The sequence below is a fragment of the Chironomus tepperi genome, unplaced genomic scaffold (genome assembly GCF_022539635.2).
Source record: "Chironomus tepperi strain 1889 unplaced genomic scaffold, CSIRO-AGI_Ctep_v1 contig_337, whole genome shotgun sequence".
Lineage (NCBI taxonomy): Eukaryota > Metazoa > Arthropoda > Insecta > Diptera > Chironomidae > Chironomus > Chironomus tepperi.
In genome coordinates this window covers 1,428,330-1,712,714 of record NW_027226459.1, presented here as the reverse complement: position 1 = coordinate 1,712,714, position 284,385 = coordinate 1,428,330, and the positions used below count along the sequence as shown (strand labels likewise).

Here is a 284,385-nt window from a genome sequence, read left to right as displayed (position 1 = left end):
TCGTGACATTTTTTTTCATTGTTGCTTTCTCGCGCGGCTTTATCATCTGTGATTTTGTGGGAAGGAAAAAATATACTCGTCGTTCGTTGTGTGAACGATAAAAAGAATGCCAAGGCAAGGCACGTTTTGTCAGAATTCAACGTCATAACGATTTGTGATTCTACGATGTTATAAAATAAACAGCAACATAATAATGATGATTGTTGCTTGATGAATGATTCACGACGAAATAATATAAAAAAAATCCTCTCTTTTTATCTGGATAGAAGCAGTAATAGTCAATGAGATTTTAATTGTATGTTAAATTGTTCTTTTTTTTTGCTATAGGATGTTTACAAACTGATGCAACGACAGAATATGTTGAGATAATTTTTAAAGAGGATTTTCCATGTGACTCATGGTGATGTTTGCATGGCTTTAAAAGGGAATAAGATGCAGAGTTAAAGAGTTAAAGTGTTTATGTTAGAAGCTTATTTGATGCAGCTAAGGAAGGCAATCAATCCCCAACAGCACAACTTACTTGCTTGGACACCGCTACGTCGCCATATAGAGGCAAGACGCAAAGTTGTCCTAATGGACCAAGACGGCTGATTTCGACCTATTTTAAGGGTGAAAATGACTTTACTGCATTGTGCTGCTAGGAAAATATAGGAACTATATTAAACGACTTTAGAAGCACATAACACCCGAATGGCATCAAGGCTCGGATGACTGTTTCAGCCTTAAATGGCACAATATGGCAAATTTCATTTCAAGACACAAAATTTAATAGAAAACAGATATCAATGTATCGTTACGGCACCTATTCATCTCGGCATCAACACGTCGATGTAGCAGTGCTCCTGTATTTATCTTGTGTTGTTCTAAACAAGTACTGGGAGGTCATGGAACTCAATTGATCTGTATGACCAGCGAAGAAAGTAAGTAAGTTCTAAACCCGAGTGACACAAAGCAACGAACCGCAATTTTTAACCAAAAATGAGACAAAACTTGCCATCACGGTGACGTCAAGAAAATGGCGTATTCAGGGGTTTTCTGGAGGGTTGAAATCCCTTTCTCCTTTCTGGATTTGTAACTTTGGGTACTTGGCATCTTACAGTCAATACAGCAACTCAGCGGTGTCTAATTGAACACATTATACAGTACAGGACAGCATCTAACATTCCCCTCCATCCATTAAATTCTCTCATAATTTAATTAATCAATCATCACAAGAGCAAACTGGAAAAAAAGCTTAAAGCTTCGCAAAAAAATTCATTAACGAATTTTTCCTCATTATCCAGTATAATTACACAACCGAGTAAATTAAGAAGCATCAAAAACATCGTCCCCCCGACATGAAAGGATGGCGGATGGAGACGATATGTGAATATAGAATTAAGTCATTTATCACATACATAATAGCGCAAAAAGTCAATTAATTAAATTACGTAAATTTCAATCAACATCAGCAGTTGAAACAAAAACAAAAAAAAAATAGTAAAAATGTCAAGTGCATAAAATTAAATTTACATGCTGTGTACATGCCAGTCGTATTAAATTCATAAATTATTAAAATATTAATTAATTAAATTACTCACACGTCCACAAAAAAAAAGAGCTTCACATTTTGATCTGAAACATTTTTTTTAATTTCTCATCATTTCGTGCTGTTTGTGTGGTAATTAAATATTCATCAGGAGACAACGACGTGTCGACCTACCTTACCTGAGCTTTTTTTGGTTCCATTTTTGGAACATTGAAATTCTTGTTTTAATCGGTAATTGAGTGACATTTCGATTAATTTCAGGTTACAGCATTATTATTGAAAATGACTCAAAGGCATCATTTTCGTTTAACTCGTTGAAATCTATAGGCGGTATAAAATTGTGGTGCATTTTTAAGCCCTCAAAGTGAGAATTTAAATTGAGGAATTTAAAAAATGTTTAAGTGCTTTGAAATTCAAAGTCTTTATAAGTCGATTTCGCCGATTTATTTTGTATCAAAGGTAAGAAGCTTTTCTGAAAAACAGTTGATGATGAGGATGTTGTAAACGTGTATGTGACGATGTCTTGGAGACGATCAAATGGCCGACATGTGTTAGAATTTCATGCTTAATAATGCAAATGAAGTTAAATTGTTCAAAAATATGAATTAGGACATCAAAGTTCAATGAAATTCACCCCGAGCGACTCAAATGAAGAAAGCTCCGCAAAAGAGCTCTTAAGGCTCCAATAAAGCTCTTTTATCAACACCAAATGGAAGCCGCTTAGATTTGACAGCAACAAAGCCGGCTCCATGTCCAAACAGTACCAAATAAAAGTGGTTTCCAACATGGATGCAACACTGAGCCATATCCGTTGCTGCCAAATAGAAACAGCCTACATTTAGTGTTGATAAAGGAGCTTTGGTGAAATTATACATACTTCCTTGGCTGTGGTGCACGAAAACCCATTGCTACGCGGTAAGAATGTCTAAAATCAGCTCCAACCTTCGAAGCCTTCTGCCAGTTCAAGATATTAAGGACTCTATCGTTCTTTTCAACACATTCAATCCAGGAATTCATCGGACTTCCTCGCGATTGTCGGCCCCCAAATGCCCTAAATTGGACCCTCCTTCATTTGTGTCATTCACCCACTAAACCTGCTTCCATGACATAAAAACCATAAGTTCATCAACTTCCAAAGAATCAATAAATCATTCCTAATAATTCCCATCATATATCCCATAGATACTCGGACAAGTTCCATATGAAATCATCAGAGGCAATCGAAAATTTCTCATGAAATTTAATGCATTTAACGTCATATATTCTTTTGTATGTTACGCATTGTACTTAGCAACTCTATACTTTTTCATCATGGAGAGTGTTCATTTCAAATATTACGAAAACTATCCAAACATCACATTAATTGGTATGTAAATGTAAAAAGCTTTGTGTTATTATAATTCCTACTTTTGTAAGTTATTATGTTGTTGTGCACGTAGGTACGGGCATATATGAAATTGTGTCATATTGGGGACGCAAAGACATAGAAATAGATTATGTCATAATGAATGGAAGGCTTTAAATGGCTTTAAGGTTGCAGTTGAATTTACTGTAGTATATTGAACTTTTTAAGGAAATATTGTGGAAATTTAATGGACAGAGATTGAAATGATTCAAAAAATTGATTAGATTGGACACTTAGGACTCGAATCCATGCCATCTTAATTACATGTCAAGTGCTCTAAAGTACAGAGTTACTAGAGGTTGTTAGGGATCGTGGCTTAATGCTCACTTAAAGCTTGTTCCTCTTTTTTCCATGCCGAGTCTCGAACCCATCATCGCTGATCGGTGTTGCAATGATTATGTCCTGAAGGACTAAATCACAGTTCTTAAGGCACAGAATCAAACAAAAATGACATAATTTTTCAAATTTTTCATTAATTCAGTGGTGGACAACCTTGTATATTTTGAGGCACGTCTTGTTGGTAAGCCTCTACTGAAACCAAACACGACATGTGGTTCATTGGATTTTATAGGTACACTAACGGACCACAACACACAGGTTGTCCACCACTGCATCACATAATCTCAACTAAAATTATACCATCCCCACCTCCCTCCTTACCCCCCTAATCAATAATTTATTAATTGCCCTAAAGATCCATTCAACAAATTAAAATCGAAGTCAAACAAGAGCACTCAAATTCAATAAAGTAATTCCACAAAAGCCTTTATGTCATAACTATACACACACACAAAACATTTTCCTCTAGGGTATAATTTTTAATTTCATTAATTTAAGTCATAAATTTAATTTTCAGGGCACATAATGCATACAATAATCGGCTTAATAAACAGCACAATGGGTCTGATACTAGCATTTGTAAAAGCAAAAGAGCTATCGAACTTCCTAACCGAAATCTACAAAATTGATGATGAATTTTATGATTTGTGTGAGACGATACGAATTGATTACAAAAAATCTTTCATCTTTCAACTGAAATGCCTCATCGTAAGCGTTATGCTTTTCTGCTTTGTTGGCATGTTTGATTATTATGTATTTCAAGGGTAAATTTGTTCATCTATGTGATGTTGTAGTAGCAATATATCTTACTTATGTGCCATTGCTATTACTTCTTGTTATTTAATATCAATATCATTGAAACGGGTGGTTGTTCTTTATTAAATCTCATAATTTTTAGCGTTATTTTGTGAATCTTTGGGGAGGCTTGGGGATGGAATGTCTGTGTGGCTTCTTGGAAGAGCATTAAGGGACTTATGTGTGGTTTTTGGACAGGATAGTGCAGGAAATCTAACTTTATTTGGTTGCTGTATCTAACATTTGATTGTTATCTACCTGATCTATACCTAACTGGTCAATATCGTGTTTTCAAGAGCAGAGCAAGCAAGAGTAAAGGGGACGAGCATGTTCGACTTGTATATCTAAAGTAAGCAAGCAAGCACTTAATGCTCTTTGCCTGTCTGGGTTTCCTTTTATTTTCTTCCTTGTGCATTTCCCAAACAATATACCGCTGCACAAAAGTGATGCATGTAAGCTTTTCACTCGTGCTCCAAAGCAAAGCTTGAAGGTGACTCGAATTTTGTATGGAAACTAAAAATGAAATTCAAATTTACTTCTGATTCTGCTCCAAACTTTAAAAATTACAATAGCCAAATTGGGACACACTTAAATGCTTGTCATATGGTAGGCAAGCGGATAGTATTATTAGAACCATGAGGCTTCTGATTGGCAATGATAGTCACATGGCAGCCATTTGGAAGCAAGGCTTTAGAAGTGATCAAAAATTATCAATGCTGATAAAAATGTGATTGATCAGCTACTCACCCTTCTTTGAACATCGTTTGTGATTGTCGATCACCGACACACGAGGTTTTTATAGTCGGGCTTCCTATTATGTCGTTGACCGTCACCCATTGCTTGTAAGCTACTATCAAACGGATGACACTGGATTTGTATCACTTGAAAGTGTATTTATTAATCCTTAGTCAAGAATAGAGGAATAGAAACCCTAGTATTTACAATAAAGATCAGTGAAAGGCAACCAGTGTGCCGAGGCACATTTTTGTGCAGTTTCGGTCAAGGCTTACCAGCAAGGTGTGAAATGAATAATACATCAATAATACACCGGTTTAGGCAAAAGCCCTAGCAAATTGAAGAGCTAAGCTCAAAAATGAGAAAAAGAAGTTGACTGTTGACCTCAAAAATGCCCCTTGATACACCTTTGTACAAGAATATTTAAAGACCAACTAGAAAATCAACATATTTAGTAAATTAACTTCCAAAGATTCCCAAAAATGCGCCATCATTTCCCTCAAAAAATGATATTAATATTATCTAACATTTCCTGTTTTCTCTTCCATTTCTCTTCCTCTATTGCCATTTGCTGTATATATATTCTGTGTAATAAGTATTGATTGATTTTTTCTTTTCTTTCCATTTTTTTTCTATCTCCTTCTTTCGCCTTTTGTGCTACGAAAACATTGTCGAATGACTCAAATTGAATTTAAATTGCTTACGAAAAAAAATTCACATACATGCGATTGAACAAATGAATAACATGGAAATGGATTATGAACGAACACAAAAAAAAAATTGTAAAGATTATATGGCACTATGTCAATTGTTGTTGCCATCTCTTACATCGTACCATATTCGATGGCTGCATGTTCAGCGGGTATGTAGAATGAAATATTATTGGATTATTTGACTGAGCTGGATGTATTTTGTGCTTATTATGAGTTATTTTGCCGAGGAGTACAATGTGGCGAAATAGGCCGTAATGGTGCAGTAAGAGTGACTCTGCGTATAATCCAGTGGTAGGCAACCTGTCATTATTCGCGGTACGACTTGGTCGGAAGCCTTGAACGAAACCGCATAAGGCACAGGGTTTATGGCATTTCCAACATTTTTAGACGGTACAATAGTTTGCCGCAGCACAAAGGTTGCCCACCACTGGTCTAACCGTTAAAACCCAGTTAATTGCGCGAACTAGCCTTGGACCCTAGCCACAATGTTGTGCTGTTCGAGATTTTTGACTGTAAAATTGAATGTTTTGAGATGTTTTTGAATATTTTGAGTTGTTTTTGAATGTTTTGAGTTATTTTTAAATGTTTTGAGTTGTTTTTGAATGTTTTGAGTTGTCTTTGAATGTTTTAAATTGTTTTTGAATGTTTTAAGTTGTTTTTGAATGTTTTGAGATGTTTTGATCAAAGCTCAAAGTCGACTTGAGTATTGTATGGAGTTTAGTGGACTGAAGTCAATTTTTCCATACAAAATTCAAGTTGATTTCTAGCTCTGGTTATGACTTTCTTTATAACCAAAGGGTATGTGCGTATCCAGATGTGGGGATCAAACTCAAGTTCTAGATACGCCCCTTACTAATCAAATACTCCAATACTACCGAAAATATCAATAATTTCATATAAATCACCCCCAAATCCCAAATGTTCATACCTTCAATATCAAATGTCAAAAATCATTAAATCCTCGACTAATTGATTCATTTGAAAACTTTATAAAATTTTCTGAGAATTTATTACTTTACATAACTTTTAAAATCATTAATTTTTCCATATGTTTATCCTCATTACTCATTAATAATTTTTAATTAGGCCACAAACTCATTTTTAATTATGATGAATGCTTTCATATTAAATAACTTACCACATATCATTTTTTTCTGTTCCTAAACTTTTTTCCAGGGCAATATATAATAGGAGTTCATTTGATCTACGAACGTTTCATTTTAATTAACAAGTAAGCTTCTTTTTCTAAAGAAATTATTATTTAATTGCATTTGTGAATACGATATGGAGTTGAGCATATACTGAAGTTTTTTATAGTCCATAAAAGTTTTCAGGAAAAAGATTTTTTTAAAGAAAGTTAGTTTGCATTTTAAATATTACTTGAATTGTTTGAATAAAGGTATTTAATTAGTACTAATGTAACTTCCAGGCATGGCTTTGTAACCACAATTCTTGGAAATAGAACTAAACAATAATACGTTAGAACTAGACTTCAACTGGATATTAAATTGTTGTTATAACTTATTTTTGTCCACTTGGGGACACACATTGACTGCTTTTAAATAATTCATAGATTGTGCAAATTAATGATTACACTCGAACTCCTTTAAATACTGCATATGCCAGACTAATGTCTGTCATTAAGATTCCTAACAGTTAATTAGTATCTATAATGGTTGTAACCAGAGTTAACAACTTGATATAGTGTCTAATTAGTAACTAGACCTACGGTTGACTAATGACAAGGAACGGTCCAAAGAAAATGTCATTGATCAACCGTAGATCTAGCAAGGGATGTTCCTTAATTACATGATCCTAAGAATAGGCTTTAAGACCCTCTCACTGTAATGCTTTGTAACAAGACCATAAATAAAATTTAAATTTTGTTACAAAACTGTACAACTCTTCCTTCCCATCCTACCACCATTGCCTCATTTTTCCCGCGCCTTCTACTTCCCTAAGCATTACGTAATTTTTGAAAGTTTCCTTAATAACTAGTGAGAGCTGGTCATGAAGCATAGGCCTGCATTTGCTGCATTTTATAGGTACAAGCCTGCAGTTTCCGGTTGCACCTTATAGTTCGCCAAAGGCTTCATGCCTTCATTTTGAACGGAACTTAGGTTACAGCAAAATGCTTTCCATCTGACACCATCCAATCGCCTTATTGCACTCGCCTCTATTTTTTTGGAATCAGGCAGAAACGGATCAGATTCAAACATTTTCGAAAAATATTTTTGATCATTTAAACTTTCTTAAGGACTCAACAACCGCGACCATTCCACAAATAATTACAAAATTGCAAAATTCCAAGCTTTTAATTACAAATTTCTTCTTTTCTTTTTTCTCATTTCCTTCTCAAATAATTCATCAACTGTAAGATTCTTAAACAATATTGTTGACACAAACGAGCCAACCAACACAGCCATTAAAATGCATCAAGAATTATTTGAAGATGACGATGATAAAAAGAAGAAACAGAAAATAAATTCACAAGTATTTTCAATAAGTCGTAACATAATACAGAGGAAGAACATAGAAACCAATAACATGGAAATCAACAGAGAATTTACAGTAAATTCAAATAACGAAAAGAATAATGATTCAATATTGAATGCAATGGAAAAATTTAATGATTCTGTAACATCAACAAATCGAAAAGCGATTGAAAAACTAAATCGAGATGATGGAAAAGATACAAGCACTGGCAACAGTTTTCAATCATTTTTTCAATTTCTCAAATCTACTTTTAGATGCAATACATCGTTGAATAAAATCGTTGAACAAACTGAATTGAATTATCCATTAAATTTACATTTACGAATGAATGAAATCTTCTCAATGCACGACAAACTCTGCGACATTGCTGAGTGTTTTAACGAGTTGTATTCGATTGGTAAGAGCTTTTTTGTATTCTATTATCTTTTATTTTTATTTTTAAGTTTGGAGAATGCTTTCAATCAATGTCAGTTAATATGTTAAGAGAATATTCGAGTTAAGAAAATCTCAATTTTGTAAAGCTCTTCGAAGCTCATCCCGAGCAACAAAAAGGCTTGCTTTATAATATTGATCCAAGGAAAACAAGCTGCGGTTAGTGGACCGTATGTTAAACTACAAACTTAGCATTTCATTACAAGATCTACAAAATTAAAGGTTCATAACAACTGCCTATCCCGAGCGACTCAAATGAGGAAGGCTTGATCAAATGGTTTTCATATGGCATCGAAGCCACTTCAATTTGGTGTTAATAAAAGAGCTTTTAGCCTTAAATGCTCCATGGATGAGCATTCTTCACTTGTGACTCTCGAGGACGAATTCCAACCTGTTCCACCAGAGACATAAAAGCTGCACAGAGCTAGTATTTTACAAATATGGCTGACATTGCCTTCTTTGTGTGGCTGGTGATTATGACTTCAATTCTTAATGTACTCTGGATTACAGCTTTGATCTTGACGAATCACTTAGTCATCCAGCAATAAAGACACTCCTCTGTGGTATTCTATGCCTTGTTAAAGACTAGTCTGCATCCAAGGTCTCTATAAGCTGAAATCTACAGCTGGCTCTATCGTTATCTGCCAATTGCTAATTACCAATAACATAAGCTTCACTTTCTGAATCAACAGCCTCTCTTCTAGATTTATATGGCCGTCCTTGTACTATTTCACCATCTATACTATTAAATACAACAAAATACCAGCACTGCTCAGTATTTGCATGCAAATGATTCCTCAACTTTGAAATTGTCAAAAAAAAGGACGCTACTTAATCCAATAAATGTCAAACATTTAAGCATTTTTCTCAAGAAATTATGAAATCTTTATAAAGCAAGACTTTATCAAAAGCTCTCATCTCCAGTGCAATCAAAAAAGAACTCTGCAAAATACTATATTCATGAATATTCTTACAATTCTAAAGCATATCTGCATTTATTTGTCGAAATATCTTAATAAAAATTTTTTCTCTCTTTTTTTATTACAGAAATGGTTGTCAACATCACAGGAAGTTTCATAATGATTATATTTGGAATATTCTTTGAAATTAAGGTTAGTGCCATGGTTCTTTGAGCTTTTTGATGCACAATAAATGAGAGCAGTTGAGATCAAACGAAAGTTAGTAACATAGTATGAATTGTATAAGGATCTGAGGAAAATGATGAATTTTTGACTCAACCAGACACGACTAGATCTCGACTCGATCTAGACTAGATCTAGACTAGATCTAGACTCGATCTAGACTAGATCTAGACTAGATCTAGACTCGATCTAGACTCGATCTAGACTCGATCTAGACTCGATCTAGACTCGATCTAGACTCGATCTAGACTCGATCTAGACTCGATCTAGACTCGATCTAGACTCGATCTAGACTCGATCTAGACTCGATCTAGACTCGATCTGGACTCGATCTAGACTCGATCTAGACTCGATCTGGACTCGATCTAGACTCGATCTAGACTCGATCTAGACTCGATCTAGACTCAATCAAGACTCGATCTAGACTCGATCAAGACTCGATCTAGACTCGATCAAGACTCGATCTAGACTCGATCTAGACTCGATCTAGACTCGATCTAGACTCGATCTAGACTCGATCAAGACTCGATCTAGACTAGATCAAGACTCGATCTAGACTCGATCTAGACTCGATCTAGACTCGATCTAGGCTCGATCTAGACCCGACTAAACTCGATCTAGACTCGACTGAATCTACCAAATGTCCACATACTTAGTCAACAGAAGTAGATACTACAGTATTCACAGCTTTAAATCCACTCTCATTACTATAATATTCAGTTGATTGTGATTCCTTTGTTAAACACTCAGAGCAGCATTTCACATGACCCACAATTTTTCTGTTCATGTTTCAACAGAAAAGCAACTTTTTTATTTTGTAAGCATAATAAAGCATTAATATTGTCCTGTCACCTACAATTTAAAATTTACATCTTCTCATGTACGATTTTTTTTTTGTCGTATCGCATACAGTACAAAGTAAACCATCCACATTTATTAAATTGTACTCTACATCTCTAAATAGATAATGACTGTTGCAAACTAAATTAAACTTTTTTTTATATATATCCATTCCTTCTTACTACTTTTTTTGTGTATTTCACATCTACTAGGTCATATTTTGGTTGCATTTTAACATGCAATTGCTTACAATTGCAACATCATATATCCTTTGGGGAGTTCTTGTCTCAACCATTATTTATGTTGCACTAAGAGTATGCAGGTAAGCAAGTACAAACAGAACACAAAACTGAAAAAAAAGAGGAAACAGCACTGAAAGAGAGTAGAGAGAATAAAAAAAGCAAAATATATATAAAAATACGAAAAAAAAAACTTAAAAATAATGTCACATGTGAGAATTTAATTTTTGTTGAGCGAGAATGGATAAAGTTTCGGAATAAGTTTGTGGGATTTTGAGGGTGGGAAGTGGATGGAAAGCATTTTTAGAGGATTAACTATTGGCTATATTAAATTGGCTCTTTTAGGCCGTCCACTTAAGCGAAATCGATTTCTGTTCACCCTAATAGACAAAGAGAATGATTTCATGGTACTGAAAGACCACTACGGTATCCTGCCTGTTAGGATCAGTACTCATGTCAATGAACTGCTCTTAAATGCAGCATGCATGAGCAAAATCCACTCAAGCTGGAAAGTAGGACTAGAATATTGGATTTGAAGTTTATTGGATTTGAAGGGAGTCGGACTCCACTAGACTGCAATCAGACTCAGTTGGTGTATTGTAGTCGGACTTCAAACGGAATAAATTAGAGCCGGACCCCAAAATAGAGTCCTGCCAACTCGGTATTCAAGCAATGTGGGAACGTGATTCTAGAGTATTTACAGTAAAACTAAAATATATCCCCAAATATCCTCAAAAATATTTCCCAAAAAATCATATCACACGACATAATTACAGTCGTGACAAAAAGCACACCTAGACAACCTTATCAAAAAATAATTTTCATATGCACTCCACAAAAATAACAAAAAAAAATTTTAGTGAATCGTACGAGAGACAAAGTTTTAATTTTTTCATGTTCATCTTTCACCTTGTACCATGTTATATGCGCGATATTCAGCAATACACGAGAGGAATCATGTGAATCAGCTTTAATTATACATAAAATTCTGCAAAATAAACCAGCATTTATGTTGAACGATGAGATATTTTATAACAAAATGAAATCATTTACTCTGCAAATATTAAATCGTAAAAAGGTATTGAATTGATTTATGTTTTTTATTCCTCATATATGTTGTACCTTTATGTAGACTCCGTTTTCTCTCTTTGTATGGATATGAACGATCCATTGCACATCAAATTATCTCAAATTTGACATGATGTTCAATTTAAAAAAATTTTCACATCCTTTTATGGGGGCATTCAGGTGTTACGGGACAGCATATTCGATACAAATGATAAGGCTCCGCCATGGAGCTTTCAAGGGTTCCACCATTAACATCAAATGGACATCTAGTCGCCTCATTGTAGCATCCTTATTGCTAGCGTTATAAGTTTCATAGCGGACCCTTGATTAAGTGTGTCTTACTTACTTGGCCATACAGAACAATTGTGATTCATGGCTTGCCTTAGATGGAGCCTAGAGCTTGCTTTATTGCTGTCTTTCGTCTGCTAATTTCCAATACTAAGTGGATTATTGTCTTATTAGACAATTTCTTTCCAAGAGTCCATAATTTGTGTCGCTTTGAATAAATTGACACTTTCTGCTATTTCCGCTTCCTTTTAATTAGGATTCGTCCATAACTGTAGGCCAGCAGACTTGAACGAACAATAAGACACAGCTGAAATCTACAAACCTGCGCATCTAAAATGTAAGAATTGTAAGGATGCTTTTCTTAGCTGAACCCTACTTTTAACCTTATAGACAGTAAGGCTTACATCGATAAAGAGTTACTTAACATCCGAATGACCCTCTATTAATGCTGATTTTTTTTCAACATTTTTTCTCACAAACATGAAATGTAATTTTTTATCAATCAAATGAATTTAAGTCATTGCATATGCAAAGAGAGAGAGAGCAAAATTGATGGAAAAAATTCTCAAAGTTCATAACATTTTTTCATGTGCATTTGCAGATTTTTCACTTCAATGTACTCGGCCTTTTCAGAATGGATTATACATTTATATTTTCAGTGAGTATTTATGAAGCTATTTCAATATTAACAACTTTTTACTTTGTGAATTAAGAATGTGCAAACTAACAGATTTTAATTAGCAGTTTATAGAGAAAATTTACCTGATTATAACTTAAATATCTGATAATGAGTTTCTGTTTGGAAGCCAGATTCAAGGGTATTTAAATGGAATTTTGAAGCCGAACAGCACGATGTAGCATATTTCAGTTTTTATCGTAACAAAGGATCAAAATTAGCTGTTACGTTGCCGTTATGTTGCCGTTAAGTTGCCGATATGTTGCTGTCACGTTGGCCATATGTTGCCGTCACGTTGTCGACATGCTGCCGTCACGTTGTCATCATATTGCATCTATATTTCTGTCACGTTGCCGTCACTTTGACGACATGTTGCCGTCACGTTTCTATCACATTGTCGCCTGAACAACTCACGTCTTATCGACCACATGATAACATAGTAATGCCTTATCAATCTCATCGTGCTGCTCGGACTACACATTCCAAAAAACCCTCAAAAATTAAATTATAATCACCTTAAATTAATTAATTTTATTCAATTTTCAGACTGTTAGTGCAGCAACATCATATTTGATTGTTTTACTACAATTTGACATGACAGAAGACTTTCAAAAGCTGGTCGGAAACAACAAAACATCAACAATTGCTTAAATTTTTTTGTTCCTTCTTTTACATCGTTTTTCTTAACTTGCTTTCTTGTCTGTTTGTCTGTCTGTTTGTCTTGTTCAAATCTTGCGATCGATTTTTCGACCACTTCTACTGCTCCAATCGAGCCGAAATTTTTTATGGATGTGTATTCTCGATGACAATACAATATTCAAGCATTTGTGAATCATAAAATTGCTTAGTTATGCTATAATTAATTAATTTTTAAAATAAGCTTAAGTATTACGTACATTTTACGTATGTAATTTTTACGTGGGCCTAAAAAATTTTATTTTTCAAAAATTCCAATCCGGCCATGTGTTCAAGTCTCAAATTTTCCAACTTTTTTTGTCGTACTTTTTCAATTCTTTTTTGTACTTTTTTGATAGTTCATGCTATTTTATGATAAAAATTTCCATTTTCACACTTCTCTAAGCTATTTCCAATGTTTCCTTGGAGTTTAATATTTTTCATCACGCATTTTCACAGAAAATTTTAATTTTTTGAAAAGTGTCGAAGAAACTATTCCTTAATTATTAGAAATCAAATTTATATTTAAGTTAATATACAAATTTCTTGATAATAATTATAATAATAATATCAAATAAATACTTTTTTATTAATATCGTAAATTGCCATTCGTTAAGTATTTATAATATGTCGTGGTGGCGAAATGGTCAGAGTGCTGGTTTCAGTATACATTAATAAGGTCATGAGTTCAAGCCTAGTCAATGAGCAAACTTTTTTTTCGCATTTTCTTTTTTTGGATAATTTTGTGTTCTTTAATCATAAAATTCAAGCGAGGTGGAGTCCGACACTCCTGTGACCTAATAACAGTCGGGCGAACGAAGCGGAGCGAAGTGGAGTCCGACACTACTGTGACCTAATAACAGTCGGGCGAACGAAGCGAAGCGAAGTGGAGTCCGACACTACTGTGACTTAATAACAGTCGGGCGAACGAAGCGGAGCGAAGTGGAGTCCGACACTACTGTGACTTAATAACAGTCGGGCGAACGAAGCGGAGCGAAGTGGAGTCCGACACTACTGTGACCTAATAACAGTCGGGCGAACGAAGCGAAGCGAAGTGGAGTCCGACACTACTGTGACTTAATAACAGTCGGGCGAACGAAGCGGAGCGAAGTGGAGTCCGACACTACTGTGACCTAATAACAGTCGGGCGAACGAAGCGAAGCGAAGTGGAGTCCGACACTACTGTGACCTAATAACAGTCGGGCGAACGAAGCGGAGCGAAGTGGAGTCCGACACTACTGTGACCTAATAACAGTCGGGCGAACGAAGCGAAGCGAAGTGGAGTCCGACACTACTGTGACCTAATAACAGTCGGGCGAACGAAGCGAAGCGAAGTGGAGTCCGACACTACTGTGACCTAATAACAGTCGGGCGAACGAAGCGGAGCGAAGTGGAGTCCGACACTACTGTGACCTAATAACAGTCGGGCGAACGAAGCGGAGCGAAGTGGAGTCCGACACTACTGTGACCTAATAACAGTCGGGCGAACGAAGCGAAGCGAAGTGGAGTCCGACACTACTGTGACTTAATAACAGTCGGGCGAACGAAGCGGAGCGAAGTGGAGTCCGACACTACTGTGACCTAATAACAGTCGGACGAACGAAGCGGAGCGAAGTGGAGTCCGACACTACTGTGTCTTAATAACAGTCGGGCGAACGAAGCGGAGCGAAGTGGAGTCCGACACTACTCTGACCTAATAACAGTGGAGTCCGACACTACTGTGACTTAATAACAGTCGGGCGAACGAAGCGAAGCGATGTGGGGTCCAACACTACTGTGATCTAATTCGAGCGAAGCTCGAACTTTAATAATTCGAACGCAGTTCGGACTTGGTTGAGCGAAGCTCACAAATTTTTATGACCTGAACGGAGCGAAGCGAGTGAAGGCGTGAACATTTTCCGCACCCGTTACAACACTACGATTTATGAGATAATGCTATGCTAATCGAGCTAATCGTAAAAGACTGAATGAAAATCAAAATAACAAACAGATTGATATTTGGACTAAAAAGTTGAAAATAAAATACTTTATAAAAAAACTTTTTAAAAAATCATCGTTTTTCGCGTGGACTAAAAAGTAAAAAATAACTTTTATTTTGTGCTGTAGAGAAATTGGTTTGAAAGTTGAGACCACCCATGAATTACAAACATGCACCTTGACTTTATCGTATAGTTCTACAACAAAAAACGAGGGCGCCTGGTATCAGAACTTCATCAAAGATTCGCGCCCTCGTTTTTTGTTGTAGAACTATACGATAAAGTCAAGGTGCATGTTTGTAATTCATGGGTGGTCTCAACTTTCAAACCAATTTCTCTACAGCACAAAATAAAAGTTATTTTTTACTTTTTAGTCCACGCGAAAAACGATGATTTTTTAAAAAGTTTTTTTTTATAAAGTATTTTAGCATCATTATTGTCACGAAACAAAGTTGCAACTTTTTTTATTGCTTCATTTTTTAGTTTTGTTTTTTAATTGTGTATTGCAGATGCAAGTTTAGGGAGGAAGTTGGAGGTTGTTTGTGGGTTTTAAGCGCATTTTTACATGTGCTGGTTTTTTTGAGATTTTTTGGGCATTTAAGTGGAGACTTTGGAGTCCGATTAAGGTCGAACTTTAGAGTCCGATTAAGGTTGGAATTTAGAGTCCGATTGAAATCGGACTTATGAAGTCCGATTGAAGTCGGACTTATGAAGTCCGATTTGGAGTCGGACTTATGAAGTCCGATTTGGAGTCGCACTACGGAGTCCGATTAGAGCCGAACTTTTTAGTCCGATCGGAGTCGAATTTCGGAGTCCGATTTGGAGTCGGATTATGGAGTCCGATTTGGAGTTAGACTAAGGAGTCCGATTTGGAGTCGGACTATGGAGTCCGATTTGGAGTCGGACTATGGAGTCCGATTTGGAGTCGGACTATGGAGTTCGATTTGGAGTCGGACTATGGAGTCTGATTTGGAGTCGGACTATGGAGTCCGATTGGAGTCGGACTATGGAGTCTGATTTGGAGTCGGACTATGGAGTCCGATTGGAGTCGGACTATGGAGTCCGATTGGAGTCCGATTTGGAGTCGGACTATGGAGTCCGATTTGAAGTAGGACTATGGAGTCCAATTTGGAGTCGGACAATGAAGTCCGATTTGGAGTCGGACTATGGAGTCCGATTTGGTTAAGGGAAACCGAACAGCTCTGAATCTCAAAATTAATTTTATCAGCTGCAACTTTTTCCTATAACAATCATTGTATTTGTGTCGAAAAAAAAATATTTTTTTTTTATTTTCCTCTCACAATTAAGTGTAAATTTTTGCATATTTTTCTCTCCCACCCTGCTAACTTTTAATTAGGAAGTTTATGAATTTGATAGTGAAAAAAAAAAAAGTTTCTCGTATCATTTTAATGAAGAGAAAAATGGAATGAATGAGCAACATAATGTTCACATAAAATTTAAATGAACTTTCATTTTAACATGATTTTCATTTATATTTTCTATGAGGAAATCAAATGAACGATAAAAAAAAAAAGAATATTTCTCATTCAATTTTATTATGGCTGTAGAATCGAATCAAATTTCACATTGCAATCGATACTCAATTTGTGGGATGAGGAGTTGATAGCTTTGTGTGGAATGAAGGGGTAGAGAAAAAAAAAATTAAAATAAAATTCTATGTATGTATAGATTGCACATCTTGCATAAATGGAACATTTGAAAAAAAAATTTTGAAATATTTAAATGAAAAATATATTTTTTTATGTGTTTGGGAAAGTGTTTTTGTGGATGTTGATTGAAATGATATTTTTGTATAACTTTTTGGACAGTTTGGTAATAAAATTTAATTTTTTTCAAAAGTTGGTTCATGGTTTTTCTAACAGACAATCAGCATACTCACCTAATTTAGCATTCTCTAGAGTATTCTCAATCAATACAATTGAACATGTTCAATTTTGTGAGCAAGCTCCTTGTCTGATTAAGGTTATTAATAATTGCAGAGCTCGAAGTCGACTCCAATTTTATATTGAGTTCAGTCGACAGTCCATACAATATCCAACTCGGCTTCGAGCCTTACTTACTTATTTCCTTGACTGGGGCACACGGGACTCATTGCCGCGTTTAAAAAACGTCTGTAGACAGCTCTAACTTTCGATAACTTCTGCCGATTCGGGATACTGATAACTCTAGTGTCCTTATCAACATATCCGAGTCAACTTCGAGCTCTGAATAATTGTAATGAATTTACAACAACTTTTACTGATCAATTTATGAATTCTATTTCACTCAGCAACTAAAGAGCAACCTTCACTTACATACTTCGCTCGTTTGACCAATGGCTTCCTTTAGATGAAGCCTGATGCATACTACCACTTGCCAATACCAAATACAATAATGCCTCTATCAATAGAGTCTTTCATTGAGTTCTTTAGACTTACACGTGATTATTTCAATTAGCAACAATATGACTTCATTGATTTTGCAGTAAATCAAAATATTGAGTTGCCGTAACATCCGAGTAGACAAAAGACTCCGTAGGAGCGTGAATATTTCTTACAAAATTTAGAATGGACATTTAAATTGATTGAATATACTCAGCAGCACGCTCATTTAGGTGAGTATGCGCATTGTCCATTATGTGTGTATATATCTTTAATTCGGTACCTAGAATTTGAAATTCTGAAAGCGAAAAGCAGTTCTCATCAGCAACATGCTAACGTGTCTTGGTTCTAGTCGAGTTGACAAAGTGCCAGGAAATCAGTTGACAAAGGTCAGGAAGTGTAGTTTTAATTTAGAATAGCTGAATTCAAATCTCACCCATCAGTCTTGAGATTTTTCAGAAATTTTGATTCATCAGCTTCTTTGAAACACAACAGTCTAAGATTTAAAAACCGAGAATAGAATAACGTGGGAAATTCGAATGGGTCATGAATAATTCAATTGCAGGTGAGAAGGATATGAGAAAATCATATAATGCACCATAGAATGACTTTTATTGAGCCAAACACTGGCTTAATCAAACTGATATCAAAACGAATTCCCTAATTTTACCTGTTCACCATCGAAATTAAATAGACTCCATTCATGTACCTTGATGGTATAACCTGCAAAAAACCCCATTAAAATAGTCAACAATCACATAAATCAACCTTGCCAGATCTAAATTTTAAAGCAACATTAAAACGACACTAATTCTCATGTATATAAAAAAAAACAAAGTCGATACAAGCAATAAATTTCATTGAATCCATTTTATTCTCCATTTAAACTGTAATAGAAAATAAAAAAAAAATATCGACAAAAGCTTTCAAAAAAATTGTTCATCTATTGCTTTTTTCTGGAAAAGACGTAGTGAAAAAAAAGTTCAAGTCACTTTCTATCCAATATATCGAACATTAAAAAACTGTAAAAAAAGATCGAAAGAATTTTTCCCATCAATTTCTTTTCCTCTATCCATGTCTGAAAGTTCAAAAAGATTTACTGAAAAAAAATATAAATTAATGGAAAAAGAGAAACTTTCAAAATGTCTAGTTGGTATAATAGATGCTTCTTACTTGATGTATGATTTATTTTTTTTTTCTTTCTTTCTACAATTCCTCTTCCTTCATTCTTATACATTATTATTATTTTATTTATTTTTATCTTTTTTTTTTTTGCAACGTAACTATAGTTATTACATATCATGGCATGTATTTATGTATTCATTTATAAATATATTGGGAATGTAAGTTTTATTCACAATTTTTCATCTTCACATATGTACAGGAAAAATAATGAGAAAGAAATTCTTTCAAGGCTTGAGTTCGGCTGTACAAAAACTTTTAGGATAAATTTAAGCAGAGCTTGAAGTCGACTTGATTTTTGGGTATGGAGTCGAGCTGACTCGAGTCGAATTTTCCATGTAAAATCCGAGCCGACTTCGAGCACTGATTTTAAGGATTCTTTTATATTAATTTATGGAACTGGAGCTTCTGGGTGTCCTATGTTAATGCACTAATAGATTAATAAAGGTTTTAAGTACTTAACAGTCACATTGCTCTTAATTGCTCTGAATTTTAAGCTTACGCTAAAGTCACAGCAGTCTAGCATGGATGTATTCATGGAATGATAGTATTTAGGGATTAATTCCTCCTTTTTGTTCACTTTTTACATAACGTTATAAGAAAATTAGGGCAGGGAAGTGTTGGAATCCGAGAGTGAAGAAAATCAAAAATTCGTTTCTAACATAACGGAATAATTGATCGTCCCTTCAAAAGATACCTAGCTTCCCCCTGCTGCTTAAGACCAGCCAAAGAGAACAAGCTTTTGAAAAAGCCCATAGCGATTTTACACTAGTCTAACACTAGGATTACACTAGTCTAATCCTGGAGTTACACTAGCGAACACTTATTCCAGTAGATTCTGATTTTAGGCTTACTTCAAGTCCAATCGTAGAAGGAAGCTGTTAATAGAGATAGTGTTGCACTTGGCATTAGAAATTGACCAACGGAAACCGTCAAAAGATATCAAGTGACATCTAAAAGAAGTCACAGATCACAATTGACCAGTACGACCAGTAAAATTGCTTATTTATTTACAACTGTTCAAGCCTTGAAAAAATTCTTCATCTTATTTTCTTTAAATATTCTCAAACTTTACTTACAAACATTTCTCTTAAAAAATATTAAAATAAAAGCAACAAAAACAAAAAAATAATCTTCATTTTACAACTGCAAAACGCTTCCTGTTCATCTTGTTATAACTTTTTTATTCAGTGTTCATCTTCATCTTTCATAAATTTATTAATAATCATGTATGATTTATCTTAAGGGAATGAATAGTTTCTTTTTCTTATTCTCGTCTGATAGCGTATGCTTGATGTGAATGTGAATGATATTATGCTGAGTGTGGAGGAAGTAAAAGACAGAAAAAAATGATAAATTTCATTTGTTTCATTTGCAACAAAAACTTTTATTTAAGGAAGTTAATTAGTAAGCTTTGTTGAGCGCATTTCTTATGAATTTGGATTCATGTTAAACGGATCGGAAGTAGGCATCTTGAATAGTCTTCTTGAATGCTTGATTAGAGTCTGGAAGCTTGAAATAGACGTTCTTTAGTGAGATACTGAGCTTGAAGTCGACTCGGACTTTGTATGGAACGTCAAAGTCAAGTCGACTGTTCCATTCGAAATCCGGCAAAAGTCGACTTGATTCCAACTTTGCAGATCTCTGCGTAATGAAAAACCTAGTCTATTTAGAAATTTTGACTCAAATATAGACCTACTGTACACATCATCAACAAAATGGTATAAAGTATGACATTTTGTGACGTAATAAGTTAAGAATCGAACACAGGAACTAAGAATTCAACAAGAAAATCTTCCAAATCACAATTAAAATTCAAATATGAATTAGACTGACCTTCTGCAATTGTTCATTCAAGGAGCCTGTGGTGTAAAGGAAGCACGCTAGACTATCAATCTAAAGACACAGGTTCGATTCCTGTCAGGTTCCAAAATATTTTATTTTTATTGTTGAAGAATAACGAACTTTTTTCAAAATTGTACAATGGAATTCTAGGGATTTCTACTGTTCAAATGGAAATTTACCCCTCACCCTCCTCCTCCTCCCTTGAACGTCCCCCAAACTTAAAGCTATTAATCTTACTTTGAATCTCTCTTAAGACTTTAATTTGATTTCATTATTTCATCAGTAATTTACGACTCTTTTCATTTATTGTTGCTATATTTCTAGGATTTCGGATGGATTTAATTTCGTAAAGCGGAAAAATAACAAAGAATATACAAAAATTGTACGATGAAAAGCGGGAAAAACAAGGAGAAATTGTTATTATTCTTGGATATCAATTTCATTATCGGATAACACTTTGTTTTTTGTTTATCTTAATAGGAAATTCTTTGTTAATTATTTCATCATAAAATCTCATCCACATGATGATGGGGAATTCGATAATGTTTGGGGGAGTCTTTAAAAAAGTTTAAGAAATAGCAAATGGCATTCATATGGGTGTCGAAGTTAGGGGGCTTTTTGGTATTGCAAAAGGGCTTAAGCGTATCTTTAAAGCTCCATGGTGGAGTCTTCTTCATTTGCGTCGCTCGGGAATGATTGTAGAAGCTAAACTATTGCAGACCATCTGGTTTCCATGTACCCGAATGGTTTGTATTCACTTAGCATCTTCATAGTTAGTTTTGGGACACAAAATAGGAAAAGACATCCTGACGGATACGAAATGACTTCCGAACCCCATGTAGTTTGCATTTGATGGCTAAATTAAGCCTTATGTCACTTGGAGCAGTGTCTAAATGAGCCTAGAGTTGTAGACAATATGGTATACTGTAATAGATCAGACTTTATGATTAAAGTGCCAAGCCTTACGAGCTGGATGCACTGCGATTCAAATCTGTTGTACCATATCCTTTAGACCTACAGTTTATAGTGGGATCCGGACCATTTGCAAGCTCTGTACATTGCAAAGACTCTTGTACGTCATAAACTCTAACAATACCGACTAAGCACAGCTCGTCACATAGTAAACAATCCTATGTATTCACTAGAGAATCCATAAAATAGGAAAAAAATTCAACTCATTGTCATTCTACAGTTTTTGATTCAAATATGATGCAACTTTATATTGCAAGAAGTAGAAAGGAATTTCCATTTTTGTGAGCTTACATAACACACATTACAATGAATTTTTGTGTGCATGATAATAAAAATTAAAATTCACAATATTCACAATGTAATAATAATTACAATTCCCAACACATGACATCTCCACTTTCTTGTGTCACTTTGTTTTTTTTATTCTTATTCTACAATGAAATTCTATTCATTTTATCATTTTAAGTTTTTGAGTAGAAAAGAAAATTGGAAGTGAATGTGGAATAAGGGCGTACAAATGTTGCATTTTAATGACTACTTGTGTACATTATGTAGATTTTCAACAACATTAACGCTCGGGTTAACTTATATGCACAGGTAGAGTCATAATTAGATTGAGGTTCAAGCTAGGAAACTTTTAGGTAGCTTCAAGACACTTTTCTTAGTGAGAGTCAAGATAATAATCAAAAATGATCAAAATTTCATTCAAAAATGTCTAAAAGGGTTCAAAAGTCAATTCTAGATCTTTGTGCATAAATTTCCCAATTTTCTTCCTGGAGAAATATGTTAAAACTAGTCATCAACTGGACATTAACTTGTGTCATCATCTAGATATTACGTTTTTGGTTCATTTGAGTCAATGCCCAAAAGATCATAACCAAAATCCTTAAAAGGCCATTCACTTAGTATGTTCAAGAAAGAAAGGGGAAAGGGGCTTGAATCTGATTTAAACAATGGAAATACTGAGAATCCCATTGATCAACTTTTAGATATTCACATCAATGAGATCCACAGCTGCGTTACGGCGATTCACGGGTAATAATTAACGAGTGAGAGTGCTGCAGACCTAGAATTTGTAGTGAACTCTGAACCATTCCTTTCATGATATTTATGTCTGTAGTCTCACAAAGAAAGGCTGTGAGCCGCAATTCTGCTACATATGATTTGAAAAAGGACAAGTGAACAATTTCTCATTGTCGAGTCTCGAACCCAAACTCTCATGATCGGTATTGCAACAATTAGGCGCAAAACTACTAAACCATTCCATCAGCAAACCACTCCACCTCACAAACTCCATTTTAGCCAACCCTTTAACAACAAACAAACAATTGATTAAAATGCATAGCTGCAAAAAACGCATTCCAGTTTTTATTTCACAAAATTATTTTCATTTCACCCACCATGAAGCAAATTTGAAAAGAAATGAAGAAAGCTCATTTTTATGACACAAATATTTCCCTCTTGTTTTTCATATCTTTGTCTCTCTCGAGGACAGTTCTCATTGCATATGGAAAGATGGAATAGAAATGGAAGAAAACATTCAACATTTCTGAAATTTGTGTCTGGCAAAAATTTAATTATACGTTGAATAATATTATTTTCCCTCTTTTTTTTTTGTGCTGTTCCATCTATGTAGCTGTGCATGGAACACAAATAAAATAATTGTAGAAGAATGCTCACATTATATGCAGCTCTTTTTTTTACATGTACTTGAATGCAAAATTTGTTGTCCTTTCATGTTGACTGCTAACGAATTTAAAATAAAGAAGAATTGAATGAAAATTAAAGGTCGGTCGACAATGCTGTTGTGTCGACAAAAAAAAATTGTTGCTTTCAGACTTGAATGGAAATGTTTGGGAAAAAGTTGATGTCGTTTTTGGAATGGGAGTTGTACATAAGTGATGTTTAGATGAGAATCGGTATGAAGTCTCTGGAGCTTTGGTCGCAAGGTGTAGAAATGGAGCCTATCAGCCCATAGACTTGCAGTTATACGTGAAATAGGAGTATTTGGATATCCCTAAAAACCAGACATTTGTCTACACCGAGACTTAGACTTTGCAGACATTTGACATTTTCAAAGTCTCGGTTTGAAGAATTGCCTTGTAGTTTCGGTCTCAGATCTCGATCTATATCTCGATCTCGGACTCATACACGGAATGGGACTCGATCTCGGCTTAGAACTCTCGATAGTCTCCTTTTAATTTCCTTAGCATGAAACTACGTCTTACAAACTTTGAAAAAGTATAAAAGATACTCCAATTTTCTAATATTTTGTAGCAAAACCGGCAGATTTTGAGCTGCATCACTCATCCAAAACTAAAATCTTAGACATCATATCCAATCAACCCCAAAAGGTAGTCGTTCCTTTTCATTTTGTTTTGCTGTCTAGAAGTTAAATTTGAATGTTTGACCTTCAACATTTAACAAAATATCCCCAAATTCAAAGATCAAAATACGCATAAATTCTGAATAATTGTAAAGAAATTATTCAGTTTGTTAGCTTCGCAATTGAGTAAAAAAAAAGTTTTATTACTTTTTTTTTGTAAAATCTATCCTCATTATTATTATATTTCAAGCATTCAACTCAAGTTTGACTGAACTTTTACATTTTTCTTCTTCTTCCTTTTGCTTCCAATATAAATTCTTAAAATGATGAAATTTCCTTTTTCCGATGAACTTTCAATTTTTCCTTTCTACATCACTTCTTCTTCCACTTGACATGATTCCAAAGGAAATGCGCTAAAAGTTAATTTTTTCTTTTTTTCAATTTTCATTCATAGTTTTTCTTATTGTCTGTTTGTGCATGAAGTAAAGTAGAGAAAAAAAAAATTATGAATAGAGAGAGAAATGAAAGATGGGAAAGACGGTGAAAATTAATTAAATTTTACTTCATAAGATTCAATCATTTCATTTCACTTACATCAAATCCTTTCTTCCTTTTTTTTTTTGAACAGAGTTGATGGTTTTTCTTTAATTTGTCATTGATTGACTTGATTTGTTTGTGACTTCTTTGACTTTTTGAGATTGGTTGATTGATGCTTAACTCAAGGAGACAAAAGTGTGCTCTGAAGAGCAGAGTAAGCTGTTAGCAACGCTTACGAGTATGTTCATCTAGTATATTTAAGATGAGAAAGCTCCCGAGAACTGGCACAAGTTGTCTAAAGGCTTTTGACGAACTCTAAATGCGGCAATTGGCCTTCGTGCGCTTTCCCCAAGGAAATAAGGTCCTAAGCTTTCGATTTAGCGACTTTAAAGATTTAAATGAAATTTTAAGGATCTTCATGATTGGATTGCTATTTTGAGTAGCTATCTAAGAGTCTGAGTACACTCGACAGTCAATTTGATTGTGGAATTTAAACGAAACGCGGTTCGGTTGGCAATAAAAGCCGCCTAGAAGCTACCCTTGGTTTTATTTGTACAGTAGCCATGAATACCGTGTAGACATCATTAAAGAGAGTGCCCATTGGAAAGCAATTCGAGGATTATGTCAGAATATTCACTAACAGACAAAGAGACGGCTTTTGGGTATTGTAGTGCTTTTTCTGTACCAACAAAGCATGCTCTTTGAGTTGTAGGGATTGCAATTGGTCTTCAACCTTCCATTCATTAGGAGAATCTCCTACAACATCCTTGTACAACCCATCACCGCCCTCTCATTTGCACCACCAACTCTGTTCATTTCATTTCGATATTTAACTTCCATTCTGTAAATCATTACTCCAAACATTTCTCTTAACATTTTGTGTTCTGCTTTAAATTTTTATTTTAAATTCATATTTTACATGCATCTTTTCGAATGCTGTTGGATGTTACATGGGAAAGGAAATGAAGTCGAAAAATCTTATAAGTTGTGAATTGATTTCTGAATTTTATTGAGTTTATTTCCCGTAAATCATTTGATTATCAATGTTGATGTAGTTTACAAGTTAATTCGCTTATCTCATCTCAAGCTAGCAAACTACTTTAGTACTTTATCGCTGAATTGGCACTATTGGTCTAGTTAATGACTAGATCAGCTTGGTATAGATTAATTAGAATCAGGGATCCCAAAATTCGTGGTTTCCTCGAATCTTTGAGACCAAGATTGTGACTACAAGGTGATTCTTTCAAGCAATTGTCATGACAAATCTCTGGACCGAGACTAGGTAACCCTCGAGAATCCTTCGCTATGTTCGGTTTTAACAAATTTCCACATCAAATGATTGCATGTTCATTTAAATAAAGCAGCTCAAAATTCCTTCATTTGGGAAATTTAGGGACAATATTCATAAATTTGAAAAAAAGTCACTCCAAATACTCAGCAATCAATCACAAATATATAAAATCTCTCATCTATTGAATTTAATATAGGAAATTGTTATTTTTCCCATTTTCTTATTTGAAAACAATTTTCATTTTTTTTTTTCTACAAAAACATTTTACATTACAGAGCACCTTCCCGTCCGTCCATGAATTACATTAAACTAAATTGCTACATTTTTCAACATTATCTGAAGCACAATAAAGTTACAGATGAGAATGGAAAAAGTTTTCATAATAAATTGTTGCTGTTGTCGATTGTTGTTCACAAAAGTTGATGCACTGCTTGACATGTCTGCTGTGGAAATAGATAACAAAAAAAAGATGAGAGAAAAATTATTTGATAAATTTTTTTGTAGTTATTCATTTATTTAGTTTCGACAAAAATATAATATGAGGAAAAAAAGGAGGAACTTTCGACAAGATGAGAGACTGTGAATTTCACAAAAAATACCGTACGTGCAGCTTTATTTTGAATTTCAAAAGATTTTTATTTCAGTTTTTTTTATTTCAATAAAATTTTTTACTTCACAAATTTTATGTGAATCGAAAATAATCAAATATCTTTTCATTCTTTATCCATGCCTTAATAAAATAAATAAAATAAAAAAAATTTGATAAAATTATTGAAATAATAATGAAATCCTTTCATGTTCCTTTGTCAAATTGCACGTGTCATAAATTTCATCAAATTTTATATCTTCTGTTTATGCTGCTTTTCATAAATCTTTTTACTTGTTTTGCTTTGATTGGGTTTCAATAAATATGAAAAATTTATTTTTGGTAGCTTTTAAATTTGATGAACAATAAGTTTTTGGAAATTGCCATGAGAAGGGCACTTAAGGTTATTAATTTTTGACTCGTGATGTTCTAGGTCAGTGGTAGGCAACCTGTGTGTTGCAAAAAATGCTTAGAAATGTCATAAACCTTATGATGTGTGCGATTTTGGTCGATTTACCATCAAAGTGTTCCGCAAAGATTAAAAAATTGTTCACTACTGTTCTGCGCAGTTAATTAGACTAATTATGGGAAATTTTCTAATTGAAAACTTGACTCAAACTTTTGAGGGAGGATTTTTGAGCTACAAACCTCTCCCGACCTCCTGAATACGCTCTTAAAGCATCAGATAGTTAAAACTATGTGTAATAATCTTACACAATGTGAAAGATCAAAGCTTATCGCCGTTGCGCCGAGGTATTCGAGTCAGATCGAGGCCTTATCAACGTTGTGTCGCGGCACACGCAATTCAAATCGAAGCTAATTTTTTTTTGGTGTGTTGAGACGCAAACGGGTCAGAACGAGGCTTATTTCCGATGTAAAGCGGAACACACTGGTCAAATCGAAGCTTATGTACGGTGTGCCGCGACTCACGCGGGTCAGATTGAGGATTATATCCACTTTGCCGTGAAATATAAAAGGATGCTCACCACTGATTTAGAAGAAAGTAATAAAACTAACGAAGAACAGACCGTTCACTTATTTTGTGAATTTATTACAGTGGAAGGTCTCAAACAATGCAACTTAGGAGGTCAAAAAAGCTGATTGGTAAGAGAAAAGGGTTTGTTTCTCAAATTCATAGTCATATTCAGGTGGAGAGGGCTTCTTGGTGTCAAACTTCCAACCAACGCAGACCAAAGCATTATCTTCAAACAACGCCTTAAACATCTACACTTACAAAAATTAGACACTTAAAAATTGAAGCGAAATAACGAAAGAACCAGAATATTTTGTGTGGGAAAATTCTACACGTTTTTAGACTTTATCTCTCTCAGCATACCAAACAAAACATTTCTCACTGAATTGCTGTTCCATAGCAACATCTTAAATATAAATATTCCAGAACTACCCACACATTGTCGCATTGAAATAAAATCACTTAAATCTTATCAATACTACAAAAAAAAGAATGAAACAGCTTAACTTCAAGCTTCTTTTATTTGTCAACATATTTCTATATTCACAGAAAATTCCTCAAAAAAAAATGTAGAATAAAAATATTTCATATAAATGCAGTTTTTTGAATTGCTGTCATGGAAATTTTGTGACATGTGATGAATATAACTCTTGTGGTTTTTTGCTCCACTTGTGCTTATGCATAAAGGAAATAAAACCTTAAGTTGTAAAATATGCTAGAAAATATTGAAAATGCTTCAATGCATTTACTTTGTGTTTGAAAAATTTTCTAAATGCGCAGCAAGATTTACATCCTAAAGCATATTTGAATGCTGATGTAAAGGATGGTTTGTCAAAGAAGACAAGTATGTGTTCTGTTCTGTTGGAAGCAAACCATAGAAAAACTTTTTGAATTGAAGCTTTGACTTGGTAGTTTTTTCTTTGATGATTTATGTCTTTAATCTTGATTTTTTGATTTCCTGAATTAAGTTTGATAGAAAAATTCATGAGAAGCTTAGAATTAAAGTTTTTAAAACTTTAAATTAAAGTTGAGTTGGCAAAAGCCAAAAACCGAGTTTTGACTTCTACCAGGCAGTCCACCTTCCGCTGATGGCTCCTTTTGCAAGTTGCCGTGATTCGGTCTGAATGTTAACTCAGTTATCCTTACAGAATCCGAGTCGACTTTAAGAAGGACTTTATTAGGAGATATAAATTGACTCATTCAGCTAGTGGTTGTACCTGCCGATTAGTTAATAGCCTTGCATACAATCAAATAGATTTCTTTAAATGCTCTTGTCGACTCGACTTCACATAACATTTTAGTCGACTTTGAGTTCTGGTATAGATAATCAAATGACTTATTATAAGTTACAGCTCACTCAGGTCAGAATGTTACGCAGTCTTAGACTCTTAGTTTACTCAGTCAGAACATTATAGGGCCCTTTCTTATGTAAGATCCTCTTACTCAATGTTAGACTTGATCGTGAATTCTTGAGGAAGGTCGTGTGGAGGTTGATGGTTGAATCATTCCAAAAATTGGGTAGGGAGGGAATTTGACTCACAACTCACCTCTTCTTCCAACTATCTCTCTGCAATCTAAACACTCCTAGTTGACAGGACTTGAATTTGAAACGGTTCCAATATCCTACAAATTCTGATTTCAATTGGCGACTAATCTGATAGTACATCATTTCATTGGGCTATGTAACTGAGTATAGCTCGATCAGAACTACTCTAACGGATAGTAATCTATCAAATCTATAACTATATCATCTCTAATTCTACAAATATTCTTATTATTTCCTCAATTTATTCATCTGACATTTGAAATTTTCTCTTTAAATCTCTTAAATCAACAAAAATTCATCTTAATATTTTCACAACAACAATGCTCAGTGCTTCATTATTGAGAATGAACCAATCCTTCTTCCAAAAAAATTCTTCTAAATCTTTATTTTGAGCAGTTAATCTTGCCAATTTCCTAATAAATAAGAAGCAAAAGCTAGAAAGGCTGAATGAAAATGAGATTGTATGAACGGATAAAAATAGAAAAAGATTTTCAATGAGTTGATGATACGCATCTATGATGGACATGATATATAAGTCAAGTAAATTGATGATGATTCCGCAAATTGACATCAATGTATGAAGAAAGAGACAAAGTTTTCTATCATTCTTGTTCTTGTTCTTGACTCTTGTAAATTATGAACCATTTGATGTCATAATTTATTTCATTTGATATCAAATATCCAACCATATAAAGTCATCATAAATATATATATATATTTCTATGGACGGATGATGAAGAAAAGAAATGAGGAACTTTATTTTAGTAGACTTATTATATTCATCACATGTCAACATGGATACTCAAAGTTTTTCTCTGTTTTTTTTTGGGAGTGGGAATGGCAAGGAGAATGAAAACAAATTTGCAGAACAAAACTTTCTTTTATATTGTTGGACAAATGAATGTGAATGAAATGTTGGGGAAATAAATTTATTGATTATGAATTTGGGAAAAGGGGTCATTTAGTAAATGATGTAACATTAGTGACGTTTTGTGTTTGAGGATCAGGATGAAATAGAACAATGATGCAAAATATCATAAGTATAGAAGCAGATCAAGGACAAAATTGAAGAAATTACAATTTTTATTGTACGTAATTTGTGAATAATCCCCAAAGCAGGAGTGTAGTCAAGACATTTTAGCATAGAAGTCGGATTTCTAATGGATCCCTCTTTTTTGGACAAACTTTTACCATTTGCTACGATTTTTTGGGAATAAACCCCAATTCCCCACTTGATTTTACCTCCTTTTCCCCTCAAAAATGGCTCAGCCCATGTTTTCGGATAGTTTCTCCTTTTAATGCCAATTTCTATGAAGTTTCCTGACTTCTTACCCCATACTTCTCAAGCTATGTTCCGCAACATCCCATGCTTCTCAAACTATGCTCCACGAAACACTACTGAACAATACTGCCTATTCCTTACATCATATTCTCCCTTTCCCTACCCCACAAAAACTTCCCCAAAAAACTAAAAAAACAATTTTTCAATCTAAATTCAAAGAAATATCCAATTTATTCATAAATTATATCCTTTCCTCCAACAAACATACACAATTTTATCTATATCTGAGATTATTATGAACTTTATTACAGACCATTAAATAACCACAATGGAATCAATTTTGGCAATGAATAAGAAATTTTTTTTTGCTTATGAATTGGAAAAAATGCAGCTTTCATTCTGTGTCATGTCAATTTAAGAAATGAATTTTCATTTTAAAACCTTGCATAAAATGTGAATTGTGAGGATTATTTTAGGACTTCCAGGTGGGAAAAATTTGGAAAGACATGAAGAGTTACAGGAAGCTGTTAAAAATAGGGAATTCTTCACAAGTGGGAATCGAACCACGCATAAATTGAGTTTTAAAATTTTCGACAGGTTTGAGGATCAAGAAGAGAGATTTGAGCTGCAAATCTTATTTGTCAATTCACAATACACATGGACATGCTCTAAGCAATGAGTCAGAGGAACTACAGCCCTAATCATTGATATAACCCATAAAATAGCCACTTAAGTTCACCAATCATCTAAAATTGGAAATCAATTACTCCCATCACCACCTGGAAGTTTGTCATTTTTCACATATGACTCCATCTCACATGAATTCCTTCATTCAATGTATACCTTATTTCCCTTTTCATTTCTATGTCTCTAGTTTATGTACACAAAAGAATAAAAAAATATAAGAAATGAAAACAGAAACATTTTCAAGAAGACACCCGTAAGGCATTAGGAGGAAATATTTTCCTGTCATTAAATGTGGATTATGCATTAAACGTACGATTGCACTAGGTATGAATGAGGTTTCCTTTTCTTTTTTTTTTCACTCGTATATGATAATAGATGTCTCATTGTTGCAATAGAAATAACATGAAATTAATTTTCCATGTTTCATTCTGTGCACTTTTTAGCGCATTTTTGAAATTTTTTTCAAAAAGGTAGCTTAATAAGACACTTTGTTCGGTCGTTCGTTCGGTCGTTCGTTCGGTCGGCTGACGTTAAAAACTTTTTATCTAGACATCGTAGAGAGCTCGGAATGGTTTTAAAAGATCAGTGCCATAAAGTTATTGCGGCGCCGGGCATTTAAAAGTTTCAAATCATCGCGTAAATACTATAATTAACAATTTTTCATTTTCATAACAACAAAAACACGTTTTTTCATTGTTTTACAGTGTATTTCAATGTTCATCGAATTTTTAACAGTGTTTACTGAAAAAAATTTAAATTTATCATAACCGTTATGTGGTTTTAATTATAAAAATCCGTTAAGTTATATGGAAGTGACCTGGATCCTACTGGATCTTGTTTTGTGGGTTTGGAAGTGACCTGGATCTTACAGGATCTTGGTTTTTAGGTCTGGAAGTTACCTGGATCCTACCGGATCTCGTTTTGTGGGCCGGGAAGTGAACTGGATCCTACCGGAGCTCGTTTCGTGGGCTAGGAAGTGACTTGAATCCTCCTGGATCTTGTTTTTGAGGTCTGGAAGTGACTTATTAATCAATTACTGATCGCTGGGACAAAAATGCGCTTAAGTCCCTCGATCAATAACACGAGGACTTTTGTAATTTTTTTTATCCATCATTCACGTTTTCTTGTAGCTAGTGGCAATTATTTTGGGGGTTCTTGAGTTGAGGGAGTGGATTCTGGGGTACCGAAGCATTTGCAGGTGATTTTGCCTGTGAGTGAATAAGGCCTCAACGGCCGAGTGGTTAGGCAGCAGATCTAATATCTTAATCACTCTTCTCAGAGGACCTGGGTTCGATTCCCATTAGAAGCCGGTCTTTAAGTTTATAGAGTGCTAAGAACTCGAATTCGACTAAGTTTTTGCATGGAAAATTCATCTCGACTCAATCCAAAATTCAAATCGACTTCTAGCTCCGGTAGAGTATCATGACATTCCTTAAAAATCCTATACAGCTTCCCTAACTGCATACTAATATATCTGCCTTCAACAAAATGTTTTAAAAGAAAATCCAAAGTGTATTCACAATAAATTATTTCCTACGTAACTTCTAATGCATTGACAGCAATTTTATGTTATGTGCATGTGTGTCGTTCTGCTTATGCCTTAAAGATATTTATTTCTCCTTCCTATTATTCTCTCTCTCATCATGAATGTCTATTCCTCATACACATAAGTAAGTAGTTAAAAAGAGCTTACCTTGGATTTGTGCATCATTATGATTGCTTGCTGAATCATATGTATCATGATATGATGAATAATGTGATGATGGAAGATCAATAAATGATTGTGATGCTGATGCTGAGAAAACTGTTGGTTGATCAATATCAATGAATTTTTCAGCACGCTCCTTATATAAATTATATATACTAGCTATACACGATATCTGTAAAAAATTGAAAATTAAATGAGATATTAAATATAATAGATTGATTATTGAATGAAATAGATTTATAGAGATTATGAGAACATGATGTGAAGATAAGGGTAGTCAATGATGAGAAGATTATGTTGTCTTTAGATAAGGTTATTCAGCTTTGATGTCAATTTATGAAACGAACAGAATAGTTAAATTATTCAGAAAGTGATAATGAGCATTTTATTAGCATCAAGTCTGTTCTGTGCTAAGTTACAATTTGTATGTGCAAGGTTGTGTCAAGTAAATCATTCAGAAGCTTCATAGAACATCCTTGCCCTGACAGACAATGAGCATACTCATCTAAATGATCGTATTCATGAGTATACTCGATTAATATAATTGAAAATGATCAATTTGATGAGCAAACTCTTGTACATGCTTTCTGTATGTTTGAGTTGTGGATTATACCTGGCAATGGAGACCAGAGTTGCGAAGGCCGATGTCGGCGGCCGAGAGAAACGGCCAGTCGTTCATCGTTTTTATCGGCCATCGTTTTTTATCGCTCGCCGTTTTTTATCGGCCGCCATTTTGAAAAAACAAACGGCCCGCCGTTTTTATCGCTCGCCGTTTTTATCGGCCGCCATTTTTTATTGGTTAAAGTTTTTTAAAAATTACAAAAATCCTCGTGTTATTGATCGAGCGACTTAAGGGCATTTTTGTCCCAGTAATCAGTAATTGATTAATTAGTCACTTTAAGATCTACAAAATGAGAATCAGTAGGATCCAAGTCACTTCCTAACTCACAAAACGAGATCCAGTAGGATCCATATAACATCCAGACCCTTAAAAACATGATCCAGTAGGATCCAGTTCACTTTCAGACCTAAATAACAAGATCCAGTAAGATTTAAGTCACTTCAAACTTTGATCAGTAAACACTGTAAAAACATCGAAAGCATTGAAAAACAATGAAAATTCGTGTTATTGTTTTTGTTGTTGTTGTTTATGAAAATGAAAAATTGTTAATTATAGCATATATGCGTTGATTTGAAACTTTTAAACGCCGTTTTTTATCGGCCGCCGTTTTAAAAAATAAACGGCCCGCCGTTTTTATCGCTCGCCGTTTTTATCGGCCGCCGTTTTTTATCGGCCGCCATTTTGAAAAAATAAACGGTTCGCCGTTTTTATCGGCCGCCGTTTTTTATCGGCCGCCGTTTTTTATCGGCCGCCGTTTTAAAAAAACAATCGGCCCGCCGTTTTTATCGCTCGCCGTTTTTGACCGGCCGATAAAATCAGGCCGTTTCACAACTCTGATGGCGACACATTATGTCCCAAAGTCTTCAAAACTACATCCACAACACATGTAGCCGAGCTTTGAAAGTTGAACAACGAAAATCGAAATAGAGCTTCGAAAATTAGACATAACCTGGATTTTAGGTGAGTTGGAGAAGCTATCGAACGGACTCTTCGCATGTTGGCTGGCAGTCCCACAAACAATCTAACTTTAGTAGATTTTCAACCTGCAATATTTGAAGCTAAACCGTACAAAGAAGAGTACACGAGTAAGTAAGTAAGCAGGTTTGAAACCATGACCTTCGACACATAAGGCCAACGCTCTACCATTTAACCTCACCTCCTATTGCCATTTCATCGCTTGCAAAAAAATCAAACAAATTCCCAGAAAATTCCCCTTTAATCATATTTCCTCTTAAATCGTTTTATGTTTTTCCATTTAAAATCCCACAGAAAAAAAACCCTCAAAGTAATTGAAAAGTTTATAAAAAAAAATGAAATTGATTTAGGCAGCATGAGTGCTGCCTGATTCGAATTTTTGAAAGCCTTTTAGCCAACTTCATAAATTTTTCATTTATTCCAGTTGTGGGCAACCTTTTCTGGTGGTTGGTACACCTTAGTATGCCGTAGGTAAGGGATTTGCGGAATTCCTGGATTGGATGCTAAACACTGACACTGGCAGAAGTTCTCAAAAGATACGCCACGTGTTTCCCAGCCAAGGAATTAAGTTAGTACACCTTAGTGGTAAGCCTCAATCTAAATCACACACGGCATACGGTTCATGGTATTACTAAAATTCTGAAAAATCGTTGGTGCCGCGGCACACAGGTTCCCCACCACTGATTCTAATCGAAGGATACGGACTTCTCAGAAGGATATAAAAATGTTAAAAAATACGGTAAAAATGTGGCAGTAGAAAAAAAAATTCATGAATTGCACAGCAGTGGTCTGCAAAAAATTAATAACAAAAACCCTCGGCAAATCGTTTTTACAAGTAAAATTTGACATTTTCCTAGTAATTATTATTCATTTTATGCTCGTGTTGCTGATGACCTCTGAGAGAAATTAGGAAAATTGCTCGATTCTTGACCCTCAGCTTGAGAATTAAAATTTTACAAAGTAAGTCACCTTCATCATAAATTTTCTCAATAAGTACAAACTCACCTTCAAACGTCCATTTGAAAAGTGCTGCTGTGTGAGTCGCAAGAACAATCCAATTGTATTTGATACTAAATTTCCAGATTCATCTTTCAGCAGTGGATATTGTCTTATCGATAATGCCATCTATATTGCAATTTTTAATTTTGATATAATTTAATGAAATATTGCAGAAAAAAAACAAATAAAAAAAAATGCAATTAAAATTTATGTCAACAACATCCAATTCCAGTCATATCCATACCGGCATATCGTTTAGCAGCCATGTTAAATTCGCAGCTGGTTTCGAGTATTGACTCGAACAATTGCCTCTTATCAGCTCACCTATTCTGTAATGTGATTTAATTTCTGTGATAATCGGTTTACTTTGAGGCACGTCAACAACTTCCATCTCGCTAGAGACTGCAAAATATAAAGCCATTGTAAATTCGAGATAATTAATTTTAATTAAGAATTTAATTACCTATTTCTGTGTGAAATGATGGAGCATCGGCTGATATTTCACATATATATTTGCCAGATATCGACGGCTCCACTGATTTTAATACTATGTAGCTACTATTTGATGGCGCAGGCTATAAATAATGAATAAAATATATTATTATTGTATTAAAATTACAACTTCAAATAAATTATTATAGTATAACAAATGATGTCCGCAAATGTGAGGGATTTTATGTCAATAGTCAAGCAATTATAGCCTCCAAAAATGAAGAATTAATGTTTAATAATTTTGCGGATTATTTGTCAAACATCAAACAGATTTTATATCAATAATTTTGTGAGTTTTTGGAAATAAATAATTTGATTTTTGTGGATTCTTCTCATAACATTTGTCAATAGGTCAATTTGATTATTAATGACTGAAAATTTATGGCTGAATGCTGTCAAGGTAATATCTTGGAGCTTTCACTAAGCACTTTGTTGCTATATATAGTGCAGATATGAATAGTATTCGACTTGGGAATGACAGAAAATTCAGTCCCCGTAAGGAATGACTCTGAAACTGGACTGGGTGGAATCTGCGCCTCAAATTAGAGTCAAGTCTGCTTTGGGCTGGATTTTTGACCATTTCCTGATCAAGAAGAAGCTTTTCAAATTTTTGAGAGGATGAGAGGAGATGAAAGGTGTTGTAATGTGTATGGGTTGCATTCAAAAAGGGGAAGGAGGATCTTCAAGCATAGAAAATTGTTCATGACACATCGTGTCGAACAAAATGGTTAAAGGGAACACTAAAGTACCAAATGTGTACAAAACTGTATTGCTGAGCACAATGATCTTGCCGCAGTACACAAGCTGCTCACCACTGGACTAATGAATATTTAGAAAAATTGTCATAGCTGGTTCTGATTTCTCCGGTGGTGGTACGATACGGCACAGCATAGACACACCACTGATATAGCATCAGCAAGGGAGTAGTATACTTCCTTGCCACAGCAGAAAGTGTTCCCGATGCCAAGATCAAGACCAAAACTTTACGAGTAGTCTCAGTCTCGGTCTTGGTCTCGAGAATGCGTCGAATATTTCTCGGAACCGAGAAAAAAACCGACCCATTTGATCCTACAATGTAGGTATACCGTTGGTACTAGATGATATACCTCTTTGTATCATTGGAATGCATTTCTGTACAATTGTTATAGGCACATTGATACACATTGTTCCAATTCTCTTGTCCGAACTTTAAATAATATCCAAAATATTCCTTTAAAACAACAATCCACAAAAGCTGACAAAAACCATATAAATGTACGCCGTGTGGCTTCTCCGGTCCTTTTTAGATTTTAAACTATAATTTTCAACAATCATGGAATCAACTGACAAAATCCAAAGCATATAATTTGCTCTATATATTTTTAAACATTATATTCAGCCTGTATTTATCTATAATAAAATTAAATTGCCATTCATCTGTCATTTTCCTCGAGCATTCACAATCCATATAAATAAACAACAAAAAAAAAGCCCAGCACATACTACCCCATACCTATTCCAACTCATTTTTCGATATTATGTAAAAAAAACATTTCATGCAGACAAACAATTTTGCGGTTTTCAAAATTTTGCTCATTCGTAACATAAAATTTTGTGCCATTCCTCTTACCACACAGTCATTGTGAAGTGGAAATATAAATTTTTTGACTTTTTGTGCTTATTTGCATTTTATATGAATATTTTCAAATACCTTCTCAATTCCTTTTTTTTAATATTATTTCTTGTTCTGGTTTTTCATTCACTTTATAATATTTGTACAAGTTTACAAATGTAGTGCAATTAATTAACATTTTATCATGGTTTTTGCTGTTGTAGCTATGGTTGCAAAATTAAATATTATTTTTTTGTGTATTTTTTGGAGAGGAAATTATTAAATTTAGAATAAATAGTGCTGTGATGATGTTGAGGTAGGAGGGTTAGGGGCGTATATAGGAGTGGAGATGATGGTGGTGGTTTGAGAATTAAATCGACCTGGATATTACAAAACTTTTTCAATTTACTAGGGTTTTTATGAAAAGAATCCAAAAACTCCTGAAATTCTGATTGGAACAAGTCGGTAAGTTGATCAAAAATCCGGTTCCAGGTTGACGTGACTCTGATTTGTGAAGGATTTGATTTAAATTCAGCTCTAAATCAGAGTAGGGTTCGTGTAAAATTGTAGGATTGCAAGCATAAACTTCAGGCTTACTTAAAATGCAGGAAATGCAGACTTTCGTTTCTTAGTCGAACCAAAAATCAGATTCACACCGACCTAGTCCTGAATTTCGAATCTACTACCCAATTTTTGCTGTTCCGGAAACTAACTAAATTTTCATAAATTTTCCTTGATAATTTCCAGTTAATTTTCTTACATATCATATTAATAATATAATAAATAACAAACATATCAACACGTGCTTAGAAAACTGAAACGAAGCTAAGCTCATACATACATATACATAAGGAAGCTCTTAGTTCACTATCTTATTACTGTCTCTGACAGTCAATTACATACAAGACTATTATGTCTGTCAGAAGTTTTTTTTAAGATATTAGTGCAACTTATGGTGCTTCTTTTATTTCATCATGAAGAGCTTTATAAGAGTAAGTGTCTAGCGAGAAGCTTTATGTGGAATTGTTTCTTTCTTCAGAAGCAGCAAAGTGAGACGCTTCTGAACAAAAATTTTCCAATTAAAATTACAATTTTCTCATTTTGCTGTATAATAAGTAAGAGTTTTAATTTTAGATGAGATGCATGTGAAACTGTACAAATGCATTTTTAGGGGAAGTAAAGTATTGTAAGAATTTTCATTAGGATGTTCGTTAGAGGTTGTTCATTAGTAGAAAACTCTTCTGTATCATCTGAAATGTAGTACAGCCTGGATTGAGCTGGATTTCATCAAATATAACCTAAAGCTAGAGTAACGCTGGGCTGTAATCGGATATTCTGTAACTTTACGCCTGGTGCTGCTTTTATGGTTTGTCGCGTCGATAATAGTTAATTTATTTAAGCACCACAACTTCCTTTGCTTCTATTTTGCACTATATTTGGATAAATCAGTAAATTCAAACTCCACAACCAATTCCAACACCACAAAGAAAACAAAGGGAATTTTATTCCGAATATTATTTCCTATCCCTAATCCATTTTCAATTTTCCATTTTTTTTTAAGATATATAAAAAGAATTACTTTATGCTTCACATATTTACTCACAACATTCACCAAAAAAAAATAAGAAAAATATCATTTTCTCAATCCATAAAGTTCAAGTGAGATAGAAATAAACTTGAAAGAATTATCATGGGAAATATGGTGAGAAACAGCAGTTTTAGTATTCAACAAACCAACTTCAAGCTATCATATAGTATTCAGTGAGAAGGAAAATTATTATGATTGTACAATATATGGGATGTAAGCAGTAGAAAATGCACTGCAGCAATGAATGCAATGTAAGTAATAATATACAACAAAATACTATTGTGCAAAATAGGATAAAGCATTTTCTTAGTTATTATTTGCTATAAATTCCTTTTTTTTATGCTGCACATAATAATTCAAATCCTCTCATAACTCAACTTCCCCATTCCTATGTCGTTCAAAAAAATTGAGAGCTTTTTTGCTCCTTCATGCGAGTGATTCATATTCCAAAGTGAACATTTTTTTCATCATAATGCATGAAAAAATTCTTTTAAAATTAAATCTTGTGAATGATTTGTTTGATACTTTTGTGTAACATGCAATGTTCATTGATGTCAGTATGTAAATGCTTTAAACTCTTAACATTCATAAAGATGAATAATAAAATGTGTTTTTCCGGGTCTTGAAGTTTATGACTAGTACACTTATAACTCTGGAACATAGGAACAGGGGCGTATTCAGGGGGGTTATGGGGATTTGAAGGGGTTAACCTCAACTACCCCTTTAAACTCACTTCCATTTTACAAAAATCTTGCTATGAACTTGCATAACAGACAATCATCCACATTCTTTGTAGATTCAGGTCTTTCCGTATACAGCTAGCTAAACACTTTGGAAACACTCCTGCAATAAAGTTAAGATTTTTCAGGACAAGGACGTAGCAACTGAGGAGTTTTAGTTAGAAAAAGGAATTTTAAGTGCTTACTGAGGAAAGGCTAACCTAAGAACTCTTGGAAGGAAGCTGTTGATAAAGATAGGGTTGCAATTGATGTTGAAAATTGCAAAGTTGAAACCAGCAAAAGAATCAACTTCAGGTGGCATCAATAAGGGGTCATGGATGACAATTGATCTGTATAACTAGCGAAGTAAGCAAGTAAGGGTGAAGGGGTTTGCAATTTAGTTATGTAGTCTAAAATTTGGTTCATACTTACTTACTTCGCTGGTCGTACAGATCAGTTGTGATCCATGACCTCCCAAAATTTGGTTCATAATTACTGATAATAATTTTAAGGAGGGAGAATAGAACCAGGAATAGAACCAAAGAACGGTGTATTAGCGTTCCATAATTCACAAACCTTACCACATCCATCAATACAACTCAAAATTAAACTCAATATCCTGAAAAACAACTCACAAAGAGAATCCTGTGAATACAAGCATATGATATGCCAAATTAACGAATGATGAGCAGATTAAAGGTCAGAACAATATTATTATCCGTAAAAAATTAAATTCATATCGTGTACATAAATATGAAAAATTAACAAAAAAAGGGAATTAATTATTTCAGGAATCAAATTATCATACACACAATAAAAAAAAGCAGAAATTTCAATTATTCAGCTATCGTATTTCCATCACGTTTCTCGAACAACAGCGGTTATACAAAAGTAATGGCAAATTATTCACATGTTCGTTAAAGAAGAAATTTAATATACAATAAAAAAAAATTCGTGAATGTGTATGAAATGTGAGGAAGCTCCACTTTTCAATTTCACATATTTTATTCGATGCATATACATAGATCCATATAAATATTACACAAACAATATCCAATTCATCTGATTACGATGAGAATAGTGTATACAGTGGTTGTAGCTGTATGCTGTATGTTGCTTGAAATAAAAAAATCATTTTTCATCACTAGACAATAAATTAAAAGCTTTAAAGCATCTTTTTTCAAGCTACTGCACCATACAATTGGGATAGTCGAAAGAAGTGTTACATTTCTCTCACAGAACAACGACAAAAAGCATTTCCAATTTTATACTCTCGATGCAACGATCTCGTATTTTGCTATTTTGTACCCATAGAATGTGCATTCATATGAATGCTTGTTAAATGAGGATGAAGTAAGGGGAAGAGCTGAGAGCTTTGACGATGCAAAAGCAATGTAATTAATTATTTAGGAATTTAGGAGTTGAAGTGGCTGAAATGTGTGTGTGTCTGTATGGAAATTATATTTTGGTTGATAATTGTGACCTAAATATTTTATGAATGGCATCTAAGCTCGAATTTTGGGTAGGAACATTTCAAAGTTTCTATAGTCCAGTGTTGGTTAATCTGTGTGCCGGAGCACAATGCTGTAAATTATTTGGAAATGCTATGAACCTCATTTTGTGTGCAATTTTAATTGTGGCTTATCAACAAAGTGCCTCCAGGCTAAGACGTGTCTTAACTATTTGAATACATTGCTTCCTTAAACTTCCAGGTATACGTTATTAGCTGATATAGACGGACTCTTAGAATACAGGTGTGTATCTACCATATTTTGGATGGAATTCGCAAAAAACGGTGACCAGGAGCACAAAAAGCTTATTGGCGCAGAAAAGTGATGAAAAAATGCTCTATGTCTGGTACGGTAAGAGCCAGAGCAAGAAACATAGTCAAATGGAAGGCATTGTTTTGTATCCTAAGTTCCACATAGGAGCATGGTTACAGCAAGTAAGTTTAGCGTAAATTGAAGCTTAAAAATCAGGATTCAATCAACATTGCTTACTTACTGGAATCATGATCCGATGTAAAGCCTACTCTCGAGAATATGCTCTTTGCATGTTAGGGCTAGGTTCGTACAAAAAGCTCTCAATCTGACTCTACTACTGCCCTTATCCCAAAGTTTGAGTCAACATTAGAAGACTAATATCTAATTTCTAATTTGACCTCATTTATAAAACGACACTACTAACATTTCAGCATAAATTAATGCATTCGTTTGATCCCAAAACACTACATAAAAATGCCATTTTTTCAACTACAAGAGAGTGCAGTAACTCAAAGCCATTTGTCCCACTGCTTTTACACAGTTTTTCAATAAAACTTAATATAAAATTTTCTCTGGAACGCGTGTAAATAGATGCAGCTGAGAAGAGCACGTAATGAGTTCAACCCTTTTATTCTAGTTCGCCATGTATACATGTATGCAGTATGTAATTTTATATTCTAATAGCAAATCGTGATACTCTAAAGTTGAATAAAACTATTGTTTTTGTCACATTTAAAATTAATTTTCTTATATTCACTGCTGTAGCTACATATTTAAAGGCGTGATATTTGCAGTGTTTTGGAGATTGGCAAAAACTTTTTTTATGAAATGAGAGACTTGAGAAAACGTTCATTAGGTTAATTGGATTCGTTTTCTTTAAAGCTGATAAATTTTAACATCAAGCCACCCTTCTTCATTTTTGTATGAAATTCGAAAACTGACATGTTTTGTTATTTCCACGAAAATTAGATAGGAAGAAAATGTACACCTGCTCTTCCTCACATTCTCTTGTTTTCCTCTACTTTTGCGGAAAATTAGCAGGATTGATAACTTCCTGGCGTTTACAGAATATTCAATATTCCACAATTTATGCTACTTTATGGTCGTTAAGCAGTGCTAACTTTTAGGTTAGGTTTATTTGATTTCAATGTTCATGCAGATTAGGCAACGAAAGAGCAGCAGATGTGTTGTAGTAAGAGTGTCAGCCTACCAACCTGAACAATCAGAGTTCGATTCCAGGAAAAGTCTAGTTGGATTCGTGAGCTTTTTTGTTGCTTCTAGTTGTACCAACTCAGTTTGTGTTTTCGCGATACTCAAATTGAAGCTACGGAACATAACCTTAATTCACTACCTAAATTCTTTGGTCGCCCATATTTTCTTCCTATACCTACAAAATTAGGCTTATTTATAACAAGCCTCGCCCTACAATGCTCTTAATTCTGATTCATAATGCAATATAATAATTTATACAGCCCCAAAGCTTGACACTTGCTAAAATTCAAGCGTCGCCCAAAGACTGATCCACTTCGTAGCCTAAGGGCAACCAAATTTCGAGAAATTTACGGCATAATCATCAAAATGTTATAATAAGTGAGGCTTTAGTCTAGGGCAGTTCAAGTATTAACACAAAGGTGTGCCATACCTTAAATTAATCTGGACAACACTGCTTTGAGCTCTTGTCAGTATTCTTGTCATCAACACCGGTATTACTAATCCCATACATAATCCCCACCACCCTTACTAATATCACATCATAACTGCTCATAATGACTTAACAGCTTATTCTTAAAACTCCACCAACCAAGAAGTTTAAAAGCTAATAACCTCATCTGAATCCATACATATAGCATAATCATTTTAGTAATGGCATAATGTGTTGAAAAGAAGCATAACACGCACCAACAGCCTGATGTCGAGGATGTATTGAAGGCACACACCAAAAAAAAAAATGCTCTCAAAACTATACAGTAGAGGAAGTAGGAAAAAAACCTTTTTTTTAACCTGTATATGTATACACAAAAACATTCATTCACATAAAAGGTGTTGAAAAACTTCCGGTACAGTCATATACACAATTCTCATATGTGTGTAATAAAGAGCTTTATTGTGGAAAATTATTTTATTGTTATGGATGAAAATTTTTTTTCTCTCTCTTCCTTCTTATGTGCCATGGATGAGAAGTAACGAAAGAGAAGGTACAACATATATATTTTATATGATTGTATTTTGCACATTCACAACACCTTTTGCATAATGTTGAATTCATTATAATAATTTTTTATGCTTCAAGACTCTCATACTTCAAACAATTTTTGTTGAGGTTTGAGTTGGGTGAGTTGTGGTTGAGACGCATTTTGTGGTGACTGGATTTTTGCTGAATAAGGTTTGAAAAATTCAAATCCTTCAAAGTTCTGCAAAATTCTATTAAAGTCATAAGCCAGACACCATCCTGAACAGAAATTATGGCCATTTATGGCACCACTGGGTAGTCTAGTGATAGGCAACCTTTTATTTTTCACGGCATACCTTGATTAAGGTATCCCGAAGTCTCAATCTCAACAGATTCTCGAGTAGGAAGTCTCGGTCTCAGTCTCGGCATCGGGAACCCTTAACCATGGTGAAAAGCCTCTACTGAAGTCACACATGACATATCGTTAATGGTTCTTTCAAGTATACCTCGGCATATAGGCTGCGAACCACTATGTCTTCGCTGGCCATACATATCAAGTGTGATTCTTGGTCTCCCTCAGTCGACATGTCAAGCTGGCTCTATTGCTGACTACCGCTTACCAATTGCCAATTCTAAGTGTAATACTATCTCAGCTTCTTTATATGAAGCAAACCACTCATATCTCCTTATTACACAGTAAGACGCAAAGCTACTCTAACGGCCAATTCCGACCACCAACAAAAGAACCACTGAACTAAAGGATGAACAAGCAAGCAAAACACTCTTAAAATATTCCTACTCTTTGCTGTTGCTGCTTGATGTTATGTTGTAATGTTATGGCGTGTAAACGTTAAACTCTATAAATGTTAAATGATGCTTATATTGAAGCGTGTTTAAATGTGAAGGGATTCTGTAATGTTTATAAGTAGGTTTTATGTGAGAACTCTCTAATGTGTATGAAGGAATTCTTTTTTTAAGAGGTCTTTTTAAGACGGAAGTGGCTGGATATTAGCTTTGTTTGTTTGAGATGACTGACAATTATGTGAGATATTTATGAATGTTTTAGTCATAATGGGAGCTTACTTATTATTGTGTGAATATTATATTCATAAAGTGTAGTAATATTGACATAAATGGGGATTTTGGGGAGATGGGGAGAGAAGGGGTTTAGGGTCAATTCCGCCCTTTTTTTTGGAAAAAATCTTCAATTTGCTAGGATTTATATGAAAAAATCCCAAAATTCCATCAAATTTCGACGCATAATGAAGAAGCTAGTCCAGTGGTGGACAACATTTGGTACGCGACACACTAGTACGCTGTCAAAAAGGTTTCAAAATGCCATGAACCCTTTAACGAGTGTAATTTCAATCGAGGCTAATCACAAAGGTGTTCCACGAAGAATAAACACTTGCCCACCACTGAACTAGTCTAAAACATTGAAATTGACAACAAGTTAAGTCTTAAATACATATTGTTATGTACGTTAATCAACACAATTCCATAAAACCGCAAACAATGAACTCATTGAATCACAACAACCAATTAATTATCGTGAAAATTCACTTAAATACCCTAAACATCCCTAATCAGTCTCTCAATCCGTAACAACATGCTCATTACAATTTTCACAGAATCTCAAACTCCCCAAATTTCCCAATTCATTGATTTAAATATATTTTCCTACACCTCCAAATCCACAAAAAGCAGATCCTACCCCAGTCCTCTATCATACCACACCAATTTCATCATTGTTTGTTATTTGCTGCTGTTATAAACATGAAAATCAATTATGAATTAGCATTTTACACCGCATGAAAATAGTACAATAGACATCGAGTGTGGAATAGCAATAAAGCGATAAAACAAAATTCAAATCTCATATGGATAAAATTTGAATAAATGAGATGTATTCAATTTATCTCTATAGACTATAGATGTGAGAATCTATGCATAAATTGTGTATGTGTTGGGACTTTATAATGATAAACTGTTTGAAGTAAAATGTGAAATCCTTAGAGACAATCATTCAATAATTTTTCTGGGTGAATTAAAGGGCTGAATTTTAAGCAATTTTTCAATTTTACTAAAGTGAAAACATCCCCCAGGGGGACATAAATGGATTAAATGTATTTATGCGAATTACAGTAAATATTTGCATTAGATTCAGTTCAGGATTGTTCGGAAAATACGTAACACTTAAGGCAACCTTTTATTTCCCGCGACATATCTGGATGGTAAGCCTCCACCGAAACTAGGATTACTGAAACACTGGATTTTTAAGAAACGGCTGTTTCAGTTTTAAATTTTTCCAAAAATGGCCCGTTTTCCGTTTTTGCTAACGGCATCAGAAACTCCTAATTAAACCGCTCACGGAATATTGGTCATGGCATTTTCAAAAAAATATTGATGGGACACTAGTGTACCGTGGCTCACAGGTTGTCCACCGTTGACATAAGGGAAAGTGAAGTAACGGATTTTGGGTTCAAGGTTTTGATTCAAGGCAATAAGGTGACGTTGCTTGAATTTATTATTGATGTTACTTAATTTTTGTACGTTCGCTTAGCAAGCAAGTCGATAAATTCTTAAACACAACCCTCACATCAGCAAAAAACGAAGATTAACTAAGGTAAGACGTGAAGTTGTCCGGACAACACCGTATCGGTGGATTTCGGTCCATTTTAGAAACACAATCAGCACAATCTGGTGAATCGTTAAATTAACCGTTATGGTGCTATCAGAGCAACTTTGCATTTTACCATTCATACTTCGATTCAGTGGTACCTCTAGCAGTCAAAGCGCATTCTATCGAGAACTTGCTTTACTGAAATATACTAGTTAAGAATACTCGAGAGCGTGCTCACCGCCTATTCCACTTTTTAAAGCTTGCTTTTTGCCTGCTAGGGTACCTTAACGAACATAGTGTGCTGCTCAAGCTAAAAATCTGATAAACTTACTTCAACATAAATCCCAGGCACAGGAAATGTCTGTAGTGATGGCTCCTTTTTCGGTGTAAATCGAAAAAATTCCCTCTTTCCTTTATACCATTTTAATGAGTATAGTGTATCGCCTTCCAAATCATATAGACACATTAAATTTACATTTTCACCACGCCTCACAGCTGTCGGTACTATCACTCTAACGTCTTTCAATGTCAATACTATATCTATAATGAGATAAAATTGTAGAAAAAAAGAATTTATGAATAGATTATTAATGAACGAATAAACATTTAAATTTAAATACATCAAATTAACAAGTGTTAAGTCAATTAGCAATTCAATTTGAATTCATTTAAATTTTAATTGCTTTTTCTGGCTTTTTTTTTCGTTTCCACATCCTCCTTCCATTTTGTGTGACTTCCTTAACTTTGATTTACACATTCTCTCAAAAAGAAAGCTTGTGACTTTTATGGTAATTTATGTTCTTCTTCTTATTTTCTGTGGGATTTTTGTCGGAAAAAGTTTTTGGATTCAATTGCCTTATGATGAGAACTTTTAAGTCTTGGAAAATAGAAAATTTAAATCTTTTTAAGGGAATCAACCTATTTTTAATGCCTTTTTCACTTTATAAATACTCATTGAAATTAAAGCACACTTCCTGTATGCTACAACCTACGTTCTTTATAAATAGGTTGAATTTAACATGAAAATGTCGTTCTATTTGACATATGTAATTACATATTTTTCCAAATTATATCAATTAGTTTCACTCGTGTGCACATTTAAGTATTATGTAGGTATCCCGAGTGATGAAAAGGCAAGTTAATATTCATTAGCAACCTTCATATGGCTGGTCAATCTGAAAAATGAAGAAGGCTTGCTAAACAAATTTTATTAATACAAAATAGACCCTATCCTCCATTTGGCTGTCACATAGACGCCTATTAGTCACCAAATGAAGTTGGCTTCCATTTGGTATTGGTAAAAGGAGTTAAGCAAAGCCTTCTTCATTTGTGTCGCTTAGGAACATCAAAAGGAGCTGCTAAATTTTTAGATTTGCCTTTAAAGTGCAATTGAAGGATTTCAATGTCATTTTATCGTGTTGTCACCAACACAAGGCCATAGCAGAGCTCGAGTATAGTCTGGACTGTACTGATGCCTTGTATACCCCAGGTCTAATACCTAGTATACCTTTAAACTCAATAAAATTATGCAAATATCTTTAATAATTGAAAATTTTTTCCATATTTTTTACAAAATATTATTCAAAAAATCCTACGTAGATTCCAACCAAGCATGTTCGTATGCAACAGTGAAAAATCTTAAATATTTTAAGGAAAAGAAGGAAAAATATCATTAAATATTTTATTAAACGATCTTCTTGATGCTTGAATGTTTGCCGAGAAAATATTTACAGTACAGCATTTTTATTAGTGAAAAGGAAATGAAATTTAATAAAGGAAAACATCATTGAGACTGTTTAGATTTTTGTTGATGCTGCTTAACGTTGATTTAAGTTTGATTTGAGATTTAATTTTTAAAAAATTTCAAGTATTTGGATCAAATTTTTAATTTTGGAAAAATGGACTTTTTTGAGATTTAGTGAAGCCATTGGCATTTGTGTCTGTTGGGTTTGGACAGGAAATGACTCTTCCAGTGTTCTGGGTATGAATTTCCAGTATCCTATATCAAGATATCCGAAAAAGTCAACACAACATTGAAATTGACTCAAGAAACCAATCCAAAACTCCCCACAAAACCCACTGACAAAAACATTTCCAAAGTAAATAAAAGAACAAGAAAAATTTTATAAAAGCTATTAAGAGATCATCTCGTTTTCATTTTCATTTCTTAAATTTACACAAGTAATCATCTAAACAACACAACTCTTATCTCTTTCCATCCATTTATTGTTATTCCAACCGAATCAAGATAGTGCCAAAAGTAGATAAAAAAGTGTAGAGAATGAAAAAAAATCTGAATGTGAATAAAGAACAGCTCTTTATGTAGTCACATGCCATAAACAAATATTTGCTCTTGAATTGGAAAAGCTAACAATGGATTGTGAAGAAGAGAACCTCAACAGCAAAAATAAAAAAAAAATGGAAATGGAAAAGAGAGAAATTGAAAATAAAAATGAAATAAAAAGAATATAATATTGCAGAAAAGAAGGTATTTTACATATTTGTGGCCTACAGATGAGGATGGGGAATAAAAAAGGCTATTTTATAGATTTAAGGCACAGTAATGGGGATCTTTAGATTCAAATCAGTATGATTTGTTCATGGTAAAAATCTCTTAGAATTGTTATTATTCAATTGCAGATGGAACTTGAATTTAAACTTAATAATCAAGGTGAGGTCACCCAGAAAGCACACTGCGTATAAATGGACAAGAATCGAGTCTTAGACCGAATTGATTCGCTAGCTTTGGGCCAGATTTCATCGATTCTAGCTTAGTTATCCCAGGCTAGAATCGGACTTTCGACCATTTGTCCACAGGATCAAAATTCTCATAGCTGCTTAGGCATTGCTACGTCGTCATATTGATGGTAGAACGACAAAAGACATAAAAGTAACTTAACGACACCTTGCCGACTGGTTTTAGACAATTTTGACAGCAATAAATTAGAATTGACTTTGTGTGCAGATCAATGGAAGTTGTGTACAGGGTGAATTTAGGAAACCGAAGTCTGACTCTCAAGCTGACCAAGTGTTAACCTTCTTTTTGCATCCCCCAAATACATCGCAGGCGACCAAGCTATTTGCAGAAATAAGTACATTTATGGATAGAGCAAAAGCATCTCCAAATCACTTCATCTAAAGGATTGCAACTCCACAATCAGGTACTGATGGTAAGGCTTACTACTGATCATTTCCGAAATCACCTTGCACAAAGAAAGCAACTTAAGGTCGATCAGGCATGAGTTTAAACCCTAAGTTACTCACGTTTGAATTTAGCTGTGTCCAAGATGGTCATTGACATACTAGACACTAACCCTTCACATTAGACTCAGAAGCTAGATCATCTATAACCAAATAGTCCAAAATGCAATCTAACAGCCCACAATTTTCCAAAAAAATTGCACATAAATCTGCTATGTACTAAAAGTATTAAAACATGCATAGCAACAATATTCAGATTATTTCAGCGCTATCAACATTGTTGCCATTTTTTTTTTCTCTCTATCCTCTCCAGCAATCCTTTCATTTCTCCCATGATTCTTTTTCATTTGTAGGACAGATATGGATATACAGCATTGTTTGTGATTTATCGCAACACAACAATAGTCATAGGAATATTTCTGTATTTAAAAAAAAACTACCCACTGAGCAGTCTGTTGCTTGGTTTCTCATGGATATTTGAAATATGCAAAGGACGTAAATTTTTTTTTCTTTTTCGAATGTTCAGTTCAGTGATTTTTTTAATAACAAAAATGGAATATATTTAAATTATTTTTATTGTTGCAGCATAAAATATTTTCCTGGAGTGGCCTTCAAGTTGGTTAAATCTTGGATGTAGAAGAGGAATTTTATTTTATGGACCAGATGTAGAACTGATTTAGATATTTTGAAATTTTAGTGAGGTTCATATGATGTTTGAGATTTAGTGAAGCAGGATACAGTGGTTCAAAATGAAGTATACTGTTGAGTTTGTGGAATTAGGGTAGTTTTACATTCTAAGGAACTCGTGGTAGACCGAATAACTCCTGGAAGGAAGCTGTCGATAGAGACAGCATTGCATATGGTATTGGCAATTGGCAGGCGGAAGCCGGCGATAGAACCAGTTATAGGCGACATCTGAGAGATAGTCGAAGATCGGATAGTCGAAGATTGTCAAGTGCCTGACTGCCTAGATCTAATCTAACATTATAGACATCATACTTAGTAATCACAAGACAACTCATTTGAATGTGCTGGATTTGATTACTCTAGAATCCTGCCTATAAATATCATGAACATTGTGCAAATCCTTATCATATGGACAAGCATTCTATATAATTATCGAAAGGCTGGATTTCGATAGGAATCGAACCCACCTCTTCTCAAGAAATCCATATTAATATCCAATCTGTTGTCTAAACACTCGGGCACAGAGGTCTAACTGTCGCACTGGCAGAATCACTAACAATTGTACCGACAATCCAGAATCTACTCTGATCAGACACTACCTACACAGCCTTAGTATTCCTCAGTATTTTACAAATCCCTGCTTTTAACAAATTGTATCTCAACATCCAAATATTCAATCTCAAATTCCCCATTTTGCTGAATGCAAAATCACTTTTCCAGAAATTAATTAAAAGGCTCAAAAGTGCTTTAAACTGTGAGTGTTATGCAATTAACAATAAGCATCATAATCACTTAGTAATCCCCCATTGAATTACAGTTTCCAATTTCATACTGAATTCATTTTAAATGCTTTTTACCTGTCGATATAAACAACTGAACATTCCATTTCAGCAAATAAATTCAAAATTATCAATCGAATATTGACTGGTATGTATATATATATATAGGAATACCTATGAATCTCAATAGTGCATTCTTTTTCCGTTTTCATAGACACATCAATGAAGAAATTTTTATTCTTTTTTCAAAATACAGCATAGGGTGTTGGGGGAAACTAGAGATTCAATCACAATAATGTCATGTGCATGAGATACTAAAGAATGTTCTTTTAGCTACGAGGTAGAATGAGCAAAAGATTGTGGAAACATTTACAGCATTTTGATATTACCTATAATGGAATGGTTTTGTAGCTCAATTGTTAGCATATGAGAGGATGTTCTGAGCTGAATGATATTTGTTTTTGTTAGAATTGTCATAAATCATATGAATTGATTCTATTGTCGATCGGGATCGCAGTGCTGTTCGGCCAGGAATTCTTTTTCATTTTTCGTAAGTCATTAACCCATCCTTTCCCTAAGTTGCGTAATAATTCGCATAAGGGTTGGGATTTTGCAACTTTAAGGGATCGTTTGCTTATTACGTCACATAGTAACGAACTTTCTTTCAAAAAAGGTCACCAGAATTCGTGGAATTTCCTTTGTTGGAATTGGATTGGACCATTTTCTTCCCACTTTCGAATGCCATGAGCAAATAGCTGCTACATGGCCCCTAAGTCATATTCGATGCTTGTCCTCAGTTTTCTCAAGTTCAACCTTATCATGGTCAATCTTTTACGCCTATTATGATCCGCGACGCACTAAACGAGCAGTCGTCACGATATCTTACGCTCTTCGACACACTACCCGATCTAAACAACAACATGAGATGATATTGTAGATGCATTTCGTGACGATGTCTTAAGAGCCGTTAACTTATTACGTATAGGGTGGAAAAGGATATGATATCGCGTTAAAAAACGCTGACCCAGCAACTCAAAATGCATCCAGTTTCATCTTTTACAGCAATTCTATGTTGAGTACCAAAAGACCAGGCAGCATTTTCATTCTCATGTAATTTAATATAAAAGAATCAACTATTTTACTTATGCTCTTGTATGCTGTGTTTGGGGGATTTGTAGTATCATCTAAAAGGCATTCATTTTACAATGATAAGAGACTACAAGAGAGCGAGGTGCATTCTTTCGAGCCATAACATAAATCTATCTGTATATAGGTAAAGGATTCTCGTTTGTTGGCTTCTTTTCAACTTTTTATTCATCCTCACTTTGAATATTTTTGCAAGCTCAGAATAAATGGAAAATAAAAGTGCAATTATAAAATTATTTCAATTTTCTTCGTGCAAAACTTTGTTTTTTCTTTGCTTTATTGTTAGCCTTTGGCATTTTTAGGTGGAATTTTTAGATGTAGACAAGCAGGATGAATTTAAAACGTGGCTAATTTGTGATTTTAATATTGTTTCGTTTTAGGAATTTTTTTTTGAGCTTTTGAGCTCACATAGAGCGACAGCAAGGTTCGCAGCATCCTGTTCATGAGCTTTTCTGGAGAATGTATTCTTCAAGGCTAGTGCACATTGATGTTTCAGGTTGTGTGAAATTTTTAGGGAATTTTTCAAGATTAATCCATCCCGAACAACACATAGTCAATATGAAAATTTGTTGAAATCAACCAACATCCAACATGCTGCCTTTAGGGTAACCTCACGTCTTGACGTTAACATGGCGTCTTAACGATGTCCTAGCAAGTACTGTGTCCTGTTCAAGTATAGTTTAAAAGTATTTTTCAAGCAAAAAATCACAAGAGCAGATGAAAATCCCACTGAGGGTAGCAAGATACTGATAGACAGGTTTCTAAAATTGGTAATCGATAGAGTCAGTTTGGAACATAATTTAAGGGAAGCCACGAATTTCAATTGATCTGTTATATCAGGATTGTACAAGCTGTGCGCCATGACACATTAATGTCTTAGTTTACCACAAAGCTGTGTCATGGTACACTAATGTCGTGGCTTACCACAAAAGTGTGGCTTGACACACAAGAGATAAGTGTTAAACAAGCATAGGATCCACTATCAGGATAGTAATCCTGAGAGTTTCCAAGCCATACATCAACAAGAATCCCCCTAGCCAGCCCACCAAGAATATCAATTCATGTTCCTTTATGCCTCGAATCAAAAACGACTTTGGCGTTGCATTGGCACGCAACGTAAAAGCATAAATTTCCCATCCACGACATATACCACAGCAGGTAGCAGATTCAATAATCATACGACTAATGTGAGAATTTTTCAATAATTAAAGTCATTCAAATGTTCACGGAACCTCTAAATCCAATGCCACATGCCATTTCCTATTCTCCATCTTCATGTGCCATCCATTTAGTGTTATGTATTCATTTGCACACTATAGAGGCTCATTGCAAATATTGTTTTTTTGGCAAGCGATTCTGTGTGAAAATATGCAAATTTTTTAGGTAAGTAAACAAACAAGAGAAGAGAAAGCATGAAGAGAGACAATGGCACATGCAACATACAAAAAAAAAGTATGAAAATCTCACACATACTGAATAAAAAAATCCTATTAGAAAATGCGCATTGTCATTGCATATAAAAAATCGTAATTAGTCTTATGATAGAACAACGACGCAATCTCTATTAGTGATGATATTGCAGTGTATACAGATTGTTGTTGCCGACTGTTGTCTGCATGCTGGTTTGCCTCACTTTTTTTTTATTGGAAAAGTGTGACATTAGTGTGAGGAAGTTAATTAATAAATCAATTAGGGCATAAAATTAAGAGAGTGAGAGACAAAAAAAAGTATCGAAAAAAGTTTGCAGCTATGCAAAATTGGAATTGAAGTTTTTAGAGGAATCTGCAGAATGCTTTTAATTGTTTTTGATGTGTTTTTTTGGATGCGCCAGATATTAACATTAATTTTGAAAGAAAACTTGGCTAAATGCAGTTACAATTTGCTTTAAAATGTAATTGTAATTTGCGACATTCGCTTAATTAACAGAAGCATCTCGAGAGTAAGTTGTTGGTGGAACTGACTTGGAATTTATTAAAATAGAGTTTTCATTTATTTGCTTATTGATTTGGGTAATGATGTTTAAAATTTGTTCAAATTGTTCTTAATTTTGTTAGAATTTTATGAATTTTTATGGATTTTAAAACAACAAGACAGCATGAACTAGTAATTCTCACTTAATATCCATTCCGAACAGCACAACATGTTCACTAGGATACTGCTACGTCTCCGTGTTAACGGCAAGACATAAAGCTACCTTAACGACTGATTTTGACCCATTTTTACGACAAAAACCAAAATTCATCCCATTGTCCCATTCAGTCATGATCTCCTAATTTCTAATAACTCAAGTATACGAAAATACAAAGGAAATAATCCACGATTTTATTAATCAAACACAACCTTTTCGTATTGAAAAGTTCAATTTCATCTCTTTTACGCTTAAGACGTAACGATAAATGCTTAAAACTGTAGATACATCCTTTCTTGTTATATTTCTCGGAAGGATTTTCTTTTCTCAAATTACAATATCCTGCAATCATCTTTACAAAGCAAACATCCCAATCCGAATAAATTTAATCAATGAATTGAACTCATTGTTGGAATTTTGAATTAAAGGAATTGAATTTTATTACAGAATATAATTCTACAGCGCAACAATGTCATAAAAGATTTTCTTATTCTTTGAAGGCAGTGGTGGGGAACCTGTGTGCTGTGGTATATCTTGTTGGTGAGCTTGTATTGAGTCCGCATATGGCTAATGGTAAGCCTCGACGAAGCCGCATATGGCATTCGGTAAATTACATTTCGATATGGTAAGTCCATTGAAATCGGTAATTGGCAAGCGGTTGCCTTCAGGCAAACTAAACAAGGCCAATGATCACGATTGATCAGAACGGTCAAAAAAGTAAGTAAGCAAGTGCCGCGGCACAAAGTTTGCCCATCCCTGCTTTCAAAACTTTGCGATGCATCGTAAATCCTTTTATCGAGCATTGAACATGCTCAATAATTACGAAAACAGTTAAAACAAGAAGAAAATTTAATTAAGCTAAAGACTCTTAAAAAGCACTCGCTCATTCATGTTCATAAAACGAGAAAATAATTCCTTTTTATAAAATCGCATAAAACAAACAACAAGTTCCAAAGTCTCATTAAGCAAACAAAAAAGAAAGCTCTTTCCTGCCATTAAAATTACATAAAGGCAGCAGCAAAAAAAATTTATCACCAAAAATTCATTATCAAAAAAAAAAAGAATAAATTTCGCGCACTAAAATCGGATGGGATGGAATCTTATCTTATGCGGAAATGTAATAGCTTTATTTACAATTTAAAAAAATAAGAAATAACATAGAGAAACAAAAATACGGTAAGTGCCATTTCCAACAATATTTTTTTTCTTTTTTTCTTTTGCCATTTTTTATTTCATTTTCTTTTTTAATAATGGAAAAAAATAAGTTGAAGCCAGTGGATGAGGAGACGACGGAGATAATGGGGGAAGGAAGAAATATTTTCATCAACATGAAAGAACCATTGAGACGTTGCTGTACAGTCGCACAATAATGTTAGAAGGTGAGTCAGGTTTAGACGCTTACTTAGACTCCTATGCGACAAGAATTCCAGTTCCTCCACGGAACATTAAAAGCTTTTGCTTAAAGTCTTCTATAGCCGAGTCTATAGCGTTCTGTAACTGAGCTCCAAACCAACCCCTTGGAGCTGTAGACAGATATCGGCACGCACGTCATGCCTTCCTTTTTCTCTATAATCCTTCCATGAGTACAACTTTACAATGTGCCCTAAATATTAGCATCAATTCTATGATGAGCCATGAATTGCCATTGATGCAACTTGGCTTTCATAGTTCAGATTCATTCTTAGTAGGGCTCTTCAAATGCAAGAATGATCTTGGATGAACTATGAGATACAGTCAAAAACTGCAGGTCATATAAAACAAAAGAAATGCAAGCCAGCGATTCAAGGCCGAAACCTAGTTCTTATAGTTCTTAGCAAACTCCGTTTAGGATTTTATAGCACATTTTTGGGAGAATTCGGCTCAAAACGGCCTGGAAATTTCAGCAAACTTCTGCCCTGTTGTCATGAAAGCCTAATTATGACGTTCAGAGCTCTTTGTCAAGTTGATTAAACTTAACTTTTCCGTACAAAGTCTTGACCAAATCCGTATCAACTTCGAGCTTAGATGACTATATATTCCTACTTCAAAAGATAACAACTTGACCAAAAATCCCTCATTTGATGCTAGTGCCACAACCTACCATGAAAAAAATGAAAGGATCTTCTCTATAAAGTGCAATTACCGTTTAGTCAGAAATGAGATGAAAATTGAAAATAAAACAAATTAAAATGAAAGAGCATAAAAAAGTTTATGCTTTAGCTTTCACCCGCAAAAAAAAAAAAACTTATTTCCCACTCAGAGTTGTGTCTTCACAAAATAGCAAGAACAAGAACAAGTCGCTTCTGTTTACTCGATCTCTTACTCAGTCCGTACTGCAACAAAACAACAAATCGTAAATTTGCTAATTTATTTTGGCGACAAAATGTCCGTACATTACCGAGACTCGGGGACATCATATTTCTCTATTTTATGTTTCATTGTATTTTATTCCTTTTTTTTTTGTTCTTTTATTTATTGTGAAAAAATACTTTTTTTTTCTCTCCTTTCGCTTCCTCAAGTCGAAGTCTCTTTTTTATGTTTTCACAATTGTTAAGAAATATATTTCCACATTAGAGAACGAGTCAGGGGGGTGCAAAAAAAAGTGTGGACTGAAACAGGAAGTCAAAATTGTGAATGAAAAAACAAGTCATGACTTTAATAAATTCCGTAGGAAGTTCCTTCCCACACTTGAGCTTAAAAATTGAAACAAAAAAATTGTCTAGAAATTATTAAAATTCATTTAAAGAGAAACTGTTATTGCTTATGAGTCGTATGTAGGCGCAATGGTATTTAAAAAATGAATATTCGATGATGTTTGGCTGCACGGATTTTGGAGAAATTGTTCTTCGAAAGTCAAAATTTATGCAAATTAATATGTTAAAAAAATATAGGAAGTGATCTGTGGAGAATAATGCAGCAGGCGAGTAGTATAGGAGCATCTGGGAGAGTAATTTGTAGCCCTAACAGAGAAGCGTTGTAGCTGATTTGGGAAAGGGTTGATCTCTAGTATCTTCCGTGTCCTTGATTAGCATGCCAGTTAATTGAATTCAATTGAACCAATCGAGAATTGAACAAATTTTCTGTGTCGTTTCTAGGGAAGAGGGCAAGCATCTAGACTAATCCTTCTCAAGTTTATGGTTAAACCACATATTACAGTGCCAAACCACAAATTGTCTGTCAAAAACCTCACAAACTGAGTTGATGAAGCGAAAGAGCCATCAAAGTAAAATAGACTATCCCTGGGATTCGAACCCGGGTCGATAAGCCACTATCACAAGATCGATAGCCCGACATTCTAACCATCACGCCACGGCTCCTCTTTCGCTGATTAACCTTAACTCACAAAACTCTGAATAAAATGACAATTTCATGCTCAAAACAATTTCCAATTGTAATATTTTCATCAAATATACAGCATAAGCGAAGAAGAAGAAAAAAAGGCTTCAAGTTATGTAATGAACCAAATTTGTCATCGCAATCATTTGACCCAACAACGATTCCTTTTCACTCGAAAAAACACGCTCAAAAAAGAAGGAAAAATAAGATAAAAAAATGAAATATAAAGCAAATAAAAAAAAAAGTTTGAGTATGAAAGATGAAATCAGATAATTTTAGCTGTCTTCTTCTTCCTGCAAGCTCAACAACTGTAGCTACAGTACGGATAGCAATTGAGTAAAAGCTAGGATGGGTGAATAGAAGAAGAAAAAAAAGATTCTTGTAAAATCATTGAATGGAAATGCTAAAAATGTCAAATGGATAGATAAAAATGAATTTCAGCAATGGTCAACAATTTTTTTGCTGTTCTCCTTCCTCCGCTACGAGACATTAACTTTTGTTATTTTGATCATTTCATGAAGTTTCATACAATAAACAACATGTTTTCAAAGTGTATTTGTGTCAAGAAATTTAAGCAAAAAGCAGCAGCATTTTGAAGGAAATTTCATCGTAAATAGAATCATTTTTTGTGTGCCCCGAGGGGATGTCAGAAATATTTTTAATTTAAACTTTTCTTCTCAGTAATGTAATGAGTATAATGATCCAAAAAAATGTTTTTTTGTGTCAGTACCAATGTGTTCTTGTTTGCGTAGACATTTAGGCTTTAATTCAATGAAATTTAAATGCTTGGTCCTTTTTTTGATGATGAAATTATCAAGAATTTTTGGACTTGTTACATCCTTTTTTGCTAAATGTTTGTGTTTAGTGTTGTTTGATATGCAAAGTCAGATATGTAGTTTATAATAGTAACCCGAACAGCACATAGTGTTTTTTTGAGACATCTTTAAGTTCATGTATTATTGGTAAAATATCAAGTCGCCCTTATGGAACTTTAAGATTGATTTTGGCTCATTTGTAAGGAAGACAGACATTCCAGATGGTAATGCACTTGAAATCGACAATTGGCAAGCGGTAGTCTCCATTAGAGCCATATTAAGGGAGATCATGGACTAAAATTGATCTGTACGTCCAGCAAAGTAAGTAAATACATGCCAAAATAGCACAACGGATCAGTAGGACCTTGCTAAGTTGCTGTATTACCCTTAAGACACAAAGTTGACCTCATATTGTACCGTTCAGGATGATTACATCATGATAACATCACAATGACACATCAGCATACTCAATGTCTGTTCGGAAACCCTAACATCCAAAAAGCATGCTTTCATAGCACAGAAGTACCACTACAGCACCTAAAATCAGTCTTTTTTTCTATTCGGATATCATTTTCCATTAGTTCAACTCTTAACTGCTTCCAAACAGTACAAAAATACATAAAGATCCACTTAACATCAATGAACCTCCCTCCCAATGCATGATGCATTAAACAATAGCTTATTTACTGTTAATTAAAATTTTCGAGTATCTCACAGTATAACTTTAATTTTGAAAGGGATTATTGTCTCATATCATCCAACGCCTAAAGTAAGAACAATAAACTATTCAACAGAAACCATTTTTAGTATCTTCTCATCTCACAGTCTCCCTCCCAAAAAAAAGAGAGATTCTATAAGAGCAGTCTGCATGAAAAGATAATCATTCATTCCAACAGCAATAGCATAACTAATCTATTAGTAGCACTGACACTGGATGTAATTAATGTGTTATTTATTTTTTGATCCCTTATGATAATTTACATGCGTCACATATAATATTATATTCCATCCCTTAAGTATGTATGTATACAGTGAAAATGTATCTACATTTATATAAAGCTTTGTGGATGTAAATACAACACATATATTATAGAGACAGTATAATCGTAAAAAAAGGGACAATAAATGATGTAAGAGATGTGCGACTTTGATGAGATGAGGAAGCGCAGAAAATTTAATTTCTGTATTTTTGGTTCCTCGACTCTTCGTTCTATCCTGAAGTTTCAATTATAAGGAAGAAGCTATGGCAATGACAGTTCCATGTGGGTTTATCATTAAAACCATTTTTTCAGCTTTGAATCTAGAGTTAACTAATGGATTTCATAGAAATTGTTATTAAATATTGCATCACTGTATGGTTAGTTGTTCACTAATGACGTCCATAAGGTTAACGTCTTCGTCCATGGACAGTTAGGTGCCTCTATGGAGTTATTGGCAAGGAGCTTGGATCAGATTTGGTGTGGTAACTTGAAAGTCGTCGATTCAAATTTTATCATTCCAAAATTTGTGGTTTTCAAATGTTTGGATACTTCTGCTGCTTAATGAACTAGATAAAGGCAATATTGAAGCTCCTGGAATAGTTTTATCAGAACTATGTGCCGCAGCCCTAAGATAGCTACCAAATTGTTTGAAACTGCCATGAATCGCATCTCAATTGCAGTTTCGCTGGTGGATTACCACCAAAATTTGGCGTGGCTCAAAGCCAACTGCTCCCTAGCTGGGGCGCACGAGGGCACATTGCCGCGCATAGGGAATGTTTGAAAACAGCTCTATCCTTCGAGACCTTTTACAATTTCGGGATATTAAAGATTCTACCGTCCTTTTCAACACATACAATCCCGGAAGCTTAGACAATACTGCTTCAAATTAAGAAACGAGCCCAAGAACATGAAATGAAGCTGGAATAATAGGAACATGAACGAAAACTTTCAATCCACAAAGAGAGCCTCTCAATCATAATTACACCCAACCAAAATCTCATCATTTATGATTGATCCTTCAAACGTAAACCAAGAGCTCCAGACATAATGCGTCCATTACCGCATCTATTTACAGTCAAGTTACACAGAAAATTACTTAAAAAAAGAGAGACTCAAGCACAAACAATTTTTCAGTCGACAGTATGTAGATTTTCACTTAAACTTATATTTTATGTATGTATGCATGTTTAGTCATTTATATTAGTATTCAGCTATTATATCAAGAGCAAGATAGATAGAGAGAATAAAGGAATTCTACAAGAATAGCAACAAAAAAAAGAGAGAAAAATATGGAAATTATATGCCAGCACATTTTATGTATATCATAGTCATCAATTATAATGTTGATGGAGGCTCCAACTACGAAACATTTTACTCGTCCTTAACTAACTTAATACAAATATTATGCATTAATATTAGTAACAGAAAACAAAAAATACTATTATGACTATTTTGCCGTATGAATCGTTCACAATGTCTAACATCTTTCGCTAGTCACTTAAGGATGTTATTTTACTGTGCAAAAATAAGAGATACGCATAAAACATACACATATTTTTGATACAATCCGCAAACGAGGGAAAAATGGTTCCATATGAGTCGTTGTCAAAGCGTTATGATTAGAGATTCCATTATGACATACATTAATATTTTAAATTCTGGTGTGTCAGCATATAGTAATTCGGGATATTGAACTATATTGAACTATAGCGATTATAATGACTCAACTGCTAGTTAATTAGATCGACAATAGAATCATATTCCCTCTTTTTATGAGGATGTGAGTTCGATTCTTAAAATAAACTGAGCCCTCAATCATTACAGACTCTAACAGACAATGAGCATTCTCATCTGAATGAGCGTGCCTTTAACGCTTAAGAATATATTAATGAGAGTACTCCTTGTCTGTTCACGAGACTTCTTATTGTTTTCTTCCTTTCACAACTCCAGAACATGCTTCTTTAGCAATCACATGATTGGCGCATATTACTCATGACAGGGGCTACCATATGGCATCCGAGTAGTAATTTTCATGTTCATACTTGTCAAAAAAATGTTATAACTGTCTAAAAATGCAATTCAATGTCTAATTAATGACTAGTTCTAACAGATTTTACTCGAGGTTTATTGTCACTTGAATGGCTATTTAGTAATCATCTGGCTGACATAAAAAACTTCTGTCGATCGGATGAAGTTCAGATGTCGAAGCTGGTTTGAAATTCATTTAAACTTAAGTCTACAAGATTAAGGTGTCATTTCCTTATTGTGTACAATATTTAGATTAAAATGAAAGTTTAAAAGTTTGTGGCATTTTAAACTTAAGCAACACCATGTGGCAAATTTTCTTTTTCACTGTAAAAATTGTCCGAAAAAGCCGACACAATGTTGATAAACAAGGCGTGGAAACTATACAAATATTTTTGTTATCCCAGGAAATGCCTTATTATTCTCAAATATCCCAACTACGACAAATACAACTGAATAAAAGAAATAGTTAATTAGTCAAAAATATAGCATAGGCTGACATAAATATGGCTTGAAGCTGGATTCGGATTAGATTCAGAACTATTTGAAAGTCAGCCCGACTTGGTCCCAGAATTTAATTTGATTAACCGTTAATGTTCAATTGATGTCTAGTTCTAGCTTTTTTATTGTCAACTTGGGACTTGTATTAATCGGCAAAAGGACAATAATCCTTCCAAAATGTTTTTAAAAACAAAAACCTTCCAAAAAGACTTACTTGATTTTCATGAATGAAACAACGAAACTGAACCAAAAACAAAAATTGGAGACAAAAAAATATATAATTTCTTATTCTGTGAATGGAAACCAGTACGATGAAAAGTTATTACAATAAAATATTCTTTCAACTTCGAAAATAAGAAAGAGCAAAAAAAAAAGTGGAAAAATAAGAAGAAAAAAGTTTCTCATTTTTATTGCCTTCCCATTCAGTGCTTTCAGAGCCACATTTCTGACTTTTACAATTTCGGAATGTTGAATCATTCTTCTGAGAACCCACTTACTTTGACTTTACTTTGATTGCTTCTGGGACTTTCCTTCGAGTGAAAACGATAATTGAAATTAAGTTTGTGACTTTTTCTTGTATTTCCTTTGTGATGATTGTAAGATTGAGGAGTTGGAACTAGAATAAGGATGAGTTTTGATTTCGTAGGAAGTTGAGCTTAAAGCGAAGTCGAATTCAAGCTTTACTTTGAAGAATTCATACGAAAACTTAATTTGGAAGCTTAATTAAGATCAAAAAGTACAAAGGTTTAGCAACAAATGCCATCATCACCAGATGCTCAATATCAAACAACTTCCATAACAACAATTAAATTTCAAGCATATTGAGTTCTTCCTGAATACAGACAAACGATGTTTCCAAGGAAATCATTAAAATATTTCTCAGTCAGTAAATGTTTACATTCCATATGGAAAATTGAATACCATAATATGGAACTAATTAGTGCAGTCTTACGATTCAGAATTCCTACACATAATTTTTATTCATATCAATTATTTTTGTTTACGTCAAAATATGTTTGATTTAACTCATTTAAAATTCACGAGAATGTTCTTGCTTTTCTATGAAAATTGAGAGAATTTTCTTGTTATTTACGTAATATGTGAATGAACCCTTGTTGATGTAACAGAGAAAGTGTTGTTCTTAGTGGGACATGCACCCACGTTCTAGTATATCTGGTTAGATTCTCCTACAACTGATCTAATTCCTGTTATGAAACCCAACCCACAATTCTTTTCTTGACCAGCAACAATCTTTTAAACATTAAAAGTTTAACTATCAAAAAAATTTCAAATTTTTGCCGAGGGGAGAATTTACGAGGGGCTTTTTAAAGATGTAGAATGAAAATGAATAATTAGAGCATTTTAGCATTCAAAGTTAAGCTACCAAACCAAGCGATAATCCAGTTACTCGATGGAACGTAGCTAATACTTCAAACTAGGACTTAAATGCTTAATGAAGCTTATTCAACTAACATACAATCGTCATCAAAATAATAGAAAATGTAAATTGATTGAGTAAATTCAACTTTATTACATCCAGACACACCAAATTGAGATACCTATTGTATTATTATTCAGCCACACACACACAATAAATATCATCAAGTAAATAAAAACAAAAAGCCAAAACTAGTCAATAAAAATAATGGAAAACAAACAAGAGTTTCAGTTATGAAGCCTACAGCAAATAAATGATTATCCGTTCCACATATTTCAATTTCGAAAGACCGAGAAATGCTTGGTAATAAATGATAATTTTATGAAATTAGGTTTCACGAACGAATTCCATTAGTTATTTTCAAAAAGAGTGACAACAAACAAGAAGGAAAAGTCAGAAATCATAATTTAAGATTCTTTAACCATAGTTATATCTGGTCTGAATACACAACAACAAAAAATAGGAACCGAGAAAAATCAGAGTAGCAGCATTGCTTAATGAGAAACTTGCCGTATATCCCAATTCAGCTATTATCCTGAATATTTTATCATTCATCTCTTTCTCATTCTTTCCGGTATCATGTCCTTTACCATTTTTTTCGGCAGTCTACATACTGTATAGAAATAAATAGGATAAAATTCAGCACATAAGCAAGAATCAACAAAATGAGAAAATATTGGATATATCCAATTTATGAAAACGTTCGATTTCGTGCTTAAGTCCTTCTATTGCTGGCTGTTGCTGATGATGATGATGTGCTTCGCTCGTTGCACACACGTCTTCAAATGTGCCATCAAGTGTGAATTTATTTATGAGCCATAATGGATTTCTATGTCATGATTTTTTGTTCTTTTGCTCCTTTCAATTTTCTTATTTCATTGTTTCATCATGTGCACGCGTATATATACACACATATGTGTGTGATGAAAATCATTTCAACTGGATTGAGATTGGAATGAATATTTTTGAGTTGGATATAAAGATTTTCTTTAGGTGACAGATGCGCAGTTTTTTTGGGATTGATTATCGAAAGCTATGATTGTAGAGCTTTTGTGATTTAGTCTCTTGCATCAACAGCCTACTTATCTAAATAATGAACACTCAATAATTATAATCGAGCATGCTCAATTTTGCTAGCATACTCATGAACATGCTCTATGTCTATTCGAGGCTATGATGATTTTGAGACTTGATAGAGCAATTTTATTTAAGGTCAAAACTTAGGCTTTTGGACTCATTTTTAAGACTGTAGCTGAAATATCACAGTGGAATTACTAGGACACCACTACAAGGCCATAAGACATAATCATGACAGCTAATTTTGATTCATTTTTAAAGAAAAGTCTAAAACTTTCCGGATCGTGCTGTTCGAGTAGCTAAAAATATTTACATTATTGGAAGAACTCGAGTGATACAGGCTGCGATTAGTCAAATGAATGTCTAGTTATAAAGTTTATAAAGTTGACACCATGACTTGAAGTTGACTCGAATTTTGTATTGAAACATCGACTCAATTCCATATGAAATTGAAGTCGGCATGAAGCTCTGTTCGCTATTCATGGCAGGTTACACAAGACCATAAACCGGGCATGGTCAATTGAAGCATATTTTAATCAGAAAGGTCTAATTTTGACTGTATTAGTCTGAATGATTCCTTTACAAGATTTTAATAGAAGATATCGCTCAAAAATAAAGACAACTGAACTTATAATAGATTTTGTCTTCCTGTAGACAGGTTCTACTTGAAAAGAGAGAGCCTTTGAACATGCAGAAGAAGCATCTACATACATATTGTGTCTGCAAAATTAGGAATGCCTGAATGATATGCTTTCATTATCAATATCCCAATAAGTCATAAAGATCCCAAGACATCTGTAGATCCTTCTTGAACTCGACAGCAAACGGTATATATTGTTCATTATAACCTATACAACTACAATATTAGAAGTCTCATAAATCCATCAACATCTTCAAAAATGTTTAATATAAATCGACAAACCATGAACCTTCCATTTATCATACTCAAAAAAGATCAAGCAAGCACTTAAGAAAATTAATAAGAATCTCGCAAATAATTTTTACAAAAAAAGAAAGTTCGCACCCTAAAATAACAACATTTACCGCAAGACTGAGCTTGAAAACGAATGAAAAATGTAAAATTACCAAGTACGAGTCACAGGTGAAAAATTTTTCATTCCAACCAAAAAAAGTATCATACAAAAAGTTGAGGTGGGGAGAGTAGCACGGCACACAAAAAAAGAAATTTTATTGTTATTATTTTATCATGAGGTGAGGAAAAGAAACCTGTTGACATTTTCTCCGCTTTTTTTTTTTTGCTTCCTCTCGTGTCTCAACATCCATGACATGTCATAAGGCTTTTAAAAGACATAATAAGAAGAAGCCAATGAGGAAAAAAATTTTGTTAAATTTCTTTTTGCTGCATTAATTTATGCTGAAAATAATGTTGACACTTGATAGGCTTGAGTTGTGAGCAGGTTGGTGGTAAAAATAAATTTTAGGTTATTTTGAAGATTTTTAGGATTTTCTGGAAGTTTTGGGTTTTATTGTTATTTTCTGGATTATTACTTGCTGAGAAATTTTAAAAAGGATTTAATGATTAGGCGGCCATTGCTGTATTTTTGGCGGGAAAACCTTGCTGCTGTGTCCCGACAAAGCCTTACCCAAAACTGGTCTTGACTTTAAGGACTTTTTGATCTGTTCACTCGAGTTAAGTCCCAGCATAACTCGACCTCAATTAAAGCTTGCTTCTAAGTCTAAATTCTCAGCTGTATGCATCTTTAAGAGTTCCTTTGAATTATTTCCTGCATCTATTGAGTTCAGGCATTTTGAACAAACTTGTCAATTAAAACTGAATTAATTACGTTATAGAATCTGGCAAAATCTTCAAAATAGCTCAACTTAAAGTCTATCCAAAATTCAACAAAATCAAAAAATCAAATCAAATTCAAACAAATTTTTCAAAAAAAAAATCATTTAAATTACTTTTTAAAGCAAATTTTATTCTGAGCAGAGCTTTGTTTGCATTAAGCACAGAAAATTGCTGGAAAAATCATCAAAAGCTTCACTATATGCTAATAAAATTACTTCTTGAATGCTCCATGAATAATTTTTTTCTGTTTTCATTATTCACATCAAAAACTTCTAAATGTAAATTTTGAATTGATTTCAATAAAAACAAGCTTATTCATATAATTTTTTGAAGAAATTTCCATTCCAATTCCTCTTCGCATCCATCGAATTATTATTCCGAGAAACTTTAAGTCGAAAAAATAAACTTTTTTTTTTCCATCACGATGAAAATGTTCCATTCGGCTCGGCAACATAAGAAGAGATTTCAAGGTTTCTTGCATCTATTTTGTCTTCTTCTTGCTCTCGTCCTTGCGTGTCATCAAACATTAAATTCAATCCTTTTGGTAGCACACAGAATATATTTGTAAAGTTTTTAAAGAGATTGACATACAATTCCAATTTTTTTTCTTGTGTCGTTGAATTTATTCTGAAAAGTTTTGTAAGAAGGGTTTGTTCGTCAATGATGTCTATTTTTAATAGATGCTGGTTCTTGAAATCGACCTGAATTTGTCCAAATTTCGGTCAAAGTTTAGTCATATTTTGAAATTTCTGAACTTATCTGGTTGAAACTTGGTTCATACTTTTAACTGAAATTCAACCGAAATCAATCAGAAATTTAACCTAAATATGGCGATACTTCGGCCTACATCTGACCAAATTTTCGACTAATATTTTGCTACATTTCAAAATTTTCAGAGTTCAGTCGAAATTCGGCTGGTTCTTTGAATCAAATCAATCTTAAATATGACGAATTTGAAATCTGCCCGAATTTTGGAATTCGAATTTCGTAGTAAAGTCATTTTCCCGACATTTCTGAAATTTGACCAAAATTTGGATGGTAATTTGGACCTAAATTTAGCCTAAATCAATCTGAAATTCAGCCGAAATAATACAAAATTTCGACCAAAAACTGACCGAATTTCGACCAAAGTTAAATCATCTTTCGTCATTTCTGAAAATTGACTGTAATTCGGTTGTTACTTTGGACCAGTATTTAGGCGAATCCAAATTAAAATTCAGCTAAAATATGATCAAATTTCAACCAATATCTGGCCGAATTTCGGTCGGTCTCAAGAGCTACGCTCAAATCGTAAATTCTGAATACCTACTGTAAAGTCATCCATTCAGATGTAAAGTCAGAAAGTTAGGTATCAAATCCGATTGAACTTTATACAAAGAATGACCCCAACAAACGACAACATAGAAAAAACTAAAAGGATTCTTTAAAAAAAGAAAGTTGAATTCTATGAAAAAAAAGATGAAAAATCGACTAAAAAGTATCCATCGGAAAACATGAGGAATCGATGGAAAAGCAAAGAAGAAAACCAACCCAAATAAAAAAAAGAAGACAAACTATTTTGTGATGATATTAAAAAGAAATTTTTCGTCCCTTTTTTTTCTCAACATGTAAAGCATGAAGCAGCAAACAAAAAAAAAAAAGAGAAACTGAAACTTTATCAACACAAATCTTACAGACATTAAGGAATAAAAGAATTTGTTTTACCTATGAAAAAAATATAAGAAATGTGAGAAAAAAAAAAGTTTTTCCTTTTTTTCCAATGGAAATGCCTGAAGAAAAATTGCAGTGAAAAGTTTTTTATTTTTTATTTTATTTTCATGTTGGCAAAACATACACGGCATATTGATTTAGAATTGAGGATGGAAATATATTTCTTTAAATTTGATTTGATTAAGTTTGAGCGCACTTTTTGCGGATAAAATTATTGAAATTTTTGTTGTTTATTTAAACATTTTTTTTTGAAATTTAAGCCTTAAAAGCACATGGCGTAGTATTGACTGAGAATCCAGCTCCAGACAAGACTCCAAGATGGAGACTCCAGGTCAAGGTATGACTTTATCCTGAAAACATTCAAATTTCATTGAAACTGGCCTGGGAATCCAGATTAATATTAGCCTGGAGTTTAATTTTGATCGTCACGCATGCTTTAGCCGAATTTTGAGCTTGATTTTGACCCGAGGCTTGATATTAAAATATTAGACATTATAACAACTCCTAATGAAACAGACAGTGATTAGTCGATCATATATCTAGTTATAAACTTACAAAACAGTCAACTGTCTTTGTGTGGCATGTTTATTGCTTCCTGGGTGATTGGATGGGTGACTGACTGAGTTTCTGAGTGGCTGGGTGGCTGACTGACTAGCTGGATGGCTAGCTGAAATAGAGCTGCTTCTAAATAGAGACATCCTCCATTTTGTGTTCATAAAAGCTCATTGACGCAGCCTATAAGCACCAGATAGTAGCTTCCTTCAATTTTGCAGCTCAAGATTGAATCTATCACTACCAAAAATTGACCCAATATATTGTCAATAATAGTCAGTCACAAGTTACACAGTTCAGTACCAAAACTCAGAGATTCAGCAAGAATATTCCATCCAAAGAAGTAACTTTGTATGATTGAATTCCAATTTTCATATTTCTTCATAAAACTTGGATCGCAACCCCCTAAAATATTCATAATTCTACAAAATTAATTTCAACCCAAATCAAAAATCAGCATGTATGTATAAAAATTACACGGATCTTCAATCCAACTCAAAAAATTTTTCATCCTTTCCTATAAACAAGCTCAAAAAAAAAATAATTTTCCCAATCCAAATTTCCTGATATCGAAAAATAAAACGAAGTAAAAAGTAAGATATGTAACCATACACACACATCAATTGATGTAAAAAGAAGCAAGTGAGATAGCAGATAAAATTGTAATAGATCAGGATTTATGTTCCATGGGAAGTAAAATAAATGTTGAAAGTCCTTGTGATATTGGTCTGAAGAGTTGAGCGCATTTTTGTCGAACAAATATTCAATCAATTCCTTAACTTAACGGTTTATTGTCATTCAAATCATCTAACGGCTTTGTGGAATTCAAGTCAGTAAATCGATGGGATAGTACTAATGCTTCAGACTGTAGCTATCAACAAAATTTAATTGGTAAGATAGCCTCAGTCATCCAGTCAGCCAGCGAGTCTGCCAGTCACTCAACCAGCCAATCAGCCTCCCTGTCAACCAGCCAGTCAGTCACCTAGCTAGCCAGTCAACCACTCACCTAGCAATTCAGTCACCCAGCCAGCCAGCCAGTTAGTCAGTTAGCCATCCAGCCAGTCAGCCACTCAGTCAGTCACCCAGCCAACCACCCAGTCAACCAATCAGCCACCAAGCCAGCCAATCTGCCATTAAGCCAGCTAATCAAGCAACCAATTATCCAGTCATTCAGCCTGCCAATTTGTCAATCACCCAATAAACCAGTCAGTCAGTCAGCCAACCAGCCAGTCAGTCTGTCAATCACCCAGCCAGCCTTTCAGCCTCCCAACCAGCCAATCAGCTATCCAAGTAGCCAGTCAGCCAACAAGCCAGCCAATCATCCAACAAACTAACCAATTAACCAGATAACCAGTCATTCCGCCATCCAATTTGCTAATCAGCCAGCAAGCAAATCATTTAGTTACCCTGTCAGCCACCCAGCCAATCAAAGTGAAGCTATAATCGTCCTTTTTCCAATAATACGCTAAAAATTCTTGTGTGCACATGAAAATACATAAAAAGTACGCTTGCTATTCTCGACAAAAAAAAATAAAATAAAACTTTATGGGAATGTAATGAAAAAGTAAAACAATTTTTTTTCTTCTCATCGGTGTGCCACTCAATGAATAGTGATGAGGATGGAGAAAAGAAAAAATCTTTTTTTTTTGTGTATTTGTGCTTTTAAAATGAAATCAGTAAACATAGTAAAAAGCAAAAAATAAGCGAGAGAAAAAGATAAAGCAACATAAAGTACATAAAAAAAGAAGAAAAAGTCGAAAGTTCTATTTTTACCGATTCATTGGCCACGAGGAAAGATAAAAGTTTCTGCAATCCTTGCAATAAATTTTTTTTTTTCCTTTTTTTTCGGTGATAAATTGTTAGCAACAAGTTTGATGGACTGTTTATACAGGTCATTATTACTAACTTTATTGTTTTGACTCAACTGCTGGACACTTTTATTGCTGATTCATTTTTAATTGCTGTAGATAACATGATCATAAAATAAAATATGCTGCTTTGGAGCATGGAACTATTGTAACAGATTTTTTATGAGATTTTATGGATTTACTGGATGTTTGTTGAATTTGGCTGTGATGTTTTGGACATGTTTTGTCTCGTCGTACATGATGTCTAGCAAGATTGGTGTCAGAATGACATGATTGAGTTCAAGAGACAAAGACATTGAGATAGAAGATGACATGAATTTTTTGTGTAGGATTTAGGAAAGAACACGGTATAAAAACTGTTAAAATGGACTCGGGCTAGAGTCAAATCAGCTTGTGGCTGAATTTTTGGGCATTTCTACATTATGTGCTTTCTGGATTAAAGGATTATTGCTGAGAATCAAACCTTAGTATTCAAATTCAACTCCAGCTTTAGTGACCCGTAATAGTCATAATAATAGGGAACTAGGCTTCAACTGTATTATTCTAGGCGAAACTAAGAACCATATTGACTGCTTTTCGGATGCTATAACTCCGTCGATTGCCAATTGAGCAATCAATGCATTTTTCCTTCCAGATAACATTGTCAGTTAAGGTAAGTCCTTATCTTTAGATATAATCATAATCAGAAGCTCCCTGAAGCTCCCAAGAGCTCCAAAGAAGCCTATCCCTGGCTATATCATCAAATTAAATGTCCATCACAACATTATTCCCCCAATTCTAAATCCATTCCTAATCCTGACACCAACTTATCACAAGGACTTTGCCACATCAAAGATGAAAAAGATATGACAGTACGAGACGTAAGGTAAATAAATATTGAAAGCATCCTCACACATATTTAGTTAATTTCATAGCCAAAAAAGCATTACATGACTTCTATTTGCTGTCACTGCAGCAGTTGTTCCATGTTTTTTTCTGCAGAAGTTCTTCTTCCTCTCAAAATTTTTCTTATTTCTCATTTTTAGTACCGAAAAATCCATTAATCCATTAAATTTCAAAAAGCTTTTTAGGTTGTGAAAGGAACAAAAAATAAGAAGAAGATGAAAAAAATGAATGCTCTAAAGTTGATAAGAGATGATGCCAAAAAACTTTTCATTCATTTCAATGTGTATAATACATCTATATATTAAGCAACTCATCTCTCCCCTCCACCCTCTAACTCACACACACACTCTATATCAACACCAGCTTCCATCAACCAGCAAGAACAACAAGAAAGAAAACTTTTTTCAAGTAGCATGGAAAAATGAGTGAAAAATGCTTCCGTAATGGTCCCTTAAAAATGCTATACTCGCCTACTATTCTTTATGGCACGGCATCATACATATTTTACTTACAGTGAAAGCCACTTCTTCTTAACTTTTTTTTTCTTTGCCTTCTTTTCCCGAAAAAAAAAAAAATTTATTTTTTTCACTCTCAACTAAGTAAAAGGTTTCGTCTTGGCACTTCTCATGCCATACACAGGTTGAAAATTGATGAACTTTTATTTATGGCATGCTGTTAGGGTATCTTATACCTTTTCGAATTTCTTTAAGAAAAAAGGGGAAGGTAAAAGAATTGGCAAATAATTGCCGGTCTTCTATCCACCCACAGCAATCAGATTCGTGGCTTTTGGAAAATAATCATTTGTGAAAAAAGTTATTTGGAAATAAATGCTTAGGTTGATTCTAATTGTATTGGAGGGAAGCTTGATATAGTTTGTAGTTTGATAAGAATGAGCTTTTAATATTGTAAAGGAAGTAGATTAATATTGAAGACATAAGAATGAACAGGTATTTCAGGAATTCGGAATCTTACTACAAGTAAGATCTTGAATAAGAAAACACTCTTTCCTTACAAGATAGGTCAAGTGGGACTTAAACCCAAGAACTCGAACCCAAATTACTTGTCGATTCCTCCTTCTGAGCTACTGGAAGTAGATAAAGAGTGTGACATAATGTTCACTTAAACCTTCTTTTCTATACCATGACTCATTAAACAGGTTTATCGTTGTAATGGATCAAGACATAAAATTCAAAACCAGGATGCTTGTGTAATTATGTTCTTTGAACTATTCATTTGAACCTTTAGCTTCTCAAATCAATGAGATCGAAAACTACTAGAGGACGTTTTGTTGCTAATGATTGTTAAACAAATTAGTTGCGCCAGACATCTTCACTCAGTAGACCAAATTGTAGGGGGATCAGAAACACTCCCTTAATGACATTACTGGTTGAAACATACAAAGACAGACTGTGTTCATGTGATTCGAGAGGAGACAAATAAAAAATTCTTCTACCAAGTCTCGACCCCATGATTCCAGGGTAGATATTGCAATAATTTGCCAAAATACTAAATCATTCTTACACCGAGCCACTTCGACTTAATTTGAAAAAGGACATTTAATTGACAAAAAATAAAATCAAATGGAAATATATTTGTTTTACAAATCAGCAAAGCTTGACTAAAGTAAATAAGTAAGTTTAATAAGGACAAGTCTCACTTAAAGTTGAGCATCATAAATACTTGAGCATAGAGACTTCAATAATAAGGAACTCATATTGAATTCCCTATTCTTACCAAAAAGTTAAGTGAAAAAGTCTTGACTTTTTAAAGAATTTCTCTCAATGCCTTCATCTCCCTCTTTAAAACTGTTTTAAGTGCAATTCATCATTCAGCCTCAATCGAAAATGAACTCAATTATGAATTTATGAACGGCCAAAAAAAAAAGAAGTAAAACAGAACTGTCGGTAATATATTTATTTTTTTTTTCTGTCCGACTCATGCTACACATTAAATCCATTAAATCATTATATTGTTAATTTTTATTTATGGTCAACTCACGTCGAGCGAATGAAGCTCATATCAAAAAATAAATATATTTTTTGTTGCCACGAGATATATTTTAGCCATACACCCAGTATGTCCATTTGTGTGTGTGTGTGTTTATTTGTAAGCAATTCATATATTTATAAATCTCATCATATATACACATTTACAATATGTTTCAAGCATAAGTCACTTGAATGAGAGTATATATGAGTGATGAAATTAATGGTAATATTCGCTGTATGGCTATATGCTGTTCAACATAATTTTGTTGTAATAATAATAATAACTATACAGAATATGAAGTAAGAGAAATTGATGGAGCGAACAGTTGCTCATGTTTTTGTGGTTTTTTAATTAACTACAATATGATTTACCGCTGTTACGATAGTCACTGCCAGGAGATGATTGTTTGTATTTTATGTGACTTCACATAGGTGGTAAAATTTGCAATTTATCTGTTTTTATTGTCATAATTTGTTTTACGGTGGTATTTGAGGATGTTCCGTTTGCTATTTTTATGAATGAATGGTTTCGGAATATTATTTTTGTGTTTATTGCCGTGAAGCTTGTGTGAATCTAATTTTAAGGGTAATTAGGGAACTATCCAGAATATCACAAGTTGGTTAATCGATCCAACATCTGACACTAGCTCGACGTGACTCTAGCTTGATTTTGGATTCAAATTGAATTAGTCACTAACTCGATGTGACTCTGGTATCGGCATCTGGATTTAAATTGAATCCAGCATCAAATCTGAGTCACACATGCTTTTGATCAGATTTTCGATTGATCAACCGGTTTGTGCTATTTGGGTTTATTTGCAGGCTAGCTATCCTGACTAAGGTTTTTATTATTTATAACAATCTGAATCAAAGCTGTTGTCCTGTACTGCATTATGTTGCTTTCTTTGTGTATATTTAGAGATTGTGCCTGTATTTCATGCTTCTGAGATGTTAGGTTGCAGAGACCTAGCTTGTAATTTTTTTTAGAGGAGCTCGAAAGTCTCCAAAAGACTCTCTTCCTTGACTAGATTGTAGACCATATCATTCCTGTACTGATTGTAAGTATGCAATCCATCAAGTAGAGTTGTTTGGTTAGGCTCTCAATCTATCACAATAATATTACAGAACCTGGTACGTAGGAATACACTTAGTGGTAAAAAGGAGATACCATGAGAAGATATGCAACATGAACGTGATCTTAGAGATTCACATCCTCATTTTTTGAAAAAGAATTTGGTAGGATTTTCAAGTCAAAATTTCTAGTTACGTCCCTGCTATGCTCTTGACATTTGGTAGCTTCGGAGTCAGAATTCGACTTTCTCAATCCACTTTCACTTCTCCTCATAGCTGCTGTACTCGAACTAAATTCATACTAAGCTCAAAACAGCAAAAATTCCAAGAAATAACTTAGAAATAACACAAAATAAATAGTAAGATCCATAAGAATTCAATTCTATTATCATAATTACACCTTACAATTCTCTGCCTTATTTTCAATTAATGAGAAACAAATTAATTTCAATTTTCTCATTAAAACCAAATTAATTACAGAAAATTTCTCACAATTTTTTCCGGCACCCAAAAAAAAAACAAACTCGTCCTATTGACTAAGATGAGTGGAGGATGAAAAATCGACCCGCGCGGGAGGAAATCATTAACATTTTGCCTATCACATTAATTTCCATCATCTTCTGTCAACGTATTAATCATAATGACGAATCCATTAGAAAAAAGTAAAATGCTTGTATATCAATTTTCAAGTGTTGTGGATGTTAAACATGGAATTTAATGTCACGAAAATATGTCATTGAGACAATAAATAATGTAATATTCAGCACACATATATAATATATAATAAATAAATACAGCACATACCTGCAAGAAGCATTAATGTGAAAAACTGTAAACCACAATTTTGGATCAGCATCCTTTCAATGTTTCTCGTAAATTTCATTGTTATTTGATTGCTACTGCCTATTATTATTATATATTTACGGTACTTTGCCTCTGTCGTTTAACGTTCCTTCTTCTACTCAAGTTCCTCTTTTAGTTGAGAGAATGAATGGTTTTGTCGTGCAGAGGCTATAAGTTTTGTAGGATCTTTTCCCTTTTTTTCTTTCTTTACTTATATTTTATGAGTGTCACACAATATTCGTCCATTTTCACCACTTCTTGATGATTTCACATTTATTTCTCACTTTTAAAATGTCTCCCCGTTGATTGCCCAACATTCATTTAAGGTTCTGGTAGAGGGAATAAAAAATAAGAAAATTCCTTAGATTGCACAAATTTTCTTGGTGTGAGGGTTAATGGACTTTTGCTTTTTTTATTGGATCTCTTTTTTTTTTGGAGAATGTGGAAATTGGAGAAACGCTTTGCATTTAAAATCACTTAGAAATTGTTTGGATGGAAATTTTTTTTATGACTTTTTAGAATTATTTATGGAATGCAGTGGTGGGAAACCTTTAATTTTTTTAGCACACCTTGGTGATAAGATCTTGATTGAAACCGTTCAAGGCATGCTGTTCTTAACATTTTCAAACATTACATTTCGGCACACAGGTTGCCTACCACTGCAGTGCATGGACTAATGCACTGGTCTAATTATGGGCAATTTTCAACTTAAATTTAATATAATTTTTAGTTTTTTAAGTCAGGTCAAACCAAACTCAAATGAATAAATCAGATTCAGTCGAGTCAACTTCATAGCGTTCAATTTAAGTGATTTTCTTTCTAAAAGAATTTCAATTTTGAGTGGGAATCGCCTCAAGCTATTGTAGCTACGCGTTTAATTTTCTCATGTATTTTTAAAAATAGACGAGAATTTTGTAGTCAAAAGTAGTCAAAAGATGAGAATTTTGTAGATTTTTTGACTTTACAAACTTTCTAGACTCTTAACAAATTTAATTATCTCAAGTTGTTACATATGGAGTTAGATTAAAAAACAGCATGACATTCTTTGCAACTTGAGACTATTGAAACTAAAATGTATGAAAACTAATTCAATTTAATATTAAGAATAACAGCAAATTCTTAGTTGTTTAATGACTCAATTTAATATCACTCTCAAGCGACACAGATAAAGAAGAATCCGCTATGTAGCTTTGAAGGTTCCGCTAAACCTCATTTATTAATATCTTTTCATTAACTTTTCATTTAAGCCAAAAATTGATAATTTTTTTTAATTCTTCAGATTTGATTAGAAAAAGTTTATATAGCTTGAATAATAGCTTGAATGTCAAGTCTTGAGTTAAATTTCTGAGATTTAACACGAGATTTTGTCATGTAAAAGTCAAGTGTCTATTGAAATAACGAATTTCAGAAGTTCGAAACTTCATTTTAATGATCATATACACATTTTTCAATCGTAAAAGTCATGCAAAATTCATATAAAAATCGATCAATTGTTAAGATTTTTGCATTTGTGTCTGATTCTGTTCATTTTTTTAATTTTAATCTTAATTTTATTTTTAAATGTTAATTTGATTCTGATATCTTAATTTGATTCTGAAATCTAATTTGACTCTTAAAGTCCGGAATTTTAGAAGATTTGAAAAAGTCTAAAGGAAGTTCATCAACTTTTCAATTTAAGTGAATATATTTGAAATCCTTGTAGATTAATCAGTTTATCAACTAAATTTAAAATCCACAAAAGTCCGCACCCAAGCACCAATAAAATATGCGCCTATTTAACAAACTTACATAAACTTTTATCACTTTTCATCCACAAAAATTGTTTATTTCAAATCGCCCCAACTTCACGTCTATATAAGCATTTAAAAAAAATATCAATAGCCAGCATAAATTTTCAAAAACAGATTTAGGAGATTGTATGGCAATCGGGGCACTTCAAAAAGAAGAAAATTGAAATGAATTGCACATATGATGATGTTTTTTTATATATTATTTAAGCACTATAAGCACTAACACAGATTTGTAGAAGAGTAAAAAAAAAATTGATATAAAATGTGACTGAGTTTTGGGGTAGAATAAATTTCACGGATCGGCTGTTTTCGAGTTATTGAATTTCTCGTCGCCTTTTTTTTCTATTTTTTTATCGTTATTCAATAACTTTTTTTTATATATTTTTCTGTGTATATATTTTTTATATTATATTGACATTTTTAATTAGATGCATGGGGAAATTCCTCTCCGCTCCTCACAATTTTTACTCATAAATATTCAACATTTCACACCATCATAAGCCCGTATTGTAGATTGTTAAAATTTAATTTCCATGCAAACACTGAATATATTCATATATAGCAATATGAATGAACAGCACACACCAAAAAAAAAAATCGAGGAATAACTGCCGAGTTGCGAGAATTAAAATATACAGCAATAAGAAAAAAAAAATTCAATTAATTTCCATTATCGATGACAAAAAAATTGTTTCTCATGCACATTTTTTTTATTATTTTATTTCACATCACGCCTTTAATGTTATGATAATCCGATTTAAAGCTTTAATCAATCACCACGTTCAGTTTATTGTTTTATTAAGCTTTAAAGCTTTTTCTTTCTCGCATAAAACAAATAATTTTTATTTTTATATTTTTTATGTAATCCAACACAAGCCCGAACTTCCTTTTTTTTAATTCAATTTTTTGGTAAAACGTCCGATTATGCCGAATCGTAATGATATAATGAACTGTGATTTTGTACAAAAAAATGTTATCATTGCAATTTTCATAATTTTTTTCCTTCTTTCTTTCTTTTTGCCATTCCAGTTCCAAGGAAATTGAATGAAAAATTCTCTCACTGGAAGTTGAATACTTCCAAGAAATTGGAAGTTGAATAAGCACGTGCTTGTCATTCTAATGGAAGATAAACAGAACATTATTTACGTAATTATGGGGTAGTTTAGCTCTCATTCTCTCAATCTCTCTCGTTCATCCTGTCATTTACACATTTTAACAGACACTTTTAGTAGATTGAAACATGAGCAAAGATTTTCTTTTTTTTTTATATTCATTCTTTCAAGTGGTTGAAGGCGATGATGGGAACTTTTCTTTCCTTTTTGCTGTGTGTTAGCATTTGAATACACACAGGAAGCACATAAACGTGGATTATCTTGAATAGCACATTGTTGAGCCTTTTCCTCTTAACACACCCCCTCACCGTTTCTATTTTCAATACTACAATTCAGTTAGGCATATTCATACATTAATATTGATTCGTGTACAGTTGAGATTACAAATATGATACGTGTGAAAATTTGAGGATTTGTTAACGGGAATTGGGGATTAAGTATTTTATTTTTTGTTTTTTTATGATGAGATTTTATTTGGCACTGTATTATTTAATTATTGTTGTATTGTCGGGTAATGTATGGATGGGTAGCAGAGGGTGGATGACTCAGATGACAGAGTTTGTCATTTCTGTCACGTTTTTGTCGTTTTTTGAGTCAGTTATGCCATAAATTTTGTCACTTTAGTCACATAACTGTCATTCCTTAGCTGCATTGTCTGCTTCTCAGTGCGTAGCCAATACCGCCGTAGCGTTATGGTGTTTTGGTATATTTAGAACCAAATGACAGCCAACAACGACATTCGAGAGATATATTCCGATTTTTCCATGATTTAATTTCTTTTACGGCACCTAGAACAAGATATTTCCACAAATACCCTGTTCTTGCAAAGCATATGGCATAAAACAGAGCCATGAACAGCTTAAGTCGGTTGATCGATCCAAAATCCGGCTTGACTAGCTTGACTTTGGCACTTTGCCGGATTCAAAGTAAATCGTCAAACTGGATCCGGATTTTTGATTGTCAACCTTTTTGAGCTGTTCGTAATTCTCGAAGAAATCCTTAATTTATAGGACTCGGCCATGATCACACTATGGGGCAAAATGAAAAAAAAAGGGACATTCACTTTGATTTTTGGACTTTTTGGAATCAAGACTTGAGGGTATTTTTTTCTTATAGTACATATAGCAATAGACTTGCATGCAAAATTTCAGCTCATTTGGTGCTGTTTGGTCGGTTCTGGAGCTGTTTGAAGTTGAAAAATGGTAAAAAAATGGTTTTTTTCACTCTTTGTTTGACTTGAAAAGTTTCATATTTAATTAAAAGATTTTGAAAAACGGTTTTCGGTTCCTAATTCTACTATATAAGAGCTTTAATTTGACATAGGACAAGGTTTATATATATTGGGTTTTAGTGGCAGGACTTGAGAAAATGTATGAAAATACCAGGAAAAAAAGCTTCAAGCGTCCGGAAAATATGCTAGTTCTTAAAAGTTTCTCATATAGACCTATTTTTTCGTAAAGTTCTTACTTTCTACTTTCCAAAACTGAAAAAATATCCAAAATCGGTTGGTACGAACAAAAGTTATTGCATTTTTAGTTTTGGACGAATTTTTTTCTCAAAACTAATATTTCTGAGATGAATTTGGAAGATATCATTTGGAAAAAGTTTTTCAATGTTTTTTAATGTATTTAGTCATTTTAAGAAGACTTGTGAAGAAATTTTTTGAAAAAGTTCAAAATTCTCCGAGTTAGAGGTACATATGCTAATTGACGACTTGACCCTTTTTCTCATCACTCAAACTGCTATAACTTTTACATGACTAAATATTTTTCAGTTCTGTTTCTTGTTTAGTGTAGCTTGTTATAATACCTTTCCAACAATATATAATACATAATAGTTGGAAGTAGTCTTGGTCGTGAAAACGGACCCTGTTTGTGACTGACCCTTTACAAAGAAATTTTCAAAAAATTCATTTCTAAAACTACCACTTAGAAATTAAATAATATAATGTTTTTGTGTTTTTTAGGTCAAAATATGATAGTTTTGAATCTCAAAACTCAAAAAATCTCATTTTGTAAACTTTCTGCAACTTTAGGGGCCTTCATAGGTAACACTTAGGTAGTCCAATAATTCTCATATATGAAACTTTTTTATTGACTTTTTTTGATTGATATTCAATATTTACAATTATTTTGTGCAAAATATATCAATTTTAAAAAGTTTGGGTCGAAAAAAGGTGATTTTTGATTATTTTGTTATAAACAGACTTAGGTTGGCCACATTTATGGCACTCCAGTAGCCACTATGATTAAGTTCTATACATGTATTATACATAGTAATAAAGGTAATAGTAGTAACTAGCAATAACAGAAAACAGAATGCAAAAATATTGGTTCTAAAAAAAGTTATAGTCATTTGAGTGGCCAAAAAAGTGTCGAGGAGAGCAACCAGCATAGGCAAAAACACAAAAATTTAAAATTTTACGTTTATTTTGACAAATAACAAAATAATTTGAATTATTACAACATAAAAATAGTTTTTATTCAAAAAACTTCAAGAATTTCATTAAAATTTTGAATTTTTGTGTTTTTGCCTATGCTGGTTGCTCTCCTCGACACTTTTTTGGCCACTCAAATGACTATAACTTTTTTAAGAACCAATATTTTTGCATTCTGTTTTCTGTTATTGCTAGTTACTACTATTACCTTTATTACTATGTATAATACATGTATAGAACTTAATCATAGTGGCTACTGGAGTGCCATAAATGTGGCCAACCTAAGTCTGTTTATAACAAAATAATCAAAAATCACCTTTTTTCGACCCAAACTTTTTAAAATTGATATATTTTGCACAAAATAATTGTAAATATTGAATATCAATCAAAAAAAGTCAATAAAAAAGTTTCATATATGAGAATTATTGGACTACCTAAGTGTTACCTATGAAGGCCCCTAAAGTTGCAGAAAGTTTACAAAATGAGATTTTTTGAGTTTTGAGATTCAAAACTATCATATTTTGACCTAAAAAACACAAAAACATTATATTATTTAATTTCTAAGTGGTAGTTTTAGAAATGAATTTTTTGAAAATTTCTTTGTAAAGGGTCAGTCACAAACAGGGTCCGTTTTCACGACCAAGACTACTTCCAACTATTATGGATTATATATTGTTGGAAAGGTATTATAACAAGCTACACTAAACAAGAAACAGAACTGAAAAATATTTAGTCATGTAAAAGTTATAGCAGTTTGAGTGATGAGAAAAAGGGTCAAGTCGTCAATTAGCATATGTACCTCTAACTCGGAGAATTTTGAACTTTTTCAAAAAATTTCTTCACAAGTCTTCTTAAAATGACTAAATACATTAAAAAACATTGAAAAACTTTTTCCAAATGATATCTTCCAAATTCATCTCAGAAATATTAGTTTTGAGAAAAAAATTCGTCCAAAACTAAAAATGCAATAACTTTTGTTCGTACCAACCGATTTTGGATATTTTTTCAGTTTTGGAAAGTAGAAAGTAAGTACTTTACGAAAAAATAGGTCTATATGAGAAACTTTTGAGAACTAGCATATTTTCCGGACGCTTGAAGCTTTTTTTCCTGGTATTTTCATACATTTTCTCAAGTCCTGCCACTAAAACCCAATATATATAAACCTTGTCCTATGTCAAATTAAAGCTCTTATATAGTAGAATTAGGAACCGAAAACCGTTTTTCAAAATCTTTTAATTAAATATGAAACTTTTCAAGTCAAACAAAGAGTGAAAAAAACCATTTTTTTACCATTTTTCAACTTCAAACAGCTCCAGAACCGACCAAACAGCACCAAATGAGCTGAAATTTTGCATGCAAGTCTATTGCTATATGTACTATAAGAAAAAAATACCCTCAAGTCTTGATTCCAAAAAGTCCAAAAATCAAAGTGAATGTCCCTTTTTTTTTCATTTTGCCCCATAGTGGATCAGCAGACTTGTATTTTAGAGGTGCAATCCCACAGTTTTCAGATTTCAGATACACAGGCCCACTGTTATCGTCTGCACCTTATAGTAAGGAGGCCAGCAATAGAGCCAGATGGGAAGCATTTTGTAACAATATCAACCTAGGCTCTAAGTCGGAGGATGGTTTCAATAGTTGAGTATGTTATAATAAGGCAAATGCTGCAGATCTGTATTTTATACCTGCATTTTTGGCCACACCCTACAATTTTGAGGTTATAAAATACAAATCGTCCAACCTAAAATAATAAATTTTTAAATCTCTCAAGTATTTAGTCTTGTAGCCTTTAAATCCACTGCATAACACATCCTCATAGTCATTCAACCATACACATGTGTCGATCCTTAATGTGCCTCAATGAATAGATGAAATACTTTCTATTCATCTCACAGTAAAGTAGAAGAATGAAAGAAAATGTCTAAAATAGGATGAGTTTTTGGCATGATGAAAATTTACTTTTTTGTCTGATGTGGATGGGATCATATCCCATCATATCAAACAACAGAAAAAAAAATATTGCATCATCATCAGCATCATCATTCAGTGTGGGAAAAAATCTCACATTTCACATGAAGAATAATTAATTGTGATTGCGGTTTGTGGTGGGAAAAAGCAAGGGAGATGATGAAAAAAAAAGTATAATAAGGAAGACGAGGAGGTCAATTTTATTGTTGTCAAGTGTTATTATGTGGTTATTGCGGTGATACGAACAATTTTTTTAAAGAATTAGAAGCAAATGAAATTGTGTTTCAAGAACAAGAAAATCTAATTCGATGTTGAGTTCCATTTGGAAATATCAAATCAAATTTCCTGTTAAGGCAGAGAACCTTTAAAACAAACAGACGCAGGCAATCTAATATTTTAAAAGTTCTTCTTTACATTCAAACAACAGCAGACAATATCGTCCTTTATGTTATGTGATATGATAAGAAATACCTTCCATGCGTTCAATATTTACTGAAGAGTACTCACGTTCTCTTGCCCTTGGAGAGGTTCTTCTTCACACATACTTCTTAAATATCCCTTTAAAATTGTGTATTTAAACTCTTGAGAAATTCAATATAAAAAAAATGGAAGAAAATTGAAAAGGAAAATAAAATTTATTCGACATTAATACCTTTCACTTTACATAATCCTTCTTATAGAATCAATAGAGCTATTTGCTACATTAAGTATCTCCATATCAAATGATGGAAGGCAAATAATACATAAAAAAAAGTGAGAAAGGAAAAACCAAAAAAAAAAAACGATGAGCTTTATGAAACTTTTCTACTACTTCATCATCATCGACATCAACATCATTCCCCTAATATGCAATTCAAGATAAAACAGCAACCGACAAGTATATACATAAAAGAAATATACAAACAACAATGGAGAGGTCTCATATTAGTCGGCAACAGCAAGACATGATACAACATTAGGGATTTTGTGCTTATTCGACAGAAATGAAACAACTTTCACTTTGCAAGAATGTTATCATATGCTTTTGTTCTCATTTTTCATCTCTATTGAGTCTCATACATCATCATTGTAGGCAATAGAACAGAAATGTAAGGAGAACAATTTTGTATGAGGCACATTTTGCATCTCATAAAAATTACTTGAACTAAAATGATTTATGAGAACATTGGCATGGCATTTCAATTTCAAAACGCATTTTTGCCTTGGGTATGTCAAATAAATTAGAAGTTTGGATGCTTCCGTTAGTGATTTTCCTCGGTAGTATAGTGGTGAGTATCAATAGCTGCTAGGATTCTTTATTTATCTTGTGTTTTGTGATGTTTATTCTTTGAAATTCAATTTTGGACTGATTTTTGCATAACAAGGGGAATGTAACATACTTGTCAGGGGAAAGTCAACTAATTCAAATATGAATTATCCGTTACATTTCTTTTAAATTGATTTACAAGACAAAAATATAATTGCTAAAGACATCGAATGAGATTAAGCTACAAAACTTTTCCTTGTTCTAACTGTAACATGGATATATGCAGGAGAACAAAAAATTGTACATGAATATGCAAAGTTATTCCGAAATACCACTTTAATATAATACATATGATACCGAGTGCATTATAAAGTGCATGTAGATTATGCTCAATGATTGAGATAATATGGTGATGATGATGTGAAATGTCTGAGTAAGATAAACGTTTAGCTTGTCACATGAAACCTCTTTATGCATGTGATTGCACTCTGAATCATGTTATTATGATATTTAAAGTAAAAAAATGGCAAAGCATCTTAAGATTTAAAGCATACTTCATGTCCATAAAAAGATCTTTCTCTCTCTCTTTACAAGTCTTCCTATTCCTCACAAAAAAATACTTTATTCCTTTGTTAATGTATGTGTTCCTTAATGCAAATTCCATTAGCATTTTCTCCTTGATGGTAATGCCGAGTAAGTAAAACACAGAAAAGAATCCTTTTTACTTAAAACATTCCATTCCTATCTCACTTAAAGCACAGAAATTCAATTTTTTTTTTAGTTTCAAAAGCACATTTCTGTTCCTACACTTTTTTACATTGTTGGAAACTGTCAAAGCGATAAAATGTTGTCGCGAATTTAAAAACTGTCTTAAATGAAAAACTTTTGCAGATTGGAAACTACTGAAAATTATTCAGCTGAATTAAGTTGTGAATTTCATTGCTGGAACTTTCTTTTTTAATGATTTTCCATCGAGTATTTAACTTTATTGTAAGAAAGAGTATGAATAGCTCGCATCTCATTATGACTAACAACATTTGCACTTAATCGCATCTTCTGTTGATTAAATCAAGTTTAATCTTCACTTTAATTAAACTTTTGAGAATAAATTCTTATTTTATTTGTTGTGTATTTTATTCCTTTATGCATATAGCGTCTTTACATCCTCATTTTCAGATGAAAATCCTCATCTGATATGATTAACAAGTTTTGCTTCTCATTTCTTTTCAGCTTTTTTTTTCTTCCTTTTATAATTCGCAATTTTCTATATCTTTTTCGCTTACTTCTTTCTTCCCAAAAAGATTATTTTCTTCGTCATCATTTCTATTCAGCAACGAGCTAAAAGATTTTTCTTTTCTTTCTTCTCATATCGTTCTCTCTTGTGTTATTTAAGATGCATAAGATGAGATAAGAGATGAGAAGAACTCTATTGTTCTATTGTCACTAAAAAGTTCCTTCATCATGTTAACGAAATTCCGTTTCATGTTTTCCTTTCGTTCTCATCTGTAAGTAGATAAATGTGCATGTGGGATAGAGGGCTTGTGATGTTAATCAGAATAGGCAATATAGATTTAGTTCTAGTATCAGGGCTTGTTCATTAGGGGAAGCCTTTTCTTCCTAAACGTAACAATGCGACGAACTCGATCTTTTGCCGTAAACGTGTATAAGAATCAGTAATCAAAGTTTCATCAGGGCAACTTCCCATCTTACCCTTAAATATGACAACTTATCTGTTATAACGTTCGTTTGAGATTTGAATAATATTTATTGAACTTAGTTGAAGACCCTTTTTATATAAAATGTTCAGTCTGTTTTTAAACTCCAAAGAATAAACATCTCATTACCTCGTTTTTTTTATTTACTAATAATCCTTGAGGAAGTCATTTAATTAAACCACATTTATTACAATTGCAAAAGTTTCGAGCACGTGTTGCATTTTGGACGTGCAGATAATAGAGCAAATGATGGAATTTGAAGCATAGAAATTCAAATTTCGTGACCTGAACCTTCTTGAATAGGACAAATCGGTGAATTGATCAAAAATCCGACTCCAGGGCTGGGTGAATCTAACTTGGTTTCCGAGTTTGGTTTGAATCCAACATCATGTCAGAATCTCGCAGACATCATGCTAGATTTTTGATCAATTAACCGATTCGTGATATTGAAGCTTATCATCTGCGTTAAAAAAGCATTTTAAGCAGACATAATACTCTGAATCAGGAGGTGCGCCCCTGTTATAACCTCTATAATGAGCTTAACTATCTCTACAATAAGCATCAAACCTTACATACGAAAAAACCCCATATTTGTACTATACCGACAAAAACGAAGGAAGATGAAAACGCATAAAAGGAAATAAACCAGAAGAAATTTCACAAGTCATAAAAGAAGAATCGTGGGAGGAACTACAAACTTTTCATACGTTTCTCTCAACATCCTTACATAAGTTCAAAGAATAGCGATAATATATGAGGGAAAAAAGAACTTTTTTGATTCATATTACAAAGATAGAAAAGCATAAATGTCACATTATACTCGTACTTTTATGACTTACACAGAAAATCTGAACTTGAGTGATTCCTTTCATTTTTTTTTTTTTCGGAAGAAGAAGTAAACATGAAAGAAGCAAAAAAATCCCACAGCAAAATGCTAATTTTGTCATTTTTCTTCCTGTATTTGGTTTGCGACTACCTCAATAATATAAATCCATGCTTTCCTTCCTTGTACCTAAATTCATATTCTTCCTTTTTCGCACTCATTTGCATGAACAAACATGAATTTTTCCTCGCTACTCGAAAAAGGAAAAATTTCATATGAATTTGCATAAAACACAATTTTCTCTCTTTTTTCTTTTTTTTTTTTGGGGTTATACAGGAGATGATTCTACTACTGCTGCTTTATATTATTGTAATGTTCGTCTAATTTTCATGTAATTTAAATTAACATACATTCTCACACATTATCATCATCACATCCCATTTTCTTATAGTCTCTATTCAGAAAATGTATGTATAGTCATATTAGAATTGAAGTTGTTGAACGATATTACTGTATATTATGCTTAATATAAAAATATACAGAGAATTAGAAGCCAAATATCAAATGTTTTTGAATTAATCGAGGCGTGTAAGGGATGAGTTAAATTAGCAAGATAAAAGAACAATATTTATGTGGGAAACTTTTATGGATAAAAAGGGTGTAGGCACTTAATATGATAGAGTTGTATAGTTTTCCCATACTTATGTTGATATAATGGAATATCTGATGAAGATCCAGTAAACTGTAAGAAGAGATAGCAAACAGATTTCTGCGAAAAACTTATAGCATTCACTACCCGGAGCTCATAAGCAATAATACGTAACATTATTGCGATACAGGAACCCAATGCCATGATATAGACACAAGGAAGTTGAAGAAATGCTGAATACCCTCCAGATATAACGCGACAAGCTGTTCACTGAAATCCGCCACGTAGAAGTAGTTGCAACTAGGAAACTATCTGTTTCTGAAGGACCAAGCAAGCAACTCATTGAACCTGCAGCTACACTAACTTTGTATTTGATTCAGAAGATTCCTTTACGTCCTACACTTGGTAGCAGATCAAAACAACATCACCGTCATGATTTGATATGGAAAATCTGAGTTATAATAGCAAATGAATCTGTAATTGCCAGAAAGAGCACCTTTTGTTTGAATAGAAATGTAATCAGCATCTGCTACCTTTTCCTTTTGCGAGGACGTGGGATTGATTCCTACGAGAAGCAAGCATCTTAATCATTAAGAAGAGTGTGTTCGATATGGAGAGGATATGCGTTGTGTTGACGTCATTATGCATTTGTGATCAGTTCTTTAACAGAAATTGAGTTCTAAGGTGTTGAAATTAGGGAAATCTTTGCCGTGGAATTTGATTCTTTACTGCACGAGATTCCTTTTATCTTTTGATGTCTCTATTGTCAATATCATTCGTGTTTGATATTATGTGGTGTTTATTTCTATTTCGTTATGAACTTTAAGGTTAATTACTTACAAGTGCTCCTTATAAACCTCTAATTACTTTAGATCCTGTTTCAGTTTTTCTTTTAGATGTTTCCTTCCTGAGTGTTCAAATTCGATTGAATTTTCTATCCGAAAATTCCTCTTTTAATACTAAAATTTTCCCGCCAAAAACCCTTTCTAGATTGCTTAGATTGCTTTAATTCTGACAAACAAATGATTTTTTTCGAAAACACCCAACTTCACGATGTATAGCTTTTAGACCCAATCTTGCTGGATCACAAAACTGGTTGTGTATACGTAAAACTTATTCTGTCTCAAATAAAATATCATTATCAAAAACGCTTGCAGCATTTGGATCATTATGTAATGAAAAAGTTTAATACAAAACTTTAAAAAAAATCTTAACATAATACCAAGCACAGCATGTATTGCATAAACATCTTATTTTCCTTCCACAATGTTATCTGTATTTAATAAGAAAATTAACATTGTAGCTTAACAATATGTTGTATATACATCGTTATGCTTCTCATTCATAATTCAAGCAAAAATTTTGTTTAATTCCAAAAAAAAAAAACTTTTAAGCATCATAATTCATTGAATAGCTATTTCTATAGCACTCATAATAATTATCCGCATTGAAAATTCTCCCATTCATCTTATGTCATCAACGACAAGGATGTTGAAAAATGTTGAATAAATTCCGATTTTTAATTTACATGCATTCTTCACAGCAAAAATTCAATTTCATTATCATTTTCCATCTTAACTGAAGCAGTTAATTAATGCTTGAACTTATTTCCTGTAACACACACAGCAACAACAACAACAACAAAAAAAGCTCTTCATTTTTATTTTTAAATGCAAATTACTTTTCGTTCAAGTTCCTCATTCTTCCATAGTAATGAACTTTTTTTGTGTGCTGTTAATGTTGGAAATAAAAAAAGGTGTGGAAAACAGAACAAAAATTTTAATTGAGGAAAATTCAAATTACGAGCAAAGAAGTTCTTTATTTAAATTAAAAAATAAAATTGAATCCTTTTCATTGTGTTTCGTACAAAAAAAAAGAAAGAAGCTTGATGACTTTAAAAGTAAACTTGAGGAGGTGGAGGTGGGGGAAATGCTGGAGGATTTGGCGGCCAAGATGCACTGCAATAAGATGAAAAAAAAAGTAATTAATTAGTTACTGAAGTTGATGGGCAAATTGAAAAGATTGTGACAATAATTACCTTGGTGGAAGTGGAGGTGGTGGTGCAAGTGGTGGCGGTATTGCGGGCATTGATGGTGGAAATGGTGGCTGTCCCATTGGTGGATTTGGAATTCCTCTGAAAATTTAATTGAATTAATTAATTTAGATGTCAAGACTTAATGATGTCATCACTTGAAGTACAAAACCGTGCACATTACACGACTTTTGACCATATTTCATTATTTAATCAAAATCATGTTACTAAGCAATACTTACGCTGGTAAAGGAGGTGGTGGCATCATTTGATTCATCATTGGAATCATCTGAGGAACTGGAGCATCAGCAAACAATTGATGAGGACGATCAGCATGTGATAATGGATTTTGTGCTGCAAGTAATCTCTCAGCTGCTGAACCGTGTCTTTCGCCTTTTGAATCTTTCTTGAATGCATATGAAACTGAGATTGGTCGATTACAAAGATATTGTCCATTCATAGCGTCCATTGCTGCATCTGAAGCTTCAAAACTAGCAAAATTAATAAATGCAAATCCTTTTGAATTTCCAGTTTCTGGATCTCTCATAATTTTTGGTGTCTGAAGAATGACACCGAATGCTGAGAATGTATCATAAAGCAGCTTCTCATCCACTTCTGGATCTAAGTTTCCAATGAAAATATTTGCACCAACATCCAGATTTTTTTGATGCGCTGATGCTTTGTTCACTCTTATCGGCTTTCCATATAACTTAATCATATTCATAATTTTAATTGCATAATCAGCATCTTCCTCGCCGAGAAACTCCACAAATCCATATCCTTGATGTAATTGTGTTACTCTGTCTTTTGGCATGTGTACATTTACTGGAAGTAGATTGTTTACAAACGTTTAAATTATTTTTGTCAAATAAACTGTAAATCTAATTAAATTACCAACTGGTCCAGCTTGTACGAATAATTCCCATAATAAAGTCTCTGTAACTTTCTCGTCAAGTCCTCCAACATATATCGTCGCATCTAAAATAATTAAAAATGCCGATAAAATAATTTATATCAAAATAACAGCAAAGTTCGCAGAATTTTGACAGATTTTTGGGATTTATAAATTAAGCTTACCTTGATTCCTCTCTGCAATCGGTCCACTTGCCATAATTATCCGATTTTCTTACTTAATTTACTTAAAAACTGATTGAAGAATTCACGAATAAAAATCAAAACATTTGTCAACGTAGTCGAGTGCCCTTTGAAAAAATCCAGAGTTGGTAATTCAAAAAATTTCAGTCAGTTATAGCATTTTCCTCGTGTACTCGATTTCAACTCTTAAAAAGTTTAGAAGCACACAAAGAATACGCAATCTCTGTACAGAAGTCTGTTTAAACTCGCTCACAGAGAATCCCAGTAGTCTTCATTTATACGTTTTTGTGAAGTAGTAGTGAAAAGACGAAAAATTTTTAATGAGAAATTTTTCGGAATAATTAAAAAATTAAAACTTTTAATTTTTGGTTGATATTTTATAAGTTTTTGTATAGTGATGAGTGATTTCTCTTCGAATTATAACAACGGTCAGAGCCTTGCATTACAGAAAGCCAGACAAGTAAGTTCTGTGAAAAATCAATAAATCCAGTGAAGAAAAAAAATTAAAATTGCTTAATAAGTGTTAGATACAGCAATTTTATTAATTTAAGATATTTATTACTGTTAATTAATGTATAATGTACAAGAATATGAATATTTCGGCGAATCTATGACTGTTTTTGATACTCAATATTTGATTTGAAAATTTTTCAATGATCCGCCATATCTTTTTTCTTCTTCTTCATTAAACTTTTATTGATCCAGCACTAGCACATACAGAACGTTCAGAAAAAAATGTATTTTTTTTACAGTGGGGCTGGTTGCTCATGACGTCCGATGGAAAATTGGATTCATTGACTCCGCTCTGCATGAGGAAAATTTTTTTTTTAGACTTTTCCCCTCCTTTTAACATACTGAACGTCATAATCATATCGTCTACATTCATTGCTTGCTATTTATACAAAATTCCTTTCTTTCTTGAAATATTTTTATCTCATTTATGCGTACAACAAAAAAAAATTATTTAGGTCGCTGCCAAACTTCAACTTGCAGGTCCAAATAAGCGACCACACGACGACGACGACGAACCACATTCAAAACGTTTTAACAGTGGTTCCAATTCCTCAATGAGTCCAGCACATTTACAACAAGCACAGCAAGCGGCAGCTCAAGTAGCTGCACGTTTGGGTCAGCCAAATTATCAACAAAATGTGATACCAAATCCAGAAGCAGTAGAAAAAGCCAAGCAACTAATAAATAAATTCATTCCACAGAGCCAAGCGGGCGGACCTTCCAATTTAAGCAGTAGTCTAGGAGGAAATGGCGGTATCGGAGGCAACGGAAGCGGTAATGGTCCAGCAAGACCGGGATTAGGTGCTAACAGTTATACAGAAATGATGATTCCTGGATCAAAAGTCGGTTTAATTATCGGAAAAGGTGGATTAACAATTAAGCAGCTACAAGAGCGTACAGGTGCAAAAATGGTTGTTATACAAGACGGTCCAGATCAAGAGATGGAAAAGCCATTGAGAATATCAGGAGATCCACAAAAAGTAGAACATGCAAAACAGTTAGTTTATGAACTTATACAAGATAAAGGAAATGATCAGTCACCGCAGTCAAATAATAGAAATCAAAATCAAAATAGTATGCAAGATCATGGTGCAGCTTATCCTGGTGCCGGTGGTAGAGGAAATAACGGTGGCGGTGATCAAATTGAAGTTTTCGTACCCAAAGCAGCTGTTGGTGTTGTTATAGGAAAAGAAGGTGGAATGATAAAGAAAATTCAAGCTGATACTGGTTGTAAATTACAGTTCCTTCAAACAAAAGGCGATGGACCGGGTGACAGACGATGTATTGTTCAAGGAACAAAGCAGCAAGTCGATGACGGAAAGAGAATGATTGAAGACTTGATTGACAGTGTACTACGTAGAAATAATAATACTGGTGGTGGTAATGATAATTGGAACAATAGTGGATCAGGTTCAAATTATCAGCAACAGCAACAACATCAACAGAGTCAGCCTCCAGCAGCTGGTGGCATTCAAGTCATTCAACAACAATATGAATTCAATGTTCCAACCAGCAAATGTGGAATTATAATTGGACGTGGTGGTGATACCATTAAGCAAATTAACCAACAAAGTGGAGCACATTGTGAAATGGATAGAAAGAAATCAGCAAATCAAACAAATGAAAAAACTTTCACAGTAAAAGGTGAACAACATCAAATTGAGGAAGCTAAAAGACTCATTCAAGATAAGATTAATATGGATATTGATTTACAACATTTGGGTTCCACAACAGTCACACAACCTGCTAATGGATTCAATGGTCAAAATTCTCAAAGTCCTTATCAATGGGGTGCAGCCGTTGGGGGTTATAATCAAAGTAGTTGGGATCCAAGTCAAGCAGCACAAATGCCAGGCGGACCACAAGGCATTAATGCACCATCTGGACAACCTGATTATTCATTACAATGGATTGAATATTATAGATCCATGGGTATGCATCAACAAGCTGATGCAATTGAATCACAAGTTAAGACACGACCACAAAGTGGACCCGCAATTCCAGGTAAATATATTGTTGTAGTGACTTTTTTTGATTTCCTTTGGTTTCGACGACATATTTTTCTTTAATGTTAGGTGCTAATCCACCACAACCACAAACTCCATCATCGGGAGCTGGAGGAGCAAGCTCTGATAGTCAGAGAGATTATAGCCGCGAATGGGCAATGTACTATAGACAAATTGGACGTGTTGAAGAAGCTGAAGCTATTGAAAGGCAGATTAAGGTACGGAAATGTTAAATATTATGTTAAGTATGTCAAATTTATCATGAATGTCATTTTAGGGAGGTGGATCAAGTGCGCCAAGCAGTGGCAGTGCAACTAACTTCCCAGCTCCAACCGCAGGCAACTTCCAGCAACAATTTCAACAGCAGCCACAACAACCACAACAATATGGACAGCAGTATGGAGCTAATTTCCAACAGTTCCAACAATATCACGGAAATGGGCAAAACAGCTCAAATAATGACAAGAATTGGTGAGTCATAAATTGAAATAAAAATTTTTGGTTCCACTTCTATTTTTTTTGTGCTTTACTTTTGCATATATATTTCGTAAATATTTATTTCATTATTTTTGACCATTGATATATACTCTATTTCCTATAATTTTTAATTTTTAACCATTTTTATATCAAATTTCATAATTTATTATTGATATCCATATCCTTTATATTACTGAACATCTTCTATATTAATATGACTATCAAAAAAATTGGAAAGAGAGGTCAACAACCGCATATTGATTGATATGGGGATGTTCACTTGTTACGTGCATGGAGGAAATGCGAATTAAACGGTAGGGATTTGTGAGGACTCGGATACTCGAGTAGGTTTCGACTAAACCTTATAGTTCCTCAGAGTTTGCAGACCTTAAGCAATAGGAATTATTAAGGTTTGTCCAGTCGTGCACTTCCTGCATTTTAGATACGGAATAGGTTTTGGCTGTACTTTATAGTTCCTCTACGGCTGCATGCCTGTAAAAATAGGAATTAGTAAGGTTTGGCCAGTCCTATACATCCTGTATTATTGATATGCATTAAGTTTCGGCTGTACTTAATTGTACCTTTACGGCTGCAAGTCTGTTACGATAGGAATGAGTAAGGTTAGGCCAGGCCTGCACTGTTTGTATTATAAATACGCAGTAGGTTCCGGCTGTACCTTACAGTTCCTACAACGCTGCAGGTATGCACCAATAGGGATTCGTATGGATTGGCCAGGCCTGCATTTCCTGCATTTAAGGTGTAGCTCTGTAGGTTTCGGCTGTACCTTATAGTCCTCCTTCACGACTGTAGTTCTGGACTAACCCTACAAATTCCTAAACTACCATTGTTCAATTTTAGAAAAATATTAGTTCCTCTATGACGTAATAAGTGAACGACCCTCAAAGTTGTCTTCCTCTTTACAGCGCTAAAAATACATTTTCTAGCAATTTAAATTACATTTTTTTCTTTAGCAATTCTTTCATAATTTTATATTTTGTGACTTTTTGTGAAGTTGGCACAAATTTTATGATAAAAAACATTAATTCTAGCTACAAGAAAATTATGTAAGTGACCAAAAAAAAAAAATTTGGGCAAACTTGACTGTTGATATAATTTTTTTGACTTTTTACTTTTGAATTTTTATTATTAACAAATTTTATAACTTAATTAATTTATCATTTACGCATAACAACTATTTTTTAACATTTAATTTCGTATAATTTTTTCAACTTTTAACATAAATTCCAAAATCAAATTTTACTTGCAGAATCGATCAAATAAGAAAATTAGAAATATGAAAAGTTTAAAAAAAATAATAAAAAAAAAAATGAATTATTAAAGTGTGTGTGAAATTAATCCGCATATATATTTCCTTCATCCTTCTTGTGTTTAAATATTGACTAGAAAAAAAAAAAAAGAATAAAAAAAATGCCTTCCGTGCTACACGCGGAAGTCAATGAGTCAAATAAATAAATAAAAAAAAAACTAATGAAAATGTGAAAAAAAAGTGACAAAAAAATAAGTGAAGGTTGACGAGTCGTGAAAATGGATGGAAATTATCTCTTCGATGTAGTGACGATGATAAAAACTAGTAAATAATCATAATTAGTACATATTAATAATCTTAGATGTTAAGACACGATTTTCATTTGATTTATCTGAGCAACTTTTTATCTCTAGATTTATAAAATCACTCAAACTTTTTGATGCATAATAAACTTATTATATCCAATAATTGTAAGACATAAAAAAATTAATAATATTTAAAAAAAAAGTCAAAAAAAAAGAAGAAGTTCATTAGATAGGATTAATGTAAGGAGTGAATTCACTCGAGTACTCGATTGCGCATATATATATATATATAAATTTGTACCACAATACTTGCCATTATCTCTGTCTCTAAAGTTCATTGAATCTTATTATATATATTTTTTATTGACCAACATATTATTCTACTTTTTATGAATTTTTTGTTTTTTTTTAAAAATAACAAAATAACAAATTTTTCATAGCATTAAATTTAAAAAAAAAAATTTAATAATTTTCTGCTATATTTCTAATAATTTCTGATCACAGCTACGGGTAAGATGATAGAATATGTGTGTTATATTTACTAAATAATTATTGTATTTGAATTGAATTTCTTTACAACTATCAATTATATCTCGACATTCATAATAATTCTATCATAATATTGCGTAATTGATGAAAAATATATACACATAAATATATATATTATATATTTTTATTTTTCCTTTTTATTGATGACTGTAAAACTTGATGATTTTTAATATATTTTATTTTATATATACAAAAAAAAAATTTTTTTTGAACCTTATTGAGATTGAAATTGTTAGAAAAAAAAATTCTATTAATCGAAAAATTATGAGATTTATTTGTAAATTAATTGTAAGAGTATGGCATAAGATAGGACAAAGTCGACTCAGATTTTGTATGAAAAAGTCGACTTGAGTCGACGGCCATGCGAAATCCGAGTCAATTCGAGTTCTATGCTTAAGATAGGACGAATTATTGTAATCCTTAAATAACTTAACCTATGTAATCAAAATGTTCCATATACATAATACATTGATATTCCTTTGAAACACATGGGTAAAACGTATTTCTAATAAACAAAGAGACCGAACAGACAACATTGGAAGATGCTCGATTATAATGATTGCGAAGCACGAAGTCGACTCGGATTTCATATGTAAAAGTCATCTAAAGTAGACTCGATTCCATATGAAATTCATGTCGACTACAGGTTCTGATTGAATTGAGTGTATTCATGAGTAAGCTCATTTGAGCTAGTGAGTATGCTCATTGTCTGTTATAGATGCTTGGAATGTGAGGTGGTTTCTTCAGTGAAAATTGTAACATTTGAGATAGTTTAGCAGTAGTATTCTCAATTTAATGAAAAGTGGCGTTGAACGTTGCTGTAATGAGTGTAATCACTGATAAAATTTCAATTTTAAGTATACAAATTCCTTAATCTCTTCTGTTAAAACTCTAGAAAGAACTAAAATGATTTTATTAAATTATGTAACACAATCACTAAAATTAAAAGATCTAAAATGTCAACTATAATGCCAATACCGGACAGCTAATACGACCAAACAAATAATCAATGTAAAAGCTCACTGTCCTCAAAATTTTATAGCCGAAAGTAAAGTCAACTTCATTTTTGATAAAATCGACATCAAAATGTCATGAACTCGACTTGTTGAAACCAAGGAATCTTAATGTTGTCTTTAGAATCATTCTAGATAAAATAACGACTGGATCTAGAGCTCAAAGTCGACTTTGATTTTATATGGAGTCGAATCGAATTGACTTGACTTTTTCATACAAAATCCTAGTCGACTTCGAGCTCTGCTGATCCGTTGCCATGTGAGCATGTTGATTGTCTATTCGGAAACACTCCAACCTACAAGTCTAACTCAAATACCAACAAGAAACAAACAAATGTTTCCCATAACAACAAAATGCAGGGTGTCAACTAACAAATTTACAATAACTAGTAGTTACTAACTTGATCCTATCCGTGACAATTAACAAGAAATTTTATAAAAAAGCTCATAAATTTTCGATTAAAAGCTTAAAAAAAACCAATTTCAATCTCTGCTGTTGATATATATGATGATAACTATATTATTGTTTTTGAAATATTTGTTTATGATTATTATTATACTTATTGTTTTCTAGACATGATTTCAGCGAGATTGAAAAGTAAAAGAAAGTAAAAAAAAAAAAATGATTATTTTCATTATTCAATGAACTATTGGGGAGGAAGAAGATGAACATGAAGTAAATAAAAAAAAAAATGAGAGAAAAAAAGCTTCAATTGATAATGAGAAAGAATTAAAAGAGAATGAGAAAAAGATCAAAAAATAATGATGATAAAGCTATAAAAAGAAGGTACATGAAATTGACTTAGAAACCATTTTTCAACTTATATATATATTTATATTACTTTATTTATTGACATATTGAAATAACTTGCTTAAAAAATATGATATATTACTATCTAGATGATTATCACATGTCGAAAAAACAAAACAAAAAAATCCTTTTTTTTAATGAATTTTTATATCTCAAACATATAAATTATTGCATTTGTGTCTATACAAAAATTCATATTTATAACAAATATCCTTTTTTTTTCTCGTAACACATAATAATGATAGAAAATATTTAGTTTATAAGAGTAAAAAAATATAAAAAACTTTTTTTTTTTTCATTTCTTTAATATGGTATAAAAAAATTCTTAATACTATTAATAATGAACAGTAATCAATCAATTTATTCACATTGTTATTATAAAACTTTGTCAAATGATAAGAAAAAAAAACTATTTGAAATTCATTTAATCCATAAATTTTTCTCCTTTAACACACAATGATCTTTTATTGCAAAAAAAAAACCAAATTATATTCCTTTTAAGGTATTCAGTGTAAGTATAGGTAGAGGATGGATAGTAAGTAACGGATGGGGTCAAATGATGATGAATTGTTGACAATTGAACACTTTTGAAACAAAATGTAACTTAAAAAATCGTTATTTTTTTGGCGTGACACAACAATTAAAAGACTCTAGTTGAAATTCTAAATATTTAAAACTTGATCTCAAAATTTTCAAAATTAGTTAAAACTTAAAACTTTTTGCGCTCGAAGTCGACTCGTATTTTGAATGGAAAACCAAGGCTTAACAAATCGACATATTCTGGAAACCGAGACCATTCCGAGGGATTCCCTTATCCATAGGGTGACTAGAGGATTTTCGGAAAAAAGGGACATTTCTAAGTTAGGTGTTATTAGGGTTCTTTTGGACTATATTGAGTTTTAATATTCAAAGAACTAGTTAGAAACTTGCAAATAAATGCAGAAATTAATTGAAATCATGAGCTGACTTCGAACTATGAAAACTTAAGCTTGAAATCAGAGTTGCATAACAGACACCTGTAACAGGCAAAAAACGCACAAATTCTTGATAATTTGTATGGTATTTCTTACAAATCCATAAAAATTATCATGAAATTGTACGATTTTTACCTGTAACAGGTGCCTGTTTTGCAATTCTGCTTGAAATCGACTCGAATTTCATATGGAGTCGGGTCGATTTTTCTTTACAAAATCATAGTCAAACTTTAACTCTGCTCAAAACTAATTAAAATATAAATTTGATTAAACACTACAGAGGCCGCTCATTTAAAGCATAATATGAACCTCGATCAAAATTTCGAACCCTTGCCCTTCCAAGAGCGTTGCTTAAAAAGTGAAGTGTCCTTATTTAAATTTCAAATTTTGTTAAGTAACAACAATCAAGGATTATAATTCAAAATGTTCAATTACCTTCAATTTCTTCATCAAAATGACTCATTTGAGCAGAAGATTCAAACTGGAAGCAAATGTAAAGCTTGTATGTTAATAAATGACAAAATGCCATATATAAACTACTCGAAAGCTTTTAATTCCTTTTACCAGATCTTCTGCTCAATAAAAGAAGTAAGTATTGAGGTAAATCCATTCAATTCAACATTCCAACTTTATCATCCGTGGACTGGTTGTCATCAAAAAATTCAATGGAACTCCAAGGAAACGGCAAAGGACGGAATGGAAATTATCCGGGTAAGATTAGTAAGTATACCTAAATTCTTGTCTTTCAGACCAAAAAAAAAAATGAAATCTTTTATGTGTATAATAAATTGCGATATCGACAATATTATGATGTTGAGAATTATTATGAATGTGAATATTGATAAAACAAAATTATTTTTCATATATATTTTTACTTAGTCTTAAGATTGACTATTTTTTATGTATTTTCACAATGAATATATATATTTTCCTTGAAAAATTTTCTTATATTGAAAAATTCATTTATTTCAAATTTCTTCATACATATTTTAATTGATTCATATTTGTTACATATTTTTCAAATTTCAATTAACCTGAATATTAGATTGAAATTATTTTAAAAAAATTTATCAATATTTTAACCCGCTATATAAAAGATTTCTTTTAACAGATTCTTATTCGCTTGTTGTCGTTAGTCAAGGTAAGTCAATCGTCGTTGATTATAGTGTCGAGCTGGTTGATGTCAATGCTGTGCTACCGAAAATGGATACTTATAGTGTAAATTAATTTTGGTATTTTTGACTAGTTTTTCTATGAAAAATATGCTTAGTTATTTTTCAAAACTTTCATTGGGGTTTCTTTTAATTTAGAAATAAATTTTTTTATTGGTATTGGATGTAGTTGATGCTGTAAAAAAGTTCCTGAAAGTGTGATTAATAAGTATTGCAAGTGTTTATAACTTTATAAATATATATTTATTCAAACAAGTGCTCATAAAATTATGAATTATAATAAATGAATAAAAGTGCAATAAAATAATATTTTAAATAATTTTAAACATGTTTTGATTTTTAATTCTAAAATATTTAAATGCTCGACAATCTTAAAAATTTGTTTCATTAAATTTGATCAAAACATTTCGATTGAAATTTGAGTTTGAATTGTTTACAAAATTGAAAAATAATATTTATTTTATATTGATAAGTGCTATCAAAACAGGAAATGACTAATCCTTTCCAATATAATTTGCGTTATCCAAGGCATTGAAACTAAAAATTATTTCATCCGATACAAAGACAAACTTTTATTAGAACAAATGAAATTTCATCGGAATGGAATAGGGTTAGGAAAAAACTTTTATATGCGTATATAAACTTATTGTTCTTATACTTTGAAAGATATATAAAATAAGCGGCAATGGTCAATTAGTTAGAGCTTTGGACTACTGTTGCTGTTCTAGTCACATCAACTCGATTTGTGTGATTCGTGACAAACAAATTGTGGCTAGGTACGTTACATTGATATACTTTGGGTCATGCAGCGTGCATAGTTGGGGAAAGCAAAACGTCCTTTAAGCCAAAAAACCGTCTATACGACAAAAAAACATCATCTTTCATGTTCATCGCATCGAAATCAATATTCATTATATAAAATCAGAACCAGATTTTTGTATGAAAACATCTGTATATGATATCTATATATCTTGTGCGTTTATATACGTATATGTGCTCAATCCTAGGATGAAATTCAGCGCCAATGCCTTGGCGTCGTCTTGACTCAGTTATTGATGCACACAAAATGGAGTTTGACGCCATATATATAATTGTATTTGTAAGAAAAAAACTAATCAAATTACTGGTTGATCATTTTTAACCCATAGTAACTGTTTCATAATTTTCCATTGATAATGCAGAGGCAATATTTTCAATGTTTCCATCTGTAAGCGCTATCCATTGAGTATTTGAAAAACTTTCTCTCACATTTGGTAAATGACCAAAATCTGTTCTGAACGTAAACAATATCATGTCAGCTTCTTCGAATACTACCGTACAATTTTCAGATCTTAGTATACGATGGATAAAACTTTTAACTTCTTGATATCCTTTCTTAATCATTTCGGGTGTAGCGTAAAAGAACTTGTGAGAAAAGCTTGCATAAATGTGTTCTCGTTCGGGAATTATTGTTTCACTTGTTATTGTAATTGCTGATATATCCATATTTTGTAAATATTCAATTTCATCATTAATGCGCTTGATGTATGGAGAAATGACTAAAACAACACCAGGTGAGTCAAATTCAGTTCTTATCAAACCGCAAATTGATTCCTTAGCACTTGAAGGCACTGTCAGTATTATATTATTGTATTTTCTATCCTTCACTAGTGACTCAAATTGAAGTTTTCTTGCCTCACTAAATGGATAGATTATTAGTGGTTTTTGAGCCATATCTAATAATTATGAAATTAATTGTGTGATATTGTTTTTTTCACGTACTGCACGGTCAACTGTTTTTACTCGAATGAGGAAGAAACTTTGCTTTCTTTTATATATATTTTCTACACAGCATTTAGAAGAAAATTGAATGCAATGACTCATCTGGAAAATAGCACAAATTCATCCGGATGGTATTCATCCGGATTTTTATAAAGCTTTACTTTATTTTAGTAATTTTGTTTGAAACGGATGAATTCTTGTCAACGCTTGTGCAGCGACGTGACTTTTTTGACCTTACTTTTATTAACATCGTCAATTGCGCTTTTGATGACTTTGTGTTTGGATCTTTTGGATTCTTAAAATTCATCAAATTTAATTTGAACATTTTATAATCAATTAATGATCTACAATCAAAGGATTGTGCATCGATAAAGCCGTTGCAATTCTGTGATTGTCCTCATATGATGCATTTGTAATTGCCATCCATGGAATGTTTGGATAGTTTCTTCTTACATCTCTTAGAACTGGAAATGTTTCTCGGAAGAAGTTATTATGGGTCATAAAGTTAGCTCTTTCAATAACCACCAAAGAAACTTCTGACTCCAATAAATGATCAATAAAATCTCTGACATGTTCATGTCCCTGCGTTAACATTTTAGGTGTGACATAAAATATCTGGTGAGAAAAGCTTTCATAAATTTCTTCCCGCTCTGGAATTTCTGTTTCGTTTGTTATTGTTGTTGCTGATGTATTTGCATCATTTAAGTAGTTGATTTGGCTATTGATATTATCAACATATGGTGAAATAACCATAACAACACCTGATGCACGAAATCCGTCCGGTATAAGCATACAAAAAGATTCTTCATTTGTCGGTGTTGATAGCATTACATTACTATAATTTTCATATATCATTTCGTCATATGCATTCTGATGTCCATTATATCCCATAACAATTTCGAGGGCATCTAAAGCAGCCATATTTTGAATTCACTTTTCAATCTTCAATTTACTTTATAATATGACTCATCAACTTTTGGCGGGAAACTTTTTGCAACAAAAAAAATATTAAACTGCGCGATGTAGAACCTGCTTAATTGATTGTCAGAAATAAACTGAACTTGTTCATTCGTTTTTGTGCGATTCCTAAAATACATATTAATAAGTATTGCGAAATACATGCAAATCTTTTTATAACTTATGCAGAGTTGCGACTTGTTGTCATGTTGCTGGAAATTACGTAATTATAATTTATATCACGCGATTTTTTAAGCCTTACGTTTATTAACATTTAGGATTAGTCCCATCTAGAAAATATTCGATACGATTTAATTATGAAATAAGAACAGATTAAATCAGGTTGTATCATCAATTTCAGGCATTAATGCAAATGACGTTTGAATGCTGTACTCCATTGTATTTCAAAAATCAATGTTTTGGTCACGGACAGTGAGGATGCAATAATTTCCTTTGAACTTTAGATGTTTATTATTTCTAGCACATTTGGCTAGCATAGTCTAGGATCAAAAGACATCCGTATTGTGTTTATCTTGGAGATAAACATTCATTTGAATATTAAGTATGTGTAAAGGATCTATCCTTAGTTAGGGGTCGTTCACTAATTACGTAACTGAAAAAATTGTCTTTTTGAATACTCCGATTTCCTAATCACCAAAAAACGTCGATTGCTTGAATAGTAACCAAAACTCAACTCTCCACTCCAAGAGCGTAACTTAACAAATAAACGATCCCATACTGTCCATTTGTTGCACATCAAAAAGAAGACAAGAATGCGGCTGAAAGCATGTATTTTTTATAAAAATGATAAGAAAATATACAATTTTATGAAATATAAAAAAGATTTATTTCAATGTGTTTGGAGCAATGTTATGAAAAATTTGGGGAATTCTAAGATGTTAGCCTTAACTGAAACCGTACACGACACAAGGCTCATAGCATTTCTAAACATTTTTGGAGGCACACAGGTTTGGTTGCTCACTGCTGTCTTAAATAATTGATAAAATGGACTGATTTGAAGTCCACAATCAACTGGATGGTTTAAATGCAGTGACTTGACGTTCCCTCACTATTTAAACTATTAATAGCTGCAGAAGATTGTAATGCTAAAAGAGACCTAACTTAATTAACTAAGATCATTTACTAGGACTGATAACTCCTTTAATTTCTAGCATCGATCTAGCTTTCTGTTGACGAAGAACTGATTCGTTTCGCTTCTGTACCATCTGAGCCTTCATTAGACTTCCTTTTTCTATCAAATCTTGTTTTATTCAAACAATTGTCACAATTATCTTCACATGGTTCAATATGTTCATCACCGAAGTAGCTTGCTATGTATTGATGACGACATCCAGTGTCAGTTGCATAGTCGATGATTTCCTTATTAACAAGTCCAATTGGTGGGTAGACGAGCCTTGAAAATCCTGGTGTAGTGTCGATACGACCCGATTGCTGCAAATACAAATTGTTGGATATTATTAATTGGATGTGAAGCTACATGTGTGCTTGACCTTGACTTTGAAAGAATAAATGTCATATATGATGTAAAGGCATGTGATTCCCAAAAGTTTTATTTGCGACGATATTTTGGCGCTCAAATTTATTTTCTCGATGTCAAGGTCAAGCACACATACGACTGCAAATAATCAGCAGTTCTGATAATTAAACTCACCTGATAAAAAGCTCGCATATTTTTAGGCGATGACATATGAATGACATACTTTAATGGATTTCTGTTGATTCCTAATCCAAATGATTGTTCGGTCGCAACAAGCACAGGAAACTTTCCGTCCTTCCAATTTTTAAGGATTAAGTTACATTAATTTTTAGTTCCATAAAATGACTCACTTGAGATTCCAGCAGCTATACGGTCGGCTTCTTGATTCGTTTGGCAGTAAATAATTCCAGAATCGTAAATTTTCTTTGTTACGTGCTTTTCAGGCTTCTTGTCAGGTTCAATTAAGTCTTCGATCAGTTCCTTTATTTTTGAGTTGACCGGAAATTTTTTCACATCATAAAAAATATTTTTTCTTGTGCTCGGTCCTTTAATAATTTTTGGATCTTCCATACTTAGTGCCTTTCCAATTCTACCCATTGTTTCAGTTGATGCAGTTGTCAATGCTACCCATGGAATTTTTGGGAATTTTTTCCTCAAATTACCCATTTCCGAAAAACATTGTCTAAATTCAGTTCCAGTGTCGATTATCATATGTGCATCGTCCATCACTATTAAGGATATATCATCATCATACATCATATTTTCAAGTAAATCCCTAATACTGTCACTTCCTTTAATCAACATTTCAGGCGTAACAAATAAAAATTGATATGCATTTGAGTTTGAATCCTTAAGACGATCAATTAAATCACGACGAACCAGTCGTGGAGTGACACTTGTTAAGGATGTGACAGGAATTCTCAAGTCTGATAGATAAGCAACTTGATTAGTGATTACTGAAATATTTGGAGCAATAACAAGAACAACACCGGATCTTTGAAGTGCTGTTCTTGGAAGTTGATAACAAAGTGACTTTCCAGCCTGAGTAGCCATTGATATGATGATATTAAGGTAATTTTCACTTGCAATGCATTTTGTTGCTAATTTCTGTTCCTCACTTTTAAAACTATTGAAATTGAAGCTCTCTTCTAAGGAGATTGTAATCTTGTTCTGAATAGTAACACATTATTGCTAAATTTATACTTTGTGCAACTGCTTGCTGCAACACGTGTGAACTTGTCAATGGACAACACTTGAATGCAGAAAATTTGGTGTTTTTTCTCTTTTTTTTTTATGTCTCTCATTCTTGTCATAGAGACTCTCAGTTGATATGTTGCACAATTTCATGCAAAGTGACTGAGTACGTATATGTATAAGTAAGTCTAACAAGTGCTTTTTAGTAAGAATTAATTCTGTTTTGATTCATATTGGGAAATAAAAATTCAAAAGAAGGAAATCTCCAGATGAGCATGCTCTACAATTTCCCGCTTATTATTCAAACCAGAATGCTTTCGCACATGCACAATATTTGTGAAAATAAAGCGTCGCTTTGCAACGTCATTTAAATTTCTGTTGGCATGTGATCAACTGTAAAATATGAAGGAAGTATTTTCCTATATTAAAAATGAAACATGATGCCTGAAATATATCGGGATAAAGCTTTTTCGCGGTAAATGCACAGGGTAAGCACTAAATTGCTTACTTCACTGACCGTACAGATCAATTGTGATCCATGACCTCCCTCAGATGTCGCCTAGATCTGGATCTATCGCTGACTGCCGCTTGCACTCACATATTCACTTTGACTTGCTTCACAGTAAGCACTTGATTTGGTCTTATTGTTAGATCTACTAATATCTGCTGTTTTCAGGTAGAAACATCCTTAATTTTGAAACCAGACTGAGGCCTGATTAATTTTAAGAGCCATATCCACATTCCTCCTTCTACTTTGAGTTGTTCTAAAAAGGTTTGTGTACCTAATAAATATACCTAATAAGTACCGTAATAAATTTGCTAGTAAATTGAACCTTTTGAACATTATGCAATTCCAGTTGTATTAAAAATAAAGGATTTATGACTGAGAGAGTTCAAAGAATATCTTTTATTGTCTACTTTGTGTCCTAATTCTGAGAAAGTATAATTTTTTTCTACCTGAAGGCTCCACCACGGAACTTATCGGAGCCTTTAAAGTTCTGTATCCTTCTTGATTTGTATTGCTTGGGACTGACAGGAAACAAATAAATGAATGTTCAAGAGCTTAATTTCGTATAGAAAAATCAGATATAATTGTAAGCCACTTCCTAAAATTTGCAGGAACTTTTCATATGTCCAATAATGTCCAATAATAACCGAATCAATAAATTTTCGGTAAATTTTAGCCAACTTTGATCAATTCCACAACCTTGTTTTGAAATCATTTCAATTTTCGAATACAAAATCCAAATTGCACCAACTGCGTTTCACATTAACATGTTGTGTACAGCAATAAAGTCATAAAAAGATAATATACCCTTAAATCCTTTCATTCAAAGATAAAACTCTAAACAAATTTCAAGTTCATCAACTACATCATCATCATGACTTTCTTCTTAAGAGTTTTAAATAAGAAATGAATAACTGACGACAGACATGATATGAAAAACTCATTTAAAGAAGAACTGCTGATGTAATTTGAAAAAAAAAATTAATTAACTTGTTGTGAACATCAAAAAAAAAATTTTCTCATAAAAATTCTTGAATTATTTGGTAACAAGTTAGGAATATGGAATGGTTCCTATTTTTAGTTCCATAATGGAGTTTTGGGTGCTATTTCTATGATAATCAAAATGTAAACAAAGGGGTGTGCAACTTTCAAGTTAATTGCTAGTAAAATTTGAATTCTAAAAGTTCGTTATAATTTGAATTCAAATTGGCCGTTAAATGAATTCAATTGTTAATATACTTTTGAGAGATTTTTGATCAGGATTTTCATAGAATCACTTACATTTGCAGAATTCCAACAAGCTATTTACCTAGTTCTTTCAGTGTTAAGACCAAAATCGTAAATTCCCGGAATGTCTTATGCTTAATTTTCCAGAAAATTCGTTTCCGCTTATGAAGCCTTACGTAGGATTCTAAAAATTGCAAATCACTCTTCTGACTAATTTTCAGAATATTGATAGCAGCAATTCAGTCTCCCAGACAGATTAATCGCCTTTCTTTCTCAAATATAATGCTCTGAAAATCCACAAACGACAAAACTTTTTTCATGCAAATAAAACTGTAAAACCGCATCATAAAAATTCATCTTTTCCAACCATGTTGAATGCTTACGACAACCACGAGAGTGATAAAAGCATTTTCTTGTAGATTCTGTAAAAAAAGAAATGGAATAACCCGATCAGCACATGGTTTTTATAGCAGACTATTGTCGGCCACATGGCAGTTTAGTGTCGGTCACATGGCATCCAAGTGTCATCCAAATGGTAGCCAAGTGTCATCCAAATGGTAGCCAGGTGTCGATCACATGGCAGCCAGGTGTCGGCCACATGGCATCCAAGTGTCATCCACAAGGCAACCAAGTGTCGATTGCATGTCATCCAAGTGTCGGCCACATGGCAGCCAAGTGACGGTCACATGGCATCTAAGTGTCGGCCACATGGCAGCCAAGCGTCGGCCACATGTCAGCCAAGTGTCGTCCACAAGGCAACCAAGTGTCGATTGGAAATTCTTTTGACAGTTAATCTGAAAATTGCCATTTGAACGTCATTTAGCAACCATTTAAATGCCATGATAAACATGTGCAGATCGGGAATCAGCAGCAAGAAAAACACAAATTTTCAAATGCATTTTTGATTTAATTTTTATTACAGAGTCACTTACATCAATGATATTAATGTTGATTCTTACATTTATGCCTATCATATTCGTTTATTATCAACATAATTTATCAATATCAATGAGCAATTAGGAGGAGAAGTCAATAAACTTTGAAATTTTTTCCTATAAATAAATTTTTTTCTCATTTTAAATTTAAAAATTGTTCACTTTTTTAAATGCTATTGAGATTTTGAGTGCTGTTGATCATGGTGATGGTTGATTTGGTGACTGTATGATGCTTATTTTTAATTTCCTCAAGCAAGACGCGTCTTTAAAAAAGAGATTCCATCGTCAAGGACTCAACAAAGCACATCTATATCATATTACATGTTTCGTATCTTTATTGCTGTAGATCCGAGTGACACAAATGAAAATCTATGACTTAAAAGCTTCATATCGCTCAGGATTGAAGTGTTGGATATCCAAAATGATTGATATTAAGGATATAAGTCGATTTTGAACTATTTGAGTGACATTTGAGATTTGAATGAGATTTATTTGGCATACATCCGACATTTGAGGCGGGATTTAAGCAATCTAGTTTTATAGACACTCCTGTATTCGTTCATGTCAGTCAATATATATTGACGTTACAAAATGCTTTGTTCGATTCAATCTATGGAGATGCTTGAAATTTTCAATAAAAAATATCTTTTTGTTATTTGATTTCATGTCTTTAACAGATAAGCAGCGGTGCCGAGTAGCATGGCTTAATGTCGACGAGATTCTGACTTGGTGACTTAATTGTTTTAAGTTAGTCACAGCCACGCAGACCTAATGCTGGATTTTAGATCGATTAATCGATTTTTAGCTATTCTTGGGTCATTGTAAGAAGCACTGAACTATGAAGTTCATCAATTGGTCATTAAACCTGTTTGGTACGAGATTCTAATTCAATTTGCTTTACGCCGATCTAACCCAAAGTGAAACAGACTGTGGTTAGTCAAGCATATGTCTAGTTATAAACTTGACACTTGTGGATCTGGCCATTATAAGTCAAGTTTATAGCTAGACATTCTAGGTCAGTGATGGGCAACCTTTTATCTTTCATGGCACACCATAGTGTTAAGTCTCGACCGAAGCCACAAACGGTATACGGATCATGGCATTTCAAAAATTTTTAGGCGATATAATTCTGTGTCACGGCACAAAGGTTGCTCACAACTGGTCTAGGTCGACTAATTCTGATGTTATTAGACTTTGTGATTTTCGGGACATATTAGGTCCAGTCTAGGAATCATCAATAGATCACATAATTTTAATGGATAGACAGCATAATGAGACCTTACTTCCAAGATTCAATTCATTGTCACAGACAATCCTGAACTTAGCGAAGGTAGCTAATCTGACTTTTACAATTAATCAGCCATGAACATGATCAACACAGCATAAAATCTCATTAAAAAATTGTCTCTATTTTATATTATATTTGTTTACCTCCATTGGATGGCATTTAACGATATCAAAAAATTTTTTTTTACTTTTCCTTAAAATTACATCTGTTCATCTTTCACTTGCTATTATGTATTACTTTTAATATTAAATTTAATGACAAACATTTTTCTTATTTCTCATACAGAAGTAAATTTTTTATGGAAAATGTTATGAAATTGAGCAGCAAAAGTTTCTTCAGAGTTGGTTTGATTGATTTTTATTATTTCTTAATATTTTTTTTATAATATTCAGCAATAATTACATCGCACTGGAAGTTTTGGAACGAATTAGAGTTGTCATTTAGGTAATTTGTCTTATACCCGAGCAGCACAAAGAGGTTAACTGCATTTATTGCCGCAAATATGTATCAAAATCTGCCTTAGCAGTGCCATGAAGGCAATTTCGCGTCTTACCGCTGATAGCAGTGCCAAAGCGAACACGTTATGCTGTTCGGGATATGGATCAATCTCTCCCGATCGGCACATATAGTGTAATATGGCAGTATACTTAGAACCAAGTGGCAGCCACTTGGCGAAAACAACCGAATTTGTGTCAATATTTCAGTATGTGCCGATCCAGTATGTCTTGGGCAGACAATGACTGAATTTAGTTTCTCCGGCATCACTTACGAATCTTCGAGTGACATACTAAAGTATGAACTATAAGTTATAAATGTATCAACTTACAGGTGATATTGGGACTATATACTGAATTTTACTCGATATCAACTGAACAACTTGATATAATGTCTAGTTTAAAACAACACCTACGATCGACTAATGACATTTCCACCAAAATATTACGTTAGGCATGTTATTAGTCTGTCGTAATTCTAGTTACTCGGTATTTATTAGACCAGTGCTTCTTAATTGACACTATTGTGTGCCCGAAACCTTACAGTACGTCTTGAAAAAGATTCGCATAAACTTGATATTTCGTTAATCGTGTCGCACTCGAAACAGTTTGAGAAGCACTGCATTAGACACCAAAAGTCATGGTTTTTTTACAATCTGAACCAGTCATGGGCAACCTTTGTGTCGCGACACACGACACAACAATGTGACAAATATTCTTAGAAATTCCATAACCCGTATGACATTTGCGGTTTCAGTCTAAGCTTACTACCAAGGTGTGCCGCGAAAAACAAAAGGTTGCACACCACTGATCTACACTTAAATGCCAACTCTTATTCGAATCATCTAAAGAACATACAAAAATCAAACATTTCCTTAATCTGGCACCAAATTTTTTATAAATCTAAATTCACACCTAATTTTTTAATGTAAGTATGATTAACATTAATCACCAACTCTGAATATGTTTTTCTCGTGTATGATGACAATTTATGTATGACATGTAAAAGGGAATATTGGGTGGGTAGCACAAAAGATTTTTATTTTATTTTTCATCTCAGAACTTTTTCATTTTCTTTTTCAACTTTTCCAGCAAGAACAGAAGTAAAAAAAAAGTATGAGACACGAGCTCGTGGCAACAAACACATAAATATTAAAAACTTTACTTCCAATATTTGTTCATCCAGGAGAACAACACTCGGTGACTCGGAGTCACTCTCAACAGCATTATGTGGGATTTGTTGGACACATGAGAAGCTTAAAAGTCATTTTCATACTGTAAAGGAAATGTAAGATGTACACAAGGACATATAGGATGTCCAATGTTTACAAATATTCTCTTTCATGTTCACTTGACTTCTTATGTGCATATTTTATGAGGTTGTCATGTAAGACGTGCCAGTTTGCAAATATTTTTGTCTTTCCTTTTTAATGGCTTTTTTTTGCACGAAATTGAGATTATTTTTTTGTGTGGCTGTATACCTGTATGTGAAATTTAATTAATGTCGTTTGGGCGTTGTTCACTTATGATGTCTAATATTATGGGGAGGATCGACGTAGGGTTTCTAAACACGGGAACATTCCCGGGAATTCAATGGACCGAATTCTTTTGGGAACGGGAATTCTGGAACCCTAGATCGAGGGTCTGGACTATGCATGTAGATCCTCAATAGAATAACATGTTTATTAATGGTTGGTGACATTGGAGGGATGCTTGTACAGCACTACGTGTTCATTAAGGTATTGCTTTGTCAACATAGTGACAGTAAGACTTGAAGCTACCCGGCATCATGGCCGCTGATTTCAACCCATTTTTGGGACGAAATATACGAGAGTGGATCATCTGGCAAAAACTATGGATTCCATTGAATCCATGGATTTTGTGGAATCAACAATCTATAGATTCTATGGGTTCCATGAAAAAATCCAAAGAATCCATGGATTCCACGATTTAATCCATATTTCCATGGATTCCACAAATTACAGTTTGGTTATGCCACTCGGGTTGGTACGTTCAAGATGAGGATTCTTAGAGTCATTAACCTTAAGCAGTTAGAAAGTCCATTAGAATGTACGAGCAATGATGAGATTCATCAACTCTACAAAGAAGCAGACATAGAGATTCAAGTCAAAGTGATCAAACTTCGATAGGCTGGAGATCATGCTTTCGAGAGCTTGCTCACTTTAAATATACTAGATGAGCATGCTCGTGAGCGTTGCTCTTATCTGACTCTGATCTTGCGAACACACTCATTGTGTGCTAGGGATATCAACTAAGTCTACTAGGGTAAGACTTCATGATGATGGATAAAAAGTCATAAAAAGAAGCTGTCGATTAAGAAAGTATTGTTATTGGTATTTAAAAGCAGTATTCATCGAAAGAGTTAACTTCCGAAAGCTTCTATCCCGAGTAGCACAATTAGGAGTTCCGTGTTTTTCAGTCAGTGCCACTTCGAGCCTTAACGATAATATGAAGCGGTGCGCTAGCAAACACGGTGTGTAGTTTGAGTATGCTGAAGTAATGAATCACTATTGATCTGTAGTCAGCAGAACTTGAAGTCAAATCAGATTGTATATGGGATAGTCAACTCGGCTCCATATAAAATCCAAATTCTGGAATTAATTAATAATGAGACATGAAAAGTCTCAAAAGAATTTGAAATTCAATCTTCCTATTGACATCTCATATGTCTGACCCTCCTTTGCGGTTCCATCACTAGTCACAATATTACAGAATCACAAAGTAACCACAGAAATAGCAATTAAAATGTACCTGCTTCTGTCAAACCAAATCAGGAAAAAAAAATGTAAAAGACGAGAAAAGCCAGAATGAATGAGATATAAAGTTATGCTGTCACAAAGCATAAGCCATATCGTCTTTCCAACATCATTCTATACATACATAATAGACTTTATTTCCATCCTTATCAGCCTTTTTTTTGGAATAAAAGAAAATTTGTACAAGAGACATCATGGCGAGACTGTGAACATTAGAATGTAACATAAAGACATTATTTTTGAATCTGAACGGATGGGCGATTTCTTCTCTGTGTGTTCAGATGTAGAAAAATTGAATTTGGAATTAATCTGACGAAACTGTGGTAAGAGAACCGCAGGGATACGAAAAAAAGTTCTGGTAACTATTTGTCATACAGCAATTAGCATTGTGGCTTGACTTGGCCTCGAGTAATACGAACAAAAAACTTTTTTGTTGGAAGCAATTAGCTGAAAGGAACAAAAACTTTCATAAATCCAAAAATTATTGGTAGCAGAATCTGATTCCGTCTATAATTAAGCTATGACTAGCTTCCATGTTTCCAGACAATCAAATAGTCTGCAAAACTTTCATGTTTCATCGCCCAAATCCTTCAAATACATTAATTACAAGCTACTGAGTCATCTCTTCCAATTTTTTAATACCACTTGGTAATTACATTCTGTTATCAATTTTGAATTATCGTAAGCTATTATCATCCGAATTAATTATAAAGTTGAGAATCTGTTGAACTTTAGATTTGTGAATGAGGGAATGAGAGAAATGATGCTGAAAAGGATTCATTGGATTGGAAAATTGTAAAATTAGGTGACTTTGCCAAATTATTCACTTTGGCATAGAGACTGTTGGATAATGAAATTAGTGATGTTGTCGGTACTGAGTCTTGTCTTTTTGATTGGCAACTTCCGGGTGGAACAGGGTATGATTACTCAACTGTATGTCTAGTTATAGTCTTGGCAGATCTGTCGGAACTTGGTAGAACTTACAGAACTCTGACAGAACATGAATTTGCTGAGAATCGACCATACATCCTCATTAACAACAAAATCCCAGATTTCTGGACTGTTGCCAAGCCATAACTATCATATTTATCAGATTCACTCACACGTGCCTTAATTCTAGCCTTGAAATCTTACACAAGACATTGACTAACACTCAAGAATAAATCAATTTATCTCGACAGACATAAATGCCTAGTAGACTGTACATGATTGACATGTAACTGAATTACCATACATAATAGTCAATCGTTCAGTCCCTGAACTTGATAATGCATCTGCTATGATGAAACTTTACAAAAAAAATTAAATTTATTAATGCAGAAGCATCTATGCATGCACAAAACATTACATTTGACTGATGACGACCAAGTTTATCATAAAAAAAAGTTCTAAAGTGTCGTTTACAGTGCAAAGACGAAGTTGTGTAATGAAATATGCTACGAGAATGTCCTTACGTCACAAGACTGACATAATACTCTTTTGCATGAACTTTATAACATCATGCATGCAGTATTTTATCGTTCTGATTCTCTCATCCCACAGTTTACCCTTAAAGTTCAACAGAGGAACAAAGGAACATAAAAAAAAATCATAGTAAGGAAGAGATAGAACATGCAACATGAACGAATTGATGATGATAACATTCTGTTTAACCTTCTTGCAATGCTGGCGTAATCCATCCATATTTATCATGTGTTTTTACAAGCGACCTAAATGCTTCCTCCGCTGTTCGACGATTAAATTCTTTATTAATTTTTGACTTCCGACAAATTCGTCCTTGTCCTTTCACCAAACTAGCAGCAAATTGCATAAGGACGGCTTCTATTGTATAGGCTGATGCCCAACCTCTTGGTGTTAGTAGTTCCATGCAGATTGCACCGCCTTCCATAACATAACCTAGAAATAAGATTGAAAATATTAAAGTCCTTGCCATATATTGTCGTAACGATGATAATACATGGAAGTAATAAGAGGACATGAGGGAGCAATCGATATTCAATGTAATAAAATTCATTTCTGCATGATTGGTATTAAGAGGATATGTAATGTGATAAAGTGGGTTAGTATGAGCCTTCTGCTCAAGAGTTGTACTGGAAATGTGAGGAACTGAGGGAATTCAGGGTAAGTTATAAAGCTTTAGAGGTAGGTTGACTTGAGTGCATTTAAAGCTCTGAAACCTCTCCATCAGACACTCAGAGTCATTGCCAGGGGGAGGGGAGTGGGGTTGGAATTTGTGACTTGAAAGAATCTAAAGCAGTTGTGGTGGTTGTGGCTAAGTGTGCCACGGCACATAGATTGACTACCACTGATCTAAAGGACAGGAGAATTAAATTGCAACCTCTGTCCTCTTGGATCCTCCTCCCTTTTTCTACTAAATATTAGGCCAAACCCTTAAGCTGACTCGACTTCATATCAAATTCCAGTCAACTCTGAGCTTGGCATTGCCCATAACCCCATTCAGATGACCATACAGCTAACCGACCCCTATACAGCTGAACATAACATAATAAACAAGCAATTATGTTCATCTTCATCCTGTCCATAGCAACAATAAGCAAATCTCCTTCACGCTCATTAAACATCCTTGATAGTTTTTTTTCCTTACCTTTCTCAATTCTCGGTTCAACGACACGCATGAACGGCGGAGCAAATGGAAAATTATCAGGAAATATTAAATGCAGGAGTATAAATGGTACATCCAATTCCACCATATCTTGTGCTAATGGCGACTCGTGATCAATCTTAAATAATTTTACATGCCATTCGAATAAATTATCATTAATCAAATCAGCCTATGGATGAAAAGAAGGAAAAACAATTTTTAATGTCAATTTCTACATGACCGACAATGTCGCGTCTCTTGACGCAATAACAAATTTACCGTGAATATTCTATCGTCCTTTAAATCTCCCTGTTGCTTTTGCAGGTCTTTTAGCTCTTTCATTAAACGTTTGGCTCGAATTGTCGTATCAATTTTTGGTACGATTGGAAGCTTTGCCTTACCACTCGTTGGTGCTATTGTATTGCTATAAATTAAAATGCAAATTTTCTGCGTTAATAAAACAGACTCCAAAAGTGATTTTTTTCGTGACAGCATTTAAATTATTTTTGAATGACCAATTAAGCATGCAACAATGATGAATGTTAATGACGCAATTTGTCAACAGATACAGAAATTAAAATTTAAATGAATTAAAATGAAAATTAAATGTAATTGCGCGTATGGAAAAAAAATATTTAATTATCTTTGGATGGAAGTAAAATGTATTTACTACAATGTAATCGTGGTAGACGATTGTGGTGTGCAGGGGCGTAGACAGAAATTGATAGATGGGGGAAAATGAGGACAAGTTGAAGGAACATGAAAATTCACATTTACCCGCATTTATCTGCATTTACCCGTATTCACCTGTATTTAAGTGCATTTACGAGCAAGCTGCATTCACCAACCATCCCTTTCCAGGATGGTTGGTATTTTTATGTCAATAAACCCTTGTAAATTGAATTTTCCATGTTATTCCATAATTATCCCGAGGGACATTAATGAAGGGTATATCACGGAGCTCTAAAGGCTCTGTTGAGGAGCTTTCATCAATTTGCTTAATCGGGTACCCATCCCCTCAACCTGAATACCCTCTTCTCACTGTGAATGGATTTTGTGTTGGATTTACTGTATCGATGTGTCATAATTGTTTGTGGAATGATTATTAGGGGAAGGATTGTGATTTTTACCTAGTGCAGGATCAGATCCGACACCTAACCCTTCCTCTATTTTTTAAATATAATTCAGCTATCCTGACATCCCAATCCTCACTTCCTCCATCGTTTAAATAAGATTTCGACCTCCTCCATTACTTAAAATTAGATCTAACCCCATGGGAGAGGGGCCATTATTGAAATAAAGTTTTACTATCCTGCCATACCCCCTCTACCCCATCGTATAAATTAGATTTTGAACCCTCCCACATCGTTTAAATCAGATCCTCCACTATTGAACTTAATAAGTGTCCGGCCCTATGTTTGGTATGTGATCCTCCTCTAGACTTGATCCAAATCCCCTCAACCATTTAATTCTATTACAAAAGGATAATCCATTATGCCCCTTCTATAAATCTCCCATCTCCATCCATTCCACACTCATTAAATTCATTATTATGCAATTTAATTAATTTAAATAACAATCGTGAAGTACATGAAATTTCATGGAACTCATGCAGTGATAATTTAAATTGCATTTTTAACCCTTCTCCCTATCTTTTTTTGTGCGAATGCATGAATGAGGAAATTTAATGCAATTAGTGGTGATGATGAGAGTACTGCTAATGTGAAGACTCAAAGAGCAATTTTTGACGCTTTTAACAGAAACAAAAAATCGTTGAAAATGTTTTTGAAAGTGTTGTTGTGGTGATTGCTATGAATAATTGTCAGAAGCCATTGAAATTAAATCCCGAGCAGCATAACATGTTCGGTAGAGCTCTGCTGACTTAATCTCTTAATTCATTTGCTGGGTTGCATGAGGAGTGCAAGGGGTAGTAAGGAGCAATTGTGGTGTTCAATGAGCTTCAGCCTGCCCAACCCAAGCATTGACTCCACCTCCCCTTGGTGGATTCTGGCTATGGCATATCAGACCAACTGTGTGGAACTAACGAAGAAGGGTAATTGTGAGTTTAAAGCCTGGCCAGACCAATTACGTCAAACGATCTATTGCCACGAAATGCAAAGGTACTGCTACGTCGCCATATTAATGGTACGAAACATTGTTGCCTTGAATCTACTCAACAAGCTGATTTCCCAAGCGAAAAAAATGAGGAAAGCTCCTCCAAATAGATGCCGATTCCGTTTGATGGCCATATGACTGCCAAAAATAAGTCGTTCGGGTTTCGACCCGTTTTTACATCAGAAAATGAAATTCGCATAAAATTCACCGAATTGTGCTGCTCGGGATGAGCAATTTTTATGAATAAGCAGGAAATGTTCATAATGGATATGAAATTGTCGTAGGTTATTAACAAATTGTGGACATTTTATAATATTCTGAGCCTGACCCAGACGTCGTTGCGTAAAGCAACAAGACATTATGCAATTGCCAGCAGACGTCATAAAATCGCTTGATAAAGGTTCAACCACGTACACAAGAAAAAAAGGATAATTTTCAACAACTCAACTTACATAATTATAATCGTCTAATGCGTAAAGTCATGAAAAAAAGTATTCTCATAGCAATTCCTCGGAAAATTTATATGTTTGCAGTCATCCCATCCATGGAAATAACTCCGTCGTTTGCTTACTTGCTAGGTTATGCAAATTTTTCTCATTTTTATAAGCTATATCGCATACAATAAAAAAAGTTCAAATCTACTCAACAGCATGATAAATATATACAATGTATGAAATCTCTAGTGACTCATAAAGCACACATGTGCGGTCGTAGATCTATAAAAATATCTTTCTAAACGTAAGTAAAGCTTTTTTTGTTGATGTACACGCAATATTTATTTGCTTTTTTTGTGGATAATATGAAAACAATGTTTTTTTTGAGAGACATGAGCAAATATACAGCAGCTGCGTCTCTTGTATCCTTCTGTGGAAAATATTTAAATTATTTTTCCCAAAGTGAAAATTTGTATATGCCTCGTTTGGATATTGAAATTGTGGAGATGCAAGACAAACAAGATTGAATGATGATTGTATTATAAATAGAGGATGTTAGGCTACGAGTTTTGGGTCTTAATGATTCTAGTGAGAAAATACATCAACTGTCGTTTAATATTCAAATTATATCTCCCTTTTATACATAGTTGTTGACCCCTTCATATGAATATTTACCTAAGTAGTCTATTTTTGAATTTCAAAGAATAAACATCATAATTGTGATTAATTAATCCTGTTTGGAAGTTCTTTAATTAAACTAACAAGTAAATGTAAGGTTTATTGTACATCTCAACAGTATTTCTAGCTTTTTAGACGACAAATTGCATGATGAAAGCAAGAAATTCTTAGAAATTTAGATATCATATGAAAAACCTGTCTATTTGGACTTAATGTCTTAGATTACTTCTTTACTTCATTTCTAACAGCTACTGATAAGGTAAGAAGGGATAAAAAGGAAGAAAAATCGAAATTTCCACACATCACTCAATTTTTCATCCCTTTTTTTATTGTTTATTTCCAATATTTCAGGAATAAATTCGTGCCAAATCGTAAATTCCAGAGCTTATATCCACCACACCCAGACAGGATCGATATCGTAATAGTAACAAAAACCTCCAGGAATAAATCATTAAGCAGCAGTTTATCAAAAACATCATGATGAGTTATGATGATAATAATTCACCACTTCCACTATTTCCGCATATTCACACACACACACAAAAGAACCGACAAATTGCGGACGAATGAGGAAATTTTCTACCTCATTAGCAGCAATAAACTGCTGTTAAAAATGAGAATAAACCTTTCCATTGCATCAAAAATTGAAATGAAATTGTATTTTTTTACGGTAAGTAACTCAATCGTTCATAAAGTAATTGATGATGATGAAATGAATCGTGAAAAAAAAAAAGCAAGAATCTATGAGCATTTTTATGCTTCTCATATGATGTAGGATGCTTAAATTTGTGAGTTTATTTGCACGAAGGTGGAAAAAGGTAAGCACAAAAAAAATTTTTTCTCCATCAAAAATCAGCTTTAGTAATCCTCTTATGACTCTCATTTCATACTTTTTTTTAGAATTCATGGGAAATTGGTCTAGTGGTAGATATTAAGAGCATGAAAAATACCTCACTGTACTTATAGGAATGCTGTAGATGGAAAAAAAAATATTTAAGTGTTTTGTGTTTATTTTTGGGAAAGGAAAAATCACTCGGGAGATGTTTTTGATGGGAACCTTGAGGTATGGGGAGGAGGGGTTTATTTTCAATCATGAGATGGCAACTTTTGAAATATTTTTGTTTTTAAACTGTTTGTTCTTTTCTCAGGTATGTTGAAAATTGATTGAATGACTTGAGAACTTTGCTCATTTTTTTGGAAGCAGAAGTGTAATTGGATTTTGTGTTTTGGTCCAATACAACTGTAAGAACTATACAATGAGCATTGCATAGAGAAACAAAGTTTACGTGTGCTTTGCGTCATTTTCCTTTACAACTCCCTATAGCTCAGTAGGTAAGAGAACTTGGCATGAAATTAAAAGAGCGTGGGTTCGAGTCCTTCCCTTTGCGTTAGGTATTGCCACTTGGCAGGTGGAAGCAGGCGATAGAGCCGGCTTTAGGCGTCGTCTGAGGGAGGCTATGGATCACAGTTGATCTGTATGGCCATCGAAGTAAATAAGTTCCAATCGAACCCAGAACCTTAGTTTTAATTAGTAGTTAATTCCTTATTTGGGTATCAGTAACGTTCCTAAGGGTACGAGAATGTTTGTTTCCCAAATACCACTCGGCTATGTCGTTAATTCCTGAGACTCAACTATGTCAACTGACATTAATTTGGATGTTTTCCAGTGGAATCTAATTTAATTTGACTTGAAAGAGACTCAAGTTCACTTAAATCTGAGTTGACTTCAAGGTTTGATTCAATTATCCCGGAAAATAACAACCATGAAAAAATCTAGCATCGGTTTGGCGTGAGGTCAGCGTTGAGCTAGATTCAGATAGATTCAAACAACATCAAGCTAGAAAATGATTTTATGGCAAATTTTTAGCTTTTTGACGTCAAGTGCTTCCAAGCTAATTCAAGGCCGTTCACTTATTACGTAATGCTCTTAGAAAATGGGGAGAGGTGTTGCTCACAATGCAATATTATTCAAAGGAGATGAGATGGCTGTCAAATCGCTAATCGATTTATTGCATTACATAATATGTGAACTACCCCTACGTATGACAATGATGATAGTTGATGATAAAAGCTCAATACAATGTCTTCACAATTTTATAAATAATAAAAATGCTTTAAAACATCAAATTCAGGCACAATTACGTCTCCAACAGAATTTCAAAAAATAATACAATATAAAAGCAATTATTTCCTCACCATTTAACTCGCCTCGCTGGACTTGCTACGACATTTTTATTCACATTAATTTCTTCTTGTTGTTGTTCCGTATTATTAGAGCTATTGTTATTGTTGATATTATTATTGTTATTATTATTATTGTTGTTTGTCGTTGCACCACCAACTTTATCCTTTGACGAACTTTTAAAAATTTTCCTGAAAACTGCCTTCATCGTTCCTTCTTCTTCTTATTGTTTATGGCTCACAGAAATCTTTTCTTCATTTAAGATTCTTATATCTTCTATATTATATTATATTCTATCTGATGCAACACTATTTTGTCTTCTTATTATCCCTTGTCGTCTTCACTTTCTTCCTTCTTTCTCGTCGACTCGACTGACTGAGAATAAAACACTTTCCTCGTTTGATTATATGATTCTTTCTTTTTTCTATGTCACAGAGACATCAACATTGCATTTATAATCTCTCGACAGTCTATAGAGTTTGTTCAACCTTTAATAGCTGACTGTCTATGTGAACTATTTTTATTATTCCTTTTACAGATTAAATTAAATCATTATCTCTCTCCTCTCTCACTTGATTCACTACACTTATCTTATAAATAAATGGAAACTTTCAACTCTAATAAATAAAAAAACTTCCAACTTCATTAGAACTTTATGATGTACTTGATAATTGGCTTTCGCACTGACTTTTACTTGACGGTGATTTTTATTTTATTTCTTCCTTTTGTTATGATGAACAGATAGAATTGTGTGAAGGAAAGAAGCTGTGGAGAAATGAGAAAGTTTATGTTTGCCTCAAAATTGTTTGGAATTTAATTGCTGTATAGTTGAGATGTTCTGTAATGAAAGAAAGCAGAAGGGGGAATTAAAATTAAAAATAATACTTGAGATGTAAAGTTCTGCGTGGAGAATGAGTTTGCTGAGTTTGTGATTTGGTGGTTTTGGAACGCTTTGGGATGGTTTGCGGAGTATTGACGTATATTGACGTACTTAAGACAGTAGCTGGGTTAAATTCGAGAAAACGACCGCATGTGATTGTTACCACACAAAACAAGGCATAAAGCAACCGTTTACTTCGTTATTGCACAAATTACAACTGCTGATGTTTTAACGTTCATTTGAGTTTTGAATAATATTTATTGTACATAGTTGAAAGCCCTTTTTCATACAAAAGCTCAGTTTTTCTTTAAATTTTGAAGAATAAACAATAAATTCTAATAATTCTTAAGGAGTTTCTTTTTATTAATACAATATAATACACTACAATTGCAATTGAAAAGTTTTATACCAAGAAAACTGTAAGTATCGATTGAAATTTCCACAATAATCTTAAAAATCTCATTATTTTCCAGAAAATACACAAATAGAATTCAAAAACTTTCAAATATTCAGTAAAATTACAAAAATACCAGCTTAAAGTACCATCAAGATCTATAAATATCAATATCCATATCCAGCCACACAATATTAACACAAAAACAACCATCCAGCAATAAAAATTGCACCAAAAATAACTCACAAGCATTTTTCTGCTTGCTTTCAAACGAGAAACTTTTCAACATCAACTCAACGACTGCACAACGACGAGGACGTGGAGTGAGAAAAAGCATAGCTATGAAAAAAAAGGACAAAGTTTCTCATCGTCACCTTTTTTTTGTGTCTTCATCTTTTCCTATGTAAGTCTAATCTCGAATTACTAATCGTTCCGTGATACGAGAATTGAATATTTAATTGAAATTGACTTTAGTGCCAACAAGAGAGATGGACAATAAGAGGATATCGTAAGTTTTAAGCTAAAGTTCAATTAGGAATTAATTTCTACTGTATGATGTCTGTGGGATTGAATAACTCAATTGGATATTTAATACAATTTAAAGAGGATAAAAGCTAACTGTAAAGTTTTATAGTGGATTTAAGTTGCGGATTCTTGTTAGAGTGGCTTGCTGAGAAGGGCAATCAAGATAAAAGTTTAAGTTCAAAGTCAATACAGGAAATGGACTTTTGTGGGGGGTTATGGATATTATATGAGGTTTTAAGAAAGCATTGCTTGATCTTAATACGTAAGGATTGTTACTTAACCAGCACAAATGGATTAATATATCGAAATTCTGGTCGCAGGCCGACCTAGCTATGACCTAGTGCTGGATTCGGTTAAAATCAGATCATGGCAGTCGAATTTTGGATCGATTAACCGACTTGAGCTATTCGGGGTATATTCTGGATTCGGTACAAATCTGTTATCATGCCAGAGGTACGTCAGATGTCTGGTGCTGGATTTTAGATCAATTAACAGACTTGTGGTATGTTTAAGAGATTCGGATTAATTAATACGTTTTTTTACTGGGAATAGAACCCAAGTCAACATTCTTGTCGATCTCCAGTTACTTATCCATCAATTTAGCCTTACTTTAGCTCCTGTAGAATCACCCTACATATGGATATCTACCAGATACACAAACTTCATCTCAAAATACGTTTTATTTTGAAACATAACTTATCTGTGGGATGCTAAAAATTTGTGTTTCCATCCTCACGAGTCCATTAAGCAGAACAAAAAACTTCACAATTGTACAAATAAATGTAAACACACCATTGCTCTGCATAATTTAATTTTCTAGACCCCATAAGTATATTGTGGGAATTTCTATGGTAATTAAAAGTAAGGTTAAGTGATGCAAATACTACGAAATTTTCATACCGATCCTTCCAAGAACATCAAGTGATAAAAATAAAATTTGGAAAATGGAAAATTTTGTTCAAAATATAATTCTTAATTAAACCTCCCAAGTGAGTGAGTTTCATGCAGTAAAGTCGTGAATAATTGAATTCATTAGAAGGTATTCACAGCTCTTCTTGTACCTGTAGTGACAGTGAATTAATGAATGTCGTTATAATTGACATGGAAAAAAGGGCAATAAAAGGAAGAAATTTATTTTAAGAGTCGTATGATTTGTCGGGTAATAAAGTAAATTGTAAGGGCAGTGGTGGGCAACCTTTTTGTCGCGGGACAACTTGGTGGTAAGCTTCGACTGAAACCATACAAAATATACGGTTCATGACATTTCCAAACATTTTTGGTGGCACAATAGTGTTGCTCTAATGTTGTAAGAGAAGCCTCAGGTGCATTAATGTAAGAAAAAATTAAATTTCAAAGAACAAAATTCAATTAAAATTCATTTATAGCATTCATGACAAAGACAATTAATGAACATTGTGTCTGCCTAATATTTCAGTTCCAGTTATCAATTAATTTACTGTGAAATTTTTCACTTCCTGTTATTATTAATTCAAAATTTATAAGGTAATGAAATATTCAATCAATTTTTTTTTTCTCATCGCCACATTTGCCAATCCATACGTGAATGAGGAATAACTTTTTTTGTGCATACAGGCATAGCCGATAAGTGGTGCAACGCAGAGTGGTTTTCACTATAATCTAACTCATCTGGATCGGAGATTCATTTTGGAATTGGATTTTTGTGGTTTTTGTGAAATTGTGGATGAAAATTCATTTGGAATTGATATTTTAGGGCTTTATTATAAGCTTATAATCCATGCGGAATTTATTGGGTGTCGTTTTGAAGGAGTGTCTCAAAAACTTCCCTGAGTTCAAGATTGTGCGAAAAATAATGATCAAAATTATTTTTGAAAATTACCGGTCAACAAAAATTCAAATTTTTTCGTTCAAAATTCCACGTGTTTTCGTATGCAAAACCTAAACATCATTAATTAAAGCAATAAGATTAAGCTTAACGCTACCAAATCTTTCGATAAGCCAGTAACTGAACGATGCGGAGCTAATGCTTCAAATTTGAGCTTTTTATAGTGTCTAGTTGTTGAAATTCCGTAATTCAGTCAGTCAGCAAGCCATACTATCAAAATTCAATATTCCGATCAATATTTAATGACAATACCTGTAAGAAGAGGAGCTTATCCAAGGATATATATCTGAACGTCACTTACAAACAACCCACATTCATAAACAAACAATTGTTTAATCAATCAATCCAATAATCTCAAAAGCATCACTTGATTGTCACTATCAAAGTAAAATTAATCCGTCATCACAATGCATCGCTCTAAAACTGACATCCATCCATGCACTATACAAACACAATAATAAATTTAGATGCTCATCAATAATTTCCAACCACATGTTCATTCATTCACATTCACGTGAAAAAGACTCTCATTTGTATAGCTTTGATTCTGTTCAACCGTCTGTCACACATCTTTTCAACCACAATTGGCTACTTTTTTTTCATTGCTCTATCAGTTCCAACATTGAGAAACTTGAAGTAAAAACACGACTCAAATTGAATCATTCTCATTTTGATTTAATTAAAAATGGCTTTTTTGAGTGATGTTGGAGGTAAAATATTTTGGACTGTCAATTTATGGCGATGCTGAGGATTGAGAGACATTGATTTAGATTATTTGTGTCTATGGCATTGGCACTTGAAAGATTTTCAATCGATTTGAACAATTTCATATCAAATCCATCTCTCTCAATCTAGCTCAACGAGTTTCACACAGTTCCATTTCCAAACGATGATTTACAGTGGAATTAAGTACTCGTACTCAGTCAATACCAGTATTGAGTTGATACTCTTATTTATTTATTTACAGAATCGATGATAATATTTTGTGCAAATAGCATCATATAAAAATAGACGAGAAACGAGGTTGAATGAACAGAATTCAGCGACCTACTACTAATGTAAATGTAGTCTAAAGCACAAGCGTTACCGAGCAACATAAGCATTGCCGAGTAGCACAACTGTCATTGAGTGGCACAACAGTTGTCGACCGGCACAACTGTAGTCGAACGGTACAACTGTTTTCGAGCGGCACAACAGTTGTCGAGCGGCACAACTGTTTTTGAGCGGAGCAAGTGTTGTCAAGTTTCACAACTGTTGCCGAGCGGCACAAAATAAATCGAGCGGTACAATTGTCCCTGAATGGCTCAAGCGGACCTAAGTGACACAACTGTAGTCAAGCGGCAAAACCGGACCAAAGTGGCACAACTGTAGTCGAGCGGTACAATTTTAGTCGAGCGTCACAACAGTTGTCGAGCGGCACAACTGTTTTCGAGAAACACAAGTGCTTTTGAGCGGAGCAAGCGTTGTCGAGTTTCAGAACTATTGCCGAGCGGCACAAATTACATCGAGCGGCAGATTTCTTTCAACGGCTCAACCGGACCTAAGTGTCACAATTGTAGTCGAGCAGCACAACCGGGCCAAAGTGACACAACTGTAGTCGAGCGGCACAACCGGGCCAAAGTGACACAACTGTAGTCGAGCGATACAACTGTAGTCGAGCGGTGCAACTGTAGTCGAGTGGCATAACCGTTGTGGAGCAGGATAAGGAACTGAACCAAATTTTTCGCCGCAATAAATGGATCGCCCATTGCCGTATGGAAACATCCGTTAATACAATGATGGAGCGGTGGCCTAGCGGAGACGTCGAGCTTTTTGGGGTTGATAACATGATTCCGAGCAGCACACTATGGCGAAAAGCATTTTTCACCATAAGTATAGGTCAAAATCATCCGTCACAATGCTGTCAGGTAACTTCTGGTTTTACAGTTAACACAGCAACGTAGTGATGTTCTAGCAATCACCATGTGCTATTAGGGACGTTGATAACATGAAATTACTTTCTGTAGATCAATACATATATTTATGGCTTTTCATCGTCATACTTTAATCATATTCACATACCATTTGGTGCTAGTTTTAGGATGTAACATAATATAACAAAAAAAGAAATGAGATAGTAAATCGATAGCTGATAACGCCCACAATGCATGGAAAAAATTTATCAAAGATTTTCTTTTTTTTTTCATTTCCATAAATAGAGATTTATTTTACTCATACGTGCGTAAGTACCACTATATGACTTTATATACTGTATTGAGAATCACGCACGAGAATAACTTTTTTTGTGCCTTTTTATTTGATTTGAAGAATTTTCTTGATTATAGGCACGCATTATCTTCACAGTTCACTTAGTAATTGAATTATTAAGAATATGAATGGATTGAATTTATCATGTAGGAAGTTTATTCCTTTGGTCTACAACTTATGGTTATTTCTGATGGAAACTTTATGACTGCAATAATGAGATTACATTTACTGAGAAATATGATATTGAATTTAGATGATTGATTTGGTTAGAAAGCTTATTGTAGATGTTGCTAATAGAAATGTGTATTTAGGTTAAGATCCAGGAAGTTACAAGACGTAGAAAACTCGAAAGATCCGGACTCAATGAGCTTAAGAGATTGGTTTGAACTTTCAATTCTCTGAATTGTCTTCAAGCCAGTCATGCTGGCTGTCTTTGTCATGTGCCTTCCAAGGATTGATTCGATAGGAATCGAACTTGATGATCAAAGAGAGTTTTAGTTGATAGTTTAGAGATTTGTTCCGTTTGACAATCACAGGACTTGCCTACAATAGCTACTGTATATATACATTGCAAACTACCAATGTTGCCAAGTGGCTGCCACTTGGTTCTAATAATACAGTCATCTCGTCGCCGTAATGGAGTCAATTCAATTTGTGCCGATCGGGATTCTTCCAAATTCATCAAATGATCCATTAGTGATATGCAGGTGCTCTAATGGGAGATGTAGGGATTTAAAGAGTCGATTAGCTAGCATGTCCCGAGTGGACATAGACCCATCTGTCCATGCCATTACCTAGCCCCAAAGTCAAAAAGTGCAGAAATGGTTAAAAATCCAGTCCTAGACAACCGTGTCTCTGACTTCAGATCAGATTCAATGAGCCAGATCCAGAGGTGATTTCCGTCCATTTTTTCGTCATGTCCCACCCGTGTAGTCTGAATACAACGATTTATATATTCGAAATCTGTGGTAATACGTCAGTAAGATTTTGGCATGGTTAGAGTATTTCCGACCTATGTCTGGTATTCGACTAGACATCATCTTGACTTTAACTAGTCATAACACTAGCATGAATTAAACTCTCTATTGCTGCATCAATCTAAACAAAATCATACCCGGATATATTGCATTTCCGCATTTTGCATGATGCATCCGTATTAAATTTCCCATCTCAATATTTTTTGCAATAAAATTGCTTCCATCACAAAACAAATATGTTCCTTAAATGTGTTCCATTGAAAATCAATAAAACCCACGTCATCGACCCTCCCAATAAATCTACACCACTCGTTCTAGCTCAATAAATTTATTTACTACTACAACTTGTTGTAACCACCAAGTAATTAATTTCTCAGAACCCATAACCGCATGAAACTCGACATAATGCTGTAGATTGTTAAGAAAAAACCCTTAAAGTCATTGATATGTAATTAGAGCATTGCGACCTTAAATTTACGGTTCCATTAGACAGAAAAAGGGGAAAAAAGTAAGTAAATTATTTCAAGCGTCTGTCTCGTGTTGCTGACTGTGGCTTAATAAAATCGAAAGAAAGTTCAATTTAATTTGTATCCAAAAAAGATGTCAATATATAGCCATAACATGCTATTTGCTATCATTTTAGAATGATTGCATGATATGTGTATATTTACATCTGTTATTTATAGATAAACTTGTAAGCAACATTTAACCTTAACATTTTAAGTAAACATGACTGTGTTGTCATGAGATTCAAAGGGATTTGTGTATGTGGGATTAAAGCTAAAAGTAAATTGGAATTTTCTAAGGAAATGATGCGCATGAAAATCTCAAGAACATGAGGTTGGTGGACTTTTAAAGGCAAATTGGATATTAAAAATTAATTCTGTAGCTTGAGGAAATATGGAATGAAAAGAATGGAAATTACATGTGACGTATGTAGATGTTTTTTTTAACAATTTCGTGACTAATCCTTCGGAAATTGAATTTTTTTGGAAGAGCTGTGTTGTTTGGTTTAGGGAATTACTAGCATGTACAAGATTAGTAAGCATTGAGATCTAGAAAAATGATTTTAATGGAATTTGAAGCTTAATTCCGAGCAACACGAGGAGAGGGTCCACATTGGAGCTTTTAAGACTCTATTAGTGCTTTTTTACTGGCATCAAATGGAAGTCGTCTCAGTTAGGTCTTTATATGACTGTGAAGCAGGAATGGCTCTTTGACGGAGCCTTACATGCTCTGGACCGAATCCTTATTCATTTATGTCGCTCTACAGCATTTGACGTTCAAGTTTTCTGGAATGACACATCAATGTCATTGAACAGCCGTGTGGCAATGCACTTGAACAGCAGTGTGGCAACTATGTGGCAATGTAACTCAACAGTCTTGTGGCAGCAATATGGCAATGTCATATGGTTGCATTAGAATCTCATGACAACACCACAGCACCCTGGTGGCAATGTTTTACTATGGTGAGAGCCACAAGACACACGGCAATTTTGCATGTCAATCGTCTGTCACATGGCAGTACCACTGCAACTGTCGTTCGGGTTTTGAAATCATCACATATTCAATATTTATTTTTAATCTCATCTTTTGAGCATTGCTTTACAGTTGCTGCTTTCATTCTCCTCTTCATTTGCAAACATATTCATGCTTCCTTCCATTTTCAATCCTTTTACCTCCATACAACCATTCCAATGTATTCATATTCACATTCTTAAATCCCATCCAGACAAGACAGCAACAAAATAACAGAAACAGTTAAGAAGTAAATCGCCTTAAGCAACACATGCCATTCAAGACTTAAAGTCACTTAAATAAAAAAGCCGAAAGCATTCTTAAATTTCAATCGATAACTAAATGCTAATGCTCAAAAGTCTATAAATATATCCGAAAGCTTCTCAGGTTATTTTCACTGCCAGCTTAAAAAGTTGATAATTGAATCTCAATTTTTCACGGTGTGCAGCATAGACATACACAGTGGAATAAAGTCACCGGAGAGACCAAAAACAATCTCTGATAAAAAAAATAACATTTTTTTTTGCTTAAATTTAATTGTTATCGAATTTGGTGTCAATTTCACACAAGCTGATGCAGCTTCATTGATTTTTATAACAATAACAAATAACAGAATAAAGGAACAAGTGCATTGAACAGTGCACAGAAAAAAAATAAACAATGGAATGGAAATTAAATTAAGATAGATGATAGATAGATGAGAATGAGAAGCACCGTAGAGAAATCGTGGTTGTATATGAACATACATGAATATTAATGTAGTTCTCATGCTGAGGAAGAAAGCTGCAAGGATGTTTGTTTGAGGTTATGTCTTATGAGCGCATTTGTGTCCTGGAACTTTGACTTGGTGTGTTATATTTGGTCATTTTGTATCAAACTACGAAACACGATCAGGATCAATTCGGGATTTACCAGAATAGCACAAGATTACTAATCGATAAAGGATCCAGCTCCAGATCAGCGTTATTCTGGCCCGATTCATTATCCAACACAATTCCAGTATGACTCTGACTTTATATCTGATCCGATTCATTATCCTGCTCCAGACAAGCGTGAATCAGACTTGATGCGGCATCTGGCCAGCATGACTTTGACTTAGTTCTTGTTTTGATTTAAAATTCAGCTCCAGACTAGATTAACGCTGACTTGGTGCCGATTTCGATCAAAAATACGGCATGTGATCAGCGTGACTTTGTCATTCTGCTGGATTTAAACCAAATCCCGTACCAAGTCAAAAAAGCTCTGTCTGTTCCCTGTCATGATTCTGTCTTGGTTATGTTTGAGCTGTTTTGATCGATTAACCGATTTATCCTATCAGGGCTAGTACCAAGTAGTGTCCTTTTAGTACTAAATAACTGTTCGATTGAGTCGGCACATCCAAAAATGCTTAAACAAAGAAAATTAACAAATATGCGATCCATAGATGATCTCATACTTGATTAACTCAATAAAAATAGACCTTAGTCAATATAATAAAAATAAACCAACAAAATCCATCTGAAAATTGGCATTATTTTGGATGAAGAAGTCAAGAATGCATGTATGGATGTAAATCACAAAAAGAATGTGAACTTCCAAATCACGTTTTTATTTCCTTCCCATTTCATATTCGACTCTTTCTTTCTCTTTCAAAATTTAGACAGATGTTCGTCATAAATATGAATGTCTCGTGGGTTGTTCAGATATGACGTATGGACAGCAAGTATGAGAGTCGTCAACTATTGGTTTTGAGTTGTTGCAGCATTGAATTTCATTATTTAGCCATCAAAACTGGGAAGGATAAGGCACAGAAATGGTAAAGAATGCAGCCCAGGTCTGGCTGGATCGACTTCTGGCTGTATTCGATTAAATTTAGTCAGAGTTAAGCATGATGCTTGTGCATTCCGTTAAATGGGTTGTAAGCACTCATGAAGACTTCGTCCAAGCTTCGTCAGAGCATTCTCATGTCTAGCTTAGGTCTTGATAGACGATGTTGTGTCGTTCTACTATGTTTGACAAGCTGTGATACCTGTAAACCCTCAAACGCGACATAACATCCAAACATTCCCCTCACTGCCCCTCATGCCATTCTGTTTATACAAAATTCATAATGTTTTGGGTATATTGGATCACTTTGGTGTGTATTGGACTGTAGAATGTATAGATATAGCAACAAAAGAACGAATGAGCAATAGGAAATACCCATAAATTACATATTCTGAACCAATAATCGGTGGAACATGTAAGAGCAAGTATCAGCAGTCAACATAAATTTTTCCTTCATTCCTTTTCCTGTATTAATGTATGGGGCTTCTTCTGAGAATTTTTTAGGAAGTTAGGAAAGCATTTGGTTTAGGATTATTGAGCATATGTTATTGATATATCCAGGCATTGAGTCAGACTAAGGCTACAAAGAATGGAATTGATTTTCTGTCCACTAAACAACTATTTTTGGCAAACACAAAAATTTACACGTAATGCAGGGGAGAAATGTCACAAGCAGAGCCAGTGGTGGGCAACCTGTGTGTCACGACACATTAATGTGACACATCAAAGTGACATGAATCGCATGTCGAGTGTGGTTTTAGTCGAGATGGTCGTCAAGGAGTGCCACAAAAAACATAGGTTGTCCACCCCTGACATAGACATTTTACAAAAAAATGACAAGCAAAGCTAGCAATTTCATGCAAATACGACATCAAAAAGCTGTAAAATAAAGGGCAAGTGAGGAGGTGACTTCAATATCGATTATCAGCATATGAAAAAATAAATATTTTATATTTTTTGAGTATGTGCTATCTCCATCTAATTCATTCAACCATTTAACTAAAAGGAAATGAGTTTGTTTAAATGTTTTAAACAACAACAAGGATGAAAGGAATGGAAAGGCAGAGAAAAAAAATCGATGACTTAGATTTTATGCATGAATGGCACTTGGTTTCACAGATGCAAAAAGAAGAACTTAAGTACGGAGAGAATAACGAGAGACATGAGCATGTGAGAAGGTGAAAGAAGATGAAAGAACTTTAGTTGCATTAAAGCTGAATGGATTTAACTATTGCGGCAGTCACGGAACTTGCTGGATATTCATTTCATGCATTTCATTTCCTATAAATAATGAGTTATGATTTATTTATTGACGCTGACTTGTATTTATTGGTCCAATGAGCAAAAGAGCTTGAAGGTGCTTGTTTTTTATCGCGAAATTATATGAATAACTATATGTCATCCGCAGAGAGAAGCTATTATAGTCGTGGTATGTGGAAATAAGACTGAAGGTGGTATGGGTTTGATGTACTATGTAAACTTCAGTGGTTCGGACTTAGCAGTGCTGTCCAATTTTTTTCGTGGCAATCATAGCACTAACCTGGACACTACTTACTGGAACCATGCTCCGATTTGGAACCTAAGTTCTTACAAACTTAGGTTCTTACAAACTTAGGTCTTACAGACTTTCCATCTGACTCTGATGCTGACCACATTTAATTGATATTATTGCATTACTGTCTACGCCATGTTGCTTTCGAAGCACCAAGACAACCGTAGAATTGACTATAATAGAAAAAAAGAGCGCTTTTAGGTTCCGTAGTGTCATTACTGTACCGTGAAATCATGCTTTCTGTCTGTTTGAATATACCATGAGTCGTAGCATCTCCAAGCTATAATTATACAAGGAAGCATATAAGCTTACAAGTTACGTCCATACATGGACTCCTAGAAGCTTACAGTATTGCTGTCTATCGTTTACTAATTGGAAATGGCTTAAAATGTGATTTCTAATCACCAGATCTCGACGTCGACTGTGATTTTGTATGGAAAAATCAATCTCTACTAATGCTTAACGTTCGAATCTCGTCAAGGTTGTATATTGAAATCACAAAAGATTTCCATGGCCATTAAGAAGCCTCATGGAGCTCGAAGGACATTTGGAAGCCTCACAGAGTTCGAAGGCCATTTAAAATCTATATAGCCTTATAGTTCTGCTGAATTTTGCAAACATATCATCATAAGAGTAAATCCAAAGCAAATAAAGCATATGAAAATTCATCAGAAGTTGAGAATATTTAATAAATTCAATGGAATTCTATGCATGTCATTAAATAGACAAGCTTTTAACTGTCCTTGATATCCTACTCAACATCAAACCTACTGATTCACAACCAAACATCACGTGAAGCAACACAAAATTTTCCAAGAAAAATTGCGCATTTGCATTCCTAACTTATTCCCAGAGAAGCAATAAATTTATGATGCAAACTATTTATCAGAACAACAATTTTTTTACTGTTATTTATGAGATATTAAAACAACAACGTCAGTTACCAAAGAGTCATCAAAAGTTATTAAATTTCAAATTCTATACCAGTGGTGAGCAACCTTGTATACCTTGTGACAGTGCATCTGCGTGACAGTGTGTCTGTGTGACAATATGTCTGTATGACAATGTGTCTGTGTGACAGTGTGTCTGTGTGACAGTGGGTCTGTGTGACAGTGGGTCTGTGTGACAGTGTTTCTGTATGACAGTGTATCTGTGTGACAGTTTGTCTATGTGACGTTTTTTCTGTGCGGAAGTGTGTCTGTGTGACATTACTTCTGTGTGACAGTGTGTCTGTGTGACAGTTTACCTTTGTGACAAAGTGTGTCTTTGTGACAGTGTTTCTGTGTGACAATCCATCTGTGTGACATTGTGTCTGTGTGACAGTGTGTGCGTGAAAGTGCATCTGTGTCACAGTGTGTCTATGTGACACTCCAACTATGTGACAGTGTGTCTGTGTATCTGTATCTGATAATGTGTACACTATTGTGTCGCAGCACAAATGTTGCCCACCACTGTTCCCTATCCCATTATATTCCATTCACAAGCAACTGCCATTGAACTGATGGATGTGAACATTTAGTATCAAGAAGTATCGAAAAGTCATTTTTGTGTAAAATAATTTGCGACATTGTCAAATGTGAGTACGTGACTGAACTTCAAGTCATGTATCTGTCGATTATTCTCTCATTTTCTGTTAGGTGATAGATAAAAGGATCCATGAGGTTCTTTGTGTAGAACTGGATTATTTGCCAGAGTCATAAAAGCTTAATAGTATATCCCTTTTTTTGGGTACGAGTGCTTCCATGTATAATGATCTGATGCTTATTATATTTATAGTAATTATAGCTGCTTAACTAGCTATGAGACATCCAAAAATGGAAAATTTCTTTTAAGCTTTATGTAAATTATTTTTGTGAATTTTCAATTTAAAGTCGAGTGGAAATCTTGTAGCTTCATATCCATAAAAGTACCATTAAAGGAAAATCTTAATGCATAAGGGAAGCTTAACATCCATAAGAGAATTGGAAAATCGCTTCTTTGTTCCATATTCCCTTAATCGTTAACAGTCACCGACATTGTTGCCGTATGTCGCACGTAGTTTCAATTGTAAAATGAAAAAATAAGAAATTTAGTCTTCGAGTGGCAATAAAGGAACAGATAAGAGGAGCTTTGCGACAGTTCAACATCATTCTTTGTCTACTACTCATCTTATTGCTTCTTTTTACTACGCAGTTTTGTCGTATTTTTGATGCCAAATGTGTTGTTGTGTTCATTAAAGCATGTCTAGCTTATTTTAAGGGATCCACAGACGCAATGAGTGAAAGGTTAGATAAATGAGTGAATTATTTCGATATCGAGGAACTTTTTGGGAGCTGAAAAGCAGTCAAGTATGATTTGTATTAATTTTTACGATTGAGTATTGGTTTGATGGCAATAAACAGGGTTGGTGTGGCTGTATGTTTCCTGAATTTTAGAATGTGTCAATATCTCGTTGTGTTGATGTCTCAGTGTCTTTGTGTCTCAGTGTCTCAGTGTCTCAGTGTCTCAGTGTCTCAGTGTCTGTGTCTCAGTGTCTCAGTGTCTCAGTGTCTCAGTCCCAGTGTCTTGATGTCTCAGTGTCTCAGTCTCTGTGTCTCAGTGTCTCAGTGTCTCAGTGTCTCAGTGTCTCAGTGTCTCAGCGTCTCATTGTCTCAGTGTCACAGTGTCTCAGTGTCTCCGTGTCTCAGTGTCTCAATGTCTCAGTGTCTCTGTGTCTCAGTGTCTCAGTGTCTCAGTGTCTCAATGTCTCAGTGTCTCAGTGTCACAGTGTCTCAGTGTCTCAGTGTCTCGGTGTCTCGGTGTCTCGGTGTCTCAGTGTCACAGTGTCTCAGTGTCTCAGTGTCTCAGTGTCTCAATGTCTCAGTGTCTCTGTGTCTTTGTGTCTAGATGTCTCGATTTGTTTGTCTTAGTTATTACTTCAACAAGCCATACCCACCACCAAGATACCAACACTGTCCAAATAAATTTATTTAATTTAATGTCAACCCTCTTGTAATTTTTTAGCCTATAAATCCTCGTATTAACTTTTTCGGTCAAGTGTCCCATAAAAGGTATAAATTAAATCAACGTACTGTGCCGTTTTAACAAAGCGACATTCAATCTCCAAACGTCCTCTTATCCAATTGAGACTCAACACAAAAAATTTCACATAAAATTTAATATCTTATGAGACAAATGACCTTGATCACATTAGAACAGAATGTCGCATGCTTTGAACTGTGACACTGAATATAATTTATATGATTTTTATTTTGTTCCTTTAATGGAATGTGCTTGAATGGGGAAATAACAAAAAAAAGTTCAATAATTCAATTTCCTCTGACAAATAATTCACTTTTTTATGAATAGAAAGGAACTGCGAAACGATGGAAACAAAAGCAGATTTAATTTGATTGAATCACAACAATACGCGTGCCTGTTTCAATGAAAATTTCCATTTATTCCTTGTTTATTGTGCGTATGTACATTATATAGACGATATAAAGGAATTGAGAATAATTCTCAAGGATTTTTCATCATTTGACGGCTTGCTTTTATTGACTTCCATAAAAAAGTTGACTTGAATGCTGAATATTCTCATGTATTACTGTGGATTGTTTTGCTGGATCTTCTAGAAAGTCGATGAAAGCTTTTTAATGGTGTTTTTTTGATGTCGTGGGCACTCGTGACTATGAAATTTTATTAAATCATGGTCAAATCTCTTTGTGGAGTCGTTTGGATGTTACGTGACGTTAATAAGTGTTTGGGTGTTGGGTATCGAACCTACGACTCAAAAGAGTGATTTAGATGTGGTCTGTTGCTTAAGTATTCGTCAAGAGGCTTTACATTTGTCCTGACAGATTTGTCTTTATATGGCTCGATACCCCAGGCACAACACTAGTCATAATAGCCCCAAGAGGATGAATCGATCCTGTTTTCCGAGTCCATCACTGATCTAAGGTCATGACTTCATAGGATATACCCAAAATGCAGCTTTTAATTAGCAAACCTTCAAAATTAACAAATTTGATACAGAAACTGTTGTATTGTTGAAAGCCATGAATCACAGTTGATCTGTATTTCCAGCAAAGTAAGCAATTAAGCTACAAACTTAAAAAAATGCCAAAATTCTATGATTCCTCACTAAAATAATTCAAGGACAAATTGAAATTCAGACAATGATATGCAATTCATCTCCACATTCAGTTCCTAAGTTCCTCTCATCATATGACAAAAAACTTTACAATAAATGTTAATGATATTTTCCGACGATCAACGAAAAAACATCCAAAAATATCATTTTTATTCCTTCCAATTTCCATCTCATTTTTCATTTACCCAAAAGCAAGCCTCACCCAAGCACTCTTAAAGCTACAGTCAAGAAGACAACAACAAAAAAGACGAAGGAAATTTTTTTTTTTATCTAGCATAATAAAATTTGATAATTCATGTCACCACATAAGCATTGTAAGCTAGCAACAATGGGAGGCCCTTTTCAGCACAAAAATATTCGTGTTTTTGATAAGGATTGAGTGACACTTTTGGGATGAGCTTTTGACTTTTTTTCACTCTTTCTCTCTTTGCATTGACGTGAAGCATAAAGGAGGTGAAGTGAAATTTTAAGCCTTCTTTTTATTGTGAAATTTCCATTTTTAGCTTAAATTTGCAGACACATGGAAATTTTAGGTCTGAATTTTTGGAATGAAATGCAGAACTCGAAGTGGCTCAGTTTGAATGACATTAGGTATGACATCGTCTAGTCCAGTTACTCAAACTATATATGTCTAACGTCAGCTGCTGTGTCACGATACAATCTCTTGTGTCGCAACAAACTGGACACAACATTACTAAAGCAACCATTTTTATGTCTGAGCTACTTAAGTCATGTCACTTTTATTGTCGTTTGGTATTGTAAACCTTTGTGACAAGCTGATATCATTGATTCAAATTGACCATTTCTAGAGCTTTTTCCATTTATGTCGCTCAGAAATGTGTCAAATTGTACAAGGCTCAAATCAAACCATCCATTTTACAGAACCAAGAATGCGTCCCATTCACAAAACATCAAACAACATTCTCAAAAAATTACCCCCAATTTGCCACGTGTTCGTATCTATGTGCATATATGAATATATTGAAATAATAAAAAAAAAATTCAGAATTGTGTCAGCAAAAATTTTATTCCTGCAATTGCCGCGCACTAGGAAGTCCTTTGCTACATTTATCATGTCACATTTGCCATGCCACATGCACATTATGCCATACATGTGCCACGTATTTTATTGTGTTGTCAATTTTTTTTGTACGTTTGACATGAAAATATGCCAGTTTTATTATGCTGAATGACAGAATAAAATATAATAATTTTTTTTGGTTGTTAGATATTTAGTGAGTGCTGTTGAAAGGCTTGATGAAAGGAGTTATACATTTTTCACCATTAATTCATACACTTTAAAAGCCATCAATCATGTTTATAGAAAATCAATTTTTCTCCCTGATCCTCTGCCGCATTTTCTATTTCTACCCTTTTTTTTGCATAATCATCATCACTATTATCATAGTCAATGTGACTGCTAATTTCATTTTTTAAGCATAAAAGAATTTTTTCATTCGTCTAGTACAGTGATGGGTAACTTGAGTGTTGTGGCACAGCTTGGTGGTTGTCGAGTGTCAATTCACGACTAAAACTGCATACGATATGCAATTTATGAAATTGTCGAGATAATTCGACCTTGCACTACTGTGTCATGACAACATTGCTCAAACACAGTAGTGAACTATTTGTGTGTCGCGTTGCAGTAGTGAGCAACTTGTGTAGCTCGGTACAGTAGTGAGCAAACTAGTGTACCACGTCACAGTAGTGAGCAACATGTTTGTCATGACACAGTAGTGAACAACTTGTATGCCACGGCACAGTAGTGAGCAACCTGTGTGTGTGCTATGGCATAGTGGTGAGCAACTTGTGTCTCACGGGACAGTAGAAAGCAAACTTGTATGCCACGGCACAGTAGTAAGCAAACTTGTGTGACATGACACAGTGGTGAGCAACTTGTGTGCCACGACATAGTGAAGAGCAACTTGTATGTCACGATACATTAGTGAACAACTTGTGTGCAACGACACATTAGTGAATATCTTGAGTGCCATGCACAATGGTGAGCATCTTGTGTGTCACGGCACAGTAGTCAGCAACTTGTATGCCACGACACAATAGTGAGCAACTTGTCTGCCACGGCACAGTAGTGTGCTGCCAAAATTGTTTAAAAATACCATGAACCCTAAGTCGTGTGCGGTTTCGCTCGACGCTTACCACTAAGCTGTACCGCAAAAAATACAAGGTTGCCAACCACTGGCCTAACAAAAAAACATTCCCTTCCGTAACCCATTTTTCCAAAGAAAATAATTGAGTCATCATTATTGAACATTTTTCAACTCAATATTTGATGAAAAAAAAAGGCAAAAAAAAAATTTACTTCGTCTTGAGCTTTTTGCTGTCGAGGAACAAATATCTTAAAGACGGCATTCAATGTTATTCATGGAAAAAAATTCTCGTTCGTAATCATTATAATGAGAAATTTTTTATATAAGGAAAAAAAAGAAGGATATACATTCGTGAATGTTTAATCTTTTATGTTGTTGCGAGGAGTGATAAATTTTTGAGCTTTTGAAAATTTCAGAAGCAATTTTGTGGTGCTGAATGCAAATTACTTTAGAATTAAATTTATTCTTCTTTCTCTGATTTACTTTATTGCTGCTTATTTATGTTTTTTCGGAAATTCTGATTTGATTTTTTTGAAAAAGCTTTCAAATAAATTGGATGAAAGCTCATTTTGAAAAAGCTCATTTTTATCATGGATTTTGAAAATACTAAGCTACATAGTAATTGAAGGATCGAGTCGATAAATACAATTTTCCTGTATGTATTATCTGGAATTGGTAATTGACAAGCGGAACCCAATAAGAGAACCAGATTCTGGCGGGGGATTCGATCAAAATTGATGTAAAGGGTTAGGAAAGTAAAGGTATGATCGGAATCTTACTACTTCTAAGGTAGTAAGTCTAACATGTTGCTTTATCCGATCTAAATTTGACACAATATTAGAGCCTCGCCGACCTACTGCCCAAATTTGGATCGATTAACAGACTAGCCCTTTATCCTCATTATTCAGCAATAGTCGACCTAATGTCGGATTTTCGACCGATTAACCGATTGTGCACAGTCATTAGACAGCGATAGGATCAGTTTAGAGCGACATCTGAGGGAAGCCATGGATCACAATTGATCAGTACTAAGTTGAAGTCTACATCTGCAATTACAGCATCTCCTAAACATCATCATAGTCAAACGACCAATCCAAAATATGGAAACTTTCACCAAAATCAATGCCATAACAGAATCTCTACCTAAATACAGTCAACACATTAATGAAAAACCCCAAAAAAAGTCCTCATTGCCATTAACAAAATTTCCAGAAGATCATGTTTATTTAAGAGCATAAAGGTCACTCGTGCCAGACCTTCTGATTGTATACATACAAGTTTAAATGACATAATGATGGGTATCCTTGAACTTTTTTTTTTGGTACACAAATATCTTATCATTACCATCACTTGCCTTAAAGCTTCATCCCAATAACTTTCTATCATTGAATAAAGTAGCGTTCCTCCTTTACTTCCCATAACAATGAATTTTTTATTCTTCTTGTTTGGATCATTATTTTTCTTTTATTCATACATATTGCTATATAATCTAGCGGATTCTACTCTTCCTTGTCATATCCGGCTTAGAAAAAGCAAGAAGCAAACTTTTTTTCTGTTCAGCATAAAGGAATGAAAAATTTTCTTTCAAAAACTTAGTCGAACTTCCAATCTATAAAAATATGTGATTTCATTTCTATTATGTCATGTCACAACATCTGTCAACGAACTGTAAGGATGTTTTTACAGCTATCATGTTAAACAATAATGATGTGTTAAGCTTCTATATATATTCTCATCACTCTCAAATGTAGGAAAGGTACGGGAATGTTAGGTAGAATATTTATCGTATTTTCACGTAACTAAAAGGGTTCTCATATTTTTCTATTGAATTCTGTAAGCTAGCATCCATTTGGTGTCATTTTGTTTTGTTCAATAGTCCAGAGTATAGTTGCAAAACAGGTGCCTATGAAAGGCATTGAAATTATTGATCATTTATATGATTTTTCTTACAAAACCATACAAATTATCAAGAATTTGTACGGTTTTTACCTGTTACAGGCAGGTGTTTTGCAACTCTGGTCCCGAGTAATGCATAAGTTACAGATTTTATGAGAAAAATCCTGATTTTACAATTATCCAAATATTAGTGGTGGTCTGACAGAAATAAGTACAATTCCGAATAAGGGATCTTGAGTGGGACTCGAACCCACATCCAACGATTTCCACATGTTTAGTCGCATGATCCTACCACTGAGCTATTGGGGGTTATTCGATTATGTGGCAAAGTAAGACAATAGTAAGAATTTGTAGACTTTAATGTCAATTTCCTTAACTGACAGTTAACAAACTCATGATCAGACTCAGTTTACAAAATATACTCAAATATGCAGATCAACATTCATCATAAAAGTTCGAAAGACTTGATAGCGAGCCTTAGTCTATCCTTAGACTATCTCGAGCGAACTGTTTTAATGAACAATATTCATTCAACACATATTGCTTCTCGATCTATTCTAGCTTTGTTCACAATAGCTCTTTTCACAATTTAATTGCTGCAGCTGTATATTGTTGTTAAAAAAACAGTTTGTTCAAACTATTTGCATTTTAATTGACTTGTATAATGATTTTGCAGGCACAACTAGTTATTTTAATGTCACGGATATATTTTTATATACTTCAGAAAAATCATAAAAAGTGAAGCTTTTTGAATTTCTATTCACACATGAAAACTTTCTATACCTTCAACCATAATATGTAGCAGGAAATGCGTCTTATTTCCTCAACATATACATAACCTAACTATTCATACCCAGCATGATTGTGTTGATTTTTTCCATCCCTTTTCATCCATTTATGTTATTATTTTATATTCTTGTAGCTTATTATGTATTGTGACAGGTAATGTGATACAATACCAGTTCCTCGTCGTTGCTCCCACATTCACACATTAAATAAAGTTTTTTTCAATGTTTACGGAAGGTCGCAATTAACAAAGTGATTCATTAAGAAAACATGAAAATGTTTTGTAGTTGGAGAAAATGAATGGATATTGTACATAATCGTCTCTATTCTTCTGTATATCATGCTACGGACATGTCGAAATTAGCCGTTATTTTTCGTTTGAATTTAAAAATAACCGTCAAATTTTCACTAATTTTAGTTAAATTTCACTGAATAACAAGGTTTTATTGAACAAATCTTGTTTGTAGATCAATCTTTAGTTAAAATAGATGATTAATAAAGTTAAAATTAGACAAAAATATGCAAAAAATTTCAAATTCGACGCAAAGACGACTTTTTTCAAAAATGTCGACTTTTTTCGACACTGACATGTCCGTAGCATGCTGTATATCAAAGCTTCATGTCGGAACCTTAAAGGCTTCGTGTCGGAACCTCCAAAGCTTCATGTCGGAACCTTAAAAGCTTCGTGTCGGAGCCTCAAAAGCTTCATGTCGGAACCTCAAAAGCTTCATGTCGGAACCTTAAAAGCTTCATGTCGAAACCAAGCATTGGTGTCGCTCGGATATGCATATAAGCATGACAATATTAAATCTCAATGGTAGACACATGACATGAAATTTATGTCAAATTTTTCTTGTTAATTTTGCTTTTGACAAATGAGAAGAAAAATCAATTATGAACTTATTTTATTGAAATAAATCGATTTTCTTTGTTGTGGATGTGAAAATTGTTTTATATGGAAATGAATTAATTAAAAATTGATTAAATTTGAAAGTTTTAGGAGCCAAAAAAGCTTGTAAATAGCAAGATAGGAAGGAATAATTAAATTCTAGAAAGTTTTACATGCTGAGTTGCTTAAAATTCAATGAGTAAAGGGAATGTTTTTTTGTTAATTGGGTAGATGGGAACTGGCAGTTGCATAGTTAATGAACTTTAGGAACTTGTTTGGATGATGAAAGTTAAGCAATTTAAGGGAAAATTGCTTATTTGAGTTTAATACAAAAATAACGAATTTTGGATATTTGAATTTTAATTAATTTCGTAATTTTCTCACAGACATTCCACTAGTGACAAGGATTAATCAAAGTTCAAAACATTGAAAATTCCAAAATTTAAACTAATTTAAAGATTTAATTAATCCACAACACAAAGCAACCATAGAAATTAAATAAATAAATTCCATAGAATTCTAGGTAAATTAATCTACAACAGACATCAAAGGATGGTAAAAGGATCCAGCAAAAGCTTAATTTTCTCAGAAAGATTAACGAAAGTTTAATTCAATTTTAATGTTCTTTAATTCTTTTTGCCTTTTAGACTGTCATCAAAATGAAAAATCATGTTCATAAAGGAGAATACAAAAAGTCATCAGAAAAAATGTTCTTTTCATCCACGACAAATCAGAACAAAAGTCGCCCACACATTAATCTACCTCTCTCGAAATTCAAAGGATGGCTTTCGTTCTGATACGGGTCGTATTTTTTGTGTCTAATGATGTAATTTATCTTAGGAAAATGTTAAAAGTACCTGTGTTATTTAATGAGAGACTTAAGCGCAGTTTGGTTCAGCTATTAGTATTTTGTCCAGCATAAGTCATTTCTGGATCTAGAAAACAAGATCCAGTAAGGTTCAAGTCATTTCTCCGAACTAAAAAACAAGATCCAGTAGATCTAAGTCACTTCGCCGACCTAAACAACAACAGGAAGGTCCAAGTCACATCTCCGACTCAAAAAACCAGATTCAGTAAGGTTCAAGTCACCATACAAGAAATTTATGAATTTCAACATTTAACAGAATTTCACAATTCAAATCTTTTACCGGTAAGTAAAAAATTCAAACTTTGTTCAGGAAACAATGCAAAAATATTGAAAATAACTCTGAAACACTGAAAAAACGTGTTTTTGTTTACCAAAATGAAAAATTGTTAATTATAGTATTAATGCGTTGTTTAAAAACTTTTAAATGCCTGGCGGGTCACTAACTCGATAGAACTGAACTAATGCTTCAAATCCTAGCTTTCTACGATGTCTGGTTGGTAAGATTTCAAGCCTCATTCAACCAGTCATTCAAAGTGAATTTAAAATCTTCATTTTCTTCAAAAATGCGCTTAATATTCGGGTATTTTAAGCACTTTTTCTGGGTGCTCTTACAATCCATCCAAGTACATATCTCCATTTAAAAAAAAGTAATTAAAATTTAAATCCCTTAAGAGAATTTTCTTTATTGTTCTTGAATGAATCTTTTGTCATTGTTTCTTTTATTGTGTGGGAGACATTACAGCACAGTCACATCTGAACAAAAAAAAATCTACGTGCTTTCAATTATTTCACATAACAAATATAAAAATCATTTCCCTCCATCACCTTAGTAACTTTAATTCAATTGACGTCAATCTAGTTGTGCTTCTCATACCGAAAAAAGGGAGCATGTAGCCATAAAAAATTTTCCAGTTTACAATTTCAGTCAATGAGAATCTTCCAAACAAGCGACTGAGAAAAAAAATATATTTTCTTGTCAAAGTTTCTTGCCTTGCTCGTTTCCGAAAGAAGAAACTTTTTTTGATCCTAAATTGCTCCAGGCCAAAAAATTTTCGTTCTTTTTTTCACTTCCAATAAACTTTTTTTCTTGTGCTGCTCGCAAAAAAGAAATGTGGATGAAAACTTTGAGGTCGCTTTTTAGCCGCATTTTCCAGAAAGGACACTATTGTCCACATTTTGTCCGTCTGTCCGTTTGTCTGCCGCTCAAAAAGCTTTTGTCATTTTTATGACAGAATTGAGCTCTTTAACATAACTTTTATTGTCCTGATTCTGTACCGGAAATATGCACAACCGTCGGTCACGAGTGACCACGTCTAAAACTAGTCTCATTTCTTCTTTGAAATGATGAGCTGGAAAATTTTCTTTATTTTAGCTAAAGCTTTTGAAACCTTTTCCTTGAACGAAGCAAAATCTTCTTCAACTTACTCTGGGGGATCCTTTCTTCCACATACAATGGTTATTTAATTCACAATCATTGAGCTAGAAAGAAATTTTTTATTTTATTTTGGAGGAAAATGAGAAAGGAATTTCAACAAGAATTGCTTGATTTTACATCCTCTGAGAAATTTGAGATGAAAGGAGATTTGATGATGAAATGAGACTTGGTAATTATAATCATTTTCTTCTTTTTTTTGGAAAGGATGCTTCCAAAATTTTAAATTATTTTATTGTCTTAGGGGTCGTTCATTTATTACGTAACGCAAAAAGCAGGTTAGGAAGAAATCAACAAGAAGATACAGAAGACGAATTACGGTTGGATTATGTGAGTTTTAAGACCTTAACTAAGGATCACAGTTGATCTGTGCAGCCGGAGAAGTAAGTAAACAATAAGATACTTTTACTGCTTATTTTACGAGCCCAGGACTTTGAATTGTTCTGTGATATTCTAGAATCCGCTGAGAAGTCGAAATCCTGGCGTCTAAACTGCTACTCAGCAATCTTTTGTTGTTCCTGAATAGCTTTAAATTTAAATAAAAAAAATAAATCACCCCACCCCCACTCAAAAACCAGCTTCTCCATGCCCCAGGCTTTATAAATATCAAAACAGATCCATGACCTTATTGCCTAAACATTAGCAGATCTAACAAACCATTTCATTTCTATGTCATAAAAATTGTATACACAATTTATGAGTTTACCATCTAAAATGCCTCTGAATAAAATTGGAATTACATTAAAAAAAAGTAAATTTCTTTATAAATATTTCATTTCCAATTTTTTTCTGACTCTCATAAAAAAATATGTGTAGGACGTCAAAATTTCCATTTCCTTTTGACTTCCAGCTAACTAAAAAAATGAAATAATAAGAAAATTATTTAATTTCCTTTGGAACAGAGGTGGACAACCTGTGTGTCGCGACACATTTTGGTGGTAAGAATGTAATGCAGTGTTGGGCATCCTGAGTGTCGCAGAACATAGATTCTTACTACTAAGTGTGCCGCGACACAAAAGGCTTACCACCGATGTATGCCGCGGCACATTTAGGCTAACCACATGTGTGTCGCGGCACATCGAGACGTACCACACGTGTGTCATGCCACATCGAGGCTAACCACATGTGAGTCGCAGCACAACGAGGCTTACCACATGTGAGTCGCGACACATTGAGGCTTACCACATGTGTGTCGCAACACAACGAGGCTTCAAGACTAACAAGGTGTGCCGAGAAACATAAAATGTTGTCCACCACTACACTAACAAAACCGCACAAAGCATACAATTCATGATATCATTCAACAGTGTGTCGCGTCTCACAAGTTGCCCACCACTGCATTAGAATTAGAATCTCATTATTTTTTGATGATTATTTTTAGACAATGTTGAAATAAATTGAAATTTTCATACAAATTTGTGATAGAAAGAAGAAATTTTCATGAATAAAATTTAACACTGGAAAATTTTTGTTCTATTGACTTCGTGCTGCATATAATATTAAATGAACACATTTTTTCCGAGGGTATTGTAGGAAGGAAATTCCACATTATCGTATAACGACAAAAAGTTACATGGAATTGTTTGTGAACGCTTATCACCGTTGATTTATGGAACATTAGCGTTGATTCTTTACCCCAGATATCCGAGATACAAACATAAAGTATCATCGAACATCCTCCAAGCTTTAGTCCAAAATCTCATGTTTCACAACAAACAAAATATTTTGGGACTTTTTGCCCTCTCGTGAACTAATTTGTAGGTCAGCTGCAAAATGTTCAGTTCGAAATAATTAGTGACTCAACCCTCAATACCGATATAATCATGTCAAGCACGTGGCAAATACAATACAAAAAACTTTTGACTCTAAAAATATTTTAATATAAATCAATCACGGAAATAAACAAGAACAAGAAGTTCCTCATTTCACTTTTTCCCCCTTTTTTTGCTAGCTTATTATATGAATTTGGAATGAGATGTTTGGAAACAAGGAATAGAGACTAAGGACGGAAGTGTTTTCTGTTCCGAACAGGATTATGAATAGCAGTTGTAAATGCACCAGGGGATTAGCCAGGAATTTTGCAAAATAGGGAAAAGAAGGAGCATCCCAAAACCTGAATAAGTCTCTTAAGGGCAATCTGATGTCTTATATCTTACGTTCAACAAGACAACGTGTCGGCGCCCTAGCTGCAACATTGTGTTGCTCGGTTTTGAAAGTGCTTTTGAACTTTAAGCTTAAACTCAATTTTATCTTGATGTCGACTAAGATATAACAGAACTCAAAGTCGACTCCAGCTCTACATTGAGTCGAGTCCACTTTTTATTCCAAAATCCGAGTCAACTTCGAACTCCTGGTTTAATTTGTATCGACGTCACAGTCTACTTAGTACTTTCATCAAGTAATGTCTATTGCTTAGGACTATTTCCGAGAAAACTAACAACATTGTATTCTGACATAATATTTTTCCGTATTTCTCAACTGTTAAGGATTCTTACATATTGCTAACGGTGATTTTCAATAGAAATGAACTTTCAATTTGCGTAATGAATAATATTTTTCATGAAAATTGTATTGACAAGTTCCTTCCAAAAACATCATACTTACTTACTTAGTTACTTTGCTTAAAAACATCATAATGCCAACAAATTGTCGTAATAATAATTTGTAGACGTGAAACCATAGTAAAATTGAAACTTTTTTTGAGTTCATTTCTTGAAATTACTTTTCCATGAAAGACATGACGTCTTTTGATATTGAAGTAGGTCATTTTGACATCTTAAGATACATAAAATATTAAGTCATTGTTGACAAGAAGAAGCACAAAAGTGAATTTAGTGTTGTCTGTCGAACCTTCGGTGAATTTCTAGATTGGATGTTAAGAAATTGACATAAGAGTCCTTCAAATCAGAGTTGCAAAACAGGCCTGTAACAGGAAAAAACTATACAAATTCTTGATAATTTATATGGTTTTTCTTTCAAAACCATACAAATTATCAATTTTGAAAGAAAAGCCATACAAATTATCAAGAATTTGAACGGTTTTTGGCTGTCACAGGCACTTGATTTGCAATTCTGCTTAAAATTCCGAACTACAGAGGCGTATAAGAGAGAATATGTGATTTGGGGATAGAATCAGCTTCAGTTATTGCTGCAATGAGTCTACATGCAGTTTAGCTTACAAAGTATCTTGAAGCAAGTTACGACCCTTCTCTTCCACCACCCTTAAAAAGGGATACGTAACTAGTGAACAAGCCTTAAGCCCGGACAGCATAACGTGTTCACTAGAGAGCCGCTACCTAATCGAAATTACTGTAAGATGCAAAATTCCACAATGCCGACATCATGATTGCTAATTTGGCATCATGACAAAGTCTGCTGTATTTTTGTGCTGCTGTTCTTTTCTGCCTTGCTGCTGCGTCCGTCAAATTTCGGGAAAATTCCCGTTTTTTGAAACCCTTTGATAGAGTCAAAAAGTGCGATTTGCTGCATACTGCCGCTCGAAATCCTCATTTTTTCACTTAAATTCCCTATAAAATTTCCATACCTAATTTCTCATTCTAACATCATCAATCTAACATAAAACCATCCACACAGCAATTCAACTAAATACTTGAGAGTATCTTTATCTTATTTATGCAAACCACACAACAATCTTTAAAGTTTCATGTCGCATCAATATTTTAATATTCAGAGAATACTCATGACACTTTCTCAAACATATATACACAGTCTATATGCCTTGAATAATAATTTCTTTTTTTATTCCAATTGAAATTTCTTCCCTTATTAGTATTGATTTTTTTTTGTGTGATGTTGTGCCTCACTTCCTTCATTTCTCGGTGTTTGAATGAATGGAAAAATTCGGGGAATGAGAAATTTTTTTTAATATGATTTACACATTAAAGCTCCTCGCTTTTCGAGTCATGAGATGAAAAATGATTGTTTATCTTGAGTTTTTCATGATGGAAATTAATTCCAACTGCAATATGAGCCATAATGTCTTGACACAAACAAGCTCTTTTATATATTTTTATTGGATTTACTGAGAATATTTTTTTTTATTATTTTCGCTTATTTTTGTCGTCATTCTTTTGTGTTGGATGTCGCTTAAGTAATAAATTTTGGCACCCAGAATATATATTTGTTACATAATTTTCAGACTATGAAAAGGAAAAACACAGGATGATGACAAAAAAGAAACTCGTAAGCGGAAACTTTTAGTGAGAACAAAAAAAGGAGAGGATATGAAGGTGTTGACTCAATCTGTGTATATTATTTGTGATGAAAGCTTCGGTGTAGAGTTGAAGGTTTGAGTGATTTTGAACTTGGTTAAAGGATATGATTTGTTTTTGGATGCTTTTCAGCTTTATCCAGAGCTTGAAATTGCCTTGAATTTTAAAAGGAGTCTAGTCGACTGTTTCATACAAAATTCGAATCAACTTCGAGTTCTGGCTTCAAAGAAGTCTTAAAATCTCTGTGACGGAGCCTTAAGATCTCAGCGACTGAGTTTTCGTCATTTATGTCATATAATGCTAGAAAGGATCCAGCCTTATGAGCTGGAGATACTGCGATTAATAACCTAAAGTACCACATCCTTTAGAACTACAGTTTATAATGGGATCCAGACCACCTGCAAGCTTTGCACTTTGAACTGAACTTTGTACAAAGTCACGAGTAAGTCATAATGATGTACCCTGCAATGTATCCAGTTACAATTCGTGTGTGCAATATTTCTTTAAAAAATCATCCAGATATTAGCAAATCCTTTTTAAACTAACAGTGGAGACTCAGTATGTGCCAGACACCTTAAAACTCGACACAAAAAGAATTTAGATATAGCTTGGGATTGAACCTAAGACCTTGTACGTAAAGCCAGTTAAGTCTTCCATTTAGACCAATTATGCCGTTTCACCGCATTTATGTCGGTCTGGTATTTTTTCTTATTTTGGTCCTTATTCCGTTCTGGCTTATTCTAACAAAAAGCGGGCTTTAGTCATTAACAGCAACTATTTTTCAGCAATTAAATGACTAATTTCATCTACTAGGCTGAATATTTTCAAGAATTTAGAAACCATATCGAATTCAGATCTAAATCCCAATTAATTATAGTAAGAATCTTCTTTCCCCTTAAGTATTGAACATCATTTATAAACACCGCCATAAGAAAACTAAATTTGAATAAAATTCCGATTTTTAAAAATTGTCATTTCCATTCCAAAAATAAAGAAACGTCACATTCAAGGGATTTAAGTCTAGACATTCAACCAAACTGAAAGCTATCATTTGCCAAACTCGAACAACGACGAGTATCCAAAAGCATAAGCATCACTAGCAACATTTTAAATTGCTTAGGCTTAGGTATCTTCATAATTATACTAAAGTCAGTGATTTTTATAATTTTTATGGCATATTCATTAAGATGCTTTGAATATGATAATTTTATGCTATCTTTATAGCACTGAACCATAATTTTCCTTTTCTAGAAATTATTCGAATAAATTACGGAAAATAAATCAAAGATTTTTAAAAAGAAGCGGATGAAGAAATTAATTTAATAAATCACAACGGACATGAAAATTAAATTAAGAACGCCTAGGCTGGAGATGGGGAGAAAAAAGTCTTCATTGTTTGTCGATGAATATTGATGTTCTTTACATTCCAACTCATCCCTAATCACAATTTGTCGTTAACATTTATTATCTTTTACCGTTATCACTTGACACTCACTGCGCAAATTCTTCTTCTGTTGTACAATTCACCAAAAAAAAATATCCTTCAATTAAAAAGTCCTTGCTATCATTGAGCTTTCTTTTTCTATTCCTTTATATTCTTTCGTCCGATTGTATTTCAAATAACAACACAAATCTCTTTTTTTTACTCTCCTTTTTTATTGTTCCTTCTCTTTTATGTTATGTATCTTCTTGCCCTCATCAAAAAAGAATATACACATTCACTTGATTCGCTTCACTTTAGCACTATTGAGAATAAATTTCCGTTCTTTATTTCTATGTTTTTATGCATGTACTTTTTTTTTAAAGCAATTTATATTCAGTGATACAAGAGAATAAAAATAAATTGTTTGTGCTTTATTGTGTGAAAGGAAAGGAAAAGTGAAAACTAAAGCATGACAAAAAATTTTTTATCGATGTTGACGCGGTAAAGTTTTTTGGAAAACTGATGACTTTTTATGTACAAACTGAACTTTGTAGTCCTTTTAATAAGACATTTTCCAGTGAAACATTCACAATTTTCAGTCAAACATTCACAATGCTCAATGAAACATTCAGTTTTGTTTTGAAAACATTCAAATTGTTTGTCATAACATTCATAATATTCATTAAAACATTCAAATTGTTCATCGAACATTCTTAATGTTCATTAAAACATTGAAAACATCAACAATTTTTATTGAATCAATCTCAATGCTCACCAAAACATTCATATTATTATGAAAACATTAGAATATTCGCAAATGTTTCCATAAAACATCAAAAATTGCTTTAAGAAAGCTTTAATAATTTTCAAAATAATTCTGATTGACATTAAACCCGTTGTTGGATAAAACAATCATTTTCCTTCCCTCAAAACATCCGTGTTTGCTTCATAATAAAGCATAATAAAGCCAAAAATTCCAAACACAACGAAAACTTTTCTTTTTCTTCGACACAACACAAAAATCATCCAAAAAAAATTACAAAAGTCCTCGTGTTATTGATCGAGGGACTTAAGCGCATTTTTGTCCCAGCGATCAGTAATTGATTAATAGATATTAATAGTTATCAATTTTCCTACCAAAGAAACAGATCTAACAGGATCCATACAACTTCCAGACTCACAAAATCAAGATCCAGTAAGATCCAGATCACTTCCAAACCCACAAAAACAAGATCCAGTAGGATCCAGATTCACAAAACAAGATCCAGTAAGATCCTTATAACTTCCAGGCCCACAAAAACGAGATCCAGTAGGATCCAGGTCACTTCCATTTAATTTCCTAACTCACAAAAACAAGATCCAGTAGGATCCAAGTCACTTCAAGACCAACAAAGCCAGATCCAGTTAATTTAAAGTTACCATAATAGAAATTTAAGCATTTCATCATATAACGGATTTTAGTAATTTAAACCTCATAACGGTCAAAAAAAATTCAAACATTGCTCAGGAAACACTGCAAAAACATCGAAAAACATTGAAGAACACTGTAAAACAATGAAAAAACGTGTTGTTGTTTTTGTTGTTGTTGTATATGAAAATGAAAAATTGTTAATTATAGTATTTATGCGTTGATTTGAAACTTTTAAATGCCCGGCGCCGCAATAACTTTATGGAACTGATCTTTTAAAACCATTCCGAGCTTTCTACGATGTCCAGTTAAAAAGTTTTTAGCGTCAGCCGAACGCCCGAACAGCCGAACGACCGAACGACCGAACGAACAAAGTGATTTAATAAGCTACCTTTTTGAAAAAAATTTCAAAAATGCGCTAAAAAAAGGAAAAAAAGTTTGAAAATTCTCTTGTGTCACATGAGATATACATTTAACTTACTTCAAACACTTTACTGACAGTGATGACATGACGATTAAGTAAATTGATTTGACATTGTGAGACTGCTTGTTGACAAAGTTTTTTTTGAGGAAATTGAGAAATGTGAATGAAATATTTAATGAGAAAGCTTTAAAGCTTTGATGACATAGCAAGTTGATGATTTCGGAATAGTGTTGTAGCTGGGGAAGAGACACAAGCTTGTTCTACTGCCCTTGGTTGGAATCCACAACACGTCCAGGCACTCCAAGAGCAATATGATCTAGGACGGTAATTTTGCAGCATCCTAACTTCCAAGTCAAAGCATGGTTCCAGTAAGTAAATATGTTGATGTTTTAATGAGGACGTAGATGACCTTATGCTGTTTATGTCACCTATTTAATATTCAATTCATGATGCTCATTCGCAACATTTCAATGTCATTATGTTTTAAGTGCTACTCTGTTGCATCATGAGGACGATATTTGCATATTTATCAAGCTTGCCATCAAATTTGCATCCATAAAAAAGAGCAACATAATTACGTGAGAAAAGTATTGCATCAGAAGCTAATAACTTTCACGTAGCATTCAGCTAATAAAATGAGGAACTTAATTATGATGTTTTTTGGTTGGTTTGGAACTACCAATAGTTGCACATTTGCATAGCATTGTGCATAACAGATAAAAAACAACAAAAAATCCAGAAAAATAAATTAAAAATTAATTGAATATTCACAGTTACAGTTCCATCTCTTCATTCATCCAATATCAAATAACTTTTAATTAAATATCCTGTGCTTGCAGTGCATTCAGACAGTGTTGATGACTAAATGTTTGTCTGAATTAGATGTAATTTGAGATTTAATCGAATTTTATCAAATGTATGAGTTGCCATAGACATTATTAACATGACTGAGCAAGAAGCAGACTGGTAACGAATTAGGAGTAGTGGCGTAGTTGGTAGAGTATCAAGGAGTCGACCTTAACGACCCAGGTTCGAAACCAGAAAGGTCAAATTGGATTTGAATGTTTTTTTATTGTTTTAACCTAACTAAGAACAATCTGAAGAGATAGAGTAGCTTCTAGTCGAGTAGATTAGGATTGAAGCAAATGCATGCTGTCAATAGAGACAGTATAGCACTTAGAATTGGAAATAGACAAGCTAAAGCCAGCGATAGTTTGACAATTGATCTGTACGGTCCCCAACATGTAATTTATCGAATAAAAATGAAAAGCAGGCACAACCCACGCATCCAGTCCCACCAACTCTGCAACAAATATTTGAATAAAAAATTTTCCATGTCATTTGATGTGCTTTAAACATTTCGAGACGAAAATTTAATTTCCAAGATTTTTTATCCCTATCTTCTTCCATTCTGTACTGCACATACATCAACTCATTCACTCCACTAACTGAATGGATGTAAAGAAAAAAAAAAAAGCAGATTGCAGTAGAATGCAATTTAATATTCTATTGACTTTCATGGGTATTAAATTGCATTTCATCTCCCTCTGTTAATTCCAATTCCTCTCTTTTTTTTCGGGGGGCAAGGCATTCATTTTTGTTTTAGTCTACAGCTTGAAATTGTAAATGTTCAATTGAAATGGATGATATGCAAAATGTAAATTGCTGATTTAAGTCCTGATTGAAATTGATTTTTCAATGCTCAAGGAATGTTCGACAATAAAAGATTCAATAAAGATTATTGGTCTGGAAGACAATTTGGATTCAAATTTTATGTTGCTGAATTGCTGCTTTTTGACTCTTGAGTGAAATATCAAGCTTAAAACATCATTTTCATTCATTAAGAAGATTAAATGCTTCATTCTTTCAATAAAGTATCAATTTCAGGTATAGTCAATGATCCCATTAATGTTTATGAAAGATTATTGCTTGTTTGGATGCAACATGTAGGTTGTTAAGAGGATTTGAATGGTAAATAATTATAAATAACTTGAGTTTGACTATTTAAGACATTGAGGATGATGCTTGACAAATTGGTGTTTTGGTTATTTTAATTAAATTCTAAGAAAATTGATTGTCTGTAGTTTGATTTGATGTTCTAATTCCTGTGTTTAAGGATTTTATGTTGGAGTTTCCGAGAAAAGCCACATCAATGGAAGGGATCTATACATAGTCTTGAAACCTTCATAGCAGATTGATAGTTTAAATTAGCATTCTGTGAAGTACTTCAATCAACCTTGATAGCTTAGTGGTAAGAGCATATGAATGCAAATTTTTGGACGTGGGTTCGATTCCCGTTCGGAACAACTTCTCAGAAAAGGTCTTATTTCAACTATATAACCCTTCCAAGCTTCTGTTTGGTACCAAAAACTTAATACCCGAGCAAAATAAATGAAGGAAGCTCTGTCACGGAGCTTTTACTTCTTATTTACTTCGCTGGCCGTTCAAGTGTGATCTATGGTCTCCCACAGTCGGCTCCTGAAGCTGGCTCAATCGCTGGCTACCGCTTGCCAATTACCAACATGAAGCTTTTAAGGCTCTTTTATTTCCACCAAACGGAAAACCGTCTCGGTTATGGCTGCCAAATAGAAGCATCCTTTCATTTACTGTTGGAGCTCTTTACCCCGGAGCAATTTTGTGTCTCTCCATGAAATTAAGAATGTTCCTTTCTCTACTAATGCATGTCTTTTCTTATTTGCTATTTTCATTTCTTCTTACGTCTTTTAGATTTGTATCTTAAAAATAGCTTGGGTTGTCCATGAATCTGTCAATCTAAAATGGCGTAGGGCTTGCCGAAAAACTGCAATAGGGTTATTTTTATTGTCGGAGATGTGTGATTGCATGGGTTCTTGAAGAATCTAGTCATTGTGTTAGAAAACAATCATTTCCCGTGGTCCAAAAGTCCTAGAATATTGATAGGCAGTGTGCCGCGACGCACCAGTGAACTGCCATTTTTTTTCAATACAAAGCTTGAGTGCGTCACGACAGAGCTCGTATAGCGTTCGATATGCTTAGATTTGCCGTTGATTGCGATAACTCAGTTGTGTCGCGAAAAATAAACGGTTGCCTACCACTACACTAAGGCTCTAGGCCACAGGTAAGTGAAACCACTTGACAAATCCGTGACTAGTTTGCCAAGTGACTCATGATTCGGTTCGAATTTTAGCTAGGAGAAAACAATGGAAAAGTCGAGCACTGCGTCTCGAAAATAAGTCGACTTTTCCATAAAATCTGTTAAATTGGCATCAAGCACTGCTAATTTGTTACTGCACATCATTCATCAAACAACCCCACAATCATCTCAAGCCTTTTTTTTTTTCATCTCTATAAATGGATAGAACAGGATAGAAAAATAAGAAGCAAAAATTTCAGTCCTCTTTAATTTCACTCAAAAAAGTCCTTCGTCTCGTTATTTTATTCTTTTCTATTTTTCATGCCTTTCTCGTACTAATTGAGTGAATCATCATGCTTTATGATTTCCACTTCCTTCTACTTATTCGTCTTATTTCTTCCTTTGACTCACACTTTTTTCTGTCACAAACAATAAAGAAAAATTAAGTCTAAGATGGGAATTTATGTAGGATGGAAGAATGATACAGTAATAAAAACTTTTTATGCTCTTACGCACTTTATTCCCACACACACACACAAATTTAAGTTTTAGTTCCTTTATATATTGTATTATTGTCAATTTATTTTCATGGTAGTTCTACTCATTGCATGCAATAATGTCTATGAATGGAATGTATTTGCTTGGATTTTTTTGGGTAAAGTATTTTGGTCTTGCATGTTCTTAATCTATCCTGTGGGATATACTGTAGAGAAAATCAATTATTGTAAAATAGGTTAAGCTTATTTAATGGATCTGAACGGGAATTGAATACTTACTTACTTCGATGGTCGTACAGATCAGTTGTGATCCATGACCTCCCACAGGAGTCGCCTGAAGCTGGTTCTATCACTGGCTACCACTTGCCAATTTCCGATATCAAGTCCAATACTTTCTTTTTCGACAGCTTCCTTCCAAGAGTTCTTTGGGCGTCCACGGGTTCTTTTACCGTCCAGAAAATCAGCTTTTGGGAATTGAATACGTATCAATAAATAAGGTCTTTAAGTCCGACTTTGTGAATGGTAAAATATCTCGTGGTAGTCCAAAGAACTCCTGGAAGGAAGCTGTCGATAGAGACATTTGGTATAGGCAATTAGCAGGTGGAAGCCAGTTTTAGGCGCTATCTGAGAGATGGCCATGGATCAAAGTTGGTCTGTACAGCCAGCTAAGTAAGTATCTAAGAACGGGAATCGAACACACTTCCTTTGATTACCCGTCATATGCCAATGCCACGAAGCTATCAAGGATGATTAAACTACTAGACAGAATGCCAATTTGTTACTTCTACTGTTGTAAATGACGTCTCTAGGATTCAGACAACAAAGCATTTTTCAGCACCAACAAATTTTAAATTCACTGATTAACTTACGTCAGAGCAAAACTGAAACGATAATTCAGTGGTGTGCAACCTTTTCTTTTTCGCGGCACACCTTGGAGGTAATCCTCGAATGAATCCTCACATGGCACACGACTCATGGAATTTCCAAAAATTTTTTGAGGTATAAAGGTTGCACACCACTGCAATAATCACTAGAGTAACAAAATAACTCCATCATCAGCATCATGATTACCATAACGACTGAATATCATAATGAAGCGTATTAGCAAGGTTTAAGTTTGGATAATATTGTCCCGATCTGCACAAACTATCATGGCAGTCTATATTGAGGCTAAGTGGCAATTGACATGAAAATCGACGAGCAATTCTTGTGGTCGCCGCTTGGATGTCATTTGATTGCCACTTGGATGTCATGTAGTTGCCACTTGGATGTCATGTAGTTGCCACTTGGATGTCATGTGGTCGCCACTTCGATGTCATGTGGTTGCCACCAGAATGCCATGAGAAACTTGTGCTGATCGGGTATATCCCAGGAATGCATCTAAAAATTGAGAAATTTGAATTATTTTCAATAAAGGTATTTTTACCCGTCTTAATTGACGTCGAAGCTCATCGTCCCTGAATACTCCCTCCATCTAACCGCAACTCTACTACCGCAAAATAAATTCAAATAACAGAAAATTGAGAGTTAAAAATGAAAAATTGTAGATTTAATGGAAATTGGTATGAAAAATATATATTGGATAAAAGCTGTTGACGTAGGAAGTTAGACATGACAGAGATAACGATGAAAAATGAATTTGAGTAAAGTTTGAATGAAAAATTTTTACTTCCTCATATTTCCTATAAACAGGAGTGGATAATGTACATGTTTACGTCTAGATACAGCACTATTGTATTTCACAAAGGATATACAATGTCGATGCTGAAAATAAATAAAATTTGACTATTGATATTATAATTTTGTGGATATTGTCATGAATTTTTGGATATGAATGATGAAATTCAAATGTGATACTTTATGCTGCATGTGGTATTTTAGTTTGCGGATGTCAAAATCACGTATTTGACAAATTACTTCAATTTATAATAAATTCGAATTTTGATAAATTTTAAACAGCCTTAAATCCATACCTAAAACCAGAAACAATGTAAATTTGTCATCACGTAACTCCAATATAAAATGTTCATCTCGAAAATAAGCGAAATAACACGTGCCAGGTTGATAACAAATATTGCATGTCACAATGGTTTCCGTGATTTATATGATTGCACGCAATTGTAATTAATTCTACTGATTATTGTTCCTAGTTCACGTGAATATCGCGAGTTTGTTTTAATGATTGTGGGTTGTGAAATAAGTGGTGAGATTCTAGTGGATTTTAAAGGTTTTAGTTATGATTACATCTCATTATGAGTAGCCGAAAATACGTTAGAACTTGACATCAACTGGACATTAACTAGTCATAACGTATTCCTGACTACTTGGACTTGTACCAATCTTGAACAAATTATTTTGGATAGAATTTAGTTTTTAACTGCTTGATCATGACATTAAGGCATTATGGACATCTTTAAATTGATCAAATGTCCCCATCGGGGATCCTCATCTAGTTCTTTAACTTAAGTATCTAAATAAAACTTCAAAAAAGACAACACGCTGAGTTACAGCTACGTCACCGTAAAAGGCAAAGTTACCCTAACGGAATCGTGACCGCTCTTCGCTTATTACCGCTTAATACCTGTAACATCAACAAACAGACATCAGTTCTAATGGACTTCATATTACTCACCAAAATCTCAAACATTTCCAACTACCCATAGTATCTAGCCTTCAACATTACATCCACAAAATGAACATTCGATCCAATCTTACTCAAAAGCTTCAAACTTTTAGTTCTGATAGCTCAATTTCAATTTGCTGAATACAGCACATGCAAACGTAACCATTAAAACTTTTCATTGTATTTATTTAAAAACTTTTGAGGAACCGCTAATTAATTTCCATTCTTATTTCCTTCATTGATTTTCCGCATGCTTGTCTTTCTCAAATAAAGCAATTTTATTCCAAAGAAAAAAACTTTTTTATAGAACTTCCTATTAGAAACTTTTAATCATCTATTGAATACTTTTCATGGCACATAGCTTGATGGAAAATTGTTGGAAATTAATATTAGTTGTTATGGGGGTTTGGTTGTTGAATTGACTTTAAGCGACATAACAACCTTTGCGAGCTTTTAGGAGCTTTTTTGGGTCCCCTAAAGCTCTTTTATTAACAATAAATGGAAGCTTCCTCTTTTTGGCAGTCATACGGTGGCATCTTCGATTTGGTGGAACCTGAGCAGCATAATGTGGCGGACCGCATTATTTGCCATGGGTCAAAAATTCATTGGCCGCCTTAATAGAATTTCTAGAGTATCCTTGAAGCTAGACTTAGAGCAACTCTTACGAGCGTTGTTCATCCTAACAGGCAAAGAGCATACTTTGATGGTAAAGAAAAACCTAAAATCGGTCTTCTTGCCGTTTAGGTTCAGACATGTCCAGTCCAACAAACCCTAGTAAGTCAAAATGCTCATCAACATCCACAAAATGAGAAACATTCTTCAGCTTCAGATTTTCAAAAAATTTGTATAATTTAAAACAAGAAATTGTTCATATGCATGAAAAGCATCATAAAGACTTCTCATATATGTGTGAAGGATGATAAATTAAGTGCCACACATTAAAGTTTCATGTTTCAAGCCATTTATTCATACAATGCAAAATTAGTCGAATAATTTAATAATGCGAATCATTGTTGTGAATTTATGTATATTATGTTATATGAGATTGAATATGGCGTTAATTGAGTTTCATATTATGTGGATGGTTGTTATGATGCGTACATGAGACTGTGATGTGATTTAGATGAAATGTTTTGCAACTGAAGTCAATGGATTTTTTGTTGTGGCTTTAATGTTGAAGAGATGAATATGAATATTAATTAATTATTTCAATAAAGTCATCAAAATTTGAATAAATCAACAACGAATAAGCGTCAATCTAGTGCAGGGGTGGACAACCTTTGTGACGCGACACACCAGTGTGCTGCCAGAAAATTCTGGAAATGCCATGAATCGTATGTTGCGTGCGGTTTTTGTCAACCCTTACCACTAAAGTGCCGCGTCACACAGGTTGTCCACCACTGATCTAAAATGCCAGGAACTATATCCTTGTACGCTGTTTCGGTCAAGGCTTACGATTAAGGTGTGCCGCGTCACACAGGTTGTCCACCACTGATTCAAGTGGAAAAATCCTTAAAGCAATTCCTGAAATATTGCTGAAATATCAACAGATTCAAGAGTTTATTCACATCTTGTCAATCTTACACTCGACAAGCATTCAATCTTAATGGCATATCTCTTAACATGTTCAATTTTGAAACAAACACACATGTGTTTTGTGTTGTGTCAGCCTTTTTCCTTTGTGCAGCAACACAAAGAAGATTTCGACATTTTATTGACGTCAGACTAATTTTTCAGAAGCGATTAAAGACTTGATTATTCCTTAAACATTTTGGCATCTGTAAAGACTTTTTCTATTACTCAATTTCAGAACAATTGCCATTCGACTGTATAAATTGAGATTCATCATAAGCAACAGACGACTGAATAAAGAGGAGATAAAGAAGCTTCTCAAGATGATATTTGAGTATATACTTGATAATATGCTTGACTGTAATTTCCTTATAAATACGAACTCATTAATTTACTTCATCTTTGCTTTATTTTAATTGAATTATCACACTGATTAATTTATGCTGTATTATCCGAGGGAAGTGTGAATTTATTGCGTGACTGACTTGTACTTTTGCTAAACTATGGTATCGTAAGCATTTTGCAAATCCTTCACTCTTAGAAAAAAATTTAATAATTTGTTATTAAAACGTTATTGATAAAGGTTTTAGTAAAAAATTGCTAAATTTTAAAAAGTTTTATTAAAATTTTAAAAAAAATTATTAAATTTTAAAAAACTTTTATTAAAATTTAATAAAAGTTACTAAAGTTTTTCAGCATTTTGTGCTGTTATAGGTTTCTTATCAGAAAATACAAAATTCGTAAGGTTTCAATACTTTTATATACTTCATAAACCTATGCAGAAATGACTGTTACAAGTATGATGATAATTCCCATATAAAGTCATATAAAATGTTAATTCCCTTATGCGACACATATGGTGTCAAATGTTCCCTTCTTTCATGAACCATGAGAACTGATCTCAGTTATGACCCCAAAAGCTCACTAATGTTTGCAAACCACAGTAAACAGCATTTTTTTTTTTGGAAAACTTTCTTACAAAATTTTACTAATTTTTTACTAAAACTTTCGAACAAATTTAATAAAAATTAATAAATATACATCTTACTAACTTATTATTAAAATTTAGTGAAAAAGTTATTAAAATTTTATGACAACAAAATTTTTTTAATAATTTTTATTAAATTTTAATAAAAGTTAGTAAGATGTATATTTATTAACTTTTATTAAAAATTTTCATACATTTTTAGTAAAAGTTATTAACTTTTTTCTATGAGTGTTGTCGTATCAATCACATCTACATAATGATCGAGAGATCAGTTTCTGATAGGATTCGAACCCACGTACTCAACAACTGTGTGATACAGATATTCAGTCTGTTGCCTAACCTTTTGGACACTGAGGCCCTATTCTCGCTCTTGCAGGTTTGTCTATATATTGCACTCGATACTCTAGATTCCATCGTATATGGACACTACTCTAGATTGGACACTACATGAACATTGAAGAATTTGATATTTTTGGCTAGGTTCAATATCAAGGAAGATGTTAGAAATATTGAGAAAGAATTCTAAGGTTTGTCCGAAACTGCAGGCCTGAAGACAAAACATGCAGGTCTGATGTCTTGGACTAGCTTTAAGATACAGCCGAAAACTGCAGACCTACGCCTTTAAACTGTTGGGAATTCAGGCCAATTATTTTTGGTCGAACCTTAGTATGAGCCCTACGTATAGTGATTCTGATTCCAATCTAAGACTCTAGGTCTACTTAGTGCTGTGATCCAGCACACCCTTGCTCATTAGAATTTTTAGATTTCGATCTATCCTTAATAGATAATAAACATGCTCACTTTTAGCATGCCGTGACTGCACCAATACTCAATTAGAGCATCACCCTATCACATTAGCAGTCGAGCATTCACATTGTGCATTAAAATATGAAGCACTTGATCTAAAAATCCAAAATAAACTCTCCTGCACATCCCGGGATCAGAATGATTGAGCAAAACAAAATATTAATTACACTCATATTGAATTGCTTACTTTGGCACATAATCTGTATCTGAAATTAATTACCAAGGATATCGATTTATTTTATGTATCAAAATGATGAGAATAAACATAAATGTTGTGTGTATTCAAGATAAACTGTTCGGAAATATTATTCAAGTAAGGTATTATGATTTTATGATTAATTAACTCTGTAACTTTTTCTTTATGATCTTCTTTTCAATTGCTATGCTATTCATTTATCATATTTGGAGTAATGGATGGAATATGATATCATGACGTGGATGTTTTGTATTCAAAGTGCGAATTTTTCAACTTCCAGGATTGATTTTTGTAAAATTATTTACTGGATCTTGTATTTTAGGTAAATATTGAGTCAATAAGGGATTTAGATGCTGTTGGATGTTTCATTTAGCAGCTTTGAGCAGGACATAGATTGTTTTAAGTGGTTTTAAGACTCAACAATGCAAAATGATCTTTTTGAGTCAAATTTTCTGGATTTGATTACAATTTCAAAACAAATCATAATAATGACCATTTCTAGTGATTCTGATCTGGTTGTTAGCTGCAGATCTCAATCACTGAGCTGTATTCTTATTAAATATCCACAATTTAATACAAAATCAACTTAATCCAGTCAATTTCGTATTCAAATGTTGTCACTGGATCATCATAATTTTAATTAAAAACATCCGCAATAAAAATCCACAATATTCACATCCATTCCAACCCCTTCACACCATACTGAAACTGTAATAATTGCAGAATGAATGTGACACAACAATAAATTATCTAGGACATAGAAAAAAAAGAACAGAAACAATACAAAACGCATGCTGTGTTCTCGTTCACTAAACAACATCAACTCTCAGTAGAGATAAGAAGTAGGAATTATAACGTGTTATAAATGAAATGCCTTTTGTTGTATTTAATGGTGAACTTTCAGCACTTCATTATGACACGAGTGAGATTGCATGCGTGATGCTCGTAGACTTCATGATATATTTATTGTGACATGTTGGATTGATTGTTAAAAAAAGTTTGTTGAATGCAATGTTTTGCAGATAATTTTTTGGCTACTGCTGATGATAAAGCTTCATTTTAAAGTCTAAATTGGTTTAACATGTGTATGATTTATCAAAGTGAAAATAATGAAGTGATTGACTATAAGAAGTGTACACTGAGTGACAATTTGATAAGAATATTGATTGAGTAGCTGACTGCTTCTTGCTGCATCAGCGGAAATGTCATGGGAATTGTGCAAATTCTTGCCTTGTCGAGAACATTCTTTGTAATGATTGGGAGATCCCAGGAAATCAATTCATCGTAGGAATCGAACCTAGAGCCTCATTACAGAGCGAATTCAATTTTAAGATCGTTTTATTGTATCAGGTCTGTTGGCTAACCTCTCGGCCACAGAGACCATCCTAACGCTCTGGTAGATTCACCTAAATATTGCTCGGTATCCCTAATTTCATTTAAATTTTATGCCACAGTAGGATATCCTGCTTAGTCAATATTGTCTATATTCCTTAGAGCGACGGCACACTTTGCTAGAAGGCAATAACCCAAAACGCACACGACAAGGCATTTCGAGTGTCCCACTTAGTGTTCTTATCGTGACTAAGTGTTTCCTTCCAATTATAGCAATTCCAATAGACAATAATTGCGATTAATTTGTCCAGGTCATTGATGGGCAACCTGTTGGTCGCCAAAATTCTTGAAAATGCCATGAACTGTATGTCTAGTAAGGTTTCGGTCAAGTCTTACCAATAAGGTGTGTCGCGAAAAATTTTAAATTGCCCAGCACGAGTCAAAATAGATGGCTGCTACGGCGTAGTGTATAGAATGTTGCAAATATGACAAAGTGGTTGACTTGAATCCTAGGAAATGTCATGTTTGGTTCGAGTGCTTTGTAACTTTTTCTACCCATGCCAACTGACTTGTAGTTCCACTCCCCTTCTACCATCTTACCTCCCTCAATTCACTACAAATCAGATCACATCTGTATCAATAACCAAAATCCTTAATAATTCAATCAAGAAAAAAGGAGCAAAAAAAAATGCACAATAATCAATACTAGGTGGTTGACACATTTACATGCGACATCATCCCATACCCATATAAATATAGGTCGATCGATTGCCTTATCTATAATTTATCGAATGAATGGCTGAAATGACACAATATTCTTCTATTACAAAACATGTGTTTACTATGTGCTTAACAAGCTGCCTTTAATGATACCCTTTATTCAGGTATTTATAGGTAATATTTCAATTCATGTCAAGTCATTAATAAGTAAACAGTTAATAAGAAAAGAACTAAATTGGATTTGGTTTGATTTTTTTCTCTGCAGCATATCCAAAAATGATTCAAAAACTTTTAATTGCTTTTCTGCTAATCACAGTAATTACCGCAAAAGACCGCCTTAATCCAAACGAATGCCTGTTTCAAGGCCAATCATTGATATCAACGAACGGATGCTTTAAGCTGATTATGCAGGAAGATGGAAATCTTGTTATTTATCGTGAATCAAATGGACAAAGTTTGTGGGGATCGAGAACAGCAAGAACATGTACAAATCGTGCCTGCATGCAAGGAGATGGAAATTTTGTTACTTATGATTGTCATAATAGAGCAACGTGGGCGTCAAGGACACCAAGAAATGAGGGTGCTTCCGTTGTCATGCAGAATGACGGAAATTTAGTCATGTATGCATGGAACTCAGCGCGATCAATATGGGCTAGTAGAACTGTGACAAATTGCTAGACATTAATCGATAATTTCATCGGAATTGATATTTTTATTTTATTGCGTAGATCAGTGCTGTCCAAAATGTTTGTGGTACGAAGCACTTTGGTGGTAAACCACGAATGACATTCAGTTCGTGGTATTTTGATGCCACACAGTTTGGACAGCACTGACATAAATTATTCAAGATATCTATTTTTGTACCATACTTATTTATTGTAGACATAGCAGACAGTAAATTTTAATAAAAGATTTAAATGAAAATAGGCAGTAGTAAATGAATATTTGAGGAGCTAGTCACTGTCGTCATCATGACAATCCCAACCCCCTTTATTTGGAACTCATGTCTCCATTCCATACAATTTTAATCATTACATCTAGTTCCTGTTGTTCCAGTTGACCAAACTGTTTCATTTCGTCCACTAATTAGAACTGCAATTCCTTCATCTTGTAATTTAAACCAAGCAGCCTCTCCTTGAGTTTCCTGTTTCCATACTGGATTACCGTCAAGTCCAAGAAGAACTAAATTTCTGCCATTTTGTAAGCAGAGTCGAATTGCACCTGAATCTTGAGTGTTACTTCTCCATAAAATTCGTGCGTCGCAATCTCTATACAGCACTAAATTTCCATCGTATTTAAGTTCTAAACTGAAGCAGTTATTGCCTGATCTTAATGAACTTCCAAATGGTAGACAATCTGTTCCTTTGAGTGAATCACGTGCTGATGCGAGTGAGATTAACAGAAGTGCAGTTATTACTATGATTTGCATAGTTTAAGGATTGTTCCAAGCGACTATGAACCTTTGTAGACTAGAAATGTAGATCTGCTTTACTTTGAATGAGAGATTTAATCGAACTGCTGTAAAGAAATGCTTTTGTTGTTATCATTAGACATTGAACCCGAACAGCACATAGTGTATGCTAGGGCAACGTTGCGTGGCAATATTAACGGTAAGACACGAATCTGAGAAGAACGGAATGCATCAAGTTGACCTTACGTCTAGTATGAACTGGCATATCATTAGCAAGTTCCTCAAATGTCAAACTTACTACTAGATTTAAGGTCAACTAACCGCAAAGTAACCGCTCGTTGAACGACGGTTGAACAACAGTTGGACAACAATTGGACGACGGTTGGACGATGAATGTCAACCGATTTTGCAGCGAAAAATTCAATTCGCCGTTTTGTGCTGCTCGGGAAACTTTCAGAAATTTAACACAATTTAATCAGTTTCAAATTGCTACTTATTCATGTTTTTGAACTTTATGCTTGAGTAAATTTAATTTCATCTGACATAACTGACAAGACTGCTTCCTTATTTCATTGATGATAAGGAGATTCTTACTTACTTATTTACTTCGCTGACCTTAAGAATCAAATGTGTTCTATCGCTGGCTACCGCTTGATAATTCCAGATTCCAAATGTGTAATGCTATCTCGATCAACAGCTTTCTTCCAGCAGTAGTCAGCGGGAGACCTAGTTTAAGGCGGCATTGATGGAAGGTCATGGATCACAATTGATCTGTACGGTCAGTGAGGTAAGTACGCAAGTATGACTTGAACTATAAAGACGTGGCGTGGTCAACTAATACTCAACTGAATTATATCTAATTTGATCCTCAATTCCTCAAATTTCAATTCTATTTAACAAAATTTAATTTAAGCCACAAGCATACCAAACGTACAACTTTTAAATGCCCAAAAAGATTCTTTTCCGTCATAAATTTTTAATCTGTTGAATTTATGAAATTTTCCGAAAAATATTTCCTCTATAAAAGTCTCATACAGACATTAACAATAGTCCCTTAGAACAAAGTTTTTACATTAAACAATGAAAAAAATAATATAACAAAATGTTTGAAAAATGTGGATGTAAAGACACGGATTATTGCAGAGTTGGTGACATCAGATGTCTTAGGATTAATGCTTGCTTACTTCCTTTTACTTTCTTGATGAAGGTGCACGAGGGTCTATTGTAGCATTTAGAGTTTGTCGGAAGCTGGATTTATATTTAGGGATAGATCCCTAATCAGAAGGTTCCTTATCCGTTGCCGTCTTATCAGCAAGAGTTTGAAGCTTCCTAAAAACTATTTTCAAGCTATTCTGTGACGTATCACTTGATGTAGTTCATTTGACCGACCAGGTCTAGATTGAAACTAGGATTCATCCAAAACAGAAATTCAGACAAGTTTCAAGGTTCATTAGGCCTTTAAGTGCGAAACTCAGTAAGACGATCGGCATCGACATCAAAATTTGACTATAACCATTAGCTCTATACAGCATGTTTCAAAATCTCCCTCAAACCAACTCTGTCATGTTTCTATACAAAATAGTATCACATGAGAACAAAAAAAGTATTTCATTTTCAGTTGTAAGGCATCTGTTGTTTCCTATTATATTATTTGGACTACACAAAAATACTTTCACAATGTAATTTTTATGAATGTTAAGTAGGCCTTTTAGGATGTAAATTATTGTTGCATTAATTCACATGTTTAAATGTAAAAGAATGGGAATTACGTGTTGTGCATGTATAAAAAATGAAGAAAGAAAATGGGAAGTAGTAGCTTACACGTTTTTTGTAGAGTAATATTCAACTTTTGTTCCTAAAATGAGAATTCAATGAATATTTAAAAAAGTAGAAGGAATTGGGGTTGTTTAGTTATGATGGTTAGGAGGGTCATTTGAAGCATTAAGTAGATACTCGAATTAAACTTGTTAATCGCGCAACTGAGCATTCGTTTTCTGAGTATTCGCTACAGTAGGGTACTAACCTTTATAGACAATGAGAATACTCACCTAAATGACTGTGCTAATGAGTATAGTCAATCAGTATAGCTGTAAGATTACTCATTAGCATGATCGTTGTCTGTTCAGGTCTAAAGACAGTAATTTCTAGTGAAACAAGCTGCGATTAGTGAACAGACCCTAACTGTATATTAGATCGACTAATCATAACGTGTTCTTCTTGGAATAATAACAGAGCTTGCATTTCGGTATCTGTAAATGTCAAAATTTTAGTCGAATATTATTTGGAATTGACAGGTTAGTCCTGTTTGCATTCTGTTGCTGTCTTTGTACATGTTGGGTTCGGAGATGGAAGGTTGTAAAGTTTACCATTCATTTCCTGATTTTGGAGCTGCCACCAGTCAGGCAAGGTTTAAATAGACATTTAATCTATCCTTTCAAGTACACAGAGCTAGGTCACCAACGGTGCAATTAGTGACAACAGGGCGTATCACAAGAAAGCATGCACTTGAACTAGACTTTGACTTCCCCAATCTCCAATTGACAGTAATTAGTAGTCAACTCTCCTCAATATTTGAGTTGGTAGGTGACTGCCTGTCTTGACTGACTGACAAAAAGTGCTCGAGACTGTAGAATCCTTTTCCATAATAAAATGCACATCAAATGACGTCATTTAAGAATGCCCCTAAGTAATTTCATAAATTTTTAATGCAATACATCCAAAAACATCTGATCTGATCAAAAAAGATGAAAATCGATTTTCAAACTCAAATTTTCAATCCTTCTATCATTCGCTTCCACTTTCCGTATATTTAACGCAACTTACATCACTCAATTTACACACAATTGAATAAGAATCAAAAAAATATGCCAGACTGGTAATTTATTCCACTCGGTAAACACTTAAGAAGGCACATCAATATATAGCGCAAGAGAGCTTTCCAAAACTAAGATTATTCAGGCACACAGACCTTCCTACTATCGTGTTATTTGTCATAAATAAAGGCATTGTATTACAATTAGAGATGTCAATACAAATACCCAAATACCCAAATATTTGGGATATTTCGTACTATTTGGGGTACCCCAAATATTTGGGTGTAAACCCAAATAAATTTGGGTTTGCTTAAAATCATCATTATTTAGGTACTTAAAATAAAAATTTTCATTAAATTTTTGATTTTCATTGAAATTTATCGTGAAAATTTTTGGCCAATTAGAATTTAACCTCATATTTTGAAATATAAAGCCTAATAAGCTTAGATTAATAAAATTTGTCAATCATAAAGCTAGCATAAACATTTATATTGAATATAAGTAATATTTTAGTGTTTTTGATGCATAATCTAGATCGAAAGTATAGTAAAGTTGCATAAATTCAGCCTTATCATTACCCAGACACAATGGGCGATCTACAGGGAGATATTTACATTTCTGTATGCAGATAATAGAAGATAAAATCTTCGAAAAGGTAGTTTTGTTGATCTGTATGAGACAAAAATGTTCATGAAGTATTAAAAATTCAAGAATCAGCTGTCATTGTCTGTTTTAAACATCTCTCCTGGGGACAACTTTAATACAACGGCAAAAATGGGTACAAGAATTAAAATATTTACTAAATTGACTTTTTAATTTTAATTAAAATAAGTGCTGAATGTCTTTTCCAATTATGAAACAATGCAATGACTGTTATTTGAGACAATTTTTAAACGAAATATTCTTGAAATTGTCCATAAGTATACTTTTTGGACCAAAATTTTTTTAAAAATATTTGTACAAATATTTGGGGTTTACTATTTGGGTATTTGGGTATTTGTACAAATAGTAAAAACCCAAATAATTGACATCTCTAATTACAATACAAAACTTCAACGATATGGAACAGATACCTCCAATGTGTGTATCTGATTGATTTACATTTTCACATGCTGTGCTTTCATACTTTTTTTTATATGCTGTCTGCCTGCCTTTCCTTGTTGACAGAACGTGCAATTTTGCTGATATACACAAAAAATATCTAGGCGAACATTTTTTGGCATTCAATTCAGTTTTGGTGATGGGAAAATTTTTATATTGAATGATTGAAAATGATATGAGTTGTGTCGTGTCATGTAAAATATTGGAACTGGTTGTTTCTGTATTTATGGCGCGTTCTTTTGAAGACGTGAATGCTTAGCAATTGTAGAGTCTTGAATTGTTTTAATGCACAGCATGACACTTTTATCGTAATTTTTTTTTTTTGTAGATTTAAAGGCGATAAAGCACGAATTTTCTGTTTTATTGGATGATTTATCATTAAGGTTGGGGAATTTTGGCTTTAATCGGCCTCATGCTAGTAGGGGAATAGATCATATATTTGGAATTTTTCTGTTCATCTTTATCCAAATTCCTTCCAATGCGCCTCTTACTTACTTGGTTCTAAAGTATGATCCATGACATTCCTTAAATGTAATCTAACGCTAGCTCTATCGCTAATTTCCGTTTGATAATTACCAGATGCAATGCTGTCTTTATCATCAGCATCTCTCCATAAGGTCAAATCCATCTGGGCTCTAAAATATTGAACAACATTTATTAACAGATCTAATTTGAACTCAGCGTTGCAACACCCTAACCTAAATTCTATCCAAAAAAAAGCTGTTGACCCCCTTTCCCTCTTAATAGAGGAAGTTGACAACCTTACCCGCTTTCTCCTGAATACGTCAATGTATGAACTCCACATACATTTTAAACTTTAATCATTATATCCAACTGATATGAAACGAAAAGATGCTAAGAAAATATTCTCCTATTTTCAAAATAAATCCCGAGAAGCGCATGTCAGTTTGTCGTTCAAAAAATCTGGTCCCAGACTTTGTGACAGATTTGATTTTAAATCGCCACAATGTCATAGTAATCCATCCTTTGGATATATATTACATCGGCTTATCCGGTGGTGGTACGATAGGGGACAGCACGGTATGGGTACATCCTCCTATGAGATATTGATACCCCAACTGTATGGAACAGAAACTATTTTTCCATACCACCAAAGCACCGGTACTGTACCAATTGTGCGCCAATATGATCCGATACAGTACCACCGATGCATTAAGATGTTTCAGTCAGAGTTGCAAAATAAGAACCTGTTACAGGCAATAACCGTACAATTTCTTACAAAACCATAGAAATTATCTAGTAGTGTACCTATGTATGCCATAACGTATCATACCACCACTGAAGAAATCGACAATTGGTTTCATATTTTATATGGATTACCCAACATGTGTTATCCGGGAATTTTATTCCTTCAATCAAGCAGCAATAACTAAACTCGAACTAAACTATTCGACAAGAAGCAAAAGAAAAGAAAATAAATGTTTGAAAAGAGAATTTTTTTTGTGCTGATGTTTAATGGCATGAATCATGGTATAACATACTTTTCACATTAGAAGCGTTAAATTGGAACATGAAAAGGATTTAATGATTCCGATTTTGATGCAGAGATTGTAGACAGCTTCAAGGGATGTTGCAATTTTTGGGAAGCATCAAGATGAACACATTGGATGGAACTGAATGATGTATGACAATTTTGTTCATTAATTACCGTAATTTCTCCAAACTCAATTTACCAATATTAATTAATTATGAAGCTTGCCAAAAAAAAATAAGAATTGCTGACCAAATTCTCATTTTCTGCCTCAATTAACAATTTAGTTCTTATTTTGGTATGAGACAAAAAACTTTATAGACGTGAAGCTTGCTTGCTTCTGCCATATGTATGTATGGAAGGCATGTTTATGCCACTCACATACAAAACATTCCATTTCATCCTTATTTATTTTATTTTTTTGGTATATCTTGCCTTGTAAAAGTTTATATGAGAACTCCCATATCGTCTTCCCTTCCGTTTGTTCCCTTTTATGTATACACAATTAAAGTTTTATGAATCGTAAAATTAAGTTTTATCATTTTGTGCTGGTTGTAGCAAAATAACTAGTTTGAAATGATATCTTGTAATGATACAGTAGCGTGCAAAAGTTTGAAAACACCTTAATTTTTTCAGTTTTTTGGCTATATCTTTTACAATAACGTCTAATATTAACTGAAATTTTTACTAATTATGCTTCTTAATTAGTTTAATAAATAAAATAACAAAACTTAAACTTTAAATGTAACGGTTTTCAAAAATTCAAATTTTATTAAAATCACTGCCGTGCAAAAGTTTGAAAACAGTATAATTTCTTTCAAAAAATTAGTAAAAAAAAGACAAAATTGTCATTTTTGTGTATTAATTGTGCTTAATTATAAGAGATAGAATAGTTTTTGATATATTAGAAGTGAGAAAAATATGGGAAAGACAAAGAAATTTTCAGAAGTTATAAAAAAGTGGGTGATAAAAGCTGTTCAGGATAAAATTCCTTATTGAAAGATTTCTGAGTTCTATAACATCTCAAAACCAGGAATTAGTCTGCTTTACAAGAGATTACGGCAATAGAATACAGTTGAGAACAATCCACGTTCAGGAAGACCAAGTATAATGAGTGAAAAGTCTGAAAGAATGTTGGTAAGATACAGTAAGAACGATCCTCAAAAATCTGCTGTTCAATTAAATCAAATGATGAGCAAATATCATGGAGCAAATTGTAGTGTTATCACCATTAAACGTCGCCTACGTAAGAATAAACTATTTGGAAGACGTCCAGTTAAGAAACCACTGATATCTGCTAAGAACCGTAAAGCCAGAGTTCAATTGGCGAAGCAATACTTAAACTGGACTGCAAAACAATGGTCGAAAGTTGGTTTTTAGTGATGAATCGAAATTTATGTTATTTGGCTCTGATGGTGTGAAGTTCGTGCGACGTCCAGCAGGTACTCGTTTTGATCCTAAATACCAACTTCCAACTGTAAAACATAGTGGAGGCAACGTGATGGCTTGGGGCTGTTTTAGTCGTTATTGTATTGGACCTATTCATCGCATAGAAGGCATAATTTATCAGCAGGTAAATTTGGACATTATGAAGAACGTGATGTTACCTCATGCGAACAATAAAATGCCTCGTGACTGGATATACCAGCAAGACAACGACCCAAAGCATACTCCAAAATCTGCAAAGCAGTTCTTTACAATGAAAAAAGTCAGACTACTCGATTGGTCTTCACAAAATCCTGACCTTAATCCAATTGAGCATTTGTGGGAGCAGACTAATTCCTGGTTTTGAGATGTTATAGAACTCAGAAATCTTTCAATAAGGAATTTTATCCTGAACAGCTTTTATCACCCACTTTTTTATAACTTCTGAAAATTTCTTTGTCTTTCCCATATTTTTCTCACTTCTAATATATCAAAAACTATTCTATCTCTTATAATTAAGCACAATTAATACACAAAAATGACAATTTTGTCTTTTTTTTACTAATTTTTTGAAAGAAATTATACTGTTTTCAAACTTTTGCACGGCAGTGATTTTAATAAAATTTGAATTTTTGAAAACCGTTACATTTAAAGTTTAAGTTTTGTTATTTTATTTATTAAACTAATTAAGAAGCATAATTAGTAAAAATTTCAGTTAATATTAGACGTTATTGTAAAAGATATAGCCAAAAAACTGAAAAAATTAAGGTGTTTTCAAACTTTTGCACGCTACTGTAGCTGAATTTTGAAAATTAGCGCATTTATTTGATTTTGAATTCATTTTTCATGCCCGAGAAGCACATGGCGTGGAAATGGGTCGGAAATCTGGTACCAGATTGGTTTGACTTTAAGCTGAGGCTGGGTTTCATTGAATCTGGTATGAGGACAGAGTCACCACCATAAATATTGTAAGCTTCTGTATTATGTCAAAATCGTGTTGTCTAAATGTTGCACTAATGTCACACTATTGTCACTCTAATGTCACTGAGCAAAGTATCACTCTAGTGTCACACTAATGTCGTTCTAATGTCATACTCGTGTCGCGCTAGTGTCACACTCGTGTCGTGCTAGTGTCACACTAGTGTCGCTCTAATGTAACTGAGCAAAGTTTTATTCTAATGTCACTCTAATGTCGCGCTAGATTCACATTAGTGTCGAGATAGTGTCTCACTAGTGTCGCTCTAGTGTTATACTTGTGCCGCTCTAGTGTTACACTTGTGTTGCTCTAGTATTACACACGTTTTACACTAGTGTCGTTCTAGTGTCGCTCTAGTGTTACGCTAAAGTCGCTCTAATGTCACTCTTGTGTCGCTCTAATGTCACTGCTGTATGACATTCAATAAGGTCTTTTATCCTATAAGCATCAATAACCGATACCATCAAAATAAACTCCATCCAACTTTGTAAAATAAATCCCATAAATTCACATTAAATCCCCCAAAATGAAACAATCTCTTTTTTTAAAGTAAATTTTGCACTTGAAACTTTCTCTGTTCGCAATTTAATTGCTCTTACTACAACAATATTTTGCAAGTCTATGTAATCCGTATCTACATTGTAGTTTATTTTATCAACATTAAGAGAAAGAAAGCAATGGCAACAGTAAATTCAATTATCAATTATGTTTCCATTCTTTTCCAATTTATTCACATCCCCACTCCCACACACATAAACTTTATCTACTCACTTGATAATTATCCTCGATATAATTTTTCCGTAGAAGGAAGATATAGGAATAATGGGAATAAAGACTATATTCTCTCGATAACTTAATAATTTTCTTCATTTCTCATTCTAGGTGGGGCTGTTCAGCTATTATGTAACGCGAAAAAGTGAATTTTTGACACCTCTGCCTCATTATCCATCCCGCTTGCCGTAACAGAAGCACCATGGAACAAGATTATCTTTGTTTAAGATGCAGCAATACTTCAACCCGCGATGAAGACCTAAGAACTCATGGAGAGAAGCTGTTGATAAAGATTTCATGGCAGTCGGTGTCAGTAATTGACAGACGCAAGTCAGCGATACAACCAGCTTTGACAGACGTCTAAGTGAGGTCATGGATCACAATTGATCTAGATGACCAGCAAAGTAGGTAAGTAAGTAAGTGATTCTTCAACCCATCTAGGGTATAGATAGAGATACCTCTAGACTGGAGACATTCAAAGCGATACGTAACATGTGAACAGCCCCTATTTTATAATGATAAACTTCTTATTATTCCAATGTTGAATATCACATTGAACTACACAATTCCATTTAAATTAAAATAGAGTTTTATTATTAACTTGGAAAAATAATTCCCGAGTGCCACAATTCGGATTAAAAATAGGTGAACATCAGCCTTTACAGAGGAGAGAAGGGATCTCCTTCCGAGTATAAATGTAGGAGCAACGCAAAATTGTATCAATTCTATAGAAATGCTGATATTATAAGACGATGGAGGCGAGGCTTGATGGAGTGGAATCGATCTGACATAAATCCATCCCAAAAGAGCTCGTGGTAGTCCAGAAGAACTCTTGGAAGGATGCTGTCAATAGAGACAGTATTGCACTTGGTATTGATAAATTAACAAACGGAAGGCCAGTGATTGAGCCAGCTTTAGGCGTCATTTGAGGTAGACCAAGGAACACATTTGATCCGTACGGCCAGTAAGTAAGCAATGCAATGCCGACTAGTGACGTAGCCAGAATCTTTTTGAGCAATAACCCTAGCAAAATGTTGTGTTTAACCCCAAAACGCCCGTCCCTTCCGTCTTCTTCTCCAAAATACTCCCATAATACTGTCAGAGCAATCTGTCCGTTAATTCAGCGACGAATCAGTTCCCCAAAAATTATTATGTGCTGTTCGGACTCCTTTTTTTCTTGAGTTGCTAGTTAGTAGTATAATAAGCATAACATAAGTAGACATAAATAGTTATTCCGGAAATAAAATTTGCTATCTCAAGTTGTATTCATCTTATGAATCTAGGACATGATTATGATATACAAGTACACAAGCTATTTTGGTTGCTAGTTGCAAAAAAAAACTTTTTTGTAGATTTACAGAAATGATATATATTTATTTTTATACTTAATCCTCCTTGTATAATTTTCAAGCATCATGCCAAACAAATAAGGTAAATCCAAGATTTAACAAGATAATTTAACTTGAAAAATCTTCACAAAGTGGATGGGGGTTTGTTGTGGTATGATGTCAAGCAATATGTTGTGACTTATGGACGAAGAATAGCATTAGCTTGTTAATCGATTCAAAATCTGAGACCAGTCTAAAATTACTTGCGGTAAAGTCGGTTAGTCGATCTTAAATCCAGCACCCGACCCAAGTGTCTCTGGAATCACCAAGTCCCAGAGCTCAAAGTCGACTCCAATTTTATTAGGAGTCAAGTCAATTTGAGTCGACTTTTTCATACAAATTCCGAGTCGACTTCGAGCTCTGCCAAGTTAGTTGTCCTAAAGACTTAACATGTGAACGATCCCAATCCTGTTTATCTATTATAAGAAAAGCAGAGAAAAGTTGATGCTTAAAAAAATATTTTCATTCAAAAAAAAAAGCTCAGAAACTCGAAGACAAATAAATTAAAGCAAACTTTTTCAAAATTTATTCACGTCCAGAGTTGGTGCCATTTTCCCATTTTCAAATTTGAAGTCATTGGAGATCATCTCCATTAGTGATGGATGTAGCCTCTATGTCGACGCACATTAATGTGCCGCTGAACGAGTTGAAGGCTTACCACCAAGGTTTGCCATAAAAGGCTGCCCAGCACAGCACCAAGCACATCAACTAGACATCAACCATGCCCATTTTCTCATAACTCACAAACACAAATTGATGCTCGTCTTTTTATTTTCTTTCAAACTTTTCCATTACAAAAAATGTAATGGTCGGTGCGTTGCTTCAGTAAATCCCAGATAACATTATTCATAATAATGACATCATTCATAGCTTTCTATCCAATTGTGATTATTTTATTCAATGATTTCATAATAATTGCAAAAATATTCACAATATTCCATTTCAATTCTCAAATGACTTTGTCAACATTTTTGTTGGGGGGGTTGTGAGCTTGTTAGGGATGTAGTTAAAGGTTTGATGAGTGTTTAGGGACTTGAAATTGTGTTCTATGCCAACAGGATAACTTCCTAAAGGTGGTGAATGCGGAATACATGCATGACTTAAGCCATACCTAAGCGTCATCAAGCAACAACCTATCCTTCTCGCTGTGAACACGACCGTCAATCCATCCCTCATAGTAGGACAGAGTCAAACGAGCTTCTGATTAATACAGAGGACGTTGACCTAGCATGTCCACATCCGAGCATGTACGAGCTAAGAAACCAAATGGAACTTCCGGATTGGACCTATTAACGACGACCAAGGCTTAACGACAAAGGAACAACGATTTGAGGCTTTATATTGAATATGCTAACCTATCAGGTCCTGGACCATTATTGGTACAAGTGCTTGAGCTTCGGCCCTACAAGTGCAATATGACAGCCAACCAAGAGATAGACCAACAAGTGCTCGAGTGCCAGTGAGGTATGTCATCATGACAATGAAGTTGGTCCGAATTCAGCATCAAATCCAAGTCATGCAGTCCTGAAACCAGAACAATTGTGCTTTTGAGAAGCAAATGACCCCTTGTTGTAGACATAATGTTACAATCTATTTGGAAATACTATGCAATTTGGCAAAATTGGTAAACATTTAAATGAATGACATAATTTGTACACAATATTGACAATTTTATTGATTCAATTTATGCTGCGATAGAATTTTTCATTAAAATTCCACAATGTTTAGATAATGAAAAATGATGCACATGGGAGGCAATTTTGTATCCTATTCAGCCACAAACATTTTTTTAATATCACAAATTATGGAATTTTTTTCATTAAAATTCAATTGCAATTTTTTATGATTTTAAATTAAAATTTAACCTAAAAATAATCAACAAATGGACTAAAAATTGTAGTGACAATAATATTATTGCAAATGACTGGATCGCAACATGCATACAGTTGGTACATGGAATATAAAACAGGAATAATTAGTGTCAGATGGTTCGCACCATTTAATTTATTGCAATATTCTGTTTGTGTTCTTGTTTTGGGTGGGGCTTTTGGAACCAGATGTCAAGCTTCAGTTGTAAAAGGGATAATGTGGATTAATGGTAGGAGAATGTAATCTCTTGTTTTGTACCAAACAGTCAAACCAGTCAAATTCTTTCATACCAAAAACCTTAAGCATTTATTCCACAAACATGCGTTCGAATCTCAATAAAGGATTTTGCAGCTTGAAGTTACTCTTCAAAATCGAATGTCGTCAATAAAAAGGTTCGAATCCTTCGACTCAAAATCCTTGTCCTAGGTAGTAATCCAGATATCTTTAATTTAATGTCTCTGTGACAAATTTTAAAACAGAATAGAGGTTCAGGTATCCCTGAATATACTTCTGGATCAAGGCAAAGTAGCAGTTCACTGGCAACTCTATGTGTCACTTGGACCCGACCCAATCCTAATGGAATCTGGTATTGGCAAATTGCTAAAGTGTCTTGTAATCAACATTAAGGATCCGAGTATGATGCCTAGAATCGATCACAGTTAATGGTCTAGTCAGGTTCGAGGATACATCATTCTAGCCATTCCAACTCAGTTCATACAAAACAATTTGTGTCCGGGTACATAACATTACAATACTTTCCATTAGTCACTATCATGTAGTCATAGAACTTTAAATCTGCAAAAAATCCCAAAAGAACAAACAAATGATTCAGTAAATCTTAAAATGCACGACCATTCAGCATCCCTAATTTATCTATATTCCCATATGTGCACAACATGATAGTAAAGCATTTGGAAATGCTCTTTGAAATAAAATATAATATGGAAAGTGTTAAATTCATCTTCATCATTATTTCATGCCATTTGCTTATGCATCGCTTCTGTACACAGGCGGATTATGTTGTGTGGATTGCGGATTAAAATAATTGGATGAAGGAAGAGATAAAAAAGAGCAAAAGATGAGAAATGTGCTTGTTTGTTGTGAATTAAAAAAAAAGTTTTAAGTTTCCATGGCATTTGCTGTTCCTTGAGACATTAATCAACTTTACATTTGAGCTTCTTGAAGGATCTTAATCTTTTCTATCATGTTGCAAGCTTTGAAAGATCCTTTTGATTAAATGGAATAAGCAATTTAGTTTCTGAATTAATGATAGTTGGGATGTCATACATTAAATATGCTTTTAATGGCTTAAATACAAGATAAATTTTTATCAAAAATATTCCATGATTTGACAGCTAAATGCAGCATAAATGGAAATAGCTCAGACAGCACATCGGTCCGTCAAAGGGAACAGACGTGTTTTTGATTCGCTCCGCAATTAATTCAAAATTCTCAAAAGCTCCAGATAACAACAACAGAGATTAAAGTTTCGAATCTCAGTTCAACTTGTTCAGACGTGTTTTGACTTGTTCGGCAAAATGGTAGAAACAACAACAAATCTCAACAACGAGGAAAGTAACCAAAAACTTTCGGAAAAACAACCTGAATCTCAACAACAAGATTCGGCACCCGTGACAACTCTCATCACCGAGGATATAAACAACGAAAAGCAACATGACATTGAGATGGAAAATCTCAAAACAAAACAGACAACAATGGATCAATTCGTCCAACCATTAAGGGCAGAAAAACGTCGCAGCCAACTTGAAATCTTCAGTGCGCCAGCCAAAAAGATATCTAGTGCTAGCAAAAAGAAAGATGACAACAAAAAACAATTTGACTTCTCAAATGCCAGGACGAATCTGTACGATGACAGATTGTTCAACTTCAGCGGAGATAACAGCAAAGCACCAGAACAACCAAAACAAAGTGAAATATCATCATCATCGAAAGACAACAACGTAACATCACAGCAGAAACCAAAACCACCACCGATCCATATAACTAGTGGTGGAGGACAGGAGATCAGAAGGTTGATGAACCAGATCAACAACCAACCCAGGAGTTTTATGATCAACGTCAAAAAGGATAAACTCAAAACAAAAGTTGTATCAACGGAGAGTTGGGACGACTACGACAGATTCATCAAACTCCTCAGAGAAAAACAACACCACTTTCACACCTATGCAAACCAGGAACCACAGATGAAATTCGTGCTCTACGGACTTCCAATGATGGAGATCGTAGACTTGGAAAAGGAGTTGAAAACGGAAAACATATCACCAGTTAAAATTGTCAAAATGACAATGAAACAAAGGAGACACGAAAACGACGACGACCAGAACTACCTTCTGTATTTTAATAAAGTACAGGAAGGTAACATTTTGGAAAACCTTCGACAGGTTAACTGTGTCTACGGCTTCAAAGTAAAATGGGCTAAATACAACAACAGGCGTAACGGACCTTCTTTCTGTTCGAAATGTTTGCAGTTTGGTCATGGACAACGTGGTTGTAACAAACCACTAATCTGTTTCAGATGCTCTGAACAGCATGATTCAAAAACCTGTCCTTACATTTCGATTGAAACCAACAAGGTCCCAATCGAAAAACTAAAGTGTCACTTCTGCTGCGAGAAACATACAGCAATCTCACAAGAATGCAACATCAGGAAACAAATAATCGAGAAGTGGAAAGCTAAATCAACGAACGACAACAACCGAAATCAAAACAGACCATCAGGTGAACAACAAAGGATTCCACGAAATCCTGCTGGACAAAGGAATGCTCCACCAACATCAAAAGCAGGTGAACGATCAGGCGGATCTGATCAATTTACATCACAAAGACCAGCTAGGAGTATCCCAGAACCGGTACCAACAACATCTAGAAAACCAGCTTCTGAAACCTCCGCACCAGTCACCATAAAATCGCAAAATAATCATCCACAACAGAAACCCTCAAATCAGGGAAATCAAAACAAAACACGAAGAAACAGGAGAAGGGGAAGGAATGGAAATAACAACAGGTCAAAGCCAAAGACCAATAACAATCATCAACAGAACTCAACGCAGGTTGTAGAAATTATGGACCTAGACTTCAATTCACTAACCTTGGAAACAAACAAGGTCGATCCTGAACCTTCATCCAGTGGTAATACAAAGGAACAAATTTCACCAGCCCAAGGCACAATCGATGAATGCATGTTCTTCATCAACTCATTCATCGAAATCATCACCAAAAAGCCAGAGTACCTAAAAGAGGAACAGGTACAACAAGCCATCGGCCAAAAAGTTGCCAAAATCTACATGAGTCAACATGGATTGTAGTCACCAAAGAATCAACGTAATTTACTGGAATGCTAACAGCCTTGCAGATAAGATGTTAGCATTTCTCGACTACCTCAGCATGCAAAACGTTGATGTTGCGTGCATATCGGAAACATTCCTAAAACCAAACTCCAAAGTAGACTCGCATCCTGACTACGTAATTCATCGATTTGATCGCATTGATAGACCAAAAGGCGGTGTTGCGATCATTGTCAAAAGAAATCTAAAACATCAGCTTCAACCAAGTTACAACACAAAGCTAATAGAATGCATCGGAATAAAAGTCTTCATCAACGAATCAATAAGCTGCCACATCCTCTCCGTCTATCTTCCAGGAGGAAGCAAAGGAAGGAAATAGACGATCATCTAAGAGATGACATCAACAAAATAACAAACATCAGAGGAAACTACTACATCTGCGGAGACTTCAATGCAAAACATCGAGAGTGGAATTGCAACGTAGCAAACAAAGCTGGGACAATACTACAGGATATGTCCGGGGAGTTCATGATCTACTACCCCGATTCACCAACGTATTATCCAGAAGATCCGACGAAATCTGTATCAACAATCGACCTGATGCTCTCAAATTCCAGTCTGAACACTACAGAACTAAAATGCACAGAGGCAATGAGTGACCATTGCGCTGTGTATTTTCAAATCAGGACATCCAAAGTTGACAGAACAGACAACGCAGTTTACAGATATGACTACAGAAATGCCAACTGGAAAAAATTCAAATCGTATATAACTCGTCGCATCGAAGACAGCACTCTGGAAAACCCATGCAACACCGTAGAGGAGATAGAACATCATATCGAAGTATTCTCAGAACTCATCATGGATTCCAGAAACAAAACTGTGAAGAAGAAAAAGATCAACTTTGAATCGACAAAGCTCACACCAGAAATCAAAGACTTAATCAGGACGAAAAGAAGTCTTCGACGAAGATGGCAACGTAGCAGAGATAATCAAATCAAAACTGAATTAAACATTCTACAGAAAGTCATCAAAGACAAAATTAAGGAACTCAAAAATACAAACTGGAATAAGCGGCTTTCAGAAATCCAACCATCAAACCAAACAGTCTGGAGGATTGCAAAGCATTGCAAGAAAGGTTCAAAATCGATGCCACCGTTGATTGATGCAGATAGAACATTCATCACTAATAAGGAAAAGGCCAGCGTTCTCAGTGACTATTTTCGTAAAGCTCACGAAAATCCACTCGAGGACGACAACCCAGTACATACCCAGGAAGTAGACAACGCAGTGAAAGAAGCATTGGAAGGAGAAAATAGTGACTGCACAGAACTTACAAATGTAGAGGAAATCTCATACATTGTAAGAAATCTGAAAAATCCTAAAGCACCAGGATTAGACGATGTCAACAACATACTCCTCAAAAATCTTCCACCAAAAGGCTTCGAATATTTGAAGTTCATCATCAACACGTGTCTCAAACTTAACTATTTTCCGAAAGTTTGGAAAAAAGCTAAAGTAATCCCGATCCCAAAACCTGGCAAACCAGCAAACGAAGTGAGCAGTTATAGGCCAATAAGCTTGCTTAGTTCCCTAAGCAAAATATTGGAGAGAGTATTGCTGAATAGAATAAACGAGCATCTGGAGGATAACAACATCATTCCGACTCAACAGTGTGGCTTTCGCACAGGACGATCAACATCTCACCAACTCATCAAAGTAATCAAAACAGCAAAGGAAAACATAAGCAGGAAGAAATCAACAGGAATGATCTTCCTAGATGTGGAGAAAGCATTTGACAGAGTCTGGCATAACGGACTCTTGTTTAAAATGATCAAATTAGGGTTTCCACTACCACTTATAAAAACTGTAAGATCTTTCCTAAGTGAAAGAACTTTCTCAGTTTTTATTAAAGGTCAGTTCTCAGAAACCAATGAAATCAAATTCGGAGTACCACAAGGAGCAGTGCTTTCACCAACTCTCTACAACATCTACACATATGATATTGTAAGAGAAACAACCAACAATATCGCACTCTTCGCAGATGATACTGCATTGTATCATTCTGCAGAAAACTCAGCCGATATTGTAACACATCTACAACACACTGGAAGAAAAGTACAACAATACATGAACAAATGGAAAATAAATCTCAACAAACAGAAGACTCAAGCCTTATTCATCACAAATAGGTACTCCAGGCAACTTCCAAGAGACAACATCAAATTCCTCAACGAAAACATCAAATGGGAAACCGAAGCTAAATATCTGGGAATGATAATCGACAAAAGAGTGACATTAAAGCAGCATGTAGAATATGTGACCAACAGAGCTCACACTGCACTAAGACTACTTTATCCCCTCATCAGCAGGAACTCACATCTCGACGTTCGAAACAAACTTCTCATCTACAAGCTAGCCGTGAGACCCATCTTCACATACGGCTGTCCAGCATTTGAACGGATGGCAAAAACACATCTACAAAAACTACAAGTACTACAAAACAAATTCTTGAGAATTGTTCTCAACAAAACAAGATATGAAAGGATATCAGATCTACATACTGAAGCAAAAATACCCTCTATTGAGGACTACGTCGGAAAGTTGCAAGCGAATTTCAACACTCGTCTTGCGTCGCGAAACACCGAATAAACCACAACATAAATTAAAGCAAAACAATTTCAAAATAAAATCAAAAACTAAGTGATGAATGCGATAAGCCAGAATCCTTTAAAAATTTAAATACAAATAAAATGTATCCAAACTTTGTACATAATTAAGTTAAAAATTTAATGAATAAAAAGTTTATTTAAAAAAAAAAAAAAAAGGAAATAGCTCATCTAAAATTTGGATGACTTTTAATTCCATTATTTCTGTCATGTTTTCTTATCATGTTGAATTAAGCTGAATTTCATTTAAAATTAGGTGACACGAAGTGACTCGATGACTTAGTGGTTTTGTTCTTTGGGACTTATTTCATTGCAGATCAACCCAGAAATCATGGGTTCGAAACTCGGCATACGAAATTTTCACATGTCCTTTTTTGAATAATATGCAGTAGAACCTCGGCTCACAGCTTTCCTTCGTTGGTTACAGACAATAATGTCAACAAAGAAGTGTTTCTGATATCTTTTACTACTTACTTCCTTGACTAAGACGCACGAGGTTCCATTGCCGCGTTTAGAGTACATTGCAAGCTGAATCCGTCTTTAGATAGCTTCTGCCAGATTCTAATTCCCAGCAATTTTACATCGTTGATCACACAGTAATTCCATGATCTCGTGAGTATCTGTTGTCATTGTAAACAATAGGTCTATGCTTGAGTACGGTGATTTTGCGAACCTTCACTCTTTCAGCTGTCATTATCCCTAAGACACACATTAAGCGAAGATCTGGATCTTTCAGATCTGAATAGACAAATTCTTGTAGTGTTGATCCGATTTTGATACTGTTTAATACGACCAGGGTTGTTAAAAACAGAATCTGGTGTATTTTGCAAATGTGTCACTGGATACGACACTATATAGATACACCACTGGTACGGTCCAGCCAAAGTAGCATACTTGTATCATATCAATGGGTAACGGAGTGCACGATATAAGGTTACGATTGTACAACATTGATGAGATGGTACGGTTCAGGTTCTATCAACAATTACAAAAACGAGACATCACGCTTTGATGGATCTAATGGGCTTAATGCCAAATGACCAATGTCTGTATTTTTCATCAAAAATAATCCTCAATTTCCCAATTCTATTTGACATTTGAAAATTTGATTCAAAAATGCATTCATGTCTCCGAAAAAAATCCATTCAATTTTATCTACTCCACCTTCCCGCCACACATTCCCTAACATAATTTCTCATTATACACATATTTTAAATCATTTAGCAATGTACAATATTTAAAATCACACTATACATTTCCCCCCGTACAGTCATAGCAACGGTACTTAAACAAATATGCTTATTCATACATTTAATATGAGCATACAAAACATAAAGCTCTCCATTTTTTTTCGTGAATCATAAAAAGCACTTAATTTTCTCATCATCGTTCCTTCTCTAACATTATCTCACATTTCAACCAGCGAACGCTGATTCAAAATTTTGAGTGTGCTGTATTTTAATGCATTCATAAGGATATATATTAAAACCAAAAATTAGCTTCAAGCTACATAGCACACTCATATTGAAATGTATGTTAGATACTCACATGCTGTTCGCTTTTTCAATGATTGAAGTAAAGGAAGGGAAAGAAAAAAAAATTAAATTTCCGACGTTGGATATGAAAAAAAAAAGATTTCACTTTTTCTTATGTTGAGCAACCACAAGAGGAATTTTACTACATGTTCCTTCCTTTATTTGCTATTAAGCTAGTTTTAATTATACTCATAATACATCATATAGCTCACATTTCTCATCCTATATCCAGCTTTTTTTAATGGTGGTATAATCTTTCGGGATTATAATTATCTCTAGAGGGTGGGAAAAAAGTCGGCATGAAATTTAATGTTGGATGCTTTAAGGATTTTTTTGACTTTTTGGGATATTAATGCGGTGTAGCTTAGGGAACCATTGAAATTTGGGATGGCTTTAAAATGTTAGAAATCTGTTTTTGTATTTATTTGTTGACGTCATCGTCATTTATGGATGTTTTTGTATCCCTTCCTCTCTAATACATTTCATATCAGCTTTTGATAATGTAGATAGAATTAGGGGCGTAAAAAGGGATAGATGAGGAGGCGGGGAAGTGGATTTAGGATCAAACCTGCGTTGTCTAAAGCTCCATGAATATAAAACTTGCCTTTGAATTTCGAGAGACTAAAGCCTTATTTTGCAGTCTAGAGATAGTATCCTACTCATCAAAGAAGTGGGTCGGATTTCACCATAAACTCTACAGCTAGGTTTATGATGAGTAGTCTGACGAATCATCATTAATATTATCAACCACGAATTGTCTTTGTGTAGCTATGCTGTTTTGCCTTAGCGACTTTGAATGCCAACCAGGATTCATCCCAAATCCAGGCCTTTAGACAAAAAACGCAGGAATTTAGCCTTGGTCTAACCTACATGGTAAGGGTCCCCGATGCCAATCCCAAAACAGAAACTTCCCGGTCTCAGTCTCAGTCTCAGTCTCGATAATCTGTCGGAATTTGTCGGTTTGAGACTTTGGGAAACCCTATTTTATAGAACAGTCCTGTGCATTTAAAATGCAAGAAATGAAAATCTGCGATTTTTGGCTTTACCCGAATTCTAAACTCATTCTCAAACTGCTAGAATTCACAAAATTATCAGCTGTCAATTCCAAAATTTCAAACAAACTCAATTAATTTGAGAATCCCTCAATTCTAAATCTCAACAACAGCTTCCAACCTCACCATCAGTCCAGCCATCCATCCATCAACTTCCATCTTCCCAAACGAAACCCCTAATCCATTCACATCCACCCATCAATGTAATATCTGCTTGCCTCTTATTTTTTCATCACATCATAATTTCTCTCCACTTTAGCTTGCGGCGATGCTTTTGTGGTTGTTTTTCGATACAAAAGTTTTAACATGCATGTTAACGTAAACATCGTAAACTGTATAGCTTACAACAAAAAAAGGCACAAATTATTTTGTTTGTGCGGTCTAATGATTGTCAAATAGAAATTTTCCTCATATTAGGTTTTTGGGATTCATTAAATATATTGTGTATGTGTATGATATGGCAACGGATTGATGACCGAAAATGATGGTACAATAAAATTTGTGTTTGATTAGATTTATGGATTAGATATTGTGATTTAAGAATGGCGATTTGAGGTTTTGGGAAGCAGTAAATCTTGTTCTTAATGAGATATAGTCCATTGTAGCTTGCATAGGGACATCGTTGTTAGGCGGTTGAAAAGTTTATCATTCGTTTCTTGATTGTGGGGCTGCCGACCTTCAGGCAGGGTTGTTTGGTCAAGTAAATAACTCGATACAGAGCTCGGACGTCTTCAAATACCATAAGAAGGCATGAACTTGACATTTAGTCAGCTTCGAAGTCAGACTTCGGCTTTCCTAATCCCCCAAAAATGAGAATAGTAAGGAGGACATAAAGAACGTGCCACAAGGTCAAGTAATCCCCAACAGCTCAGTGGTAGGAGCTTGCTACCGGAAGTTAATGGACGTAGGTTCGAGTCCAATCCGGGATCCGTTGTTTGGCCTCATACTTTTTCAGTTTATTCATCTCGTTCCTTAAGTCAAACAGCTTTTTGATTCCAATAAAGTTCAGAATGAGCTGACTTGCTTTTGTCACTCAATTGCCACTTCCTCTAAACCACTTTACTGTCCTGCAATATCCTATAACCCCTATAACCTTCCATAAAACCGAAAAAATATTAATTAATACAAAACTTCAAGCACTTCCCTTACCATTTATAGATAATATCAGACCCATCCAACTTTTAAAAGCATTTCTGCAAGAAAAGCAACTTCCTCTGACCAAAAAAAGCACCCCCCGCTGAATTAAGTTTCATGAAAAAAATTTCTTAATTAAATATCCTCATGCTTAAAGGGATGAAAAAGCTTACTCACCGTGTAACATCATAATCTCAGTTCCATTTTTATTTAATTTCTTTATATTTCCCTTACAGATACAACTTGTGCAGTCATGCACGGACTTTTGAAGTCTCAAAAACTTTTCACTTAACAATTTAGCCTCTTAACCCCGTTCGCTGTTTGGCTAATTCGCATTCATTCATTATTTACGCTCGTCTTATACATTCGTTTGCCTTTAACTTGGATGCACATTTTGTACAGAGATGGTCTTGGATCTTAATTTTGTGAAATCAAGATAAAAGGGAATAATGGATGATGGTTGATGTTTATACAAAATTATGATAATATTTTGGATGTCTGTTGGGCATTTGTTTTGGACTTGCGGGTAAAGTAAGCAATCTTTTATTATAATGAGGAACTGGTCGCTTGCAAATGATGTTCATAAGACAGCCAAACGGACAGTATAATTAGAATACCTGGAGTCGCAATGCATAAGGAGATGCCGTTTAGTGCCAATTATACTATCTACTTGGACTGTCGTCACTAGCAGCACAAAACGTATACAAGGCACTGCGATGTCGTTGCATTAACGTCAAGTTTATATGATGGATCCCTGACAGGATCACATGACGGATGACTTTTGAACCATTTAACGACAAGCACTGCTATGCTACTGATTCTATGGCAGTAATATGACTGATGACACCATGACCGGCTGACTATTTGACGGCAAAATTGAAATTTGAGGCAGCGTGCTATTCGGACATGTGATTAGCACTTAAATGTATGCCGATTGGATGAGAATCCCATTGATATCAATAAATTTGAAAGGAATTGAACGCATAACGTTCATAGAGTTACGGTCAGATTCATAACCATTCGGCTATAGTGGCCTTACTCTTTTACAATAGCTTACCTGGAAAGTTCAAAGCGTAGGAACTAAGGGTTCCTGATGCCGAGATCAAAACCAAGACGTCTCGGGTAGTCTTGATGTTGAGACTAAGACTTCGGAAAACCTCAGTAGAACGATCATAAATCTGGCAATATGATGACTTGATTCTGACCTGAGGATAGATTTCATTGAGTATGGCATGAATATAGTGCCACGTTGTTCACATTGGGCCAAATTCGAGAATTTCTATGCAGTGTGCCTTCAGGATCAGATTCTACTTTCCTTTGACACTGCAATAACTTGACAGTAACAAAACCCCAATTCCAACCCTGACTCAAGAATGAATGCAGTGCACATAAAAAAGCAACATTAAGCATGCTGGATGTAATGACATAAATTCATTTTTCATTGTGATATCTTCAATTTTTTTTTTGCTCCCATCTCTATGTCACATTTTTATATTTTGCCATCAGCATATACAGAACTGAAAGTTCCATTTGAATATTGTATATTTTTTGTTGTTACTCACTGAGCTTTAGCTGCTGCTACAGAAGGGTTTTTTTTTGTTGTTGTTTTCATGGCAAACTTTTTTTTTCTTTTCCTTTATTTGATGCCGGGTGCTGCTATTCATAATACATGAATGGATATATATGTGTGTACGAGGGAATAAAGAATTAATCACACTTTGACAAGTGGTGATGGATAATTTTGTTCTGTTGGCTATAGCATCAGAGATATATGTATGTATGAGATAGATGTGATAAATTTAAATATTGTTGACAGTCTGGTTTTGTTGGACTATTTTTGTAATTTTGGGATGTGACCAAGTTTTATCATTTTGAGTCATTTGAGTCTACTGATGCAGAGCATTAAGATATGGCAAAATTTTCCATATTATAAGCAAGCTGTGTCTTGCAACCTTAAGAATTATCGATTTTTTCTGTTAAGGATCAAGCTATACATCTTCTAAGCACGATGATAATTTTGAAGTCAGTCACATGCTCTTTATATGAAAACCACAAGAAGTTTTTTTTTAGTTCAGTAATTTTTATAACAAAATCTCCATATGACGCATATATCTAAGCCACAAATTATACTATGTTGGATTTAATAGAATAAATTTAATAATTTGTATGACCTTTGTGAATATCTCAGCATGACTGATAACCTACAATATTTTGATACGTGTTTAGTGATATTGTCAATGACATGGATGGTGTCGGTGGAAGATTAAAGGAGGAATGTGTTGGACTCAGATGTGAATTCCTAAGCAGAACACTATAGTTTGTAAGAAATCGTTACACGGCGTCGGTGTTGATGGTAGATCATCAATATGAATTGAAGGTGCTCTGACGTCATCGTTAAGACTGAATTTTGGTCATTTCGATTGTTGATTGACGAGTTAGAGAAATCAGAATTTTGGATCATTTACACCCTCTCAAAAATGTGAAAAGATTCATATAATGGCATGGGATGGACAGCTTTTTTTGTCCATTTGGTCACCTAAGAGTAGTAAAAGACAGAAAAGGTATAATTCATATACGACACTTTACCATATAGTCGAGTAACTCCCGGTAGCTTAAAAGCTCCGTGAAGGAGCTTTCTTTATTTGTGTCGCTCTGGCAGCAACATACACTTCTGGACAGAACACTACCCACTAACCTTTCATATTCAAAACATATCAAGCCTCTTCAACTCAATCCAACAACCCGGAATAAATTTCTCAGACATTTGACCAGTCAATAAACCTTCCAATTCAATGAATTTTAATTTTAATAAATTTCATATTTTTTCGCCCCCAAAAATATCATCAGCTCAGGTCAAGCACAGTTGCATCCAGATATCAAATTTCATTTAATCTTCCTGACAACTGCAATAATTTTTATTTATATTTCATCCCGAACTTTTTTTTATGTATTTTTATGCGCCGAGTGAGCCATGAAAAATGTTTTCCGATGAGATTTTTCCACGATTAAATTATTCATTTTTATCAGCATTTCCTTTTAATTGGATATTGAGCAAAAAAAATGAAAAAAAGTTCATATAATGATCACTGCAGCAACAGCAATATATTTTTTGAAGCTTTCATCGACGATATGGGTATTTATGGATATTCTCTTCCACTGAAACGGCCAAAATCCCTATAGTACAAAGGCCATAAAGATCGTATCGATATTTATAGTTAAAATTTAATTAAGAAAAAAAAATCCAATTTTATAATTTTTTCCCTTTTTCATTTAGCCATGCTTTTTGCTTGATATTGACCAAATGAGATTAATATGTAATAAATGAAAAATATGGAAAAATATGGAAAAATTAAATTTTCAATTTTTCACTTCTCATATTCATGATGATTTTTAATTCAGTTTATCAATAATGTGATGAAGCTTTTGGAAGCAAAACTAGCTGATAAAAAGCTTCTAGTTACATAAAGTCTTTACATAATGCTGTAAATGGAATGTAACAATGCCTTTAAATTTGGTTAACCTAATTGCTGGTTGTTTGTTTCAGGAATTTGATTCTAAACTAATTCTAAACTCAAGAAGCTGCTATCTGCACCAGTGACACCAATCAAGAAGCCTCGAGGTATAATCGAGGGATTAGTAAAATGGGTGCATTAAGGGAGATACCCAATCACCCTACTCTTGTATTTGATTACACGAATGCCATGAAGTATACGGTAATAACAATAGGATCATACCCTGTCGCACTTTTAGAGTCGAATGCGCATTTGTTGAACTTGATTGCCAAACTGCCTTTCCTTAATAATTGCTGTAAAAAACAAAAACCTTGAGCTGTTCACACCCTTGGATCCAAAGCTGCGTTAGGGTGCTTTACGGCTTGTCATTCTCTACCAGGCAGCGAACATGTTCTCGACAGCATACTCTACTTAAATATGCTAGTTGAGTATGCTCACTTGAGTTAATCTTTAATTGCTCTACTCTTGAGAGCAAGCTAGAAATTGTTCAACGAGTGAGCGAGCGACAGATTACTCAAACTCAGGAGATCATCATTTTAAAGTGGAATCAGATGGCATTGCTACTTGTAACCGACAAACTTAGGCTTTCAACCGCGTTTCCACTTCATACGATTCGAAAAAGGATATGTGAAAAATTGAGATCCTGACTAGTTTCGAACCCACGATCTCAGAGTTGGTTGATGTTGCAATAATTTTATACCAAAGTACTAAACCATTCCACCACCGAGCCACTTCGACTCACAAATGATCATGTACATATCATCGATAACATCCTACATCCCACCATTATTTGTCCACTTCCAAAGCTTATAAAGCTTAAACATATAAAATTAATTTTTTATTTACATTTGTCCAAAAAGTGATTACTCATCATGTGACATCGAGCATCACATGCAATCGACGGATGAGATTAATTAAGATGAATAAATATGTATTTTTATGACTATGACATTTGACATTATTACGTACATAACTTGTTTGCTCATAACATTATGCAAATTACAGTAAAATGGCAACAAAGTCAATCTATAATTTCCATCAGTATTCGTCATCAATCAAGGAACGACGTTAGTGTAGAAAAATGAAATATGATGAATCTATGTGATTTATAGCACGAGTTGAAGGTAGAGAACTTTTATGGTAATTATGTTTCGTAACAGATGTTCTCTTGGAAAAATATGCTCATTTGGTACAGGTATGATTGAAACAAAAATGAGTACAAAAATTAATTAAAGGATGGGAATGAGTTTGGTAACATTTTAAGTGCTTTACATGGAAATTGACGAGCTGTGAAATGTTAAATTAAATGAAACCGTTTTTTTTGTGCTCAGGTGAATTATCATGTATTCAGTGTTATGTGCTTCCGCTTCCTTGAATTTTAATGCTCATTATTATTACTCGTATTTAAAATTAATGGCTATTTACAATGCATCCGTGTTATTTAGTACTGCTGCATTGCTTAAATGATTTGATCGTAATTTATTGAATTGCAGGTCATAGAGCAGTGTTGTTCAAGCTTTCTTGTAGCACAGCTCACCTTGGTGGTAATCTTGGATCAAAACCGCTTACGGCATACGGTTTAAGGTACACTTTGGTGGTTAGCCTAGACCAAAATCACATACGGCGTACGTTTCATGGTATTTTCAAAAAATATCGGTGATTCACAGCTTAAACAACACTGACATCGAATCTAAAACTCAGAAGTTGTTTAAATTTGATTATTTTTGAAGATTATTATACAATCCGATAGTCCAAGCATATCCAAATTAGATATTTTTCGGAATTTTGTCTACTTCGAACCTCTGAGCAGCCTTAAGCAAAATTTGAACCTCTGAGCAGCGTCGGATAAAGATACGGGTCAGAAATTTTAAAAGCAGCGAGAGAGATAGCGAGAGCTCCAATAATGCCATGATCCATATAACGGGAGTTCAAACCTTCTGCAGGAGCTTCTGAGAAGTAAATACACTTCCTTTATTACTTAGCGAAGACCGGCAGCTCCCATTGGAATCAGTCGGTCAAAAACGACTGATGATTAAGGTTTCCAAAGTCTCGGTATCGTCAAATTCTCGAGACCGAGACCGAAACTATGTGGAAAGTTTCGGCATTCGGAACCCTTACTGATAATGGCAGTCAAATGTCGGAATACAACCGTTTGTCATCATTTAGTGTTCCCCATCCCTTTGTAAGTTCCTTCATAAACTACTGATGACTCACAAATCAAAGCAAAAGTTGCATCCTTCAGATATTTACTTAATTACATCCTTAATTGCTCCTGTCATCAGCACAAAAGTTCAAAAATTAAATTTTCACAGCAATTCCACTGAAACACTCAGCAACAAAAAGCATTTCTCATCTCTCACGCCTCTCGTTAATTGTCACATTCACACTACAAAAGGACTTTGTAGCAGTTCTGTTGAGCAAATATCCTACTGACCTTTAAAGCATGAAACAGTTAAAAAAATGGGAAATGAACATATTGTTCAAGTGCAAATAAGTCACGAGCATAAGGTCCTTTTTTATTATGTCACTTAAATTTCTTCATAATTTCATTATCCTATACGGCAGGAAAAAAGAAGGAACCGACATTACCACTATAAAGTTAAATGATTATGGCCAGCATTTAAAAGGAGCAATAAAATGAGAAAGGCAAGAAAAAGTTTTGTGCTTTTGAATGGAAATTGCCAGAAAGAAGAAATGGCAAATTTTTAGATGGAATTTGTTGGTCTGCCTTATCTTAATTTGAATATAGCTATGGAAATTGGCATGAAGGTCTTGAATTTATTATGGCATGAAAAAAAGTCTTGTCAGTAATAGATTTCTTCTTAGAAGCTGTAGGTAAAAGTCGCCTTTCAAATCGTGGAGTACAAAGTTTGAGCAGCATAATGCGAGGAACTGCATTTTTTGTTGTAAGACATCCGGTCTTAATATGCCGTCATGGTGCCGTCAGGGGAACTTTGTGTTTTGCCGTTAATGCGGCGATTTAGTAATGCTCAAACAAAAACAACATGCTGTTGGGGAAATATTCAGGCTTAGACCCGAATGGGCATATTCTTTTCGACTATTTGCAGCGGCGTAGTCAGTAAGTGGATGAAGTTTGGAATCGACTCATCTATTTTTTACTGTGAATCGATGCTGAGCATAGCTTGAGAAGCACTGCACTAGTACGTACGACGACAAAGTATTCAGAAGTACCAGAAAAAGGATGGCAGTTCTTGAAAAAGATTGAGAAGCTCTGGGATATGACCCGAACAAGATTAGTAAACAAAATTCCAACATGAAGCTTTTAAGGATCCGCTAAAACTCTTTTATTAGCATCAAATGGAAGTCGACTCAATGATATAGCCATATGACCGGTTTTGGCAGTCATATAGCTTCGTGCTGCTCTGTTGGACTCTTTATAGTTCCGGATTCGAGCCATCGTATAACTTATGTAGCAGCACTTATGTTCAATCCCCACCAAATACGAATCTCCTCAATCATTACATTATTATTGCCAATAAATAAATATTCTCATGACATCACATTTAAACACACAAGAAAAGCTTCCTTAAATGATAATATCTAAAAAAGCACATTATCCACCGCCAGCAGGCAATTCTGCCTTTTCTTTACTACTTCCTTTTGTGTTCACCCATTGCATAATGTGTAAAAGTTTTAAAAAGGAGAAAACTTTTATGTAACGGCATTCATATACATAAGAACATAATTTAATGGTGTTAGCACAAAAAAGACAGAAGGAATATGAATTGAGTAATGAGATGAAGTGCTATGTAGATGTGGAATGAGATGAGTGAATAAGGGGAAAATTTTTCTTTTTATGACGTAATAAAACTTTCTTGTGAATAATTTTTCATATAATGTGTGTAAGATGATATCACGAAGGATGGAATCGAGGCGAAACTTTTTATTTTTTGCAATTTGAGATTTGCTTTCATTTTTTTCATCTCTTTCTCTTTTGAGTTTAAAGGGAATCTTCATGCTTTGTGGAAATCGTACAAAGCATTTTAAAGTTTGCTGAACATTTTGAGATTATGCAGTCAGAATTCTTTGATACTTTTAGAATGAAAATGCATAAAGAAATGAATTTTTGATCAAAGTGATTTTTGCATTGGATTTTGTCACATAAAAGTGGGGATATTGGAGTTTTAAGAGCTTTTATTGACTCCGTGCTTGGATTTTAAATCAAATTTGAGTCAAATTTCCATCAAATCTTTAAAAAATTCCATGAAAATTGTCAGAAATTCAACAAAATCTAATAAAATGTTTCAACGGCCATTTCAAATTTGAATAATATTTATTTTACATAGTTGAAAACCCCTTTTTGTGCAAAAGTTCAGTTTGTTTTTGAACTCCGAAGAATAAACATTAAATATTCCTAATAAATAGCACAATTCAACTTCATTTAATCCACAAACCTTAAGAAACTATCAGCAGGGGAAACAAAGATATTTGAGCATCACAAACGTTTGATATTTGATGATTAAATATTTGAGGAATCTCTTTAAATGCTCCAAATCTTTATTGTTATTAAATTTTTGATTCATATCTGCTAGAATAAATAAGAATTAAGTTTCAAGGAGGAATTCAAAATTGAAAATTGTTTTTTCTTCTCCGGAAAAAGTAATCTCAAAATTTATTATAAAGAATCAGATTAGGAATTTTGACGTTTCTATGCTTTTGTGCTTCTTATTTTTGTTTGTTTGGAATTTAAAGCTTTGAAATTTCAATTTGTGTCTTAGAAATTATACAAATATGCTTCAGGCTGCATAGAAAATGAATATTGTTGCTACAACCATCGCTACATCCACACTTTTACATCTGCAGATCAAATTAACGTGTGACGAATAATTACCAAACTTGATTAGTGAAGCTACAACGGATTAATATCAATTTTGCACCAAATTATTTTCAACTCATGCCTCACATCAACGTGCTATCGATTTGCAATCACGATGATGGTGCAAAAAGCCATGGATTTAAGTGGAAATTAACTATATACGTAAAAGCACGTGAATGGTAATGATTAAAACTGGATAAATGGATTGCCTAACTTTTGATTGTTCGCAACAGTTTTTTCTTATTTTTGAGCAATTTTAAAGTAAGGAATCCAGTCTAGAGGCCAAAAGTTCAATAAGGCACCTCAACTGAAGTCTGGACTTCAATTCTTTTAGAATCTGGATTCATATTGAAGCAATTTTACATTGAAGTCCTGCCAAATTTGAATTGGAAGTTGATTCAGGTTTTGTATCAAAAAGAGCTTAAAAGTTGCAATCTCGAGTGATACAAATGAAGAAGGCTCCATCACTTTCTGGCTTTGTGGCTTCCATGCGGAGCCGGCTCCATGTGACTTTGTGACTTCCATACGGAACCAGCTCCATGTTGCTTTGTGGCTTCCATACGGAACCGTGTGGTTTTGTGGCTTCGATACGGTGACGACTACATGTGTCTTTGTAACATCCATAAGGAACCAGCTCCAGTTCTTCCGCTATATAGTTTCTATATGAGTTCTAAATAGAAGCGACTTCCAATTGGTGTTGATAAAAGCGCTTTGGAGGAGCCTTCTTCATTTGTGTTGTTCGAAATTACTCCGAGTCCCAAAATCACGTACCTTAGTCTTCCTTTACATCAAAAACCTGTTTAGCTATCTAAAAATACCTAATAAAAACCTGTTAATTTTGTGCAAAAATAAAGCTTTAAAAATCCCTTAAAAAAATTATTACGCGGCAATAAAGAACTCATTAATTTGAAGTATCATCCTCAATGACCCCCTCTTAACAGCTTATGAGTGAAATCTTTAAAAAATTTGATTGCTTTTTTTATCACCACTTAAATCCTCCCCAAAAAAAAAACTTTCACTTTTGTCGGCATTTCCTTCCGTTTAGGAAGCAATCTTCATCATGCTTTTAATTTTTATGATCCAAAAAAAAGTCTCGTAAAACCAAAAAATAAACTTTTCAACCTTGAAATTTAATCATATTCCATCCGTTTGCCTCTCTTCACCAATGTCAATCATATCGAGCATAAATTTGAACTTTTTTATGTGTTTTTTCGCAAGTCATGCTCATTTATTTATGAAAATACCAGACTAGCGCCATTTCATTTCGAAAGGATTCGACATTGGCTTCGAAGGATTCGAAATTGTTTGCGAAAATTCAAAAAATATTTTATCGTTGATATACATGTAAACAACAAAAAATATTTTTTAAAAATTATCAGTTCTTTTCATGAAATTCCATGAAATTAAGACTCAAATGATCATTGATATCATTGTTCATTTGAAAGATAACATTTACATACGTCAGAATTTAAATAAATATTGATTTATTCTTTATAACGTATTTTTTGATTTTAAAAAATTTCAACGGTCATTTATTTTTTAAAAACATAGATTTTAGCCCCGTGTTTTCATTCAAATAATAACGGCCAATATTTGAAATGGCGCTAGTCTGGAAAATACTTTTTTGTTCCTTGTCGACAGTATCGCAAATAATGTTTTATCATAAATTTTTAACTAGATATGAATAGACGAGCGAAGAAGGGGAAAATTCTTTTTTATTGACTCAATTCTGTTGATTTGATGAAAATAAATCACGAGGTAAAAAGCTTGCTATGAGTTTCAACAATTGTCTTCTTAATCAGAGACGTAATCAAGTTCAAAAAGTCTTTTTTGTTTAGTTAATGAGACAGAACTTGAAGTTGAGCGTAGTCGACTCAAGTACTCGGAGTCAACTTCAAGTCAATTCTACATGGAGTCAACCTCAAGTCAAGCCTGCTCGAGGTCAACTTCAAGTTGAATCCACTCAGAGTCAACGTTAAGTTAAGCCTGCTCGAGGTAAACTTCAAGTTAAATCTACTCGGAGTCAACTTCAAGCCTAGTCTTCTTGAAATCAACTTCAACTGAAGTCAACTTGAATTCGACGCTACTTCTCATCCACAGTTTCTTAACTTATCATTATGAATTCTCCTTGCAATTACCAATTTGCGTTCTGAATGACATAAATTATTATATGACTTCCTTACTCTTTTTAGATTGTTTCCGTAACATCACGAAAGCAGTGAATAAAAATATATTTCATATTCACATCTTGATCTGAGCATTCATTGGAATTTTTAAAACAATTCAAAATAAAATGTTGAAATTTTTAATTCCAAGTAAGCTTTGAAATTGAATTTTTCTGAGAAATTCTTCATTCATCAATTTAATTTCAACAAAACCACTTCAATAATTTCAAAATATTTCAACTGAATAATAATATGGATTCATTCAATTTTGCAGCATCTAAACCTTTGTCTCAAGAAGGTAACTTATGAACATCATTTAATTGAAGTCAAATATTGATTTTTTCGAGTTTTCAGAATCTCAAAATAGTGAAAATTCAATGCGAAGCATAACAATTGATTCAGCTGCATGTGAGATCTGTACACCGTCATTAAGAATGGAACATGAAGCAAATTTGGAACCAGAAGAAATACATGACAATGCAGAACCTGTTCGTCGTCGTTCATCATCTAAACCACAAAAAATGATCTCATTTGCTGGAGATACAATGACAATGCCTGTACAACGTCAGAGAAGTAGGTCAGCCAAAGGCAGCCGTGGAACATCACGTGGACGAGCTTCTTCTCGTACACCAACACGTAAATCAAGTAGCCGTGCATCTAGTCGCTCTCGATCGAAAAGTGCAACTAAGCGATCTAGCAGCCGTCGGGGTAGACGGACATAAATTTGTAGGATTTTTTGACATTTAATTTTTGAATAAAATCGATCTAAATTTACTGTTGCTTAATTTTTTGTTGTGTTTTAAAATTTCGAAGTCCTCAAGACGGCGTGATTGTTTTAACGGTCATTTGGAATTTGAATAATATTTATTGTACATAGTTGAATTCCCCTTTTCATACTAAAGTTCAGTCTTATCTTGAACTTTAAATAATAAACATCATCGTGAAGAAGTAAAATCCGTAAGAAGTTCCTAATTACATTTACATCCATTTATACCTTCAGATTGCAAACTGCAAGCATAACTTAATGCAGACAACAACATCATCTTGTCGCCGATAACCAAAGCTGGCACTTTAAACTTTATCATATCAAGATGTGAATAAAGCGGCAACAGCTTTAAGCCTTTATAACACTTCATACTTTTGTTGATTGCAAAAATGCAATGACATGCAAATGAGAAAAGGAAGCATAATTGACTGCTTTCATCGCAATATTTTTCTCGACTCTTTTTTTTTTTTTTGTTATCATTATTTTAATTTGAGTTGAAACCACGACGAGAGGAATATTTGTATTTGCTCAATTAAAATGCTGTTTTATTGTTATTATTTTATTGCTTTGGACCAGCTATGTGCTGCTCAAAATAAATTATTAAATAAAACTGTGAAATAATTAATGAAAAATAGCCTTTGAAGCCTCAGGATGTTTGTATTGAAGTTAATTTCATTCCAATTTTAGTTTAAAATTGAACTTTATGAATTTATGGCGCTTGGTTAGGCTGTTATTGGTTTCAAATGCTACAGGATGTTGAACAATTGACTAATTTATTTAAATATTTTAATTATTTGTTTAGAAATTGGAGTTGAGGTTGACATTTAGAGAAACTAGGTCAGTAAGAAGTTAGATGGTTGTTGTAGCTTAAGGTTATATTCATCACTGACTAGTGCTGGACAAGTCCTATTCCATGCAATTCCTCTAAAATTCACTCAAAATATGAAATCTCATCAGGAAATCAGCATTAAAATTACCAAAACAACATGCCAATTTATCATTAAATTCTCCTTTAAAATCACTTGCTGGATCTTAATCATTAAATCTCTATCATGTTAAAAATACATACAAACTACATCCCATATCATTTATTTGCTATCCATTCCTGCCAATTTCCTTCCAAAGCCACAGAAAACAATCAAGCTTGCATGAGAATAAAACAAATATCAGACAATCATGATTTTATGCAGGCAATGCAATGACTACCTTGCATGTAGTGCAAACTTTAAATTGTCTATTGTTGACAAAACACAATTTATAGATATAAAGCATTAAAATAATCACAAAAGTCAACAGTAAAATGTATTACACAAAATAAAATTCAATTAAATGCACATAATTACGATAAAATTAAATTATTGCATCGGAATGGCTTAATTACAGCAATTAATTATATTAAAAACAAAATACTTTTAAGTTTCATGTCGTGTTTGTTGTCTGTACAGCTCTTGCACTCGAACCTAAATGATCACATTTTTAAAACACGAGTCAGCTAAAGCCCATCAAACGACAAACAAACTGACAAGTACATTTTCAATTCACTTAATGTCATTTCCTTCATTGCAATTAAATTTAATTGAGAAGCTCCTCACTTCCATGAGGAAAATGAAATATTTCCTACTAAATCATTATTCCCTATTTTTCAATTTACATTACATATTTATGCTATGAAATGAAATGAATAAGGTAATAAATAGACTTTGTGATAAAAACAAATGTTGGGATATTTCCGAAGTGCTTTTTCTTTGGATGATGTTGACTGGAAGGATTTGAAACATTGAGTTAAAACATTAACATCGAAGGTAAAACATTGAAACAATAACATTAAGAATTTTATGAAACATTCAATGTTTTTATAGCGCATATTATGTAGTAAAGCTTTTATAGCTGTTTTTAAGTCATGAAATCATTAGAGGGAAAATCAAATGTTACGGAGGATTCTATGATATTGGTGTTTAGCTTATTTAGGAAGCAAAACATTTAAAAATTCACAAAATGACCATTTTTACCGGTGTAGTACAAAATTTTCAAACGACCCTAAAAAATTAATAAAGCATGCCATGAAAAATACCTTAATTTAGTAAAAAATCATCATTTTATTTTACATCCTATTACAAAATTCAGTCAATTCCATAAAAATTGACTATGCCTTACATGTTCCGCTATCCTGAGCAGATTCATGATTCATATCATAATAACAAGCATACTTTTGCCTTATTGTATTCTTAATAGCAGTCATATCAAAGCTTGTAGTATTTACCTTTTCGCGACTCATCAGGATGAACAAGTTGGGTGGAATTGTGAAATTCATCGAACCAAATTCATTTGGATCGGATTTAATTTTTAATGATGTACCAAGTGAATAGTTTCCACAAATGTATGCGACTGTATAGTTTGAGTAGTCAGTATCTGAAAAAAAATGTTCATATCCGGATTAAGTTCTACAAGTTGACAAGCACAAGCAAAAAATGTTAACAATCATGTTACCAATGACAACGTACTGCAAAAAAAAAGAGAGAAAATTGTCATGTCATTTAATCCAGGAGGTCTATAAAGGCATGACTTACTTTCAAGGTCGAATTCATCGGAGCAGTGACAACATCATTGATGATAGTTCCATTTGGATATAAATTCATTGTGTTGAAGATCAAATTTGTTAATTTCCATGTAAATACTCCCTGTCCGAGATAAGTCATCACATCATTTGACTGTATGGTGCTGATTGAGAACTTTGAGGATGTCGCAGCCAAAATGTCATTCTTTTTTGATGTTGATTTATAACTAACATTCATACAATTGCCTGTATATGGATTCATTGGCATTAATGGCTGCATATTAACCATATACCATGTACCCAAATATTTTGACAACTGGAACTGATCCATTCCAATATCATCTTCACACATACATTTTGAATAGACATTATTTGATGCTTTTGCTGGTGGCTTTGTGATCTTTTTTGATGACTTTGTTGTCTGCGTTGATTGTGGACTGTTGTTGTCTTTTTTACCTGATGGTGGTGGTGCTGCTGCACCTGCTTTACCTTTAGGCTTATCAGTTTTTGTTTTCTTGGTGCTAGAAGCTGTTGTTGCTTTGTTACTGGATTTACTGGTTCTGGACTTTTTTGTCGTAGAATCAGTACTTTGTGATACAACTGCCACGATGGCAATTGTGAATACCATAAGGATCCACAGTTTCATGATTGAATGTTGATGTTGTGAATTTTCGCGAGGAAGTGGAATTATTTTGAAGGGAATCGAATATTTATAGACAAATTCATGACAGGAAGTGACAAATTGTGAACATGCAGACATAACATTGTAATTTTTTGCTGAAATTATATTGTTTTCGGGGAACTTACATTAAAGTTCACATCCAGATGAGTAAAGTTTGGGGGAATTATATTGGGGATTATTCAAAAATGGCGGAGGTTAGACACAATTGGACCAATATCTTAGATATTTTTCAGGGATACATGACGGTATGACTTAGATTTATTCTAGAGTTGTGAGCAACTTTTGTGGATATTTTTTGAGCCACAGCTTGGTGGTAAGCCTCGACCAAAACCGTACAATGCGTACGGTTCATGACGGCACCAAAAGTTGGCTACTACTACGAAAAATTGGCTCTAATTCCTACTTAACTGGGTATTAAACATTGAAAACCAGCATGTCCATACATGCTTCCTTCTTCATCTTTACATAGTCATAAATCAACATCCCCAAAACTGATTTATTAAACATTTCATAATATCCAGCATAAATACAGTAAATAATCATCAAAAAATAATCTATAGCTGTCATTCACAACTTTGATTCCGACGTAAAGTTCAACAAATCCATAATTTCAGTCATCGATGACTCAAATGCATCATAAAACTTTTTACCAGATGTCACATCACTCTCTTTATAAGCAGTTACGATAATCCAAATACGATTTTCAAGCATCGTATAAAAAGTTCCATATCCATCCTTCAACATCGGTGCAACAAATCCAATATTAATGAAATAACCAAGAGTTGATGTGGATAGAACAAAATTACCACCGCCACCTGATTTTAGAAATAATGGATCATTGTAAAGTTCTGGTGTTGACATTTGATTTTCAATAGCTAAACATGAAAGGGCAAAAAGATGTCGATCAACTCCTTTTCCTTGTTTTGCATCGTTCATTAGTTTGTGTTGGGAGTTTGCAGCACGACGAAAATATTTTGCCTTTTCAGCTGTCTGAAATGTTTGGAATATTTTAATTAAACTGTGTACAATTGTAGTTCGAGTTGATGTCAACAAGACTATACATAGGTATATGAGATATACGAGGTATAGTTGGTATGTAAATGCGCTTTATGTAATGGATGAGAGATTGATATCTGGTGGGAATCGAACCCAATGATTCACAAAGGAGTTAAACAATTGTATAGTCTGTTACCGAACTACTCGGCCACAGAGGCCTTAATCTTGGAGTCGCTGATTCGCCTACATATGACTCGAAACCAAAATTCCATTGGTCTTTGGTGGGAATCGAACTTACGTACTCAAAAACGATTGGAACATATTTCCGGTTTGTTACCGAACTACTCGACCACAGAGCCCTTACTCTAGCACTTTGAGATTTGCCTATATATGCCTCGATACCCCAGATTCCACTCAGCCCAGATACCACACTCCCCAATCCCTGGGCTGAGCAGATCTTAATCTAATTTCCTTGGCAGCCAAGCTTTTTGTCGTCGATGATTCAGTCAGCAGAATTTACACAGATACATCCTTACCACAAAGTAGCCGTTGTCAAATGAGTAATGAATAACCTTTGAAGGACTTGCACTGATTTTATCTAATCCAAATAAGCAAAGAGCATGCTTGCATGGTACAGAAATGCCAAAACGGTAACTAAAAGCGGTCTTTTTTCTTGGTATACTCAGATGCCAATTCTAGCTGTTAAATCCAAAACATAAAGCTTTTAATTAAAACTTACCGTTGATTTTCCGTCAAACCATTTATCAATCCATTCCATAACCTCAATAGAACATGAACGAACAGTTTCAGTCCGTCCATGATAGTATTGTCTCATAGTTGCAGTTTCATATGTGGATGGAAGTTTGGCATGTAATTTGTAATACGTAAGTTGAAGTGCCATTTGTACAAAGCAATCAGGATGAATCTTTTGATCCTTCATAGCATTTTTCCCATAACCTTCAAATTGTCCAAAATGGACAGTCAGAACATTTTCGACTGCTGCCTTCCATTTCTCTAGCCGGTCAATTTCAATCTTAATTTTATCATCAACCTTAAACTTAATTTCTTTAGGTATAACCTTAAGTTTCAACTCTTCATTCCAATCTGGTTCTGGATTGTCCATCAAATTCATTAAAATATAAGGCGAGAAGCTTAATGCTCCATCGTAACATGAATGTTCACCAACAAAACCAAATCGACCATTCCGAAAAGCTACTAATGTTGATGATTTATCATGCCAACGGGATTGAATGTCACCGTCAATTGATTTTTGTGAGAGCTCCGATATGTCAGATGGTTCCAAGTCATCAAATGATAAAGCGATAATTGATGACTCAATGATTTTAAAATAATGTTGATTCTCTTTTGATAGTTCCATTAAATATTGTCGATTTTTTGACCATGCTGTTCGGTCATCACATGTTAAAATTGGAATTCCAATGTTATTCTTCTCATCATTGATTTTACCATAAATTATTGATAAAGTATGGTGCAGTTCTTGCGGTGACATCAATTTATCATCATAAATCACATCAAAGTAGAATATTCGTCCACTTCCAATGACTACAATGTGTGTTGGACATGATCCTTCGGACTTTAATTTAAAATAGCATGAAATTTCATCTTTTGGATCTCCTGGATTTCTGGATGTGTTGAATATCCTTTTAAATTGATTTGATGAGAAATGCATTTTGCCATCGGCGCTGGTTCCTGGTCGGAGCTTTTCATGTCTTATTAAATCCCAAAATTCCAATGTGTAATGAACAATTCGAGAGAAATTCCTCAACAAATTTCCTCTTGTCGTATTGATGCCTGTATATGATGTTAATAGTGGCTGCGACATCACACAATATGGCGCCAATGGAACTCTTGTTGTGAGATATGCATAATCTTCCCAGTAATTTTCAACCTGAAAAGTTGGAGTTTGTGAAGCATTTATTAGTGTTTGGTAGTTAGTGACTAGGAGGTTAATTCTATAAAGCTAAAACAGTGTATTCCGCAGAGGAAATGCCATGAATCGTGTACCATATGCGGTTTTCTTCGAGGCTTATAAACAAGATATAAAGAAATTTGGGCCACAACACTGAGCTAGAGGCTTTTGAGGGAAACAGAATAGCTTTCTTGGCTAGTAGCAACTAAGAAGTTAATCCTTTATTCAGAAACGTAATCAAAAGTGACAGCATAGCACATATCGAAAACTAAAGCATGTCCGGAGTACGAATCTAGTCACAGATAATCAAAACAATGCAGCTGTACATACCCAATTCTTCTCCTTTGATGCTTTTTCCTTTAGCATCTCATGAAGCTTCTTGCCATCTCCATTTTTGAACTCACTGATGATTCTTTCCGTATTTTTCAATTCACTTTCGTCGCTGGCAAACGGAATTAAGCTTTTATAATACCTCTCCAAAGTGTCATCTAAACTTGGCAGCGGTAAATTGTCTAAATCTTCATCAAAATGGAAGGTCGATGGACCACCTTCAGGCTGAATAAAAATATTCTTTTGAGCCATAACTGTATTTACTTGACAAATCGGAATGAAATTCTCAGCTGTATAATATTTTTTATGCTTATTGACCAAAGTTCACTATTCTAATTTCTATTTTTATAGTCGCCAATTCAAGCTTACAACTTTATTCTTTCACTGTCCACATACTAATGAACTGTAAAAGGCAAGTCCATAAAAAGTAATTAACGATAACTAATCGTATTGCATTTTTCGATAATGTTTGTGTATTTTAATCTAGATCGTATGAGATCAAAATTCAAACTGTGTTGGAGGTAGCGTATTATTAAACAAGTGACATGGGAGGGAGATAAGGTACGGAACGAAATTTTGATAATTCATTATCAATGAAATATTTTTAGTGACTTTAAATTTTGGGGAAATGTTAGTAAACAATGACAAAGATCAGTTTAATTAGCAAATAAACATTTATGGCATAGTAGGCTATGCATAGGACTGTAATTGTACAATTGTTGTTTAATTAATACGACTTCCTTACGGATTTACAAAATCACAATGTTTATTCATCGGAGTTTAAACACAAAAGGACATTTTATTGGAAAAAGGGGTTTTCAACTATGTAAATATAAATATAATTTGAATTACAAATGATCGTTATAACAAATAAAAGATTTATCTATTTTTGTTCAACAAAAATTGCAGAACTACATAAAAGTACAAAAATATTGATCAATTTAATTCCATCACCAGATGATTTATCAAGCAGAGCTGCATGTTAGGTACTGCGGCAAGATGACTGATCTAGCACAGCTAGCTTCATATCTAGAATCCCTAAGAGCACCAAAAAACATTGTCTGTGCTTAGGAACTTCCTCCTTCATAGTCAATAACCAACAAGCAGCTCTGCCATAAAATAATAAAGCTTATAATTTACTTTGGGATGCATTTTCCAACACATCCTTAATCTCTTGCATTGAACTTTCAAAGGCATCCAAGAATTTCTTGGCTGATGTGACTTCACTGTCTCGATAAGCTGTAATGATAATCCAGACACTGTCATCCAGCATGGAATAAAATACTCCATATCCATCAAGGACCATCGGTGCAACAAAGCCAACATTTATTGTATATCCTAATGTTGAGGTAGATAAGACGAAATTTCCACCACCGCCTGATTTCGAGTACAGTGGATCACTATAGAATTGAGGTATTTCCATTTTGTTTTCATATGCCAAACACCAAAGGGCGAAGAGATGTCTATCAAATCCTTTGCCTGTTCTGGCTTCATTCATTAATCTGTGCTGTGAATTGGCAGCTTCTCTAAAGAACTTTGAATTCTCAGCTGACTGGAAATGGAAATTTTTAATTAGAATAGACAGCAACCAAAGAAATCAATTAATACTTACGGTAGACTTGTCATCAAACCACTTGTCAAGCCAGTCTTTAACTTCAATTGAGCAGGAACGAACAGTTTCAGTTCGTCCATGATAATAGACTCTCATCGTTGCTGTTTCATAAGTCGGTGCCAATTTTCCATGCATTTTATAGTAAGCAAGTTGAAGTGCCATTTGGACATAGCAGTCAGGATGAATTTTCTGTTCCTTCATGAATTTCTTACCATATTTTTCATATTGATGACAAACAACAGTAATTGAGGTCTTAATTCCATCTAAGAACTGCTCAACTCTAACTATTTCACTTCTTAATTTATCGTCTAGCTGGAATGTAGCTTCTTTTGGAATGATTTTTAATTTTGGATCTTCTGTCCAGTCAGGTTCCGGTTCTTCCATTAAACTAAGTAAAATATATGTTGAAAATGCAATCGAAATGGTTCCATCATATGCTGAATGTTCACCAATGCATCCAAACTTGCCATTCCTAAATGAAATCATTGAAGATGCTTTATCAAGCCATCGGGAATGATAATCACCACATAAAGTATAATACGATGTGTCAGAATAATTGACAGGCTCTTCATCCTCCATACAGAAAGTCATTGCAGCTGATTCAATTATTTTGAGGTATTCTTCGTTGTCTTTCGAGAGTTCTTTGAGGTAGTTACGATTTTTAGCCCAGCTTGTACGTTCATCTCCTGTTAGAATTGGAATTCCTTTTTCTGAATCTTCATTATCAACTCTGTCACGAATTAATGAAAATATGTAGAGGAATTCCTGTGGTGATATTGTACTTCCATTGACAATAAAATCGAAGTAAAACACACGACCTTTAGACACAACAATGGCAATTGATGGACATTCACCTTCGCTTTCTGTTTTAAAATATTCATCTACTCTATCCATTGTTTCACCTGGCACACGACATGTATTATACAGTCTACGATAAAGGTTCGATGAGAATGTCACACTTCCATCTGGATTTGTTGGTGGTCGAAGTCGTTCCTTTCTAATTAATTCCCAGAATTTTCCAGAATGATATGCAATCACAGCACTTGCTTTTAGTCTATTACTACGACTTTCTTCAACTCCAACAGACTCGACAATCAACGGTTGTGCCATAATGCAGAATGGAGATAATGGAAATCTTAGTTCGTGATAAGCAAAATCTTCCCAATATCTTTCAACCTTGAATTAAATTCGACATTGGTCAGTGACCTAATTAATAAGCAACAAAGTTCAAAGGTCTATTTACCCAATTTCTCTCCTTTGATGCCTTATCTTCCAACATTTTATGCAATTTCTTTCCAATTCCATTTTTAAATTCATCAATAGTTTTTCTGGAGTTCTCAAGTTCATCCTTATCACCAAATGGAAGTAGATTACGATAGTACCTTTCTAATGACTCCTCTAATTTAGGCAATGGCAGCTTTCCCAAGCTCTCATCACGCGAAAATGTTGGTGGTGCATCTTCAGGAAGGAAATAGAACTTTTCACGACTCATTTTCACAGGATAACTAAAATAATAAAATGTCTACGTGCTTGTCGATGTTAATGGTCAAAGATCAGTTTATTATTGTTTCTATGGAATGTTTATAAAAATATGGAACTGTATATTTTTGTAACGTTTTGTGGACGAGTTTTGTACTAGTAAATCAGGCAAATGTTTTTCTTTGAATTATAACTCAATGAAATGGCGAAATTACAACTGGATCATCACATCTATTAATGATACTAACAATCAGCAAGTCCTCATTGATCAGTTCATAAATCAATCGCTTAATCTACTGTAATTTAGAATAAGTTATAATCCAATGTTGCCTGATGTTGACTTCAATGTTGCCTGATGAATGTTTTATTTATATTCCGCAAAAAAATAGAGAATTCACTTAAAAACACAATATATTTAACGTAATTGAATTCAGTGATAAGAAAGTGAAGTGCATCTGCTGATTAAAACAACCTTACAACGTAAATATAAATTAGAATTGAATTGTCATTCAGTCTTTATTAAATTTTTTATCATTTCGCAAACATTTTCAGAATGCTGCATTTAAGAAATCAGCTATTGAGGACTTCCAGAGCTATAACAAAGCTACAGACTAATTCATCAAGATGCATGAGTGACGATAAGAAGAAGGACTCAATATGGCAGGCTGATTCAGATCCAAATTTTGAAAATCCTTTTAAAAGAACCGGAAGAATTTTAAGGAATGACTTAATAAGAGCCAAAAATTGGGTTGGAGATCTCTTCACAGATGATTCAAAGCAAAAGAAATACACAATGCCACTAGACAAACTTGATGCATTTATTGAGAACCGTGAGGATATCCGACTATTCCAAACACATTGTGATGTCCTGGTTATTGGTGGAGGCGGTATGGGATCAGCAATTGCATATTATCTAAAACAGAAAGCTCAACATGGACTTAATGTAGTTGTCCTTGAAAAAGATCCAACATATGCTCAGGCATCAACTCCATTATCAGTCGGTGGACTTCGTCAGCAATTTTCACTTCCAGAGAACATCCAAATGTCACTTTATGGTGCTGATTTTATTAGAAGATCTAAAGAAATTCTTGGTGAAGACGTGGATCTTAATTTTCAACCATATGGATATTTAATGTTGGCAACAGATGAAGGCGCAGAGACATTAAAACAAAATTCACGACTTCAAAATGAACTTGGTGCTAGAAATGAGCTCTTAACTGCCAAAAGATTAAAGGAGAAATTTCCCTGGCTCAACACTGAAGGAATTGCTTTAGGATGTCATGGATTAGAAAAGGAAGGATGGTTTGATCCGTGGGCACTACTTTGTGGATTAAAACGAAAAGCAATTCAGCTTGGTGCACATTATGTCCAAGGTGAAGCTGTTGGATTTGAGTTTAAGCAACAACGTGAAATGTATGTAGAAGGAGTCGAATTTGGAAAGTACGAAAGTGTTGATCGAGTTTTAGCCAAGCTTCCAAATGGCGAAGTTCATGAGATTAAATTTGCACTTTGTGTCATTGCCGGCGGTCATCATTCAGGAAAGATTGCTGAAATGGCAAGAATTGGGACTGGTCCAGGAATGTTGAGTGTACCACTGCCAATAGAACCAAGGAAACGATACGTTTATGTCTTTGAATGTGATGAGAAGAAGCACATTGGTGCACAGCTGAATACGCCTTTAGTTATAGATCCAACAAATGTATATTTCCGACGAGAAGGTCTATCTGGTTGCTATATTGGTGGACGATCACCTGAAAGTATCGATAAGGAACCTCCAATTGACAATTTGGATGTGGATTATGAATATTTTGATACAGACGTCTGGCCTCATTTAGCAAATCGAGTACCCAAATTTGAAGCACTCAAAGTAAAGTCTGGCTGGGCTGGATATTATGAGTACAATCGATTTGACGAGAATGGAATTATTGGACTTCATCCTTATTATCACAATTTGTATATAGCAAGTGGATTTAGTGGACATGGTAAGTAATGTTTCAAATCCTTACAAATGTTTTAAAACCTTACAAATTCAAAATTGAAAACAATACAAATGAATTGAACATTTGTAACGTTCTGAAGTATAACCCAATTAATTCCTTTATTTTCAGGCATCCAACAGTGTCCAGCAGTAGGAAGAGCAATTGCAGAACTAATAGTTGATGGAGGATATCTAGAAATTGACCTGGAACGATTAGGATTCGATAGATTAATTGTAGATCAACCGATGAGAGAGAACAATATTGTATAAAGCCTATGCATGTAGCATGCATTAATAAAATAAGATTTTAATATTATTTTAAAGTGATTATCCTTTATTCAATGATAATTTATTTGCACAATTGTTGAGTTAGTCTCATTTGAATTGTCCTGGCTGAGCAAAGATTGAATTGTTCTTGCTGGCAGCTCTTGACGGACTGAATCCGAGAATTTTCTGGACGTTTTGTCGAATTGACATAGTACAGAGAATATAGAGGAAGATGAAGGAACATTCGGTGAAGTCACTTCCGGGTAAGTTTCTGTGTGACAAGCCTTGGATGAATGAGATCGGTACGAATGGTAATCGGGCAACAACTTTTGCATCAAAAATGCTATTGAACATAGACAATAAAGCTGTAAAAGCGAATCCAGTTGCGAACCTAAAAGTAAATAATATGAAAATTAGGTCATATTTATTAACATGATTAACACTCGGTTGGAAGTTGAAAATGTTAACATTACACGTATAATATGACTATTATGTAGCTCTTATCGATAGAAAACGATGATTTGAGGTACATTTCTCTCATAAAACCTTGTGATAAGAGAGATAAGTAATTAACTTACATAGATTTCATTTTAACAAGTGACAAGTCACGATTATTGTTTTTAAGCCTCTCTTCATCACGTTCTAATTTCTTCTTTTGCTGTTTATCAATTGCTTCACCTAGGACTTCCTTCTTTTTCTCTAATTTCTTGGTTTGCTTCTCAATTTCAGCCTTCAATTTCTTGTATTTTTCTGTCCTATAAACCAACAAATAAGTCATTCCTTCACCAAGAAATGCTGTGAATAATGATATTCCAACAATAAATAGTGCGTCTATTTGAAGAGACATCCTTAAAACACTAGAAATTAAATAATTAATTCAATTAAGTTCCCGAATTAGAATTTCAGTGAAAAAAGTGAGTTGCGAAATGAGCAGGTGATTTTATGTGGCCGAATGTCCAAAATTAATCATAACGGTTTTCAAAAATTTAAATCAAAATTTTTTGAACAGGATTGGATACTAAAAGCACATTGAAATTAAATTTGTGTAACAATTGATTTTCTGGGTAATTATAGAGCAATAAATGCTGTGATTGAGTAATAAGATTAATTAAATTATAAGATATCAGATGGTAACATCAAGAAGGCAATGGAAGATTAATTAAATTAATGTAAAAACGGTCAAATAGTGCGCCATCCTCAAATTAGTCAGTGTATTTCGAGGAGTAAACAGTGAATGAATCAGCTTCACAATTTTCCAAAAATTAAAGCATTTTAAGTCAAAAGTTTACCGTAATTTTGTCACAATCACAAAGTTTAGTATCAAAAAAGTCATTTCCAATTAAAGTTATATCCATTTTGATCCAATAAGTCCGTGAAATTTTAGTGAAAAAAAAAATTTCTGAAGCTGGTTCATCAAAAAAAAAAAAAAAAATCCAGAAGGAAAAAAAAAGTCGAGAGAAAACGCAATAAAAAGAAGAAAAAAAGAGAGCAAAGCAAAAAAAGAGCATAAATCGGAAAGGAAAGTCGATTATTTCAGAAATTATTTGGATGTCAAGCAAACAACAAGCTGCAGATCGTATTTGTGCTATATAATTTTGCCTACATGTTATAAATTTGTGAGAAAATAAGGAAAATAATTGAGTGAAAAAAAAATCAAATAAAATTCAAGGGCAATTTAATTAAATTTTTAAAAAAGTCAAAGTATACCGAGATCCAGAAAGTGAAAAACAGTGAAAAGAAGATAATAAGGAAAAAATATCGATTAAATTTTCTTTCTTTTTGACTTTTTTTTTGTGGAGTGAATTGTTCGTGGCTAAATGCATCAAATCTCTTTGTTCCAAGTTAATAGCGAAAATACTTTAAGTAAAAAATTTTAAGAGATCCAGTAAAAAAAAGTCATACAAAGTTCAACGCGGATTACGTCAAGTGAAATTTCTAAAAATTTTGCTTTATTCAAGTTCTCAAACTACAATTAACCAATATATGGATATTGTTCTGGTAAGTCTCTATTATTATTTTATCATGGGAATTTTTTCTTTTCTTTTTAAACGAAGTGAGGCATGAATAATTTAACATTTTACCTGCTCCTTCCTTGACAATAATAGTTTTTTATGTGCAAAATAAAAAGAATTGCTGTAATTTGAAGAATTAGAAAATTGTGAACCTTGAAAGACTTTGGCTTGTCGTCAGTCGAAGCAAATTGTAGACGGAAAACGTGCATGTCTGAAAAATTTATTTATATGCAAAAATGTCGCGAAAAAGAAATTTTTTTTTTACTTCCAATTCCGCTGAATATTAAATGTGCATTAGATATTATAGAGTTTTGTGACTTGTGCAATAAAGAACTTTGTGCTGCTTATTATAAACTAAAGTGGGTCATCAACAATGTCAGAAATTGCTTCATGTAAAGCGGAAAACTTTTGGGAATTTACCTCAATTTCGGATTCGGTTGTTCCTTGTTATCTTGAACTCAATTTTTATCAGTATGAAATATTGAATGCGAGGAATAAATTCTTGGTATTTGTCGACAGTCAATTGACTGATGATAATTTTTCCTTCCATGTGTGTATTTTTTTTTTGCGATTACACCAACATTGAGCAGCCTAGCTATACAGTATAGGAATAAAAAAAAATAATTCAATATCAAAAGTCGTCTCACGTTACGTAAAAAAAGAGTATAAAAAATATTTTTTATTTTGTTCCATCGCCCTGTGCTGTGCATGTGTCAAGACACAGCAATATTCGCGAATCTTGTTGAACTTTGAGTCCAACAGTCAGCTCATTAATATCCAACAATTGATGTTTAATTAAATTTTTATAGAGCACATTATAGACATTTTGACATGAATTTTCGTGCCTATCTCATTTTTTTTTTTTTGCAACAAATGTAGTTAACGTATGTGTGTAAATGGTTTTGGCTATTCGGGTGTGTTTTTATATAGCTTTTCCTCTTCTTACAATTTGAAACTTGCCGGAGTTTATGTGGTAATTATTTTTCATATGGTTCTGTCGTGCATACATAAATTGTATCATTTACTGTTCAATAGAACTATTCTTTTGTTTGCATGGCAACAAATACAATTCTGTGTAATTAAGTGGTAAGAAGAGGATTTTTTTGGGAGTTGGCATGCTCTATGCACTACTGTGTGCTGTGGAATTTAAACACTTGGTGCAGAAGATCTTATACTCAGACTAGAATTCGTGAAACTGAATTTTAACCGTTTTTCGGAATTCAAATTTCTTGACTGCAGATCGATGATCTGTTGAACCATCCGAAAGTCTCTACAGAATGTCTATAGCCTTAATAAAACTAAAAATGTCCAAATAGTGCTTTTGACTGCAACATATTTTTCAAATATTTTTTGGCCGTTAATTTTTAAAAAGTAATTTCTTTATTTCGCTTGACTTTTGTCAATCATTACTGCAACTACCTACAATTATTCCATAACAATTCACATCAAAACAGCACCTTACTCCCCAAAAAAAGGTTCTACACACCCAGTTGACACTTAATTACAATCATGACGAGTCGATGAAATGATGTCACTAAACGAAGCTTCATTTTGTGGACGTCGAAAAACAAAAAAATTCACAATAACATTTCTCCTTGAGTGCTGCATGAGCCATAAAAAATATATATATCGAAATAATTTCTGTTTAATCAATTCCAATCATCCCTCAACTCATGACTTATAATGTCGACTAAAAACAATGATAGATAGCTGATTGATATAGAAAGCCTTTCTACAGCACAACTACATTGTTTGGCTTCGTAGTTGAACAAAGCAAATAGTTTGCGTATGATAAAATGTAATGGCAAAGGGCATAGCTGATAATTTTATTTTAACAATTTTTTTGAATATTCTTTTTAGTCTCGAATATCGGCAGCTGACGTCATTCGCCGACTCAAAGCTACACAACGTAAACTGAATAGATCTATTTTTTTTTTGTTATTTTCATCCACACAAGTATGGAAATTGAATACACTCAGAGATGCTAATTAGATTCATATGAATGAATGAAAAGCAACAGATACTTAAACCGCACAAAAAAAATTCTAACGCTTGTTGATAGCTTGTCGCGTATTATTGTTTCTGTTTGCCGATAATTTTTCTTGAATGAACATGTTCTGACGCGAATATTATTTTTTTGCTCTTAACACACGCGATTCTAACTAATTCTTAATTCTATGCATATATTACTTAAATTCTCAGACGATTATTTGACGTTGACTGTTCCAGTCAATCTTGTTTTTTAGTCGTTGTTTGTCTTGCAGGACTGTATTGTGACGCGAGTCTAATTAATTTATCATGGCTCTGCTTTTTCACACAATTTGATGTGTTTTTTTGTGAACTTCTCGATAGTTCTAAGTATCTAATGGAAAATTTACAAATGTCTCTGTCGCTTTAAAAACATCTACCGACTTTACTTCTTTATCTTTTGTTTTTTTGGCTTTTTTTTTTTTGATCATGTCACAGTATTGTAGTGTAAAGAAGAAGACACGATAGAAAGAAGAAGAACTCATTTGCGAACAGAAAACAGAGAAGAAGAAGAAGAATAAAAAAAATTGGAAAGGAAACGACTGACTGAGACAAGAACAATGTGTGGTTGTGCGAGACTGAAAGAGGTGAATGGCATCAAACTCTCAGGGATATAGTACGGACAACAAGAAAGAGAAGACAAACAATTTTTCTTATTTTTTTTTGTGAAATTTTATTCTTCTTTCAATAAGAATGTAATTTCAATATGAGAAATTGAATATGAAGAAAAAATCTTACAGACATGAAAAAGTCTTTTTTGAGATGAGAGAGATGAAAAATAATGAGATCAAGCACTTCACATAGATAATCTCCATCAATTGCCTTTCTTCTTTACTTTCTGCTTTTTTTAAAAAGCATATTTTGAGTTTGTTTCAACAAAGTTTAAATACAGCTGACTGACTGAATTGTGTTCTGTTGGTTATATATATGTCAAGACTTTGAGATCAGTTTTATTTCATCCTAAAATGTTTTATGTGTGCTGTGGATGAGCTTTCTGTTGAAGAGATTTAAGATGTTGTCAGAGGTCAGATTTCTGTACTTGCTTTGTTCCTTGGATCGATTGCTGCGCAGAGAAAACGTTAAATCTCATTCTATCCTTTGAGAACTCCTCTCAGTTCGGAGTTTTAAGGACTTCAGTGTTTTGTGCAGTCAAATATTCAAATATTTGGATATTAACGGATTCTTGATGTTTGAATTTTATAGAAAATGAGAATTTAGAAATAACGAACTCCTAAATTTTGAATTTTATAGCAAATGCAGCAGTAATTTTTGAGCTTTATAGCAACTGTGATTTCCAAAGCTAACGGATTTTAGGCATTTAAATTGTATAGCAAATAAAACGTTATTTTAAAGGTTGAACTTTATAGCAAGTCAGACTCAAAAACTGAAATTCTTCATGAACTTTCTCATGACATTCAGAACTCTAAAAATCTCAAATTACCACACAAAATGCGTCATGTCCTATCTTTATTACACTTATTAAGCATGCTTATATATTTTTCGGCAATGATTTTTCCGCTTTATGGGAATATAATAACCTCGAGTTTCTCTCAACCGTCTGACAATGTTCAAGTGATCTCGTTCTAATTGAGTATGCTATAGAAACAAGAATACACAAAAAATTCATTGAAATACGGTTCTTGATCCCCCTTCTGAAAAAAAAATAAAACACGGTGGAAATAATACAAAAGCAACAGCATATAGTGGAATGAAATGAGACAGAAAAATAAGAAGAAGAACCAGACATTATTCATCATTGTTTAAGATTTATTTCGGTTATGTACAGGGCGGCAATAATAAGAAATGTATTAAATCTCGCCCTTCCATATATATGCTTAATTTGCATGTGGTTTAATAACTATCATGACATAGAGAACTAAGTTACAACAAACAATTCTGTTTATATTTATCCCTTTAACTAATTAGATTGAATCACGAGTTGAGCTAATGTCAAGCTAATTGTTATGTCTCTCCAAACGGACGGGCGCATTGCTCCGTCTCGGATATATCATATAAACAGAATTTCTTTTTAAACGTAAATATGAATACGATCCCTTCCTTGTTGCGCTTATTTCTTTAGTAATTGTCAAACTCCTATTCATATATAATCGTAATATAATAACGAGAACCTCGCCAGACTCATATGACTGCATTATTATTATTATTTTTGCTAATTTTAGCTCGCTTTTGTGAAGGTTTTTCTTCTTTATTTTTCACCGACTCTTATCTACTGTTGCTGTGCATGGATGGAAATATAAGATAAAGTAAATTGCATTGAGACTTTTAAAAATATGGTTGGAAATTATGAGACCTTGTAGGAAAGTCACATACAACGAATTGCTCATTATTACTGGCAAGCAAAATGAAAAGAAATAATGGTTGAAGTCTTTTATGTGTGTCCGAGGTCAAGAAAAATGAATTTCATAATGCATTGGACAAGTTTTATTCTTTTTCTCCTCATCCTGCAGTGCTTGTGCATTTTTATTTTTGTATATATGTGCAATTGCTGCTTTTTCATTATTATTGCTCTACACTCTATAATTTTCATCTCATAGTTCCTTTGTATATCTACAAGATTCTTTTATATATTTTTTTATTACATCCATTTCATGAGCTTAGAAAGTGGGTCAGTTGGAAAATTGTATCCCCTTTTATATAGAACACCATCAATCTACTCTTATAATTCTTTACTCACTCACTATACTCAAAATCATTAAAGAAACTTAGCTCATTCAGTGAAGCGCATAATATACACGGTGTGGTGTACTTCAGAGGAAACTCCATTGAATAAAAAATTTTACTCTCTCAGTTTCTCTTGCCTCGTCTGCAGTTTTCTATATATGTGCATTAACTAAAAAAGTTTTTGTATGTGAACATACTCGTTAAAAATCAGAAACTTTTGATTTTTAATCAGTTTTATATGAACTAACTTTTGTGGTCCAGAGTAAGGAGGAATGAGTTATGGCTTTTGGATGTGACTTGAATGAGGAGCTGAGGAGAATGTTCTCTCTAATTTCATTAATGCTCCTTGCTGAACAGACAATGAGCATGCTTGTGAGATTGCTTGCATAATTGAGCATGTCTACTTACTTCTAGAGCTTGAAGACGAGTTCAGCTTACTTTACTGCAGCGCGCTGGTCGAACAGATCAATTGTGATCTATGACTTTGCATTGATGTTACTTGAAGCTGGCTCTATCGCTGGCTACGCATATTAATTGAGTATACTCATAACCACGCTCCTTCAGACGCCCACTCATTGTCTGTTACCCCACCCCATAAATTAACAACAAGAAAAGTAAAATAATCTCAAAACTACTTAGAATTATGAACACGTAAGTGCAGTAAAAAGTTAATTAAACTGCAAAAACTTTTAATATGTTCATCACACTTTCAACTATGAAAGTGAAACAAATTTGCGGAAAATTATTGTAGTTGAGTCTGTATTTCTCTACATTGTTATGCATCAGTAATATTTATAAAATTAAATAAGAGACGAGTAATGAACGAGAGAGTAGCAACACACAAAAAAGAAAGTTACGGCTTTTTATGACACATGCAGCACATAGTCTGATTTCACTGAATTTATTTTTCTTCCTACCCTTTTAACTGTAAGCACATTAAAATATTACAATTTTTATATTAAGTTGTCAGCATGATCCACTTTGAAGTTCAGGAATGGACAGTCAGTTATTGTGCCTTAAAATATAAATTATTGAAGTGCTTTTGAACTCTAATTTTGGCTGTTTTTAATTTCAAACGTGTGGCTTTCATTTGTCACACTGCAAAAATTTGCCGATAAAAGCAATAAATGACGTCAACTACAATCAAACGTAACACAGCACACATATGAACTATGCCACAAATATACTTTGGGAAAATAATCGAAAAGCAAGCTTAGTGTTCTCAATAAATAATTGCAAATATGAAAGCATATATTTTCCAATTTATAGTTCTATAAACTTTTTTTTTCGATATAGTAATTTGACACGGAGTGCCTCATTTTTGTATTACAATACTGCTTTTGTGGAACACATCATATATAATATTTATTTATCCAGTCTATTTTCATTTCATGTCGACCTCACAAATTCTCTTTACTTAATGTCAATTGGATGCGTTATTTTGTGTTAGTTCAACCCTAAACTGTCAATTCTATACCTAAATATTAAACTGTGTCTGTTAGTTATGTGATGATGAATTGGAAGTTGTAATTTGATGGGTATAGAATCTGCGCTTACCAAAAACGCTGTCGCATAAATCACTAATCCTTACTTCTTGGGTACGAAGTACTTGCCTTATCTTGACTATCTGACTTTCTTCAAAATCCAAGCTTTACAGCTTATTCTATTCTTAGACATGTAGAATCAGCATGCACTTACTAATCTTGGTTTATCAACGTTCTAGGTTTTCAATTTACAATGCCTTTAATCATTGTACTTACCTTGAGTCTCCATAGTCATCATCAGCTCTAGAATCATATTTTCCATGTACCTCTTTCGCTATTGATCTTGACAAAGTCAAAAAAACTTTTTGTCATCAATCTCAGTTTAATCAAATTCCACAACTTAGTCAATTCCTTTTATCATTTGATCCTCAAATTTCTTCTTTTTTGTTGCAATAATCATCATGAGAATTTACGAAACATGAGATTTTCAATTACAGACTGTATATTGAACTTTAACGACGTCGAGTGATTTAATTTTTCATTTTTTTATTTCATTTTAATAATGTACGGCAACAGTTTCGAATTTCGTGAGTTGCACGAATGACTTGTGTCGTTGAGTTCAAGAAATCTTTTTTATTTAATTTCAATATCTTCTTCTTATTACGTCTTTGATTTCTTTTTTTTTATTTATTTCAATTCATGTAATGTGAGTAATTGCAAAGTACGTAAATCGAGTACAGAAGAAAAGAACTTAAAGACCTACATTAGTCCCGTAGATAAAATGTACGAAACAGAAAAAAAGAGTTTAACATGCATAAATAAAACAATACATTCATTTCCACTATTTACTTTGCATTATCAAAAAAAGGTTTTATACAAAAAAGAGTTTTTAAGCGTGGCTTGTGTGAACTGTACAGAAAAATATTTAAATTCATGCAAAAAAGGCAGCAATAAAATAAAAGTTGGCAAAAAGAGTGAAGATTCAGCAAAAAATATTTCTTCGAGCAGTTTCCAGCGTACATTAAAGTACGGAATGGAGAAAGAAAAGAAACAAAGTTTAGGAACTCTTAGTTACGTGTTGAGGTAGCTTCAAGCTTTTTTTCTTCTCTTGCTATATGCATATACAGCGTATATAAATTAAATAGGACATGCAACTGTCATCAACATTTTTTTTTTTCTTTCTTACTCCCTTTCTTCATTTATTTCACATTGGGGGGAGCTTGAGTGATGCTGAAACTGATAAACTTTGTGTCTGATGGCGAATAAATGATGATTTAGCAGGTATTTTTGCGGTAGATACGACTTGCTTTGTCCTAGTTTGACGGTTTATTGATGGAGATTTTGTGGAAATCCCCGTAAAAAATATTCTGAGTACATTTCTGATCATATTGTAAGACAGTGTTGTCCAAATTGTTTGTCGCGGCACACTGATGTGACGTAGAGCAATGTCAGATGTGCCGCGACAAACTGCTGTGATGCAGCTCTCTGACATGTCGTCAAGCAATGTCAGGTGTGACAAAGAGCAATGTCAGATGTGTCAGAGCACACTTGTGTGACGTACACCAATCTCAGCTGTCTCGCGAAATACTTTTTACATACAAAGTGTTCTGCAACAAAGAAAAAACGTTTGAACAGCACTGCTGAAAGCCATTTCGACTTTTTGAGTTCATATAACTAACTGTTCATTAAATTAAAGCTTCAAATATCCATAAAACTTAATGAATATGAAATTTCAGTCGTTTAAGTTTATTAAAAGTGACAGAAATCAGCTGTTTGTGATTATTTTACTTGTCGCCTTCATCCACACACATGCTGGGTATGTCTTTAGCAGACTTTGCATCATCATATGTACATTATGACGATAAAAAACATCATTGTATGCAATTCTGTTCACCTTGCTGCTCTTGCTGCACAAAAAATTGCAACGATGCTTTGTCAGGATGCTTAATATCCTCATCATGTATGAAATTCCTTCGACTACATAACATTGAATCTATTGCTTTTATGATCCTGCGCACATTGTATCAATTTCTTTGCTCTTTTTTCTGCTGTTTCTCTTCCTCGTCGCGCTTTAAATTGCATATTCCACATTGAATTTTGTTGTAACCTCTAAATAGATCTGCTTCATCCTGAGGCTTCCCAATCCTCATATTCTTTCAGTTATGATAAAATTTATAACCCCTTAACATTTTCGAATCGGAAATGATTGCTGTGTGAGCAGAAATAAAAATTAGTTATTCTGAGAATGAACATAATAGCGAGAAAAAAAAAAATTCAATAGTGCATTAAAGAGAACATTATACATAAAGGAGTTCAATGTCCTTGTAACATAATGTTGGTATACGATCTGATGTTAATGTTGGTTTATTTTCTGATTCTCTCTCTTTCTCCCTCATTCTATGAATCGGTTCAATGACGCCGTCCGTCTTTCGCTCTTCCATTTCATTTCATTCGCAAATTGAGATGAAAATTGCACACACCAAAAATTTGCTTTGCTTGCTTAAAAGAAGTGCATAAAAGAGCATAAATAAGAAAGAGTAAAACAAAAACAAAAAAAAAATTGTAATTTTTTGAAGAACTTTGCCCAAAGGCAGTCTGAGTAAACTTTTTTTGGAATATTTTTGTTTATGCTGCCATTTTGCTTCTTCTCCGTCCGATCACCCCAAAAAAAATTATACGGCGTATGAAAAGTGATGGAATATAAAAATATGCGAGACATAACGTAATACGATGTTTGTTGTTGTTGTTGTGAATTCATTTTGAAAGTTACGTCATTAAATTAACGTCAATCCTTTCGACGTTGGGTGTGTATAGAATTAACCTGCATTATTATCATTGAGTTGATGCTGATAAGCACATTGAGGCTTTTTTGTTATCAAAAATAAACTTTCCTGTTGATGTCTTTTTAATTGAAGTGTCTCAAATGGACTTAAGCTTATCAGATTATTCAACGCGCCATAAACTTTCCCACATTCTATAGTGACTCATGTTATCATTCATAAGTCAAGCTTTTAAATGTCCAGACTTACCAAAATTCATGAACAAATCCCAATAATAATACTTTTTTTTGAGCCGACGCCGTTTGAAAAACTTTTTTTTCTTCCTTTTTTCCCATTGTTATTATTGTTGTTGTTGCTCAATGCTTCTTTTTTTTGTCAATAATTTTTCTCTCTGCTCTTTTCACATTCCATTCTTAACTGCCGACATAAAGGCAATTTTTGGTCATTGCCATCGACTTTTGGCTACCTTAAATAATCATAATGTGTATGTTATCGATGTTGCTTTAACGTTTAGACTTTTTCTATTTAGTTCTCGGAAAATTATTCAGTACAAAAATTTTCTTTTTTTTAGTCGAGGGAATGATGAGAGAAATATTTTGTCTTTATTGCTACACATTCCTGTCGTCTACATGTGATAACAGTATATATACATAAATATAGCACACATACCTCAGTATTTAAACATAAAATAATCTTCTGGTTGATTCTCTCGTATTCTGTCTGTAATCGGACGATAAAAAACAATAACGCAGAACTACCGTAGGAACATGTTGATTCATAAATTTAATAGAATAGTCAGGAACAGGAGGCAGATGAAGCGCGTAACAATTTCATGTTGGATGCTTGAAGTGATAATGATAAGCGCGTGTGTGACTATAGCAGATAGGGGGTCGTCCACTTATGCTGCTTAAAAAACGAAGTTTAGACTTCCTCCCCATCTCGTCCCTAATTGAGTCGTACTTAACCCAAACTGACAGAGAGCATGCTTTAATAATACAGAAATACCTCTACGGTATCTAAAAGCTGACTCTTTGTCTGTTTGGATAAGCTGTTACAAAATTGTAAATCAAGTAGATCCTCATTCCCCCCTAAAGTGCCTACGTAATAAGTAAACGACCCCTAGACAGAGGCTCGTGCAAACACATTGATAGATGTGATGATATCGACTAGAAAAAATAGAAAAAAAGTTTAACATCTCATGCTTTATGTATTTTCTAACCTATAAAGTGTGTAGGAGTCTCTTCATCGACAGCTATATTGTATTACTTTCTTAACAAATTGAAGCAATATTCAATACTGTTTATATGCGTGGGTTGGATTGGAAAAAGAACAAGAAAAGTGATAAGTGAAATTATTAATAGATTATAATTTTTTTGTATGAGAAATTTATAAATAAATCATATTATTTTAACATTTATTTGATCATGTTATAATGTATCATTATTGCACATATCTGATTATTGATTAATGATAACTGATATGAAGGAGCTGCTTCTTGTTGTTTACTTTTCAAACTTGATACGTCACGTATGAAACATATTTTTGATCATATTGAGTGCGTGTGTCACTAAATGTCAAATTTCGAAAAATTTCTGCAAATTGAACTAAAGTTTATTTTTAAAAATTAATATTACAAGTTCAATGTTTATATTATTCCATGAAAAATCCAAATTTAGAGAATACAATAACACATAAAATAGAATTTTTAATGAGAAAACGCATTGGGCATCGAAAATAGAATTGCTTTATAAATAAACCAAACTTTTTTTTGTATATTTATTATATTAAGAAAGAAAAGATTTATTTATAACAAAAAAAAAAAATCTTTTGTGAACATGAGAAATAAATTCATTGTCACTGACATCTCTTCATATTCTTGTAATGTAAATAAGACATGATATGTAAAATAAAAAAAGTTTTGATATTGTTGTCGATGAAAAGAATTTATTGAAATTACGATAATAGACATTTTGATTGCTTATGAAAAGTTTAATACAATGAAACATGAAACTTGCATTATTATTTTTATGATAATCTATTGCTGCTTCCTAGTGATAATTCTTTTTTTGGAATTTTATAAACAGATTTTGAAATTGTTTTGAATTTTTATTGTAATAACAAAGAGGAAATCGAGGAATTTTGGAATTTTAGGAATAAATCTCTTAGAGATCGTTTACGTATTACGTAACATAATAGCTGTATTAGCGAGCTTCGTGCTCGAGAGATTCTTAGTCCATTTAAATTGATTAATATGCCAAACAGTATCTTGCAACATTAAGTGTCTCAAAAGGTCTTTGGGATTGAGAACATGAGAGCATATGAACTAAATGTCATGACTAGCCCTAACAGACAAAAAGACTGCTTTTAGGTAAATTTAACATCAACTGAACATTAACTATTTATTAATTATAACGTATTTTTGTCTACTTTGGATGAGCTTTAACGGAGCCCTTAATTGCTCCGTAGCTTGACATCTTTGTCAAAATAAGCAAATGTCAAGTCTTCGAAATCCAAACGTGCATCTAGTGACTAACAAAAAATTTTGAGAAATACTGCCTCAACAAGACACAAATAAATTTTTCTACAGAAAAGTTTTTGTTTATAGAAAAATTTAAATCGCTATAAAAAAAGCTTTCATTATTTTCCATCGGAGACATCGCTAGAAATAATTTCTTGTTTTGGTATTCAACTCTGAGAAGCACAAATCATTAATCACTGGAAAAAAAAAATAAAATGAAATTAAATATTTAAACTAAAGTTGCTCATCGTTTCACTATAATTGCCAAATTGCAATGTTTTAAAAATATACACAAAAATTTTCTCTCATCTTCTTGTCCGATTCGACCTTTTTTGATTTCTTCTTAAATACCAAATGCACATCTTTGTATTCCTATATGAAAATTTCTTTTTGTCCTTGAGAAAATGTACAAAAATATTAAAAATGAATTCATTTACTTTGACAATGACAATTTTATTTGTAATTTCATCTCTAATTACTTGTAGCGGATTCATCTAAACGTCTTAATAATAGTGAATTAAAAAAGCGGCGCTTTATATAAAATTGAGAGAAATAACAAACAGAAAGAATCTGCTTGATTACACAGCATACAAGCATATTTCAATTCTTTTTTTGCTCATCTGACTTAAAGCCAAAAATTTTTTATTTCGAGACATTTCGCATACTATAAAGTACAGAAAGTATTATTTTCATTCAAACTGTTTTATGTCTGATTTTTCATTTCGTGACACAGAAAAATTCTGAGTCGTGAAACGTTTGTGGCCGTACAATACAAATGAAAATAATATATATAAAGTCAGAATCTCAGAGAGAAACGAGAGAGGAAAAGTAAAGGAAAAAAAAGTATTCAAGTGATCACCTTCGTCTCAAAGCAGTCTCAAGCATCATCGTCCTCTTCATATCAGTTGAGAATTTTATTCGAATCGTTAAAGTTTAACTTTTGAAGAAGTGCTTGAAAAAAGAAAAATAAGGAAAAAAATTTCTACTTCCTCCGGATGAGAAATAAAATTGAATGCATAAAATTATTAAAGAATTTCTGTGGAAATTATAAATAAAAACAGTTAAAAGGAATTGACTTTTAAATTTGTGCTGTTGAGATGTAAACTGTAAAATAATAACAAAAAAATTCACTTCCACCTAAATTTTTTTTTGTAGAATTTTAAATTTATTTTAAAAAGAAATATTTAAAATATAAATATATATTCGGCTGTGTGGATACTTCATCTCAATACATTTTTTTGTGCTTTCTTAATAATTGACGTCATTCCAATAATTTTACATTAAAAAGAGATTTGTTATTTATTCAATAATTATTTCTACTTGTGTGTGGCGGCGACGAAATAAAATAATAAAAAAAAAGTTTTCAATGCCCTCACTGGCATATTGGAACGCGTGCCTCACTGTGATTGTTTATTTTGGATATTTAAGTGCCTCCTTAAAATAGCATACAAAAAATCAAAAAGTTTATTTTTAATACAAATTAATGAATAAAAAACCTACGTAGTGCAAAGTTGGACATAGAACAATTAAAGCTCAAAAACCACACGACTTAATAAGTTTTATAAAAATAATAACAGAGAGGAGGAAACAAAAACGTTTAAGTGAATGTGCTCAGGTGTAATACAGTTGTGAATTTTATATTGACACGTGAATTATGATATAGAAAGTATATGACGCACATAGAATTATATGATTGCCTTGTGACTTGTATTCAATTTCAAAAATTGTTAAATTATTGTGATTACATTTCAATTAAAAAAAGTCTTTTTTATGAGATTGTGCATTGACAAAGGAAATTGCGTTCTTCATTTACACTAAAATTTTAGTTAATATTGCGTAGTTTTGTGGACTTTTTTGCGCAACAAGTGGATATACCTTTGTTATCTACGCAGTGAAACAATTTCACATTAATTTTTACGAATTAAAGGTAAATTTTCATTTTTAATCACATCATCATCGACTCCAATTCATTACCTAGATAGAAAAATAAATATTTCTCATTTAATTAGTGGGAATGTGCGCTAATGATAACGATATCATGTCAAATAAACCTTTGTAAAAACAAAATATATGAGATTGTTGATTGTTGTTACTCATAGTAATATTTTTTTCACTTTATTTTTGTTTTGTTGATTGCTCATATGACAGGAAATTCTTATTTTTCTTCATCTACATCGCCGATTTTAACAAGCGGTGTGAATGAATGAAGTCATCAACAAACATTTGAGGACCTTAAAAATAACAAATGTTATTGTGAATTTTTGTTCATTTTTGTTTATTCAATTGTGTTTCTCTGGAACCTTCTTACCGAAATTTCGAGTTGGTAGCACTTGATAAAATAGCTCTAAAGGGAGCTGGCAAGCATACTGTTAGGTTGTGGATTAGTTTTGCATGGTACACGGCTCAATTCCTTGTTATTAATAGTGTTTAAAAGTTGTCAGGTTTGCGCTAGTCATTGCGTCGATGTCAAGACGTAAGGGTGTCCTGACTGTTGATTTCGACATATTCGAGCATACAGAGCGGCACTAGAGCAATTCGTACCTAATTACTTTTTAACCAGTAAGTGCATGCCAGACCTCTGCACTCCTTATTTCGGATTTAATATCTTAAAACTATCAAATATTTAAATTCTTATCACCAAAAAGCCTTGCTCTTAATTTCAAAGTATTTTCCCAACGAACAGTTCACAAATTTCGAATTTCTTCAACCTTTACCTGTCATATCAAAAAAACAATGTTTAATCTCTTCATTTAAAAAAAAAACGCTATAGCTAATAAAAGCAATTAAAGTGTAATAAACAGATATAAAGCACAATGCGGATCTTAGATTACATTCACTTATTCTTCAATTACCGCATGAAGGTCAAAGAATTTTTTTTTTTTGCCTTTTTTTATTTTGTCTTATTTCCTATTAAAATAGCAAATACTAGAAAATTCGCATAGATATATTTGTATTTGTTTTATGACATGTAAACATGATAAATTAATTATTGGAAGCTTCTACATCTGATGAAATTTGCAATGAATTAATAATTAGTTTATGGGATGGATTAAGGAGTGATTGGGGTGGGTAAAAGTGTAAGCTAGGCCGTCAATCTGACCAATAAGTCAAAATCCAAGCTGGAAGTCGATTCGGACATGCGGACTTGAGTTGACTCAATTTCCTACAAAATTCGAATCTACTTCAAGCTCTGGTCTGAATCCTCCCCTAGTTCCTATTTATATAATTGATGCTTTAATGGAAATTCGCACTGTCTGAATAATTGATGTTTTGTGCTACTTATATGCTGTTTGTAAATCATAGACATATTAGAACATTCAAGACTATCAGTCGACAAGTTCTAATAATTTTTCAACAAGAGTCAATAACTTTGCTCATAAACAAAACAGTTTTTTCGCCAATCCCATTAATTTGCCTCTTTTCTGCCTGCTTGTAAATTTTTATAGTCTATTTTTAGAACTTCTACGTTCCGAAGGTCATGAAAATATACTTTTGAACATTTCAAACAAACCATATGACCGATGATGATGTCGCTTGATATTTTCCTTATATTTTTAAAATCCATCCTTTCCAAAACCTACTACTTCAGACTTAGCTTATGAGTGGAACTTTAAAAAAACATAAATAAATAATATTAATGGGTGTGTCTGATGACTTTTTATATTATTACGTGATAATAGAATTATTAAATAATGAGAAATCAAAGTGAGACACAGACTTGTGAGCTTTGATGGGGAATTTCCGATTTTTCGATTCTTATTTTCATTTGTGTTGAGTAAATTCGCATATCTCTGAAGGAGGTTCGTTCTGTTTTTATTTATATTTTGGCTATTTAATGTCAAACTTGTGAGATGAACGCAAACAGGCGAATTTGCTTGGTTCACACACGTATGTGATCTTGCGAAAAAAAGTAAATAAATAAGGGAAATGTAAGGAAAAATATTTTTTTTTCTTAGAGATTAAAATGTATAAAAATAGTAAAATGTCTTAATGAGCCACATGACAAGGCACGATGAAAATTAAAATTGCTTCATATATAAAATTATTTTCACAGCTGGAAACGCAATTTAGCGAAACAGTTGCAAGTGAAAAAAAAGTATGAAAATAAATTAATGACTTAATTTTTTGTAGTATTGAGGTTGGAAAAAGTAGATGAAAAATTGTGTCATCAGATCTATTTGGATATCGTAATTTAGAACGTAATTTGACATGCAATGTAGTTACTTCCATATTCATCAGCTAGAGACTTGAATGAATCATCATAAATTAGAACTCAATTTTGTATCCAAATGTATGTAGACTTGAGTCAACTTGACTCCATACAAAGACCGAGTAGACTTCGGTCTCTTCTATAAATTATCCAGAAACATTTAATTTCTCAAAATCGATTAAAATATACAAAAAATGGAAATACAACATTCCTTATAAAAATCAACAAAATAAGCTCTGAAATTGAACAAAAATTTTCCCAAGTTGAGCATTCATTGCAACAAAAGTTCTTAATTTAAAAACAAGATTTGTCATGCAATCCGTCAGTTTCTGCTTAACCATCAATAATAATAATTGTTTACAGAGAAATTAAGGTCAACATGACTTAACAGCCGCTTCTGTGCAAACCGCAAAGCGTGTGCTTTTGTTTTTATTATTGTTTTGGGTTGGATTATAAGTCATGTCTGTTGGGAATTTTTGCGATTTTAGACAGTCAATTGCTTTGTTGATCACTTAAATATCACAAACAGTAGAGCTTGTTTGCTAGGGGATCATCAAGTCGTTACTACATATCATCAGGATTCAATGTTGCTCTGACGTCACCGTGTCGGTTGATTTTGATTCATTTCTGTGGCCTTTGTGTCATTCGGGTATCATAACGATTAAAAGTGTTTTACAGCTTCCCCAAATATTTAACTTGAATTTGCTCTAAATAAAATATTAAACATCATAAACGAACGACTCCCTTTACGTAAAAATTTGTGTTCCTTTTAAATTTCTCGGAAATATTCAAATACTTTTTTCTCCTTAATGTTTGTCTTTGGCAATAACGCAATAAATTTTGTTCAAAGGAAAAACACGAAAAATAAGATTACGACCATAAAGTTTTCGGAGAAAAGGATTTATTTCTGCTTCAAGTTTCCAAAAATGTATGAGGAAAATGGGAAATTTTTAAGGGTCACCTTACGTATGTGAGTCATTTAGTTCACCTTTTCATGAATGATTCCTTATTTCCACCTTGAATATTTTTGTGAATGTCAAGTATGTAACCTCCTGCCTCATTCTATGATACCCTATGAAAAAGGAACAATATCGTAAATAGCACTTATAAATAACATCAAATGATATACACAAGCTTTTTTTTTATTGTACCTCATAATTCTTCTTAGTTTTCACACAGATGGCTTTCAACCTCAATGTTTTTTTTATTTGTTTTAAGAAACAGATCGCCATAATTTTTACGCGATGCGGTCAGTCATCAATTTTAATTAATTTTCGATAAAATTTTGAGGCACTTTAAGGAACAAAAATGAAAATTAAAAAGCTTTTTATAGTTAGGGAATTTTATGAGCGGATTGACTTTAGAATTGACCACAGACACTTGACGTCATGCTAAAATCATCAATGCGTACGATGAGATGCACAATTATTAAAGCCAAATTAATCTTGTAGAGAAAAAGCTGTGAACTTTAAGGTAGTCATTTAGATGTCTTATGTCAACTCGTGTGTAAAATTTTCTCTTTTAATATTCAATTAAAAAAATATATAAAGGCATTAAAATTGTCTACAACAAACTTGAGAAAAGATTTTTCTTTTTGACAATCACAAAAAAATTTATTTCTTTTGACTTTTTTTTCCCGTTTTTTCACACAACTTGTTTACAAATACGGCTCGGTCAATATATAAGAGGAATGAAAAATAGGATTTGTGACAAACAAGCTGAAAATGCCTTCGTTGATCTCAATTTTTCATCGCCTGAAATTCTTCATTGCTGCCTTTTAAAGGCTCTCTGTAGACTATAGAAACAATTGCGTATAAAATAAGAATGATTTATCTCTCGTGTCTGTCTGTGCACGGCTATGAATATATTGTCTATAAGCGATAAAGCTCATTTGAATCGATGATGACACCAGAAATAATTGCTCCGTAAAGCATTGTCATTTCTTTGGTTGCCTTAGGAGGAAAAACGAAGAAATTTTTGTGTCTTGTCGATAAAGCTTCTTTTTTCAAGTTCACGTACCATTTTGTATACATTTTAATGGCATATCTATAAAATTAATGTCTATGTCGCAGTTACAATAAAGTCTAATTGTATTTCAATCATAAATAATGCCAGCGATGCTTCCGTTGTGTTTAATTAATTAAATTGGATCTATTAAATTTTATTACTATTCTTAATAATTTAGGCAGTGGATTGGTCATTATGATGATTCTAGGAAAATTAAATGGAATGTCCATAAAGCCGATTAACACAATTTATTCGGAACGTCGTCGTGTTATCAGCAAGGCATGAAGTGGCCTTGACCTTAAAGTAGCTCCACTCGTAAGCTTTATGTACTCAGAACGACACAGTGTTAAGGACAAGGTGTGAAGTTGCCTTAAATACTTGCAGATAGTCGCTCATCCTTGTCCTAGTTCAGCTTTCAGTCCATATTGAGAACCGCGATCAGAAAAAAATAGTTTTAAAACACTCGAAACCAATGAGTAATTTAGAAAATTCGAGATAATCACCGAGATATTCTTATCGGATGATGTAAGAAATTTTCTTCGTTTGATTATGACTCAGAATTCTCGAATGGTACGGAAATCCTTGAAATAAGAAGAATATTGCGCATTACATTCAACTTCAAGAATTACAATAAATGGAAAAAACCTCAAATTTTCCCAATATTTTCCCTTATTTATTTAAATGCAATGTAATCATTACATCACATGCTTTTCAGTCAAAGAATTTTAATATATTTTAGTCCTCATTTCTATGCATGTAAGCTTCTCACTTGAAATTCAAAGTTCTTGACTTGCCATATGCTTTTTACCCTCAAGTTGTCTCTGTTTCTGTGCGTATATCCAACAATGACGAAGATAATCTTGACACACGTAACACAACAAACTTTACCGTCACACTATGACCTCTGGCATTTCCTTTTTCTTCTTTCCGTCTAAGTTTGTTTGTATTAGAATCCAAAAATTGCAATTGAAAGGAAGAAAAATAAACAAAAAAAGAACTTTCTTTGCCTGACTAAACTTCTCATCCTTGATTGATCTATAAGACGAACGTGTTGAAGCAAATGGATTGAGGATGAATACAATATTATGGATTCAATATTCTAAGTCATATTCTTTAGTTTATTATAACTTGACTTTTTTGTTTAACTTTGCACTCAATGGTACTAGATTAATGTCAATGTCATTATCATCATGCGATTACTGATACTTGTGTATACTTTTGGCTTTTGCGTGTTCTGATTTCATTTGTATAGGAAAAAACTGAGAAATGTTTTTATTTGCTTCTTTCAAGATTTTGTTGTCTTTTTAAGTCATAAAGACATTTTTACGGAACTCCTGAATTAATTCATTAAGTATACAGACTAAATTAGTGAAAATGCAATGGAAAATTTTGAAGTTGTTTTGTTGAAGGTCAGGATTCGCAGCTTTTGGCAATAAAATTGGATTTCTCGTTATTACCCATTGCAGAAGCTATACCAAAAGAGGAAATGATGTCAAAATACCTAAAAAAATATTCGCATTCAACAAATGTCTATTTTTATTCATGCAAAAAAATCAATAAAGAATAAATTTAAGCTTTTGTAATTTCCCTCAGGGATTCAAGCCTTATCAAATTTTACTCAGTCATGACATAAAATGGCTTGTGAACCTCATCCTGTCTTAAAGCGACTGATTTATTACTAAAATGTTAAAATTCGCATTGTTGGAATTCTATTAACTATTATCAGCAAGAAGACTGAGCCTGTAAAGCACAATGTGTTCGCTAGGGCGTTAATACGTTGTCGTATTAACGGTAGGGCTTAAAGCTCCTCTGACGGCACCATGACGACTGATTTCGATCAATATTCTAAATAATTCCTGCACAAACTGCATTATTAAGCTTTTTTCGGAAAATACTCTAGAGCAGGCAACCACGATTTCAGTACTCGGTGTCCTTACGGCTACTTCGCGTCATGACGACAGTTCGGTGACCAAGCGTTGCTTTATCGAACATGTCTTGCTCTTCTGGATTCACATTTACCTGCAAAAAGCCTCAACGTGCATTAATATAGTGTTCATCATATCAAATTAGCATCAATCAAGGGCTTTAGAGGATTGTTATTACATACTGATATATGTCATGATACTTAAATCGCATAAATATTCCATAATATTACTTCATACCATACCACTTAAGTGATAACATTTTTGAATTTATTTGCTATGCACGACTCATTCTTTCAATATTTATCATATGATGCTCTCAATAATAAAAACCTCCATTAAAGGTTTATAAGTCAAATCGGATGTGCGCAAATAACATTTGTCGGTATTTGGGTGAAAAAATATTAACCTACATCACTGTCATATTTTTTGTCACGGGCTTATAATTTCCAATGAAAAATTGTCGACTTTTCTGACATTCAATAAATTCCATTTCCAATTTCGAAGAAGTTACAGAAAAAAAATTGAAGTTTTCTGATTCTTCAAACAGCAAAACAAACCCAAAAAACGCAAATTGAATCATCCTCCACGAATTTATCGATAGATATGATTGCGTAGATGAAATGTTGTGTCTTCAATTTCTATTTTTTTCTATGAAAATAATAACATTAATGCCCAGAAAAAAAGACTTGACTTGGATCAAATTTTCATAACATTGCGTCATCACTTTCTTTGTTCGTAGGCAGCAAAGTACGCTTTGGATGTCCATAAAATGACTGAAAAATTAATAAATTTTGAAGACAGTAGACGAGTTTCTCATCATTGTCCTTGACACAATGTGTGTCGTCGCCTACGTAGTTAGTTTTTATGTAGAGCAGATAAACAACAAGGAAATGTTTCGCGTAAAAAATATAAAAATTTACATATTTTTTGGCAGGTTCCCTTATGGTTTTTTGCGTTGTTCTTCAAAATTTCTTTATTATCTTCGCTTCCGATGAGTATTTTTTGGTTAGAAAAATTGTCGTCAACAACAAAATTTGTATCCACAAAGACTAAATTGATTAAATGACTAAATGTCGTGCACAATTTCAAAGGTCCTTGAACAGGAAAAACAAACTTTCTTCCATTAAGGCTCAAAATTCATAGTCAGAACCAAGAAAAGCAGTTTTTAAAAGGAGAAGGCATTCGTGAGACATGAAGAGGCCAAAAAATTATATTTACATTATTTTATCAGAATCCTCTCTATAAACAACAGAGGGTGTACGGATAATATCTAGCGATAATTGCATGAAGATTATATTCATGAATTCATTTTTCTTTATTTACCTCAAAGCATTTTCCATTTTGTGAGCTTTTTTTTTTTTGCTTTTTTTGATACATCAGTAGCAGCAGCTGACTGTCTCTCATCAAAATAGAAATGAAAATTGTCGAGATCTTCAACAACGGAATATAATTGTCGGGTGTCGTTCTTTTGTGATGTCTATAGATTTGAAGTGAAGCTCGAAGCTTGATGTCGACTTGAATTTTTAGAGGAGTTGAGTTAAGGGATAGGATGTAGGGCTTGTGGGTCATATTCTCTTCGAATAGTCACCATTCCTCTTCACACTTTTTGATACCCCTGAGTATAGTCGGGTTAAGTCGATTTTTGGGTACAAAATCTAAGTCAACTTCGAGTTCTGATTATTAAATTTAGAGAGGAAGTCTATAAGCTACAATCTGCAGTCTGATGATGTTCAGAGCTTGAAGTCAAGAAGAAGTTTATCGACTAAACTCGACATGTCCAAAAATACGCTAAGTTATCGCTCAGGACATTATTTACCCACAAATCCTAGTGATATCTCTCTCCTTTCCTTTCAATAGCTTCTGTCCTTCAGTATTTTACTTTTATTTTCTGAACATTTATTATTTTTAACTTGGCGCGTGCATAAGCAAAAGTATCGACAAAAAAGAGTCGCGAGCTTTCGCTGATGATACCTAATAACAGCAATAATTTCAATATCTCTAAATGAATGAATTCGTCGTCGTTTTGCTATTTTTGTATGTTTGGTTATCAATAATGAAACGAAAAAAATGTTATTATAGAAAAAGAAGTAGACAAGCTAAAGATAGATGAAGAAAAGTTTCATTTACTGCACGAAGCTGCTATAAATTTCTTATTAATATAAAAATGACGCTATGTTATGAAATTCAGATCACTGTGAAAGTGTAGATTGTAAACATCGTCACTTATCTGTCATATGACTCAATATTTGATAATATCTCATCTACATGAACAAGCTTTATAGTCATAATGAATGATAAAGGACTATTTTGATAAATTTGGCTTTTACTTCACCATATAAAGTATTGAAACAGAATGAATCAGGACTGTGTATAGCTATTCTAAATGAAGTGCAACTGGGATGATATAATGGATCAATAATCAGAGTGCCTAGTCGTTGTAGCGAGCCCTAAGCTATTTTGTATTCCAAACCACACACCATCCTCGCTAGCGCACCGTTACGTCGCTGTATTACCGCTAATGTGCTAATCTGCACTGACGTCACGACCGTATTGTGTCGCTCGGGCATATCAGTCAATATAAATACCCCTAAAAATCAGATCTAGAATGTATAACTAATGATTCTCGATTAGATGACGAAATCATCAGCTTTTAAGTATCGTATATCGCAATAAAATATGTGCATCTTATTGAATTTTTATTGAAATTGATGACTTGATTAATCTCGTATTGTCAGAAAAACACTCATTTGAAAATGAATCTATTAGCAATACTTATTTGGCATGACTTCTTTTTGGCAATATTGTTATATTTACTATGAGAAAATTGATTCTGTAATTTTCACATACTCATCACTGATTTGTTGTTGTGAATAATTTAGAATGTGCCTATAATGTTGGGGGATGTTCAGTTACTATGTACGGACTAGAGGAGGGGAAAGGGTAGCTTCTATTTAACCAATAGCAATTTGAGCAATTCCATTGTTAATTTTAGAAACATAATAAGACTACGACTCCTTAAAGCACGAGAAGTTTACAGACAAGGCACATGTCTGTTTATCACAGACATCATCGTAACAACTGTGACGTTATCCTGATCTCCTTTTTAAAATAAAACTTCTCATCACGTTGAATCTACATCCCACGAAAATGTCATGAAAGTGCAGAAAGATTCCCACTCAATTTTAATTCAAAAAGGAATTTTCAGTATTCCTGAAATAAACAGTTGCCTTGGTATATACCAGTTGGGTGTATATCACATGCTTGCCCTTTTTTAAAAAGGGTTTTAGTTCAATTGTTCCTTCATGAAACAAACAACATTTTTGCCAGTTTAAATATCCCTTTGGTATGAAATGGAACTTTTGTTCAGCACCTTTCATCAAATATTCAGCAGAATGTCAAAGCACTTGATAAAATTAATTTATAAAAATACATTGGATATGAAGGAACTAAAGGATCTTTTCTTCTCGTTATAAAATTTAATAATTTTTAAATTATCTAACAGAAATTTTCATTTGCATCGCATAGTGGGTTCTGTTCATTCATAAATGAAATTGAGAAACAACAGGAAAAAAATATTTGCTTGACATTGATGAAAAATTGTTGCTTATTAAGTTTGAATGTGAAGAAAAAATGTAGAATTTAAATTCAATTATGTGAATTTTTCAGTTTGACTTCATTTTTTTTTTGTTAGACATGCTAGGCAAGATGTTACTATTTGAGGAATTTGTTCGAATTGAGTAATTGTATTCAGAGTTGTTATGATAGATGATGCGATTAAGGGATGAATCAATCTTAAGTTGAGATGATACATCTACACGTAATATCCCTAACAGACATAAATACCGCTTTTAGATACTGTAGTAGTATTTCTGGACCTTTGCGTGTCTGGAACTTTAATTCCTTACTAACTTACTTTGCTGGTCGTATAGATCAATGGATTCCCTCAGATCCAGCTTACAAATGTTCCTATTGCTGGCCACCACTTGCCAATTTCCAATATAATCATTTACCAGGATGTTATATGGATATATTGGCTTTTACTTTCTATATACCCAGATAATGTGTCTCGGCGTATTGTTCGGATGATTAATCGATCCATAAATCATAGTTTTGTTCGAACATCTCAATTTCCTTGAATGCCACAATATCGTGAACTGCATTTTTCGCCAAAAAAAAAGGAATCATAATCAGTCGTCATGGTGCCGTCTATGCAACTTTGCGTCTTACCGTTAATGCGACGCAGCCGTGTCCTAGCGAACAAGTGGTTCTGTTCGGGCTCTAGACAAAGACAAACTCAAATATCAACCCTGTTCCAATTTGCATTTCTCGTCTGTCAAACTGAAAAAATATTTCATTTTAAACAACAAAGTGCTCTCAGCTTGTCACATCAGTAAGGCAAATGCGGTGACTCCTTTACAATTTTGCTTTTGTTTTTTTCTTTTCTATTCTATTTTATTTCCATACAATACCCGAAAAAAAAAAATGGCACCAGCTGACTGTTTTGCGCTTCATAAAAATTTTCGCTTTCCTTCTCATTTCATTTCTATTCTCTTCTATTTGATAGTCATGAGAAGCTTCTTTCTTTCATTTCATTTTTTTGTGTATCGAATAAGGTCAAATAAATGATATTTGTTTTTTTGTTGGGAGGAACGAAGCAAAATATGGAGGTTAGGAAGCCACTTGGCTAAATGGGAAAAATGAAATATTTAGTTAATATAATTTTTACAGATTCATCTGCCTTATATGACCTGAATAAGAATATTATATGAATATCATCATCAATTTATAACTTAAATCATTTGTCATTAGTGGTTTTTGTGGCTGTCATGTGTGCTACACAGCATGAAAGCTAGTTACATTCATCAGTTCTCCTTTTTATATACTTTTGTTCCCGATGCCTGCAATTTCATTTGCGTCATTCCAAAGTCATTTTGTTGAAATGTATTGAATTCGATTGAATTTCAGCATGAGGATTTGTGCTTCTTTTTAATCTATTCAAGAATTATATGAAAACATAATTTCTCAGTACCTACTTACATAAAAAAGAAGATAATTCTTCATAATAATCTTATGTCTCAGTAGGTTCCATTCTATTCATATCCTTATGCAAACATTCGATAATGGAAAGTCATTAGACATGTTCTGTAGGTGTGCAAAAAGCTATGGAATTCATTTTTTTTCTACGCATTTTGTTATTATAAATATTCTGGCAGTACGGAGAATTTATGGAATTTGATGTAGGTGGTTGAGCAGATTAGAGATTTCAATTTTATGTTAACAAAATTACACACATGCTGATTAATTGTAATATTAATTTTGTCAATCAATTGAACTTTTTATGTGTGTATGGGATGGATTAATTTGGAATATGTCAATTAATTTATGGAATTACCCGAGCGACACAATGTGGCTAGCTGCATTTGCCGCTGTAAAAATGGAACTAGACCAACATTCACTGTGGCATTAGGATATGAGTGTCCTATCGAACACGGTGTGCTCTTCAGGATCAGAGATAACCAAAGTGGTTAACTGCTGTGCATCTAGAATTCCTAGTAAACATAACCGTTAAAACCTTACTGCAAACTAGTCAATATTCTTAACTGACAATAAACCAGACTCACATAACGTTCTCATGACTATATTCAATCCCTATAATTGGGTATGCTTATATTTTCAGTATGCTTAATCATGATTATGCTGCTTGTCTGGCCGGGTATGAAGTTATCCTTGCTATAAGCTTGCCTCAAACAAACTTTTGAATTTTCTGGATAATTTGCAATGTCAACATGACTTGAGCTCTGATTCTAAGTGCTCTCTTAGTGATTCACTCAAAAACACAGTCAGTGAGCCAGAAAGTATAAACAAGCACTGCTCCAAAGAGCATCTAAATTATTAATCAGCGAATAAATCGCAGAGGATTTCTTCGACTTTCCATAAATTCTCATATTATTATAAATAACACAAAATGGCTTTCATGCTTTTGTTGAAGATGTACACAAATGACATATACATAATTCATGGTTGATTGAAACTTTCCGTAAATAAAGCTCACATACAACAATTTTTTTTTTTGCAACCTCGCTATCAACTTTCAAGTTCAATGTCAAAAGCCTTGTGAGTTATTTTACGTTTCTACGCAGTTGAATCAAGCGAGATATGAATGAAAAGTATGAATTACGATTGCTGCTGCCTCATTTAATTTTTAGCAAGCTTATCACAATTGAGTTGACTTAATTTAACTGACTTACTCGACTGAGTGAGTAAAAGCTCTGGGAAGCTTACAACCCCTGTGAATGTAAAGATCGGGAGCATTTCCTGGAATTCTAATCTAATTTCATAAATATTTCCTTTCGCGTGCATTACTATCATCATGTAGGTGTCAAATTAAAAATTGTTTTCATTCTTTTGAGTAGCGACACAATTTTCCCTCTAATTTTTTAATATCAGCAATAAACTTTTGATGATAAACATCAACAATAATTGATCTTTTGTGTTCCTAACTACCCATTCATTCAGTGTAAAACTCAGAAGTCATAAAAGTAGCACAGCAAAATTGATGTATTGTATATAGATAAAAAAATGAGTAAATTTATTGATTAAGGAAATAAAAGAAGGAATTTACTCAGTAATTGAAGTTCGGTCAGTGGCGATAAAAAAGTATACAACGTTAGTAGAGAAATTAAATTTCAATTAAAGTCATAAACATTTTCAAATTGGGGCCGCGTTAATGTATTAATAGAAAACATTTGTGTTTAACAGCATAAGCTGCTTCAGACGCCTTTTGATTATCTATTTAATTATGAGAACAGAGCTAATGGAAATAATAATTTTTAGCACAAATTTGTGGGAGTTCTGAGAGGCATAATGTGATGAATTGCATTTTTTTTTGCCGTAAATGTGTCATTAGGGTACGGTGTCATTAAGTAAACTTCCTGAGATTTCGTTAATATGGCGACGGCGCGATGTCCTAGCTATCACGGCGTTGTACTGTTCGGGAGTTCAATTATTGAGTATATTAATGAATAAAGTCAAGGAGGGTATGAGATGTGCTTGACTATAGTTTTGACAGCTTACCCTCTTCTTTTTCGACACTTACTTTCTTACTTCGCTGGTCGTACATATCAATTGTGATCCATGACCTCCCACGTGTATAACCTGAAAGTGGCTTTATCACTTCCAAACGATTTTCGACATAAAAATCAAACCTCTCAATTTTCACAGTTTTCCGAGTCTAGAGCTCATAGTTGACACGAATGTCATATTCAGTCAAGTCGGGACATTCCAACTGAGACCGATTCTCAAGTCGATTAGAAAAATCCGAGTTGATTGCTTTCAAATTCTATGTCTGCATCTAGCTACGATTCCGACAAATTCATACAGCTTTGTAGGTCTGTCCTAGACTTGCGAGAAGACAATATTCATCTATACTGTCATTTAGACTTGTTCAAACTTATACAAGCTATCTGGCATATTACTATGATCAATACGTCCTTAACCAACCAAGAATACTTAATTGTACAAAGTTTTAATCTTTTAAGCCTCCTTACATTTCTATTCACACGCCTTATTAGCGCTGAATGTCACGTAATCGATAATCCATAATTGACACAATTCTATTTAAATTGATGGATTTCCGAATAAATTGGCAACGACGAGAAACTTTTTTTTTCGGGTTAATGGAATTGCAGAAGTTCTTGTTTTTAAGCAATTTAAATGCAATGACTAAGATAAGAATTGAGTAAATTTCGTTATCTTATCAAACAGCATTAAGTATAGATCTTATCTCATCTTGAAATAAGTAGAGCAACAAACTGACATTAAATCAATCTTAACTTAAAGTTAGTTTAGTCTAAATTAGTGTTTAAAATTTTTAATTTCACTCTTAAGAGCGAAAATCAAAGGAGTCGAATTGAATAAAAAAACTCTTATTTTTATTTTGCTCTTGAGCGAAATTGATCAATTTTCCTCACGCTCCTGAGAGCGAAATTTTTTATTTCACTCCTAAAAAATTTCACTCTCAGGAGCAGGAGTGAAATTCTGAATTTCGCTCTTAAGAGCAGGAGCGAAATTAAATGTATGAAAAAATATTTTGGTGGTTATTGGCCGTTATTGGCAATCATTTGATTGTTTCCGGAGTCCAGAATGGTTATTTTCTTTTATATTGGGACCTAAGTTATCATTTTAAGTATTAGACATGAACTTTTAAGGTCTGGAAGTCTTCCTTTTACCATTTTTCTATGCCAAATTAAGAAATTGTATGAAAATTCTCAAAAAGGAAGACAATAATGATGCAAAAGTTGTGGTATTGCAAAGTTTGCTCAAAAATTGACAACCTTGTGCATTTGGAAGTGAGGAACTGACTATATCCAGTGCCTGAACTTCCAAAAACTTCATTTTCTTAAATATCGATCCTAATTCCATTTTTGAACTTTTTTTAAAAACATGTGGAACCGACCACTTCCGCTACTTCCAGCACAAATTTTGATGTTCCTATCCACTTTAGATGATCCATATTACCCAATAGCCCTATAAAATGTTCAAAAAGTCAATGATTCCTATGCTTAATATCATTTTTTCTTGAGAATATCGTTATAAGATATTTCTTACTGAAATTGCAAAGGAAATAGGTGACTTTTTGAACACTTTATAGGGCTATTGGGTAATATGGATCATCTAAAGTGGATAGGAACATCAAAATTTGTGCTGGAAGTAGCGGAAGTGGTCGGTTCCACATGTTTTTAAAAAAAGTTCAAAAATGGAATTAGGATCGATATTTAAGAAAATGAAGTTTTTGGAAGTTCAGGCACTGGATATAGTCAGTTCCTCACTTCCAAATGCACAAGGTTGTCAATTTTTGAGCAAACTTTGCAATACCACAACTTTTGCATCATTATTGTCTTCCTTTTTGAGAATTTTCATACAATTTCTTAATTTGGCATAGAAAAATGGTAAAAGGAAGACTTCCAGACCTTAAAAGTTCATGTCTAATACTTAAAATGATAACTTAGGTCCCAATATAAAAGAAAATAACCATTCTGGACTCCGAAACAATCAAATGATTGCCAATAACGGCCAATAACCACCAAAATATTTTTTCATACATTTAATTTCGCTCCTGCTCTTAAGAGCGAAATTCAGAATTTCACTCCTGCTCCTGAGAGTGAAATTTTTTAGGAGTGAAATAAAAAATTTCGCTCTCAGGAGCGTGAGGAAAATTGATCAATTTCGCTCAAGAGCAAAATAAAAATAAGAGTTTTTTTATTCAATTCGACTCCTTTGATTTTCGCTCTTAAGAGTGAAATTAAAAATTTTAAACACTAGTCTAAATATAAGAAAAACTTACGAAATAAAACTTTTAAAATGCAAAAAGGCATAATTTAAATATTATTGAGTAAGGGTATGGAACATGAGTAAAGGGACCTTCGATTCTTCTCGTTCCTTTTAACACTTGTATAAGCTTTATATGTATACAATATTTCCATGCAGCCACAACCAACATTAACGGATTTTTATTTCTCTCACATTACGTATCACTCTCGATTTTTTTTCTCTCTTTATGGACTGCCTGTCTCACTTTCTTATTTATGTCACAAAAATTATTATTATTAATTTTATTTTTTTTGCCAAAAAGAAATCGTAAAGACTAAACTTTTACTTTATTTCCATCTCATTTCAGCTTCGACAGCTCGCTCTTACCTCTATGGAGTTCAAATTGGACAGTGCAGAGTATTGCCAAGCACAACACAAATAAAAAGTGAAGCGTTCTGAAAGACGTGTGTGATTAGAAAGAAAAGAAAAGAAAAAAAGTTAAGAAGAGACACTTTTAAATCAAAAACGAAGTTTAAAGCAAGAAGCAAATTATTTAAAAATTTTATTTTTTTTTTTGGATGAGAGAAAAATAATTTTTTTTGATTTCGGTTTTTTCGTGGAAATTTTCATTTGTCACATCAAATCACGCTTATGATTTATCCACATTAACATTAATTGAACGATTAAAACAACCAAAAAAAAGAAAGGAAATTATTAAAATTGAATCTTATGAAAAGACGAGAGAAGCGGTCAAGGAATCATCACAAATAGTAAATGGAAAGCGGAAGTCAAATTATCAATTAGAAATTGCAAATTGTGGTTATATAGACGAATGTAATAATATCGGAAAGGAGAAAGACCATCAAGACATAAGTTTTAAAAGATTTTTGTATAAACAATTCTTTTTAATTCGAACAATTTGTGTGAGCGGAAGCAGTGAAGACGTGTTAGAAAACTATCTAGACAATTTATAATATTTCTTTTAATTTTCAATTAATTGCCTACGGATCAACAGTTATATTCGATAAATATATTGATTGTGCACATACAAAATTGTACACAAACATTTATTAAATTGAAATATATAAACAATATTTTTTTTTAATTTGTGTCTCAACATCCATAAAGTGGTTTTTTTGTACACACATAAATAGATTTGTATGAGCCGCTCAAAGTTGTGTAAGTATAAATATCGATTTATGACGAAATTATGTATAGATATGTATGCTTATTGTTAGCTTCTTTTATTTTGTGTGGATTCATACTATTGTAGATAATCAAAGGATTGTCATTGCAGTGGTTCTCAAACTATCATCTCGTAGGGAATTTGGAATGAATTTGTGAGGAAAGGAGACCGGAAATTACTCTTAGTTGCACGACAATGGCGGAATGTCAATGATGTTCCTTGAAAGTTTTTACCGAATCCATCTAAATCTTTCATTTTGGTTCGGAAAATATAAGAATTTGGGATGGACGTTTTTCTCAAGAAAATAACTTATTAAGAATTTTTTTCAAAATCCGGCCATTGACGAGCAGTCAGGGGTAATTTCCGGCCTGTTTTCTTCACAAATTCGTAACAATTTGCTGCGAGTGTCACGATATTTGCTGTAATTTCCATTTTGAGAGCTGTCTTAAATCGTTTCCTTACTAGACATGCTATAAAGTCTCCAAAAATTGGGATCAATATTAATCTTATTGAACATTATTGTGCTGCAAGTCGATAAAGTTTGAGAAACACTGCTGTAAACGCTTTGAAACGTTAATTCAATTAGAAATTCAAGTCAGTCTATTATGTATGTGCCGTGACACATTTTAATCGGTACTAAATTATAGTAAGGGTTGATTACAAATTACATAACGGTTTAAGCATTGAAATTTTACGTTACATAATAGGCGTACACCCCATCCTCATAACAATATTGTCCTTATTAATCGTTGTGATGAGAATTGTAAAATATCTGCACAAAAATTTGATTATCCAGCAAAATATAAGCTTCCTATATATCTATACATAATTTTACATCCGTACATAAGTTTATAATATTGACAAATTCCATTATCATAAAACATAAATAAGAAATTCCGAAAATTCCTTTGTAAAAAAAAAAATCTGTAACTTAATGAAAATCTCAATTTTTCTTATAGCTGTGACTGAAGCGTAAAGGCACAAGTTATTAGATTAACGGAAAAGAAGCTTCCGTATTTGCGACGACAAAAGATATAAAAATCGTGAGACTGATAAATTCCATATAACAGAAGAGCAGCCGAAAGGAGTTTTTTTTTAACGAAATCTGACATCCGTCGAGAAGATAAATTTGTATGTAAGACGACAACAGTGCATTTGTAATTCACAAAGAAAAAAAAAAACATTTCATTTCATCCTTCAAATAATTTAAAGTTTTTGGAGTCTCAAAATTATAATCATCATATTATACATGTGAATGAGCTGAAAATTCGCTCAGAGAAATTCTTTCAGCGACAACAAAAATAATTATCTTCATTTATCGAGTGCCAAAAAAAGAAAAACATTTTAAATTATTTCATTTGACTATTTTCTTTATATTGTTTCCGAGTAATTATTCAAATTGGGTAAGTTTTTTCATTTTATAGACAACATTGTTGTTCATAGGAAAGCAATTGCATGAGCGAGAAAATGAGAATTAATCTTTATTTAATTACTGACACGCGTAGACGATTCACTTCTCATGTTCAAGATCAAAATTTTGACTTTTTGTGAGATTTATAATTTTCTTCTTATTTTTCATGGTCATGATTGTTGATTTTTGATGATGCTCTCATTGGTTTTTCCAAATAGTTCACAAGAAATAGCTTCATTTGGGGTATTAATATTGTCTGAGAAAACATCCTTAAAATTTAAAATGTTTGATGTGCACTTTTCTTTTCCGAATGTATCTTAAAATATACATTTTAGTGACCAGAGGCTTTGAAGCAGAGCTAGAAGTCGACTTGAATTTTGTATGGAGTCGAGTCGACTCAAGTTGACTTATTCATACAAAATCTGAGTCGACTTCAAATTCGGCTTTAGTTCGCCTTAGCTCGCTAAGAACCAACTGACGGAAATAAGATTCATGCAATAATAATCGGGACTTTTGACAAAAACTGTCGTCACAGTTCTCAGACACTCAAGCTCTGTCTATAATTAGTTAATGTCTAGTTCTAACGTATTTTTGTCAAAGCCTGAGCAGCACAATGACGCTATCCGGATAAATAAGTCGAAATCAACTTTCACGGTGTCATTTGACAGGACAATTTCGTGTTTTACCGTTTATACAATGACTTACTAGTGTCCTAGCGAATGCGGTGTGCTGCTCAGGAATATGACTTTGAGAATATTCAGTCACATTCAAATCATAAGACCAATTTGATGTAATTCATATTGAATGATGGACATATGCTTGATATCATTTCATAATTTATCTAACTAAATATGATGTGATCTTGCATAATATTATGACGGATTATGACATGACCATTCCTAAACTCCCAAAACTGATCAAAATTCTGACGCACTGCTCATTTTCTCGCTTTTCTAATTAACTTTTTTATCAATATAATCTAATTATTCTTTATTTTTTCGGTATCTTTTCAGATTATTATCATCATATTCCTATATCGTTAATAAAATATTTTAATTTTTATCATCCAAACACACAAATAAACGTGTCTCAGTATATCAACAAGTGATAAAGAGCTTAATCATCACCATCTCTTCGAAATAAATAAATAAAAACAAAGGCAGTACATTAACAAATCACAAAGAATTCACACATATATATTTATCTCTATCACAATTGTCTCGGAATATAAATTTTAAAAGAAGAGGAACGGGAAAAGAAGGAACAGTCAGTGCATCAAAATCAACTGTGAATGATACAATTGTGCAACATTATATTTAAAATAAACAGAATTTTGTGTGTGTGATAAGCAAGTAAGCAAAGCGAAGACAAAGTTCTCCACCCCATCACAATTAAGTTAAAATATATAAAGGCAAACGAAGGAGGATATAAAAATATAAAGACAATTAGTTTATTTTTATGAGTGTTATCATTCAACGAGAGCAGTGACAGTTTTTTTTTTATCAACAAGACTGCAGAAAAAAAAAATTATTTTTGTATTATCAAATTTGGAGATTTTCGGAAGTAGTGGAAGGAGAAAAGTGAACTTTTTTTTGGGCCATTACAAACGACTTATTTTTATTTAAAAACAAACAAAAAAAAGTATAATATAAATTAAATAAATTTTTATTGTGTAATTGTGGGATTTTAATGACAACAATCAGCATGAGACAAAAAGATATTAGACCAGCACCAGCCCGCATCGATTTCAAGGGCATGAAATTTCTCATTACCGATCGTCCATCAGATGCAAACATGCAAACATATTTAATGGTAATTTTTTTTGTTGCTTGTCCTATTCATCACTTGATTTTTGATGCTGGCATTGAATGTCAACTTGTAGAATCTTTATCGTTTGAGGATGACATGAGCGCATTTTTGATTAAAATAACGACTAAATTAAATTTGAAAATTAACGTTTATAAAAAATTTAAAATTTAACGACCGAAATTCAATTTCCAAAAATACGTTACAATACCCTAAATATGCTCAAAGTATAAAATAGGCTCTTTTAATAGAAATGCGCCCAAAAAAGCCTCTTCATCAAATTTGTCATTTTCATGTTACGTTGTGATTAATTTAAAAAAAAAAATCATTAAAAATCAACAGTAATGTTATTAATGAGATGGAAAAAGGGATGGAGAACATGACTCGATGTCTGCTGAGAAAAATTACTTCTAATATTCTTTATGACCTTGATTCCGGTTGTTGATGTCTCCCAAAACAGAAACATTATTCTTTGCCATTTGTTCTTGTTTTCCTTTTCATGCCTATTTCTTACAGTTTTGCGTACTTTCCCAATGCGCAATGAACTGTTGTTGTGGGGAATTGGGAATTTTTTTATGAGATCTGGTCTCTGTGAAAATAACAATTGATTAATATAAATGTGCAACAATGTTAGTCTCAATTATCCCGAAATAAATCTGATAATAATTCAATTAAAAGTCGTCTCGGACTTACCCTGAAATTTGATAATTTTTCCATCAATTTCGCGCGTCCACAAATATCCAAAAATTTATGCCATGTCTACGATTCTTTTTCCATCTTTTTTTCGAGTTTCTCCTTGACTTCGTACAATGCCGTCAGGGGTTAATGATCGTCTTCAATGTCCGCATGACAAATTTCATTCATTTTCTAATATCTAATCAATTTATCTTAACTTTATTACATGAATTATCATTTATTGTCTCCCATTTCCTGTTCCAAATGTTTAGGAATTACAAAAGCATAATGTATCAACAGTAATTCGCGTTTGTGAGGCGAGCTACAAAAAGGATGTATTAGAAAATGCCGGAATTGAAGTACGCGATCTGGCATATGAAGATGGTACATTTCCACCAGCCAATATTGTAGATGAATGGTTCGAGGTATTGAGGCAAAAGTGAGTATAACATCAATTAAAATGGAAGTAAATTGATATTGATGACTTTCTTATACTTTATAGATATAACGAAAATCCAGAAGCATGCATTGCGGTTCACTGTGTTGCTGGTCTAGGTCGAGCTCCTGTTCTTGTGGCTTTAGCACTAATAGAATTAGGATTGAAATATGAGGGAGCTGTTGAATTAATTCGAGAGTATGTATCTCATGTTTTGTTGCAATATGTTGAGGACGGGAGTGAATTTTGATAGATTACTGGATTTAGTCATGTATTTTGAGGGTCTGTAGCAAGGAATAAGTTAGAATAATCAATGAATCCAGTTCAAACAATCAAAATTGACCTTCCTGTTCCAAAAATCTCAGGACTCACCCCTAACGTAGACTCATAAAACTGTTTACCGTACAAATATCCTTCAAGGATTATTAAAAAGCAATAAACAGAACTGATAAAAAATTATTTAAGCTTAATTCTCGGAATTTAATCCATAATTATATGACCAAACAATCTAATGAATCATATCAGCTCATTTCAATGATAATTGTACATTACAAATGTTTGCTATTCAGCTTACGTCATTTTTGTGTATAAAATTCAAAATAGAATCCCTAAAAGTGTTCATTACACGAGTTAATGCTTTCTGCTCTATGGTAAATTAAATATGATACAGAAATAGAATTAATTACGTTTTATACAATTGCTTCTCAAAATTAAATATTTAAGTCTAATTCTAAATTTGATTATGAATCATGGCTTAAAATAGTCACTGACATAATTGAGTGGATTTTCCACAAAGGACAGACCTTAAATGTCAGAAATCATTACTTTGTGTATTTTGATCAATGGAACATAAATAAGTTTGTCTTGGACTTCTTTTTCTATGATACGCAGCTACTTGCTATACCTACGTAATTGCTTTTTTTCAATCAACATGTAATAATGTTGATGTCAATGGATATTGTTGCCGTTTCTGACGTTGGTGTTATGGGAAAATATTTTCTTTATGATCAAGTTGACTTGACCGAATGGCAGTGATTGTCGAATTGTTAATGTCCGGTATGGTGTTGCTATGTTGACATGATCTAGTTCTGGTTATGAATGTCATATCCCTAGAGCACCTTAAAGGTGATGACATGGCTCTTTTGATTGAATTTCGACTGTCTGAATAGATAGACAGCAAGTTTACTTACCTAAACCGCCATTCAGGTTGCTTACGCTATTAAGAAGCTCCTACTTGTGTCCCACGTCACACAGCTTCAGCAACACTGCCTTATGCTAATGACAATAAAATGCAAATTCCTTTAATTCATTTAGTACCTTGCGGCAATCACTGAAAATACCAAAATCTTCTTAATTTATTAACTGCTTACGCGTTTGTACATGAACAGAAGCATATAACGTAATCAAAATACGTCGCATTTGCTAATTAATAAAGATTCTTTCCGTACCACTTTACAATGTTCGCATTTCATAATTTCATGAAGAAAATTATGTACGTCATATGAAAAAAGTATAAAAAGAGATTCCTTCGTCATCGCCGTACGAAGGACGGAAAGAAAAAGTTTATTTCCTCAATTGAGTCTACGTTGTAGCTTGACAATTAAATGACATTGTTCCTTCCTTCTTTTATATTCATATATACAATAATTTTATTTCATTTTAGGAAGCGTCGGGGTGCCATCAATGCAAAACAACTTTCATATTTAGAACGATACCGACCAAAATCAAGATTGAAGCATCGAAATGGCCACAAGAATTCATGCTGTGTGCAATAAAATTATCAAACAGAAATCCACCAGTTTCAAAGTGTTCATTTTTCTTCATATAAAAAAATAGAAATGAAATTAATGAAAATATGAAAAAAATAATTTTTTTTGGAAGCGGAAAATGGAGAAATTGAAAAATAAGAGGGATGTTGCGCGCACTATTGCAACAAGTTGTTTTGAATCTTCTTACTATTATCGACGATAAGTTTTCTTACTTTCTGGTCTATGATTTAACATTCAGCATTGCTCTATATACAACAACAACAATACATACATACATATATATTTATTTGAAGACGAGAGGTCAAGCATCTAAGGAAGTTTGGACGATATTGGGACATGATGGAACTTACATAAAAAGATTTGTAATTTTGTTGCTTTCCATAGAAAAAAAAAAATATCATCTTTGAGGATGGGGAAAATATGTGATGATGACTACCTATTTATATAATTTTTTTTTTTTTAATATCAACGACTGTAAAATTACTCGAAGATTTAATTATGTTACATCATCGTCACATTATTCTCTCAAATAACAACTGCTACTTTTCATTCTATATATACTTATTATTATTTTTTTTTGCTCTTTGCGAATAGGACATAAGATCACAAATATCAAATTTTTAAAGAAAAAGTTTTGCATTTTTTTTGAATTATTATATTCTTTTTATTATGAAATTTTTAAATACAAATTATTGTCAGGAAAATATTAAATAAAATCCAAGACGGAATGCGAACATTTTAGTTCAAATTCACAAACAAAAAAGAGTAGTTCTCATAGATAAAAAATCTCTTTCTGGCTGGTTGATTTATATTAAAATCAAAAATTTTTAATGGCTAATAAAGCTTGACTTATGGCGATGTCAATCATGTTCTCGTACATTTTGTGAAATTTGTAACGGTTTTGTAAAGTTTGAATTATTATAACCTGAAAATTGAAATTTTAACAGTTTTGTAAAATTTTAAACTTCAACGGTTTTGTAAAATTTGAATTATTCTAACGGTTTTGTAAGAATCAAATTTTATGATTCACAAATTCAAATTCTACAAAAACGATAACATTCAAACATCAAGAAACCTTAAATTAATCAACTGTCTTTTAATGCACATTAATTGTGATTAATTGAGCAACAGTGAGAACATATGTAAATGTCTGAACTAATTCATCCTGTCATTTTGTATTTAAGGTCACAAATGGAAGTTTTTCGAGACAAATTCTAGTGATTATAATATGAACTTATATAGATATAATAATGAAATAACAACAGAATAGTATTTATTAACTATAGTAAGATACGATACAAGTTCCAAAAAGACCCTTATGCTTATTAATTTTGATTGTAAAATTTCCATTTTTGACTGGCCTCAAAATTCAAGTGGGAGGATTTAAATGATTTTTAGCCAAAAATTAATGACTTTCCACCACATAAGCCAAACAAATTTTCTTCTTTTAAAATGAATATATAATTTTATGTAAAAAACAATTGAAACAGAAAGAAAATTTTGAGAACAAACTTTTCACATTCTTTAAGTTAAATTTTCATTTTTTATCTTTTGCGAGGAATATAAATTTACAAATTCTCGTCTGGAATGTTAATTGATGATTTGTAAACAAAAATTCAAGTTTGATGATTGATATGACAGCTAAAAATCAGAGATTGAAGTTGATTTGGATGATCTCTAACGTGTTGAGAGGTTTTAGTGCTTATATACATTGTACTACATCCACTTCAACATTCCTATGAACTGCAACTTCCATTTTATTGATGATACACGAGCATTTATTGGTAGAAAACTTTCTATCTGACCATGACATTCATATAAATGTCAATGCGTCATTACTAAAGCTTCCGTTATCATCTATCTATAATTGTGTATGAAAATGTAAACAAACTTGACCTTCAAATACTTTTTATTGTTATAAATTGAAGTGTGTTGTTCGAATTTATTCAGACTGTGAAGTTCAAGAGTCATACACAATTCTGAAGTTCAGAATTGTAGAATTTTCAATCAGATTATTTTTGAGGTTTTTCCATTGAATTGTAGAAATTTATTCGAGTATGCTGATTTTAATGGGAAATTTGTCTTACAATTCTTCAAATTGTGAACAGAACTCTTTATGATAGACAACGACTAGCACAAATAGATACAGTACTAGTACAACTCAGCATTCATTTCGCATTTATGCTTTATGCATGATTTGAGATTAGCAAAGAATAGAGTTTACACTCAGTGATTCGTGACTGATGCACAGAATCACAAATTGAATGAAATTAGACTTCAAAATAACTGCCAAAAATTGTTTGAAAAATTAACGACCTTGAAAATTTTGAATTTGCTGAATCGGTTCAAATTTTGAAAACTTGTTTGAATCGGTTATGCTGCATCATTTCATCTCATCAATCCAACATTCCAGAACGAGATTATCTTAATAAATTTCACTGTTAAAGAAAGTTAGTAAGAAGTAAATGTTGGAAATAATTGGATATTGGACAGAAAAACGCTTCTGTGACTAAAAAAAATTAGAAATGACATAAAAGAAGTAATTAATTATTTTTGAATGGAAAGAGATGTTTAGAATATTTGGACATAAATGGCATGTTGCATGAAAGAATTTCTATAAAAATAAATAAATTATTTCCTTCATCTATCTTCCTTTTCACCAAATGATTCATGTTGATTAATAAAAATTTAAATAATGAACAAGGGATGGATATTGTTGGGAATTTAACGGACGTCGTTGTCGGTTTGAATTGGCTGAGGTTTGCTAAAAATTAATTAAAATTGGCATGCAATTGTTTTCTGCTTGCACTTGTGAAGTATATCATTTCATACAAGTTTCAATCGGTTCTTAGCAGGGTTCAAAAATTGTATGCAAGTCTTTCATACAAGTTCAAGTGAATTAACATGAAATTCTTGCAATTGAATTTGAAAATTGTATGCAAGCCTTGCATAGAAGTGCAAATGAATTTGCATGTAAGTCTAACAATTGTATACAAGACTTGCGTGCAATAGTCGAACCCTAGTTCTTAGCGAACTGTAGCAAAACTAAAGTTGACTTCGAAATCTGAAATTTGATGATTTTTATTAATAAATTCCCAGCAATCGACAGCCCCAAAACTAATGAAGTAAAAAAATGTTACGCCTACAATTATTGAATTTAATTAATAAATGTCTATGAGAAAATCATAAGAATATCATAAATCACAACAATTACATTTAAAAAAAAAATGAATTAATTAAACTTAATAGTCTAGCAGTCAGACGAGTCCTAAAGATGAATTTTTAATTATGCTCATCTTTATGCAGCACAGTGGGAAATTCCTTTGCGAATCCTGAGTAATAAGAAAAAAATGCCCTAGTAAAAAAAAACTAAATAATTAAATAATATAAATGAAAATAGCGCAATTGATGTAAATTTTTTAAAACAAATTTTTAATTTACCAAACCTTTTTTTTTCTTACGCCGAAAAAACTTTTTTTTTTTGCTGAATCAATGTGAAAAAAATAAATATATTTAAAAAAAAAATATTAAACTGTAGAATGATTTTTGCAGATTTATAAATACACACATAGCCCAAAATGAACCATATTTATTTTAAATAAAAACCGAATGCAAATACACACAAACCTTAATAAAAAATTGTCCTATTTAAAAAATCAAGCGAATGTGAAGTTTGTGATGATTTGTGATTTTTAATTGTGATGAAAATACACTCCAAAATAAAAGAATTAATCGGTGAATTTCCATGTTAGGGAGGTCTTTGATTGCTGGATCTTACTTAAGTGTATCTAATTAGGCTGATCAATGTCTTAATTCCTCTTTTACATCAACTTATGCAACCACTACAAAGAACAGTGTTGTTGCAACCGTGTGGCGCAACATAATGTCATGAACCACATGTCGTGTGTGGTTTCTGTCATGTCTCACCAGAGCTCAAAGTTGACTAGATTTCGAGCTCTGTGTCTTACCACCATGGTGTGACATGTCACGACAACACAGACACATAGAACATACTCAAGAGCTTATCAAGAATATCTGAATACCTAACAGATCCATAACATAAAAGCCTACCTGAGCACTATCAACCGATACAAACAAAATCCGAGCTGATTCAATTCCAACTCCCACAATTTCAAAAAACTCACAAGTCAACAAACTTCCATCCCTTGACATAACCTTTAAAAAATAAAAAAAAAATAGTTAAAGGAAAATAATGTATTGTGCGTGTAAAAAAACTAAGTAAGAAAAAACCAATTCATAAAATGACGATTAAGAAGGAAAATGGAGAATGAAGAAAAAATGCAAGACGAAATGTCCGGGTGCCTATCTTATCATTTTTCACTCAGCAATCTCTCTTACATATTCAAAAATCTAACGTTGAATATGGGAGGGGATCTTTTATATAAATGACGAGAAAATGAAAATTTTACACAATTCTTAAGAAAATTTTTTTATTGAATTTTCCATTCACAACATCATGATAAGACGAAAAAAATGTTAATAGAAGATACAAATATGAAATCATGAGAACAGTCACTATTTGATAAGGGATTGAATTATTCCATTTATTAAGAATTTATCAGAAATTCGAGTTGCATGAGGAAGAATTGGCGGCAAAATTACGTTTAACGGGAGAATTACAGCTGTTGGTAAGTTTAGCTAGGCGAATTCCTTTATAAAATCAACAACATGTATATGCATAAAGCTGTGCACATATCGCAATTCTAGTACCTAATTTAACAACTCATACAATCAAAATTGCGTCTTACTTGGTAATGACAAACGCAAAGAACGTCAATGTCACTGTGACACTTACATGAAACATCAATGTTCATGTGACAGTCACAGTGAACGTTAATGTCACTGTGACACTCACAAGAAACGTCATTGTCACTGTGACACTCACAAGAAACGTCATTGTCACTGTGACACTCACAAGAAACGTCATTGTCACTGTGACAATCACAGTGAATGTCATTGCTATGCAAATGCATGATTTTGATTATGTGAGTCTCGCTGTTGACCTACCGTAAACTATTTATTGTTGCCAACTCTTCCTAGTGTCGCTCGACAAAAGTTTATCGAAATCATAAATTTTTTATGCATTTGGAGTTGACATTGAGGATGAAAATTTGTTAATCAAAGCTGGATATTTTTCCGAAAAAAAATATGAAAGTCAAGTTAAGACTTTATGTTCCTATCAATTAAAGCAAAGACGTCCATAATTTTAATTATTTATCTCATTCTAAAAAAAATCATCAATTCAATGACCAAAATGCGGAATTCATTTCCATAGATGACATCACAAACAAAGATTTTGTAAAAATTTAAATGGAACTGTCCAGTGGATGATTTTTGAATCTAATTCTCAATAAACTCACAGCTCCAGCTATGATATCAGGTATAAAATACGAACTTTTTATCGAAACTTTACAAGTATCTTTCCCTTGCATTTTACTCGAACTAAATGACATCAAAACACCCGTGAAAAAAATATTCATTATTTTTTTTAAAAATATCAAAGATAAACTTCCCAAAACGGTGAATAATTGGAAGTTATCGTGTATTCTCCTTCAAATTATTTGAGGTTATTCGTAAATTGAGGTTAGAAATTTGGATTTTTTTTGAGGATGTCAAATGTTCAGACGTTATATGGTAAATGTATTCCTTATGGGGATCATTGAAGTATGACGTCTTCAGGTGGCATCAACAAAATCTCCAATAGACATCATTTATGAACGACCCCAAAAGAAAATGGGAAATTCTTTGTCCATTCAATATGATTTCATGTCGATCAAGAGAAACTGAGCTCAGAGACATATTTTTCAACCATAATAATTATAGTTAATGATGATTGTACATACGGCATTGGATTAAAGAAAAAAAAAATTTCAAAACAAAAAATTCTATTTCTAATTTTTTTGCGGAAGAAAATGATTCACTCAGACACATAAAAAAAATTATATTATAACTAAAAAAATGAAAGAAAAAAACACATTAAAGAAAATTTTTATTTTGTTTTGTGCAAAAAAAAAAAAAATGAAATAAAGTAATAATAATGATGAAATGATAAAAATTCATTAAATTATCTCGCTGATAAGATGAAATAACATAAAAGAATATGTCGCAAAAAACCAACTACTTTAAAAAAATACAAAAAAAAGTGAAAAAAAAATCAATAAAAATTTGAAAAATTTAAAATCTTGAGTTTTCTTTTTGGTGTGTAGTTTTCAGAATTGACGGCTGGTCATTGATAATTTAGGGAAGTTCATTCATCTAACGCCCCACGATTCACAGTTGATCATCATCATAAATTCATCACCTGAGTGTAACTTGAGCTTTGGTACAAGCAGCAACATAATAACCTTATTCTGAGCTTTTATACAAGGAACGCAATGGATCACACTTGATCTGTTCGGCCAACGAAGTAAGTAAATAATCTGTGTTATACCGTTCATTTGAGATTTGAATAATATTTATTGTACATAGTTGAATACCCTTTTTCATACAACTTTCATTCTGATTTTTAACGTTCATTTGAGATTTGAATAATATTTATTGTACATAGTTGAACACCCCTTTTCATACAAAAGTTCTGTCTGTTATTGAACTCCGAAGAATAAACATCATTGTGTATAAATAAAATCCGTAAGAAGTTCTTAATTACATTTACATACATTACCAATGTATGTGACCTTAGCTCTATTCCTATATGCAAGTATCAACGTCATAGTACTGACACCTCTTCTTGAGTCTTGATTTTCCTGGTATTTTTTGACATGCAAGGGTACCAAATTTTTATTAATGATGATTTAGATCTACATATTTATTTGAATTTGTAATATTTCTATCACTACCTTTAATCTATAGTCAATACTGAAGAATAAGATCCACAGCAAATGTCACAATAAAATTCCCTGTTAACAATAAGAAGTTACAATATTTTCTATGTCATGAAAATTAATTTAATTATGTGTGCTAATAAAATTTGTCATTTGGCATATGAATAATGCGTATGAAACTGTCACTTACCTCAAATAATTCATAGCTTATCAAAGTTTCTAAGAACTGAACTCAAATGTTAATTTCCTTTTTGAGATGTTGACAATGAGTCGTAAAAATAGAATACAATGTTAGGTAGATAATGTACTTATCACTACTTAATTTACATACCTTCATATTTCAGTTTAGTTACAATACTTTCGTCTGAAATAGAAACTAGGGGAACATTTTATGACTCTAAAGCAATTAAAACTGCAAACATTTGCATTTATTGCGTTATTTAATGAAAAAATTCTTCATAAAATAAATCAGTGGTGGGCAACCTTTGTGCTGCCCAAATAATTAGTAAATGGCATGAGCCGTATGCCGTGTCGAGACTTACCAACAAAGTGCACCGTGAAAATTAAAAGGTTGCCCACCACTGAAGCAAATAATTAAATTTTCAATACTTTGTCGTCACGTCTACTTTACATTTGCGAATGTGATTAAAAGTTTAACAATTTACTTTTATCAGGTCAATTATTTAAGTTTTTCAAAAGTAAATTAATGATGCAACCTCAATTTTAAAACCGCAATGCAATTATGCTGTTTATTGTCCTTGTTATTTTGAACTTCTCTCAAGCATACCGTCAAGAAATCTTCATTCCTTCTCCTAACTCGAAATGCATCTAGGAACGCTTATGTAGCTTTTCAGGAACACAACCAGAAATTAGGGGAATATGGCGAATAAAGGATTGGACACTGATTGCTAATTGAAGGATCCGTTTCAAAAAAATGGGGAGAATGAGTGTTTATTCACTGGAATTATGCTCCGATGTGAAGCTTACGTTACTGCAAATGGCTTTCCATCTGAATATGGTCGGCTTTATCCTAAATTTTGTACAAACTATCCGTTTTTGCATCAGACCGACGTTCTCTTAGAACCGTCTAACTCCTTGTTGCTTGGTTGAGTATTAAGAAGTTAAATACGCCCCTGATGCTCTTATCAATGATAATTTCTTAATTCTATTGAACTAACGTCAAAAAAACACAACTCTATGCTGGAAAAATGTATTAAACTTCAAAACTTGCTTCTTAAACTTTGAACAATCAACAATATTCAACGAACTTTATTCTCTTTATTATTATTAGTACTTTTTGTAATCACAAATCACTTAGTGGCATTAATCTTAATAACTAAAGTCTAACTCTAATGTTTTAAAGACTAAGAAAATATTTTATTTGTTTTTTTGAATGGCACCTTTGCGTTAACTTTTTGCTTGAAAAAGATTTTATTTGGTTCAATTTTACAAACCGTTACGTCCCCTAAAAGACAAAGAGCATGCTTTTGATAGCTTATTATCCTTAAATGTAGTAGATGAGCATGCTCATAAGCATTGCTTTCAGTTTACTATGTTCTCAAGAGTATGCTTTTTGTCTACTAGGAATCCTTAACATACATAGAGATTCAGCATGTTTACTCAGCTGTTAGATACCAAATACTTATATGAACATGCTTAGTGCTTAAATCTTAAATAACTTTCTTAAAATATCATTCTAAATTGTTAATGGTCATCATATGAATCATTGTGATTCAGAACCTCCTTAACTTATTTTTGTGTCCTAAAACCAAAAGTGCTACAAACTTTTTCACTTTCTGTGCCTAGAAAGCAAATCATTTACAATTCTAATTACGTTCTATGGTTGTTGGAACCAAAAAATTTATGAAAATTTCAGTGACTTATTCGATTAAATTACAAAATTGAATATTTTTGAACATGAGCACACCTCCTTTTGGGCAAATAAAAATCACCATAAAATGTCCTAACCCATAAAGACAACCTTATAAAAATTTCAAAGTATCATCTAGCAAAGTTGACATTAATGTTATGCTGAAACACAGGTGTGCTCTAGTTTATACTTCATTTGAACTACAAATATCCAATGTCGAAAAAACAGCATATGATTATAGTAATTAAATTATAAATTTGTATTTGTTCATAGTCTAGGTGTAGACACTTTTTGATCTGAATGGGGCTTATCTTAAAATATGGGGTCGTTCACATGTGGCGTCACAAACTTGTTTTCAAAGATTATATTTATAGAAACTAAAACTAGAGCTCGAAATCGACTCGAGTCAGCTTGTCCATACAAAATCCGAGCCGACTTCGAGCTCTAGTTCCAACTTTACCTAGAAGTCGACCAAAAGTAAATGACCCGAAACGCATTCTTAAATGAAACCCAAAAATGGACAACTTGACTAAAATTGTGAACCCTCCACCCTCAGACCCCAATCCTAAGCTTTATAAAGCATCAATCCTTAAAGTATCTCCACCTTGCTTAACAAGCACTAAAAAACTAGTAAAGCATCAGCTTATCTGTCTGTACAGAAAAAATGAATCAAAACCAGATGAAAAAGTGCCAATGTTTTTTAGGTTTTTTCACACTTTACTCATTTGCGATATTATCAAGGTCTATAAATCGCTTGATAGAATGTTTCACTTTTTTCATGAACACAAGTGTTTATTTAAAGCTGAACTTTATGCATAATGATGTCAATTGAAATCTACAGCACAATTTCATATAAATAATAATGAGAATCACTGCATGACGCTAGATGGACTTTCTTTGTGGATCAATCATTAGTGATGGAAGAAAGGAATGGAATAGATTGAATACAGAGGCATAGAGCTAGGTGTCAATCGCATCTGCTTTGACTTGGGTTTTGTATAGTCGGAATCAAAAAATATTAAATTGACTGCCTCAATAGGATCTGTATCAATGGTGGACAACCTGTGGGTCTGATACCTGCGGCAAATAAACCGCATCTCGAGGCTTACTACCAAAGTTTGCCGTGAATACTTAAAGGTTGCTGATCAACCTGATGTACCACTGACCATTATGGTCAACATCCACTATGGTCAACCACCATCGAAGAGCATAGCCAGAGAACCTCAATGATTAAGGAATTGACAAAAGCTTTAATAATCCAAAACAATAATTGACATCATTTACAAACAACTCCACACATAGCTGGTGTCAGTTTCATCAACAATTTTTTACAATCTAAACATTATCTCGTTCATCATCAAGTGTTCATTTACAATAGCAATACTTCCTCAGATGTGCATCACTAATACACCAACTTTGATTTCCATATTTATTAATACGAGATATTTCACCAACAACATCCAATTCCTTACACTGTTCATTGCATCGTACGGTTGCTTCCATTTGGCCATTTGAAGGCAGTACATCAAATGATACAAGATAGTCAGTCGTTGAGCCGTGCTTGGATTCTCGTGCTGATGAAATTTTATTAAGCTTCAATTTTGCACAGCTTTTGAGGTGTGACATGTCTGTGTTGAGCACTTTAACAGCATAATTTGCAACTTTTTCGACAATTTTGGACTTATGATCAGTCTCATTGAATGATGAACATCCACACCAGATATTACTGATACCAGCATCTTTACATGATCGATTTAATGGAACTTCATTGAAGATACTTTGACAATCTTCGCAGCTCTCAGCACTCAACTCACCATTGTACTTTCCATAAAGCTTCAGGATATGCTTCATTGTCACGTGTAGATCAAATGGACTAATAAGGCGATACTCATTGACTTTAAGATTCTCAGCTAATTCTGGATGATCATTTTTAAATTTTTCAGGTAACCAGAAGAATAAGTAAGGCATACGTTCCTCTAACCATCCAGTAAAGAACTTTCTAATTCCACCAAAACGCATTCCATGGTCACTAAAGAACATTACAATTGTATTATTTAATGTTCCTTGTTCCTCTAATTGCTGTAAATACTGTTTCATCCGATGATCATATTCTGATGGCATGCTGGGAAGGAGATAAATATGATAAGTCAGTCAAATCATAAATTTAAGCAGCAGCTTTAATATTAATTATGGCAAAAAGTCATTCATTGCACAAAACGACACAAAAATTACGTAAATGTATTAAGGTTGATGACATTTGAAAATTTATCTTGGATTGCAACCAAAAAAAAGGCTGTGTGTACATTGTAAATATAAATTTTATAGAGGAACAAGACTTAAAGATATGAGAAAAATTTTATTTTTAAATGACTGTGCATCTTACATGATGAAATACTGAATTGTTTTACACTTTGGATGTTATCTATAATTTACGTGACATGACTTAAACAATTAATCCTTAAAGCTACTCTCCTATAACTCTAGTTTACTATCCACTGTGAATGGAGTTTCTCTAAGTCTAGACCGAGAAATCTTTGCCGATACCGAAATCGGAAAGCCTTGGTCTCGGGATCGAGTATTCTTATCCGAATAGCACAAGTCGATTAATCTATCTAAAACCGACACTAGGTCTTGACTCCACCATGGTACCAGACCAAGTCAATTTCACACCGATCAGGGTCAGGATTCTTGGATTATTTGTGCTATTTGGTTTACCTGAGACTTCATTTATAAACAGCTTAAGATACAATGAATTCACTCAATAATGCAATCAGACCCGCTGATTGTTCATAACCCAAATTTCCCATATCATATTCAAATGCAGTTTGTAGCATAATGCATGTTAGTTCCATTACAGTTATCAGCCCTCTGATTAAATAAGCATATTGTAAAATTTCGGATTAATCATTGCAAGATTCAGTGCTGCGCTAGGGCGATACCCGGCTAATGATTGTTTAACGGAGTGAGGGTGCGGCCAGACCACTGCACTCAATAGACCTACAGTTTATAGTGGGATCAGAACCACTCCTTTGAGGACATTACTGTCTTCAGGCTTCAAATGGAGGCTGTGAGCCGCGTTTCCACTACATATGATTTGAAATAGGACATGTGAAAAATTGCCCATGCCCAGTCTCGAACCCGTGATCACTAGATCCTTGTTACAATAATTATGTACCGAAGTATTAAATCATTCCGCCACCGAGCCACTTTGACTCACAATGATTAATCATTGCTTATCAGTCATAAAATGAGTAGAAATAATGATTAGCTACAAAAAAACCCGCAAAAAAGGCTGTTTATATCATAATCAGCATACAGCCAGTAATACTAGATATTAAATATCACAGAAATTAATTTTAAACTTTTTTGAAAAAAAAAAATGACTGTGACTTATTAATACAATAAAAAAATTCCAAAGGAAGTAGCAAACTTGAACTTTGTGTATTTAGCGTAGTTGGGAATGAATAGAATAAAGGCATATTTAGGCATAAAATTCGCCAAATTTAAAATTTACCTTAAATCATCGTGACTGAATGAGTTCGTCCAGAACAGTCCAAAAAATGAGTCATTATGATACTTCTTTGAGAAATCCACAGCATATCTGTATATAAAGTCAGCATAATGTTCATATCCAAGGCACATTGATAGCCAAGGTTTCTCAAAGGATCTCTTTAAGAAATTCTCAGCAGCTAATGCAAAAGGTCTGAAATAATAATCAGTTGGCTGCTTTATAAATCCTGTCTTGTAATAATTGAATGTTGTCAATGACATTGAGTCCTCAGCATAGGCAGTTGCATAATTTGCATCACTAAAATCATTCCATAGGAATTTACATTTTTCAAGTTCACCAACATGCTTTGGATGACATTTATGCTCGATGGCACTATCATTAAGTCCCGTCAATATTGCCATCAAATTTGGGAATGTATTATATGCCATTTTATTAAATACACGCATATCATACCAGTTATTATCTCTAAGATATCTAAAAGTATTTGGCATCGATCTAATTAGATTCAATCTTGATATACTGTCAATTCCAATCAATAAAACATTCATTGACGAGTTCTTATTGTTGACTTTAAGTTTCTCATTTACACTATCTTTTGGCATGATGATTGCGTGTGCATTCTTATATACATCAGATTGAATACGCTTAATTACTCTAGCATTATAGTATCCTACGCATGACACTAATATGAATTCGTCATTGATGTCAAGTGCGTGTCCTGAGACAAAATTTGTACATTTTGATAATGAATATTCATTGTCAGCTGTATCATTAGATCCAGCTCGTGTAATTCGTTGGTAGCAGCACTAAACATTAATAGAAATAAAACAGGATGTGATGATCATGTTATAAACCCGAGCAGTATTGACTGGTAAATTGTCGATGTGGAGCTGTGATGTTGCTCTGTCAGTAGGATTGATGTGGACTCGAGGATGGCATGTCAGTCCATGTCGAGGATGGCATGTCAGTCTATGTCGATGACGGCATTTCAGTCCATGTCGAGGACGGCATGTCAGTCCATGTCGAGGACGGCATGGACGGCAATCACCTGTCGACGAACTGGAGCATAGCCAGAAAGATTTGAATCAGCGCTCGAAGTCGATTCCAATTTTATATGGAGTCAAGTCGACTTTTCCATAAAAAATCCAAGTCGGCTTCGACCTCTGATTTAAATGCGTCGGCTTTGAACCACAAAAGCTTATTTTTGGTTATGGCTTAACTGACGACCTAAGTGACTTCAACTTGACAGTTTGAGTTGCAATTGCTTGCCAGAATCAGAATCATCAAATAGACAGAACGAAGATACAAAACCACATGTTGACCGACAATTTAACAGTCATTGCCGCTCGGGGTAACTAAATTACTCTTAATTATTAAAGCTATAACTACTCACTTTTATTTCATTTTGATACCACGATAAATAGCCTGCTTTATACTTCTCATTTATTATCAGTTTATCGCCATCAATTGAGGTCAACGGCATAAGATTGTGGCACTTTTTGGGCGGCACTGGTTTGAACACACTCATCGCTTCCTTCGAGAATGGACTCAAATTTGGTATTTTACAATTTTCACTATCTAATAAGTAATCGCCGAGCAATACTGAAACCAAACAAAAAAAATAAAATTTGATAATGTCTTATCAGAAACTTATTCACGCCACACATGTCAATTCTCATGTTTCACAAAACGCTATGTCAATATTATAGTTGAAAATGAATAGCTTATGATTATGATTTTTGTAGCACAATCAATTGTATTATTTGGAATTAAATGTATTAAAAATTTTTGCAAGCTGATGAATGCTTTTGATAGAGCAATTTGACGTAAATGTTATGTCTAAGAGGATGGAAGACATGGAAATCTGAGTGACTATGTGACCCTTCTGGATTAACCCACTAAGTTGGGAGATATAATTTGAATTATTTCAAGAATCACATTTTTTAAGGCAATAAGATCCAGTTACACTTAGATCCACTGTGAGAATCAAAATGTGAATATCCAGGATGACCCTAATCTTAATCCAAGAATGACTAAGAACATCAAGGATCATTAGGCTCATTACAATTAAATCCAGTAACATTCAGAACCTTTAGTTCAATATAAGAAGATCAGATAACATACAGGATCATCAATTACATAATCCAAGAAAGTTCAGACCCAATATGCATCAAATATTAATATCCAGTAACATTCAAGACACTTTAAACACAATCTAATAAGCTCAAGCATCATTGATCCAGGAACGTTGACGATCGGTGCATATTAAAATGTTCCCACCATAATCACGAGATGACTGCATACTTAGAACTAAGTAGGTGTCACTAAGCTAATTTTGTTGTTTTCGCCAATTGATTCCCACTCGGTTGACAAAAACAGTCAAATTTGTCAAGTGACTTCCACACGGCTCTAAATATTCTAACATTTCAATATGTCACGATCCGGTTTTATGCACAGCCATAATCATGTCAATTAGATCGAACTCAATCTAGCTCAAATTAGTGTAAGTTATTAAAGTTGTCAGAAATCTTACAGAAAAGTGAAGAACTAATTGAGCGGAAAATCAGAATTCAAACAAAATGTCAAAGAACACTAGATTAATTCCATATCCACAAAGTTCACATCCAATAACCACAAACTATCACTGTACTCACCATCATTATCAAGATCCTCCAACTCCTTAACTCCAATCAACTCATTATTAACTTGAAATATTGCAAAAATTGATATCATCAATATTGTCATCATCATAATTGTTATAAAGAGCTGTTGAAGGACAGTTCTTGCACTACATATTCTCCGATGTCCCATTTTTGTGAGTAACTCATACGATGATGTTTTGTTTTCGATAAAATATGAACACACTCGTCTTATTCTTTTGTTACAAAACAATTTATTTTTAAATTTCATGGCATACTTTGCTGGTGTTTGGGATATTTTTAATTTTTTAAAGCACTACTGAGTGAAAAAATTTTTGCTTTAATTTGCAAATATTTCACTAATTATTGGAATTAACAATTTTACTCTAAAGGTCCACATGTTTTCACACTTGCCGCAATTTCATACTATAAAATATTCATTTTCACTGATCACAAGACAAGTCGTACACATCCAATTTCACGAAAAAATATCTCTCTCTGTGCCTCTTAACATGCAATGTTTCTTCTTTCACGGCTCGACTCGTACTGCGGCTAATGATAATTTTTTTTTTCATACTGTTCGAAGAGAAAAAAAAAATTTTTTACAGAGAAATAAGCAAGTATAATATAGAGGAATAGTTTTTTTGTGTGACGTATAGTTTAAGGAGAGAATTTCGCAAGGAACTTAAAAATAAAAGAAGCAAAGAATTTTTGTTCTCATGAGTAATGTCGGCATATATATGTATATTTGCCCGAGCTGCACAAATGAAGAAGGTTACGTCACGGAAGGCGAATTAAGAGCTATGCCACGGAGCATTTAGCCGTCTCTGTTTGACAGCCATGTGGATGTTATCTTGTAACCCTATGAACGTCATTTGTCAACCCTATGGACGCCATTTGGCAGCCGTATGGACGCCATTTGGCAGCCGTATGGACGTCATCTGACAACCTTATCGACGTCATTTGGCAATCTTATGGACGTCATTTGGCAGCCTTATGGCGGGCATTAGGCAACCCTATAGACGTCATTTGGCAACCCTATGGACGTCACTTGGCAACCCGATGGACGTCATTTTACAATCCTATGGACGTCAATTGACAACTCTGTGGACGTCATTTGGCAACTCTGCGGTCGTCATTTGGCAATCTTATGGACGTCATTTGGCAACCCTATGAACGTCACTTGACAACACTATGGACGTCATTTAGCAAACCTATGGACGACATTTGGCATCCCTATTGACCCCATTTGTCCTCAGACACAAATAGAGTCGGTTTCCATTTGGTTCATGTCAGTAAAAGAGGTTGACCGATGACCTAAAAGCCCCTTGACTCCATCTTCTTCATTTGTGTCGCTCGGGCTGCAATAAAAAGACATACTCTCATTCGCATTTTAATCAATGGCGAAAAAATGAAAACAGAGAATTAAAGAAAAGCGCATAGCGTACATGGGTCAAGGACATTCACCAAAAAAAAAAAGTATAAACTATATCTGTGCAATGGAATGTGGTCCATTTCACTCGATATGTACAATTCAACATATATAGACATTATACATGATTTAACCATCGAATCCTATATATTTGGCAAATTTTATGTTCCATGTCATAGCATTGAGACAATCTGGCAACAGTAAAAAGCCAATAATACATGTCAAGCATTTATTTTCGGGCGAGAAAATCGATTCGTATTATAGGAAGCAAGACTGACTGTTTGACTTGGTGAAAATTAATTTGATTTCCATCTCTTTCCTCTTTTTGTATTAATTAAACTCATCCTAGTTTGATAGACGTCACGATGACATTCAAATTTTTAGACAGGCAGCTGACATAAAGTCATAAAGTATTCAATTTGTTTGTACAGACAACATCAATTTTGTGGCATTTAAAAAAAAGTTTGAGATTGCCGAGATGATCAAATTTTAAACGATTTTCAAAATTTTGAAATTTCTTTAAATCTCAGTTGACTTGAATAATTTTGTGATTACACGTGAAAATTAAAATTAATTAATTTATCATATAAGCTTCACTTTAGAGAGAAAAAAAAGTGAATTAAGTTAGTTCAAAATAACTATACATTGTTAATAATATAATATATTGATTAGAAATTGTTTTGTTTACGCAGGATTTGCATTTGAAATTAATTGCATATTTAATTTGGATCAAAATTAAAAAAAAGAAAATACGCGACACTGGAAGTCGTTATTTTCGTGTAAGGACATTAACTTGAAGTATTTAAACGTAAAATACTCATTAAATTTGTACAATTTTAGGAAAAAAATTAGAATCCAAAACGTTTGGTTGTAATTGTTATGTGAAACATAACCAAACAAAATTGTTCCAAGTAAGATTCATACATTATTATTACCTGCATTAAAATTCTAATCAATATCATTTATTATAGGATTAATAAGTTGTAAAAAAAAACTTAAATTGATGTAAACCTCTTGAAGTTGTTAATTGAAAACAACCAAGTAAGTTAATTTAGTAAATGTAAAATAATTCCAAATAATTATTTGATTCTATTTTATAGATAAGAGGTTTTCACATAGATTGTGAATTATATAAATAAAGAAGGTCTTCCATCAAACAATTTTGGGGCTTTTATTTGTGCAATTCAAGAACCCACTAAATAAAGTGATTCGCTACAATTTATATGATTAATTAAAGTTATTTTTATGGTATAAAAGTTGATGATCAAACAGCAAGATCCAATCAATATTTATGTGGACAGAATTCATTTTCCGATATTAAGTCATGATGGAAAATTAAATATTAGGAAACGTGAGGATATTGTGTAACGGGGAAAATAGCCTTTTTTGGATCTTCCATCGTAAATCCTCAAATTGCAGCCTCCTCCCTCTTGACCCATAAGCGTTACGTAATTTCCGAATGTCCCCTTAGAGCAATGATGTCCAAACTGCGTACCGTCAAAATGCCATGAGCCAGCTGCATTCCGTGTGCGGTTTTTGGTCGTGGCTTTCCTCGCAGGAGGTGTCGGAGAGTCATTTAGATACTATGTACAATGATTTAGGTTAGGGTTTGTCCAAAATTACAGGCTTACCGAATAAATTTAGGTCTGCAGCCTTTGACGAACTATAAGTTACACCCCGGCACACAGGTTGCCCATCACTGCTTAATAAGTTAACTCTCGTATGTTTTTTAGCGTGACGTAACATCCAAATGACCCCCCAATAGCTAATTCGATTCATTTCATTTACCAATCCATTCCATCTATGTTATCTGATAGCCTACTTTATTTACATTTCATTTCAACACTGAAAGTGCTTATGAAGGAGTGCCTGAAAGCTTCTTACGACACAGACAAAGCTTCTAAAGTAGCAAAGAAAGGGATATGAAGGGAAATGTCTTGGATCAATACAAATCGATGTTCCTTTTAAAATATAAATGCCATAGCCAATGGATATTTGGGAAATTTAGTTGTGAATCTTTGATGTTCCTGGAAATTTTGAGTTCTGGATATTTTGATGTAATAAAAATTAACTGTGACTTTTATGGACCGCAATAAATGATTTTATGGAATGTAGCCATAAAAGTTTTTGCACCTCCAGAAGTAAACAATTTTTTTTTCGGGGAATATTCACAAACGAAAAATTGAATATTGAGCACTTTCTAGACTAAATGCCATAAATAAAGTCTATATCTGGCAATTGCTTCAATGTCTAAAATTTGGTGTGTCTTGTTTTCGAAATATTTATAGCCAAAAAATCAAGGTCAGATCATCAATCGCGACATCTTTAAATCAGCTCCACATCCCAGGACCGACGGTACACAGCCACTACATCTAGCTACTCGGGATCAGTGCTCACACGATTTTTCCAACGAATTTGATATTGGTACAAAGAAGAGCACTAAATAATTTCAATGTAAACAGATGGAACAAAAGTCAATATATAAGCTGAATAATTTGAAGTTATTCTAAACAATTGGATTGTTTGTTCCAGAGTTGAATAATTTGATGCTTAGGTAAGGAAACTCGAATTGTGAAGATGATCTGAATGTCATGTAAACATAACATATTCCAAGAATGTCATGTAGAACAAGCTATGAGCTAAGAGTGAATTCCATATGGATTATAAATGAATTCTTTGTGTCTTTTTGGGAAGAAGACTTATTGACATACAAGGTAGCTATGGCAAGAGATATCTATGTTATCTCAAAATTTGATTCCAGGATTGATAACCATGAAGAGTTAGAGGTATGCTTGAACTAGAATTTTCAATCGCGGCATTGGATTGTTTGTAAACATGGAATCAATCCCGGAATAGAGTACATTTCAATCCTGAGATTGAAAACACCTGCTCGAACCTTTAACCCGAGTGACACATTACTCTAAAGCACATTTTTCACAGTAAAACTGAATCGAAATCAGCCTTCACAGCACCATCAGGACAAGTTCGGATCGTGAAGGGCACACGACGTCAAAGCGGTACTCAAGCAAATACAGTGTGCTGTTCGGGTAATAATCATAAATAATATGCTTTTTTGATTATTTTCATTAATTTATATAGCCACATTCCATTATGGATTGTTCATTTATGATGTCTGGTAGAAGTGATTCTCCTCCCTACATCGTCATAAGTGGTCGACTATGCTTAGTCAGTTTTATAGATTAATATCGAATTGAAGAGTTCAACAATGTTGCTATAGATAGATTTAACTCGATAATAAAAACACTTTCAAATTTGTAATATCATGTAACATGTTACGCATGAACGTAAAACGCATTACATGCAGGTCATATTAAAAATAATTGACCATAACACTGATTCACTTATCTTTATTAAATGCATATAAAAGTCTATTATCATGTATTAGATTTGAAAGTTTATTACTTATTCAGACTAGATTTAATAGACTTTAATGAGAGCGACAAAGCATAGATTTTGTAATTCTATATTTGTATTGTTGCTTAATCAAAACGACTTCTTTATGGATTTATAAATTAACAATGATGTTTATTCTTTGGAGTTCAAAAACAAACTGAATTTTTGTATGAAAAGGGGTTTTCAACTATGTGCACTTAATATTATTCAAATCTCAAATGACCGTTATAATAATCCAAAGATTCATTTAACAATTTGTAAAGGGGTTAGGATTGCTGAATCAAATTAATTGAAAACTCGAATGTCAAAGCATGCTTCTCAACAATAATATTCAATATTTGATTAAATCGAAGCTTACAAATGAAAGATTTCCACTTACAAAGCGATTTAAAGTAACAAAGAAATTCTTTAGAATTTAAAATCACAAATTTACTTCCATTTAGCCACAAATGTCATTACTTACTGCTGTTTAAGTCTCAATTGATAAAAAATACAGTGTCATTAAAGCTTATCTTGCCTCATAAATACTTGTGAATGGCAATTTTGTTTATAAATAGTTTTCATGCTAATTATCCACTGGATATAGCTTTAAAATTTTAATAACTCAACAATTATTCGTCAAACGATATAAACACGTAATAAGTTCATGATTTTCATGCTTCATAGATGCTAAATGTGTTTTTTTTAGTAAATATTTTGAACATTTTTGCATACAAATTCAGAATAGCTTTAAAATACGTCATCAATATGAATTTGAATTCTTTTATTTGAGAGAGAAATTCTGCGAATTGATTTCAAGTTGTCAATTAAGATGCCCGAACAGCACAAGGTAAAGAGGCCAGAAAAGCACGAGCGGCACAAATGAAGAGCCCTGACTTAGCCTGGGAGCTGTTAGTGGGCTGTTAAACCTCTTTCATTAACACCTAATGGAAGCCACCTCTATTTGGCGATCATGTGGTTTTGAAGGAGCTTTAAATGCTCTGTGGCGGAACCTTCTTCACTTATGTCGGTCGGGAAAGCACGACTGTATCACAATAAGATATAGCTTTATAATATAACACGGCTATATTAGCAATAAGGCGCAAAATTGCCCTAAAGATACCATGTCGACTGATTTCGATCCCATTTTATGTACGGCAAGAAATGTGATTCTCCGCAATGTGCTACTCGGTATAGTCCGCAATAAATAAATTTATTGTTCTCGTAACCGTATTTCTTCTCTATTAGAGAAGATTGATTTTTATTGATGATTTAACTCATTGGAATTGATAAGTTGAATAGAGTGTAGAAAAAACTTGAATAAATTACAAATTGAGAGATGATTTTTTTATTGGGATGTCTTTGGGGACCGTTGAGAAACTAGATAATGTAAAATGTGATCGTTTCTCGAGCTGAAAGAAGTGACGAATCACATTTTTCTCCTAAAAATAGGCCGAAGTTTGTCGTAATTGTGCTGTCAGGACAGCATTGGGTTGTATCGTTAATGCGGTGATGCAGCGGCGCCTAATCGAGCACGTTGTGGATGCAATTACATGATGTGTCACTCGGGCTTTTCATGATCGAAATAATTACTATCTAAATCTGATACTTACTGCCTGATATTGACCAAAATCACACGAAAAAATCACAGTTAAGGAATTTGAAAAACATATGTTAAGCTGTGCGTCACAAACTTTTCTTTTTCAAAATTTATAGTATATCACCTGTTAAGACAGTTCAGTCAAAAAACAACTAATGTAGTCTATTTACACACTTATACTAAATATTATTGACTGAACGTAAAGAAGATACAAACTTTTGTTGATTTCACCATCGAAAAAAACTTAAAATAAAAGAAATAAAATTGTGATGAGACAGATAAAATAGCTGAACAGGTTGATGAAAGCATGCTAGAGGCAGTTACATGAAACATGTTAGAATACAAATGATTTCATTAAATCTGGTTGGGATTTCTGAGATTTTCAATCAATTCCATTTGGTTTTTATGGTTCAGCATATTAATTAGAGCTCAGCATATAAGTCCAAAATCTGGCATTAATCCGGATTAATGGAACCCGATCGGTACATATAGAAATGTTGCCATGCTTTCGCCAAGTGGCTGCTCCTCGATTCTAAGTATACTTCCACCTCGTCGCCTTTGTGGCAACATTTCAATATGTGCCGATCGAGGTATTAATCCCGAGCAACACATTGCGATGAACCATATTTTTGCCGTAAAATTGGATATTAATAAATAAAATTGGATCAGGTTGTGCTGCTCGGGAATAAATGTTTAAATGACTTATTGGACTTGGACCCGTTGCGGAATCTTCTTCATTGTTGTCATTCGGCATTGAAATTTTTTAGATTGTCTTAATTTAGCCGATATGTCTTAATATTCAGCAAGACTTACATAATCAAATGCAAATAAATTCGCATTTTATTACATAAGCAGTGAGTATCAAGAGAAAGAGGAATCAAAAGTCGCAAAATCATCAATAATTTCTCCACTATTTCGTGAGAGTAGCTTGTAACATGAATCAGTCCACATGGTCATAGCTTTGTCATCATTAATATTTCATTGCTTTACATTTATCTAGAAAGTCTTGAATTTCATCTACAAAGAATTTAATAAATATTTTAATTCCCTTACTTATCATTAGAGTAGCATGCACACACACAGAAGTGGTGTCTGTTGATGGAATGGAATTTAAAATATCATTAATAAGAGCCGGCAAATCACCAAATGCACGCAAATAAAACAAATCACCTCATTTGACATAAAGAGGTCAGGTTTCTTACTTCCCATAATGTTACTGACCCGCCACAATATTTTACTACATTATTTCCATTTCTCTGTTTCCGTGGTGACATGTCAATGCCAAAACAAAAAAATATTTCTATCAACTTTTTATAGCTTATAAAAAATGTCATTTTTACAGATTTTATTGACATTATTTTTGGTAAGCTACGTGTCATCACAAGATGACAAGCCATTCCTTCGAATTGTGGCACCGAAATTCATCTGTCCATCAAAGACAAGTTCCAATGAGACAGATACGAAAAATAAACTCACAGTTGGACTTCAGACAAGAGAGGGACAAAGACTTAAGTACAAAATTGCAATAGAATTCACATTGCTGGATGGATTCAAGAATCAAAGGCATACGTTGAGTATCTGGAAGAGTGTTCGAGAGTTGCAAGCTAAATTTGCTGTTCAAAATGTTTCTGATGAAATTTCACTGAGGAATCAAATTGAAATTGATGCATTGGAAGTAAGTATGATAAAATATCTGGGACACGTCAGTGAATAAGAGATTTTTATTGATTTTCTTTGAATCAGACTTGATTTTTGAAGTTGTTTGTAGAATGGAATCATTTGGCGTGTGCCTGTAATGTTGTATGAATCTTGTCAAGTCTGACACATTGGCTAATTCAAGATTACGACATAAAATTCAAAATTACAGGTCAATTTTGATTCATGGCCTACTTTAGATCATGACTAAAGATTTTTCATAGTGAATAGAGAAATAACGGTCATTTGAGATTTGAATAATATTTATTGTACGTAGTTTAAACCCCCTTTTCATGCAAAAGTTCAGTCTAAATTGAAGCTCTGAAGAATAAACATAACAATCTTAATTACTTAGAGATTGAAGCCTGGCTCCAACGTTAGCAACATTGCCTGCACAACCTCCTAACCCCTAAGCTCAATCCCCCACATGACACAATACTCCTACCAGAGTAATCAGCACGAATTCCTCAACATCCATAAAACTAATTTTACATTTAAATTTTTCCAGCTAACTCCACAGGTTGTATATACATTCAAAGTGATTGGATATGATGAAAATAACGTAGCAAGTGATGAACAGAATTTTACAATAACATACAAAGGCGAGAAGCTTCAAGCTGTTCATTCAAATGTGAGCATATATAAAATTATATATCAGTAAATAAAATGCTCAAACTTTTTTGTACGTCAACAGGTCGGTGATGGCGTCTCACTTCTACTTCTTGGCCCCGAGACATTCTATAATGATTTAGAGTTTTTAGCCGTTGCGGATGTACTGTTTTGTGATCCAATTAATGACTATTATTATCAGTGGAAAATCGATGGAATGTCTGAGTCATTTAATGATGATTACTTGAGTGTAAGGAGCAGCACATTGAAATTGCCGTCCGGCCTTTTTGATGGCAATAAATTATATGAGGTTGGCGTGACTATCTTCAATAATAAGTCAGTGGCACTAGCTAGTGTAAGTTTGGAAATAATTTAGTATGTTATTGATAAGAGTTAGTTCAGTGGTCAATGGAACTGACTCTAATCAAATAAATTGAAAATTTCTATTTCCATTTCTATAAAATCCTTCAAAATCCACAGCTATCACTTCCGGTAAAAGTGCTCGAGAGGGAAATCAAAACTCAAAACTTTCCAGCAGATTGCAGTGTCGGAATCAATAAGGAAGTACCATTTGTAACTGCACTTTACCGCAATCCAGTGAATCAAGATTTTAATGTCAAATGGACATGCTCAATTGATGAAACAGAATGTCCAAATGTATTTATAAATTCATCGGAATCAATTCAAGTGTCTGCAGTATTTCCAAATGAAGGAACTTATGTCCTTAATGCAGATGTGAGCGTTAAAGGAAATTCAACATCATCAAATACAAGAGTATTGGCAGATCCGAAAGTAATTCCGCATGTTATGATAAAATACTTTCCACAGCAGCCAGTCAGTACAGTTGACTCAAATGTGTTTGTTGCCACGATTATGGATCTAGTTCCGAAATGTGTTGCTTACTGGAATATCGTGACTGATGATGAGAAATTTTCAAAGCCTAAAAATGAAAGTTTAACAAATATTGGAATGGTATCAATTAAGGACTATGAGGAGCACTTCCTTCAGGAACTTGTTGACTATGACAACAATACATTGTCAAAGGACACAACTTTAGAGATTCCAGCTAATGCCTTGTTTCCAGAGTCTATGTACAAATTCCGTCTTAATGTCATCTGCCCAGAACCTATTAATGATATAATGTCACCAACTGACCGTCAGAACATAACAACTTACTATGAAATAGCATTCGAAACTAATGGCCCTCCAGTGCCATTGCCACTTCTAGTTCTACCACCCATCGGAACTCCAATGAAAGATTTATTCACATTCAAGACAGGCGCGGCTAAGGAACGACAATCTGATTATCCATTAAAATATTCATTTGGGTATACAATAGACAATTTGATAATTAATATTGGGACATTTTATGAATTTCAAGTAGCACGCACCCAGTTACCATATTCAAATGAAATTCGAACGTTCATGCAAGTTACTGACAACAACAATGCTACGATTTATGTTAAAGGACCATCAATTAAAGCTAATAGGAACTATACATTCACACAACAGGACATAGATTTCAAGTTATCGGAGATCCAAGGAACATTAAAGAGATCAGAATACAGCAAGACATTGAATTCAGCAATTGTTCTTATTCTTACTCAAAGGAAGTATGCATCTGAAGAGGATGCAAAAAGTTATGAGCAGCAAGTCTATGAAATGCTTAAAACTGAACTAAGTTCCTTAAAGGCATCAACATCATCCACTTATGTTCATCAACAGAATGTCATTGAGTTTGTCAAAATGTCCAAGAATCTATTAAGCATCATGACTGTCTATGATGATACTTTTGTAGAGGACATCCTCAGCTTGACTGAAGCTCAAAGTAGACGTATAAAAAGACTGACTTTATCAAATTCCTTAAGGAACAAAAATATTATGGCACATGACACAGATTACATCCAAAATGTGCTGAGTTTATCGGATATGCTTATATCATCATCTAATGTGGAGACTGTCCAACGTGAGAAGAAGAAGTATGTTGATAAGATTCATCTGTTTATTACGTCTTTATGTCAGGATCAATACCTAAATTCACATACTATACGTAAGTTAATTGCTGTTGCCTTTTATGTCCTTTAAGCATTTTAAAGATATTCTTTTGTAGAGACAAAGTATGCAGCATTTGAAGTATCCAAAATATACTCAAGGCAGCTGTACATAACTCCACAAAAGTTCCCAAATGACACAGCCACAGCTATGTATTCATCAAATCCAAACTTTCCATCCAAATTCATCTGCATGGGAAAGATTAAGTACATAGTGGACATGTTCAATGTCACATCCAAGACCAACACAGAGAGCATCATTTATGAGACGAGAATTATCGATGATGACGGCAGTGGGAAGAAGATCACAGTTCAAAGTGAAACTGTATCTGACTATGTTGTTATGGAAATGCCAGTTAAAAATGGAAACGCTAATGAAGTAAGTCTGAAATTCATTAAAAGTTTTAAAAATAAATCTATAAACTATTCATAGCAATCGTGCTTCATGTGGTCGGATAATCAATGGAGTAATAACGAATGTGAGCAACAGGCAGTCAATCAATCAAGAATTATTTGTCGATGTAAGACATTGAGTGACTCTGCAATCATCAAATATCAAGAGGGTTTAGTGACTAAACCCACAACTACTACGAAGGTCACTACATCATTTACCTTTTCACCTATAAGAACTGAATCAACAGGTAGCAAAACTACAGTACAGCAGTCAACTACTGAGTCATATAGTAAAGGAACTACAGTTAATGTTATCACAGATTCAACGACTGTTAAATCTACAGATGAAGTCACAACCGCACAGACTGCAACAACAGTAAGCATACAAACGGAACCACCAACTGTAGCAAGCACTGTAGAGAGTAATACAAGAGCAACAACGACTGAACAGATAACAGAGAAAATTGAAACAGCAGGAACTACTTTGAAAGCATCAGCAGGAAACAATGAGAATCCCAATGAAATAACCCCAACCACAAGCATTCCGGACATTCCAAAAACAGAACCAAATGTGGATATTCCAGGTATAACAGCAGGAACAACACTGAAAGCAGCAACAGTAGACATTGATAATCCCAATGATATAATCCCAACTACTATCATTCCAGACATGCCCAAAACAACTCCTGATATTCCAGAGATAACAACACTGAAAGGAGCAGCAATAGACAGTGATAATCCCAATCAAATGATCCCAACCACAAACATTCCGAATACGACACCAAATGCTGATATACCAGAGATAACAACTAGTCAAGCTACCACAAAACCCCAATCCACTGAAAGCACAAAAGTTGATGACTTACCTACAACACAAAACAGTCAAGTCACTACAAAAGGATATACAACCACACCTGAAAGTTTTATAAGCACATCTTTAAGCACCCAGTCAGCAGAAGGACTTACAACTTCATCATCAATGCATTCAACAAGTATCCAATCAACAACACTTGAAGCAGATAAAACTACAACAAGCACATTCACTACTCAACAAATGGAAGCTAGTACGAAGTCAACAGCCACAGAAAGTACGGAAAAAATAGCAACAGATAGTACAAAACTAATAGAACCAGAAAACACAAAGCAAATGGAGCCAGAAAGGACAACACAAATGACATCAGAAAGTACAAAGCAGATGACAACAGAAAAGGCATCAACATCTGAGAAGCTATCGACTGTACCAATGCAATCAACAGATAAATCAAAATTAGAAACAACTTCTGTTACTGCAATTGTGACGAAGGAAAATGAAGGAAAATTCAATGACACTTCTATGAGACTTGAAGAAGGTATGTTACCTGAATAGACATGGAGCATGCTGAATTATAATGAGTGAGTATACTCAGTGCTGTCCAAACTTTTTTGTGGCATGGTTCATCTTTGTGGTATGCCACGACCAAAATCATATTTGACATACAAGTCACGGCGATTCTAAATATTTTTGATGGCACAACCGTGTCCGACGTTGATCCACAATAGTTTCGCAGCACACAGTTTGGACAACATTAGAGTATACTCATTAGGACGTGTAGCATAAGCATTAGCCATCCCATAGGTCAGCATAGGATGTCCTATGCTGCACACCCTCATTTAGACGAACATGCTTATTGTCTGTTAGGCCTTGACATCACTAAAGCTTCTCTAATTTCAAAAATCATTGGATTTATATTTCTTTCTAGCAAACATTGGACTCAATAGCTGGTTTGTATTGTTAATGTTGGGATTATTCTTTGCAATTGTAATCATCCTCATCCTCATCCATCGATGTCGACGATTTGCCGAGTCATATATCAATTTACCAATGGTAACTAAGGATTACTTTAGCAGACCTTTAAGTGAAATTCAATGCATTTACTTTATTCACACAGAGACAACCTTCAAACAGCATTAAGTATGCCAAGTATCATGATGAATTCATACTAAGAGGATAAAAGTGATGCAACAATGTATGTTGTGTACTTTTTTATGCTGACTCATGTTTAAGACATCATTATAGTCATCCTACAAGCAGCATACAATACCCTATGGATTGCATGACAAATGTGCATACTAAACGTGCTTAATGTATTCAGCTTACAAGTCTCACTCATCTTAAAAACAACAATGTAAAGTTTTGGTATCGTGATTCTAACATATTAAGGAACACACAGGATAGATAATTGAATGCAATTTTTTAATTCCATACCTATGTCTTATACAGAGTGTAACACAATGTGATATTAATTAACTTTTTATAATTGCAAATAAAATTGACATTTTGTTGTTTTTTGTGACCTTTAATAGCTTGATTCCTTCCTAAATCCATTTTTCCCACGCTATGCTGTAATTTATTAGCGCTAGTAATAAGGAAGTTCATGAATTATTCAGTTTGTACTTTTTATGACAAGGCAGTGACAAGTGATGAAAAGTAAACATAAATGGATTTGTTTTCCCTGAATTTTTTTTTTTGGATTTAATAACAGAGGTTGTGACTTAATAAACAAATACAATTATGATTAGCTTTTTGGGGATGGATTTAGGGGAGTAGCTGCTTGTTGGGAAGTAGCTGGCTATCTAATTGTTGTTCTATGTCGACTCTGGGGAGCTCTAAAGGTCATCCTTGAGCCATGCGACCTCAAATGCTTGTTTAAGTAGGATCCAGTAGAAATCATCAAGCATACTGCAGAAAATCCTACAGTAGTGATGATCATCAGTGATAATCCCTAACCAGTACAAAGAATATCCCAAGAATATGGCATCTAGAGCCATAATTGCCTTGATTCCATCCCTTCATCCTTTGTTCCTTACTTCGATACTTCCCCTTAGTAACTTGTCACGTATGCTAATTATAGTTCAATGTGTCATTATCCCTAGCAACACAATAACGCGGATTGTCGTAAACTTACTTACTTACCTCCTTAATGAAGGTGCGGGAAAGCCCATTGTCGCATTTAGAGTTCGTTGGAAGTTGGATCTGTCTGTAGATAACTTCTTCCAGTTACTAATTCCCAGAAATTTTTGATCGTTGCTCACACAGTAGGATTGTCGTAAAAATGGTTCAAAATCGGCCGTCAAGATACAGTCAGAGCATCTTTGCGTCTTATCGTCAGCTTAGTGCTGTCCTAAGGAACACAATGTGCTTATGCCTTCTCGCTATCAGGATCGGGATCGGGATTTCCCCGAAAATTTCTCGGGACCAAGATTTCGAGAAAGCACAATTTGTGCTGTTCGGGTTCTAAAACTGATATACATTAATCCATACAGTCAGCAAAACAATTAAGCACATAAACTAAAAACTGACTCATAATGCTTCCACAACTTGTCCGCACTCTATTTGATCATCGTAACAAGCATCAGGTTATATCGCCAGCACATTATACCGGCAGTCGTGCGTGGGATGTTCATAGAAATGGTTTTATTATTTCACATCCTCCTGTTTTGCCTTAAAATTCAAGTGACAATAGCACAAAGGATAAATTTTGTCATACCAACATATGGCAATGCATTGACAGCTGCAGTAACGGATATAATTGGCAATTTTTATGTCAAAGACACAAATACTGTAAATATTTATCAGGAAGCACAAAATGAGATAGAAATGACCAGGCACTACGATATGATTAATGAAGTTCTGTATCACATGGTTGGAATGGACATATCTGTAAGAATTGAGGACAAGGCACTTTTAAAGGCAGTAAGGAAGAAGCGTGTGCACAATATTGTATTTATTGACACGTACGAGTCATTCCTTAATTTTTTTGAGGATTTATCGACAAATATTTTTGAGTATCAAGGATTTTATCTTATTGTATTGACTACATACACGTACGAGCAGTATAGCATCATGACAAATATATTCAAATTTTTATGGACCGAATATATCGTCGATGTCAACATCATATGGAATACAGCACAGAATAATAATGAAGCCTTCATGTACACATATTTTCCATTTACAAATTTTTATTGCGGCAAGTCATATCCAGTACAACTTAATCAATACTCATTCGGTCGATGGCTGAACAATCAATCGACAAAATTTCCCAATAAGATGTCAAATCTTCATACATGTCCACTTACGGCTGCTGTCATACAGACTGGTCCATTTATGAGAGTCATCAATAAAACTGATGGGACTATTCAGCTTGATGGAATTGAAGGAACAGTCCTTAGTGTTGTATCGGAATTGATGAATTTTACATTGAAGGTTATTACAACTTCAGAGCAAGGTGGATTTTTTAAAAATGGAACTGCAACTGGTAAGATATTTCGTTAATTGCATATTGATTGCCGGTATTTTGTTTGGTCACGCGAGCAATGGCATGAGCAGTGTAATGACTGAGGAAAGTGAAGTCTGAGGTTTCGAGTCACATAAACGTGAACCTGTCCATGTTCGAGAATAAGGTCTCTGTGGTCGGGCAGTTAGGTAGCAGACCAGATATCTGTGTTACTCTTTTTACAGTGCGTAGGTTCGATTCCCATCAGTGACCGGATCCCTACATCATTATATAGAGTGTTGTAGATATGACAAGGATTCGCAGAATACTCATGAGCCTGCTCATGACATTACAAGCAGGTTGGCCTGTTTTATTCCAATTTCACAAATTGACATAATTTGAGCATATGCTGGTTAGCTTTGAACCCTGGTTTGAACTACAACATCCAGTAATGTGAAGCCTGCCAATAGAGTCAATTCCCTCTGAGCTCACTTCTTATACTTGTGTCTGTCCAAAGCCCAACTAATGCCTTTCTTACATAATTTCCATCTTTTTTTAGGTGCTGGCAAGTTGATCACTGACGGCATTGCAAACCTGTCTTTAGGATATTTTTCAATGACTGAAGAAAGAAATACGTATATGAAGCCATCATACATCTACTACACATCTAACCTAGTGTGGATTGTAAGTACACTAAATCCAGCAAGGTCATCAAATTTCATGTTTCATTCTTTTAGGTTCCAAATGGCAGACTTTACACTTCTTTCGAAAAGCTAGCAAAGCCATTCACATTCCTGACATGGTTCTGCGTATTGGTCATACTTCTTGGTAGTTTTGTTGTCGTGTTCCTACTTAATCTTCGATCGCATTCCTTCAGACATTTTGTGTATGGCAGGAACATCAAAACGCCGTGCCTTAATATTGCTAATATCTTCTTCGGTGGATCTTTGCATGCACTTCCGACAAGAAACTTTGCAAGGACACTTATTGGAATGTTCATGATTTATAGTTTGGTGATCCGAAGCTCATATCAGGGTGCGCTGTTTAATTTCATGAAAGGAGACTTCCGAGAGGAACCAGTGAATGATTTGAGGACAATGATTGATCAGGACTTTACATTTTATGTTGTAGAATCATCCGTTGATAATGTTAAGAACCTTCCAGACGTTGTTAAAAGGTAAGCTGACTGTTAATTCCTGCATATTCTGGGATGGTTTGGTATACTGGAAAACAGACCAAAGCAGTCAGTTCCTTTTGATTCTGATTATTAAATTGACTAGAAATTGACCAAATATATTAATTTCCATTATTCCCTATACAGCCTCAAGGTCATCAACCGATCCGAACTGTCTCCATTTCAAAGGAAACTAGCTGATCCAGATTTCTCAAAAGGAGCCTTACTCAGCTCAGAAGAGCATGTAGCATGGCTGAATTCCATCTTAGCTCCATATTCCTTCCTTAATTATGCAAAAGAAGTAGTCACAGGATTCAATCTGTGCATCTATACTCATCTCCAAAGCTCCTTAACGCGTCAAATCAATCGGAACTTGATGAATATTTTCAATGGTGGCTTGATTAATTCGTGGACTAAAAGATTTGTTGATCGATCCTATTTGGTCAGGAAGACTGATCAACAGCCTCGACAATTGGATATAGATAAAATGTCTGGTGCTTTTGAGTTGCTGGTTATTGGACTTTCAATCAGTTTCTTACTATTTATTTGTGAGATTATTTATGGACGTGCGATGAGAAGGAACCGATGAAAAAGTGTCTTTTTGGGCAAGTTCAAGCCACAATAATAACTAGCAACTGTATAAAAATTCCATTAGACTAGATTTAATCGCTGACCTTAGCAATTAAAATTCAATTAACCTTTCTATTTGTTGTGAGGTTTTGTGCTGTATCGCATGGAACTGATTTTTGAATCATATTATTTGCATGACAGTGACATTAAATTAAATAAAGCACATAAAATATTTTTTTTATACTTTTTATGCACGTGAGTGAAAATTGGTACAACAAATGGCTATATGCGTATCATGACGAATAATGTAATTAAAGGCAAGGGATGGATATGAAGGAAGACATAATAAATTGGGATTTAGGACCATTTAATGCATCTGTTCACTTCCATGGCTTGCTTTGCAGGTGAATTATGTTGTAGGATTTCTATTGGATGGATTCATTTGGATCATCATCAATCAGCTTATCGGAGCTTTCATAGTTCTCATAATCCGAGAGCTAAAACCCAGCAAATCATACTTTTTGGATTAAATGTAGCAATAACAGCCAACAATGTGATGTCCTAGTGCAGTGATGGGCAACCTGTGTGCCGCCCAAAATTGTTGAAGATGATTTGAACTGGATGTCATTTGCAGTTTTGATTGAGGCTTACCACTAAAGTGTGCAGCGAAAAATAAAAGGTTGCCCACTACTGCCCTAGCGACCGAGGATTCTCGATGCCGATACCAAGATTTCCATGTCTCAGACTCGAGTTTTGTTGAGACTTCAGGATCAATCTCTTATGGTCTCGGTCTAGGTCTCAAGAATGTATCGAAACCGAGATTTTGAGAAAGCCTACTAGCGATTACGATGTGCTACTCGGGCAATATGAAAACAAAAACTTTAGTTATTCAAATTGACGAGTGAGGGTGCGCCAGACCACTGCAATCAGTAGACCTACCGTTTATAGTGGGATCTGAACCACTCCTGGGCAATATGAACTATTCAATAAAGGCTGCTCGCTATGGCTCGGATTGCTCCAACATTTGTTGAGGTCCTCAACCTTGTTAGGTCAAAAGATAAGATCTAACCTAAAAGATGAATATAGAGAGCTGTAGCTACATATGGATCTAGTTAGCATCACTGTAATATTTCACCCCATGCTTAATAAGCTAACTAATGCATAATGAAACAATCACGTCATATGGTAATCTATACTAAACTGTGCATTTAAAAGAAGTAATTGACATCCATAAGACTTAGTCTTTAACTAGATATCCAACAAATGAGCTTTGGAACTAAAAAATTCAAGTTGAATAGAAAAATGTTAAAAATTCTGTTCCTTACTATCTTAATAAGTACGGCAAGCTGTGAATTGGAAGATTTTGATATGCCGAACTACAGCACAGCAATGTCACGAGCTGTCATCGACTACATAATAAACTTTTTTCATGGTATATCCACAACTGTCAACATGTATCACATCGCAGAGGCTGAAAATGTAAATAAGAATCTGGATGTGATGAATGAGGTTCTATGTCAAGTCAAGACGGAAATGCTCGTTCGAGTTGACGGTTTGATGGATCTGAAGCTGTCATCAAGGAAGAGGATCTGCAATGTCATTTTCGTTGATTCCGATGAATCCTTCAAGTTGATGTTCAAGAGGATGGACATCGCGCATTTTGACTATCAAGGATATTACTTGATAGTTGTGACAATGCATGTCAATGACATTTACATGACTATGCTAAACATATTTGGATCTTTGTGGACGAAGAAAATAATTAATGCCAACATCCTGTTCATGCCACCTGAGAGTAATAATGAAGCACTGCTGTATACTTACTATCCGTACTCATATCATTACTGTGAAAATGTTGTTCCTTTACAACTTAATCAAATCCGTGGACATCAATGGTTAAGGGACATTGATTACTTTCCCTTAAAGTTGACAAACTTCTATGGATGTCACTTACGTGTAGCTACATTCAATAATCCACCGTTCATGATCATTAATCAAGATAAAAATGGCATTGTAACTGTTGATGGCATTGAAGGCATACTCCTTCGTCTCCTGGCTCAAAGATTCAATTTTAATGTGGATCTGCACTTACCAAAGGAGCTATGGGGCTCAATTTATAAAAATGGAACATCCAATGGTGCCATCAAGATGATTGAAGAGTCAAAAGTTAATATGACTTTGGGATTTTTTGCATCCGTTCCTGAACGTGATGCTGTCATGCAGCCAAGTTATGTCTACTTTACTACAAATCTGGTTTGGATGGTTCCACCTGGAAAGCCACAGACTGCTTTAGAGAAGTTGTTGAATCCACTGAAATATGTTGTCTGGATATTCTCATCAGCGACATTCCTGATTGGATTTGCAGTCATTGCTGTGGTCAAATTCCAGCCATTGACCATCCAAAAGTTTGTTTTTGGCAACAAGACACAAAGTCCAGGCATGAACTTAATTAGTGTAGTTTTGGGCAATTCACTTCATCAAGTTCCAATGAGGAACTTCTCAAGATTTTTATTGCTGGTTGCTTTGATTTACTTCTTCATCATCAGGACCTGCTATAGCAGTGGACTTGTAAAATTCATTCAAATGGACACAAGAGGACAGCACATGATGAATACAGCTGAAATGGTCGACCATAACTTTTCATTCTACATGATGGAATCAGCACGTGTTTATGTGAAGGAGATGCCAGAAGTCTTGGAAAGAACTAGAATGTTGCAGGTCCATGAATATAATTCCAAAGTGTTGGATATGATTGTTGATCCTTACTATGATGGAGCATTCCTTACTTCCATTGATCATTTAGCTTATCGCAATCTTAAAGTATTTCCAACAAGGTTCCATGAGCACGCACCAGTTCCTGTATACACACTTAATATCGTCATTTACATGAACTTAGGGTCATGCTTAAGATACTATTTTAATGAAGTGCTGTTGATTCTAATCAGCAGTGGATTCATCAATAAGTGGGCATCTGAATTCATTGACAAGAGATATTTAAGGAAGCCTGTAAATGATGACTTGAAGATATTGAGTATGGAACAGCTGGAAGGAGCATTTCAGTTACTGGTCGGTGGACTTTTGATGGGATTTGTGGCCTTTTGTGGGGAAAATTTGGCAAAAAGGGAACCGATGAAGAGGATGTGGAAGTTCATTGGATGTGACAGATGGTTCTCGATTAATTCCAGCAGGTTAAATAGCCTTAAGAGAAATTAATGACAGGATCAAGGAGGATCAATCATAACACGATCCAATTAGCTTACCTAAAGCCTTACTAATGCATTCTAAATTATATGCCTGGACATGCAAGCTTACTATGTCTGATGACAATTAAAAATGTAATTTGTAATGCTCAAATTGAGTCTGCATGTCTCAGTTGTAGATTAAATGTCCATCAATAAAGTTTAAAAAGTCTAAAGGAAGTAAGCAGCACATTGAGATGCTTAAAATTTGGTTAATTACGCTGTTGCTGTCCACAGCCAACTGCGATCTTAAAGATCTTTATCTACCAACTTACAATACAGCTATGACTCGTGCAGTTGTTGACTATATCCTTAATTTCTATCACAACAATACAGCTACAGTCAACATGTATCATGTCTCACATCCGAATAATTTTAACAAGAATTTGGACATAGTTAATGAGATCCTGCATCAGGTCAAGTCCAAAATTGTCGTCCAAGTTGACAATTCAATGGATTTTAAGATATCAGCAAGGAAGAGAGTATCCAATGTCATTTTTGTTGATTCCTTTGAATCCTTCAGAACAATCTACGATCATATAGACCATGACAATTTTGAGTATCAAGGATATTACCTGATTGCTATAACAATGCATACTAATGACAATTACATCACAATGCGTAAAATGTTTGAGGCTTTATGGACGAAGCAGATTATTAATGCTAATATCCTGTTTATGCTGTCTGGCAATACTAATGATGCTTTCCTGTTCACTTACTATCCGTACTCAAGATTCTCATGTGAAGATGTGACTCCTATTCAGTCAAATCAGTTCCAAGGACATCAATGGTTGAGGGACATTGATTACTTTCCCAGCAAATTGACAAACTTCCATGGATGTCGATTGCATGTTGCTACATTCAATAATCCACCGTTCATGCTCATTAAGGAAGACGGAAATGGCGTCGTTACTGTTGATGGAGTTGATGGCATACTCCTTCGTGTCCTGGCTCAACGTTTTCATTTCAATGTTGTTCTGCATGCCCAGAAGGAACTGTTTGGTTCCATTTTCGATAACGGAACTACGACAGGTTCCATTAAGATGATTGTGGAATCTAAGGCTAATTTTACACTTGGATTTTTTGCATCAATGCCTGCACGTGATGCTATAATGCAGCCAAGCTTTGTCTATTTCACTACCAATCTACTATGGATAGTTCCACCAGGCAAGCCACAAAGTCCATTGGAAAAATTGGCAAATCCTTTAAAATACATAATATGGACATGTACATCACTGATGGCTATAATTGGATTTATTGTGATTGCTGTGATTAAAATGCAGCCATTGGTCATCCAAAAGTTTGTGTTCGGCAATAAGGTACAGAGTCCAGCGATGAATTTGATCAATATAATTTTAGGCAATTCAGTTCATGAAGTTCCGACGAGGAATTTTGCAAGATACTTGCTGTTGCTTGCTATCATTTGCTTCTTCATCATCAGGACATGCTACACTAGTGGACTCGTCAAGTTCATCCAAATGGATACGCGAGAGCAGCACATGATGAGAACTAAGCATTTGTTGGCAGAAAATTTTACATTTTATATGAAGCAAACTGGAACTGGACGTGACTATGTATTAAAAATGCCAGAAATATTGGAACGAGTTAAGCTACTGCCAAATTCGGAATTTGATGCATTATTGATGGAAATGATGGATGATCCTTACATGAAATCAGCAGTCCTGACTACAACGGGACATTTAGCTTTTCGGAACCGCAAGCTATATCCAAATAAGTATCACCATTATGCACCAAAGCCTTTATATACTCTAAACATTGTGATTTACATTAACTTGGGATCATGCTTGAGAGTCTATTTCAATGATATGATGATGAAAATGATAAGCAGTGGATTAATCAATAAATGGGTAGCCGAGTTCATTGACGAAAGATATTTGAAGAAGCCTGTTGCAGATAAGGTTGAAAGCTTGAGTTTGAATCAGTTGGAAGGAGCATTTCAGTTATTGGTTGCTGGTCTTTTGATGGCATTTATTGCTTTTTCTGCT

General features: G+C 33.7%; 18 protein-coding genes, 1 non-coding gene and 1 pseudogene across 27 annotated transcripts; 9 read left to right on the top strand and 11 right to left on the bottom strand.

Annotated features, from left to right (window-relative positions):
• Window positions 1–18,950: 18,950 nt before the first annotated feature.
• On the bottom strand, window positions 18,951–77,693 carry LOC139093727 (uncharacterized). Of its 2 annotated transcripts, none has more exons than XM_070644550.1 (8): window positions 76,816–77,693; window positions 74,989–75,356; window positions 46,537–46,745; window positions 35,723–35,834; window positions 35,504–35,661; window positions 35,266–35,385; window positions 32,649–32,835; window positions 18,951–26,324 (listed from the first exon to the last, which is right to left on the bottom strand). In XM_070644550.1, exons 2-8 carry the CDS (start codon window positions 75,065–75,067, stop codon window positions 26,191–26,193), a joined length of 999 nt encoding a protein of 332 aa, XP_070500651.1. In that variant the 5' UTR covers window positions 75,068–75,356; window positions 76,816–77,693; the 3' UTR covers window positions 18,951–26,190. The 2 variants fall into 2 exon arrangements, with proteins under 2 accessions (XP_070500651.1, XP_070500652.1); XM_070644551.1 differs by having other exon boundaries at window positions 18,951–26,321.
• On the top strand, window positions 20,769–20,839 carry TRNAD-AUC (transfer RNA aspartic acid (anticodon AUC)). Its single transcript has one exon. It is a non-coding gene; the product is annotated as a tRNA-Asp (tRNA).
• A 10,284-nt stretch (window positions 77,694–87,977) lies between the features above and the next one.
• Spx (Spliceosomal protein on the X) lies at window positions 87,978–90,007 on the bottom strand. The gene is made up of 5 exons (XM_070644402.1): window positions 89,877–90,007; window positions 89,694–89,777; window positions 89,042–89,624; window positions 88,806–88,901; window positions 87,978–88,725 (listed from the first exon to the last, which is right to left on the bottom strand). Exons 1-5 carry the CDS (start codon window positions 89,908–89,910, stop codon window positions 88,662–88,664), a joined length of 861 nt encoding a protein of 286 aa, XP_070500503.1. The 5' UTR covers window positions 89,911–90,007; the 3' UTR covers window positions 87,978–88,661.
• Window positions 90,008–90,140: 133 nt separating this feature from the next.
• Window positions 90,141–96,774, top strand: LOC139093726 (far upstream element-binding protein 1-like). 4 transcript variants are annotated; one of them, XM_070644548.1, is made up of 5 exons: window positions 90,141–90,354; window positions 90,863–91,045; window positions 91,109–92,411; window positions 92,483–92,631; window positions 92,691–94,246. In XM_070644548.1, exons 1-5 carry the CDS (start codon window positions 90,292–90,294, stop codon window positions 92,886–92,888), a joined length of 1,896 nt encoding a protein of 631 aa, XP_070500649.1. In that variant the 5' UTR covers window positions 90,141–90,291; the 3' UTR covers window positions 92,889–94,246. The 4 variants fall into 4 exon arrangements, with proteins under 4 accessions (XP_070500649.1, XP_070500646.1, XP_070500647.1 ...); XM_070644546.1 differs by having other exon boundaries at window positions 90,142–90,354; window positions 90,863–92,411; window positions 92,691–92,884; window positions 94,158–96,774; XM_070644545.1 differs by having other exon boundaries at window positions 90,863–92,411.
• A 3,344-nt stretch (window positions 96,775–100,118) lies between these two features.
• LOC139093771 (recQ-like DNA helicase blm-1) lies at window positions 100,119–100,694 on the bottom strand. Its single transcript, XM_070644600.1, has one exon. It carries the CDS (start codon window positions 100,692–100,694, stop codon window positions 100,119–100,121), a length of 576 nt encoding a protein of 191 aa, XP_070500701.1.
• A 384-nt stretch (window positions 100,695–101,078) lies between these two features.
• Window positions 101,079–101,663, bottom strand: LOC139093770 (ATP-dependent DNA helicase RecQ-like). The gene has a single exon (XM_070644599.1). The coding sequence runs from the start codon at window positions 101,661–101,663 to the stop codon at window positions 101,079–101,081; it is 585 nt and encodes a 194-aa protein (XP_070500700.1).
• An 854-nt stretch (window positions 101,664–102,517) lies between these two features.
• Window positions 102,518–104,437, bottom strand: LOC139093617 (ATP-dependent DNA helicase Q5-like). The gene is made up of 3 exons (XM_070644383.1): window positions 103,548–104,437; window positions 103,372–103,491; window positions 102,518–103,151 (listed from the first exon to the last, which is right to left on the bottom strand). The coding sequence occupies exons 1-2, from the start codon at window positions 104,248–104,250 to the stop codon at window positions 103,394–103,396; spliced, it is 801 nt and encodes a 266-aa protein (XP_070500484.1). The 5' UTR covers window positions 104,251–104,437; the 3' UTR covers window positions 102,518–103,151; window positions 103,372–103,393.
• Window positions 104,438–107,548: 3,111 nt separating this feature from the next.
• LOC139093670 (ubiquitin-conjugating enzyme E2Q-like protein 1) lies at window positions 107,549–149,639 on the bottom strand. Of its 3 annotated transcripts, none has more exons than XM_070644446.1 (5): window positions 149,192–149,639; window positions 119,646–120,469; window positions 114,502–114,646; window positions 114,226–114,412; window positions 107,549–113,516 (listed from the first exon to the last, which is right to left on the bottom strand). In XM_070644446.1, the coding sequence occupies exons 2-5, from the start codon at window positions 119,837–119,839 to the stop codon at window positions 113,269–113,271; spliced, it is 774 nt and encodes a 257-aa protein (XP_070500547.1). In that variant the 5' UTR covers window positions 119,840–120,469; window positions 149,192–149,639; the 3' UTR covers window positions 107,549–113,268. The 3 variants fall into 3 exon arrangements, with proteins under 3 accessions (XP_070500547.1, XP_070500548.1, XP_070500549.1); XM_070644447.1 differs by having other exon boundaries at window positions 149,212–149,639; XM_070644448.1 differs by lacking the exon at window positions 149,192–149,639 and adding an exon at window positions 121,280–121,374.
• A 21,106-nt stretch (window positions 149,640–170,745) lies between these two features.
• Window positions 170,746–196,995, top strand: LOC139093768 (uncharacterized protein DDB_G0287625-like). The gene is made up of 2 exons (XM_070644598.1): window positions 170,746–170,941; window positions 196,628–196,995. The coding sequence occupies exons 1-2, from the start codon at window positions 170,746–170,748 to the stop codon at window positions 196,993–196,995; spliced, it is 564 nt and encodes a 187-aa protein (XP_070500699.1).
• A 2,120-nt stretch (window positions 196,996–199,115) lies between these two features.
• LOC139093712 (uncharacterized) lies at window positions 199,116–200,608 on the bottom strand. The gene is made up of 3 exons (XM_070644527.1): window positions 199,607–200,608; window positions 199,527–199,539; window positions 199,116–199,448 (listed from the first exon to the last, which is right to left on the bottom strand). Exons 1-3 carry the CDS (start codon window positions 200,351–200,353, stop codon window positions 199,183–199,185), a joined length of 1,026 nt encoding a protein of 341 aa, XP_070500628.1. The 5' UTR covers window positions 200,354–200,608; the 3' UTR covers window positions 199,116–199,182.
• Window positions 200,609–200,751: 143 nt separating this feature from the next.
• LOC139093710 (peroxisomal carnitine O-octanoyltransferase-like) lies at window positions 200,752–204,050 on the bottom strand. The gene is made up of 3 exons (XM_070644525.1): window positions 203,532–204,050; window positions 202,011–203,180; window positions 200,752–201,265 (listed from the first exon to the last, which is right to left on the bottom strand). Exons 1-3 carry the CDS (start codon window positions 203,781–203,783, stop codon window positions 200,843–200,845), a joined length of 1,845 nt encoding a protein of 614 aa, XP_070500626.1. The 5' UTR covers window positions 203,784–204,050; the 3' UTR covers window positions 200,752–200,842.
• A 222-nt stretch (window positions 204,051–204,272) lies between these two features.
• Window positions 204,273–206,720, bottom strand: LOC139093709 (peroxisomal carnitine O-octanoyltransferase-like). Its single transcript, XM_070644524.1, has 3 exons — window positions 206,387–206,720; window positions 205,144–206,319; window positions 204,273–205,083 (listed from the first exon to the last, which is right to left on the bottom strand). Exons 1-3 carry the CDS (start codon window positions 206,633–206,635, stop codon window positions 204,661–204,663), a joined length of 1,848 nt encoding a protein of 615 aa, XP_070500625.1. The 5' UTR covers window positions 206,636–206,720; the 3' UTR covers window positions 204,273–204,660.
• Window positions 205,637–208,916, top strand: LOC139093711 (FAD-dependent oxidoreductase domain-containing protein 1-like). Its single transcript, XM_070644526.1, has 3 exons — window positions 205,637–207,102; window positions 207,175–208,604; window positions 208,731–208,916. The coding sequence occupies exons 2-3, from the start codon at window positions 207,176–207,178 to the stop codon at window positions 208,868–208,870; spliced, it is 1,569 nt and encodes a 522-aa protein (XP_070500627.1). The 5' UTR covers window positions 205,637–207,102; window position 207,175; the 3' UTR covers window positions 208,871–208,916.
• On the bottom strand, window positions 208,906–209,794 carry LOC139093713 (calcium load-activated calcium channel). The gene is made up of 2 exons (XM_070644528.1): window positions 209,446–209,794; window positions 208,906–209,258 (listed from the first exon to the last, which is right to left on the bottom strand). The coding sequence occupies exons 1-2, from the start codon at window positions 209,712–209,714 to the stop codon at window positions 208,976–208,978; spliced, it is 552 nt and encodes a 183-aa protein (XP_070500629.1). The 5' UTR covers window positions 209,715–209,794; the 3' UTR covers window positions 208,906–208,975.
• A 278-nt stretch (window positions 209,795–210,072) lies between these two features.
• PRL-1 (PRL-1 phosphatase) lies at window positions 210,073–253,306 on the top strand. The gene is made up of 7 exons (XM_070644429.1): window positions 210,073–210,865; window positions 240,190–241,001; window positions 241,968–242,411; window positions 243,433–244,231; window positions 245,173–245,339; window positions 245,403–245,534; window positions 247,000–253,306. The coding sequence occupies exons 4-7, from the start codon at window positions 244,109–244,111 to the stop codon at window positions 247,109–247,111; spliced, it is 534 nt and encodes a 177-aa protein (XP_070500530.1). The 5' UTR covers window positions 210,073–210,865; window positions 240,190–241,001; window positions 241,968–242,411; window positions 243,433–244,108; the 3' UTR covers window positions 247,112–253,306.
• Window positions 253,307–255,216: 1,910 nt separating this feature from the next.
• On the bottom strand, window positions 255,217–262,506 carry LOC139093666 (uncharacterized). 3 transcript variants are annotated; one of them, XR_011544722.1, is made up of 5 exons: window positions 261,983–262,506; window positions 260,722–260,930; window positions 259,332–260,134; window positions 256,278–257,939; window positions 255,217–256,206 (listed from the first exon to the last, which is right to left on the bottom strand). XR_011544722.1 is itself a non-coding variant. In XM_070644441.1 (4 exons), the coding sequence occupies exons 1-4, from the start codon at window positions 262,236–262,238 to the stop codon at window positions 257,183–257,185; spliced, it is 2,025 nt and encodes a 674-aa protein (XP_070500542.1). In that variant the 5' UTR covers window positions 262,239–262,506; the 3' UTR covers window positions 255,217–257,182. The 3 variants fall into 3 exon arrangements, 1 of the variants encoding a protein (XP_070500542.1); XR_011544721.1 differs by having other exon boundaries at window positions 255,217–256,200; XM_070644441.1 differs by having other exon boundaries at window positions 255,217–257,939.
• A 7,213-nt stretch (window positions 262,507–269,719) lies between these two features.
• LOC139093767 (uncharacterized) lies at window positions 269,720–272,432 on the top strand (annotated as a pseudogene).
• A 1-nt stretch (window position 272,433) lies between these two features.
• Window positions 272,434–275,339, top strand: LOC139093659 (uncharacterized). The gene is made up of 6 exons (XM_070644435.1): window positions 272,434–272,746; window positions 272,807–273,126; window positions 273,181–273,724; window positions 273,809–274,489; window positions 274,880–275,004; window positions 275,069–275,339. The coding sequence occupies exons 1-6, from the start codon at window positions 272,443–272,445 to the stop codon at window positions 275,129–275,131; spliced, it is 2,037 nt and encodes a 678-aa protein (XP_070500536.1). The 5' UTR covers window positions 272,434–272,442; the 3' UTR covers window positions 275,132–275,339.
• A 1,249-nt stretch (window positions 275,340–276,588) lies between these two features.
• On the top strand, window positions 276,589–278,975 carry LOC139093766 (ionotropic receptor 21a-like). Its single transcript, XM_070644597.1, has 4 exons — window positions 276,589–277,438; window positions 277,956–278,080; window positions 278,134–278,573; window positions 278,870–278,975. Exons 1-4 carry the CDS (start codon window positions 276,589–276,591, stop codon window positions 278,973–278,975), a joined length of 1,521 nt encoding a protein of 506 aa, XP_070500698.1.
• A 1,617-nt stretch (window positions 278,976–280,592) lies between these two features.
• LOC139093765 (uncharacterized) lies at window positions 280,593–282,353 on the top strand. Its single transcript, XM_070644596.1, has one exon. The coding sequence runs from the start codon at window positions 280,593–280,595 to the stop codon at window positions 282,351–282,353; it is 1,761 nt and encodes a 586-aa protein (XP_070500697.1).
• The last annotated feature ends 2,032 nt before the right edge of the window (window positions 282,354–284,385 follow it).

Coding starts and splice junctions, on each gene's coding strand:
- LOC139093727 (XM_070644550.1), bottom strand. CDS start 75,067: ATGAAATTTACGAGAAACATTGAAAGGATGCTGATCCAAAATTGTGGT. Junction 46,746..74,988: donor CACATTAATGCTTCTTGCAG/GTATGTGCTGTA, acceptor ATCTCATTATAG/ATATAGTATTGACATTGAAA. Junction 35,662..35,722: donor ATCATTTCACACAGAAATAG/GTAATTAAATTC, acceptor TATATTTTGCAG/TCTCTAGCGAGATGGAAGTT.
- Spx (XM_070644402.1), bottom strand. CDS start 89,910: ATGGCAAGTGGACCGATTGCAGAGAGGAATCAAG. Junction 89,625..89,693: donor CGTACAAGCTGGACCAGTTG/GTAATTTAATTA, acceptor ATCTACTTCCAG/TAAATGTACACATGCCAAAA. Junction 88,726..88,805: donor CCACCTCCACTTCCACCAAG/GTAATTATTGTC, acceptor ATCTTATTGCAG/TGCATCTTGGCCGCCAAATC.
- LOC139093726 (XM_070644545.1), top strand. CDS start 90,292: ATGAGTGATTTCTCTTCGAATTATAACAACGGTCAGAGCCTTGCATTA. Junction 90,355..90,862: donor CATTACAGAAAGCCAGACAA/GTAAGTTCTGTG, acceptor AAAATTATTTAG/GTCGCTGCCAAACTTCAACT. Junction 92,632..92,690: donor CTATTGAAAGGCAGATTAAG/GTACGGAAATGT, acceptor ATGTCATTTTAG/GGAGGTGGATCAAGTGCGCC.
- LOC139093771 (XM_070644600.1), bottom strand. CDS start 100,694: ATGGCTCAAAAACCACTAATAATCTATCCATTTAGTGAGGCAAGAAAA.
- LOC139093770 (XM_070644599.1), bottom strand. CDS start 101,663: ATGGCTGCTTTAGATGCCCTCGAAATTGTTATGGGATATAATGGACAT.
- LOC139093617 (XM_070644383.1), bottom strand. CDS start 104,250: ATGGCTACTCAGGCTGGAAAGTCACTTTGTTATCAACTTCCAAGAACA. Junction 103,492..103,547: donor TATAGCTGCTGGAATCTCAA/GTGAGTCATTTT, acceptor AAAAATTGGAAG/GACGGAAAGTTTCCTGTGCT.
- LOC139093670 (XM_070644446.1), bottom strand. CDS start 119,839: ATGAAGGCAGTTTTCAGGAAAATTTTTAAAAGTTCGTCAAAGGATAAA. Junction 114,413..114,501: donor AGGACGATAGAATATTCACG/GTAAATTTGTTA, acceptor TTTCATCCATAG/GCTGATTTGATTAATGATAA. Junction 113,517..114,225: donor TGAACCGAGAATTGAGAAAG/GTAAGGAAAAAA, acceptor TCTTATTTCTAG/GTTATGTTATGGAAGGCGGT.
- LOC139093768 (XM_070644598.1), top strand. CDS start 170,746: ATGAGTGAAAAGTCTGAAAGAATGTTGGTAAGATACAGTAAGAACGAT. Junction 170,942..196,627: donor ACTGATATCTGCTAAGAACC/GTAAAGCCAGAG, acceptor TCGAGTTTTCAG/AATCTCAAAATAGTGAAAAT.
- LOC139093712 (XM_070644527.1), bottom strand. CDS start 200,353: ATGTCTGCATGTTCACAATTTGTCACTTCCTGTCATGAATTTGTCTAT.
- LOC139093710 (XM_070644525.1), bottom strand. CDS start 203,783: ATGGCTCAAAAGAATATTTTTATTCAGCCTGAAGGTGGTCCATCGACC. Junction 203,181..203,531: donor CATCAAAGGAGAAGAATTGG/GTATGTACAGCT, acceptor CCAACTTTTCAG/GTTGAAAATTACTGGGAAGA. Junction 201,266..202,010: donor GGTTTGACGGAAAATCAACG/GTAAGTTTTAAT, acceptor CAAACATTTCAG/ACAGCTGAAAAGGCAAAATA.
- LOC139093709 (XM_070644524.1), bottom strand. CDS start 206,635: ATGAGTCGTGAAAAGTTCTATTTCCTTCCTGAAGATGCACCACCAACA. Junction 206,320..206,386: donor CATCAAAGGAGAGAAATTGG/GTAAATAGACCT, acceptor ATTTAATTCAAG/GTTGAAAGATATTGGGAAGA. Junction 205,084..205,143: donor GGTTTGATGACAAGTCTACC/GTAAGTATTAAT, acceptor TTCCATTTCCAG/TCAGCTGAGAATTCAAAGTT.
- LOC139093711 (XM_070644526.1), top strand. CDS start 207,176: ATGCTGCATTTAAGAAATCAGCTATTGAGGACTTCCAGAGCTATAACA. Junction 208,605..208,730: donor AAGTGGATTTAGTGGACATG/GTAAGTAATGTT, acceptor CTTTATTTTCAG/GCATCCAACAGTGTCCAGCA.
- LOC139093713 (XM_070644528.1), bottom strand. CDS start 209,714: ATGTCTCTTCAAATAGACGCACTATTTATTGTTGGAATATCATTATTC. Junction 209,259..209,445: donor CTTGTTAAAATGAAATCTAT/GTAAGTTAATTA, acceptor ATTTACTTTTAG/GTTCGCAACTGGATTCGCTT.
- PRL-1 (XM_070644429.1), top strand. CDS start 244,109: ATGACAACAATCAGCATGAGACAAAAAGATATTAGACCAGCACCAGCC. Junction 244,232..245,172: donor ACATGCAAACATATTTAATG/GTAATTTTTTTT, acceptor CCAAATGTTTAG/GAATTACAAAAGCATAATGT. Junction 245,340..245,402: donor TTCGAGGTATTGAGGCAAAA/GTGAGTATAACA, acceptor TATACTTTATAG/ATATAACGAAAATCCAGAAG.
- LOC139093666 (XM_070644441.1), bottom strand. CDS start 262,238: ATGAAATTTAAAAATAAATTGTTTTGTAACAAAAGAATAAGACGAGTG. Junction 260,931..261,982: donor GGAGGATCTTGATAATGATG/GTGAGTACAGTG, acceptor GTTTGGTTTCAG/TATTGCTCGGCGATTACTTA. Junction 257,940..259,331: donor TTCAGTCACGATGATTTAAG/GTAAATTTTAAA, acceptor TCTCCTTCCCAG/CATGCCATCAGAATATGATC.
- LOC139093659 (XM_070644435.1), top strand. CDS start 272,443: ATGTCCAAGAATCTATTAAGCATCATGACTGTCTATGATGATACTTTT. Junction 273,725..273,808: donor ACCAAATGTGGATATTCCAG/GTATAACAGCAG, acceptor CTATCATTCCAG/ACATGCCCAAAACAACTCCT. Junction 274,490..274,879: donor TTCTATGAGACTTGAAGAAG/GTATGTTACCTG, acceptor ATTTCTTTCTAG/CAAACATTGGACTCAATAGC.
- LOC139093766 (XM_070644597.1), top strand. CDS start 276,589: ATGGTTTTATTATTTCACATCCTCCTGTTTTGCCTTAAAATTCAAGTG. Junction 277,439..277,955: donor TAAAAATGGAACTGCAACTG/GTAAGATATTTC, acceptor ATCTTTTTTTAG/GTGCTGGCAAGTTGATCACT. Junction 278,081..278,133: donor CATCTAACCTAGTGTGGATT/GTAAGTACACTA, acceptor TCATTCTTTTAG/GTTCCAAATGGCAGACTTTA.
- LOC139093765 (XM_070644596.1), top strand. CDS start 280,593: ATGTATCACATCGCAGAGGCTGAAAATGTAAATAAGAATCTGGATGTG.